Here is a 267,020-nt window from a genome sequence, read left to right as displayed (position 1 = left end):
GGGCATTTCCAAGCTGCTCAGAAAGACAGGTAGGGCCAGAGCAACTGTGCAGCGGGGAGGGCCCAAGATTTTCACGTGGCCAACCCTGGTTTAACCCTGGCATCACAAAGGGTCCCCTGAGCACCACCAGGAGTGAATCCTGAACATAGGTCTAGGGTTAATCCTTAAGCACTGCTGGGTGTGGTTCAACCAATCTAACATAAAACCCACAGAACAGAACAGAAAAGACAAGCATTGGGGGCCAGTACAGTATGGGCTGAGTAGCCCACGAGGTTCAGTCCCGTCACACATATGGTTTTTCAAACCTGCCAGGAGTGATCCCTGAGCACAGAGCCAGAAGTAACCCCTAAGCATCACCAAATGTGGTTCCCCAAAAGACAGGGGCACTGCTGCAGAAAGGGTGTAGTTACCTGTATGCTGGAGAAGGCAGATGTGTGGAGGTAGTAGTAATGTGTGTGAAGGGCAGGCACAAGCATGTGGAGAGATGATGCCAACATCACATCTTTACTCTGCCCTATGTCACACAGCCATGGCACCAAGGTTCCCTGCCCACACCCACCCACTCAGGGCTCACTTGCATCTACTTACACCCCACTGGTGTCCACATACAACCCACAGGCAGTCACACATATAGCCACAACTACACACGGCTATACGCACGCACATCCCCAGTCACACACACTCATACAGTCACAGCCACACTTGCACCAGTGTAAGCACTGCACACAGTCTCACAGTCACAATCACACCAGTGTAAACACACACACAGTCCACTAAGTCATGCTCATAGTCATACCACACCGGTGTAAGCAGAATCATACAGTTATACTCAAAGTCACAATCATTCATACTGGTGTAGGCACACACATTCCCACAGCAGCCAGGGCCCCAGCAGCCATCTTATGTTCCTGTGCACAGGGCTGGTCAGCAGCCCCATACCTCAAGTGAGACCTGGGACAGGGCCAGCCTGGTGTCCAGGCCCTGGGATGTGGGATGGATGAGAGCAAGTGTGTACCTGAATGTGGTACAGGCCCAGATCGGGCCAGAAGAGCCAGAACAGAGTAGGCCTCACGGCTCCACTCTCCTCGGGGTGGGCCTGGGGAGGGCCTCCCTGATGGCCTTGCAGGACACTGAAGTTCCCAAGGTTGAGGCCTGATAAGGCCACAGGGAGAAAGAAAACAACGAGCCAGAGCCTTTATCTGGAGGCAGCACAGGCTCAGCCTTGAGGCCCTGAAACTGAGCAGACAGTGCTCAACTCCTCCACCTGGCCCTCAGCCATGACCTTCTGGCTTTTGGTTGCTGGCTCCCAACACCCTGTGCCCCTTCACTACAGTACTAGGAGGACCTGCCAGTCTGTTTTGGGGACACAATTGACAGTGCTCAGGGTTACTCCTGACTCTACACTCAGAAATCACTCCTGGAGATGCTAAGGGGATCCTAAGGGATGCCAGAGAGAGAACCCCTGCTATTCTCTGGCTCCGACCCCCTGGCCCATAGCCTTGCTATCTGCCACCACCAAAGTTGTGGGGGCTGTAGAAGAGACCACACACCCCACCAAGGCAGCCTAGGGCAGGGATAAGGCTGGCCGACAGTGGGGTCCAGGGCAGGGGGAGACCTGCAGTACAGCTTCTATGCCTGAAGCCAGTCCAGATACCTCAAAAGACCAGTTCCAGAGTAACAACCAGCCCTTCCCACTTTGTCACTGTCCCATATAGTGCACGGGCTACACATAATGACTCTGTGCTTGTTGCCATAGGCTGTAGACAGCCTGGAGAAGTGTGGGGAGCTGGCAGTGCCCTTCCAGGCAGGGAGTTCACACACCCACAGGAGCACCTCCATGTGTCCCAAGGGTCTCCAGTCTGAGGATGCTGGGGACTGTTCTGCCCTACTTGGGCACCACAGTAGGGGCTCTGCCCTTTGAACCCCTCTCTGGTCTGGAGAAGTTCTTGTCTAGGATCATAGTTTTGTCCCTTCCATTGGGCAAATGGGAACAGTATGATGACTTTGTTTTGTTTTGGTTTTTGGGTCACACCTGGTGGCGCTCAGGGGTTGCTCCTGCACTCAGAAATCTCTCCTGGCAAGCACAGGGGACCACATGGGATGCCAGGATTCGAACCAACCACCGTTCATCCTGGATCGACCACCTATAAGGAAAACGCCCTCCTGCTGGGCTATCTCTCCAGCCCCCCACGGTGACTTTTTTTTTATTTTTTTGGTTTTTTGGTCACACCTGGCAGTGCTCAGGAGTTACTCCTGGCTTTGCACTCAGAAGTTGCTCCTGGCAGTCTCGGGGGGACCATATGGAATGCCAGGATTCAAACTTGGGTCTGTCCTGTGTTGGCCGTGTGCAAGGCAAAATGCCTTACTGATGTGCTATTGCTCCAGCCCCCCATTCAGCACACCTTTAGCTACAACCTCTGATGAGGCAACCTGAGAACTGGTGGCACGACTATCATAGACATTTGGGGTACAGGGTTACCATGTAGATTTGGATCAGGGGACTGGAGAGATAGTACAGTGGGTGTTTGCCTTGCACATGGCAGACCTTGGTTTGATCCCCAGCACCCTATTTGGTCCCTTTGAGCCCTCTAGGAGTAAGTCTTGAGCATCTGTGATGTGATCTCAAAATTAAAATAAACTTATAGGGGCCGGAGAGATAGTACAGAGGTGTTTGCCTTGCAAGCAGCCAATCCAGGACCAAAGGTGGCTGGTTCAAATCCCGGTGTCCCATATGGTCCCCCGTGCCTGCCAGGAGCTATTTCTGAGCAGACAGTCAGGAGTAACTCCTGAGCACCGCCGGGTGTGGCCCAAAAACCAAACCAAAACAAACAAACAAAAAATAATAAACTTATAGGGGCCAGAGAGATAGCACAGCAGTAGGGCGTTTGCCTTGCAAGCAGTTGACCCTGGACCAACGGTGGTTTGAATCCCGGCATCCCATATTCCATGCCTGCCAGGAGCGATTTCTGAGCACAGAGCCAGGAGTAACCCTTGAGTACCATGGGGTGTAGCCCAAAAACCAAAAAAATAAATAAATAAATAAAAAATAAAGCAATGGATAACACAACAGGGAGGGACTTGCCTTGCAAGTGGCCATCTCAGGTTCCATCCCTGGCATCCCATAAGGTTTCCTGAGCACCATCAGGGGTGATCCCTGAGTCTAGAGTCAGGAGCATTGCCTGGTATAGCCCCAAACAATAACAAAACCAAATGTAAAGTTATTTCTGGGGTTGAAGCAACAGCACGGTGGATAGGGTGCCTGTCTTGGACATGGCAAACCTGGATTCAACCTGGACTCCCCTGAGGGTCCTCTGAGATCATGGGAGGTGTCTCAGAGAACACAGACAGTACAGCAGTAACCTAGGGGCCTAACACAGCTGTGCTCCGGAATGGGGGAGCGGCATCCACCCTGAAGGTCACCATCACCATCACTATGCCAAGTGTGTCTCCATGCACAAAGCATCTGTCTCTGTCAGGGGGAGGGCTGAATGGTACTGAGGGCTGGCTGAGCCCAGTGGAAGTCGTATTCAAGTGCCAGCATGAGACCCCATGGCAGAGCCAATGTCCGTGGTAGCCATGGTGGCCTCAGAATACTGTGGGCTGTGCCCCTCAAGCCCACCCAGTGTAGGCAGCCAGCAGGGGCCTCGTGTCCCCATCAGAGCCAACCTGTCCCTGAGCCTGTCACTTTCTCGCTGGAGCCACAAGACACTGCCAGGGGCCAAGTACAAAGGGCCAGACTGGGAGTAGTGCCCCTAGCAGGGGAGGACTGAGGGCACCCACATTCAGACAGGCCTTTGGCCCCTCCAGCTGCCCAAAGCAGGTGGAGCCACAGTCCCCATGTGGTGCCCTGAGGGGCCGAGGGTACCAGGACTGGTATATAGAAACAGCCACACATACAGTCACAGTTATACAACAGTTGCACCTTGACACACGGCGTGAACAGTCACATCTAAACTCATGCCAATAGGGAGGACCTCAGTCAGCGAGAGGAAGCTGGGGAAAGACCTGGGGGTGCGAGGGGGGCTAGTGTGGCCTGTCTGCCTAGGCCGTGGTCACCTGTTCCCAGCATTCTGGCCCTGGGAACAGCAGGCAATGGACGTGGGGTCTGAGGCCCTCCCCTGCCAAGGGGCTTCTGCAGTGCTGAGATCAGGCAGGTGAGAGGCTCCAACCCAGGTGGCCGTGGCCTGGGAGGTTCTGCAGAACTCGAGAGGCCCTCCTTGTCCCGATCTGCAGGTACGGGGGTGGGGGTGGATGGGCCTTGGCAGAGCACAGCCCGAGCCCTGTGACAGGGGCTGGCCCTGGTTCAGTGCCAAGGTCTCTGCCGTCCATAAATGAGGGCTGCTGGCAGGCCGAGTAAGTCAGCCTGGCTCTTCCAGCCCCGCTGCCTGGAGGAGGAGAGAGGACCCAGTCAGTGGGAAGAGAGGGGAAAAGGAACTCCAGAGGGTGAGCGGAGGCGAGAGAACCCCAGAGGGCCAAGGGAGGAGAGGGACCCCAGAGGAGGGAAGGAAACCTTCAGTGGATCCAGCGGCTGGAGATAAGACCTAAAGACCTGCTGCAGAGCCGGGCCGGGCCAGGCTTTCCAGCTTGCTGGTCCTCCTTCCTATGCACATGCTTCTTTGAGGGTCAGGCCTAAAGGGGTGTTGGCATGGGCAGATGGGGCAGTGAGTGCACCCGCCGCAGCCTGGCCCCCAGCCCCGATCTCGATCGCCCGGCACCGGATTCCACCAGAGAAAGTTAAGTGCCTTCAGTGCTGGGACTTGTGGTGTGGGAGGGAGGTCAGGGGCAGGTGGTCCAGGGGTGTGCCTGGGGGCGGATCCAGCCCAGGTGTGTTGGGGGCGGCCGTGGGGGAGGGTGTCGGACAGTTTGATTGGCCCCCTGCGGACTGGAGAGAGGCTGAGCGGCCTAGGGGAAGTGGAAACAAAGCAACTCTCTGGAACCCAAACTGTGCCCAGTGGAAACAATATGGAGAAAACAAAGGCCCCCGCGGGGCTCCAGGACGCACATTAAGGGATTTAGCCCCGCGGGTTGGACCCTTCTAGGTCACGATTCTGTAGGGAACCCCAGGCAGACTGCTGACCTTCACGGGGTTCCCCGGGGTCTATGAAGGGAGGTTGGGCCGCAGGGCTGAGCCCAAGTGACCAGGAAGGGCCCAAGTGTGGGCAAACGGCTTGGATGCTGTGTACCCCTACTGGAGTACTCCTCTCCCGCCCTCACCAGGCTGGTGTCATTTTTTGTTTGTTTTATTTTGGGGTCACACCCGGCAACGCTCAGGGTTACTCCTGGCTCTGCACTCAGAAATCCCTCCTTTCTGGCTCGGGGGACCATATGGGATACCGGGATTCGAACCACAGTCGGTCCTGGGTTGGCTGTGTGCAAGGCAAACGCCTTACCGCTGTGCTATCTCTCCGGCCCCATCCAGGCAGGTGTCTTTTTTTTGTTTGTTTGTTTTTTTTGTTTTTGGTTTTTGGGCCACACCCGGCGGTGCTCAGGGGTCACTCCTGGCTGTCTGCTCAGAAATAGCTCCTGGCAGGCACGGGGGACCCTATGGGACACCGGGATTTGAACCAACTACCTTTGGTCCTGGATCGGCTGCTTGCAAGGCAAACGCCGCTGTGCTCTCTCTCCGAGCCCCAGGCTGGTGTCTTGCCCTGTGCTTAGAAATGCCACAGATCCCAGAGCCGCATTGCCCTGTGAGCTCTGGGGTCTCCTTACTTTCCTATGGTGGCCACCTCGTCCCCAGTCACAATGGCCAGGAGAATGTGAGCAGGACAACGGACGGCTTCCACCCAGCAGTGCATAGCATCCTTGGGCCCGAGTGCTCTAAGACCCAGGGTCCGGATAAGCGTGGGGAGAGGAGGAGCAGGGAGACCCCGAGAGCATACGGTACTGCCGGCCATGGTATTTCTAAGCACAGGCAGGGCACCAGCCTGGGCCCTTCATGGCTGCCTTGAGGAATGTGGCTAGAGAGAGGCGTTTCCAGCCTCTCAGTCTCTGCCTGACCTTGCTCTCCTTTCTTGGCCAGGCCCTGCACACTCAGGAAGGATCCTGCAGATTGGGCCCAGAGTGGTGTGTCCTGGTCCCGTGCTTGCTCACCCAGCCATGCTGAAGCAGGAAACCTCTTAGTGGCTGTGAAAAGTGCCTCTTGCAAAGGTCTCACTAGGAGAGGAAGAGGAGGGCGGGGGCATCTGGAGTCTCCCAATAATCACCATTTTCACTCGCTGTGGACAGTCCACAGGGCTTCAGCTGCTGCGGCTTTAGAGCCCACCAGCAACCTTGGTGACTGACCCGAACCTTTATGGAACCTACCTGGTCCTGGCCCACCCTACCCACACATGGAAAAGAATCAGAACCTTCCAAAAAGTCTTTGCAGGATTGAGTCATAGCACTGACCTCGATCAATGTGGGCTGCTCTTCTGAGAGGGACTGATTCTCCTTCTCCAGGTGGCCTTGGACCCCAGCGTGGTCCCTGTAGCTGGCACAGAGGGGGCAACAAATGTGTCTGAGCTGTGTGCCCAGCACTGAAGGCCAGGCAAAGGGGCGGTGCACAGGCCAGCGGTTTCATGGCGGCCCCGCCCAGCTACAGGCACCTGGCCAGGAGGAAGGAGCTCTCCGAGGTGCTGCCAGGAGGCCTTGCAGCGAGGAGGAACTCAGGCTCCTTGCTGCACAACAGGGGGGCGAGATGAAACCCACTCCTCCCCCAACCGGTGGACTCCGCTCTGCAGCCATGGGTGAGGAGAGTGAGATCCACAGGACACCAGCCTGCTGTCCTGGTCCTGGGCTCCCCCAGGCTGTGGGCACTGAAGAGAGGTGACCGGAGGGACAGAAGCCCCTCGTACAGCCCTGATCCCCCACCCCACCCCCGCCCGAACCCTGTGCCTCAGAAATCAGCCCTGTCCTGTAGACAAGGAGGGAGGTGGGGGAGGTTGTTATGGAGAACCAACAGACCTGCTGTTTGCCCACCCACGAGACATTTTGGTTCCCCCACACCTGAGCACCCACGAGGGATAGCAATCATGGGTGAGGGTCACCTGGTGCTGGACCCAGTCTGACCCAAATCCAGGCTGTTGTTCTGGACCAGGCCTGGATGCAGAGTAGGGGCAGGGTGGGTCGCTGGAACCTTTCATGAGATTTTCTTCAGGAGAGCCCCCAAGGGGTGCAGGGGTCCTGGCAGCTGTGCAGTGGTTGTGCCAACAGACCACATTGCATTAATGATTGGGATGGACGAGGGCTGGCACTGGTGAGGCAGTGCTGAGTCCCTGTTGCCTTCACCCCCATCCCACCTTTGGTGCAAGGCGTGGCTTTTCTGGTGGAGGCGGAAGTCACATAATAAACCAGTTTCTTCTTTATGCCAGGCCGTGGGTCTAGGACTGGACCATGGGCCTGGCAGGAGCAGCACCCTAGGTTCACCCTGGTACCATTCATTGACCTGAGTTGCACCAGGCACAGTCCTGGTGATGCTCAACACTGCCAGGGAGACCAAAAGGAACAAGATACCAGGGAACTTTCCTGCCACTACTGTATAAAGTTGTTGGAAAGATTTAAGCCTCCTGGGCATGAACCTAATATGTAGTCACGGGCCCGGAGAGATAGCACAGTGGCGTTTGGCTTGCAAGCAGCCGATCCAGGACCAAAGGTGGTTGGTTCGAATCCCGGTGTCCCATATGGTCCCGCATGCCTGCCTGCCAGGAGCTATTTCTGAGCAGACAGTCAGGAGTAACCCCTGAGCACCGCTGGGTGTGGCCCAAAAAACAAAACAAAAAAAAAAGTAGTCACGTTTGTAGGGCTGGGGTCAAACTAGGGCCCCCAGCACATGATGCTACAGAAGTTCTGACACAGCCAGCAACACTCAGGGACCACACCAGATGCCCGAACCCTGCACTCACTCCCCTCAACACAGGATTGCTGGGGTGGGTTTCATCTGAAAGGGGACCCCCAGCCCTGTAAATGCACTCTCTGCCCCCGTACAGAGACATCGTCCACACTGTCACCCACTCACTATGGGCGTCCCTGCAACTCTTGCGGCCCAAGTAACTGGTGGCACACACAAACACACAGGAGGCCCGGCCCAGTCCTCAGGGGCAGCCAGGCTGAGGGTCAGGATGGGACAGCTCAACTCCCCCTCTTGGCTCGTACCTCCCACACTGTTCTGTGGCTCCAAACTCCACCCCTTACCACCCCCTACAGTGCAGCGCAGACAGACCTCACCCCTGAGGTCGGGGCTTGTGGAGCTGCCTGCAGGCTACAGGGGGCCTGGGGATGGGCTGGAGGTTGCCGGCTGACCCCTTTCCCTGGAGGATTCAGGAAGGGTGTTTTCCATCAGAGCTTCCAGTCCCTCTGGGGGATTCTGCCTGGAAGAAGAGGAAGGGGACAGTTTTCCCCAGACACACCCTGGCCCGCTTTCAGGGCCCAAAGAGATTGAAGCAAAGGGCAAAAGGCTGGGAGGGGTGTGTGTAGCTGGGGCGGGGGGAGTGAACCTGGACCAGGAGGCTAAGCGCTAACTCTTAACCCACCGGACAGGCGCCAAACCCCGCCCCTCAGGCCTGGGAGCAGTTCTCAGCAGCGAGGCCCGCCTACACTCCCTGAGCTCTCCCTGATTTGGGGTCCCACGTTCCTCGTCCGCCCCGGTCCCGGGGCCTCCTGATGGCGCGGCGGACCCCAGGACCTCGGATGCTGCTGCCCTGAAACGGGGGGCCCTCGGGAGAAGTGCCAGAGCTTTCAGACCCCTCCGTCCAGGTGTCCAGCGTTCCAAGGCGCCACATGGGGGACCATATGGGACGCCGGGGATTCTAACCGCGGTCCGTCCTAGGTTAGCAGGTGCAAGGCGAACGTCCTACCGCTTGTGCCACAGCTCTGCTCCCACCCCCACCCCCCCCGTGCACATTTCTTGCCACCAATGTCTCATTTCCCTCCCTCCGGCCTTCCGGCCTCCAAACCTCTAACCTTCTCTTCCTTTTTCTTTTAGACACGGTGATTTGCACTATTGTTAATGAGAGTACACTTTATCTCCTTTTAGCACCAAGTTCTTGTCCCGAGTGATCTTTTCCAACTCATTCACTGCACTCCCAGCTCTCGAAGCCATCCTCCCAGCCCTCATCTCTATTGTCTTTGGGCATTACTTACTATACTACCTGTATTTGAATACCCCACTAAAGTGATCGTCCTATGTCGGCCCCTCTCCCTGATCATCTCCTTCATCACTACAGACTTCCATATGCATCCTTGTATAAGCAATTTTCATTTTCTCTGACAGCTGCAGATTCCACGGTGCAGATGTATCAGTTTCTTTCTGTTCGCGGCCACTGGGGTTGATTCCATATTTTTGCCCTCAAGACCGGCCCTCCAGGTTGTGGGAGCCCCAGTAGCAGCTAGACCACCTGGTGGGAAGGTCATAGACGTGACCTTCGCGGCGAGGAGCTCAAGTCCCCTGGGCCTAAGTTCCAGAAAACTGCCCGGTTGGGCCAATGGGGTCGAGGCAGTTCCTGGCCTATCCCTCGTTCTGTTAAGGGGCGCTAGCTTTAGTCGGGGTCGCCCTCGCCCCCTTTCGGGAGCCCGGTCACGGCGGGGCCTGCAGAGGCTGGGGCAGGGGTCGGGAAGCTTGACCCCACCCCCTCAGTCTCCCCAGGAACAGGCGGGGGAGGGGCAGGGCCGGCAGTGGCGAGGTCCGCGCCCCCGGGGGCGAGCCCGCCGATCGGCCCCGGCATTGTTATGCGGCGCAGAGCCTCAGAGCCTCGGGCACTTCCTCAGTGGCCCCCTAGGGTGGGGCCTTGGCCCCAGCAAAGAGCTCCCTGAAGTGTAGGGGGCTGGGCGGGCAAGGCCGTCTGCAAGGGGGGATTACTCTCGGCAAGGAGAGACAGGAAATTGCAAGATGCTCGGTTAGGTCGGAGTAAAAGCCTTTGTTTTGGGGCCACACCCGGTGACGATCGGGGTTACCCCTAGCTTGGAGGACCCTATGGGACTCCGGGGGGACGAGCCGCAGTCCGTCCTAGGTTGGCGCAGCCAAGGCCAACGCCCTACCGCCTGCGCCACCGCTTCCCCCCTTTGCAGAGGCCCTCTGAGCCGGGGCAGACACCGAAGGCCCCTTGAGCACAGTGCCCCGAACCCCCACTCACTCTTGGCGGGGTTAAAAACTAGAGAGCGGGGCCTGGAGAGATAGCACAGCGGCGTTTGCCTTGCAAGCAGCAGATCAGGACCCAAGGTGGTTGGTTTGAATCCCGGTGTCCCATATGGTCCCCTGTGCTTGCCAGGAGCTATTTCTGAGCAGACAGCCAGGAGTAAGCCCTGAGCACCACCGGCTGTGGCCCAAAAATCAAACCCAAACAAGACAAACCAGAGAGCGCACACACATCTGGGAAGGCAAGGTCGCTCTTTATTGGACGCGGGCGGGTCTGGGGACCGGGACCGAGGACGCGCAAGAGGGCGGCCGGCGGCGGCGGGCGATCACTGGCGCGGCTCGGCCAGGACGCCTCTCTCGGCCGCGGCGCTGCCCAGGATGAAGCCGACGGCCAGGGACACGGTCTGGTCGAAGGAGCCGCGCAGCTGCTCGACGTGCTGGTTGAGCGTGAGCAGCTGGTCGCGCAGCGGGCCGAGGATAGTCACGATGTCGCCCAGGTGGCCGAGGGTCTGCAGCAGGGCGGCGTTGAGCGTCAGGGGCGCGTGGTGCTCGGCGTCGCCGGGGTCTTCGCGGGGCGGCGGCGGGGAGCCGTCGGGGCCGCGGCAGGGCGCGTGATCGTCGAGGCCGGGGAGCGCCGGAGGGGTGCCGGGGGGCTCGGGGGCGTCGGCGGCGGCCTTGAGCGGGGACGAGGGCACGCTGAGGGTCCGGGACGGGTCGGAGTCGGCGGCGCCTGGGGAGGAGAGGCGGAGAGCGGATGGGTCGGCGCGGGTCGGGGCGGCGGGCTCCGGGTCCCCGTCCGCCTGCGTCCCGCGCCCTACCTGGCTCGGGCGGCGCGCCGCTGGACGCGCGGCGCCCGCGGGAGCGGCGGCGGCCGCGGGGGTGGCCGCCGTCGCCCAGCAGCGCCATGAGCTCGTGCACCTGGCGGTCGAAGGGCCCGGGCGGCTGGCCGCGGGCGTCGCGCAGCTTGTCGCGCAGGAACTTGTAGCGGCGGCGGCACTGCGCGGGCGTGCGGCGCACCTGCTGGCGGGCCAGCGCGGCCGACACGCGGCGGTAGGTGGGCAGCGCGCGGCGCCGGTCCAGCAGCAGCGCGCGCCACACGGCCGGCTGCAGCAGCTCGCCCAGCAGCAGCTCCGTCTCCCGCGCGCTCCAGGGCGTGCGCTGCGCCGAGCCGGGCGACACGGGCGGCACCCCGGGGGACGCGGGCGCCGACGGCGAGGGCGCGGGCGCGGGCGAGGCCGGCCGTGCGGGCGAGGCCGAGGCCTCCCGCGCCGCCCCGTCGAGCTCGCGATCGGGGTCCGGGTCGGGGCTGGCGGGGAACGGCGGCGGCGCGGGCGGAGGCGGCCGTCGGGGCCGGAGCAGCATGCCGGGGCCGGGCGGAGGCGCTGGCTTCCGAGCCGCGCGCGAGTCCTCCGCCGTCGAGCCGGCTCCGCCCCGCCCCGCTCCGCTCCGCCGCCTCCGAGTTCGGGCCGGCGAGTGCGTGTGCGTCCGAGGCGCGCGAGCCTCTAGTTCCACGCCGGCGGCGCGCCCTTTCGGCCGGGGAACATCCGGGTCTCCGCGTCGCCCCGCCCCCGAACTTGGCCTCCCGGGCCGACGCCTGCGCGGTCGCTTCCCCGCCCCGTCGGGTGGGGGTGAGGACTCTTCGCGAGCCCGGAAAGTGGCGCTCTTGCGCATGCGCGACGGCCTGGCCGGCCCCGTCGGGTGGGGGTGGGGACTTCGCGAGCCCGGAAAGTGGCGCTCTTGCGCGTGCGCAATGGCTTGCCCTGGCCTGGCCTGGCCGGCGGGCCGCTGCAACCCCACCCCCGGGCTTGTTTCTTGGGGCGAACCCCTTGTATGCCTCCGCGGCTTGCACCGTCTGCAGGACCTTCCTACCCCCCCAGTGCGCCCTTGCTGCGCCAGACCCCTCATGTTGCCCCCCTGGAAGCCGTCCTGACTCAGTCTTTACCGAAGAGGCCCCCAAAGCCAACTGAAAGGTGATGGCACCGTGTAGTGTCGTCCCAGGCTAAATGAGACAAAGCTGCCCAGCATCGTTGCTTCCAGCCACCCTTAATTCCAGAAGTCCTAGCTAGAGCAATATAACAGTAATGGCATAAATAATCCGGGAGAATCATAGGAAGCGACAGAAATCTCATACAGGCACTGCAGGAGTTTAGCACGGATCGCCCGCCTAAAAGCCACGGACACAGGAACAGACACGGACAAGATGGATTTATTTATTTCTGCTGTGCGATTGGCGGTGTGTTTAAGTCAGGCCAGGAAGGAGCAAAGCTAAGGACTGGCACCACCACCAAGTTCCTTGACTACCGTCCTCAGCACCCTTCTTTTCTACCTGTTTAGTAGTAGAACTGGCCCCAGGTCCCACAGTGCAGTTCTCCTGTGACCCTTGGAATGCCACTCTGGTGCCCTCACCCTGCTTCTCCTGTCCTGGCTCACATAATCCATCTCTCTCCTGGTTGGGCCCTTTTGAAGAGCATGGCCTGGCATGAGTGGGGCCCTCTGTTGGGGCCTCATGTTCCTCCTGTTCCCTGGGGTTCTGGACTGGGTAGAAGGGTTCAGTGGCTCTGTTGTCTTATCACCGTCCACCCTGGCCTCATGTGGCGTCCTTATTGTTGGCCCAGCTGGTTCCTGCCTGGCCTGGTCTCTCAGCCTGACCAGTGTGTGGCAGCGTGGACCTAACTTTCATGCAGCCCTGGGATAGTTTCTGCTCAGGCGCCCTGGTCCTTCCCAGCTCTTCCCTTCCCTCCTCCTGCCCACATCCTCTGTGAAGCATCTCCATTCTTTACCTTTCTCCTGGCTCCCATTCTCTGGCCTCACCCTACACCTCTCACTGCTGTTGCCTCCAATCAACCTCTGTTCAGTTACTGGTTCTGTGCAGAGTGTCTGGGCACAGCTGGACTTAATGTGGGCAGGGGCACCACAATTCTAGTCAACAGTATCTGAGGGGCTGCTGGTGCGCAACCTCTTCTCATGGGTGAAATCAGAGACATACAGCATCCCCCCCCCCATCTCTGCCCACATTGTAGTTTTATGGTGTGACCAGTGCCCAGAACCTGACCTCCTGTGGCCCCCAGTCCTCAGCATTGTTTTCAGGCCATAGCTGCAGTGCTCAGGGCTTACTGCTGACTCTGAGCTCAGGGATCAGTACAGGTGGTGCTCAGGGGCCTCTATGTGGTGCCAGGAATGGAACCCAAGTTGGCCACATGCAAGGAAGGGGCCTTCTCTGCTGTCGTCCATCCGACTATCCAAATCCTTCTATAGCTACTGCTTTCAGAAATATTTTCCGGCCACATTAGAAGTGCCAGGGTTGCTACTAGTGGCTTGGGGAGTCGGGCTGCACCAGGGCTTGCATCTGACCCACAAGCTCTCCCTCTTGTCCCTGTGGCCTCTTCCTTCCCTATGGGAGTCCCTGGAGATGCTCCAGAGTCATCATCACTCATGGATTCACCATGTATGTGGGTCTCCCCACGAAGCCTCCAGATACTAGTCTCTTCCCGCCCCCCTCTGCGTGGTGCTCACTGATCCTGCAGGTCCCTAGTTTGGGGCCCAGCTCTAGAAGACGTGCGTAGCTGGTCCTGCACCACGCCTTGGAGGTTCAGGTGTCAGCAATCTCTGCTGGCAGTGGCTCAGGAGTATTTTGCATAGAGGACCCAGTTCCTGGAGCACTGTTCAGCCCACTTGATGCCACACATGCCATGGTGACCTGGCATCTTGTGCAGGGCACGTACTATGGGGACAGATTTGGGCAGCGACTGGAGGCTGGTTCTGTGAGGGATGGCATGGGGGTCCCCTCCAAATTGCTCTGTGCTGGACGCTGTCCCCTGTCCTCGTCACACTCAGGAATGAATAGCAGGTGTAGGCAGACCCCTCCGTAGCAGTCTGAGGGCCCCTTGTGGGCAGCCTGCAGCCCCCTGAGCTGAGAGCAGCGGCCCAAGCTGCATCACAGATGCCCTGATAGCGGAATCACAAACTACCAGGGGCCTTCAACTGAGAAAGTTGAGCTGGGCTGCAGGTAGGGGGCTGTGACCATCCAGGTGTGCCCCTGAGCAAAGCCGTCCAGTTTGTGGGCGCAGTGTTTGGTGCCCATGCTAGGAAGCCGTGGACCCCACAGGTCAATAAAGAGCCCGGTGCAGTGTGAAAGTGGTATGGGCACCATGCTGGGTAGTGTGGATGTTTTGTGGGCATGGTGTCGGAGCTGCATGGGCATGACGCGGGCATAGTTAGGGTACCTGTGTGTGTGGAGGGTGTATGGCCCAAGGCTTGCTGAAGCCCTGGTCCCAGTCCTTTGCTTGGCCCCACCTTGGCCATCAGTGGCCCTATCAAGTTCGGGCCTCTGGGCTAGTGAAGGGATGGGATGTGGGGGCCTAGCTGGGCGATGGAGGAGTTAGGGTGTGTAGCCAAGTGGGGTCCCTGGAAGGTTCTGGAGCCTGAGGCTGGTGTGGGGTCCCTTGGGGGCCCTTTGCTGTAGCCTCACAAGCCGTGGTTAACACGAGGCGATGGGCTGGGCTCTGAAGAGCTGGAGCATTGAGCCACAAGTGTCTGTGCATAAGCTGGAACTATCTTTTGAATATTTGATGTTTGAATTGGTTAAATTCTAGCAGAAACACCCCGACCTCCACTCGCACTACCTGTTCCAGGTCAGCCGGCTCCTCCTCTTTGGGGAGCCCAGAGTTGTGCTGTCCTCCTCTGGTGCCCGATTCTTTCCTCACCGGGGGTGCCCTTTGTCTGGAGCAGGTCCTTGCCCCTGGTCTGCCCTGTTGTGGCCGCTGCCCTGTGCCCATTACTGGAATGTGGCCCTCATCCTCCGCAGTTTGTCCTGGATCCTCCTCGAATGCTTCTCGCTGGCCAGCTGGCGAGGGTCAGCCCTGCTGTCGGATGCCAGGAGGGAGATGTCGACCCCGCTGAAGTGTGCGAGCCGCTGCCGCAAGTGGCTTTGCAGCTTGGCGTCAGGGGCGAAGGTGTAGGGATTCTCCTGGAAGGCGCGGACCTGGCTCACCACCCTGGCGATGTTTCTGTGGAGGGAAATGGCATCAGCCTGCATGATCGCAGAAGATGCCCCAGGTCCATCTCAGGTGGTGGGGTTTGTGCATATTCTTATTTTGTTTGTTTTTGAGTCACACCCAACAATTAATATGCAGGAATTATTTCTGGTGGTACTTTGAGGTTGCTGAGTTGGCCATCTGTTCTATTTCTTCAGCCCTGTTTTGATTTTTTTGTTGTTGTTCTGGGGCCACACCTGGCGGTGTTACTCCTGTCTCTGTGCTCAGAAATTGCTCCTGGCTGGCTTGGGGGACCATATGAGATGCTGGGAATTGAATCCGGGTTCTTCCCGGGACGTCTGCATGCAAGGCAAATGCCCTACCACTCTGCCTCCCTCCAATTCTTTTTTTTTTTTTTTTTGTTCTGTTTTGTTTTTTGGGTCACATCCGGCAGCACTCAGAGGTTACTCCTGGCTCTATGCTCAGAAATTGCTTCTGGCAGGCTCGGGGGACCATATGGGATGCTGGGATTTGAACCACATGTCCTTCTGCATGCAAGGCAAACGCCCTACCTCCATGCTATCTCTCCGGCCCCCCATACTGATTCTTGAGGCCAAATCTACTTCATTACTCAGACGTGTTTTCTGACTCCATCATCCATTCACCCACCCACCCATCCATGCATTTTTCTATCACTTTACTCATCAAGCCACCATTTATTTACCCATCTGTCTATCCATTAATCTATGTCCATTCATTCACTTTTAATTCCATAAAAATTCACTGAAGGGCAGTGTGAGATCCTGGTGCTCAGGAGCTGAGCGTCCTCTGGGGAATGAAACCCAACCCAGTGTCAGCCACCAGGATGTGTAAAGAGTAAGTGTAGGGGCCCGGAGAGATAGCACAGCGGCGTTTGCCTTGCAAGCAGCCGATCCAGGACCAAAGGTGGTTGGTTTGAATCCCGGTGTCCCATATGGTCCCCCGTGCCTGCCAGGAGCCATTTCTGAGCAGATAGCCAGGAGTAACCCCTGAGCACCGCCGGGTGTGACCCAAAAAACAAAAAAAAAAAAAAGAGTAAGTGTAGGTGTTTTGGGGTCAGGTACAGTGTGAATAGGGCTGTCTGCTATCTGGCCTGACTGTGGCAGCATGATGCTTGCAGTGGTTCTTGCCCTGACAAGCCAAGAGACTGTGCATGCAAGCACATGCATGTTTCTCTCTCCGTGCATGAGTACCATGCACGTGTGTCTATGTGCATGTGGATTTGAGTCCAGGGATTCCCATGGGAAGGGAAGGCAAATGCTTTCAGCTTTGGTTAGGAATTTTCTGGTCTCTTCAGACTTGCTACATCTTGTCTTGGGAATAGCTTCTCTGGAAGACTATTTGGGAGGGGGGTACACCCATCATTTTTCAGGCATTACTCTTGGCTCTGTGTGCAGGGATCCTTCATTGAAATCTTGAGGGACCTTCTAGGATTCTGGGGATCAAACCCAGGTCATGCATGTGCAAGTCATGTGCTTTTCCATATCTTTGGCCCTGTCTTATTTGTTCGGGGGCCACACCCCAAGATATATATATATATATATATATATATTTTTAGGATGGCAGTGTTGGGGATCATACCCATATTCCTTCAGCCAAGCATGTACTCTTTTTTTTTTTTTTTGTCAAGCATGTACTCTTGACTCATGTGCTATCTCCCTGGTTCCTGAAAGGCCATTTTAAAATATACTGTGTTTAGGAGCCAGAGCTGTGGCGCAAGTGGTAAGGCATCTGCCTTGCACGCATTAGCCTAGGACAGACTGTGGTTCGATCTCCTGGTGTGCCATATGGTTCCCCAAGCCAGGAGTGATTTCTGAGCACATAACAAGGAGTAACACCTGAGCATCACCGGGTGTGGCCAAAAAACCAAATATAACTATATCTATATATACTGTGCTTATAATTGTTACACCAATGGTGATTGGGGCCCTGAGGCCTCAGCAGAGCTTAGCTGAGCAGCACCGGGGGCTACTAGAATGCCCTCGCGGTGTACAGGGGGTCATGAGGTGCTGGGAATGCAACTCGGGCCCCTCCTGCCAGGAGTGTGCTCCATTGTAAACCATCTCCCACCCACATTATCCCACCCCAGGATGTGTTTCTTGCTGGGTCACATGCGCTTCCACAGACAGACTTGTGTCTCTTTTCTAGGGGCCACAGGGTGCTGTGTCCCCAGGGCTGCTGTGCTGGTCTCAGTCATAGACAGCCCTGAGGAGGGACCAGGGAAATGGAGTGATGGGGTGGTACTGGGGTGCAGGTTGTTGCCTGAGTGGAGGCTGAGGCCTGTATCTTACATCATGAAGGTCCCTAGGAACTAGAGCCATAGTTTGGAACTCTGGAGCCCAGAAGTGTTCATGGAAGGGCTGAATGTCCCCAGGATTTGGAACAGGCAGGGCCTCTGCTGGGGTGAGGGAGTACTGGAGAGCTCCGTGCAATTGTCCCCCTGACCCCTTACCTGTCTTGTTCTACCCATGACCCCTCATTTGTCCTGTTCTACTTCTCACCTGTCCTCACTACCCTTGACCCCTCACCCCAACCCCTTATTTGTCTTGCTCTACCTGTGACCTGTTCTGTTGTACCCGTGATTTTCACCTGCCATTTTAATTTTGGTTATTTGTTTTGGGGCCACACCTGGCAGTGCTCCTGCTTCTGAACTCAGGGATCACTCTACATGACCTATGTGGAGTGTCAGAGATCAAGCCTGGGTTGGCCACATGCAAGGTGTGTGCATCCCTCCCCACTGTGCCATCGCTCTGGCCCCACCCACTCCGTTCCTGACCTCCAGCTTCCCTCACCTGAGCTTGCTCCACCTGTGAGCCCCATTGGTCATGGTAAAGCCCCCAGTCTCTAGCTGCTGGACGTGCATGGCCAGGAGGCGGGCAGAGGGCAGGGTGGGCTGTGCCCGGAAGCGTCGTCCCTCCATCAGACACAGGCTGTCGCTCTTCAGGAAGACCTGGCAGTGCGGAGGACGGGGCGGGATGGGTCAGACTGGACCAGGCCCAGGGACCCTGTGCTCCTTCTGCAGGGTCCCTGGCCGTGGGCCATAGGCAGTAGCAGAAGCAGTTGGGCTTAGCTGGGGAGGACAGTCCCTCCACCTGTGGCCCTGACATTAGGCAGCCTTGATGCCCTCAGGCATGTGTCCTGCCTGTGTGGTGTTGGGTCCTGCTGGCTGACCCGATGACCAGTGTCTGGAGTGGATGCACAGCTGAGGGGTCCCCAGGCTGACCACTCTAGACTGTTCCCTTCGGTGACCTGCTGTCTGGCAGCAAATGTGCTCCTGGGCACCCAGCTTGTGCGAGGGTGGACCCCCATCTGTGGCTGGCCACTTGGGTGCGGGCGGCTGAGGTACTGCGCGTGTAAGTGGAGCTGGCATGCAGGAAGCAGCGGGGTGGGAGGGCAGCTGTGCCCGCGGATGTCACCTCCACTGCCTTCAGCTCCTCCAGCACCTCGGCCACCTTGGCAGGCAGAACTCGCCAGGCCTGGAACAAAAGTGAGACTCCATGTGAGATGCCACGGCTCAGCACCACCCCACAGCCTCCTGAAGGGACACATGCGGGACGCACAGGGGACTGCCTCACAGCCACATGCTCCAGGCCCCCCAGGATCTGCATGGCCGTGGCAAAGTTCCTCTGCTCATAACAGGACTTGGCGATCAGCAGGAACTTGGAGAGCAGATTCACCTGCAACTAAACCAGGGCTGATGTCAGGGTTTGTATGCCAGACAGAGGGCAGAGCTGTGATGATGGCTGGCTGCTAGTGACAGGGTCAGCAGCGGGGCATTCATGCACACTGGATATCCATGCATAGGCCCTGAGGAGCCCACATTTCCCTTCCCCCCTGCAGCCTCCTGGGCCAATAGGGAACGCATAGGTGACGTGCAGAGCCGGGACTTGGGGGTCATGGAGACCATGTCCCCATTGGCTGCCATGGGCAGGAGCACTGCCATGGGGGCAGGGACACATCCTGCGAGCCAGCAGTGGTCATTCAGACTGAAGTGCCATGGGCTGGCTAGACCCAGGGCTTAGGACTCTGAGGGTTGTTGCCCTTGGATATGCCTATCCCGTGGGGATCACAGGCCTGGAGGACTCAACATGGGTCTGTCTAGCAGAAAAGCTACTGGCAGGAGCCTGGGAGGCTACAAAGAGTGAGCCCAGGCTCCTGAAGCATGGTGAAGGTTTGAGTGGAGTGAGTCCAGGCCCCTGAACCATGGTGAGGATCCGAGGGGGTCTGAGGTAGTGCCCTCAGCCCCCAATCCGTGCAGTGCACACACATGATCTGGACATGTGAAGGCTCTGTGCTCACACATGCTCATGGCTGTCCAGTGCATGTGTCCCAGAGAGTGAAGGCATGTGGGTTGGGCCTTTCACGAGCTGAAGTGTGTGTGTCTGATGTCACTGCTGGGTGTCCTGGATCCTTGGCCTCTGGTGGGGGCCCAGGGCTGATGAGCACGGTTACTCACTTCCCAGGTGCCTCCACCTGCCCAGTGGAGGTGCCCACCTTGGAGCTGTGGCAGGTGACGATCTCAGCAGCCACCCAGGTGCTGATGTCATCCCCTCTTCTGAGCAGCTGCAGCAGGTATGGGTCCTGCACACAGTCAGGCAGGAACAGGCTACCGGCCTTGGCCGACACACTGTCAGAGCTGCTGGTCCTAGAATGGACTTGGGTCAGCCCAGGAGGTACTGGCAGCTGCCCTTTGACTACCCCTTGGAGGATGCCCAGGTCCCAAACTCACCTGGGCAGAGCCGTGCTGGTGTCTGTGACACCCAAGGCCCGGGAGTTGAGGAAGTGGACAGGGTGGCATCTCTGGAAGAGCTCCTGCCGGCAAAAAGCATGGCTGAGCTTCCAAGGCTTATGACAGGACCACCTGGGCCTTGTCCCCTGCATGGGCTGGCCAGGCTCCCACACCTGCAGCCTTACCACTTGCAGGGGTAGGGGGCTGGGTCGGGTCCCCATCCTGGGTGCCCTCCCCCCTCCACAGGGCCCTGCCCACCTCCTGTAGCAGAGTCAGCTGGCTGGAAAGCTGGGTGGTGCTGTATTCGGTCAGGAGGAAGGGCCCCTTCTCACCGGCCCCGGCACAGACCCCGTAGAGACCCTCAAAACCGCAGGGCTTGGGTAGGGCGGCAGCGATGCTGTACTGCCGCTCTCTGGAGGCCATCAGCAGGCCATTGCCTCTGGGCAGCCGCCAAGGGAAGCTCTGCGGGCAGGGCAGGGCAGGTCCCACTGAGGGCCCAGCCCAGCCCCCATAGCCCGCTGGGTGGGCTGGGCTCTTGCAGAAACTTCATCCCACTTGGACTCCAGAGCACTAGGTCATGTCCAGATCCTCAGGGCAGCTCAGCTCTGAGATATACTGTGGATAGGCCTCAGCCCCTCCCAACCCAGTGGGACATAGCTGAGGGCCTGGGTGGGCAGGGAGTGTGCATGTGTCCACACTGGTGTCTGCTCACTCACAGGCATGCAGGTGTGTAATGTGCACGTGCCCGTGGGAATGTGTGTGCTGTACATGCCTGCTTGTATGAGCCTGTGCATATCATGCATGTACATGCCCATATGCACAAGTGAGCCTAAGTACCATGCATGTATATGCATGTACATCCCACCAGTGTGACACGAGCCTGTGTACCATGCATGCACATGCCCATCTGTGTTCCCACGTGAGTCTACATGCCATGCATATACATATATGTACGCACACATGTATGTTCATTTGTGTGCCCATCTGTGAGCCTGTATGTCTGCTTCCATGTGTCCCCCACATGCTGGAACCCCAGGCTGGGTTCAGGGAGCTGTTATGCCTGTTTGGGGGTGTCCCCACCTTCCGGGAAGTGCCATCTTCGGAGAGCTTCTTACAGAGGGTGTTGAGGGACTTGGTGCCCTCCTCAGCCTCCTTGGGGTCCTCCAAATCTGTGCTGTGTGGGGGCCCTTCGGCCCACAAGTCTGCACCCCCTTCCAAGAGGTCCAGCAGGTGCTCCACAGAGCCATCTCGGGGCAGAATCTGGACAGTGGACAGAGGACAGTGGGTAGGAACTTCCGTCCAGATGGCCTGGTACTGCTTCTGGGGATTCTTGCCCCCACCCGCCCCACAGGCTGGAGCTCCACCTCTCCCCGTGGGCCTCCCATCCAGTGGTCAGTCCCATGGTCCCTTCCTCTCCCATGGTCTTGTCTCTGACCTGATCCCTCTCCTCCCCATGACCCTGCCTGGCCTGACCCCTGCCCTGGTTCCCCCCTCCTGTGCCCAGTCCCTCCCCAGGCTGTGGCCACCTTGGAGACATAGTCCTGCAGTCGTGCCCGCAGAGTTGCATCCTGTGCAAAATCCACAGAGAAGCAGTCCTCTACCCAGGCCTGCAGGAGGCAAATGCTCCGCCTGTAGATCTTGGTGAAGGTGGACGTGGAATCCTGGAGGGTCCTGTGGGCAATGGGGGGACTCAGCCAGGCTGACCCTGTCTCTGTAGCACTGGTCCTGCCCCACGGGTGGGAGTCCCAGGCCTACCCCGCTAGGGTGCTGCTGATGCGCTCCAGGAGGAAGTGCAGAAAGTCATGGGGTGAGCAGAAGTATCGGAAGGTGTAGAGGAACTGCTGTACGTAGCCCTCCTGAAAGGCGCCACTATACAAGGGGAGGTGGGGTGAGGGGCGAAGGGCAGGAGTGAGGGGAGAGGGTCAGGGATGAGGAGCCAGGGGCAGAGACAAGGGGGAGGGATGAGAGGTGAGGGGCAGGGGCTAGGGGTGAGGGCCGCTCCACACACCCCTACCTGTGAGGGGCTGGCTTGGGGCAAAGCGTGGACTACTGTGCACTGTGGAAACTTCCACACCCAGTTTGACCCCACCCAGGGTAGAAAAGCCCTTTGTGCCCCAGATTATTTCAGTCCCACCAGGACTCCTCAGATGGCCCCAAGTTGGAGAACACTGTGCAGATATTTGGAGAAGGGGGTAAGGCCTACGGGTTGGCCCTCTGTCCTGAGGTTAGGCTGTCCTTGAAGCTATGGGCAGAGACATTGTGATGAGGAATAATGGTCAGCCCAACTCTGCTGCATTTGCACAGACATGCATACACACACACACACACACGCAGGCATGGCATGCACACACATGCCTCACAATGCAACATACACATCTCAACACAACACATATGTGCCACACACTGCAGTGCAGCCACGTGCCTCATATACATATCACTCACCACACACATTACACATACCACACATACAACAGGCTGTACCTGACTATGCACGTTCCATGTCGCATGCACCACACTGCCACACATACATCCTAGAGCCATACATACCACAAACATTATACACCACACACACACATGCCCTATGACATACCATACATAGCGTATGCCACATAACATCCTGCACATCACACACTCGACACATTAGTGCCACACATTATGCACAGCACAGCACCACAAGCTACTTATACACCATACTACATGCCATACACTATACATCACACATGTCACACCACAATAATACCATATGTCATAATAATACCCACAAGGACACATGATACCATGTAAGACACACTACATGCATGTTCCACATCCTGAAACCACACATGACTTAGATACTACACAATGTAGACAATGCAAATATTCCACATTAGACACACCACATGCTACATGCTGCGATACACATAATACAAGCCATGCCACATACATCACATCACACACTGAACATGGTGTGTCTCACAGCACAGGCCACACACCTGTACCTGGACAGATATACACACAGAACACTCCCATCACACACGCACACACATTCTGGTGGCTAGGAGTTCCTAGGGGGAGTGAGTCTTGCAGAAAAGGAGGCAACTGGGTCTGGGGGCTCTGCTGTTAGGAGAGGCAGCCCCAATGCTGGGAGCCTGTGTGGGTGCTTTTTCCTGAGCCCCCAGAGTTGGCCGAGTTCTGTGGGGAAAGGCGGGATACAGGGACTCTGCACTCCGGTGTGTGGTGGCTTTCCCTGGTGCGGGGAGCATGTAGCCCATTCTTAATGGGGTAGTCACCCAGCTGCTGCTTCCAGGTGTGGCCTGGAGGTCCAGAGTTCAGTGGAGCACCCCAATGGGGTGCTGAAGTTCAGGGTGGGCCTCATAGCAGTGCAGGCCAGGAGGGGACGCCCTGCCCTTCTTCCCTGGGGGTTCTGAGCTCTGGCACCTGGAGTAGAGGAAGGCCATGAGGCCGAGCGGCGTGCCTGCCTGAAGGGCGCGGGCCTTGCGTGGCCGGCCACTGCGTGGGTGCTTGGTGACGTTGTAGAAGATGAGGGATGAGGACTCGTCCAGGGGACTGAAGTCCAGCGAGTTGCAGGGGGCTGCAGCAATGCTGACGATCACAGGGAGTGAGGAAGGCTCCAGGCCCCAGCGCTCAGCATGTGTGACCTGAGGACAATGGGTCAGGGCTGACCAGCCCAGGTTGGCTTGGGTGTGGGGCTCCCAGCCCAAGCCTGATCTTGGGGGTGCAGGCAGCCCCAGTCACTTGCCTGCAGGTACCGCTGGACCAGTCCAAGGAAGTGCACCCGGGACCGCATGTCCTCCAGCTGTCCCTTGAGCTTGGCGATTATGGTCTTCACCTCAGAGCCTGGGAGGACGGTGATCACTGAGCTGGAGAGGATGCACAGCCCACCTAACTCCTCCCATACCCCTTCACCACGAACCCCCCGACCCCTCTTAGCCTACCTCTGCCCCTTCTCTCCTTCTGAAGCAGCTTCTGGTAGAACTTGAGGGTCTTGCGGAAGTTTCTCTGCTCAATGAGGAGCTGCTGCTCCAGTTCCTGGGGAAAGAGATGGTCATGGTAGGTACCACTGCACATGGGCAAGACAGAGGCATGCGGGTCAAAGGACACACAGGGACAGACATGGGCACGCGGTACGCTGGCAGCAGATGCAGGTGCCCCTATGTTGCTGAGGGTTGGTAGCTCTGTAGCCCCAATTAGGAAGACTCTGGGGTGTGCCAGGGCTTTGTTCTAGCTTCTAAGGAGTCTCCACAGAATTCCCACAGCTCCTGAGCTCCCTAATCCCCAGCCATGGCTGGGTTCCAATACTCAGACCCCACGATAGGTTGGGAGGCAGTGAGTTGCAGCACATCCCCCTGCTCAGCGTGTCTCATGCTTGCTGGTGTCTTTAGTCACTCCTGGAGCACGGCTGCTCCACCTGCCTGACCTCAAGTTCTTAGTTCTGTGGCTAGTTTAGGATCAGCACAGCCCTGACCCAAGGCCAACTGGGGCCTGCCCTTTTTTTAGGGGGGGAGGCACACCTGGTGGTGCTCAGGGGTTACTCCTGGCTCTGTGCTCAGAAAACACTCCTGGCAGGCTGGGAGACCATATGGGATGCTGGTAATCCAACCCAGGTCAGTCCTGGTTTGGCAGTGTGCAAGGCAAACACCCTAAGGCTGTGTTATCTCTCTGGCCTAGGCCTGTCCTTTTCAACACACCCTGTGGTGGGACCTCTAGCCTGTAAACACGCCCAGGTGAGGTCTGCTGGCCCATGCACACACCCCTACCATGCCTTTTGGCCCAGATCCAAGCGGTCCTGCAAACCTCTTCTCTTGACTCATTTGACATCAATATAGGACTGGATGGAGCAGGCAGTTCTGATCTTGGTTTAGGTCTTTCCTCTGTCCCCTTGGACCCACGCTGAGACTGAAATCAGGGCACTGGCCCATATATTCAGCTCTTGGATGTTGGGCCTCACCTGGCAGTGCTCCGGACCCCTAACCCAGGTCTGCCTCATGCCTCATACCAGGCAAGTACCTTCCCTCTGGCTGTCCCTCAGCCTTGCTCTTTTTCTTGCAGGCTGTTTAACACCTGAGCATTCCCTGTGAAGTCTTATGTGGGTTTTCCTCATTCTGTGGGAACCACCCCAACTGAATTTCTGCTCTCACTGCCTGTCAGGGAGGCTCTGGATATTGATTGCAAGAGACAAAGGGAACCCAAGTATCATTGTGGGTCCAGGGGCCCAGCCTAGCTAGCTACCAGGAGCTTCCCATGGTTTATCCCACAACTTCCGGACAACAACCTGAGCATTGAGTATTCTCCCTTCCTGGCTGTAGCAGCTTCAGCCCACTTTTTTCCTTGTTTACTTTCCTTTTCTTCTCTATTTCTTGTTTTTTTTGTGTGTGTGTTTTTTTTTTTGTTTTGTTTTGTTTTGTTTTTGGGCCACACCTGGCGGTGCTCAGGGGTTACTCCTGGCTGTCTGCTCAGAAATAGCTCCTGGCAGGCACGGGGGACCATATGGGACACCGGGATTCGAACCAACCACCTTTGGTCCTGGATCGGCTGCTTGCAGGGCAAACGCCGCTGTGCTATCTCTCCGGGCCCCTTCTCTATTTCTTTATTGGCTCTAACCGGATGTGCTTAGGAGCCATCCCTGGCTCTGTGCTCAGAAATTACTCCTGGCAGCCTCTGGGGAGGACCACATTTCTTGGGGGTGGGGGGCACACTCCATGACGCTCAGGGATTACTCCTGGCTATGCACTCAGAAATCGCTCCTGGCTTGGGGGACCATATGGGACAACGGAGGAATTGAACAGCAGTTCATCCTAGGCTAGTGTGGGCAGATGTTTTTGCTGGCACCATTGCTCTGGCCCCTCCTACACCCTTTTGTTGTATTATTTCTCTCTGGGAAGCCCACTGGGGGTCCTGTTGCCTCCTTCAGCTGTGCTGGTGCTTGTACTCCTGGTGGAGGCGTGGGGTGAGTGAAATCACTTGCTTAGCTATGGGGTTCATGTGTCATTTGAGCTGCGCTGCTCAGTCACATGCCTTAAGTGAGGCTTGTACATGACTGGCTGCCATGGCTAGAAGTGACTTGAGGCTTTGAGAACCAGGAAGGCTACAGGATGGCTCTGCCATGCTTCATCACGAATGGGACTGTGATCCTGTGCTGGTTCTCAGCCCCAGGACCAGCCTTTCCCTGAGGGGCAGCTGACACTGTACCCCACTAATTAGAATAGCAGCAGGCACTCAGGGCAGCTTGGGAACAACGGACGCATGTTCAGTTGCCACTCCTTGGTAACCTGCATGTCCACACTTCCTGCCCTGCAGTGAGTCCTGTACCTGGGAAGCCACCCTCGTCGAGAAGCCCACATGAAGCCCTGTCTGTCTGCAGGCAAATGTGAACCCTCAAATAGTGGGGACTCCTTCCTAGGACATCCCTGGACATCTTGTGCTGGAAGGGTTTGTGGGCCCAAAGGTCATGGCTTCAAATACTCAGGGCACAAAGGTACAGGCCCAGCCCCACGGAGGGGTGGAAAAGGGCAGTATCAGTCTGACTCCGCCCTGGTTCCCTGAGCCCATGTGGACAGAGCCATTGCCTGCAGAGAGGCTCGGCTAAGGCCCGACTGTGCTGGGTGAGCTGTTTCTGGCGTGTTTTCTGGCCTCAGAATGGTCAGCTGGATAGTTGGCTGGGAGTTGGGAAGCTGGTTGCCAAGGGCCACAACTGCTCCCACAAACTAGGCTGACCCCCTGCTGTGCCTTGGGACTGAGTTCAGCTGACAAGGACAGTGGCCCCCAGTGTAGATGACCATGTAAGTGACTAGAGAGCCCTGGGAAGGACACGGGGTGTGCCAGGAGAACAGGGGCCACTCTTGGCCTTTGCCCTTGGCTGCCCAGAGCTGTGCCCACAGGCCTAAGTAGTAGCGGCATGGCTCAGCACTCACCGGGTTGTGGGTGCTGGTATCAGGGGACCCGCTGGCCTGCCAGGACAGCTCCTCAGCATAGCTGGACACGTCGGTGCCAAAGCAGTCAGCCTCATAGAAGGCGCTGCGCCAGCCAGGACAGCAGCTGCGGAACTCAGTTGGGCTGCCTGCCTCAGGCCCAGACATCGCCTCCGCATGCGTGTCCGCTGCTGGGCGTGTCCAGCGCTGCAGCTGCTCTTCACCTGCCCCGGGCAGCAGCTCCAGCCCGGCTTTCATGGACCGCTGAGGCCGGAACCCTACCTCCAGGTTGCCCTGGGATAGCTCGTCCGAGTCGGCATGGACCAGTGACACAGGGGGACAGGGACCCCGGCTGCTCGCAGCTGGTTTCTCCTTGCCTGGATGGGGTCACGAGGAGGATTGAGGGGATGCAGATCTCATGCCCAGGCCTGATTCGGTCAGGCTGGGGCGAGCCAGGCCGTGTGCTTGGAGATGGAAGCTGGATTGCACCCCAGCCCCATCCCTCCTGCATCTGTGTCCTGAGGGCCTGGCCAACAGGATGCCCAGGGATTGACCTTGGGTGCTTTTTTTTTTTTTTTTTGGTTTTTGGGCCACACCCGGCCGATGCTCAGGAGTTAATCCTGGCTGTCTGCTCAGAAATAGCTCCTGGCAGGCACAGGGGACCATATGGGACACCGGGATTTTTTTTTTTTTTTTTTTTTTTTTTTGGTTTTTGGGTCACACCTGGCAGTGCTCAGGGGTTATTCCTGGCTCCAGGCTCAGAAATTGCTCCTGGCAGGCACAGGGGACCATATGGGGCGCCGGGATTCGAACCGATGACCTCCTGCATGAAAGGCAAACGCCTTACCTCCATGCTATCTCTCCGGCCCCGGGACACCGGGATTTGAACCAACCACCTTTGGTCCTGGATCGGCCGCTTGCAAGGCAAACGCCGCTATGCTATCTCTCCGGGCCCGGGTGCTTTTTATTTACTAGACTGATTTGACTTTAAGCCAAATTAAAGTTTGGCTGGAGCTGGAACTTCGGGCTCTGGGTACATTTCCCGGAGAGAAGCACAGACTCTCCCTGGCAACCCCAGGATGGATCCCCAGGAGAGGATAGTGGACAGTGCATCTTGTCCCCAGGGAACAGTGATACGGGAGCCCCTCCGGGGTTCAGTCTGCCCAGTCCATTGTCAACCTGTCCCACGAGCGCCCTCACCTGCCCTGTGCAAGGGACCATGTCTGCGGGGGGAGCCTGGGAGCAGATGTGTGCAGCTGTCTTCCCCGTCCTGGGGTTGAGATGGAGCCGGCTCTGCAGTTCTGCAGGGAGAAGGGGGATAGGGGTGGGAAGAAACACTGGCGCTCCCCCTACTGTCAGAGGAGGGCACTGCAGCTTCCCTTCTGCCCTTTTACCAGAGTGGGGCACTATAGCTCCTCCTGCTGTGTGTTTGGGAGCGCTAGAGTTGCAGTTCTTGCTGTCAGAGGTGGGCATTGCAGCTCCCCCCAATATGCACACCCATGGCGCTCTGCCACTTTCTCCTCATCTTCTCAGCTCTGGGCTCCTCCCCACACAGTAGGTCCTTTGTGAGGCCTGGGAGGGAGACCTAGATTTGCTTCTGTGTGAACTAAAAGGGTGTGTGGACTGGATCTCCTCACCAGGGCCCCTGCATAGGCTCCTGAACTGTGACTCTCTTCTCTTCTCTGTATTGAGAACATGCTGGAGTCCTCTCTGTGCAGTGGGAGGAGTGCGGCATATGGGGTGTCATGGTGCTGTCATGGTCATGCAGGCAGGCCAGAGTGGGAGAGGAGCCCCTCCAAGGTTATGGGTGACCCTGCCTTATTCCTAACATCCCCGAGTGGAGAGCGCTGCAGCCATCCCAGTCACACTAAGGGCCTGGGGTCAGAGTCTTCTTCTTCCTGGGCTATGTCTATGAGGCCCCTGGTGCCCTATCTCTTAGTGCCCCATGGCCTCCTGCCCCCCTTCCCTCTCTGGGAGCTGAGCTGTTGGGCACTCACCCTGCGATTGCTGGCTGGGATCCGTTCACGACAGAGAAGAGGCCATGCAGCAGTTTGTCCCCCCAATACAGGTCACAAAACTTCTCAGAGATGGCCCCACAGAAGGTGGGGTACGTGAGGTCCTTCAGGCCCTGGATGTACTCCCCTGGGGTGCAGGAGGACCAGCATGTGACTGAATCCATGTCGGGAGATGGATGGAGAGGCCCCCACTCTGCCCCTGGATCTCGTGCATGCAGAGGGGAGCTGTCCTGAGTCCCCTTTCCCCAGACCTCCCGGGGTGCGCTCCATCCCGGGCCCGAGTACCCATGATCAGAGCTTCCAGCCCGTTGTCCAGGTAACCGTCAGAGGCAAACTCATCCTGGATGAGGCGCATGGTCTCCTGCAGTGCCAGGCAGGCCGGCCCCGGCAAGAGGGGTGCAGCATCCACGCTGGACAGACACGACTTGCATTCTGAGGCCTGGTCACTCTGCTCCAGGATATGCGTGCTCCTGGGGCTGACTGGGTATGTTGCAGCTGTGGTGGTGTCCTGTGGATCTGTTGAGGTGACCCCAGGCTCCTGGCTGGGGGTCCTGGTTTTGGGCAGCTCAGTCAGGTGGGGGGAGCTGCGACCCAGGGCTCCGGGTGAGGCCTCAGGGACCTCCAGCCCTTGACCTGGGGGTGACTTTGGAGGTGAGTTGGGGGCAGGGGAGTCAGAGACCACTGGTGAGGCTCCCTCCACCGGGCTGGGCAGGGCTGGGCAAGGTGGGCAGGGGCATGGCTGGGCCAGCTCTGGCTCTTGGTGCAGTTCTGGGGCTGATCCCTGTGGTCTTGGGCTCAGTGCCGGCTGTTCAGGGCTCCTTGGGCTAGGGACCACTTCCTGGGCCATGGGACTCTGCTCTGCATGTTCCTCCCTGTCCGGGCATCCTCTCTTCTCTGCGATCTGGTCTGGCTTGTCCCTGCAGGGAGAGCACTATGTCCAGAGGGTTGGAGAGACTCCACTGAAGGGAGCACTCCTGGGCACTTGCGCTGGGAAGGAGCACTCACCCAACAACCCGTGATGGGTTCTTGGTAGCACTCACTCAGGCATCTGTGCCAGAAGGGGAGCACTCACTTGGGTACCTGTACTTGGAGGGAGCACTCACCTGGGCACCTGTGCTGGGAGGGAGCACTCACCTAGGTACACCTGCCTCTGGAAGGAGCACGCTGGGCTTGAAGTGTGTGGCCATTGAGGTGAATGATGCTGGTGGCTCAGAGATCCCTGGAGAGAGCACAGGGCCATGCGTGAGATTGAGCCCGGTGTCCCCTGTGAAGGGTTGTGTGAGGTCTAGAAGAGGAGGGTGGGGGGAGGGACTCCTCCTGGGGGAGTGCTGTGTCCCCTTCCACATTCCAGTTCAGCAGGAAGTAAGTGGGGCGGGTCTTTCCGGGGACCCAGGGCAGGGCTGCAGGGGCCAAAGGCTGCCCACCAGAGCGTGAGTGAGGTGCAGGTGCCATGCTCCGGTTGATCTCTGTGAAGGTGGTTTGGAACCTCACGGTATCTTCCTCCTGGTCCCCCTGAAGCAAGACAGGCAGAGCAGTCAGGAGTCAAGAGGGTAAAGAGACCAAAGCTCGGAGCTAGGGTGGCACTTGGAGTCCTCAGGGCCTTTTGCCTCCCCACAAAGGGGGCTAGAGCAAGGCGGTCCCCTGAGCTCTGCCACCTTAAAACTGGCTGGGACCTGCATGCCCTGAGGCCCTCCAGTCAGCTGCCCCTGCTCTGGGCTTGTGGCGAGTCTGGCCCAACTGGAAAGCACTGGTGACTCTCAGGGGCAGGGAGTCACCGGCCCTTCCAGGGAAGGCTTGAGAGCATGCACCACCTTGTCCTGCCTGCCTCTCTGCCCATTTAATCCCATGTCTCCTCCGCACCCCAACCATGCTCCGGCACCTCACCTCACCTTACAGGCAGATGCACGGAGATGTGCCAGGACCTGCCTGCCGTCCAGGCCTCGCTGGCCTAGGTAAGTCCCACAGACCTGCAAAGGATGACAGTTGGTCCCTACACACCGGCTCCCTCTCACCCTCACCCGGAGCGCCGCAGCTGTGATGCTTCGTGTCCTCCAGGTTTCGGCAGTGATTGATGGCAGAACAGAGAGGGCCACGTCTTGCTCACTCTCCACTCACCCACGACTCTGAGGGCTCAGGTGCAGGGACACAGCAGCAATGTTTCCTCGGTCTGTCTATCTGTCTGTCCATCCATCCATCCATCCATCCATCCATCCATCCATCCATCCATCCATCCATCCATCCCTTCAAAGCCCACAGAACTAGAAATTCATCTCTCTCACCCAGATTATAAAGAAAGAATCTACTGAGTTCAGAATGGAGTCAGTACAGAAGAGGGCATGCATACATGGCACATGCAACCACACACACAGTGCGGTGCAAGTCACGCTCACACTAGTGGAAGCCACTTTCATGTTAGCATACACTGTCACACTCACACTGCTGCAGACGCTAGAAACACTATTTCACAAGTCACACTAGAGCACACACATTGTCACACGCACACTAGTGCCGTCAATGTCACGGACGACTTGTGTAAAGAACTCCAGAAGTTGTAACCCCAAAACGAGGCACCTCTACCCCTCTCACGAGCTCCAGGCTTGCCGTCAGTGAGGCCAGAGACAAGTGACCATGGGAGGCCCAGACTGGACAGGCAGCCCCATGCATCTGCCTTCGTGGGTCAGACCCAACACACCCACTTCTCCGATGTCTCCGGGTGGCCAGAGCCAGCTCACTGTCCACTTGGGGACAGGACACAGTGGGGAGCCACTGGGGGAGGAGGGGCAGCACTTCTGGGCCCAGGCAGGGGCAATGCCTGCCAGAACACACTCCCTGCGCGGCTGCTCACCTGGATGGCCTCGGCTGCGGAAGGCCGCTCCTGGGCGCTGCGTCTTGCCATGTCCAGGAGGAGAGCCTTGAGCCTGCGTGGCAGTGCCAGCTTGTGGTCTCGTGGGACACTGAACTTGGCTGCCGCCCACAGCACGGCGGCCACACAGTACACAGAGGCCTGCACAGAGGAGGGGGCAGCCACCCTGATGTGGGCCTGGGCATGGGGACATAGTCCTCATTGGGATCCCACAGCCCTTCACTTCTGGCTTGGGGCCACATCAGGCAGGGCTGTAGACTCACTCCAGGTGGTGCTCAAGGAGCACTGTGGTGCTGGCATTGAGTGGGACGGGCCACATGTCTGGCAAATGCCTCTGCTGAGCCCCCTCAGCCCACACAGCATGACATGACGTTTGCGCCCAGCTCCAGCCTACTGCTCTTTTAAATATTCATCTGCACCTTCAGTTAGATATGCATCCTTTCATTTTTTTCTGACCATAAATACTGTAATTTTAAAATTCTGGCACCCACTATTCACTGCAAGTGAAAGAAATGGCATTGATTTTTAGATGACACTTTTCTTATATCCTGTGTCCTTTCCCAGCTCCTAAATTCTAGGATTTCAGGGGTGGCGCATTTCTCTCTGATGGACTCCCTCCTGTCTCCCTCCACTCTTCTCCAGCACCAGCCAGGCAGAACCCCTTCAGGCTTGCTCTTTTTTGTTTTGTTTTGTTTTTTGGGTCACACCGGCAGCGCTCAGGGGTTCCTCCTGGCTCTACTCTCAGAAATCGCTCCTGGCAGGCTCAGGGGACCATTGGGATGACTGATTCAAACCACGACCTTCTGCATGCAAGGCAAAATCTTTACCTCTATGCTATCTCTCCAGCCCCCAGGCTTGCTCTTATCTGTCCCAGCTTTCCTCATTTAGAGTTTGATTGGGGCCTGAGGGGAAAGGAGGAAGGGTCTGAGGGGGGTGAGGGAAAGGTCTGAGGTGAGCAGAGGATCTGAGGGGGAGGGCCTGAAGTGAAGGAGTATCTGAGGGTATGACTGAGGGGAGGGGAGGGAGGAGCCGAAGGGATCTGAGGTTGAGTGGCCGAGAGAAGGAACTGTTGGAAAAGGACCGTTACCTTCTCTGTCACCAGTCTTTGCTCTGTCACCTCAGGCGCCAGGAAGAAGGTGTCTCGGGGACCTGGAGGCAGTCCAAGCCCTTCCTGAGTTCCACGGGCCTCGCTGGGCACTGCCCCCCCCCCACCCCGGGCAGGAGACAGGCACGTACTGTGTACAGGGGGCGGCCCAAACAGCACGGCCCCGTCCTCCACCACCAGCACCGAGTCCAGGCACAGGCAGGCTGTAAGAGTCAGTGCCAGCTGCTGGTGTCTGCTCCTTGGCCTCCAGAGTCAGAGCTGAACGCAGGGGCAGGGCAGGGCGGGTACAGAGTGGGCAGGGCAGGGCGGGTGCGGAGTGGGCAGGGCAGAAGCTGACACCTGGGTGTCTCTGGAGTGTGCTCAGGGCGCTGAGGCAGGCGTGGGACAGGGCCCACAGCTCGTGCTCACGGAAGGGCCGGCCCAGCGAGGACAGGACGAAGCGCAGGGACACTCCCTGGGGATAAGAAAAGGGCTGTGAGAGGCTCCTGGCAGGGACTCCTGTGAAAAGACCCCGAAGCCCTAGACCTGAGCAGGGCTGGGGGGGCACAGAGGGGATTTCCCTTCCCTGGAAATCAGTCAGTCGGTCAGGGGCCCGGCACCTGGGACAGGGAGGCCACAGAATGTGTACTCCAGGACCATGAGGATAAAGAGGCCTCATGACCACAGAGAAGCGAGGACCAGGCATGTGCAGGGTGCTCTTGGGTGGGTTGGGGGGGTCATGGGGGTCATGGCGTGAAGGAATGTGAGGGACGAGGTGACTGGGACCACGGCGAGATGGAATGTGAGGGATGAGGTGACCACACAGGGATGCTTACAAGCTTCAGACTCCCTGAAAGGCCTGTAGGCATAATCCAAGGGTGCTCTACACCATGGACTCAGATTGCAGGTGGGGGGGCAGATAGGCACAGCTCCTGAGCCTGCCAGGGGCAGAGTGAGCAGGGCAAGGGGCATGACCAGCCCAGCGCCCACTCTTGATGGGTACCTGTCTGGCTCAGTAGGCTACCTCCTAAAAGAGTACTCTTTCCCAGCCTCAGTTTCCCCACTAGAAAGGCTGCTTGCCTGGGCTCACAGTCAGATTTTCCCTGGGTGGTATGGGGATCTGGGTTGGCAGTGCCTGGCGGAGAGTCAGCTGGGCCCCATGTGCCTGCAACACCCATCAGAGCTGGCCTCCGGTGGCTTTTGTTCAAGGTTCCACTTTGCTGGGCCCCAGGGCGAGACAAAGTCCCAGTAGAAACTGGTTCCAGCAGTCACACTAGGACTGATATGTGCTGCCTCATAGCTGTTTGACTTAGAGGAACACCTTTCTGGGAGCCCAGGGGAGGGTATGCTGGCTCAGGTATGCTGGGCCCAGCTATAGGGGTGTGGGGGTGGGGAGCCCCAGAAGCTTGTCTGGCTTCAGACTGGACCATCTCTGCACCAGGTCCAGGGGCTCCTCAGTATGTCCATCTCCTGTGTTTGAAACCCTCTGGCTGGGAGGCTGAAGAGAGGGCCCTCAGGGCTGCCGAGGGAAGCCTGGAGGCTCCCAGGTGTGGAGGCAGGAGTCTGGAGCTGTGGTCTGGGACAACGCAGATGAGTGGTTGTGGGGTGCTGGGAAGGTGCTAGGCTAGATGCAGCAGTGGTTAGGGGAAGGGGCAGGGTTGAGCTCAGGGTTGTGCATGAGGTTCTGTGGTCCAGCCCCAGTAAGGGCGCAGCTGAAGGAGCTGAAGAGAGAGCACAATGGGCTGGGCACTTGACTTGAACTTGACAGACCCATGTGATCCTGACACCCCATGCGGTCCCCTGAGCCCTTTAGGAGTGATGCCTGAGCACAGAACAGGGAGTAAGTCCTGAGCACAGAGCAAGGAACAACCCTTGAGCACTGCCAGGTGTGGCTCACAAATAGGAAAGAGTGTAGCTTTGTTCCTTGGACACAGACAGGGCCTGTGACACAAGGCTCTGGAACACAGACACAGGTGAGGACCCTCCCTCAGGATTCAGGGGACACTGGACAGGGCCCTGGCAGCTGGGCCTACATCAGGAGGGTCCTGGGGACAGGGTGGGGGCTTCGTTCTAGAGGTGCTGACCAGGCCCTGCTGACCCTCCTTGCTCAGTGTGAATCCTAAACCTGGGAGCCAGAGGCCCCTCGGGGTGCACAAGAAAGCTCAGGGAGGGGCCTGGAGAGATAGCACAGTGGCGTTTGCCTTGCAAGCAGCCGACCCAGGACCAAAGGTGGTTGGTTCGAATCCCGGTGTCCCATAGGGTCCCCCGTGCCTGCCAGGAGCTATTTCTGAGCAGACAGCCAGGAGTAACCCCTGAGCACAGCCGGGTGTGGCTCAAAAACAAAACAAAACAAAACAAAACAAAACAAAAGAAAGCTCAGGGAGTTGGTCAGGGACAGGCCAGGCCACTTCTGGCAGGAGCCGGGAAGGTCCTCACTTTCCTCAGGTGGCTCCTCTCCAGAAAATTGGGGTGCAGGTCGCCCTGTGCATCCAGAAAGAGGCCAGCCAGATCCTCCAGGTTGAGGCTCTCCCCATTTCTCACAGGGGCTGACAGCAGAGGCTTGGGGGTCAGGGCTCTAGGCACGGGCTCCTTCGATTGTCCTTCGGGGGCAGGCAGGTCCAACGGTTCCACACTCTTAGGGGCGAATCTCCCCCTCCAGTGACTCTCACTGGCATCTGTGAGAAGCAGAGATGGTCAATGAATTCCTGCCCAGAGATCCTCCCCGCTGCTGCCCTGAAAGGTGGCTCCTGTACAGCCAACCCCAGAGGGTGCCCCCCACCCCGGGCCACGATCCCTCCCGTGGGGTCTCCTCACACCCATCACCACCAGGCTGGAGGCTAATGAAGCCTCAGTGCTCCCCCTGCTGGCCGGTAGCTCCCCAAGGAGGTTCCCGAGAGAGCCTTTGACACACCAATGCACAGAGGGCTGCTGCCTGCCACAGGGAAGTTAGCACACACATGCATGCAACACACAATACACAAAAATACACAGGCACAACACACAACACAGAAAACACGTGCAAACACGTGCACGTCTCACACAACAAACGAACACAACACACATGCATAGACAACACATGAACAACTACGAACATGTGCATAACACAACACATTGCACAACACACAATACACAAAAACACTAAACACTGTGTAAAATGTGCAAGTTACACAATATACATGAACACAACATACAAGTCACAATGCACAGTCATACACAATGCATGAACACATACCCAAGAACACAACCACAATGAACACACACATTCATGAACATGAACATGTGAACACAATAGCCACACATGCATAACACAACGCGTACACACATTAATGAATACACACAGCCACTCATCATATACATAGTACACATGGAAGTACGCAGACATAATGTACACAAGTGCTACAGACCTATGCATACAGACACACAACGCACACACTGTGCAGACAGAAATACCTAGGACTCAGGTATATGTAGCCACACACGTGTACTTGCAGACAAAATGCAGATCCATACACAGGGCAGCATACTTGCAGGTGTATCCATATAGGGACACATGTCCATGAACACAATATGCATATACAAACACCACACACTACATTTGTGCTCTAGAAGTCCACTGTGAACACACATGCATGAGAGATGCTTGCATAAAACATGCTCGTGTGTACGCATGTAAAACCACACAAATATGCCCATGCACAAATGGGTGTGATCAATGAACTTACACTCACAGAATGTGTGCGGCCCACACGACTGTACACATGTGTGCGCCCATCTCTGTGGTGGCGGCACTGCTGCCTGAGCCCCAAGCCTGGAGAACCCACGTGGACAAAGAAAGACCCATGTGTGGCCAAGGCCAGTGGGTGTGACTGTCTCGGCTCCAGTCCCGTCAGCCTGTACCGTTCCTGAAGCTGTTACTGGGTGTGAAAGTGTGTGGGGAACATATAGAGTGTGTGCTGTGTGGCTGAATAGGGGTGTGTGTAGGTGAATGTAAGTGTGCTTGTGTGTTCGAATGAGTGTGTGTGACTGAAAGTAAGTGTATGTGTGTGCTCAAGGGCACGTGTGATGTCTGAGGTGTGGTTGTGATCGCGCTGATGTAACACGTGTCATCCTGCGATCACCCTGTGAATCCTGCCATCCTAGGAATGCCTTGGTTCGAATAAAGAAAGAGTATTTCTGGCTTGTGGGTTCAGGCAGAGAGCACGAGACAAAAGGCCACAGACGCCATCAGCATCCTTTCCTGGCTAACTTGGATTATTTCTCCAATGCTTCTTCGGACCCGGCTGCCTGGGGTTTAGAAATACGGTGCCTGGGGTGATCTCACAACTGTGGATTTTTATTTTACAAGTATGTGTGTGTGTCTGCATGTGAGCAGGTAAGAGCACACACATGTACACTGAATGAATACACACATGCCTGTGCTGATGAGTGTGCCTGTGCACAGCTCTGCGGAGCAAGTGTGCGCACACGTGGGAGAACACCTGTGTGGTGTGTGTGCTGCTCACCTGGGAGTGCTCCGAAGGACTCAATGGAGAGTACTCTTCTTCCGGCGGCTGAGAGGCTTCGGCACAGGCAGCAGGAAGAGGTGAGTTGCAGCTTCTCCTCACACAGTGCCATGATGCTCTGTAGATGGGACATCCATGGCAGGAGGGAGCAGGGGAGCCTAGCCCGCCTCCAGCCCAACCACCTCTCAGGGCTGTGGAGCAACGGGTTGTTTAGCCTGTCACAGAACCTGGAAACAGGATCTCAACATCAAGGCCCCACCCTGGAGAGGACGGGAGACGGGTCCTGCTCCAGGTCACCTGAAGGTCCGGCCGGTCTGCAGGGTCCTCAGCTTGCATCCGGCCCAGCATTTCCTCCAGGTCGGGGCTCAGCTGGGATGCTGGCTCGGCCACATATTCCAGGGCTGCCTTCAGGGTGGCGCCCAGCGAGTAGATGTGAGCCTGTGAGGAGAGCTCCTGAGAGCCTGCTCCCTGCCCAGAGGACTGCCTGATTGACAGCAGTGTGGTATTGTGGTGGCTTGGCTATGAGGCAGCATGGCACCGAAGTAGCATGGCATGGGTGGGAGCATGGCACTGTGGCAGCATAGCTGCATGACAACTTTAGCAGTGGCACAGTGTCCCAGCCTGGGATCATCCTCCTCCCCCTTTACTGTCCGGTTCTCTGAGTCCCTGCCACCCCTGCCCATCTCACCTGCTCACATTAAGGCCCCTGTCCCTACTGCGTCCCACCTTTTTGTGTGGTCCTCTGGAGGACCAATTTTTTTTTGGGGGGGGTCACACCCGGCAGCACTCAGGGGTTACTCCTAGCTCTACACTCAGAAATCGCTCCTGGCAGGCTCTGGGGACCATAGGGGATACTGGGATTTGAACCACCGTTTGCAAAGCAAATGCCCTATCTCCATGCTATCTCTCCAGCCCGGACTAAGTGTTTTAAGTAAATTCTTCAGAAACTGATGGAACAAGAGGAAGGCTTGGACTTGGTTGGACTCTGGGCCTCCCTGTCTGGCTGTGAGCAGGCAGGTATCATGTGGCCTCGGGACAGAGCCAGGCCTGACTCTAACAGTAGCACAGGGTTTTGGGGCTGGCGCATCGTGTCTGGCCACACAATGCCTTCTTGCTTTGCTCCAGCATGGGCCTAAGTGCCCCACCCAGCCACGGTCGGGGCTCTGTGCTGGCACACTCGGGGGAACCGTGTGTCTGAACTGAGGCAGCAGCACTGGGACAACCACAAACACAAACAGGCTCCTCATCTGCTCATGAGCTCTGCCAACCTCCACTAGCCACTGCCCGTTTGGGATGAAGCACATGTCCTCCTCACACGGCCATATTATCTAAGGTGTGTAGTGAGAATGAGTGATTTTTGTTACTTTTTTTTTTGGTTTTTGAGTCACACCTGGCAGCGCTCAGGGGTAACTCCTGGCAGGCTCGGAGGACCATATGGGGTGCCGGAATTTGAACCACCATCCTGCTTGCAAGGCAAACGCACTACTTTCATGCTATCTCTCTGGCCCCAGTGATTTTCAAGTGATCAGACCCTGGAAGGAGAATAGCGCTTCCCTGGAGACAATGGCTGAGAAGAGCAAGGCTGAATGGAGATCTGGACGCTCCATCACCACGCACACAGGATTCAGCTCAGGGCTGTCCAGGATGCGTCCTATAGCACCAAGGTCAAAGCACAGATTTTAAGGCAGAAAGAGAAGAGAAACGTGCAGCTTCTTCCCTTCCCACCCTCTGAGATGTCAGAGAGTTCCTCAGTAAGAATCTTAGAAGCACTCAGAGAGCGCCAAGCATGAGAGCTCCATGGAGCTGAGTCTGGGTTCCAAGAAGTACAGTCAGTCACATACCCGCCTTACAGAAAAGACCAAAAGAAATTGTTCCAGTGGATTCGGAGACACTTCATTACCTGATTACAAAAATCACTGGCCAAGTACATAATCATATTTAGATTAGTTTATGGTTTTTTTCCCCTTCACCCATGGTTTTGTTTGTTTGTTTGTTTGTTTGTTTGTTTGTTTTGGTTTGGTTTGGTTTTGGCTCACACCTGGCAGCACTCGGGTTACTTCTGGCTCTACACTCAGAAATCGCTCCTAACAGGCTTGGGAAATCAAATGGGATGCCAGGATTCGAACCACTGTTCCTTCTGCATACAAGGCAAATGCCCTAGCTCCATTGATATCTCTCTGGCCCCTACTTTATGTATATTTTTGTTTGTTTTGGGAGCCATGCCCCATGGTGCTGAGAGACTCCTCCCAGCTGGACAGTGTCTCTCAGTGCTCAGGAATCCACTTGCACTGACAAGGGAACCAGGCCACCTCCGGGGGGGGGGGGGGGAAGCAGATGTGCTGCTCACTGAGCTTTCTCCTGGGTCCCCATTTTACAATACTTTGATTGCATACTTTGTTGATGCAGATGTGTTGGCTACTTATGAAAATAGACCAACTATGGCTACAACTATTCCTCTTTTTTTGGAGAACTCATAAAGTGGTGCTCTGGGTGACGGCCAACCTGGTGCTTGGGTTTTAGACACCCCACCAGCAGGTGTATCAGATCAAAAGTTGGGTCTCTTGGATTTGAAATCAGCAGTCCAACCTCTAAGCACACCTATAGCTCTAAAATAATTTCTTTTTTGTTTTTGTTTTTGGACCACACTCAGTGATGCTTAGCACTCAGAAATCACTCCTAGCAGGTCTTAGGGCACCATAGGGGATGTTGGGCATTGAACCTGGGTTGGCCACGTGCAAGGCAAATAATTGCCCCTCCCTGTTGTACAATCAAGCCCCTGCAGTGATTCCTTTTGTTTTTGGACCACACCGGGTGGGGCTCAGAGGTTATTCCTGACTGCTCAGAAATCACTCCTGGCAGTCTCTGGGGACCATATGGGATGCTGAGGATTGAACCCAGGTTAGCTGCATGCAAGGCAAACACCCACACCACTGTGATATCTCTCCAGCCCCTACAATGATTTTTTAAATGAAAACACAACATCCAGAGAACAAGCTGTGACACCAGAAATGCCAAAGAGGCGTTATAGGCCAAGTTTGTTGTAGTCTGAACAAATTTTATATCTACAGAGACTTACAGAAGATAGTGACAACTTCAGAGCAAAAAAGCTCTCAGCAAATCCACGAGACATAAAGAAATGAAAGACCAAAGACAAACTCACAAGTCATAGGGGAATAAGAGGAGGAAGAAAGGACTCAGGAAAGCAGGGCAGGAAAGAACCATCCTGAGAGGCCTTCTCTCCCACTTCCCATGTACTTAGATTCAGTTCTGCAGGGAAGAGGCAGAGAGTGCCAGGGTGGCCACTGCTGCAGCCTGGCCCCAGCAGCCAATAGACCCACCTCTGTACAGCATTAACATAATAGGAATCTTAATATTTCTGAGGAAGTCAGATGTTCATACCCTTAGCATGGGAAGCTGATCAAAAATTCCTGAAGAAATATTACCAGCAGGCCCACGGAGAAGTCTTTTCCCTTAGGTGTGGATGGCTGGAAGATTCCTGAGAGATCTCTTACCAATAGGCCCACTGAGTCTTCTCTCTCAGTGTGGATAATTGAATGAGACATTCTGTTAATGAAACTGATGTTCTGCTTCCTTTACTACAAACATTTAATTGATATCTATATCTATATCTCAATGCTCCCTCCCTTCTGCTGTGTGTATATAGTAAAACCTTTCTCATCCTAACTTAATGATTTTTACAGGCAATATAGCCTTGATTAAATTTATGTTTACCTGGAATACTCAGCATCAAAAAACAATTTCTTCTCTCCTTGTCTTTGAACACCATTGCAGTTTGTAACAGAAAGGATTCTTTGCTTCAGGGACTTCCCCTAGACACATTGAATACCTGCTAACTAATCTATATCAAAAATGTTTGGCCAGAATAGCTATTGAATTTTACTAGGTATGATTTCTGTAACCCTTTCATAAGTTTATCTCTTTCAAAACCAGACTTTAGGAAGTTAGTCTTAGCCCCTAGAGCTAAGGTTACCTGTTCCCTTAGGTGAAGGAAATTTGTATAGGAAACCTGGCTTGTTGCTCACCTCTTAATTTACATCAGTATGATACCTAGGGCCAGGCTAAAGAGGAACTATTTTGAAATGTAAAAATTTACCTTCAGGGGACCGGAGAGATAGCATGGAGGTAAGGCATTTGCCTTGCATGCAAAAGGTTGGTGGTTTGAATCCCAACATCCCATATGGTCCCCTGAGCCTGCCAGGAGCGATTTCTGAGCTTAGAGCCAGGAGTAACCCCTGAACACTGCTGGATGTGACCCATAAAAGCAAAACAAACAAAAAAATTTTACCTTCAATTTATCCTCTGGGCTCCTAACTGAATTGTATTCTATTCAAAGATTACAAACCACTTAAAGCCATGTCTATTGCCTTAAAGGTCAAACAATAACTGATACGTTTCTGTACTTTGCAAAGAAACAAAGTGTGAGCATTCTTTTCATACTATGATTGACATTTTATCCCTTAAATACTCCTAGCTTGGAGATTAAATTTGAAACACTCTTGTCAGAATGTGTTCCTCATACATTCATTCATGTGGTCTCATTTCTTCATATTTCACTGGACACCAGTCTGTGCATTCCCACTCCCCTGAAGCCGATTTATCAAAATCCTCTGGCACTGCTGACTGAAGCTAGCCAGCAGCCCACCTCAGCTTATGGACATTCAGTGGGGTTGGAGAATCTCTCCGAGGAGGGGGCGCATGAGAGGGCTGGGACAGCGGCACCACAGGCCTCGCAAAGGACAACTGTGATGGACCCATGGACCACACCCAGACACAGGCACTTCCTGTTCTAGCAGAAGGGACCAGTCCATCAGCAGCTTGGCTGTTCAGATACCACATCAGGGTAGCCAGGTTCACTGGGAAGACACCAAAGAGGACAGTACACAGAAAGGAGGGGACACAAAGGACCACAGTTGCAGAGGATTTGATACTGGCTCCCAGAAGAGGACTCACCATCCAGGCCAGGGAGGGCACTCTAAGAACACTCTGGCAGAGGGCACTGTCCTTGCTGCTCAAGGTTTCTCTCCTCTAGGAAAGCCCAGATGTTTCAAATGAGCTCACAAAATAAGACTAAGCTGAGGTAAGAAGGCACAGGCTAGAGGCCAGAGAGGTAGCATGGAGGTAAGGCGTTTTGCTTTGCATGCAGAAGGACGGTGGTTCGAATCCGGCATCCATTATGGTCCCCCGAGCCTGCCAGGAGCAACTTTTTTTTTTTTGGATTTTGGGCTACACCCAGCAGTGCTCAGGGGTCACTCCTGGCTGTCTGCTCAGAAATAGCTCCTGGCAGGCACAGGGGACCATATGGGACACCGGGATTCGAACCAACCACCTTTGGTCCTGGATTGGCTGCTTGCAAGGCAAATGCCACTGTGCTATCTCTCCGGGCCCACCAGGAGTAATTTCTAAGCGTAGAGCCAGGAGTAAGCCTGAGCACTGCCAAGTGTGACCCAAAAACCAAAAACCAAAAAAAAAAAAAAAAAAAGAAGACACAGCCAAACCTCCCCCCCCCCATATTTGTTCTGACCATGACAGCCTGAACCTAGAAATCAGTAGCTGGAGGGGCAAAGTTTACAAATATATATGGGCATGAAAAAAAATTCTCCTAAACCAGTGCTTCTCAAATAGTGGGGCACGCCCCCAGGGGGGCTCGAGGCTCCATAAAGGGGGGCGCATTTGACCTCGGCAAACATTGTCATAACAAGCTAAGCCCAGTATTGATGTCTCTGTATGTCTCTGGAGCTGAGAGTTGCTGTGACCTGCTTCAAACCCCGCTTTGAAAAGCTATGCATTGCAAAACATGCTCATTGTATCCATGATTAAAAAAAAAATCAGGGGCCGGGCGGTGGCGCTGGAGGTAAGGTGCCTGCCTTGCCTGCGCTAGCCTAGGACGGACCGCGGTTCGATCCCCCGGCGTCCCATGTGGTCTCCCAAGAAGCCAGGAGCAACTTCTGAGCGCATAGCCAGGAGTAACCACTGAGAGTCACAGGGTGTGGCCCAAAAAAAACCAAAAAAAAAAAAAAAAAAAAAAAAAAAAAATCAGCTCAGATTATTTTATATATTTTTGTTTTGCAGGTTAACATTTTTTTTAATAAAGATACCCTTTACAGTCGCTGGGGGGGGGGCTCGAAAAATGTTTTCTTCTTCCTAGGGGGGCATGATAGAAAATAATTGAGAAGCACTGTCCTAAACGAATATGAAGGAATTGAGAGCCAACATCCCCTACAAGAGTGAGCCCATCAGGAGTGATTCCTGAGTGCAGAGACAGGAGTAATCCTGAGAACTGTCAGGTGTGGCCCCCAAAACCCAAACCCAACTTAAATTAAACAAACAAATAAACAGACTGACAAACCACTAGGTAAATGGACTAAGAAGAGTCAAATAAACAAAAGCGGAGCCATTGCAATGAAAGGACTTAGCCACATGGCCACAATGTATGATGATATGCCAACAAACCAGGGGATCTAGAACAGATATATAACTTCTCCTAAATATATGTATTAACTATTATGTCATTAGGAAATGGAAAATATGAATAGGCCAATAAGAAGTGAAAAATGTGGGGCTGGAGAGATAGTACAGTGGTAGGGTGTTTGCCTTGCACGTGGCTGACTGAGGACAGACCTGGATTCGATTCCCTGCATTCCATATGGTTCTCCGAGTCTGCCAGGGGTGATTTCTGAGCACAGAGTCAGGAGTAACCCCTGAGTGCTGCCAGGGTGGCCCAAAAACCAAAAAATAAAAAAGAAGTAGTGAAAAATTTTAAATCATTTATCTAAAACCTCCTAACAAGGATAAGTTCTTGGTCAGAAGACTTTCTCAGTGGAAGTTACCAATATGAACCCTTCTTACCATCTTAAAAATGAAGAGAGTGCTACCAAATCTTTTTATAATACTAGCATTATTTTAATACCAATGTCAGAAAAATACATTTCAATATCATTGATGAATATAGATACAAAACTTCTAACAAAATATTATCAAGCTGAATTCAATAACACATTAAAAAAAGATCAAATCCTGTGACCCAGCAGGATTTCCCTGGAGCTGCAAATCTGCATCACAGCACTACATTGTGATGTGTTGGCGCATTGGCAATGGATTTTAAAAAAGCACTTGATTAAAACTTGACACACAGAGACTAGAAGGCACATGCCTCATCACAGGAAGGCATTTGTGACAAGACCACAGTCAATATCTGGGTCAGTGATGAAAAGCTGCAAACTTTTTCTCTGGCATCAGGAGCCAGAAAAAGGTCCCAGTTTCAATATTCCTATTCTGTAAAGTACTGGAAGTCCTAGCCAGGGCATGAACAAAAACTAAAAGATTCAAGTCAGAGAGAAGAAAGTAAAATTGTTTTCATTGGCAGATGACATAATATTGTGTAAAGAAAATGCTGAAGACCAAATGTTTAGAATTAATAAAAGAATTAAATATTGAAGGCATAAAATTAGCATACTGAAATGAGTGATTTCTATACACAAAGAAAGAAGCATCTAAACCAGAAATAGAGAAAACAACCCCGATTCACAATGTCACGGGAGACAAACGCCATGGAAAATATTTAACCAGGGAAATAAAAGATCTGTTTATTGACTTGTATAACACTTGGATAAAAGAAATGAGGACAGAATAAGAGAATGGTTCCCCATATTCAGGCATCAGAAGAATAAACATTGCTGACATGACCACTGTCTGATTTCCTATGGCGTCTTTCATAGAACTCGAAAAGACAACCCTAAAATTCAAATTGGAGCGCAAGAAGCCCAGAGAACAAACTCATTCTGAGGAAGAACAGAGCCAAATGAGCCACATTTTCTTGACTATAAATGATATAAAAAGCTCAAAAATAAAAAAATCCAACGGTCTGGGCCAGAGAGATAGCATGGAGGTAGGGTGTTGCCTTGCATGCAGAAGGATGGTGGTTCGAATTCCGGCATCCCATATGGTCCCCCGAGCCTGCCAGGAGCGATTTCTGAGCATAGAGCCAGGAGGAACCCCTGAGCGATGCTGGATATGACCCCCCCAAAAAAAAAATTTCAATGGTCTGCATAGGACAGACTATTGCATGGGCAGAGAGCCCGGAAATGCGCCCAAGTGCATGCCTAGCAGTGTCAGTACCGATTCTCATGCAGACTCCACTCACATGTGGACACACATGAATGCCTATCACACGGATCACATCCCAGGGTTTTAGAAGCCGGAGAACATCCAGAAAAACCAACAGCAGCCCTCTGGGGCATCAGAGCAGGCTAAAAACTATGGACAAAAAGGCATCAATGGGGGCCCTGCACCCACCAGAACATCAGACACTCAGAGGAAACCTTGGCCTAAGCCTGAACTACATACATCTCGCTGCCTCAGAGTCCGCCATAGCCCTGGACAGACCCTCATGCAGCGTCCTTGTACCACACTCACCTCAAATGTGTTCCCGGTGTCATCATACTCTGGGGGGACAAAGGCGCCCTCAGGGTCATCTGAAGGAGAAAACATGGGTGCTCTGAGCACAGCCCCCAAAGTTCACGATGGGGTGTGAACTTGCCAGCTGGCAGGAGGTGGGCATGGGAGGAGCTCACCCACATGTGCCACTTGCCAGCCCTCTTGATGCCCTCTACTCTCAGGCCCCACGTTTAACCCGCCACCTGCCCGAGTCTCCATCCTAATCCTGTGTTCACCGCTGAGTCTGTGTCTCCCTCTCCCACGTCCCTGTCCCCCATCCCTGTCCTATCTCCTCTCCCCCATCCCCTCCGCTCACCGCTGAGCTGCTCCATGAAGCAGATGCTGCCGCTGCTGTTGAAGGCCAGAGTGTCGGGTGTGATGCAGAGCGTGTGGAAGAGCGCAGAGGCCGAGGCAGCCACGCTGCGCAGAGCCAGGCCACACTCCAGGCACACGGCCCAGGCCTCCTGCTCTGCCAGGCCAGCATCCCGCAGCGACAGGATGTCTGCCAGCGACACGTTTTCCTGAGGGAGGCCAAGTTGAGCTGGGTCAACCAGAAGGGTCCAGAGCCCGAAGAGTGGCTGGGAGGCCCTTGGGGCAGGTGCGGGTGGGGGATGGCCAGGTCCGTCCATCCGTCCCCTACCTGTCCCTAACCCCTTTGGCCGTACTATGCCCCAGGACTGTCCCCAGTCTCGGCTTCAGTCAAGATTGAGCCTAATGCACTGTGGAGTCTCACAGACAATGTTGAGGCCCCAAGTCCCTGTCCAAGCTCTGCTGGGCTCACTTCAGGCTAAGTGGGCACCTCTAGCCACTGCCATGCAGTATAGAACCATGTACAGCCCATGACACAGCACTCATGTGTACACCTTTGACATCACACACATGTACACACGTGTACACCCACGACACCACAGATATATACTCACTGTGATACACAATGCCAGTAGTCACAAGGCACACATACATGTCCATGACAGCACCAGACACAAGCACACATCGGCACACACCAATAACACAAACAGTAACGTGCAAAACATGCGTATTCATGACACAGCAACTCACATATGCACACCCATAACACAGCCTGTACTTGCTACACACATGACATACAGGACATTGCTACTCTCATAAGATATCTGTATGTGTGTGCGATACACACCCACCTGCACACCCATCCCGCACTCACATCACATCACATGTCACAAATCCTAGAGTTCAAGGCCTCTCCCATTACCTTGTCTGGGGCAATCCTGGAAAAAGCCTGGAGGAAGCTTGTGGGGGGTTTAGCAGGGTCAGGACAGGGAGGGCAAGGGGGCTTAGGGGGGTGAGCAGGAGCCTACCCTGCCTCTCTCTGATCCAGCACCTGGAGCCTGCACAGAGCCGGGCTGCAGCCCAGAGCCCAGCCTTGTCTCCTCAACTTGGGCTGCCTTAGGTGAGGGACATTGGCAGCAAGGAGTGGGGCCTGAGTCTAGGGCCAGAAGGCTTACTGGGGTGGCCCTGGAACTTTTCACCCTGTGTGCTGGGAGCTGGGGGCTGTGGGGACCACCCAGGAGCTCCAGGGATATGTGTGTGTGTGCAGGGTCTGCAGTCAAGACTGAGTGAGGCCGCTTTCCCAGTATGGAGAACAGGCGTACCAACCACTGAGGAGGGTGTAGCCTCAGACATTTCCCTGCTCCTCCCCAAATATCAGCTCAGTGGGGGGAACCTCGTTGCACCCCCTTCCTCAGGGACAGGGAAGCTGCTTCTCTCTGAATGCAGGTCAGAAGGCACCAACTGCAGACACTCATACATGCAACACACACAAACATGCCTAGACACATCAGCACACAAACATGCTCACAGGCACTTGTCCATGCACACACAAACATGTCCATGCACACACTCACATATGGATACACACACGCTCTTGTACACGCATATGCACGCACAAACACATCTATCCAAGCACATACTCATACATACACACACCTACACATAAGAATACATATACCACACATGCGGACACTGATGCATGTTAAAATCCACACACATTCCATATAACGCCTCTATATGCAGCATACACACAATGCAATCCCATACATACAAATGCATGCAAGCCACATGCACGCACATACAAGTTCACCATTACAGTGCGCATCATACACATGTACACAATCACATGTGAAATATTGCACAGGTACACATCATTGCACACGGCACACACATGTGCTGCTGTCACACTCCACTGCCATCCTGTCCTTGCCAATCCCTAGGCAACCCTCTTCAGCCCCGTCCAGGCCAGGGTTCTTGTACTTGCAGCCAGTTCTTGCATTGCCTTGCAGGTGGCCCCCAGGGCATCTTGGCCTCAGTGTTCACAGCCCACTTTCCTTCACCCCAGCCTAACTCTGGTGAGAGCACTTCCGTGGAGGTTCTGAGACAAGCGACAGGGGCCGGAAGCTTCTAGACGCCGGATGCCCCATATCCCAGGCTGCAGTGCCCACACTGGCCACCCGGCATGTCTCCGAGCTGCCTCCCTGGTGTGGAAGCTGAGTCGTGGCGGCGTCTCTGAGGCTCTGTTCTGCCCATCGTCCAGCTCCCCTGCGCTGGCGCAGGCAGGGCAGCTGACCACATACCCAGCACCGTACCCCCATAGGGCTGGCTCAGGTCCCATCTGGAGGTCCCACCAGGACCTCAGTGGAGGGCATTCAAGCAGCCTCTCTCGCCCACAGACTCTGTTCTGGGGTCAGTGCAGGAGAAACTTGGTCCTCCAAGTGCCCTCCGAGGGTCTGAAACTCTGAGCTCGGGTACCACCAGCATGAGGTCCCACCGAGCAGTGGGACCCACAGGGAAGGAAGGACCAGGTCTCAGGGCGGCCCTTCCCCACGATGGGTCTGGGGGTTTCTGCATCTATGTATGCCCTTGTGCCCCACAGCCCTGGCACTCCCCGGACAGTCCCCTGGGCCCCGTGTAGTCTGGCTATGGGGCCCTGGGGAAGGCCCTGGCCGGTGTCTTCCACAGTTGGATGCTGGCCTGGATCTGTCCTCACAGGAGGCTCCTGGCTTGGCCACGGGCCCCAGATGCCAGCGCTGGGGGGGGGGCACTGCAGGTGGGGGCTGCTCTTTGCTGCTGAGATGCCCTGGGGGGGCTCCCCGCAGCACCAGGAGGAACTTCTGTTCCGTGGACTGTGCTGGGGTGTCTCCTGTGGCTTCTGCAGGACAGCCCCCACCCCTGAGGGGTCCGCAGCCTCCTGCCTACCCCCTCACAAGGGCTCTCCAGGGGCTCACCTCGTCCTCCGCCAGGGTGGGCAGCGGCTCGAAGTCGTAGCCTTCCAGGTCGCTGCTGTCCTCCCGGCAGAACCGCCCAGAGCTCGCGTTCATGGCCTGCATCCTGCCACGGCCCGCGCCCACCGCCGCCCGTGCTCCCCGCGGCCTCGGAGCGCTCGGCCCTCCCAGGCGGCGCCCCTGCCCAGGTGCGGGGTCCACGCGGGTCTGGGTCCGGCTGGGCGCTCGGTCCGGGTCCCCGAGCTCCTCGGCGCCTCCCGGCTCCGTCCGCGCCACGGGAACGCCCCCGTCCCGCGCGCCCCGCCCCGTCGCCGCAGTGTCGCGGGCCAGCCGCGGTGACCGGGGGCCTGAGGACCCGCCGGTCCCCTGGACACAGGCGGGCATCCCGGGACGCGGTGCCAAAGCGTCCCCAGGAGCTAGCAGGGCGGTGGGAGAACCCGCTCGCTGACATTTGACAGGTTGGGGCATTCCTCAAGGCTCCCCGTCCCTCTGTCACCAGGGGTCCTTGGGCTGCCGCATGGGGATGTGGCTGGGCCCGAAGAAGGGGCGCCTTGGAACTTCCCCATGTTGGCGTTGGGGCCTCACAACCACCTCTAGACCCCCACCCGCGACCCCCTTGATTAATGGTGCACTGTTAAGCCGGCCACAGCCTTTAAACAGGCCGGACACTGTCTCAGTCATCTAGGGAGGCTGCCCCCAACCCCCGGCCCCCAGGAGCTTGGCTGGCCACTCCCCAGCCCAGAAACCACCAGCAGATGCATCTACTTCTGTCTGATTTTTCTTTTTAATAGGGCCACATCATGCAGTGCTTGGGGTCATTCATGGATCTATTTAGGGTTCGCTCCTGGCACTGTGCTTAAGGCTCACTCCTGAGGGGCTCGAGAGATAGCAGGCTTGCCTTGCATGCCGCCTATTCAGGACTGATGGTGGTTTTGAATCCTGGCATCCCATATGGTCCTCCTTGCCTACCAGGAGCGATTTCTGAGCGCAGAGCCAGGAGTAACCCCTGAGTACTGCAGGGTGCGACCCCATGCAAGACAAAACAAACAAAGGCTCACTCCTGCCTCTGAGTTTGGGGATTGAAAAGTTCGAAAGTCCTAATTTAGTTACCCGGCGCAGAGAAATGAAGAGGCTGATGAGTTCCAGCAGATGCTTTCAAAAAGTGCTTTAATACTGACCAGTCAAATGGCCAGGGTCAAAGTTCCCCCAGAATAGAAAGGGGACCAGAGACCTCGTGGGTTCCTTGTCACCCCCTTATATAGGATGGGAAGTGGGAGGGGAAGAAGAGTCCTTGAGGGCTGGACTTCCGCTACGATAACACCAATGATTCGTGAGGTAGGGGTAGAGGTGGGGCCGAGGCAGTGACGACTTCCTTAAGGGTGGAACACCCGCCAAGGTTGGTGGGGGGGGCTGATTTCCCTTTTCAATCCCCACTTCTTGTACTGGAGGCTTCTAATCCTAGAAGCCAATGTGATTTTGGGGCCTTTACTTTCTGATATTACTGGTCATAATTATTTGCATGAGCTAACCCTGCATGGGCCAATGGCTACCAGAAGTAAAAAGGCTTAGGAGGGGCCCCAGTAGGAGTATTAGATAGGGGAGAATTCCATTCCATAAAGACCATAAGGGACCATTTAATAGCTTTGTATCTTGGCCAGCTACTCTTGATGGTGCTTGATTTTGTCCCACACATTTGAAATTAACTTTTGTGAGAGTTTGTTATTTCTGTTTAGCCCTGCTAGTTCTAGTTACCAATTTACCTGCAACTTCTGAGCCCTACCAGTAGAGTGCTCAGACCTAGGAGTGCCTAAGAAATGTATGCTAGGCAGAGGGATGGGCTCTGTTCCTGGGATGATGTTAATGTTGGGGAGCACTAATGCTGGGATGCATAAGCCAAATTTTTACCACATATTTATACCCGTTCCGGAGGTAAATACCCTGGGCTAGAGGGAGCAGGCAGGACTTCTAAGCACTGAGTACCTTTTACCTGACCCAGGTTTACAGATTTGGTGCTGTTATGAATAGCAAACAGAAGATTTGAAGCTAAACGGGATTACCTTTTGACATAAGTACAGCTAGAAGAAGCAAAGGTTAGATTACCTAGTCAGACAGGGACAGCCAGAGGCCAATTTCCCCCACCCCCAAGAGGGAGGCAAAGGCTGAGGTTTTGCTTTACACACCCATTCCGGCTCCCCCAAACACACACATGGGAAGTAGAGGACCGGAGGTAAGCAGTTCGAGCCCTTCCTTAGCAAGTGCCAGGGAGAGCATTTTCAGAGTTAGTGAGTGCATTAGGGCTGAAGTGTGCCCGCCGGACCCGTATCTTGAGAGGATTCTCAGTGTGCTTCACTTTTCAGGTTTTAGATGGAAGGCGTGAACCCAGGAAGCATGCAGTTCACCTTGACAGCAGTTCTTCTCACATAGGCTGTGAATTCCACAACGAAAATAAGGAGGTTTCTGCTTTCTTTTCTTTATTTCTGCAACTTAAACAGCTGTTGGGGTAGAGAGCCCTAAACTTCAGTTGCCTTTCCTGCACTGGGTTAGACAGAGATGAAGAAATTTTATTTTTATTAATGACTGTTTTACTTTTAACATTACCAAGAGAAGCATAATTTTTGCTACCTGCTTTAACCTCTGGGATAGATAGGCATAATGTTATTCTTAGTAGTTAACTTGGCTTATTAATTTCTGTGGCCTTTCTTTTCCCCTTATTTCCCTTATAGCTTTTTCTGATGACCATTTTGCTTTAGAGATTTCATTACCCTAGAAGTTATTAGAGGGAACGTGGTCGAAGATCAATTTTCTGTAGCTACTTCAGGCTGACAGGGGACTGCAGTTTCAATCTTTAGATAGGGTGAAATCTCATATTTCCCTAAAGGAGCAGTTAACTGGTTCACTTTTGCAGTTTTAACACCTGAAAAGGATTAGATTAATTATACAGGGGAATATTACTTAACCCACTCAGGCCTTGGAGCAGTAAATAGCACAACTTGAATGGCATAGCTGTTCTTATTGTCTGTAATGATAGCACAAATTAATTAACAGAAAACAAAGCATAATAGCATTATGAATAAACAGTTTTGAGTTACTTCAGTTAGACTAACATTTGCATTTGCAATTTATGATCTGGTTTAATACAACTAGTAAGAGCATTTTTACATAAGTTACTTCAAAGAAGTGGGTTTTAAGTTAGGCCCACTAGGATTTTAATTAGCTACCAAAAATGGTTTTTCTCTCCACCTTTACCTTGTACCTTACCAGGTATTTGAATAACTTGGCTTTTTCCTTTGCACATATACAGCACTGTTGGAGAAATCTCCATCTGGGGCACCCCCATTACTTACAGAACTTTTCTGAGGATAGGTTGTGGACACTGCAGGTTTTTCACAGTTACTCAGGTTTGGCTGATGAGTTGGTCGGTTCAGCATGAGGTTCTTCTGGCTGGGCATCTCACCCTTTGCAGGAATTTTAGAGGTGATTCGTCTGTTCCACTCCTCTCCAGGTTTGGAAGAGACTGACCTCGAATTCTCTTCTGAGCTTGAGGGAGAGAGCAGGCTGTGATGATCTTCTAGGAAAATCTTCAATTTCCTTACTCAGGCCATTTATTTCAGTTTTTCGCCGGTGCCTGCTTGTCACACCGCCTCAACTCCAATTATTCCTCTAAAAGAGGTTTTTGGGGTTCCCTCACTAATTTTTTGATTTTCTGTTTGCATGAGGACTACTCCTCATGCAGAGAGAAAAGCCATTTGCTTGTATTCTGTGCAAAGCAACATGATGCCATGACATAAATAGTACTAAAAGGTTCTGGGAGAAGAGAAAAAGCAAATATTACTTAAATTACTTAGATAATTCTAGAAAATTTTTTTCTGCAACGAAACATTTTATACATTTTTAAATAAAACCATGACCAATTTTATAAAACCTCCTGTGATACAAATATTAATGTTCTTGGTAACATATAATGAAAAATTGCAAAATAATATTTTAATTATGCTTAATTCTAAATACCAGCAATTTACGTTACACAAATTAATGTTGAAAACCAGAAAGAATGAATGCTTACTACTTTTGGTAGAACATGCTTAAAAACATTTACATTTTTTTTTAACCTAGAGACATATTAATAATTATTTAGATTGATTATACACATTTTTATTACACATTTTTAATTTTTTTACACCACTTTTCTTTCTGCATGCAAGGCAAACGCCCTACCATTTGGCTCCTTCTCTTTTTCCTCCCCCTTTTTTTTTTTTTTTTTAAGCTTCGCCACTCATTTTTTTTGCAGTGGTTTCGCTGCTAAAAATTTCCATGTGCACCGAAAAACAAACAAACAAAAATAACAACAGTAATTTGCAACATCCTCTTATTAATTTTTTTTTTTAAGAAACCTTTAAGTTAGAAAAAAAATTTTTTTGACTTCCAAACCATTTGCTAGATTCTTCTTTGATATGTAAATGACCTACATTTCCCAGCCAGGTGAGGCTAGGAGGACAATAGTTTGCCCTGGGGCGTGGTGAATTTCTTCACCACGTGGTGAGTTTAAAAAGCATTTTTTTTTTTTTCGGCTAGAAAAAAAAAAACGGCCAGTTGCTCTTTTTGGCCTGAACGCATGGCAGGATAGTTGGGGAATTGCAAAGTTCAGAAATTCTCCAGGAAAATTTATTCCCGATGGCCATTTGAGAAATCTGGGATTTGCAATTTCCAACACCCCCCGCCAAGTCCCTAGCGTGGACCTTGCACGCGCCCGCTTCCTGGTTGGGGGGGGAACGGGGGTTTCGGGCGCCCTGTTGTCGCGCCGCGGGCGGCGGGGATCGCGCGTTCTGCTGCTGGGACGACTGACGGGCGAGGGAGACGCGGGCTCACCGGCGGTCGGCCCCTTTCCCCAGGGGTCGGCCCTTGAGAGGGGGTCGGGCTTGCGTCCCGTGGTCAGACCAAAAAAAACATAGAACACACAGACAAGAAACAGACAGACAAACAGACAGCGTGGCGCCACAAATAACCAAGCAAAACGCGTTCAAGTAATCTCTGCATTCCACAATAAATTCTAGACAGACAACTATGCCAATGACCAAGTTCTTGAGCTCCAAAAATCACAGACAGACAACCTCTTCAGCAGCTCGGAACGTCTTCCAGCTGCTCTTACTAAACCCCTGGGGTACCACCAGGGTCGTGACCTAAGCAGCCAAAGTTCGTCAACCTCTTGCCCACCTGGTATACGCATCAGATGGGGAACCACACACACCTGGAAACGCATCAGGTGGAAGATTCCTTAGTCACCCGGGGGGACTCTAACCCCCCTATGAAACAAAGTCTGCTTCTACTCGGTTTCCACATCGAGCAAAGAGCTCATAACATTAGCCAAACTGCCACAAAGTCAGCTTCCCGCTGGTCACAGACACGGAGCAAAGCGCGCGCTCTCACACACACACATACACATCAGAACTCACCAGACACCTGTTCATAACTCCATGCCGGGAATGAGGACTCCTGGCTGGCTCGCCAAAATGAAAAGTTCGAAAGTCCTAATTTAGTTACCCGGCGCAGAGAAATGAAGAGGCTGATGAGTTCCAGCAGATGCTTTCAAAAAGTGCTTTAATACTGACCAGTCAAATGGCCAGGGTCAAAGTTCCCCCAGAATAGAAAGGGGACCAGAGACCTCGTGGGTTCCTTGTCACCCCCTTATATAGGATGGGAAGTGGGAGGGGAAGAAGAGTCCTTGAGGGCTGGACTTCCGCTACGATAACACCAATGATTCGTGAGGTAGGGGTAGAGGTGGGGCCGAGGCAGTGACGACTTCCTTAAGGGTGGAACACCCGCCAAGGTTGGTGGGGGGGGCTGATTTCCCTTTTCAGGGATCACTTCTGACTCTGCTCAGGAATCGTTCCTGGTTCTGTGCTCAGGGCTCATTCCTGGCTGAGTTTGGGGATCACTCCTCATTCTACTTAGTGATCACTCCTGATTCTATATTCTGAGTTCATTCCTGGTTCTGTGCTCAGGGATCGCTCCTGGTTATGCACGTGCACGGGGCTCACTCCTGGCTCTGTGTTCAGGGCTCACTTCTTGACCTGGGCTCAGGGATCACTCATGACTATGATCAGAGGTCACCCCTGTTGGACTCTGGGCACCCCACAGGGTGTTGAGGTGAATATGGGTAGGCCGTGGGCAAGGCGAATGAATGCCTTACCCCAGTGCTCTCTCCTGCTCCACATGGTTCCTGTGATAACTGGGGCAACTGATGGCCCTTGGCCATGAGCTCTCCTCTCCATCCTTCAGTCTCTGAGGGAAAGGGGCTCAACTGCCCGCCAGCTCTGCTCTAGCTGTGCTGACTACAGCTTCCACCTGGAGGTTTCCAGCAGACCTCTGGGGGGGGCTTTTCTGCTAATGGGGGCCTTGCCCCAACCCCAGCAGGCAGGGCCCAGATGTACCTTTCAAGGCCAGGCTGGTGCTGACCCACTGTACATGGATGAAGCATGATGGCTGGGCCCGGAGAGATAGCACAGCGGCGTTTGCCTTGCAAGCAGCCGATCCAGGATCAAAGGGATTGGTTCAAATCTCGTTGTCTCATAGGGTCCCCCGTGCCTGCCAGGAGCTAAGCTATTTCTGAGCAGACAGCCAGGAGTAACCCCTGAGCACTGCCGGGTGTGGCCCAAAAACAAAAACAAAACAAAACAAAAGAGTGATGGCAGAGTTGAACTAGACTCAGGTCTGAGAAGACCCGGTGATACTTCTCTGCACTCCAGGAAAGTGGCACCTGTTCACTCAGCCTGCAGGTGCCAAAACTCTCCCCTCCTGGAGGGAAGCTGAGACTCCCAGCACCTCAGGGGGCTGCATGAGCTGCTCTGAGCCTTCCTTCTCTGCCTCCCTGCCTGCCGCAGGGATCCTGGGGACCTGTGAGTGGCACTGTCTGTCTGCAGTGTGCCTGGCACAGGGGTCCTGCTGTTTTGGAATCTCCATGGTCTGCTCTGGCTCCATGTATGTTTCTTCCTTTTGTGGGTGTCCTATGCATTCTCCACGGCACCCCCAGATTCTGTGCTGCTCACCTGGGACCCTCTCATCAGCCCCGAGGAGTCACTACCCTGCTCTTCTGCTTGTAAACCTGGCATGACCTCCTACTTCCTTTCTAGAGTGAGGTCTGGCTGGGGCTCCCCTCGCCCAGACCAAGCTGGGCTCTGCTCTGGGCGCTCCTTCCTGCGTAGGTGGCTTTGTCCTGCCTGGGTCACTCTGGAGGTCTGTCACATCTGCAGGAGTCCCTGAGCCCCCATCCACTGGAACCTTTCCTGGAAGGGGAAGGGAGCAGGGCAACGAGTGACCCTAGACAGCAGATGGCCTGCAGTGTCCTGGCCCATCCGTCCTTCTCTGGACCTGCGTATGGGACCATGGCACCTACTGGAGGGGTCAGGGGTCAGATGGTGGCGCCCAATATTGAGGTCACCAACACACACAGACCCTGGGACCCCACAACGGTGTCCACTTTGGAGAGGGTTTTTGGAGTGGATGGCCCCACGCACCTGGATCTGAGCTGAGTCTGCAGAACCTAAGGGTCTGATGTGGGGGGTTAAGGCAGGGATGGGAAAAGCAGAATGAGAGAAGCAGGTCTGTCTTGCACCATAACCCCTGGTTCACCCCACAATCCCCACCTCTGCACCATCCATCCAGTCTGAGGTCCAGTCTGGCTCCACCTGCCCCCACGGCAGTGATTCCGGGGTCCCTGTCATGGGGACAGGAGAGGCCAGGACTCTCTCCCTGTGGGCTGAGAATGGGGCATGGGTTTCTCTGGGCTTTGGGGCATCATCCTATTGGATAGAGGGTGAAACTGGTCTTGTTCATACAGGGCTATCTGGATGCTGATCGGCATCCGTCCATCTTTCTGAGGACAGTTCTCAGGAATGGGACGCAGGACACAGATGCAGCAGCCTTGTGCCACGCCAGAAACACTGTATTTGTTGGCGGCTACAGAGCAGCCCTTGGGCCTGGCGCTCGCTACAAAGCGGGGAGCACATGGTGGCCATGGCCACCGCGATGAGGACAGGTGGGGCCACGCAGCACCACAAGCACACGAAAGGGCCATGTAGTGTGTGGCAACTGTATGAAACATGTGATTCAGGTGTGTGCCCCAGGAGATGGGAGGGGCCTCACGCAGGTCCTGGGTGTCCAATCTCAGTGAATGCCTTTACCCGGGTGGTGTCCCGGGAAGGAGAACAGAGCCCCCAAAGGCACAGAGGAGACCCGCAAGCCTACGTCCATCTTTGCACGGTGTCCTTGAGCCTGGGGCTATGTCCAGGGAGGGCCTGAGTGGGGCATGATGGTAGCCTTCAGGGTGGCAACCTGAATGCACCTCCTGGGCGGTGACCATCCTCAGGGACAGGCCTGGGGACTCCCAGGGATCCACTGGCCACTTCCCTCTTGGGACAAAGCTTTAAGCGGGCGCAGGACTCAGAGGATGTTATGAGCTGTGAGGTTGGGCACCGGTAGGGGCAGAGTGCAGGGCCACAGGATCACGGACACAGATGTGGGGTCCGTCCCCTAAGGGTGGGCGGGAGGCTCTGAGCTGCATCTGCAGGCCCGGGACCCCCTGCTTTGAAGCTGGTGAGCGTCCAGGCATGGCTACACGCTGGTCTCATTCTTCCAGGGCCCTGTCCGGATGCTAACTGTGCAGCGGGCCCCAGGCCCATCTCCCTTGAGCAGCCCGTTGAGGCCAGGACCCCCGCAAGGCAGGGACTGTGTCCTATGGAGCATCTCAAAGTGGGCCCGGCCACAAGCCATATCCGGGCTGGGCCGCAGGCCACAGCTGTAGAGCCCCTCGGGCTGACTGAGCATTGGGAAGGCATCGTCCTGGGCACAGCACAGTGCGTGCATGCCCAGTGGGCCCTCGAGCGAGCTGGGGGCGCTGTCCGTGCGTGAGCTCTGGGGACTGCCGTCTGGGCTGGATGGGAGGTGGTAGGTGTAGGCCGGCTCGGCACAGCACGGCCGCGTCCGGTGCATGGGTCCTCCATGGGTGTGCAGGTGATGGGCACAGACCGACTCCTCCAGCAGCTGCTCCCGGCGCCTCGAGGCACAGCAGGGTGTGGCGGGTGATAGGCAGCTGACATGGGTCTGCGTGGCCTGCAGGTTGGTCAACTTGCAGGGCCCAGTGGGCAAGTGGCCAAAGCCATGGGGCTGGCCGGGGCAGGGCGAGTCGGGCAGGCAGGTGGTGGGCCCAAGCGCCTCCCCGTTAGTGTGCAGCGAGGACTGTGTGCTCAGGGCGCCCACAGGGGGCTGAGCCCGGGGACTGCGGCAGGCCCACCAGCAGTGCCACACGTCATCCCTCTTGGCGCAGTGGTGGATGAGCACGAAGAGCCCCAGGGTCACGCAGAAGGCGCCGTACAGGCAGCTGAAGATCATGTCCAGGAAGGGGCCCTGCGACACGGCCAGGGCCCCAAAGGCCCAGGTGGCCGCGAACAGGAAGAGCGAGCAGGCGGCCGCCCGAAGCTGGGCGGGCAGCGAGTGCTCGTTTTGCAGGAGGGAGGCAGCCAGCGCAGCGTGGGTGGGTGGCGAGCCAGGGTCAGCCCGGGGCCCCCGCGTGGGCTCCTCCAGCACTTCCCGAAGCTCATACCTGCGCTCTGGATGACGCCGCAGCTGCATGTAGGTGCCCAGCAGGTACACGCAGGTGACCAGGGTGACGAAGGCCGCTGGCCCGTAGAAGGCGCCCAGGCTGGGCTCCCAAGCCATCCAGCAGCTGTGGGGGGTTGTGGGTCAGTGGAGAGGGGGCCCCCATCTTGGTGACAAGGTACTGCTGGTGGGCAGGAGGGTCCTTCCCTGGGCCTTGGTGCTGCTGTCCGGGCTCCCTAAGGTTTGCTGGTGTGGGAGCACAGTGGCATGGGGCAGTATAAGCACAGGACTTGTCCATCCAGTGCAGGGAAGGGGTAGGGTGGGCACGGCCCACATTGGGGGTCAGCTCTGGCCACAGCCCTGTGGGGTATGTGAGGGCTGCTGGATGCTCACACAGCCCCAGGGGTGGCAGATCTCCCCCCACAAGCAGCTGTGACTAGCACGAGGCACTGGGCCCCACAGATGGGGTCTCCCTATGCCCCCACCAACAGCGTCTCCACCGGCCCCCAAAGGATGGGATCTCCCAGGCCCCACTCACTATGCTGCATCCTCGGCCTCCTTTCCGTAGTTTTGGATGTTTGTGGCGGCCGTGACCCCACAGATGATGAAGGGGACCCCTCCACCAATGAGGTAGAACCTGGGGGATATGGAGCACTCAGCACCCCAACCTCAGGACTATGACCAGGACAGACATGTAGTGGCAGCCCTGGGAGGAGCCCGAGTACCCCCTGCCCTTGGCCGTTGCCTCCCCCTTCCCTCCTCCCATCACTCTCGATCCTTCCCCTGGTGCTTCTTCTCCCCCTCCCTGTCTCTCCCAGCTCCCACCTGCTCTCTAACTCTGGTACCTGAGCAAAGGCTCCCTGGGGCTGGGCAGCTGGTGAGCACTTGGGCCTGGTGGAGCCTTCCTGGTCACCTGCTTGTAGATGCCCCTGGCAGCCACACCGAGCCACAGCATAGCAGACAGGGTGCAGTAGTGCAGGGCCACGCCCACCTGCGGGGGCAGTACTCAGCACGGGAACAGCGGGATCCCCACGCCCTCAGGACAGTAGGGCTTCCCTATAGGAGCTCAGCAGTTGGGCACATCTACCAAGGCTCCCCGAGGTGCACAGGGGTGGAGCTGGGGGATGGAGACACATGGCCTGTGTGCATCCACTCCACTCTGTGGCTCCTAATGCTGGTGGGCAGCAGCTGGACAGTCGCCAGGACAGTGACAACACATGGGACATAGGCAAATGACAGTGGGGGCTTTGTGCCCCCCAGAGAGCCATGTGCACTTGAATGCCATCCCCGTGGGCCCATATATGGGACTTGGAGCTTGGCTAGACCCAGGCCTTGAGTGGGACCCAGAGCTGGTTTGGGCCAAGGTGGGTCCACACTCAGCCATCCACAGCAGGGCCAGTGGCTGCGCCATCCCCAAGCCGCTCTGCTAGTCTGGCAGGTTCGTGGAGATACCGGGGTCAGGAGGCATCAGACTGGACCCTCGGAGGTGACCGGAACCCTGGTCTCTGGTGTCAGACCAGGGTGGGTCCAGTCAGTGATGACATCCCTGCCTACTGTCCTCTGGGGATGGTGGGTCAGGGCTTACTCAGCTTACTAAGGGGCTGCGGACTGGAGGGCAAGTGTGGGAGGTAGGAGGCAGGTGTCCAGAGGGTGAGCCTGGTGTGCAATGGACACCCTCTAGACAGAGGTACAAATAATTCTCATCCAGTACCCTTATTCTTGTCTGTTTTTGTTTGGGAACCATGCCTGACAGGTCTCAGGGCTTATTCCCAGAGTTGAGCTCAGGGCTAACTCCTGGCTCAGTGCCCAAAGCTCATTCCTGATGGGTCTTGGGGACCCACACATGGGCGCTGACTCCCAGTTCTAATTGCCCAAGGTCTCCCTAGAGTGTCTCCCAGGCATCCCCACACCTACCTCCGCTATTGCCTGTTTGCTCCATGTCCTGGAAGTAGCTGGGGGTCTACTCTAGAGCACTGACCGGCAGTGATGTGGACAGATGGCTTGTTCCAGGCAGGTGGGGAAAAGGTGGCCACAGGCCAAGCTCAGAGCAGGCTCCTGCCACTCTGAATGACCTTAGCTCAGACACAGATTGGCTGTGGTTTCCCTCTGGCCAGGCCAGCTGGGGTCATGCCGGGACCCTGCTGAGTTGCAGAGGGCACTGAGGGGGCCTGATGAGGGGTGGGCAGTGGGCACGTGGCTGAAGGATGTGTGTGCACCGATGAAGGTGAAGTATAACTCAGTTCCCCCAAGGGGTTCAGGCTCCCTTGTACCCCCGCACCGCGGTTAGTGAATGCACAGGGCACTGCATACTTCCAGGTCGGTCTACTTCAGTAGGACGGGATTCTCAAGCCTGTGATCCAGCTTGGCCTCGGCTCAGGCCTTTAGCCGAGGGCAGCAGAACCTTCTGGAATGCACCACATAGCCCCACAGGGTGTCTGGCATGGTTTCCCGCTCCACGGGGCTTGCTGGTCTCAACATTGAGTAAGGAAAGGGCACCCACTCTTGACGCCACCCTCTGCCCTGTGAGCCTGGCAGGACTGGGAGTGGGGGTTGCCCCTGGAGACCCAGCCAAGTCCATCTCACCCCTTAGGGAGCAGCTGCCTTGGGCATCAGGCACCACACAGGTGCCAGTAAAACCGGGCCACAAGCTGATGATTACCAGGCCAGCAAGTCACCTGGCTTTCCCCCAGTGCAGTGTGGGGCCTTGGGGTTGTGGGGCACAGGACTTACCGCCTGGCACAGGCTTGGGTACTTGGTGTGGTTGATGCCGCCGGCGAATACGGAGAAGGTGAGGGCCGTGTGCATGCAGAAGTTGAGCAGCACGTGGCGGCCCTCACGGCTGATACGGATGTTGCTGCAGGAGTGCGTGTGTCAGAGCCTCCAACCCCAGACCACGTCTGCCCGCACCCCCCAATATGTGGGTCACAGCTGGGCTATGGCTATACTGAACGGGCTTTTGCCTACAGCCATCCCCACAACTGCACCCTGGCCAAGGTTCATCTTGATACTGGGTTGCCCTGCCATGGCCTCTCACCCATGTGGAGATGGGCTGGGAGCAGCACAGCAGAACCCACAGAACCCTGAGGTAAAGGCACTTTCAGGGAGCTGATTCCCAGGCCTATGAGGGCTGGATCTTGGTCCATCAGAGGGGAGAAGGGGGGGAGGGGTCAGCTCCAGGGGCTGTGGAGGTGCAGGGGCCTGTCTCTGTGGGTGCAGGGGCCTGTCTCTGGTCCTGTGAGGTTCAGAGGCATATCTCTGTGGGTTCAGGGGGCCTTTCTTTGGGGGCACGGGGGGCCTGTCTCTGGTCCCGCGTGTGCACGGAGCTGGGCTCACCTCTGGTGCACGAGGTAGGTGATGACAGATGCCAGCAGGCAGAGCAGCATGACAGCGGTACAGGCATACACCACGGGGTGCAGAAAGTCCCCTGGGTGCTGGGGAGGGGCCAGGACACTCTTCAGATCCTGCGGGACAGGGAGCCACAGCTGGGCAAGTTTCCGGGCTAGGCTGCCTCTCCCAGGCAGTATCCCGTCACTCTTGTGGGACTGATAGCTAGGTCAGAAGTCAGGGGCATGGCAGGCTCTTTTGAGGCTCCTTTGTCAGAAAAGAGGGTGGTGGGATGCAGAGCTGCTGGGGTGGGGTCTCTCTCCTCCTTCATCTACAGAACTCAGGCCTCTCCTGCTGGCAGCTGCAGGATGTCCCAATTCTGATTTAGAGGCTCTGTTGTGCTTCTGGGCAGCACAGGGGAGGCTGAGAAGGAACCCCAGGTTAGGAAAGGTCACAACGGAGATGAGCGCTGAGGGTGGCAGCCATTGCAGGGGCGAGTGCCCCCTGCTGGTGCGTCTCCGGGTCGGACAGTGTTCCTTCAGGAGCCTTGCAGGAGAGGTGACTGACAGGTGATGGTTAGGGCGTGACCTGTGGGTGGGACCTCATTCATACTCAGAGGTCAGTTCACAGGGGAGCCCAGGAGCCTGCATCCACTTCTCCAGACAAGCCACTAGGCCCCAGACTGTTCTAGAAGCTTGGAAAAACAGCTGAGCAGGCCCTATTTGCTCTGTCCAGTCACCCCGCGCTGGGCTCTCAGGGGGATGAGAGCCGAATAGGAACCAGGTGTTGGGAAGTGTGGACCCACCAAGGACTTGTCCCTAATGGTCTGGGGCTGGAAGGTAGGTCCAACCTGCTGGGGGTCAGCTCGCTGTCCCCCCTGCCTGCTCTGCTCGGGGGTTAGCCGTGTGTGTGTGTCCACCATGGAAGTTGGGAACATCTCGCTGCAATCCATCACCCCCTTCCCTTCAGCCTATGAGTGTGAGTTTGGGGCCACTGAGGTTGGTGGCAACTGTGCAGTGGCCAGGCCCCAAGGAGAGAAGCAGGTTCAGCTAACAGAACTTGCTCAAGGCCCAGATGGAGTGGATCGGACCCTGACTGAACGGACAGCTGGATAGTCAGTGGCTGCGCTGGAGGCTTCATTGGCCCCAGGACCTGCCTGGCAGACCCTATACTGGGCTCTGCTCTGCCCTGCTCTCCAAATGTAGATGCTGGTGGGTAGGGAAGGGATGTATCATGCAGGGGTTCCCCCAGGAAGCTCCCCAGGGAGCTTCATACCTGGGTCTTCATGACAAGGGGCCTGGTCAATCCCTGCCCCATGCCCTCCGGCCAAGCCAGACTTGCCCTCTGTTCCTCATGGCCCCCAACATTGATAATCAGCGCCTGTCAGGGGCTCAGCAGGTGATAGGAGGAACCCAGCACCTGAAGTGCCCCTCGTGGAGGCCAAATGGAAGCCTCTGTTCTCCGAGCAGAAGGCAGGACAATGCAGTGGACAGCTCTAAGAACTGTTTCCTGCTGGTCTTTGCTTCCAACACTCGGTCATAAGTTATCAGTGATAGGGGCCGGGCGGTGGTGCTACAGGTAAGGTACCTGCCTTGCCTGCGCTAGCCTTGGACGGACCTCGGTTGGATCCCCTGGTGTCCCATATGGTCCCCCAAGCTAGGAGCGACTTCTGAGCGCATAGCCAGGAGTAACCCCTGAGCGGTACCGGGTGTGGCCCAAAAACCAAGTTATCAGTGATGTGGCTTTTGTCTGGTTTGCTTACTGGATATGCTTGGCTCAGTGCTCAGTACTCACTCTTGGTTCCATGCTCTGGGCTCACTCCTAGCTCTGTACTCAGGGCTCCCTCCTGATTCTGTGCTCAGGGGTCACTCCTGGTTCTGTGCTCAGGGCTGCCTATTAGCTCTGTGCTCTGGCCTCACTCCTGGCTCTGTGCTCAGGGCTCAATTCTGGTTCTATGCTCAGAACTAACGATGCTGAGGGTTTGCTCTTTGCTTTGAGCTCAGGGTTAACTCCTGGTTCTGTGCTTAAAGTCCACTCCTGGTGGTGCTTGGGGGAACAGGGTTGCTGCGGGGGGGGGGGGGCAGCAATTAAACTCAGCTGGTAATGTGTGAGACAAGTGCCTTACCCTGTCCTTTCTCTCCCTAAAGGGCTGCAATTTAGTCTGCCTGGGGCAGGCTGGAGTGGGGAGAGGATGTGCAGAAGACAGTGGGGGACAGGCGCTGGGGGTTCACTGAGAAAAGCTGGTTCTAGCCTGGAGACTAGCATTACACAGAAGGACCTAAGGGTAGGAGACGCGTCTGACCACGCATGGAGCTCCCCGAGCATCCCCACTTCTGTAGTGATGGTTCCATGTGCGAGCATGAGTGGGTGGGTGGGGGCAAAAGGCTCGATCGAATAGCAGGACAGGGGGACAGCTGAGAGGGCCGCCCAGGGCCCCTCGATGCCTCGGGGCGGTGCCAACAGCGTCTGAAGATGACGCTGGTTTTGGCACAGTGTCTCTCAGTCTCTGACAGGACCAGAGAAGGGGGTGAGTCAGGCTTTGCTCCAGGAGCGGCCCTAGGTACGCAGTGAGCTCTGTGATGTGGGGGTCCATTCCCGCCTAGGGCCCCGACCTTCTCGGACCCTGGACCCTGTGGGCAGCAGTCCCAGGGACCCCAACTCCTGGGAGAAACCACCCCAGGCCTCCCTGCCTTGTGTCCTCCGGAGGAGTGGGCCAGACACCCAGCCTGGACAAGGGTTTCCCAGGTCACGGGCAGGAAGGACCCGCTGATGAAACGCTCCAACATTGCGGCAACTAATTAGTATGATGCTCGCGAGGCTCCCAGGCGCCACGGAGGCAGGACCCCGCACTGGGGGCCCCACCTTGCCCGCCCCCCACCCCCTCCAGCGCCCTGCGGGGGCCGGGGGACTCACCATGGGCTCGGCCAAGTTGCTGGCGCGTGAGCAGGGTGGAGGGGCCGCGCCCAGGCCCTACGTGGCTCCCGCCTCCATGGCCAGGAGAAGGTCAGCGCGCCGGCCTGGGGCTGGGCCGTGCCGGGCCGGCCGAGGGCTCCTGCTCGAGGCGCCCATCTGGGGAGAGAGGCCTGGGTGAGCCCGGGCTCCGGCCACGCGACGCCCGAGCCTCCAGCCTGTTGCCTGCGGGCGCCGATGGGTCCGGCGGGCGGCGATCGGTGGTGGCCGGCGCAGCCTAGGGGCCCGTCCGGGGCCGGGCCGCGTCCCCGAAGTTGGCGGACGCCGCCGGGGGCCGGGAGGGGCCCGGGGCCGCCGCCCCCTGCCCGCCCGCAGCTCCCCGCCCGGCCACCTGCAGCCCCTCACCGACTCCGGGGCGCGCCGCGGGCTGGCGCGGGGCGCGGGGTCCCCCGCTCGCGCCCCGGTTATCAACAGATTGCAGGGCCGGCGCGCAGCAGCCCAGCCCGGCCCGGCCGGCCAGTCCCCGTCGGCGGGCAGCGGGCGCCGTCACCATGGGGACGGGGGTGCGCGATGGCCGCCCGGCCCCCCGCCGCAGGCTGGGAATGGTTCTTCCCGCGCCCGCCGCGCTCGCCGCGGAGGATTTAAAGAGAAACGGCCTCCCCGCCGCAGCCGCGCACCTGCCCGCGCCCTGCGTCACCGAGCCCCGCGCTGGGCACGGGCGCCCGAGTCCGGGCTCGGGCTGGGGCGCGCGTCACCGTCCTGGGATGGAAGCCCCGCGGACGCCCGCGGGACACGTCCAGGGAGGCCCCCGGGGTCATCGCAGTGGCCATCGCAGAGTGCGTCAGCCCAGGGGACCCGCCCAAGGCGCTCACCTCAGGACCACCACCAGGTCCTCCTGGGCCAGCGCCCTCCCAGGCCCTGCCAACCAGCCAGACCCCCTGTCCGGGTCGTGCTCTCTCTTGTCCCTTCCCTGGCCCAGACCCCAAGACGCAAGGGCAAGGCCCCTCTTCCCACCTAGACCCTCCATCTGGTCCCTTCCCTCCCACCCCGTCCACCCATACCAACCCAACCCCAGAGTGGTGGCCCTGGCGACTATAGGTAGGGAAGGGGAGGCGGGACTACAGGTGTTGAGGACACGGTAGGCACAGGGGGACCTGGTAGGATGAGGCCCCTCCGCTGTTTCTCTGCCACCCCAAAGCAGGAGCCTGAGCTAAAGGTGTCTAAGGGACAAGGAGGGGAGAGCTCAGGCCTTCCTGCTGCTCAGCAAGGCACCTTCGCTGAAGATTCAGTCCCACCTTCCGGATCTGCTCACTCAAGTCCCATCTCCCTACATCTCCTGCTCCGTGTCCCCAAGTCTCTATGTCCTATGAATCGTGCCCCTGCATCCCCTGACCCATGTTCCCATGTCTCTTCTCCTCTGACACATGTCTCCGTATTCCCCGACACATGCCCCATATCCCTGGGTGGACACTGTGCTGGTCTACACTAGCCAAGGTCAAGGGGTCTCTGGTTGATCCTGGTTGCCCGAAGCCTATCTCAGAACGGCCCTGTCTGCTCTGCATTCCCAGCAAGTACTGGTCACTCAGCTGCCTGCCTGACCCTTCTCCTGGCTGTAGGTGCTGTGTGTTTCTAACAATGGAAGCAGGGCCCTCCACTCCGATTGCACCATGTCCTCTCTGAAGGAACCAGTTACACACTGCCTGAGGGACAAGAAGGACCCAAGCTTCTCACATAGGGTCCTGTGTGTGGCTGCAGAGCTGGCTGGTCTGGCTGCATCAGTGGTATCTGTCACTTGTGCCTTAGGCTCCCAGGTGGACTTGCCTCAGAGCCTTCAGTTCACAGGGTGTGTATGTGCATATGCATGTGTGTATGTGTGTGTATGTTAGTTGGGGGGTGGCCCAGCCTCTGGGAGCGTCATTGTCATGATTCACTGGGTAGCCTGTGAGCCTGCCCCATCCAACCATGTCCCAGCTGGACCCCACAGCAGTGTGGCTGAGCGGGCCTCCCTGTGACACTTGTACCAAACAAACAATGGACCCCAATCCCTTGGCAGTTCTGCTAAGATAATGATTTGCTTCAAAATTAATATTCCTGAGCCACTGATTTTCCTACTATTTGCAGGCTTGGCACACTATGGCATTTACTCAGGCTTCGTGTCTGAACTATTTCTTATTCTCCCTTCAATACCCTGAAACCTAAAAATAATCCTTTTATTTTTAAATTTCTAATCATTTTTCCGGTTGGTATTCTGGCTTCTGTTATTGGAATAGCAGAGATTTGGAACATTGAGACATTGAGACTGTGCTCAGACAGAGCAAAGGAGCCATCTCTGGTCTCTATCATACCTCCAGGAGAGCACAGGACTGAGAGCCCCTTCCTGAGATAGGAGAGACACAGAACTTGTGAGTGAGGACAGGTGTATACACAGGTCTGAGGGCGCAAAGTCAGCGTGCGCACACCGTGTGAGAGTAAAGGGGTTAGTGGACATACGGAGGTGAGAGAAGTATTGTGCATACACGATGTGAAGGTGTCAGTGTGTACACCTGTGGGAGACACATGTGCACATCCAGAAACATGTACATGTTACCACATGACTACTAGGACACATGTGGCCATGACATAAACCCTCATGTGTGACACGTGCCCACCAGTATTTACTTTTACATGTTGAATACACACATGTACTGGGACAGATCTTGGTGTGTTCAGGTCACGTGCATGCCTGTGATAGATCTGCACAGGTAGTATACATGTAAACAATCAGCTTATGCTCAGGGATGTACACATCTAGACCACATCTGCACACAGAGAACACAGATGTGCCCACGTAGCACACACATATACTTGTACACCTGGCACCACTGCCTGCCTGCTCAGGCACATGTGTACCTGCCCCTCTGACTCTGGGCTTCATGTGTAAGTGCAGGGGAGTCTTGGAGACCCATTTCCCAGGTGACTCAGGACTCTCTTCTTCCACACTGTAGGTCCATCTATTTTCAAAGCCTAGAAAGCTAAAATCCTCATTAGTTTCAAAACATGGTTCACAAACTTCAAATATTTGACTGGGACATCCTTCTGCTCCTCACTGATTTTTGTGAGAGCAGCTGCCCGGGCTGGAACTCAGAGGAGCATGTGGGTGATGAGGGGTGGAGGCAGGGAGGAGGAAGGGAGCAGGGAAGGAAGAGGGAGCAAGAGGGAAGGAAGGAGGGAGAAGGAAGGAAAGAGGTGGAAGGAAAGAGGTGAGGCAGAAACACTGGGTGGCAGGGTGGTCCTTGCAGGCCCCTGGGGCAACAGGGAGGGGCCACTGGTGTCAGTACTCCAGTACTTTCTCCTGGGAGATTCCCAGCCCAGAGCTCAGCCAGCTCAGACTCCTGGTATGTGTGGGTGCCTATATGTGTGGGTCCTGTTTCTCTGTGGGAACTGGTCTGTGTCCCAGTGAGGAGGGTCATGACTACCCATGCTGAAGCCACTGTTATGTGCAACCCTTAGTCGTCCTCCCCCTCTTTGTCCTCCTCCTCCTGCTCCTTTTCCTCCTCCTCCTCCTCCTCACACTAGGAGTCCATCTGCAGCCTTAGGGTCCGGCTCAGGCTTTCCCTTCCTGTGTTCATGCTAGACCCCTGGCATGTGTATGGGATACACACATATGTGGAGTCCTTCCTGGATATGTATATGGGAGCCCTCCCTGAAGTTGCATGTGTATCCCTCCCAGGCATGTATGTGGGGCTCTCACACAGGTATAGCCACACCAGGAGCTTCCCCGCAAATAGGCAGAGCCTCCTGCTGTAGGCTGGTGGCTCTTATGCCTCCCTTGCCCAGGAGCTCCTGCTTGGCCTTCAGTGCTCTCCCTGCTGCCTCCTCCAGGAAGCCCTTTCTGCCAGTTCCCCAGGTGGAAGGCATCCTACTTTGCTCTCCCCACTCACCTCCCCTGGCCACCCCCAAAGCAGAGCCCTCAGTGCCATTCCACCTGTGTCTTTTCGGGGATTCTTGCCCTGTCAGCTATGCTGGGCGGGTCCATCCACCTCAACTGTGCTTGGCCTCAAGTGACAGCTGAACTTGGGGGTGGGGGAGTGACCCATGGCTAGGTGTGTCACCAGGTAAACCAGCCTGCCCAGATCTGCGGTGATATGGTTACAGCAAGAGAATGGTCATCTGGACAGCAAGGTAGGCCTGGGATGGGGTGGAGGGTGGGTGGTCACTGGCCAAGTTCAGGGTCACCTGGGGACATGTCATGGAATCAGTAGAGGCTTAACTGGGGTGACTCAGCCCAGCAAGACAGAGCAAAGCCACAGGTCATGGAGGCCCCTCCTAAATGTGGGGTTCCTGAGGGCTGCTGGGTCCTGGCTGACCCATACCTAAGGCCCAGCCCCCCTTTGGATGACCTTGTCCAGGGAGGGTCCCACATACATTATCTGGGTTCCTACATACATGTCCAGGGAGTCTGCGTGGACGTGTCTGTTGTCTGTGTGCCTGTGTTACATGTCACTTCTCCTTCCCCCTCCCTCTCTCTCCCCTCCTACTCTTCTCCTCCTCTAGTCTCCACTCTCCACCTCTGGCCACCCCTCTGCCCCTTGCCTTTTGCTCAGATGTTCTTTTTTTTTTTTTTTTTTTTTTTTTTGGGCCACACCCAGTAACACTCGGGTTACTCCTGGCTATGCGCTCAGAAGTTGCTCCTGGCTTGGGGGACCATATGGGACACCGGGGGATCGAACCGCAGTCCGTCCAAGGCTAGCGCAGGCAAGTCAGGCACCTTACCTTTAGCGCCACCGCCCGGCCCCTTGCTCAGATGTTCTATGGGACTCTCAGTGTGCGTGGGGTGTCGTGAACCACTGTGACCCCAACATGTGGCGCTCAGAGACTGAACAGTGGCATTTGGGGACACATTGCAGAATGACAGCACCATGTCCCAGAACTGGGGGTTTACGGGAGGGCCCTCACAGGCAGAGGGGACACTGACCCGCTCCATGCTTTGCTTTTACATTGTTATTTTTAACTGGAACATCCAGCCCCATGGTCTGAACAGGAGGCCTCTGGCTCAAAGGACATTTTCAAAGCTGAGCTTCTCCTGATGGGCGGCTGGCCCAGGGGTGGGCGTGGGCAGGAGCAGAGACACAGTCTTCCACCTCCCAGATCTTGGGAACTGTGGGCCACTCACCACAGGGCAGGGATGAACAATTCAGAGACTGTCAGAAGTTTTTGGCAGGCAACAAGCACAGCTCAGTGTGAGACGAGCCTCAGAGAGTTACCCTTCTCAGTCGCACTGGCCTGGGGTGCATTTTGGGGTCAAAAGTGGGGTGAATTTGAGAGACCCTGCCCTGGAGGAACTGGGAGGAGACATTGAAGGTAACAAGTGCATCGAAAAGGCAGGGAACCACATTGTCCAGGCCAGGACCCAGGCCAGCCTGTGAGGGCAGCTGCCAGGCTGTCCTGGAAGGAGTGGTGACCCACTCTCCCACCCACCTCAGCTGCTCCAGAGCTAGGTTGTAGGCAGGGGTTTGGGTGCCCCAGTGGTGATGCCTCTGGGAGGCATCACACAGGGCAGGGCTCACCAGGACCAGGACACTGAAACTGAGTAGATCCCTTCAGCTGGACAGGGACAAGCCGGGAGGGCACTAGCTTTGAACTCAACTGTCCCGCATTCAGTCCCTGGCACCTCACATGATCCCTTAGCTTTGCCAGGCGCGATCCTTGAGTGCAGGACCAGGAGAACCCCAGGAATACAGTTGAGTGTGGACCCAAAACAAAAACCAATCACCATCGTCTGAGCTAGGCATGGATCTTGGGGCTGCCTCTCCACCTATGGGTAAGTTGGGGGTCCCCAATGTGGTCTGGATGATTCTTTTTGTGGTTCCAGTTCCTGAAGGGGGCACAGCAGGGATGAGACCCTGAGGGTCACTATTCACACAGTGCCTGCCCCTCCATGCCCCTCCCCACCTGCCGGCAAAGTTTGGGCTGAAAGTTTATTTTGAGCTCGAGTGAGACCCCAAGGGGTTGTAGGGGCTGTCCACACTCACAGCTGGGAGGGGCTGTGCATACTCACACCACACGGAATATCAACCTCCAAGTCGCCTTTTAAGTCGGGCCGTGTGAGGGTCTGTTCTCATCACACAGAAAGTGTTTCTGCTCGTCGGAGGCTGCCAGGTGAGGTCAGCCCAGGCAGCAAATGTTCCCAGCACAAAGGAGCTTGCAGGCTTCAAAAAAAAAAACAGGTGACATTTTTTCAGGCCAGAAAAATCGCTTCATTCTTCTGTCAAAAGACAAACTAGCCAAACCATCCTGTGCAGAGTCGTGGGGTGAAGCCAGCCCTGAAATCTGAATCTAATTGGGGAGAAGTCTTCAAAACCCAAATAAGAGCCCAGGGAGGTTCCACAGAAAGGCCACATGCCCACCCACATGCCCACCCTCACGCCCACCCAGTGCCTGCCATGTGCCCACTCATTTGCTCTGATGCTGGCAGTTGGCGCCACACTACAGGGGAGGCAGCTGAGTGTTTGGTGAGGGGCTGAACCTTGGGTGGTGGATGCCTGTGTGCAGAGGTAAGTAGATCTAAGGAGGTTAGGTGTGCGGAGAGTGTGCATAGGGCTGGGGTGAAGTGTGCAGGTATACACATGTGTGCGTAGGGCAAGGATGAGGCATGCAGGTGCATACATGCAGATGTGTACATGCAGAGCATGAGTGTGCCTATAGACCATGCTGGTGCTTGTATGCATCATGGTGAAAGTACATATGTGTGAATGGGTTGTGCACTTGTATCTGTGTGCGCCTGCATATGAGTGTGATATGCGGGGTCCTGGCCCATGGTCATCAGCATTTGGAGCAGGTATGCACCTGGGCATTGGGTTTTATCCTCACTTCACCATCACTCTGGGGTGTAGCTGTGCCGAGGCTGGGCAAGGAAATTTGGTGAGTGTTTCCAAGGGGCTTGAGGGTACAGCAGACTCCCTGCACAGCCTCATGCATGCCTCACTCAGAGTCTCACTGCATAGTCTCACTTCACAGCCTCAAAGCACAGCCTCCCTGCATGTCTCCCTGCACAACCTCACTCCATGACACCATTGCACAGCCTCACTGCAAGCCTCACTTCAGTCTCACTGCAAGCCTCTCTGCACATAACCTGAGCCAATGCAGGTATTTCAGGCTCATGAGGAGGCAGATCAGGTGCTGGGTCCCTTGGACCAAAATGGAGTCAGTGGGGCTGCCCTTTCCTGGATCCTGCCCCTCCTACCTGGGACCAGGACCTATAACATGGGCAGGCTCTTTGTCCCTCACATACACTTGGGCCTGGCTGCTGAGTGGACACGCACCTTGCCCTTCACACACATCCAGGGCTGGCTCTGCAGAGTGGATGGTGTTCCCTGCCCCACCCCTAGCGAGCTGTGAGGTGTCTGGGAGGAAGTCTGGCTGGACACTGGGGCTGAGGTGCTGCTATCATGGACAACTCAAAGATGCCCTCCAGGAGGGCCAGCTGGGATTGGGATCTGTGGCCATCACCACACCAGCCTGACATGGTTCTGTGTGGCCGCCACTGAAGCTTAGGAGCCCACCTGGAGCCCACCTGGCTGGTTCACCTGGCTGACCCAAGGCCATTGCAGCTGTGGGAACCAAATACCATTCTGCAGAGGCCACAGTGCCAGCCTGCCATCTCCTACTGCCCCCGAGCTCTGTGTCTTGTCTGGCCCTGGGGTCACATGTGTTCAGCCAGGCTGCTGTGGTGAGCGCCATCATGTGCATCCTCATGGCTGTGTTCACACCTGTATGTCCCGGACACTGCGTCCCTAATCCAGGGGGCTGTGGTCTTGGCGATGACATCTGTGACTAGGCCTGGTCCAGGCCTCGCAGAATGAGCCCCAAGCCTGGCTGAGGTGGGTGAGGGGCCACAGACAGCAGCTCTGCACCTATTTTTAGCTCTATGCTTGCACTCAGCGCCTTGATTGCGGATAATGTGTGCGGGCGGGAGATGTTCCTGCCTGATGAGCCCATCACCGGCCCTTCTCTCCTGTGATGGGAGGCCATGCATGTCCCCTGAGTCCTCTGAGGCTCCTGTGCTCCCTGCATCACCTGCGTTCTCCTCAGCCTCTGCATCCTCCTCCGATCCCGCAGCTGAGCTGGCCTTGGATCATGGGGCACTGAGAGGGACCCAGAGCTTTCTCCACAGCACATTTGGACACTGCGAATCAGCCAGTTGGCCCCTAAGTTTAGTGGACGCCACACAGGGCCATGTCAGGCTGGGGTGGTGATGGCCCAACTCCAGATGGCTCTCCTGAGTCCTTCTGTGGTCCCTGAGTCCCCTGCAACTCATATGTCTCCTGCATCCTGTGTCCTACACTGCCAGGCAAAATTACTGTTGAACTGGCTATTAAAGACTCTTCAGTTCCCTCCTGTCTCAGCCCAGCTCTGCATCCAGAGTCATTGGATGTCCACACTTCCAGGTATGTCCTGAGGAGGCCACAGACTGCCTCGAGGAGGACCCTGACAACTGACCTGCTCCTCAGATTCTGCTCTGCAGCATGGGTCTGGCTGGGCCCTTCTTGAAGCAGGAAAGGGTCCAGCCGTGCCCCTGTGATGGTCCCTCTAGATCAACCTGACAGCGCTTGCCCACAGCCCAGAGGATGGGGACCTCCACCTACAAGCTAGCCTCAGTGTAGGCATCTGAGCGCCCCCAGTAATCTGGTCGGCTGGGGGTAACCAAAGATTTTAGAGGTGGGGATGGTCCTAAGGAAGCTTTCGGAAGCTTCCATCAGATTTTCTCTGAAGACTGAGTTCCTAGTGCTGCGTCCTGGTCTCTGTCATTAACCTCTCAGTACCAATGTCCCAGGGAACTCCCCAAGGTGAGAGTCTCCCTGAGGATAAAGCAGCTACTGTGTCTGAGGTGGCCCAGGCTGCCCTGACATGGCCAGGTGTAGAGGGGACAGGGAGTGTTGTGCTCACATGTTCACATCTTTACATTCCTATCTGGTACTCACACATGTTTTTACAGGTTCATGCTTTGGTGTCTTTGGTGCTCAGTTATCTAAAATGATTCAAGTAAATCAGCAGTCTGGTAAATAAAAGTCACAATTTGTCTGTTTAACTAATTACTTAAATGGCTAAGAAAAGTCTTACATAATCCTTATCAATAGTGGAATAATCTATGCTCAAAAATAGCTCCTGGCAGGTTCAGGGGACCATATGGGATACTGGGATTCGAATTACCATCCTTCTGCATGCAAGGCAAACACCCTACCTCCATGCTATCTCTCTGGCCCTTCAATAGTAGAATAATCTAAAAAAATGTGGCAATTTCACAAGAGAATATTTAGTCTTGTCCTATTTTGAGCTCACCTTAGACCTCAAAGAAATCCACTTCTATTAGCAAGATGGAATTCACGGCACAGTCTTGTCTATAAATCTCAGGCTCTCTCTCTCCCGTTTAGATTTCCTCTCATCATCTTTCCTCTGGGTTAACGAGAAAATTTGCCCTAGGACAGAATTACTCTCAAAAAAACCTATACTCTTTTTTTTTTTTATTTTATTTTGGGGAGGGGGGAGTTTGGGTCACACCTGGCATCGCTCAAGGGTTACTCCTGGCTCTACACTCAGAAATCACTCCTGGCAGACTCGGGGGACCATATGGGATGCCAGGATTAGAACCACCGTCCTTCTGTGTGCAAGGCCCTACCTCCATGCTATCTCTCCAGCCCCTCTACTCTTCTTACACTCTGAATATAAGCATAAAACACTCGCATATTTTCAGTAATCTACATACAAAGGCATACTCCTTCTCCGTTTTTACTAGTTGTAAATGTATTTTGATTATAAATCTCAACTCTAGGCATTATTTTGCCTTTGGACTTTACTCTGTGAAGGATCAAACCCAGGTTGGCGGCACTGCATGCCAGGTGAGTACCCTTGGCGTAGGACTGTCGTTCTGGTGACGAAGGGAATTTTTGCTGCGTGAGTAGCAGCGCCCTGAGGTGAGTATTGAGAAGATTAGAGTTTTGAGAATATGTAATAAAAAATGTGGGATTTGGGGCTGGAGCAGTAGGGCGTCTGCCTTGCACACTCTAAACTCGGATGGACTGCAGTTCGATCCCCTGGTGTTCCATGTGGTCCCCAAGCCAGGAGAGATTTCTTATTTTTTTTTTTTGTGTGTGTGGTTTTTGGGTCACACCCGGCAGTGCTCAGGGGTTATTCCTGGCTCCAGGCTCAGAAATTGCTCCTGGCAGGCACGGGGGACCATATGGGACCCGGGATTCAAACCGATGACCTCCTGCATGAAAGGCAAGCGCCTTACCTCCATGCTATCTCTCCGGGCCTGCCAGGAGAGATTTCTGAGCACATAGCCAGGAGTACTCCTGAGTATCACCTGGTGTGGCCCAAAAACAAAAACAAAAAAATGTGGAATTTTGTTTTTTTTTTCTTTTTTAAATGTATTTATTTTTTCTTTATTTAAGCACTATGATTACATACATGATTGTAGGCGGGTTTCAGTCATAAAAAGAACACTCCCTCTTCACCAGAGCAATCTTCCTACCACCAATACCCCCCATCCCTCTCCTTCCTCACCCCTCCCTGCCTGTATTTGAGAGAGGCATTCTACTTCTCTCACTCATTAACATTGTCATGATAGTGTAGTCATTTCTCTAACTCTATGTGGTGAGCTTCACATCAAGAGCCGGTCCTTCCAACCCTCATCTCTGTTGTCTCTGGACATTATTACTACAATAATGTCTTTTGTTTTTCTTAAAATCCATAAATGAGTCTCCCTTTGCCTTATTTCACTCAGCATAATAGATTCCATGTACATCCATGTATAGGAAAATTTCATTGACTTCATCTCTTCTGACAGCTGCATAATATTCTATTGTGTATATATACCACAGTTTCTTTAGCCATTTATCTGTTGGAGGATATCTTGGTTGTTTCCAGAGTCTGGCTATTGTAAATAGCACTACAATAAATTTAGGTGTGAGGAAGGCATTTTTGTATTGTGTTTTTGTATTCCTAGGGTATAATCCTAGGAGTGGTATAGCTGGATCAGATGGGAGCTCAATTTCCAGTCTTTTGTGGAATCTCCATATTGTTTTCCATAAAGGCTGAACTAGACAGCATTCCCACCAGCAGTGAATGACAGTTCCTTTCTTTCCACATTCCCCGCCAGCACTTATTATTCTTGTTCTTTGTGATGTGTGCCAATCTTGTGGTGTGAGATGGTACCTCACTGTTGTTTTGATTTGCATCTCTCTGATGATTAGTGATGTGGATCAATTTTTCATGTGCCTTTTGGCCATTTGTATTTCTTCTTTGAGGAATTGTCTGCTCATTTCTTGTCCCCATTTTATTGATGGGGCTAGTTTTTTTTTTTTTGGGAGGGTCACACCCGGCAGTGCTCAGGGGTTACTCATGGCTCCACGCTCAGAAATCGCTCCTGGCAGGCTTGGGGACCATATGGGATGCCAGGATTCAAACCAATGACCTTCTGCATTAGTTAGTTTTTTTCCTTGATTTTTTTTTTTTTTGGTTTTTGGGTCACACCTGGCAGTGCTCAGGGGTTACTCCTGGCTCTACATTCAGAAATCGCCCCTGGCAGGCTCGGGGGACCATATGGGATGCCAGGATTCGAACCACTGTCCTTCTGCATGAAAGGCAAACGCCTTACCTCCATGCTATCTCTCCAGCCCAGTTTTTTTTTCTTTTTAAGTTCTGTCAGTACCTTGTATATTTTTGATATTAGCCCTTTATCTGATGTGTATTGCGTGAATAGTTTCTTCCATTCTGTGGGTGGCTTTTGTATCCTAGGCACTATTTCCTTTGAGTGCAGAAGCTTCTCAACTTAATACAGTTCCATTAGTTTACCTCTGCTTTCACTTGTTTGGAGTGTTGTTTCCTCCTTGAAGATGCCTTTAGTCTCAATGTCATGGAGTGTTTTACCTACATGTTGTTCTATATACCTTATGGTTTCAGGTCTGATATTAAAGTCTTTAATCCATTTGGATTTGACCTTTGTGCATGGTGTTAGATAGAAGTCTGAGTTTGCTTTTTTGCAAGTGGCCAGTTGTGCCAACACCACTTGTTGAAGAGGCTTTCCTTGCTCCATTTTGCATTTCTTGTCCCTTTATAAAGAATTAATTGATTGTATGTCTGAGACAAAAAATGCCGATTTTGGGGGGGTCACACTCAGCACTCAGGGGTTCCTCCTGGCTCTATGCTCAGAAATCACTCCTAGTAGGCTGGGGGGGGGGAACCATATGAGATGCCGAGTTTCGAACCACCGTCCTTCTGCATGCAAAGCAAACGCCCTCACCTCCATGCTATCTTTCTGGCCAAATGCCGAATTTTAAAAGATGGGTTTCCCACCCAGGTTTTCTTTGTCTTCTTTGCAATCACTGTTGCAAAGACTATAGATGTGGTGGGATCTACACCACCTACGTCGAGTCGACGTTGATGGCACCATGCACGGGCTCTTGGCCCCATCCGGAAGGTCCCTTCACCCCCACCCCCGACCCTGAGACTCTAGCGCTCCGGGTCCCCAAATCCTTCACCATGCGAGCGCGGGTTGCGCGAGGAGGCCGGGACCCATTTGCTGTCCTCTCCCACTGAGACCGGCGGCTGCGCCAAGTTTGGCCCCTGCGCTGCCCCGTACCTGACCGCGTTGGCGTCCGCGGTCGCTAGGCAACCGGCTCGGCGCGGAAACCAACTGCCCTTCCGCCTCCTTGGGCGAGGCACCATGGACTTGGTGGTCGTGCAGGAGCTGAACCGCGCTGAGAACCTGCAGGGTGAGCGCCTCCCGCTCCTTCTGGGACCTCCACCCCTCCCACCCACCCAACGGGCCCCCAACTCAACCTCCAGTTGACATGGGGTACTCCTACCCAGAGACCCCTGAACAGTGATTCCGAGACTGTAGCTCCCTCACACACATGTTGGGCCCCGCACGGAGTACCCTGACCTGGGCTCCAAACTCTGAACCAGGCCAACTGGGGAGCCATTGAGATGACAGCCTGGAGCTTCCATTGGTGCCAGGGTCACCCACCACCTCCCTTATACTCAGGGAGACACCTCTCCCCTTCCCACCGCCCCACGGACCTGGGTCCCAGCAACCATATCAGCCACTTGGGAATAGGAACCCCCCACCCCAGTGAGAGGACAGGACTCTAGCAGCGGCTGCCCTGGTCAGGGTTCCGAAGAGCTGAGACCTCTCACCTAGGGCTATGGTTCTGAAAGATCTTACATCCTTCTGGGTCTTCTTGGGTCTTTCTGGGCCCTTCTGAATCCCTCCCCAAGAGGGTCCCCGCTAGACTATGCAGAGGGGCCCCTGGGTCCCTCCTGTCTGACAGTCCCATTCCCAGATGTGTCTGCGCTGCAGCGGGCCTACAACCTGCTCAAGTCGTCCAACATGGGCAAGTCGGAGCTGGATCCCACGGAGAGCTTCAGCCCTGAACTGCTGGTCCTGTGTGCCGAACAGGCCCTAAAGGTGGGCGAGGCCTGGGCTGCAGGACAGGAGAGCTTGGGCCAGCAGCTCAGCACAGCTGACAGCTCTCTCTGCAGATGGGGCAGCCTGAGCTGAGCCAGGACTGTATCCGGATGTACTTCAAGGTCAAGGGCCCCGTCACCCAGTTCCTGGGCCGAGCCCACCTGTGCTGGGCCCAGCTGAGCGCCCCCAAGGACACAGAGGACCTGGTGAGGGGCCGCTTCCTCCCATGGTCATATCATGGGCGCTGCCCACGCTGGGGGGTCCTGCCCCTGAGGTCCCTGACAAACTCCCCACTGGGGAGCCCGTGTCCCACTCTGAGATGCGGAAAGACCCTGGGCTTATCCCTCCAACTTCAGGGGCCACTTCCAGAGCCAGCTTAGGTTCCGTGAACTCACACCTGCTCTCACCCCCAACCGTGCTCTTTGACATTCGATCTTTGAACTCTGTGTGGTTGCTGGTCCTGGGCTCTGGTAGCCGGAACTTCTGGCTGTGATAGCACGAGTATATAGCGCATGGGTGCGGGTGGCGGGGTCCTGGGTGATGTGGTGCTGGGGTACCGGGTTGGGCTCAGACCTAGGCTGTTGAGGGGCTGAGGAGACACCTGGGTGCTTGCTTCCTGCCGTTCCAGGAGGAGTTTGAGAACTGTGTTATGGAGTACATGAAGGTTATCAGCTTTGCCAAAGCCGAGCCCAGGTGGTATTTTGGAGTCTGGGGAGGGTAGGGCCGGGCTCCCTCAGAGATCCCTCAGGAACGGTTCAGCTCTCAGATCCACTGCTTTCAGGGCCTGGGTGATGGAACTAGCCCCTGCCCCATCCTGGCCTTCTGTCAGTACTTAGAGTGGGGCTTGTGGTCTGTGGGAGGCAAGGGGTGGGGGAATCCAGGGCCTAAACCAGATACCAGGAGCCTGGGGAGAAAGAAGAGTAGGCAAGGGACCGGAGAGGTAGAACGTTTGTATGTTATCATGGTTCTTAAAGAAAAAAAAAAGGAGTAGGTGGGAGAATGGTCTTCTCACACAGTGAGGAGAGTGTCCCTGACCCTCCCTCAATTCCTTTGCTGGTTCTTGTGCCCCATAGAAATACCCCCCGCCAATTCCCCCTGCCCAGACCATCCTGTGAACCTCTCAGGATGCAGATCAGGGGCAGAGGGACCTGTAGTGGGCTTCAGGGTCCTGGGCAGGCTCACACGCCCACTGTGTGTAGGTACCACTTCCTGGTGTACAACGCCTCAGTCCTCTACTGGCAGATGGTCAGGCCCTTCCTCAAGCCTGGCTACCACCACCACCTTATCCCCAGCCTCTCCCAAATCGTCAGCGTGTTGAACCAGACAGAGGAGGAGGACACAGAGTGGCGTGCAGAGCTCATGCTGTGAGTGGGCTGGGGGGTCTATCTGGCACAGCGGGGCTCAAGGCCATTGCTGTGGTTACCAGCCCAGCTCCTAATTTCAAGATTTCTGCTCCCTAAGCTCCAGTTCAGTCCCCAAGTTAGCATAAAGTCCCCTGCAAAAGGTGGAAAGCCCAGAGACCTGGCCACTAGTTGGCCCTGGTACCAGGTGGGACAGAAGGCCTGAAGCTGCCAGGCTTGGTGTGTGGGTCACACTGGACCCTTCCTGGCAGTGGATCCCCCCTCCCTTTCCTGGCTCTCTGGGAGAGCTAGATGTCTCTCTCTCTGTCTTTATGTTTCTCTGTCTCTCTGTCTCTCACTTTCTCTGTCTCTGTTGCCGATTCACCTTCCTGCTAGCTGGCTGGTGTAGAAATTTTTGAATAGATATGAAATATCCTAAATACTAACAGTAGAATGATTTGGATAGCAGATGCTTTCGGGCTGATGTCCTGCTTTCTCCTATTCTCCAGGGGACTTCTAGAGTGTTACCTACAGGCTGGAAAGATGGAGGAGGCCTCCAAATTTTGCTCCATGACAGCAGCTCCTTTCATAAAAGTTCATGTGCCACAGAAATATCGACAAATATTTGCTCTTATGGTAAGTGCACATTAGAGATATAAATAGAATTCATTATTATTATTATTATTATTATTATTATTATTATTATTGCCATACTGGAGGTGCTCAGGGGTTTCTCTTGGCTCTGCATTCAGGAATTATTACTCCTGATGATGTTCAGGGGACTCCGTGAGATGTGGTAGATTGAACCCGGGTCTGCTGAATACAATGCAAGCACCCTTCTTTCTGTGTTCTATGGCCCCCAAAGTACTGTTCTTAACCATCTTCATTCAGAAAGTTCTTGGAAACAGCAAATAAGTCCTTCCTTTGAGTCACAAAGACATGAGAGCACAAGGAACACATTGGAATGACCGAGCCAGTCTCCTCCCTCTCACCCTGAGCACTTTCGGAACAGCACTGAGGTGTGAATTTGCAAAGATCATGGATGAGCCTCGGTGTACAGAAAGCAATTTAGTTACAAGTGGAAAATTAGGTCTAAACCATGATGAGTATTTTTTTATTTTTTTGGTTGTTGATTTTTGAAGGTACAAGTACCAGGGCCAGGCTTATGGCTCAAATGGTGTAGGCCATACCTGACAGAGCCCGAGCATGATCTATGCCACTCTATGCCCTGAGCATCACTCCTGAACTCTGGTGGTGGGTCCCTAGCAGCCTTGGCCTAAGCATTGGCCCTTCAGGACTGCAAGCCAGGTGCAGTGTCACCAGAATGGACTGTATTTTATTTATTTATTTATTTATTTATTTATTTATTTATTTATTTATTTTACAAATGTAAAATGTAGAATGTTCTCAGAATAGGAATTGCAAGGGTATCACTCTCCACTCAGTTGTTTGTCTCAGGTTAGTATTATGTACCCATGTCCAACCAGGTGCAGCATGAGCTAATGGGGGAGCAGCAGTTAAAGGAGGAGACTGAAGCCTCCATCAGCCTCTTGGTCACTTTCCACCTTAATCATATCAAAGCGTGAGTGGTTTTGGGAGGGGCGGCAAAGGTATTTTACAGACTGGTCCTGGCATCTGCACCCGGGCAGTGGAACTGAGGGGACACCTGAGGAGATATTGTGGGGAGCTGGGAGGAGATCTCAGGGTGTTTGTATCTCCTTGTGTAGGTCTGTGTGAATGTGTCTGAGATCTGTGTGTGTGTGTCAGGAGATCTATTTGTGAGTATATCTGAAGAGATCTCAGCGTGTGTGGTATAGATCTTGGGGTGTTGGCTAGAGCACCGTGTGAGGCTTCATCGTGTCCCTGAGGAGGGGGATGCTGCAGGGAAGCACGTTGCTGGTGTGTGGTAGATGCTCAGTGCCTGGGGTTTGGATTTGGTTCCGACGGAATGATGGTTTGCGTTCTCCCCGGTGTTTTCATTTCTGTGGGTGGGAGGGACAAGCGGGCCCTTGTGGGAGGAGTGATCTTGAAGAAACGAGAAGGGAGGAGCGAGTTCTGACCCACTTGGGTCTAAAAATGGACTATTTGAATCCATTCTAGAAAGTTGGATAGAAATGAAACACCTGAAGACGTCACTGAAATTCTGGAAAAGATCCATGAGCAGTTGGGCCTGTATGATCATGAGAACTTTCCTTCAGGCAGAGAAGAGAAGTGAGTGTGATTGCCAATGCCACATACTCAGGCTGCAGATTGATGGAACTCTCAACTGTGAGAAGCCACAGAAGTAGGCCTGGCAACCCCACCAGTGCCCAGGCTTGTGGTTCTGCGGTACTCTCTGGGAAATTTAGCCTCATACTCTCCTTTGAAAATAAGAGTTAGCATGTACACACACAAGAGCTTTCACGTTCTTACAGTACTACACCTTTCTGAGTAGCTCAGCAAATAACCCTTTCAAACTGTGAAATGTTCCAGGATAGAGGAGCAGATGTGTTTATTTTTTATTTATGTTTGGGGGCCACACCCAGCAGTTCTCAGGGATCAGTCCCATAGGCTCAGGGGATCTTACATATGGGGTGCTGGGATCTCAGCTAGGTGGGCCATGTGCAAGGCAAGTGCCCTCCCCGCTCTGCTGTCCTCCGAGCCCGGAGAACAGCATAGACTGGCCAGCATCAGAAGCAGATGAGGGGAAGGTACTCTCCTCGTGATTTGCCTGAGTGTCTTTTCTGTCTGAGACTACAGCTGAGCTCCTCAGTTTTCCCTTTGTTCTTTGAGCTTGTGGCTGGGTGTAAAATCACCCCAAGCACTGTATCTCCAGCCCCAGATGAACGAGTCTGTATCAGGGTCCCACAAGAAATAATCCAGACCAGGCTGAAGGTGAAATGTGTGTAGTCTGGCAGTCTTCTCCCTAGTATGGAGCTTGATGCCTGACAGAACTACCATTTTTATTGAGTACAGAGATCACCGCTGGGTGGGGCAGTAAACCCACCCAGGTTTACAAGTAAGACCACCTATGTTTTGGGTGACATCAAGTTGTAAACAAACAGATGCAATGAAACCAGGGATAAACTTTTTTTTAGGTAAATTAAGGTGTAACCAACAGGTGGGAATGGTGGAGTTTTAGATTCCCAGTTACTTGAGGACAGATCTCTTTGAGTTGATCCTACCAGACAGCAGTTAGTAATGCATCTTCTCTTCTGTGGTTTTCCTTATATACTAAGCCATGTGACTGGAGTGTGCCCAGAAAATTCTCATTCACTGAGTTAACTGAGGTTTGAGTGCCCCGTCCACTTGCCCTAATATATGTCTGCAGTCATGTTTGCACACAGATGCTGGTGTGTCATGTAGTTTTGGGTTTGAAGAGTAGACAGATGTGAGTTGGGGGTAGGCTATGCCTGCGCAGGATAGAAGGCCATGGACCCCAGACTTCCTTTTTTTTGTTTTTGTTTTTGTTTTTGTTTTTGTTTTTGGGCCACACCCGTTTGACGCTCAAGGGTTACTCCTGGCTATGCGCTCAGAAATCAACCCTGGCTTGGGGGGACCATATGGGACCCCGGGGAGATCGAACCATGGTCTGTCCTACGCTAGCGCTTGCAAGGCAGAGACACCTTACCTCTAGCGCCACCTTCCTGGCCCAGACCCCAGACTTCCAAGTGTGTGACTGCAGGGGTTTCGGGGTGTGGAGCACAGCCACGGTTTTGAACATATTATTTCCACCGAAACTTGCTCCTTCGGTAGGTTCTGGTTTTAGTGTTTGTGCCATACCTGGCAGTGTCTGAGGGTCACTTCTGTTGGGGATGGGGCCACCCATGGGCCTCCTGTGTGCAGAGCTGCCCAACTGCCTTCTGAGTGCTCACTGGCACTTCGCTTTTTGACTTTCTATTTCTGGGAGAAAAGAGCCCAAAATGTGTTGTTATTAACCTACAGGAGATTTCCCGTCCCCATCCCTCACATCAGCATGTTCTGTTGATTTTCAGGATGCTTTTGCTCTTTGAATTGGCTCATCTTGCTCTGGCCTTGAAGTGCACAGAGCTCTGCTCCAGGTGCTTGTCAGACCTCAAGAAGATGTCCTACGCTGTAAGTGGTCTCCAATGTGGCACCCCATGGGGCTGGGGCGTCCCCAAGCATCTCCTTGTGTCCTTCCCGAGTGGTTTCCCAAGTGCCTGTCTGCACCCCAGAGCCCCTCCCCTCTTCATGACTGACTGTTGGCACCGTGGGTCTCCTCCAACGCTGAGTCTGTGCTGTCTCTGCATACTGTGTGGATGGGACAGTAGCTCTGGGCTCAGGGGACTCCTCTCCCTGCACACGAGGTCTTTTAACCACTATGGACTGTTTCTTTTTTTGTTTTGTTTTTGGGTCACACCTGGCAGCGCTCAGGGGTTCTTCCTGGCTCTACGCTCAGAAATCGCTCCTGGTAGGCTCGGGAGACCATATGGGATGCCGGGATTTGAACCGTCCTTCTGCATGCAAGGCAAATAAATGCCTTACCTCCATGCTATCTCTCCAGTCCCCACTATGGACTGTTTCTCTGGAGGCTACACGGTGTCTGACATGGAGGCCAGAGCCATAGTACTGCAGGGAGGGTGCTTTCCTTGCTCAGGGGCAAACTACATTTGAGCCCCGGCCTCCCTTACTGTCCTTTAAGCACTGCCAGGAATGATTCCTGAGTGCAGAGCCAGGACTAACCCCTCACTCGGACTCATGGAAGGTAGAGGGGAGACAATCTGAGTGGGAAGGGTGCAGAGAGTCACTGTTCAGGGGAGTGGACTGGACCATCCCTCCTCCTCCTGCTGAGAGGCAAGGAATGCTGACTGCTGAGTCTGTGAAGTTGTTCCTGCCTGTGTTTGTGTTCCAGCTCTCAGTCACTGGCTGTTTATTGGATCAACTGGGTCCCACTCTATTCAGTGTGAAATGTGTTGGATTACTGGATTCCATCTTACACAGTATTCGTTCTTCACGCTAGGGTGTGGTCTGGTTCTTGCTAATAAAAAAGCCCAGGTTGTAAATGAACATGTTGTAGAGAGTCTGTAGTTATTCCCATGACAGTATACTTCAAGGGCGGAGAAACCGTGTATCTCTTAGGCCAATAATCTCCCCAATATTTACTGTGCCTATGTAGGAAAAAAAAAAAAAGAAGCAGCACAAATAATTATTTTTGTTTTTGTTTTTGTTTTTCTTCATTTTTTTGTGCTTTGTTTTGTTTTTATTTCAGGACCTTGGTTATTGTGTGGTGGTTGTTTATATTGCTGTGGTGTTTTTTGGATTTTTTGTTTGATTTTTCTTTTGTATTGTTGTGTTTCTCTTCTCTTTTGCCTTTCTTCTCTCAAATTGATACTTATAGCCTCTAGAACAGGGGTCTCAAACTCAATTTACCTGGGGGCTGCAAGAGGCAAAGTCGGGGTGATCCTTGAGTGCAAAGTCAGTAGTAAGCCTTGAACATTGGGGGGTGTGACCCAAACAACTAAAACAAAACAAAACAAAACAAAGATTCCTCTAGGGCAGGGTCACAAAATGTACGGAGGGCCATTTACGGCCCACGGGCCGAGAGTTTGAGACCCCTGCTCTAGAAGGACTCTGCCCATATTTTGCTTGTTTGATTTTTGCCCATTTTCTTTTTTTTTTGTTTTTTTTTTGTTTGTTTGTTTTTGTTTTTTTTTGTTTGTTTTTTCCTGTGGTGGTGTGTGGGTGGTGGTAGTGGTGGTGGGTGGGTTTTTTTCTTTCTTTCTTTTCTTCAAACAGAACCACATAACTTGAACCACATTGTTCCACCTCTCAAATTGAGGGGGAAATAATGGAGGATACCAAGACCAAACAGTTGTCTGATCACTAAGTAGTAATAAAAAATGATTGGACTTAAACACCAAATCCAAAGCCAGCGACAACAGAATCGATACCCAATCTACTACAAGCTAGGCATAGAGGGGACCACTTATACTAGCAGCCTGGGGGGTAAGGGAGGGGGATATGGGATACATGCTGGGAACGGGGTTGGAGGAAAGACAACTTTGGTGGTGGGAATTCCCCTGATTCAATGTCAATATGTACCTAAAATATTACTGTGAAAAATATGTAAACCCCATTGGTCAAAATTAAAATTATTTATTTTTTTTTGGGGGGGGTGTCATACCCGGCGGTGCTCAGTGGTTACTCTTGGCTGTCTGCTCAGAAATAGCTCCTGGCAGGCACGGGGGACCATATGGGACACCGGGATTCGAACCAACCACCTTTGGTCCTGGATCGGCTGCTTGCAAGGCAAACACCACTGTGCTATCTCTCCGGGCCCAAAATTAAAATTATTATTATAAAAAAACAAGCCTGGGTCTCAGGAAGGCATTGCATTCATTCTCTGGTTTTCCTCCACTAACCTTCTGAGTGGAAGGCTTGTATATTAGAATCTCTGGCTTGCATGTTCGAATTCATTAACCCGCTTTTACCTCCGTTTATTGTGTGGATTATTTGTTGCATTGGTGTTTGCTTTCAGATCCACTTCTCTTTAGGTCCTGGTTTTGGAACTGAAGGCTTCCTTCTCAGCTGTTTACTGGGACATAAAGCAGAGCCGGGCTCACATGTATGCCTTGTGCCCGCAGGACCCCGGGAAACTCCTTGAGATCGAGTGCCTGGAGTGTGAGCTGGAGGCACTGAACCAGGAGGGCAAGATGAACGCCTACATCCGCTCGGCTGTGGAGGTGAGCAGGTGGGGTGTGGGGTGTGGCAGACTCCCTTCCCTCCCCTCCTTGCTCTCCCTGCCCACCGCCTCATTTTCCCCTGCTTGCATGGGAGCCAGGAGGAAGTGAGCTCATTGCTGCAGTGCAAGTGTCGCCAGACCCCAGGGCTGCATGCCAAGGTGCTGTGTGTACAGCCGGCGCCATTAGGGCTGGGGGTCTCGCAAACTGATGACAGAGTGAGCGGGACAGATGATGTCACTGCTGACCCTGTCCATAAGAGGACAGAGTCGGGGCCCAGATGGTCATGAGTCTGGGCCATCACGCCTATTTTTATGGCCCCACTTAAGGCCATAATATCATTTATGTGGCCCCACATAGGAGACCATGACCCTGTTTACGTGGCTTTGAGGGACATGTCTTGGCATCCAGGTGGTGGGTACTGGACCCCAGCCTGGACCCCAGGGTCAGGAGCAGGGCTAGTGTTGGAGGCCCTGGAGGTGGTTGACATGTAGGCCCTGTTGGGACAGACACCATAACTGCTTGCTTGGGTGTGGCTCGCCTTGGCTCCTGGCCTCGGGGTCCGGCCCTGGCAGCTTCCTCACAGGTGCGACTTCACATGCAGACCCAGCTGAGCATTATCCAGCGGCTAGATGTGGCCCTACAGCGGGCCGTGCGCCTGGGGGACCCACGGGTCATCCATGTGGTGTGCACCACCCAGTGGAACCAGTGCCTGCCTCTCCTGCAGCGCAGTTTGCGTTCCCATCTGCGCAAGCCGCTCAGCAATGTCGCAGACATCATGGATAGGATGGACAGGTAGCTCTGGGCTTGGGCTCGGGGCTCCTGTCTCTGCACACTGAGTGGATGGCACAGTAGCTCTGGGCTTTGGGGGCTCCTCTCCGTGCACACAAGACTGTTTAACCACCATTGGCTGTTTCCCTGGAGGCTACACAGTGTCTGACAAACCCTGGGCACCCCACAATCAGGTTCCGGGCATGACCCACAGGCCTCTCCCACCCCAGCCCATGGCTCCCACAGCGGGTCTATATCTCCTGCTCAAGATGAGCACTGCCCCGGAACCACTGACCACTTGTGACTCCTACAGGTATGCCAGGGCTGGTGCCCGGGTGCACATGGATGCACAAAGATACACTAGATACACATGGATACACAAAGATACATGCACAGTACCATGGGAGCCCTGACCACGGACTGTGTGTGACCATCAGCACTATCAGCAGGGGCAGCGTGTGCAGCTCAGCACAGCTCTGGGCAGCCATCACTACCTGCTCAGGACACACATGCACTCATGTACACATATGCACACACCTGTGCACATGACCAGACACATTCACGCTGCCAACAAGGACACAAGTGCTCATGGTGCACATGGACCTGCACAGACATACAGACATAGACACTTAGACACACACACACACACACACACACACACACACACACACACACACACACACACACACACAAGGCCTGGGCCCTGCCCTGAGACATGCAAACCTCTCCCATCACAGGTATGTGTCCATGCCCCAGTATTGGGTTCTGTATGTGCCCCAGCCTGCTGCCACTTTTGTCCCAGCACCGGGTAGCACTGAGGCTCAGCCTGGTGTGAACCAGGGAGGCTGGGCTGCACTCTTGGGTGAGCCGGTGGGTGGCACCATGCAGGGCAGGAGTCAGCTGATGCTGCACTTGAGATTGGCCCATGTCAGCCGCCTGCAACCTTTTTCCCTTCTGCCTGCGCCAGCCTCATGGTGCAGCTGCGCTGCCAAGTACACATGGAGCTGGCACAGCTGGAGGAGGACGAGGACTGCCTGGAGTCCGCCATGGAGCACCTACATTGTGCGCTGCAGCTAGACAGCCATGGACTGTACCGAAAAAATCTGCTCCTGGCCCTCAGCCAGCTGCGCCTCTACACCTCACCTGGCCAGGCCCCTGAGCGGGCTGAGGACAAGGCCACACTGGCCATTGAGCAGGTGCGGCCGCCAACCTGGTGGGGCCTTGGTGCTTCGGTGCTCAGCCCTGTGTCTGTGCCTGCTCATCCCTGGCTTCCTGCAGGCCAAGAAGGCCACCCCCAAGGACAGTGTCCGCAAGAAGAGGGCACTCCTAGTGAATGCCGGCCTGGCCCTCGCTCCGGACACCTTCCAGATTGTGTTGGACAGCGAGAATGAGGCCAAAGGTCAGTGTTCCCCTTTAGGACCTTGCTCATGTGGCAGGGCCATTGGCAGGTCCCTTGGGAATTAGCTCCGTGCAGGAAGTTGTGCTTGAGGTGGTGTGAGGGGCAGGTTCCTTTGTCCGAGCCCTTCAAAATTCTGTCTGCCCTGTCATGTACCTGAACTCTCCAGGGCTGAATCAGGAAGCCTCATCCCTGTGCCCACCTACACCTAACCGTGCAGGTGGGGGGTGTGCAGGCCCAGCAGCTGCATCTCCATCTTGGGACCCTGAGTCTGGGGCCCACCCTGCAGGTAGCTGTTGTGCCACTGAGGCCTCCTGTCTGGTAGGCTTCCAGGGAGGACTGTGGGCCTGGGCCCCTGGGCTTGCTGCTGCAGCAGGTTGGATGGGGCCAGCAACGCGCAAGGTGGTTCTGTGGACTACTGGGGCCGAGGCTGCAGAGTTGGCTCTGCTTGTTCCTCCGTGGGCTGTCTGAGTGAGCGTACTGCCCCCATGTCCACAGTCTCCACTGGGAGGAACCGTGGACGCTTCACCTTCCTCTTCGCCAAGGCGCGGCACCATACCAGCTCTGTGGAAAAGGCCGCGGGGCATCTGCGACGCCTGGGGAACAAGAATAGTGAGGAGAGGTGATGAGGAAGAAGGGCTTTGAGATGGGGAGAGGGGGACAGGGACTTCTTTGGGGGGAGTGAGATGGTTGAGGGGGGCAGAGGGGACTTTTGGCTTGGACACAGCAGGGGGGACTGCTGCAGGTGTCACTGGGGAGCCTGTGGACCCTGCTAGTCCAGGACCCTGCATCACATACCTGAGATGTATACCTGAACTCACACCTGCACCTGCAGAATCTGGATCTGGACGGAGCTGGTGAAGGTGGCCCGGAAGCAGGGCGTGTGGGATGTGTGCCGGACGGCATGTCGCTTCTGCCTACTCTACGACAGTATCAAGGCCAAGAAGCTGCTACGGGCCGCCCGGAAAAGGGGTGCACAGGGCAGTGGTTTGGGAGGAGACAGGGAGGGTCCAGTCCTGGCTTAGCCTGTTGGGGAGCTGTTGCCTCAGGGCCGATAGCCTCAGGGTCAGGGTGGGGTGGGGTGGTGGTGCAAAGGGTGCAGGTAGTTGTGAGTGTGGACTGACCTCAGGTGGGGACCAGCTATGCTCCCCAAGTTGCCACTGGGTCTGGGACAAGCCAGAGTGTGGGAACAGAGCAAGCCCAGCCAAGTGGGCACTGAGTCTGCCCTGTGGGCTCTGCAGCCCAGCCAGGACAGATGCTCCAGGCCCCCTCCTTGAGATAGGCAGGGGCCCTTCTGTGATGGCCAGAAGCCCCAGCACCAGCCCCTTTGTCCTGGGGATGCTCCATGTAGACCCCTAGGTGCAGCGCTGACTTTCTGTAGGAAGGAAGCGGCGAGGGGTGGACGAGCTGGTGTCCGAGGGGCAGGCACAATCCGACCTGGGTTTGCTGCCCACAGACCTGAAGCGCAAGTTTGCGGAGGTGGGATTCATCCAGGGTGAGGTGCGTGTGAGCCGCGGATGGGGCTTTTGGGAGGAAGAGGGGTGTTGAGATTGTCCCCGGGTTTCTGTGTGGTAGGGATGGGTGCTGGGCCTTGCAGCACTCATGGTCCTGACAAGCTTGGCCTCCAAGGGCTGAAGAGCAGAGAATTCTGGCACGTTTTGTGGCAGCTGTCATTCTGGTGTCTGACGGAGGCAGATGGACTGGCTGCCAGTGGGAGAGGGCGCACGTAGAGCCCCGTGTGGACACCATGCCCTTCTTCTCTGCAGTGTCTCTGGCCTGCATGGGAGTACATCACCCTCCCCACCCTGTGACCCCTCCTTGCAGGCCACTGTCCACCTGCTTCAGTCTGAGGGCGTGAACCTGAACGACACCCCCAACCCCCCTGAGGATCTGAGCCAGCATGCGGCTGGCTACGTTGTGGAGTCCCCAGAGGACAGTGAAGAGTGGCTCCTGTACAGGTGGGCACTGGAGCCTGCTGGGCAGGTGTGAAGTGTGGGGACCAGGTGGCAGGGCAGCAGGCACTGAGCTCAGCTGGGATCAAATTGGGTGCTAGGGACAGGGACAGCAGGTCCTGGAGAGGGACCCTGGAGCAGGCGCCATCCTGGTGAGGCGTGGCTCTCAGTTCAGTGAGTCTGGCTCACAATGACTTATAGCAGCGACCTTGGAGCTGCCACTGTGTGGGGTCCTCCTTGACCGTGGGGTCCCTGGCCCAGGCCAGATCACAGCTCAACTCTGGTCTGGTTTTGAACTGGCTGGCCTTGACATTCTAGAACCGGCAGCTAGGGCTGCACAGAGGCTCCCGCTACTGGGCCCCTAGCCTGTACCCTGACAGCGGGTCTGGACTGACCCAGCCTAGCAGCACTTGGAGTCCCAGCAGGCAGCCAGAGAGACATGGCTGGGAGGTGTGTGCACTCAGGACTCAGATCTGGGGCCCAGGAGACTCCCCCACTTGTGGCCCACACCTGACCTGAGCACCTGGTGCCCGGCAGGACCTGGATCACCGGCCTGTCCCAGCTGGCCATGAACAGCTGGCTGCGGGCAGCCGACATTGGCCGCGAGCTTCAGGAGACGTGGATTGTGCAGAACGCCATAGCCTACGTGCTGAACCACAATCACCACATCATCATGGCTGGGCGACAGCGGGAGCTGGTGGGTGCCTTGAATCAGCTCCTTGGCATCGTTAAGTCCATGGGCCACTGCGGGTGAGTCTACATGGGAACACGGAGGTGCCCTGTGTGAGTGTGTGTGTGGGGCAGAACAACTTGTTTGCAGGCCTGTGGGGTTGGGATTCCTCCAGAGGGTGGGCCATGATCCCCAAACCCTAAGGGTTCAGCCTTAGCCAGAGCTGAAGCACAATGGTATGGACCGTCCTCACAGCTATGGTCTCTGTGGGCAGAGATTCAGGCCCCGTGGATCCTAAGCCAGGGGGAGGGCATGAGAGCAGGAAGATGCTAGAGACCACGAATGTCCTAGGAGTGCCACAGAACTGAGACAGGTGGTCTAATCCACCCCAGGCTGGACCCTCTGCCTCAGCCATGCCCCTCACGGCAGCTTCACCCTTTGTGTGGGGTCCCGTTTGGGCTGTTAGGGCTTAGGAGGGGTGCGAGGCCCTTCGAGGTGGGTGTACTTGCCTGGTGCCCGCCTGGCGTTCACCTGCTGCTTCTGCTCCAGGGACCCTGTAATCCTGGCTTCCCTGTGCAATCACCTGGCGCGAGGCCTGATCCTCCCCTGGATCCCGAGCCATGCCCCGGAAAGGTCCAGAAAGACTGTGCGCTCGAACCTGCAGCATGTGCCCCTGGACGCAGCTGCCACCACAGAGATTGGGACTGCCGTGGAGGTACACCCTCCACACGTGCCTGTACCTGGGTGGCGAGGCATGGCGGGGCCCAGAGACAAGTTGTGGGGACAGGGCTGGGCTAGCTGGTGCCCAGGAGCTGGAAGGCCAGTGGGTGGTGTGCCTGACCCTGTCACCCATGAAGCACACTGGGTCTGGGCGCCCCTCACCCTCTGTGACTGAGAAGTGTGCCAGCAGTATCCTGAAATGGGATAGGACTGGCTCCTGGTGCTCAGCAGATTAGGGCCCATGTCCAGGGCAGCCAGTGTGGGTGTGCTCAGGGTAAACAGGTAGGTGGTGGCATGGAGCAGGAACTCTGAGTGATGGGGGGTGGGCAGGGGGATGACTCCAGCACAGAGAAAATGATGGGCCCAGAGGAGCAGGGCCACCCTGAGGACAGGCTGTGGGGTCCCATTGGGCATACGTGAGAGCAGGGCAGGCAGGAAGGTCCTGTGTGCTGAGGAGGACACCAAGTCGCTGGGAATAGACCTGGTCACACCCTGGTTTGCTCTGGCCTCTGGGCTCTGGCCTGGGCCAGGGCTTTGAGCAGTGCTCTGCCCCACCAGATCTGTGAGCTGGCCCTGAACCTGCCTGGTGGAGCAGGGCCTGAGGAGCCAGTGCCCATGCAGGTGCGCCAGCAGCTCATCGCCACCTGGGTGAAGGCAAAGCAGCTGCTCCAGCAGCAGATTGGTCCGCGGCTGGGTCCGGAGGAGCAGGTGTGTCCCTGGCCACATGGCTGGGGGTGTCTGCTGGGTGGGGGGACCCTTGGGTGTGTCCTCAGCCACCTATTGGGTGCCCCAAGCTTGTGGGTCCGGGCTCTGAGGAGACTGTCTGCCATGGTGATGCTTGGGGGGCTTGATGCATGGTGATGTCCACTTGGGGGGCCTGGGCTGTGGACCTGGCGGCCAAAGGTAACAACAGGCTGTAGCTAAGTCTTGGGCAGCTGCACAAGGACATGGAGGGCCACTAGGGCCCCTCGTGTGTTAAGAGCTGAGATATGGCCGGCCAGACTGCCTAGCTCATGATTGCTCTTCCCTGCAGGCTGCTAGTGAGAAGGTGGGTGCTGTGAGCAAGGTCCTCGTGGCTCTGGAGATGATCTCATGCAGTGGGCTGGGCCTTATGGACTTCAACGTGCCCCCACTAGCCCAGGCAGGTGACCAGCATGTCCCTCACTTTCATGGCCTGGGGGTCCCCATGTGGGCCTGGCCCTGGACGCCAGACCTGCATGGACAAGAGGCATTGTAAGGCATGGTAGCTACCCGTGCCCAGAGCAGGCAGCATCCTTAGTCACCACAGTCCTGCCCTTCTGCCTTCACCATGTGTCAGGGCCACAGGGACACCGATGCTACCCCTCTGCTTTTACACAGGTGAAGGGACCATGCAGATGTGGGTGACAGGGCCATGGGGACGTGGCCACTGGGATCAGTGAGCTGAGCAGGCAGGTGGTATTCTGCTGTCTGGGCACAGTAGCTGATGGCAGGTCCCCCCTTGCTACAGGTGGTGGCCATGGCCTCTGAGTGCAGCTGGGCGGACCCTGTGGTGGAGCTGCAGGCCCACATGAGGCTGACACACTTCGCGTATGCAGCCCGCAACCATGAACTCACTATGGCATGCTCCCAGAAGGCCATCCAGATGGGCATCCGGCAGCTGAGAGCCACCAACCCGTAAGGCCTTCAGGGCTGCCGCCGGGGCAGGCAGGGACTACCTGAGAACTTGTAGCAGGGCAGGAGTGTGGGCACCACTCATAGTGGCCATGCTAGGGCGAGAGGCACTCAGATGATGGGACACACTGGTGCCACCAGCTAACACTTGTTCGCAAGGGAAGCATGGGACGTTCGTCCATCCGAGATGACTGGCCTAAGACTGGAGTGTGTTAGGGTCAGAGATGGTCAGTCACTTAACCTTCAGGTGGTCTGAATCGACCATGATCACCCGCCAGGAAGAGGCAGAACCAACTGGGCCCAGGCCTTTAGCTCCCTGCGCTGGTGTCAGGAAGTGCTCTAGGCTCCACAGACAATGGCCAATTGGAAGTGAGGGTGGCCTGGCTGGCCAGTGACCCTGGAAGCAGAATGGGAACTGGGTACTACCGAATCTCTTAGCTACTCTGATCTCAATTCAAGTCCCTCTAAAAGAAACGACAAAGACATTCTCATAGAGGTGGACATGAGAGTTCATGTCCTCCTTGGCCTTGCCACTCTTCACCAGTGACCATTAATTTTTATTTTTAAAAGCATCAACTCCAGGGCCGGAGAGATGGCATGGAGGTAAGGCGTTTGTTTGCCTTTCATGCAGAAAGTCATTGGTTTGAATCTCGGCATCCCATATGGTCCCCTGAGCCTGCCAGGAGCCATTTTTGAGCGTGGAGCCAGGAGTAACCCTTTAGCACAGCCAGGTGTGACCCCCCCAAAACAAACAAACAAACAAAAAAAACAAAACAACAACAACAACAAAAAAAAGCATCAACTTCTGTGGCCAAAGCAACTCCTGTGGCCAGAGCAATAGCACAGCAGTAAGGCATTTGCCTTGCACGCGACCAACACAGGACGGACCCTGGTTCGAATCCCAGCATCCCATATGGTACCTCAAGCCTGCAAGGAATGACTTCTGAGCGTAGGGCCAGGAGTAACCCCTGAGCAATGCCTGGTGTAGCCTAAAAAATTAAGGGGGGGGCATCAACTCTGTAAAATCATCCCACGCACAGCAGTATCTCTAAGCCCAGGCAAACAAGTCTGAATCAGGGTCCCACAAATAATCCAGACCAGGAAACATGTGTAGTCTGGCAGTCTTCTACCTAGTATGGAGCTCGCTGTCTGCCAGAACTACTGTTTTTTGTTTTGTTTTGTTTTTGTTTTTGTTTGGTTTGGTTTGGTTTTTGGGTCACACCTGGCAGTACTCAGGGGTTCCTCCTGGCTCCACGCTCAGAAATCGCTCCTGGCAGGCTCAGGGGACCATATGGGATGCCGGGATTCAAACCACTGTCCTTCTGCATGCAAGGCAAATGCCTTACCTCCATGATATCTATTCTGCCCCAGAACTACTGTTTTTATTGAGTACAGAGATCACTCCCTGGGTGGGGCAGTAAGCCTACCCAAGTTTACAAGTAAGACAATTAAACAAAAAAAATTCTTTTCTTTCTTTCTTTCTTTCTTTCTTTCTTTCTTTCTTTCTTTCTTTCTTTCTTTCTTTCTTTCTTTCTTTCTTTCTTTCTTTCTTTCTTTCTTTCTTTCTTTCTTTCTTTCTTTCTTTCTTTCTTCCTTTCTTCTTCTTCCTTCCTTCCTTCCTTCCTTCCTTCCTTCCTTCCTTCCTTCCTTCCTTCCTTCCTCCTTCCTTTCTTTTTCTCTTTCCTTCCTTCCATCCTTCCTTCCTTCCTTTTCCTCCTCCTCCTCCTCTTCTTCTTCCTCCTCCTCCTCCTCTTCCTCCTCCAATGGTGATTTTTTTTTCTAGTATCATTACAGATAGAAAGAAACCAAGGATAAACTTTGTTTTAGGTAAAATAAGATGTAACTCAACACAACTCTTAAACTCAGTATGTGTCATTAGATTTCTGCATACGAACACATGAACATACATATATTCACATATTTATATGTGCATGCTATGGGGGAGAGGGAAAATCACAGCAGAGCGAAAACGGTGTTTCGGGTCTGAGCTGGAAATTCACACTGTAGACCAGGACGCCCTCTAGTGGTAGCCGGTGTGGACGCGTCCATGGGGCTTCAGTCCCTAGTGGGCACCACTGCTGCTGCCACATGCAGTCAGACAGATGTACCACATCTGTCTGTCCAGTCATACAGACTCACCTTTGAAAAATGTTTACACATATTTCAAGTGTTTATGATCAATTTTTCTTTTATTTTCTTTCTTTATTTTTTTTGTTGTTGTTTTGGGTCCCACCCTGCAGCTCTCAGTAGTTACTCCTGACTCTACACTCAGAAATTGCTCCTGGCAGGTTCGAGGACCATATGGGATGCTGGGATTTGAACCACCGACTTTCCGCATGCAAGGCAAACGCCCTACCTCCATGCTATCTCTCCAGCCCCATGATCAATTTTTATTTTTTTATTTTTTTTCATGTCAGAAGGGTGATGTGCCAACGTCGTAACAAGGTTGAATGGAGACACATACCACACAGGCGTGTGGAAACCCGATCATCATGCTTATGAACCAGAAAAGGATCCGTGATCAATTTTTCTAACTTACAAATGTAGACTTGTCATGGTGACTTTTCTTTCTTTTTAAATTTTAATTTAATTTTAATCGCACATTTTTATACATACAGATATACACAAATTCAGACAAGTTGTGAGAATATTAGAGCATGAACATGAGGTCATCTGGGATCAAATCTAGGCATTAACACCTATAAGTCATCTGCTCTACAAATTGAACCACCTCCCTAGCCGCTACCTCTTTTTTCATCTTCTTTTCCTTCCTTCCTTCCTTCCTTCCTTCCTTCCTTCCTTCCTTCCTTCCTTCCTTCCTTCCTTCCTTCCTTCCTTCCTTCCTTCCTTCCTTCCTTCCTTCCTTCCTTCCTTCCTTCCTTCCTTCCTTCCTTCCTTCCTTCCATCCTTCCTTTCTCCCTTTTCCTCTTCTTCCTCCTCCTCCTCCTCCAATGGTGATTTTTTTTCTAGTATCATTACAGTAGTAATGAAAATAGTTCTTATTGGGGCCGGAGAGATGGTATGGAGGTAAGGCATTTGCCTTCCATGCAGAAGGACAGTGGTTCAAATCCCAGCATCCCATATGGTCCCCCGAGCCTGCCAGGAGCGATTTCTGAGCATAGAGCCAGGAGTAACTCCTGAGCGCTTCTGGGTGTGACCTATAAACAAACCAACCAAACAAACAAAGAGAAAAGTGCTTTCACATTCTGAGGCGATGACTGACAGAACAAGCACTCGTACTGAGGAGGTGAATGGCAGAGACCACAAGTTCCCTCATGTGAAGGCAAACTGCATAGCACCAACCAGTGTCTCTGTGTATAAGGAGAATGTGGTTCAAAGCTAGAGAGAGATTTGGAGGCCTCATTGCACTGAGATTTGAGACAAAAAATCAAGGTGACCTTGCTCAATTCTCCAGACTTCTAGAAAAGCCTGTATCTATAGATGTATCTATAGAATCTATAGAACATATCTATAGATACATTCCTATCTATAGATCTATAGAATCTATAGAATGTATCTATAGATACATTCCTAGAAAGATGAAGCTCCAAATCAACAGGAAAAAGCTGCTCACCATTAAAGCTGCTGCCCAACACATGGAATTGTGTCTTCCTCATATGGAAGCAAGGCCATTATCATTCTTGACTAAAGTGCTCCAGAGCCCAGAATAAAATAAAAAATTCCTAGCCATGATAAATCAGGAACATCTGACCTATTTAGGGTGAAATGGGTCCAGACATTACACAGTGTTGACATTTTGGACAGCAGACTTCAAGAAGCTTTAGAAATGCATGGAAGGATTTTTTTTGTTTTTTTTTTGGTTTTTGGGCCACACCCGGTATCGCTCAGGAGTTACTCCTGGCTTTATGCACTCAGATATCGCTCCTGGCTTGGGGGACCATATGGACACCGGGGGATTGAACCGTGGTTCGTCCTAGGCTAGAGCAGGCAAGGCAGGCACCTTACTTCTAGTGCCACCACGCCGGCCCCACATGGAAGGATTTTTAATGTAGGAACCAGAGTGCAGGTGAGACATTCCAACAAAGAAGCGGAGAGTACGTAAAGATGTAAGTGAAAAGCAAAAACAAAAATGCAGTTTCTGAATGAAAATGTCACCAGAAAGATAATTCCAGATAGAAATTGATTTAAGAAGTTATATGCAGGGCCCGGAGAGATAGCATGGAGGTAAGGTGTTTGCCTTTCATGCAGGAGGTCATCAGTTCGAATCCCGGTGTCCCATATGGTCCCCCGTGCCTGCCAGGAGCAATTTCTGAGCATGGAGCCAGGAATAACCCCTGAGCGCTGCCGGGTGTGACCCAAAAACCACAAAAAAAAAAAAAAAAAAAAAGAAGTTATATGCAACTCCTCAGCCACATATGGCGGGACAAAGGCTGGGGTGTGGCTGGGGGTAGCTTATGAAGGATCCTTCACGAGCTGGTTGAGTCACCCCCATCCAAGAGACCCCATTTACTTCTGATGCAGGGCTGTCCTGTATGGCTTACAACTGTGTCCAGGGCCCTATGAGACACTGAGGCCCACTGAGATTTGGTTCCTGCAGGGCTGAGGTCCCGCTGCTGGCAGAGATGCTGAGCAGTACCTGCTGTGTGCAGGGCCGCAGTGTCTTGGAGAACCTGAAGGGCCAGAGGAGGCTGCGGCATGTGGCAGCCAGGTCCTTCCTGGAGAGTGTGAGGTGCGGCCCATGGAGGGGGGCAGTGTCCTGTGTATGGGTGGGCAGGTCTGGGTTCCCTCACCCTGTTTTTCCAACCCTCAGCTATCTCTCTGGCTGGAGTCCTGCATCCTATTGTCCTCTGGGCCTGACCCCATAGCTGGTCTTGGCCGTGGCACTGTCTCTGAGACTCAGCAGCTCTGCCCCCCACTGCAGGTTCGGGGGCATCGCAGAGAGCAGCTCCCTGGTGCTGCATGGTGCCCGGCATTTCTGGAACTCGTGGCTTCCCCTACTGAACTCTGCAGCCAGCAGGAAGATGTGCCGGAGCGGCCTGCAAAGGGTCATTAACATCATCAACAGGACGGAAGCCAAGAAGCCGGTACCTTGGCTATGAGCACAGACTCCAGGGTAGACAGGAGTTTGATCATGGCATGCTGAGGGACCACTCAGACCACTCTGAGTCTGACTGATGGAAACTGATAGATGATGATTCCTCTGACTGACTGTGAGACACTGACGAACAGCAGCTGAATCTGATCCTGAGACACTGAGCAACAGTTGCTCTGAAGTGGGCTTTCTCATATGCAGCTAACTTTTTGTAGGGTTTTTTTTTTCTTCTTCTGAGTTTTAGCAGTTCTTTGTGTGGCACCGTATTTCAAAAAATGCTGCTACCATTTCTGTAATAAAATACAGAGTAATGAAAACTAAATTGAGAAGTTTAGGGGCTGGAGCAATAGCGCAGCAGGAAGACACTTGCCTTGCACTCGACTGACTTGTATTTAATCCCTGGTATCCCATATGGTCCCCCGAGCCTGTCAGGAATAATCCTTAAGTGCTGAGCCAGGAGTAAACCCTGAGTATATCACCGGGTGTGGCTGAAAAGCCAAAAAGTAAATATATAAATTGTGAAGTTTAGTAGATTGTAATTTTCTACTATGTTTCTTACGTTTTTCCCCTCAGAAAAAACAAAAGATATTGCTCCTCCACCAGTGGCCAACAGTGGACTTCCAAAGTGGAGGGACCAGTGAAGGCTACTTCCTCCCAGGTTTGTCAGGGCTGCCTCTGGGCTGAAGGACAGGGAGGGCTTGAGGCCCAGGAGAAACAGTCCATCCACAGACCCCACTGAACTCCACAAAGGAGGCCAGGATATCTGAGCCGTGCAGGGTCCTTCAGGGCTGATGTCTCCTTGCCTTCAGCTTTAGAGCAACTGCTGGGAATCAGCCCCTGGATTTCTCTAAGTGAGAAACCCGAGGAACTGTGTTCTTTACTCCCATAGATCATTTCCCTACTTCCAAATAATCAAAACTATTCTCAGTCCCAAGTCCTGCTTACAGAGGGGAAAAAATGGCTAAACTTGAGCCTCCCTGTGGCCACAAGGCACAGATGTCCTTGGGCTCTCAGTGCCGCTGGTGAAGGAGGGCTGGGCACAGAGCCTGAGGCATGTATCCCAGTGCCAGGGCTAGGTGTGGGGGGGCATATGGAGATCTTGGGAGCACAGCCTCGCCCTCACTGCCTGAGAGCCCTCTTGGTGCTGAGTCAGAGAAGTGCTGGCTACAGGCGCGGAAGACGACCTGACACTGCGTGCTGCACTCTACGGCCTCCTGTTTCACGTGTATGCTGACAACGAGGACTGGGAGGGTGGCCTCAAGGTGCTGGGCGAGGCTGCACAAGTTCTTCCAAGGACTCCACATCGTCTGTGAGTGCCAGCCCTCACCCAGGCTGAGGACTAGTCCATGATGTCCCTGGCCCTGGTGTCCCTCCATCATCTGTCTCTGCCCACCTGCTCCCTATATGGGCTTCTCCACCCAACTCAGCCTCTTTCTTTGCTCTCATGACTCCAGCTTGATTTTCAAGCACATGATCATTGTGAAAGCCAGGCTGGGCCAGACGTTCCTGATGGAGATCCAGAAGTTCAAGGATGAGAGTGAAGACTACGTGGCACACATGTGGTACCGTTTGGCTTTGAACTCCAAGACTGTGCACGGCCAGATGACATGCTATCAGAACGCCATCCAGGCCTTGCAGGTGGGAGAGGCTGGGAGTGCAGACAACCCTGCCCTGCCCTGCCCTGCTCGGGCCATGTCAGGGAGCCTTGGAGGCTGGCATCTACCCATACTGCGAACCTCGGGCAGGCACCTGGTCCTTGCCTCCTCCTGGGGTTTGAGGTGTTAAGAACCTTCCCAATCACCAGGAAGCCAGGACAGACAGTTCTCTCCGTGCCCCTGGAGTTTAGGGGGATGCTGGGGTTTCATTGGAAGAAAGAGAATGTGGGACAGAGAGGTCCATAGAGATAGACCCCGCAGACGAAGTGTCCCTGCCTGAGTGGACAGAGGCAGGATGAAGTTGTGTCCCCTATAGAGGCCATCCACAGGCTGAGTCAAGGACAGTGGGGCAGGGCTTTGGGACAGGAGGTGCTGGTTTCCTGAGGCAACAGTCTCCAGGACCAGTGGGGAGGCCACTTCCCTCTTGTCCCCCCTTTTGTGGGTACTGGTGCTTTTTAGTACATTTTCAAGGTTAATAATCACTGGTTTAATCTCCCTTAAATCCGGGCCCTCTGGCCTCATTCCCACACATTCACTCCTAACTTGTCCTGCCTCACCCTGGGCCCTGAGTCCATTTCCCTGGCTCCTGGTGTACCATCCAAGTGCAAGGGCCAAGTGCAAGGACATTCTTCTCAAAGCGTGTGGCTGAATTGGGTGGCCATGGCTGTGGAATTCGGGTTGGGCCTCTGGGATAGGGGGTGGGTCCTGGGGACTCAGGAGCCCCTGAGTCAGGCTGACAGGCTGCGGCCTTGCAGCGGCCAGAGGGCATGTGGCAGAAGGTGGACTACATCCTGGAGTTCAGCAAGTGGCTGTACCAGAGACAGTTTGCCCTGGAGGATGTGGTCTTTCTCCTCAAGTGGTCCATCAGCATCCTTCTGAGCTTGGGGGATGCCGGAGACACTGCTGCAGAGGCGCCCGAGCTGGCAGGTGGGCCCGCACATGGCACAGCCTGTCTGCACTCAATGCCCCTTGTCCAGCCTCTTCTGGGAGAGAACGTCAACCCGGATGGGCAGTAGCTGGGCACCTGAAGGGCCTTGTCCTTGGTGGAATTCCTAGGGGCCAGGGACATCAGGGCATTACAGAATCTGTACCAGAGTGGACAGGCTCATGGCTCAGCATCCCTGTGTCACAGAGGAGCCCCTCGAGAAACCTGATGGTGAGAAGCAGGACCTGAGCCCCTGGGAGCGGCTGAATGATGTGCGGCAGCTGGAGATGCTGGCAAGAGCCCACACACTGCTGGCGCTGGTGGGCACTGCTTGCTCATTCCACCACCGCAACCGCTGTCTCCTGGCCTGTGCCCTTTACCAGCGCATCTGGAAGGTGGGCTGGGCACCTTGGCCAGGGAAGCTCAGGGCTGTGCCATTTCAGGGGCTTTGGGTGTCCACAGCCGCTGTTCCTCCACTCTGGCCCTGCCCCGCCCCGCCCTGAGCTCTTGGTCAGTCCTCCATGGTTTCTTCCATAACTGTTCTTGCTCTGGAGTGGATGGTTGTATGTCCCCTAACATGGTGGGCAGGTGGGCAGGAGCCAAGGCGGCACCACTGAGCAGATGCCTGGCCATGAGGATGAGGAGCAGGAGGAGATGAAGATGATGATGTGGGGAACCTGTCACTAGGGAGTGGGTGGGAGGTTTGTGTCTGGGAAACCTGAAAACATGGTGCTTTTTTTCTTTAGGTTTCTTTGCAAACTGCAGGAAAATCCATTTCAGAGCACAAGATTTTAGTTGGGAGTTCTCATTCATTACTGCTCAAGAAAGAGAAGGAAAAGAGGAAGGAGAAGGAGAGAGGGAAGGACGAGAAGACCAAGGAGCAGATCAAGGAACAGAAGCAGGTCTGTTGGGTCCTTGTGACATGGTGTGGGTGGCTGATTCTGGGCATGTTGCTTGGGGATGCTGCAGGCTAAGGGAGTGGTGGCCCACTGGGCACTGGCCACACAGAGCTGCCACTCTTAACTCTGCTTTTTAGAGCCAAGTTCATGTTCCTGCTTTTCAGTCTCAAACCTTCACCCCAGCCAAGCACTTGGAAGAGTTACCGGCCAGCATTGCTGATTGGGCTTCCTACTTCTGCCCCGAGGAGGTGGTGTCTGCTTTCCAGAGGGAAAAGACCAGCCTCACTATTAATGCCCTCAGCATCCCAAAGCCCGTGAGTGGCTGCTAGATTGGTACCAGCTCCCACCCCTCTCTCTCTCTCTGCCTCTCGGCAAAGCACATCTGCCCCAGGAAACCAGAACCAAGGAGACTTGGCCGCTGTTAGCCCAGAGTGGAGAAGGTTTCTCACACTTGCCCACCGATCCTCTTTCACTGCTTAAGAGTGACAGTTATCTGGGCACACACAGAGCCTCTGTTTTCCTGATGAGATGTGCTGTGGAAGGGTCTCTTGCTGGGAGGTTTGAGGAGAGGGCAGAGTGCCTGCGGCCGGGCACACGGGCGCACAGCTGATCTCCCCAGGTTCTGGGTGTCCCCTAGACGTACACACTGTACTACCTGGACCAGCTGGTGAAGACACTGCAAAAACTGTCTCTGCACGAGCTCACGGTGCCACTTCTGCAACTTGGAGTGATAATTGCCGATTCGGTGTTAGAGAACCGCAGCGTCTGCGACCTCTACCACCTCCGGTCAGTGCTCACCTTCTTCCAGCCAGTGCCCTAGCTTTCAAGACACTGACATCTCTGGCATTGCCTACATCTCTCCTGGACCTCTGCCACCTTCAGTCAGCACCCCCAGTCCTCCCCGGGCTGGGCAGTGACTTCCCAGAGAACACAGGAATAACTGGACACTAATGCATGAAGTCTGCAGCTGCTCTTGGTGCAAATAAGAGTCCCCATGATTTCTGAACGTCCCTATCTAAGTGCTCGAATGTCAGGGTATATTAAATTTGGTGTTGGATGTTTCTAGAGGCAAGGGAGGAAGGAAGCCAAGTTTAGGGGCTCGGGTCCTGGGACAGGCTGTACGGGTCCATGGCCATGTCTGTGCCTCCCTGACATGGGTTCTGAAGACCTGGCATCCATGAGGGGCCCCAGCAGAGCTGGAACATGGGCTAGACCTGCCTGTTCTTGCTCTGAGTAGCCATGGCCCCGCGTCTCTTTTGAGTGAGATACAGGGAAACTCTCAGCACTTCTGTCAAGACTGAGGGTGTCCCGGTGGCCTCTCTAGGACCAGCTTGGCTGTGGGGACTGACCAGGCTGCCGAGCCTAGACTCCTGGGTCCAGCAGTGTCATCTCTATTCCCTCCCCCCAGGCTTGCCCTGGTGTGCACAGAGTTGGGGCTGAAGGACGCTGCTGCCCAGCATGAGGACACGGTCGGCCAGGTCTACATCACCGAGGTGGAGCAGGCCAGGTAAGCACAATAGCCATGTGCTTACCTGTGAGTACATCTGGCCTGTAGCCAGGTGGGGACATGGGATCATTGTGGGTGGTTGTGCCAGGCACAGCAGGGTGGGTGGGCTTTCAGAGGTGCCTGGCCAGGGCCCCCTGTTCTGTGTGACCGACATGGCCAGTGTGAAGTTTAGAGCCGAGAGTCTCCTTGGCTGCTCTGTCCACTGCACATGTGGGGCTTGGCAGACACCCACCCGACACCAGGGCCTTTGGGGGGCATTGAGCATGTTTCTTGGCCCCATGTGACCTGCACAGCTGTCGGAAGGAGATGGCACTGCGAAGGGAGAGGAGCAGGGACACTGTTCCCGACAGTGGCAGCCTCCAGCCCCTGCACACGCCCATCAGCCAGCACCAGCTGCCCAAGAACCTCGCAGCCAAGTACAAGCCTCTGGTAGCCAAGGACAAGGTGTGACTGCAGTGCTCGGCTGGGAGCTGGGTGTAGCCCTGTCCCTGAAAGGTGCAGAATTGTGCCAGGGAGGGCCATTCCACCTCCAACCCCATAGTCTTTTCTGCAGTTTTTTCTGCAGGTGGGCAAGCCTGGTCTGCTGGCTCCCTGTGGCTTGACTAAGGTGGGGATGGGGGAAGGACAGGCAGGGTGGGCAGGATGAGCCCTGGGGCCAGCCATAGATACCACATGTCTAACAGATACTAAGGATGAGGGAGGAGAACAGGAAGGCCCTGGATGGTACCTCCTTTCCGCACCTGTGGACCCTCAAAGCAGAGGTTCTGCTGGAGATGGAACTGTACCAGCCCGCGAGGCTGCTCCTGTCGGAGGCTTACCTGGCCTTCCAGGTGAGGTGCCCCATTGGCCTCTCAGGCCCCACTCTCCCCTTGGCCTTCCTGGTCCAACTGAGCTGGGCATCGAGCTCTGTGGTAATCTCTGTAGGGAGGGTTAGTTAGCACAGGGTGCCCTGCAGGCTGGTCTTGAGGGAAATGTCAGGCTAGGCATATCTTTAGGGGCCAGATGGGGCCCTGCAAGCCAAAAGCATCAGCCTGAGAGGCTCAGGCAAGAGCACAGGTGCAAAGGTGGTGATGGGCGTGGGCCCAGATGGGGAACAGGTGTGTCCCCAGGAGGGGAAGGGTGTCAGTCCCACTGGTGCTAATGCCCTGCCCTGCCTTCCCTGAGCCCACTCTGGCCCCTGAGTGGTGCCTGCCTCCTTTTCCCTGCACAGCCCCATCAGACTTGGGGTCTGAAGCCCCCATTGGCCTTGCAGACCTTTAGGGCTGGACCCTCCACAGACTCTGTACCCAGCAGGAGCGCCTTAGAAGCTGTTGGCTCTCTCAGAGCCCTGGGCACCCCACGGACCTGGTCTGGGGCCTGGAGCGGCCTCCCTGCTGCGTTGCCCATGTGCATGGGGGAGGCCAATCCTGAGTAGTGTCCACTCTGAGTGGGCAGCAGTGGCTGCGTTGAGGGGGGCCCATAGAACCCCTGAGGCCGAGCGAGACACCGCCTGGTTTCCCCGCACTCCCTCCCACTCATTCCCGAGCCCCGCCCACCTGGATGCCTGTTTTGTGTCCCTCCTAGGAGCTGGGAGACCCTTTGGCACAGGCACAGTGCCTGTGTCTGCTGGCACAGCTGGCCAACAAGGAGCGAGATTTCAGGGGCGCCAGGCAGATGGTGGAGGAGGCACAGCAGCTGGGAGGTGGCGAGGAGTTCTGGTTCCACTCCACTTTGACCCTGGCCGACGCCCTCCTGTCCATGGACCCAAGACAGCAGGATGCAGAGGTGAGGCAGGGTCTGCTGGGGCTTTGGGGGAACCCATACCATGCTAACTGAGCTGAACTCCATCCCTCTCAGGTCCTCCAGCTCCTGCAGAGCCTCAATAACACCTTCACTGAGCTCAAGAAAGAGCGGCCCAACCGCGCTCCAGCCTTGGAGCTGATGATCACAGAACTCGAGTCCCGGTACCATGGTCAGGCCATTTGACCCCTCTGGGAGACCAGGGACCGGGCTGTGGATGGTGAAGGCGCGACCACACGCGAGCCCCCTCCCCAGTACACCTGGGCCTTGGCTGGGACCCACTCACCCTGAGCTCGGGAGTGATCTCGCGCCTCCTTGCCCTGGCCTGTGCCCTGGCCTTGGTGTGGATGTGCAAAGCAGCGCTTAATTCTGGAAGTTTGGTTCTCCAAGTTCTGGAGCCTCAAAGGGCCCCAGGTTTCCGAAGACACAGGTTCAGGGCCTGGGCCTAGCTGCTGAGCACTGGGGCTGCCTCTTTGTGGCCCCAGTTCAGGGCCTCAGGTCTATGCTTCTCTGGACAGGAAGCAGGAAGTGCGGGTCTACCAGGACCACCTCGCAGCCCAGCTGACTGTGCAGTGGACTTGGCCTCGGCCTCAGACTCAGCATAAACAGCCGAGCATCACTGCTTGGGGAGGGGTGTGGGAGCGTCTCTGAGGGTCTAGGCTCTTTGCCCTGTCCCAACTCAGTCTGTGCCCATTCTGGGCTTTCCATCTGCCGGGTCTGGCTTCCTTAGAGCCGGTCTCCACCCGCCCGCCCAATCTGGTTTCACCTCCTCGGCCTGGATGGCACATAAGGGTGACCAGCACCCTCCGCAGGTGTCTGAGCCTGCGTGTCCAGAGCACCCAGAAGCAGGCGGGCCAGCGGTCGGAGCTGTGTATGGCTGTACTGTGTCAGCTAGATGACCTGCTGGTGGACCTTGGGAAGAGGCTGGTCGGCTGCGGCTGCAGCGAGAAGTGTGTGGACATTATGATGGAGCGTGTGAAGGTCAAGAGGTGTGTGGGCAGGGGGTGGGGGTGGGCGGGGAACGGCACCAGGTCTGGGATCACTCCCAGCTCTGTGCTCAAAGATCACTCTTGGATTACTTCTGGCTCTGTGTTTAGGGCTCACTCCCAGCTCTTGTGTTCAGGGCTCTCTCTTGGTTTTGTGCTCATTCAGGGCTCACTCCTGGCTCTGTGCTCAGGCCTCACTCCTTTCGGTATCCAGAGACTATACATGCGGTGCTAGGGATCAAACCAGGGTTGGTTGTTCCCCTCGCCCCTTTTCCTTATTTTCACTTGAGGGCATGAGCCTCTATTCCTAGAACACTGTGGTCATACACTTGAATGCCCTTGTGAAGGGACATGGCCTTGCCTTGCTCTGACCCTACAGAGCCCTCACTCTGTTCCAGGCTGTGTGCCCAGCAGGAGAAGGAGGTGGAGGCGAGAACTGCCTTTTACCTCGAGGCCCACAGCTTGGCTTGCGAGGCCATTGCCAGGGAGGAGGTGCGGTACCACGGCATCCGCTTCCTGCTGGCCCACCATGAGGTAAGCCTGAACTTCGCAGTACTCTGGGAAGGATGCGGGCAAGAGGAGAGGGAAGGACAAGCAAGAAGGGCTGGGTGTGTGATTATGTCCCAGGGGGAGGACACATCCTCCCGAGAAGGTTCCACTGACCCGGAGGTGGAGTCCGGCACATGCTCACCTTGCCCCCAGTGAAGCAAGTGAGGTAGCAATTGGTTTTTGGTTCTGATGCCTGTGGTGGCTCCAGCCACAGTGATGCGTCCCAGAGTGGCACCTTTGCTGCCCTGGGTGTGTGCATATGACCCACTACTGGGTCGTGATGGTCAATGACATGTAAGCATGAAGTGGGGCCGCGAGCAGCAGCACAGAGAGAAGATGCAGACTGCAGCGTGGGTGCAAAAATTCCTGGAGGAAGGGCCCAAGTGTCTGCCAAAGAACTGCCCAGTTCAAGCTTGTGAAGGCAAAGTGGGAGGCAGGCCGGGCACCTGTGTGGGATTTGGCGGCGAGCCCAGGCCATAGACCCATTATCCCCGAGCAAAGATCAAGTGGAAATCAATGAGGCACAAAGCAAGGAGAAGGATCGATGAATCCCAAAGCTCTTTGGAAAGATGGACACATTCGCAAGCATCCCAGCCAGGCAGGTCGGACCTACGCAGAGGTGTGCACGTGCGCACACACACACACACACACACACACACACACACACACACACACACACAGGTCGGACCTACGCAGAGGTGTGCACGTGCGCATACACACACACACACACACACACACACACACACACACACACACACACACACACACTGGGGCCTATGGGGGGAAGACCCCCCAGTAAAGAGGATTATTTACTCTCCTGGGGACAGTGAGAGGCACTTATCACTTAGACTCCCCACTGGGTTGGACCTATAGGCCAACTTGTACCAGACTCGGAGCCCAGGGGTAAACCTCAGTCAGAACAAACATGTCTGCTCACACATTCATGGGCACATTCATGCACACACATGCTCACATGCACAGAACATGGATTCTGAGCAAGTGGGGCCCTGTGGTGCTGAGCTTGACAGAGCTGAAGTTTTCCTGGAGGACCACTCAGGCCTCGCCCTTGGGTCCCGCTTCCTGCACACTTGGGTCCAGAGTTGGCGAAATGACCAACTGCTCTAAGGCTGGCCAGGCCGGAAGAAGGCACCTGCAAACACATTTCAGCACAAGGGTCAATTCCAGGTGGGATGAAGAAGGCTCAGGGCTCTGGGAACAGCCCAGACAGCAGTTGGCAGATCACTGTTCCAAAGCAAATGGGGACCATCAGGTCTCGTGGTGGACGGTACCCTCCCCAAGAGCTCAGCCAAATTCTGAAGTACTCAGAGCAAAGGAGCAGGCACCTAGCAGGCCACTTCCCCTCGTCCTCGGATGGCGTCCTCAGATGCCTAGGTGGTCGGTCGTGAGCTGCCTCACCATGGGACTTGCCCTTGGTGGTTGGCTGGTGGTTGGTTCTTCACACCTCTTTCTGCACAACCAGGGCCTCCATGTCTACAAGTGGCTATGCTGAGCCGGCCTGGCTAGACACTGTTGCCAGAGAGTGGGGAGGACGAGTGGTCAGGGCTGCATGGGGAGAGGGGCCCATGCAGTGAGCATCCATCTATTGGAGCCCCCACTGCAGAACCTGGTGCATGAGTGGGGGTGGGTGGGGGGGACCCTCCTCACAGGGTTCCAACCCACAGACCCTCTTCCATGAGTGGGGTGGGTGCTGAGGACCCTGCTCTGCAGACTCCCAGCAATCCTGTGATGCGGAACCTGGTGCACCTCAAACTGGGCTTCGTGGAGCTGAGCCTGGACCTGCTACAGCTGCTGTGGCAGGAGGCTCGGGCATGGCAGTTGGAGCAGAGTTCCATGGGCAAGGTGCTGGCCGAGTACCTGCGCAGCATTCAGGAGCCCAGCGCCTGCCGTGTGGTGAGACTTGCAGGGGGCAGGGGCGGGGGACCCAGCTCTGGATCTGACTGTGGCCGCAAGGAGAATCTTCTCTGGACACATCTCGAGCCCAGCTTGTCTGAGGACCATGTCCTGGCACGGTTGGGATCAGATGGTTTGCTCCTCAGCTCCTCAGAAAGGGTGGGTGGAATAAACTAGCCAGGAAGGGGCAGGGAGACCTGGGCTAGACCTGCAAGGTCTTGTGCCTGGCAGAGAGCTGGGACCGAGGCCTCGCAGCTCAGCTTGGCTGTAGCAGTGTGTATATGCCCACAGAAGTGGCTGGCACTGGGACGAACCCTGGCACATGCCATGCTGGCCCAGCTGGGGAGCCTGCAGCCACTGGTTGCCCACTGCCCGCCGCTGCGTGCTCGCTTCCTGGGCCTGGCAGGGAAGGCGCTGCGCCTGCTGGCTGAGCAAGCTGCACCCCTGCACCCTGCCTTCCGCTGGGGGGATGGACTCTCGGTAGGTGCTAGGTGTGAGCTTGGGCTGGGGTGGGGTGGGCCTCACGGACAGAAAAGGGGTGCCTGGGGCTGGCAGCCTGGGGACAGCATGGCTCAGGGCTGTGTGGTCTCTGCCTGTAGGGGTCCCAACAGCTCCAGCCCTCCAAGTAGTGGGGCCAAGGCAGCCCCACCGTGTTCCTGTGTCCACAAGGCCTCCCCACGTGAAGCCCCTGTATCCCTCCTTCAGGAAGCCCCTCCCGACTGCCCCCCCACAGGCACCTGGTTTCACTATGGAGATTCTTGGCTGGGGGACCCTACAGGGGTGGGCAGGAAGGGGATAGTGACCCTCAAACACCCCCTGAGCTAACCCCTCCATGGCTGAAGTGGGAGGCCACTCTCCTAGGGTGCCGAACCCAGCATCCTGCAGGGCCTGAGAAGGGACTGGGAGGCCATGGCTGGAGAGGTGCCCTTGGAACTATTCAGCCAGAAGAGCCGGGAACTGAAGGTGGGTCTGCTGTCCATCCCTGCGCCCCTCCTATGCCCCCTGGTGTCCTCAGCCGGGCCTGAGTGTGCGGGTGCCAGCAGGGCAGGCTGGTGCGGGCACAGCGGTACCTGGCGCAGGCATCTGAGGTACTGCACCAGAGCCTACACGGAGCCCTGAGGCAGCGGCTGCTGGATGTGGCAGCTGTAGCCAGCCTGGAAGTGGTGGAATGTGTGGGTACCCTGGACCCCCCCACGGCCTGCCAGTTCCTGGCTCTGTCTCAGGTAGGTGCGGGGTCCCCTGGGGAATCGGGGTCCCTGTGCAGCCGAGCACCCAGTCCGCTGTCTACACGTGTCCTTCAGAGCTGCACAGCCTCGGGCACCCTGCTGGACGTCCTGCTGAAAGCCACGGCCAACACTGGCAGCTCGCAGCTGGCTGCACTGCTGCACCTGGAGCAGAGGCTGCGGCGTCTGGGCCGCACGGCTACCCGGCTCTTTGCCAGTGTGCAGCGGCGGCTGGACGCCTCCTTCAAGGTGATCCCCTCCTCCTGCCCCGGGTCCCTCCTGCCGCTGGTGTGATGGACATGTAGCCATGAAGCCCTGGCGTGGCCCCATCTTCCCTGCTCATCTGCAATGTCCCCTGAGTCAGAGCTGCCTTCTGGGCTGTGGGGCCACATACACACACCTTTGCCACACCTGTGGACCATTGGGCTGACAAAATGGGATGTGTGTGGGACATCGGGAAGCATTTAGAAGGGTGTGGGATAGCAGGAAGCATTTAGAAGCATGTGGGATGTTGGGAAGTGTTTAGAAGCATGGAGCCTGGAAGGCATGTACAGAAAGGACTGTCTGGAAGGTCTAGCAGCGTCACCTACCCTGACATCTCCTGCAAACAGAATGGCCAAGCTGGCTTGAGCGAGCCCTTCTCAACAGCTAAGCTCCATTGAATCTCCCTGAGCCCCCAGGCATCCCACTTGGCAGATCCACACTGGAAACTTTAGCAGTGACCCTTCGAAAGAGGTCTCTTGGAAAGACAGTCTGTGGATATTTCTGGGTTTGTTCTTTGGGCCACACCCAGCAGTGCTCAGTGCTTACTCCTGGCTCTGTGTTCAGGGATCATTCCTAATGGGACTTGGGGGAACCCTATGAAGTGCCAGGGAACAAACCTGAGTAAAGATGTGAGTGGCAAGTGCCCTGCCTGTTGATTATTGCTCCAACCTTCTTTTAACATTTTAAGAACTTTCCTACAAAGAAAATGACAGGTTCCATGGCTTTCCCTAGGAAGTTAGTTCTAACACAAAGGAAGAAGTAATCCTCCAAAAAATGCTTGCAGAGAATAAAAATATTCTAGTGGCTTGTGTGGAAGTGGCTTAGGGCTCTGAGGCTGAGACCTTGGGAGGAACAGCCCATGTGGCAGGGCCTGGCACTAACTCTCCAGGCCAGAACCAATGCTAGGAATGTGAGGCCAGGTTGTGCTTGCAGCTTCATGTGCAGTCATGCAGAGGGCCAGAGTACAGTGAGTAGGCATTGGCTTTGCATGTCATCAACCCCAGCACCCCATATAGCCCCTCCCAGGCCCACCCAGTTCATCCTTGAGCATAGTTGGAAGTAAGCCCTGAGCACTGCCGGTGATGGTTCAAAAACAAAGAAGCAGTATCTTACCATAGTCATCAAAGGAAAGTGAAATGTCTTACAGTTACACTGATCAACCCAAAGTGCATGTGTCTGGGAGAACTTTGATGGTGGGGGGAGTGGTTTTCCACACTCGGCACAACAGATGTGGGACTGACTCAGTGGTGAAGCCTGGAGGTTTCTCCAAGGGTGCAAGTGGCCGAGGGGGAGCAGTGAGGTGGAAAGAGAATGGAGAGACAGAGGTCAAAAAGTGGACGCTGAACTGAAAGGTGGTTGAACTTCAGAAGCCACTGTCTCTCGCCAGGCAAACTTGGGCCTTGGGATGGGGACTCCGGGGGATTGGGTGGGGGTCGGGTCAGAGACCAGGGAGTTGTCATGTGTAGGCACCAAGAGACAGTGAGATCTCTGGGTGAAAGCACCTTTTGAGGGGCACCCAAAGTGAGCACACAAGCAGATACAGGGAGATTATGGCCGATGCAGGCTCCCAGGTGGTGGACGAGAGCCTGTCAGTGTGTGGGCAGGAGCTCCGTGTGGATGGGCCCACGTCCCCCACCTCCCAGCAGACTCATGAGAGGAACCTGCCACAGTGCCCAGCATAGCAATAATGGGGAGGATAACTGGCCAGCTGTGGCCACAGAGGACCTTAGCAGGAGTTCTGACATTAGCCCTCGCAGTGGCCCTGAATGAGCCATGGCATGGGCAAGGCATGCCCTCAGCATGTAGGGGGGGGGAGGGTGAGCCAGCCCTTTTCCCACAGGCATGGCAGAGCCTAGGTGTCACAGAACAGCACTTGGGCCTCCTCAGTGACTTCTCCCCCGCCTACCGCCTCATCCTGCTGCACCATGCCCCCGACGGGTGAGGCCCCGGCCCTGTGCGTGGAGGGAGTGAGGTTGGTGGGGAGAGGGCAGCCGCCAGACTGGTGGGGGTCCCTGGCATCCAATACAGTCTGTCTGCTGTAAGACCATGCCCACATCTTCCCAGAACTGTGCACATGGTGGACTCTGGGATGTGGGCAGTGGCTCAGCTGGTCTACACATCAGGCTCTGGGCTTCTCAGAATACTGTGACTACTCCCTGTTGGTGTACCTATCTGAGACCCTGGATCTAGGTGTAGTTCCCAAGACCCCTCCCAGAAATGGGTGGGTCTCAGGTAGTAGGTGTAGCTAGGTGTAGCTACTTGAGACCCACCCATTTCTGGGAGGGGTCTTGGGAACTACACCTAGATCCAGGGTCTCAGATAGGTACACCAACACTCCCCACCCACATCTCTGAACAGGGCCCACCTGTACGGAGCCACCTTCGAGCGGGGTCAGCTGGTATCCACAGTTCGAGGAAAGCAGGTGCATATGGGAGGTGAGTTCCACTGTGTGTGTGCTTTTGTGTGTATGTCTGTGTGTCTGTGTTTGTGTTTCTGTTTGTGTCTGTATGTTTGTACGTGTCTCTGCTTGTGTGTCTGTGTTTTTGTGTGTATTTGTGTGTGTATATGTGTGTGTGCAGGGGGACGAGCACACTCCAGACGAGCACAAGAGTGAAGCCCCTCCCTGCCCTCGGGCTCTTACCACTTTACTTCTTGTGGGAACTGGAGGAGCCTCGGCTGGCAAGGCCTGAGCATCTCTGTCCTCGGGGCCTTCTGTTCTGCAGTGGTGCCCACAGCCCAGCGGAGCCATGGGTATTCCCACGAGGAGTCCCTTCTTGGGGGTGGGTGCAGCTCTGGATGGTAGAGAGGGCCTTGGGCAGCGGGTGGGCTACTTCCTGGGACCCACACAGCTGGACCCCCAACATGGCTGGCCTGTGTCCCAGCTGTCTGCAAGGTGGTCCGAGGGGCTGTGAGCCCCGAAGCCTTCTCTGAGCTGCTGGCCAGAGCACGACAGTTCCAGGAACAGGCCCAGGTAGGCACAGCCTGGTGGGCACAGGGTACTGGGAGGGCGAGGGTGGTGGGCTAGAGGCAGGACCCTCCCACTGTGGCTTTTAGGGGGAGGTGCCGAGACCTCTGAGGGCCGAGAGACAGAACCGTGGCCCACAGCTCCAGGCTGTGTTGGAGCTCCTGGAACAGTACCTGGCGCCTGTGCGGCACCTGCTGGACTGGACCCATGCCAGGTCAGGGCATCCTGGGACTCTGCTGGGCAGTGGACACTAAACAGCCATTGAAAAATGGTGCTGGGCAGTGGGCACTGACTAGTGGGCTTAAGAGGTGAGCGACTCTGTTGGCAAACACCAGACAGTGCCTGTTCAGTTCTGCTCTGCTTTGCCCTCCTTGGACAGTCTGTGGTCTCTGCGACTCCGATGGGGGTGGGGGCCTTGCGCTGGTCAGAGCTCTGTGTCCAGGGGAAACTAGGGCAGAGCCAGCGGGTCTCAGCTTGGCTTCACACTGGTCCCCGACACAGGCTCTGGGGAGGCTGTGTGCCCATGCCAGCCATGCTCCAGAATTTTCCCTGAGTGTTTTTGGGACCCAGACATGCCTTGGCCTCCAGGACACAGAACTCTGTGGGAGCACTGGATGTGAGGAAGGCCAAGAGCGGAGACAGGGAACGGAGACAGTCCGTCTTTCCAGGTGGGTTGGGGTAGACCTGCCGAGCACGTGTCTAAGGGGTGCCCAGCCGCGGGATGCCCAGAGTCTCACACTGCTACCCTCCAGTCCAGCCCGAGTCCGCGGACAGTGTCATCATCATCGCCGACCAGCCGCTACTGGAGCTGCCCCTGGAGGGACTCTCCGGGCTGGCTGAGGCACCCGTCAGCTCCGTGTCCCGGGACTTCTCCCTGCAGATACTGAGTTTGCGCCTGCGCAAGGACGAACCTGGTGGGACAGGACCAGGACCCTGCCCCGCCCTAGTGGGACCCAGCCCCCCCCCCAGGACCTCACTGCACCTCGATCCTGGGATCCCACTCCACTCTCCTGGGACCCTTCTTCACCTCTACTAGGACCACATGCTGGGACCATGTGGGACCTTGTGTCTGGGATCATGTGTGGGACCATGAGTTGGGCCGTTGTAGACCTTGAGTGGTGGGGCTGTGTATGGGACTGTGTGTAAGACCCATGAGGACCAGCCTGGTGTTGGACTTATCGTCCCTCTGGGTCTTTGGGTCCCACTGGTCCCAGTGGCTGCTGAGCCATCCCCGAGATGCAGAGAGAGCACATGGCCCCTGTGCCACTCAGAGACTGCAGAGGTGACCCGGCCTTGTTCCACAGACAGCAGCGTGAGGATGGAGTCCAGAAGCCGGGACGCTAAGAAGCCGATGCCTCCCAAGAAAGGCAGGAAGGTAGGGCCAGGGCTGGGGCTGGCGGCTGTGGTCTAAGGGGGGGCTCTGCTACTGACCAGGTGCCGCCATGTCCTGCAGATGAATGTGCGTCCTCTGCCCCCCGACTGTGTTGTCGTGGACACCACCAACATCAAGTGTATCCTTTGGGGTCCCTCACAAGGCTCCCCCTCTGTGCCCACCACTCCTTAACCCCCACACAGACATCGTGGAATTCGATGGAGAGAACAAGGACTTGGGTGAGTCCAGACCCACCCTGTAAAGTGCCCCATTTCTGCTCCACACTCCTCTCCTATTCCCCACTCCTTACTTCATCCCACTTCACCTCACCACTCCTCACATCACCTCTAATCACTCCACACACCCCTCTGAGGACCTCTTCCCTCCTCACCCAACTCTCCTCATAACACACAACCCTCAACTCACCCTTCCTCACCTCAACTCACATACCCCTCCTTACCCCTCATCACCTCACCCTTCTTCACCTCAGACACCCTAAATTCACCTCCCCTGACTCCAGACACACCTCACCTCGCCCCTCCTCACCTCACAAACTCCTCACTTCATACCCCATGCCTCCTCACCCCTCCTCACACCTTAACCATCCTCACCTCACCCCTCCTCACTCACACAACCCTAACCTCACTCATCCTCACCCCACACCCCTCACCTTACAAGTCTTCACTTCACCCATTCTCACCTCACATCTCCTTACGCCACCTGTCCTCACCCCAGACACCCCTCACCTCATGAACCCCTCACCACACCCCTCCTGACCCCAGACAGACCTCACTCTTCACGCCCCTCATCTCACCCCTCCAAACCCTACACCTCTTACCTACTCACTTCACATAGCCTCCTCGCCTCACATACCATGGCATGCCTCCACCTCACCCTTCCTCACCCTAAGCAGCCCTCATGTAAATCCTCCTCACCTCAGCCCTCTTCACCTACATACCCCTGTTCTCACCTTTCCTCACCCCCACGCCTTATGTCTCCTGTCACCTCACACAACCCTCACCTCACCTCTCCTTAATCCACACACTCCTCACTTCACCACTTCTCAGCCATTAAATCCCTCACCGCACACATCTGTTAACTCACCCCTCCTCACTCCATACACACCTCCCCTCCCTCCTTTTTAACCCACAAACCCCACTCTTCACATCCTTTAACTCACCCACCTCATTTAGTCCCTCCTCAACTCACTCCTTCTCCTCTCACCGGTCCTCTGCTACACATCCTTCATCTCATCCCTCCTCACTTCACCCCTCCTCCTCACCTACACCTTTCCTCACCACATCCCTCACCTTACCCCTCACCTCACATATCCCTGACCTCACCCCCCCATCTCATACACTCCTCGCCTCACCCATACTCCACTCACACACGCCTCACCTCACCCCTGCTCATCCCACACATACCTCACCCCTTCTCACTTCACCCTTCCTCACTCAGACACCCCTCACTTAGCCTCTCCTCACTCCACAACCCCTCAACTCACCCCTTTTCACCTCACTCTGCACTTCATACATCCTTCACCTCACCCTTCCTCACCTCACATATCCCTCAACTATCCCTTCCTCATCCCGCTCCCCCTCCCCTCCTCCCCTCACCCTTCCTCAGTTCAGACAACCCTCACTTTGCCTCACCCCAAATACCCCTCTTAAAGTCCTCACTCCACCATACTCAATTTACCCATGCTCAACTCACCCCGTACAACCCCCACCTCACTCAGTCTCTTACTCACCTCTTACCTCCTCACCTCCCAACCCCCTAACTTGACACAGCCCTCCCCTCAGCCCTCCTGACTTCATCCCTCCTCCCTCCACACACTCCACCTCACCCATCAACTCACCCTCCTCAACTCATCTTGCCTCACCCAAACACCCCTCACCTCTACCATCACCTCACAGGCCTCTCACCTCACCCCTCCTCTCCCCTCCTCACCTCACCACTCCTCACCTCAGATGACCCCATCTCACCTCTCCTCACTCCAAACGCCCCTCACCTCTTTTCTCCTCGCCCTACCCCTCCTCACTCCACATACTTGTCTCCTCGCCCCTCCTCACCCCACACAACCCTCACCTACACATCACTTATCTCACTCTTCCTCATCTCACCCCTCCTTATTGTACCTGTCCACACCTCACCCCTCCACACCTCACACACCCTTCACCTCACCCCTCCTCACCTCATATACCCCTCAGCTCACCCTTTCTCCTCCTCACCTCACATACCCTTACATCGCCTCTCCTCACCTCACACACTCCTCACCTCACCCTTCCATACCTTACCCTCACTTTCCCCACACACTCTCACCTTAATACCCTTCACCTCACCCCTCCTCACCTCACACACCCCTCACCCCCCACACCCCTCACCCCTCATCTTATACCCGCCTCTTCCCTGCTCTCTGCAGACCTTCTGAGCCCTGTTTGTGTTGTACAAGAGATACTGGACAGATTCCAGGATTCCCTTACAGCTTACTGGTCTGGTCACCTGGGCAGAGCCTCTTTCCCTAGGTGGGTCAGGCATGGGTTGTGGGTCCCTGCAGGGCCCCATCCTGAGACAATCTCATGTATGGTCTGGCTGCTCCTCCTGCATCTGGCCCTTGTTGTTTCTCACCCCTTGCTCCTCCTGCATCTGGCCCTTGTTGTCTCTCACCCCTTGCCATCCTGGTCACTTATGCCCTGTCCTGTGCATGGGCTTCCCCGCCTCTGCCTGGGCTCCTCTGGGACTGGGCCCCTTCCAGCACATTTCAGTGTGCGCACTTGAGCAAGCAGTGTCCGACGGGCATGCTGGGAGCCGATCACCCAGTCTCTGCTCTGGGCCCTATGCAGCCAGGCCGAGTGGGAACACATCCTGGGCACTTGCAGCGGCTTCTTCTTCTATGGGAGGGAGCACCTTTTGGCCCAGCTGCGGCCTGAGAAGCTGGCAGCCATGAACCTTGAAGGTGATGTCCTCCCATCCTCCCGTTCTCCTCCACTCGTGCCTCCCCCTGCTGGAACCTCCCTTCACCCCACACCCTTATAGACCAGGGAGGGAATCCGGTGCAGGAATAACCCCAGCACATGAACTGCCCACCCACAGACTGTCGGCTGATGGTGCTCCTGGACCTCAGCATCTCCCGCCAGAGGACACACGGACGCAGGACCCTTAGAGACAGGCGCAGGTGCTGCCCCATCCACCCGCCCTGGGAATGGGTGGTGGCGGCCTTGGGGTGGTGACAGGATGTGGGGTGGGGGCTGGCCCCTTAGTCTCTCCTCACAGCGGCCCCTGGAGAAGCCCGTGGAGACGGCAGCCCTGCTCAGCCTGGCCGGGGCACGCAGTGTTGTGGGCAACCAGTGGCCGACCTTGCTTCAGGACAATGTGCTACGGGCAGGGATGATCTGGGAGAGTGAGCACCCCCCTCTTCAGACCCTCCTCACCTCTCCTCACCCCTCCTCCTCAGTCCCCCACTCCTCCTCTCAGCCCCTCACGCCTCCTCACCCCTCCTATGCCTCCTCACTCCTTCTTCCATACCTCTCTCCACCTCTCCCCTCCCCTCCTCTCCTCTTTATACCTCTCACCCCCCTTCTTTTTTTTTTTTTTTTGGTTTTTGGGCCACACCCGTTTGACGCTCAGGGGTTACTCCTGGCTAAGTGCTCAGAAATCACCCCTGGCTTGGGGGACCATATGGGACACCGGGGGATCGAACCGCAGTCCATCCGATTGCAAGGCAGACACCTAACCTGTAGCGCCACCTTCCCGGCCCCATCCCCCCTTCTTCTCTTTCCTTTTACCCACTTCCCTACCCCATCTCCTTTTTCCTCCTTCCCACCTCTCCCCCACCTCTCACCTCCCTCATCATTCTTCCTCTGCCCCTCTCTTTCTTTCCCCATCCTCCATCACCTCATCCAGCCTTTGGCTTCTTCCTCCTCTCTCCCTCCCCTCATTCCTCCCTCCTCTTCTCCCCTTCTTTTCCTCCCCCTTTCTCCCTCCCTTCCCAAGCCACAGGCTGCACCCCAGTCTCCACCTTCTCCCTCAGATCTGCTCCAGACTGCAAAGCCCATTGGGAAAACCCTGAGGGCCTTTCAGAGGATGGAAGCTGAGGACTTGTTGAGACCAGGTACCAGGCCCAGTCGTCCACGCCCACCCCACATACATGTGTGCAAGTATGAATGTGTGAACATGTGAGTGTGTGATCATGTGTGCATGTGTGTGAGTGTGTGTAAACATGCGTGCATGTGAACATGATGTGGCGGCATGAATGAGTGTGTGTGAGCAATCACCCTGGGCAGAGCCTCGGTTGGTGCAACTGCGAGGACCCTGCCCCAGGGCAGCCTTCCTTCAGGAGAAGGCAGAGACGGTGGTTCTGGGGTATAGGGCAGGAGGCCCCACAGAAGGTTCACCCAGGTTCTGGGCCCCCCCATTCTGTGTCTATCTGCAGAGGAGCTGCCGCCGGTGCTGTGGGAAAGGGTGCCGCTCATGCGGGAGCAGCTTTTAGGTGCTGATTGGCTCACCGTCACCCTCAACTCGGTCCTGTACGGGCTGCCTCGGCAGGTGATTGGCTGATGTAGAGCCTGGCAGCAATACCCACCTCCAATACCCCAGGAAGGGTCAGCAGGCCTACCTGGGCACTCGTGGGCGGGTGGTCCAGTGAGGACTGCAGGGGGCTCTGCCTGGATCCCAGCTCCACCTCAGACAATATGTGGAGTCCCCTTTGCTGGTTCTCTGAAGTGCCAGGGCCTTGACGGGTGCATTGTACACGTCTCAATAAATGGCCAGGTGGCTGCTGGCTTCTGCTTCCTGGGTTTGTCTGGGGGAGGAGGAGCGTTCCATCTGCATCCTTACCTGCTGCCCCGACCTATGTGTCCGTGTCTGCCTGTGTGTGTGTGGTGTCTGTGTGCATCTGTGTCTGTGCATGTTTGGGGTATTTGTGCGCATATGTGTGGAGTGTCTGTGCGCATGTGTAAGTGTCTGTGCGTGTGTCTGGGTCTATGGAGAGGAGTCATGGAGTTGCCACTCCGGAAAATGCAAGGACCGCCCATTTTGGTAAAAGTACACATTCAGGAGCCAGCGCCCCCTTTCACTCCCCCTAGAGGAAGGGCACCTCTCCCCACACGTGTGTGAAATAGCAGCCACATGGGAAAACATTCACACATACAGGGACACAACATCTCCCCTCGCTACATGCGCACATGTGTTGGCAGCTGGGACCCGCATACTTCCCTATGCACGGACATGCCACATAGCTGTACAATGCTCACTTGCATTCGCCTACTCCTGCGCATCAGGTATTCACACACACATTTTCACAGGTACCTAGACACACACCTGTGCACACATCACTCACTACCTTCTGTTCTTCATGCATGACCACACACACCACCAGATGCACACTACGTATGTACAGATCCTTGCACACACACAGCCACGCAAGTCTGTGTAGACACACACTCATGACCTAAGTTGTGCACTGACAGATGTGTGACTTTAATCACACACACTGCTGCACACACATGCCTGGCACAAATACATGTGCTCACATGGACACTGCCACTCCAGCAAGCACAGGCATGCCCATTTGTGCAGATATACCAGGTACACCAGGTCCATGTACACACCTGCGTCTTCTTTGAGCGCTCATCCTGTGAGTGGAGGTCTGCCAGTAGCCACCACCCCATCCCTGGGTCCACCTGCCAGGATCCTGGCTGCTCAGGTCACCTCTGAGGGCCACTCCCAGCCTGCACTGGATATGCAGTTTCCTGTGAATCTACAGTTTACTTCAAGATTATAAGTTTTTTAAATTGAAGCTAAAACAACTTGCCCTTCTCTATGACATTGATATTGTTTGGTTTTCCATCTCTTCAAATATATACACACATGCTTGTTCCAGTTTCTCAAAAAGCTAACTAATGACCAGGAAATCAATTCAAATCAGAGCAGCACTGGAAAGATGAGCTTTTCTTCTAGAAAGACATTGGCACCCACCCAAACAACAAGAATAAAAGCTTCTGGAAATATTTCATCTAAGCAGCACCACATTTTTTACCTTACCGTGCGTCTATGCAAGCGAGGAATATTTAACAGGGAGTGTGATTCCATGCATCAAAGGCCTTACAATAACTTTCTGAATTATGTCCCAGCAACATAACAAATCACATTATCAATTAGCTTCTATAACAGAAGTGGCAATCTGTAATATATTCAAGCGTGAAAAAATTGCCGAGGTGAAATTTATGTAACCCTAAAAACTATAAGGAGAAAAAAGATGGCTCGGAATTTATTGGTAATAAGAGGAGCCGGAATGTAATTCGCGCAGTGCCGCCTGGGCAGGACCAGCGGGCAGGCTCTGGATGGGTTCCAGAGAGAACGTGGGTCCGGGTCGAGGGGGCACCCGTCTCGGGCCCAGCCTGCGGTTTCCCCGATGCCACGTGACTGGCCCAGCAGGCAGGGGTGGGACGGCCAGATCTCTGGATGAGGCCAGCCGCTGGTCATGGCCTCTGAAACACCATCGACCTTGAACCCAGCACGAGGTCAATGAGAGGGACACATCCCGGTTCCTGGTCTAAGGGGGCACTCATGGTCATCCCATGAAACAGCACATCTGGGTCTGGGTGCCCCAGGAGAGCCATGTTCATTCATACCACCTCTGTCCTCTTCTGCTGCTATGGACACTCACCTGTGGGGACAGTACATGGTGGGGCCCTGCAGGCTGATTTGCAACTGGTTTGCCCTGGACAGGTGCTGTGTCTCAGTGTCACAGCAGATTGCGTGTGAGGGCACAGCAAGGGGCACTTTTAGGGGGGGACCAGGCTCTGCCCCAAGTCCCTTGTGCTTGGACTCTGAAGCCTAGATCAGTTAGATTCCAGTTCTTTAGCTGTGTCTTGAAATTTCTGGGGCTCACAGGTGTGGGGGGCTCAGGTATGGGGACTCACAGGTGGGCTCAAAGGTAGTGGGAGATTCACTCATAGGTGGGCAGGCAGCAGGCACCTGCCAGGGAGTCCTGGCCTGAGGTTGTGCCCACGTTGTGTCCTTTGTCCCTGGACCCACCTTGTGAGGAGATCTGCCCCCAGGAGCCGTGTCGCTCGTGGGGCCTCGCAGTCGTGGTGCAGCCAGAACAGGCCTCTGGATTGATTTTGGTGAAGACACGAGGTGGGTTAATCAAGCAAGGACAGGCACTTGCGGAAAAATGTCCATTACACCCCTCATTCAACACTGGTCCCTAATAGTTTAGTTTCTGAATTAAATAATTAAAACTCTATTTTCAATTGCTGTGAACAATTGTTTTCCTTAATGATCTTCCTGCAGGAGCCAGTAATTTTCTATCTTGTAAAAGTGATTCACGGGTATCATTAGCCCACAGTTCTGGCGTCCGCTGCCAGCCGCCCTATCCGTATTCAATTAACGCTTGGGCCTGAGCGGAAGACCCGTGCACAGTCCCATCCCCGTTTTATGATGATGATGATGAAGATAGAAACAACCCATTTAATTATCCCATTTCCCACAGAGAAATCAATTTTCCATAGGTCTTCGCCCAGAGAAAGGGGCTGAGCGCCCTGGCTTCTGGAAGGGCGGGGGAGTGTGGCTCCGACACTGGCTGGCATGGGGGTTGCCTGCCTCGTCCCCCCGTGTCTGGTGCCCAGGCACTGTGGGGGTCAGGGGAAGAGCCATGGGGGTGGCTCGGACTGCACTGCCCATTCTTTGCCCTGCACGCCTGACCAGTCTCATCTAATTGATAATTTTATCACAGCCTGTCAGATAGGCAGATGCTGGTGATTGGCCGAGACGCACTCATGTCCGAGTCCGGTTCTTGTGAAGAGGGACAGGGGCTGAGATACTGAACTGGGGCTACCGTTCCCATTTTGCTGGATACCTGAACTGGTGGGAGTGCCTGGTTTGAGATGCCCCTGGCTGGGACAGGTGGTGCCTCGGAGCTGCAGAATCCTAGAGTTCTAAGAGAACTTGGGGGTGCCCTCACCTGGCTATGGAAACTTGGGGTTCCTGATCAGTGCTCTCAGGGCTCCCCACACCTCCATGACTCACTTCCCTTCTTCTCCAACAGATCCCAGAGCCTGGCCTCTCAATGGTGCCCAAGATCCACCCACAGGGCATAGGGAAGGCCTTAGCCCTCAGCAGTGGGGGGAGGCACTTGGAGGGCTTGTGCTGCACACACTCTTCTTGGGGTCTGCATGCCCCCCCCTCTCCTGGGCGCTGTTTTTCCTGCTCACTTCCCCAGTTCCTCTTCCCCGTGCATGCACGGCAGCCCCAAACTGTGTGATCTCTGGAGAAAATGCTGGAATGTCTAACTCGAGGGAGACAGTGCCAGTGGAACTCAGCCCTGAGGCAGGGGCAGTGGCAAGTGAGGGTTAGGGGAATCAACAGACTTGGAAGCAGTCGGAGTCACCAGGAATGAACCATCCCACTGTCCCCTCACACACATTCACTCACACTGACATACATACACATTTACACACATATAAGCACGTTCATACACAAACAGGAGATACACTGATGTACATGCAGATTTATACACGTTCTCATGCACACATAACATGCAGTCACACATACACATACATACATGCTCATACACACACACACACACACACACACACACACACACACACACACACACACACACCATTACCCAGGGGTCAGCAGAAGGAGACAGGCAGCCTGACTGCACCCAACTGCTAACTGCTCCTTTTCCTCAACTTGAGGTGAACCCATTCTCTCTGCTTCACTCGAACCTGGGGCCCCTCCAACAAAACACCTTTCATCTGTTTCCTAGAATCACTTCTTCAAGGACAGGTGAGGAGAGGAGCCGGGGCCCTGGGATGCAGGGGAGAGATCCAGAACTTCGGGTTCAGTTGAACCCTTGAGGGCCAGCGGTCTGTCCACTCTCCAGTCCCTGCATGACCAACTGACCATCTGTCTCCATGGCTCTGGGGAACCAGGCCTGCATGTCCATGTCCATGCTGTCTCTGGATGGCTACTGGAGCTACAGGAGAGGGGCAGTGCCATGGGCATGAGCCCGGGTGAGGGTACACGGGAGGAGGAAGGATGCTCACCCAGACTGCGTGGCTCCTAGGTTGGCCCCGGGGACCTCCTTACTGCTCATCTAAGTTTGTCAGAGGGTGGTGGCTGTGGGATCAGATGGGGGCCCCAGGCCTGCTGAGGAGAATGGCCCAAAATGCCCCGAGGGCTGAGGGGAGTGGGTTAAACCTCCTCTGGCTTCATGGGGGAGATGCTTCTTCATTCAGGGATTCTCTGCCACTCAGGCAGGTGCCCAAGAATTCCAGGAAAGAAGGGATACTGTTGTTTTAATATAAATTAAGGAATCCTAGAGTTGGTGCGAGGATGGTGAGGCCTTTCTCGGCTGGCTGGGCTCAGCTCCTGCAGCCCCTATGGCCTGGCGGGTCTGAATTGCAGGGTGACAGAAAAATTCACAAAGCAGTCAGATGAAGTTCCAGGAGTCAGCCAGCTTAATTTCACGGTCCTAAGTGCCATCTACATGTCCTCACATGGCTTCTATGCTAAGCCTTTTCCTAGCAGCTCCTTCTCTGCCTCTGTTTCCCTGTCAGCTGCTCTTCAGGCTGCGTTGCCGACTGACTCCCCTTTGCTGTCTCTGCGGATTCTCCTTGTTGGTTTTCTCTGCTGATTCCGATTCTGATTCTCATTCTCTCTCTAACTCTCCTTATCCCCTCTCTCCCCCAAATAGATTCTTCTTCCCGCCCACGCCAGGTGTGGGCGGTTTGATCATTCAGGGATAAGTAAGAAATTGGGGGAGGGGATACCCACAGGACACTACCTGGGGACCCAGGGATGTGCACCGGGCATTTTGGGGAGCGGACTGGACTTAATTCCCCTCTCCAGGTGTGTTCAGGTGCACTAGGTGTGCCCAGGTGATCCAGGGAATGCGCCTCTGGGACCTCAGCCTGAGCCCTGCTCATCACTGCTGAGCTTTAGACCAAGACCACGGAACCTTGAGCTGGGTTTCCTGGGTTTCCTCTGTCCAGGCACTCTAGGCTTCCTGCAGCCCAAACGGAGTGGTTCAGCTTGTCATGTGGCCTCATGGCCAGCAGAGGACGCGCAGGAGCCGCCGCTGTTGCTGCAGTGGATGAAGGTGCCCGCGTGGGAAGGTGAGCGAGGAGGTGAAGAGGGGTGAAGGTCTTGCCCGGGGCGCCTCTGGGCGGGAGGAGCCACCTGGGTGGAGGCGCCGAGGACCTGGCAGGTGGGGACCCACAAAGTCCCCGTCTGCAAGGGCTGCTCAGTGCGCCCAGCCCAAGAAGGTGGCCTGGCCCGGCGCCCCGCGACCATCTCCACTTGGTCCCCGAAGGGAGGCCCCCACTTGCACCCAACATCCAGGGTCCCAGCCTCTGCTCATCCTTGAGGCCTCATCCCAGCTCCCCGACACTCCCCTCCGATACTGGGTAGGCCCCTGAGCCAGTACATAGAACTAGATGTTTAGGGCCTAGAAACTGGGGTGAGCAGGGAGGTCTGGCGGGCCAGGCCTGTGGGGAGGAGGCAGGAAAGGGACCGGGGCAGGTGCAGAGAGGCTGAGCCAGCACCTCGGTTCTCCTCAGCCCTCCCTGAGACATCGAAGGCGACCTCGCAAGTTCTGGGCTCACTGGGACGGGGGCAGGTCGCGTCCCTCAGCGGCGGGGGGCCGCGGTCCGCGTGTGGGGGCCCCCGCTGCGGCCGGGCTCGGTGCCTTTCTTCGCCCCAGCAGGGCGCGCAGGCCCGGAGGAAGGAGCCCGCGTTGCGCGCCAGCCGGAGGGAGCCCGCGCGTCGCGGGAAGGGCGGGTGCTGAGTTTTTCTTCCGAGGAAGCGGCGCGGGAGCGCGGCACGACTGGATCCGACCATCCCGGAGGGCACCCGGAGCGGGCCCGGCGACACTCGGTCTCGGAGGCCGGCAAACGGACTGCGCGCAGGGGCGCGACACAAAACGAAAATAGAAACGCCCGTCGCCCCGGTCCTGCTGCGCGGGACCTGCAGGGCGCGCGAGCCGCGGCGTCCCCAAACCCCGAACCGCACCGTCGAGGGAGCCCACCGGCCCCCGCGTTGCGGAGGTTTCGCTCCAGCGCGCAACCCTGGGCGCTGTCACCGGCACATAACGGATGGGGCGCCGCCCAGCGCAGCCCTGACACGGCGGCTGACTGACGGCTCTTCACCGGCCCGCACCCTCAGCGAGTCTCTGAGTCCCGAGGACAGGCGCGGCCAGTGGGCCCGGAGCCCCCTGGACTTCGAGGCCCCTGCTCGGACGCGCTCTTCCTGCCCCAACGGGCCGAGGTCGCGGGGTCTGGAGCGTCACGCCGGCCTCGCGTTGCGCCTCCACGGCCGGCGGGAGAGGAACCCGGACGGCCCTGCGGGGAAGTCAGTCGCCCGTGGGCAGAGGCAGCTCTGCGGACAAGCACCTCCGCCCACGGGACCCTGCTGCGGGCCTCGCGCATGGGAGCGGGGCGCCAACGCGCCCGCAGGCCCGAGGGCGCGGGGGCTCCTCAGGCGCCCGGCCGTGCGGGCCCCCAAATCTGCATTCTGGGGCCCGGAGAGAGAGCACAGCGGTGTTTGCCTTGCAAGCAGCCGCTCCAGGACCAAAGGTGGTTGGTTCGAATCCCGGTGTCCCATAGGGTCCCCCGTGCCTGCCAGGAGCTGTTTCTGAGCAGACAGCCAGGAGGGACCCCTGAGCACCGCCGGGTGTGGCCCAAAAAGAAAAAAATCTGCATTCTCGCGGGCAATAAAGTCTGCTGGCGCGTTTCCCCCGGCTCCCCATTAAAACCTTTGCCTAACTAAATTCCCATCGCCGGGATTTATTCCGTCCCCGGGGAGATAAATCAGGGGCCGAATTTACAGCCCGGGCACCTGCGGCGCTCAGGGGCGCGTCGCGGGGAGCGGCCGGTGGCGCCGCGCGGCCGGGGCGGGGGGCGCGCTGGCCAATGGCCGGGCCGCGGGAGCTCGCAGCCAATCAGCGCCCCCGCCGCGCAGGGGCCCCGCGGTTATCAGCGCGCCCGGCCCGCGCCGCGCCGCTCCGACCGGCCCCGGAGCCGCCGCCGCCGCCGCCCCGCCGCGCCCGCCCGCCGCCCCGCGCGCCCGCCCGCCCGCGCCCGCCCGCCGCGCCCCGCGCCCGCCCTCGGGGCCGTCGGCGCCGCGCCCCGCGCCCGCCCGGGCTGCGCACGAAGTCCCCGGGCCGGCGGGCGCGGCGGCGGCGGCGGCGGGGCCCGAATGGGCGCCCGGGCCGGCGGCGGCGGCTGCGCCCATGGACGCTAACCGGCCGGGCGCCTTCGTGCTCAGCAGCGCGCCGCTGGCCGCGCTGCACAACATGGCCGAGATGAAGACGTCGCTGTTCCCCTACGCGCTGCAGGGCCCCGCGGGCTTCAAGGCGCCCGGCCTGGGCGGCCTGGGCGCGCAGCTGCCGCTCGGCACGCCGCACGGCATCAGCGACATCCTGGGCCGGCCGGTGGGCGCGGCGGGCGGCGGGCTGCTGGGCGGGCTCCCGCGCCTCGGCGGGCTCGCCTCGTCGGCCGGCGTCTACTTCGGGCCCGCCGCCGCCGTGGCGCGCGGCTACCCCAAGCCGCTGGCCGAGCTGCCCGGCCGCCCGCCCATCTTCTGGCCCGGCGTGGTGCAGGGCTCGCCCTGGAGGGACCCGCGCCTGGCCGGCCCGGGTAAGTGGCCGGCGCGGGGGTGGCCGCGGGCCGGGCCGGGCCGGGGCCCCGCCGCCGCCGCCGCCGCCGCCGCTCAGCCCCTCTCTCCGCGCTCCTCGCAGCCCCGGCGGGCGGCGCGCTGGACAAGGACGGCAGGAAGAAGCACTCGCGGCCGACCTTCTCGGGCCAGCAGATCTTCGCGCTGGAGAAGACCTTCGAGCAGACCAAGTACCTGGCGGGCCCCGAGCGCGCGCGCCTCGCCTACTCGCTGGGCATGACCGAGAGCCAGGTCAAGGTGAGCGCGGCGCAGGCGGACGATGAGGCGGCGGCTCGCGGGCCCCGGCTGGGCAGGCGGGCGGGCCGGCCGGCGGGGAAGCCCTCTCACGGGCCCCGCCGGCCTCCAGGTCTGGTTCCAGAACCGCCGCACCAAGTGGCGCAAGCGGCACGCGGCGGAGATGGCCTCGGCCAAGAAGCGGCAGGACTCGGACGCCGAAAAGCTGAAGGCGGGCAGCTCGGACGCCGAGGAGGACGACGAGTACAACCGGCCCCTGGACCCCAACTCGGACGACGAGAAGATCACGCGGCTTCTCAAGAAGCACAAACCCTCGAACTTGGCGCTGGTCAGCCCGTGCGGCGGCGGCGGCGGCGCGGGGGACGCGTGAGCCGGGCCGGGAACGAGCGGCGGAGCGCGGGGCCGGTCGGGGCTATATTTTTACAGAGGAAGTTACGAAGGGGCGACCGCGGCCGCTCGGCGGAGCCACTTTGTACGCTCAATAAATTATTTAACTCGTCCCTGCCGGGCCGCGTTTCTTCCTTCCCAAACCCCAACGTTGGGGCCCCTCGCGCGGCGGCGGCGGCGGGGGTCGGGCGCAACGACCTGGGGGGCCTGTGCCTGTGGCGCCCGGTGCGGGGCAGCCGAGTGGAGGCTCTGCGGAGTGGGCCCGGCGCGGACCCTCCGGGGCCGCCTCCCAGAACAAGTCGCAGCCCCAGGCGCCGGGAGGAGCGAGGACTGAGCGGAGCGCATCCCGGAGCAGACGCGCGGGGCCGGGCCGGGGCAGGTAAGCCTTGTCTCCCCCTCGACACCCCTTTCGGCCTCCTCCCAGGCACCTACAGGCCCGGCGATTTCTGTGGCTCCTGCAAATGAGCCACATTTGGGTCTGACCTAAACAGTTTCCTGTGGGAGACTCGGGTCCCAAGCACACCTCTTTCCCGTGGCCTGAGGGCCCGTTGCTGCTTTCTTGGTTCAACACTTAGTTAAGCGGGTTTTGGAAGTATGGTCCCGCTCAGCGCCCAGCGAGCTTTCCCCAACCGTCCCCGGTTCAGTTCCCAAGCGCTGGACCCTGGGAAGCTTCCAGCCGTAGGACAGACTCTGGAACTTTCTCTGCTTCTCACTGGCGTCCGGGGGTGTGGGGACTGGAGTCAGGATCAGGTATGGTTTTGACATCTGGCAGTAACCCCCTCACCCCTCACCCCAGTGGCCAGCCAGCCCTCCTCCCGGTGGGAACAAAAACATGACAATGGCTCTACTGCGCAGCGATTTAAAACTCAGGAGGGTGCTGCTGGCAGCACCCGCCCCAGCAGGACTCAGGAGTTCCTGCGGAGTGCAGGGGCAGGTTACAGTTGCACACAGCTCTCGCGCTCCAGGCCAGTGCAAAGACCCCAGCTGCGGGAGAGGGGTGCCCTAGGCCCCTCGGTAATGAGCAAGCATGAGCGGGTCCACTGACAAACCTGTGCTTTCACACCCAGTGGGAATGGGGTGGAAATGGGGCTTTTAAGGGGCCGGGTCTGGGAAGGTATGTGGTGAGCGCAGGTGGGAAGAAGCAGGAGGCAGGAGCACTTGTCACCATGATCAGGTTTATTGCTTTAGGAAACAGAAGGGCCACATCTAAAGCCTTCCTAGGTGGCCAGCAGGGCTGGCCTCACCCACAATAGTAGTGATTCGTGTACAACAAGCGGCTGCCTTGTGGCCCAGGGGTCTGTAGTGTTCTGAAGCTGGCCAGGGTAGCCAGGCAGAGCGAGTCTCTCTGGGCACTTCACGCTCAGCCTTCAGCTCCCTGACTCTTGACTCTCTTGGCACCGCAGAGCAGGAAGGGGAGACGGACTGACGGACAGACATGGCCAGCTCCGGCAGGTACACCCAGCCCCTGGGCTGCTCAGAGTTTGCAAACGTTCCTTTGCCCCACAGGGTTGGAGGCTGGCGGGGACCACGCTGCCTGCCGCTGTCCCATCTGCCTGGAAAGTCTATTAAGCCTACGTTTGGGTAAGATTTATAAATTACTTTAAAAAGTATATATTTATATATATTTATAGATATAAAATGGGAAGCAGCCGCAGTGTGATTCAGAAACCATGGAACATGGCAGTAGAGTGATGACGGGGTCGTGGAGTGAAGGCGGGGACCCGGCTTGCCCGGCGGTCCCCACTGTCCTCAGCTGCCGACGGGCCCCGGGCGGCTGTGCACACTGCTGCGTGGGGTCCGCGGCGGGGGCCTTGCTGTCTACGAGACTTTTGGCAACAGCACTGTGACTTATTAAAAACCCAGTATTTCTACTTGATGTCACATGAACAGACAAGACAGTGAGGTATGTGAGGCGGCTCCGGAACAGGCCAGAGCTGAAGCGGAGTGTGGGGCCGGCCGTGGCGGTGGCTCGGGGCTCGGACGGACGGATGGACGGGTGGACGCTGCTCCTGCCGCCCACTACAGGGGGTCGTGAGGGGGCTTCTCATGCCGCTGCCCTCTCCTGCCTGTGCGGGAGCAAGGGTCAGTGACAGGCACAGGTGCACCAGGAAAGGCTCAGAGAGGAACGGAGGGAAGGATATTTACCCCCACGTCACTGCACTACACAACACTTGCGCACACGGGCGTGAGGTTTACCTGCCCCGGGCGCCAGGCGGAAGGCCAGGAACACGGGCTGCAGTGGGGAGAAGAGAGGCGTCAGGACCCCCAGAACCCACACTGGGGGCACTGCCCAGGCTCTGCCACTGGCAGGACAGAGCAAGCTGGGCATGTGCCCAATGGAGTGTCCACATCTCCGTGCTGCGTCCAAGCCGTGAGTGCAGCAGGATGCCCACTGCAGGTCCCCAGCAGCCACTCCTCCCCTGGGCGAGGGCCAGGGGCCAATGACCCTTCCCAAGTTGACCCTCGTCCACATGCCTGCTCCCAGCCCCCGACCAGCAGAGACATCAGGACAAATGTCACGACTTGTCCTGCGTGTCCTGCCCTGGGCACCTCTGCGTCGGACCCTCGCCTGCCACCCCGTTTGGCCCATTTGGATCACTGGGACAGGCCTGCTGGGTGGACGGTGTCACCTTGTGGTCTCCCATGCAGACATTGGGCCCCATGTGGTCGTATGTGATGACCTTCTCCTCGCTCTCCGACTGGGGAAGCAAACAGAGGGACAGGAGTGGGGCTAGGCCTCTGCTGCCCATGACCCACTCCAGGAGACTGGTGCCGATGTTGCCATGACCAGAGTTCCCTCCTGGTAACACTTGGCACCTTTGCTGGGCTCTTCTGGCTCCTATATCTGAAAGTGCAGATGTGGGGAGTGCTGGCCCCATACCAGCCTGGTCAGTGCACTGTGGGTACTCTGCCTGCACCCACTGACACTGTAGGGTCCCCTTGCATGGCCATGCTTGGGTGCCAATCACGCTGCACTTGCACCTGGGCTGTGGTCCTGACTGCCAGGTACCGAGGTGGGGTGCAGGGCCGTCCCCAGCACTCATCTCCACGTGCCAGGGATAGTGACCCAGCAGATGTGGGAAAGTAGTTCTGGGTGTCTGATCCTGAGCCGACAACTGCTGAACTGGCTCCGCTCCCTCCGGGACAGCCTTCTCCGCTGCTGTTTCCGACATGCCTGTGGCAGCCGAGTGCGCCATGATAGATGAGCCTGGAGCCTCCAGCTGCCTCATCTGTCCCTGCCCCAGCCCCTCCATGGGGGGCAGGCCCTATCTCCAGAATCCGGGCAGGGCAGGTGCCTGGGACCCGAGCAGCCAGTGATGAGGCTGCTGACCCTCTTGGCCATATCCAGTGCTGAGTGTGGCCCAGCCTAGACACGGATGTAGGTGAGGTTCATGGATGAAGGGCCATCCAGACTGCCTAGGGGGTGTGGGTGGGTGAGGACATGGAGGTGCATGGCCCCCACACAGCCCCTGGGCAGCCCCCAGCAGAGGACCAGCAGCTAGGTGAATCCTAGCTCACGGGGTGCAGGCACCTGCCATCAGGAACCCTCTACAAGGTGGAGGTTGACTCGAGTCAGAGAGATCATTCTGTGGGCCAAGTATCCCAAATGGAGCATCCTGAAAACATCCTAAGTGGACCAGCTCAGGGCTGGGCACTTCCCTTCCATACAAGCCCAACAGCTGGGAGGGTCAACGCCCCTCCACCACCCGTCATTTACCTACCTCTGTCCCCATTCCCCACTACCCAATCCCACCGTCTATCCTCCACCTGGGCTGCTAGCAGTCTGGGGTGCACCAGGGCCATCCCTGGCTGGGATGTGGCCGTTACTCACCCTGAGGACCAGCTCCTTGGCAGTGGGGGACATGAGCACTCGGTCACACCAGGCAGGGCAGCGTGTGCTCATGTACAGCTGGCCCTGGCTGCTGTCCTCGCTGTACGGGTAGCTGTGGACACAGCGATTGGTCACCCCCTGCCAGCGGGAGATGACTCACGTGCAGAAGCTTCTGGAACAGAGACCGCCTGGATCTGTGCTGTCCAGGCACAGCAAGGGGACCCTGGGGATGAGCTCTGCTGGGGACAAAGGCCAGAAAGTCCTCAGGGGTCAGAGGCTCCTAGTGGGGGTGGGGGTGAGTTGGTGGTGTGGCACAACACTGAACTGGGTGCGGTTCCCTGCAGATGGTGGCCCCAACACTGGCAGTGATGCCCTCAGGAGCTGGAAGAGCTTGGCCCCAGTTGCTGGGAGACCCACCCCTGGGGCCAGGTGCTCCCTGGTGAGCCCACAGTCCTCATTGACCAGGAGGAAGGTCCTGTCAGGCATGATGCTTTACCCTGCAAAGGGTACCCCTGGCACCCTAAGACCCAGCCTTGGCCAGGAGAAAGGAGTGGTCACCAGAGGCAAGAGTTGGCCAGGCCTCCCTGTGGGCATCTTGGGGCCCACTGAGGGTGATAGAGATTAATGTAGCACTGGCCTTGCACTTATATGAAAGCAAACTTGGAGGGGTGGGATCAAAGGACAGCACCCAAGGGCTGATGGGAGGAAGGGCACAATCTTTGGCCTGTGATAAACCAACAAGCACCCACCTGTCTGCCCCCAACCCTCTCCTCCCCACAGGGCGTGGGTGACAGAGGAGCTTGGAGATCAGGTGTGGGCAGGGCTGGGCCCTTGGAGCAAGAGCTGTGGGGCAGTGCAGGTGGGGCAGGACAGAGTAGAGGCCACAAGGTAGCTCTGAGGTCCCTGCAGGCTCACTGGGCCCTGGTCACACAGGGGAAACCAGTAGTATTTCCCAACTATCAGCTGTCACTGAACATCATGAGGGAGAAAAGCACAAGGACCTTTTAGGACACTGGGGAGCTGGGGCCCGGGTGAGCCCAGCACACACACATCACACTCATCTGACTGGCCGGCCACTCCCAGCTGGGGGCTGTCGGGACACAGACAGGAGTGAAGGGAAGGGCAGAGAGTCAGGGTCTGGGAAACACAGCTGTTCAGGCGCCTCCCTGCAGTGAGCTTCAGCCACACCCTCTTGGTTTACAAAGCCTCAGGAGCCGGAGGTCAAAGACCAGGACCTCCGCAGGACCCTGTGAGGCTCCCTCTGTTCAACAGGGCTCAGGAAAATCAAACCAGACTGTGTGTCTCCACATGCAACTGACAGCACTCACAGGCACACAAACTCTACCCACAAGCTCGCAGACCTAGCACACACTGCATGCATATACAGATTCCATATCCACATCATGTCCATGCAGGGCTCAGGTACCATACCCATGGTCACATACGATCCCTCCCCCAGGACACGGGTCACATGGCTGCCCATCTGTGCACACACAACCAGGTGCGTATGCAGCTCTTACATGCCTTTGTCACATACAAACTTACACGAAGACAGCTGGTATGCTGGGCAAAGTCCCGTGCAGTGACCACACGCCTGCACAAACATGCTCCTTAGCCCCCACACCCAAGCCACTCGCAACCTGAGTGCTGCTGAGGCTCAGTGCCAGGTGCAGCGGCCATGTGGATGAAGAAGCCAAACAACATGGTGTGCGTAAAATATGGAGCCCCGCTGGAGCCCCCCAGCCCGAGAGCATGGACAACCCGACACCGCGTTGGGGACAGTGATGGTCTGCAGCTGGTGAAGGCTGCTGGCCTGGGGGCACTTTTTCCCTCCTTACCTGGGAGGAAAGCAGATGTCCAGCTCACACAGCCTGTCCTTGAACACAGAGAGCTCCCTGTCGAACTCTAGGAGCTGCAGAGACACGGGGACAAACAGGGAGTCAACTCAGCGAGGCGCAGTGCCCCACAGGTCCTACAGCCAGTAGAGGGACCCCTCCCCCTACCAGGTGTCCATGTGCCCAGTGTGCAGCATCAAGGGCCTGTATCCCTGGGAGGCGCCCACACTGAGCAGTGACGTGTCCCCACCTGCACCCTGGGGCCCTGCTCATCAGTCATGACATCAGTCATGTCCCACAGTCCTCAGGTGGCCTCAGGTCCCCTCAGCCCCACCATCTCATCCATCACCATCGAAGCATGTGCTCAGGGTAACCGCGTGCCAGGCTGCAACACCCTGAGCCAGGTTGAGGCCTCCTGGTGATCGTCTATGAGCAGATGACAGACAGTCCCCCCTGGGAGCACTTTCTGCTGAGGTGACTTGGGAGGGAGCTACAGATGTGAGCATTCAGGGGAGCTGCCCAATTTTGGTGCCTTCCACATCCCTATAATTCGGGGTACATGGAGCAGTCACAGATCTTGGGCCCTGCCTGGTGAGGACCGGAGACCAAGGTGGAGATCTCAGCTCAGTGCTCAATGCTGTCCCATCAGCAGTTAGTTTCTCAGTCATTCAGAAACAGTGACACAGAAACAGTGAATTATACAGCCACACAGAAAGTGATATACAGTGGTATGGTTACTCAGAAAGGACATAATTACACACAGTCACTCCAAAACAGTGACACACGGTGGGGCCAACGGAGTTGTTTAGAAATGGTCACAAAGTCCTAGAGAGACCCCCAGTGACCCACTTAAGCTAGACTCAGGTCCAATTAGTTACTCACTCAGCCATAGTTACACGTACTGGGTTACAAATGTTACAGTGACAGTTACTCAATGACAGCAAGTCACAAATGATTACACTCAGTTGCATTCCGTTACCTAGAGTCACCATATTTCTTACTTACAGTTAGCCAGTTACACTGAGTTATATGCCATTACTTAGAGTCAACAAGTCACACAATTACACTCAGTTACATTCCATTACTTAGTCACATTTGGTACTTGCACAGTCATCCAGTATCATTCTGCTTAGTCACCTAGCGACACTATACTAACTCAGAAGAGACTCGTTCCCATCACATACAGAGTTAATCAAGTGCACATTTACCAGGTCACACTCAGCTAGTCTCCAGCTATACCCAGCGGGTTAGCCACTATCCCATATCCACACTGACACAGCCATAATGTTCCATTCTTGCACTCATGGCCACACATTCCAAGCACCTACCCGGCTGGAGACAGTCTCGCCTGCCTGGCTTCCTCCAGTCCCTACAGGGGTGCCCTGCGTTTCTAGGCCTTTCAGGAGAATCTATGCGTGGCTGCTGGACCATACCCAGCCATTCCCTTCCCTCACCAAGATGGGCGGGGGCAGCTGGGACCAGCACCCACCCGAAGTCCTCAATCTTTTCCCCTCTGACCCTACGGCCCCACCCCCTTGCCAGGGGACAGGTCTCTGTCTGATCAGGGGCTGCGAAGTACCCTGCTCTCCACCTATCACTTCCTCCCTGGCTGTCACCCTTGACAACTACAGTTCCTGGGGGTGCCCTGAACTTCAAGCAGCGATCCCTGTGGTCCCAAGATGGATTCTCCAAACTGCTGCTTGGGAGTTCTATCCTGTCACTATGGCGGGTGGGATGAACGCTTGGCTGCCTGTTGGCTTGTCCTCTGCCTTGTGGCCCACTGGCACTGAGTCCCCTCTGCCAACACCTTCAGGCAGTGTCCCTGTAGTGCTCCTGATCAGGCCTGGCAAAAGATGGCTCAAATGTCCCGGCTTCAGCACATGGTTCCTGAGCCTGTGCCCGTGGGGGGCTGAGTCAGTGTCAGTGTAGGGTGGCAGGCAGAGGCCCAGAAACATCTCAAAGCTCCTAACGAAGGAGAGTCCTTTTCTTCAGTCACCTCCAGCCTCCCGAGGCTGAAATATGGGAAGATAGCGCTCCTGGCCCCGGCTTCGCTCATGCACACACCTGAATTCCTGATGGGGTAAAACCATGCCAGAGTATGGCTGGGAGCAACAAGGGTTGGGCACTGCCTGCACTGGGCTGGTGTGAGCGTGGCCCAGGTTGCATAAGCAGAAACATACATGTCTACATGCCTCAGACCCCCCAGTGCAGGTTCTGACTCCACTCAACACCACTTAGGCTGACCCACTGAAAAATTCTGGGAGTTAAAGGGCTTCATCTTTCCTTGAGCCTAGGTGTGCGTGCGAGTGAATGCAGGTGATGTAGCTGAGCTGCAGCTGTGTGGCTGTGCAGAGCCCCCGGGGCTTCTCAGAAGGGCCTCTCCCCTCTTTCATCACACCCTAGCTCTCGGAGAATGTCATGTGCAGCAGGAGAGAGGTGGGTGGGAGCTCGACTGGCCCCATCGACTGCCATGACCTCAGACAAGCCTGTGCCCAGGCCTATAACCCTCGTGTCTCAGCTCAGCCGATCAGAAACCTTGCCACGTCCATTCCTGCTCAGCATCTGTGCAGTGGCAGTTCACAGACGTGGTGACAGATTTCGTGTCTCTTCGAGGTTCTTGATTACAAAGTGAAAAAGTGCCCTCCCGCACACAGGCGGGGACGAAGTGGCCTGGCTTGTCCGTATCTGTCAGTGCAGCCAGCTCGCCCCAGGCAGCAGCGCACCGGGGAGCCGGGACGTCAACGCAGCGCAGCCGGAGCAGCTGCTCAACACACGGAACATCTCCATCCACGGCCGCGCCTGCCCTGGGACAGTCACAGGGAATTTAATCTCTCCAAATCCTCACCAGGGCACTCCATCCTGCTGCCTGACAGCCACACTTATAATTAATTATACAATTTCGATGAGAATATCGACTAAACAAAGCTATAAATCATAGAAAAAGTCAATAAGCATGGACACATTCAATCATGTCCCAGCCAATGATTACTACCCTTAAAATACAATAATTATTTTCAGGAGCCAGCTTGAATTAAATTTCTGTCAGTCGGGTACAAGACCGGTGGTTGATGAAGGGGCGATGGGTCTGGGCGGTGTGTCCTCCACATCCAGGTGGGGCTGCACGTCCAGGTAGGTGGCGGCTCAGCCATCAGCACTTCCTGTGCTGGAGATGAATGAGGCTGAGGCAGGCGCGTCTCTGGGGGGCCTGTCCCCGTGCTCCTGCCCCCGGGCAGCCTTACATGTTCCAGTAGGTGGGTCGTTCCACACATCCACCCGCAGTGTCTCTCGCCCACCTCAGAGAAGCCCTATCATCCAGACACATGTTCCCTCTCGGGATCCGAACCATGGCACAGGCAAGGCTGTTCCTCAAGGAGCCATTCCTGTCCTCCCAGATGCCCCTTCTGGCACGTTCTGGAAGTTTCTGGCCTTCAGCTGCCAGTGCCCACTGCTTTCCTCCAGGGGCCTCTGTCCTCACCCTCACTTGGTCTCCTGTGAGCTGGACACATGGGGCTGAGGGGCAGGGCTGAGTCCCTCCAGTCAGCAAAGCCAGAGCTGCCCCAGGTGCCCAGAGAACTGCATGATGGGGTGGGGTGGGGGAGACAGAGGAGGGAACAGGAGGTCCTTCAGGAGGGCCCAGGGGTGAGGGTGAGACAAAAAGGAGGGTGCTGAGAAAGTGAGGTAGGGATAGAGATGAGGACATGGCTCAGCCATCACTGACAATCATTAACTTCTCAGCACTAAGCTCACCCAGACAAGAAGAACCCTTTAACTGTGGGGAAACAGGCATGAGCATTGAAGCACCTGCACAATGTGGTCTGAATGCAGAGAATGCGGGGCCTGGGGAACAGACAGGATACCGAGCAGTTTGGGCTGTGCAGGAACTAAGGGCAGAGGGCCCAAGGGTAGGGAGCAGGACTGGAGTGCACACAGACACACACGTGCACATGCAGGCACTCATGTACAGGTATATGCACACATAGGTATGACATGCATGCTAACATGTCAACTCAGGTGCGCACACAGACACGCAGACATGACATCTACGTGCAAATGTTTAGAAAACAGCACACACGTGCATACAAGGGAGGCAGTGCAGACTTGAGGCCCATTCTTGGGATGGCGCGTGGTGCCTCGCCCCCGCACACAGGCAGGGCTGTGAAGAGGGAATGCTGGCTGGGCTGCAGGTGACCCCCACAGCCGTTCTGGGCCTGACAGGTGGAGTCGGGACAGGGTGGGACAGCTCACCGCGGTGCCATTGCTGTCCCGGAAAACATCCTGGTTAAAGTACTCGAACAGCTTCTTCTCCAGCTGCAGCATCACCTGGGGGCCCAACCCCGAGGGTGTCAGTGCCAGGCACCCTGCACCCTGAGAGTGTCAGCTGTTCTGATCCCACGCCCCAGGAGTGTCAGTGGCCAGAAAGAGCCCCATCGCCCATGTGTGACCTCCATGTTTCCCCTGTATCATTCCCCCGCACATCCCCTTAACCCGTGTCCTCGGCTCACCTTGCGGTCGTTGTCTGACTCCCGGAAGATGAGCTTCACCACCTCGTTGGTGTCGGCGGCCCTCACCGTCTGCATGGTGGCCTTGGTGCAGAGGGTCTGCAGAGAGAGGAGGGTTGGGGGGCCGGCGGGTTTGTAGTGGGCCACAGGGACTCACAGGGGCTCATGAGGGGCCATGGAGGTCTGTGAAAGGTCGGATGGGGCCATGGGGGCTCAGTGAAGGGCCTGACCAGAGGTTGTGGCCTAGAGACCCCTCCCCCAGGCCCAATGTTGAGGCAGCATGGGACATGGAGGTGAGTTGGGGCAGCTCCATGCACGTGGGATGGGTAGCGACGACCTCAGGTGCTGAACAGGGCTTTGGCGGGGCTGGCCCTCGTGGACCAGAGCCCAGAGGGGCTCCGGGTCCTTACTCAGAAGCACAAGTCCCTGTGGCCCTGCCCTGAGGCCCTCGGACACAAGGTCAGGGTGGAATGTGTCACTTGGGGTCACTGGGGCCGGCAGTCACTGCCACTCAGCTTGGAGCAGCGGATCAGGCTGGCTGAGTGGCTTTGGAGTCTTGTCAGAAGTCAGCCAGGCCTTCAGGCACAGATTAGAGGCCCCAACAATGGGCACCTCCGGCCCGATGCTAATAAGTGCTGCAGCTTCGGCAGCTGAAAGGCAGCGGCCCAGTGGCATCTGCTGGGAACCTGCCAACAGGCTGATCCCCTCAGGCCCGCAGCCGCGAGCACTCAGGCAGAACCGGCGCTTCCTGCTGCCCGTGATGGTCCAGCCCTTTGCAAAGAAAGACCCCAGAGTCACTCTAGGGAGGCGCCGGGCAGGTCTGAGCACAGCCTGGGAGGCCCCCCGCAGGCAAGGGACTCTCCCTACAGCAGTGGGCTTGACTGAGACAACCAGGGCCAGGGTCGGCCAGTGTCCACCCAGTCAGCCCTATGTGTCTTGGTGATAGAGCACAGCAGCTGATAGCAGATTTGGGGGGCTGCAGGGAGCACAGCAAACGGTCCAGGGTTCTTCCACCTCCAGCCGCGTCTAGAACTCACAAAGCACAGCTGAGGGACCCAGGGGTGCTGTGGTGAGGTAAAGCCATTTCCTAGGCAGATAATGGGTCAAACTGATGGGGTGCAGGTGAAGCCCAGGGCAGGTGTAAGGGGTATCAGAGACTCCCCCAAGGAACTCCTGGCGAGCCTCCCTAATGAGGGTGCTGCTTGGCCAGGCATGGGCCCAATTGAAAGTTCACTGTATTAGACCCACCAGTGCCCACCAGAAGAGCAGGGTGCAGAGGAAGGCAGGAATATAGGGGACACTATGGGACATCACTCCTGGCCTCTGCTCTGGGGCTGTCCCAAGACCCACTGTTGGCTCACGGCATAAGCTGTGACATGACTCTTCATCACTCCCCTTTTCCTATCAGGCTCCTTGGTGCTCGGCCTCCTCTCCGGAATGTACCCCTCATGGTCACTCATGCCCAACCTTCACTGGTGACCGAGTCCTTCCTGCTACTCCAGGCACAAAAGCACCTTAGGTGAGAACAAGGCTCAGAGGTCTGAGGCAGGGCCAGTCCCTAGAGGCACAGTGAAGGTCCCTCACAGGCTTGTCCCTGTGCCTCCAGACGAACAAGGCCAGATGGGCATCGGGCATGAGGCCCCGGCTGCAGTCCTGGGAGCTGTTGAAGGTCCATGCAGTGGTGTGCCCACTGCTTGACATTCTGTCCCCATGCCCCCCAAGGGCCCCACCAGACTTCCAGACCCACAACTGAGATGCCTAGCACCAGAAAGGCGCCCTGAGATGATTCCATGAAGCACCATGGGGCCAGGCTTGGGGCCACCCCAGAGGTGCCAGCTGTGGGGAGGATGGGCCAGGACAGTGCTGGTGGCAGCACTTGCTCTGCGCATGAAGTCAGCTCCACCTCCCGCACTGGCCGCACATTGTCGACTGTTTGCCCAGAACAACAACAGGCCATAAAGATGCTTTCATGCCGCCTGTGGCCAGAGCCTTGGACCCTGCCCACTGCCCAGAGACACTCGTGCAGCTGGGTGCTGTCAAACCTACCAAGGGCCTCAGCACCCAAATGGGAGGGTTCCAGGATGGTTCCAGAAGGAAGCAGTGAACGGCCGCCAACCTGTGTCCAGTGAGGACCTGCCCCCTGGCCGAGCCCCACTGCTGCCCGAGCTGTGGTGTGAGGTGGCTTGGGCAGTGTGTAGCAGGGTGGTGAGGCAAGGCTGGGTCTCAGTTGAGGCCTCAAACACCCCACCTTCATCTCAGCAAATCGAGCAGCACCATGAGCCAGGAGGCTGATAATAAGTGACCTGGCCTGTAGGGGCAGAGAGGTCTCGCTTCCCTCAGCCCCCATCCCTTCCCAGCACCCTTGGAAATCTATCTTATTAGGGGCCACAATGGTAGCTCAGTGGAGAGTACACCTGCCTTGCACATGATTGACCTGCATTTGTTCCCTGTCACTCTAAATGGTCCCTTAGCCCTGCCAGGGCTAAGATGAGTACCACCAAAACAAAACAAAACAAAACAAAAACAAAACAAAACAAAAAAAACAACTGTACCTCATTAGAGTGAACAGAAAATGCCCCACAATTTGTCCCATCATTTAAGCTGTCCTGAGCGGGGCGGCAGCATCCCCCTGCTTTGGGGAAGAAAATTCCATACATAGATCACCCAGAACAGTCAGGATTGGGAATCCTGCTCAGTGGGTTTTACAGCTGCTGTGGCTTTAAGACGCAACCCTACCAGTGTGCTTGGGAGCCGGTGGGTGACAACAGGCTCCAAAGGTACCTCAGGGCACTAAGCTGTAGTTTCACCCACAAGCTGGAGACCCAGCTACACACAGCTCAGTACGCACAGGCCCGAGGGCTAGACGAATAAGGGAAGGGGAGGTCCTTGGGCCAAAATACCAGCCTGGGGGCTGTGCCCCACTCCCTCATCTGCAGGGCTAGAGGGCACTGAGGCTCAGGGAACAAGCTGGGAGCCAACACTGGGTCACCAGAGCCTGCAGATGGCAGGAAACCTGTGTTCCACCTGGCGCACCCTGCTCCTGGCATGAGGTGTGAGGGGTGATGTTGGGTACAGCTACCTGTGTCCCTGCCCTTTTCCGACCTGAGGTGGGCACCAGGGGGAGGGCACGGTTTCCCAGAAGTGGGGTCTGCCCTAGCGGGGACTACGTCCCCTCTGGGGAGCTGCCAGTGGCCCCAGGGCCCTACACCTGCCAGGAAGTGGGTTTGAACATGCCCGCCACGCTTCACAAGCGCATCCATCATGGTGAGGGATGGCAGGTGGGCGGGCCGAACGGCATGGAGACGGGTACGCCTGGCACCACTGTCACTCTCTGTCACTGTGGCCAGCTGAGCACCCAGCTGCCAGCTGTCACCGCGTAGAAACATGCTCTGTGAGCCCCACGCCGGCGTTCATCGGCGGCTGCCCACGGCCCAGCAGACACACAGGATGAGCACGTTTAATTTGTGTGTTTAATTACAGCTCTGGCAACACCACTCGGAGCTGGGCACTGCCCTTCAGTTCTGCTCCGGAGACTGTATACATTTGCATCTGAAGCAGGAGCCCGAGCTGGAGCCACCAGCAGCCTTCCCAGTCCTGGGACACCTCTCCCTTCTGGAACTCAGCTCAGGAGATGTGCCCATCCCACACCATTGTACCCCACATCCCTGTACTCACAACTCTGTACCCCATGTCCCTGCACCTCACTTCTATACCCCACACCCCTGTACCCCCACCGTGTACCCCAGCCATGGCCCCTCTCCTCACCATGCAGATACCTGCCTATGCCCAACAGTCCAAATGCTTCCTAATGTCTAAAACCACTGGGGTAGAATGAGTGGTGCACCTCCTGTCCCCATGGAAATTTCCACAGTATGTTGAAGCAATCAGGAGGGGCAGGGTCTGGCACTGTGGGTCGGGTTCAGGGACATGGGTCAGGGAAAAGCATGGCATTGGGGTCAGGTGCGGAGCCCCCTAGTTAGGCGGAAGGTGATGGCCTGAGAGGAGGCCTGGTCCAGGACACTCTGGTCAGGACAGTGGATGTGGCAAGTGCACTGGGCCTCTGCTCACAGCATGGACATCACTCAGGAACACACTCAGGGCTCAGGGACATGGTTTAAGGTCCCCTAAGTGAGCCCCAAACACTAGCGGTCAAGTGTCTGGTGAGGGAAAAGTTGCTGACCAACTGTGGGGGATCTCCACATCCATGCCCACCTAGGGTTACTCTTGGGCACAGGGAGCCTCCTTCTTAGGATCTGATCTGTAGCTGGATGAGCACCCACCTCCACCACAGACTTGGAGTCCAGCCGGAAGTTGAAGTCTCCGAAGACGAAATAGGCAGCCTTCTCGAACCTCTGGTCAGCAATTCTGCAGGGAAGGGGATGGTCATGAGTCAAGGAGGCCACCATGGCTGCAGGGGAAGGGGGAACCGTGGTGCTAACTCTACCCTAGTCAGTGGGCAGCACCCCCAGCCCATTGCTGACCTCCCAGAACCACATGACTCTCATGGTTCAGGGCAGCCCGGGGGCTGTGGCACCATCTGCTCATCGGGGGAGACCTGGGCAGTGCTGTGGCCAGCATCGGGCTCTTCATGCTGGGGATCCCACAAGAATGCTCATCCTGGACAGACATGGGGCTTCCTGGAGGGTTGGTCTCGTCAGAACTTGTCACCCTCCCCCCAATGTGTTTGGTTCCAAGGGGCTAGGTCCCTTTCTCTCAGTGTGGGAAGTGGGGTCTAGGCGGTCAATGCCTGAGCATTGACCAATATGGCTGTCTGGTCATTTTGGGGGGTGGGATGGGCCACATCTGGCGGCACTCAGGAGTCACTCCTGGATCTATGCTCAGAAATCATTCCTGGCAGACTCGGGAGACCACAGAGGATGCTGGGGATCAAACTCGGGTCGGCTGCATGCAAGAAAAACTCCCTACCCACTGTACTTGGTACCTCCCAGAGCTGCTGGGTGCCACAGCCTGTCCCCACCTGCACATGCTTGGGCCATTTCCAACTAAGCATGACCTGAGCTCCCTTCCTCACAGGTAACCCAGCTACCCCAGGCAGTGCCCCTGGCCTCTGCAGCGATCCTGGATCGCACCATCCTGCCAGACCGGGGCCCTCAGTGGTCATCTGGGGTCATCATGTGCTCACTGAGACTCTGTGATGGGAGATCCCCCCCAAGCACATGAATGGCCTAGTCATGTGTGCGAGGTACAGGATCTGGGTCATGTGTAAAATTCAGATGACATGAATTTGGGTCATGTGTGTGGAATGCAAGTAAAAGGATCTAGGTCATATGTAGGAGATGCAGGTGACATGATCTGATCACGTGTGTGATGTGCAGGTACCATGACCTGGGTCACATGTATAGAAGCACGTAAATGAGTCTAGGTCATGTATGAGATTCAGGTACCATGATCCAGGTCATGTGTGAGATGTAAGTGACATGGCCTGGGTCATTTGTGTGAGGTGCAGGTGACAAGACCCAGGTCCGTGTGTGGACTGGGGCTGCCATCTCCACGAGCTGCAGCCCTTTTCTCTTCTCTGTTCTGTGGTTACACAGGGTGGGAAAGCTGTCCTCTAAGTGGCGAGGACAAGGACAGTGAAGGACCATCACCGCCCGTGGTCCAGGTCGTGGTTGCCTGTGCCGGCTAAGCCATGTGGGGGAAGGAGCCCTTTGGACGTATCTGCTGCAGGGAGCCATAAGGCTGTGGACATGCGTCAGGATCCGGGCCCCACACAGGCTGGGGCCATCAATAACGCCATCTCCGAGGTCGGCGGCGGCCACAGTGAGCTGTCAGGCCAAGCAATCACCTGAGTGCCAGGCTGCCCACACGCTCACTTTTAATTCCCACATAGTGCCATTTAGCGCGGCAGGAAAAGGGGCTGTTTGAGAATTAATTACCCTGTCAGTGGCTATTATGATTAAACAGGCGGCCCATCAATACCATGTGCCTGATTCAAAACGAGAATTACAAGAAGAGCCATAAAAATCCATTTTTTTTAAGCCTTGCAAACAGCCTGTTATGACAGGAGGCCGACGTGAGGGCCCGCGGAGGCACCGGGACAGCACATGGCGGGGATGCAGCCCTGGTGGGGAGGGCCGAGCTCTTCCCTGACTTGTCCCTCACATGGGAAGGGGTCCCAGAGGCCCCTGAGCAAGGGACAGTGGTCTGAGCTGCCAATGCCTCCCTGATGTCCCAGCAATTGTGTAGACCAACCTGGGCACCTGGAACTGGGGGATGAGGGACAGTGCAGCTGCCATGGCCTCACTGGCCCCATGAATGTGGGAGCCCACACTTGCCCTTGCTTCCCTTGTGTCCAGGCGGGTGAAGGGTAGTGCCCAACTCCACTGTGGGGACTATGAACTTGATAGTGTCCCCAGGGCAGACATCCTGGGACTGGAGGGAAAGGGGTGTGGGGTAGGTTGCAGAGGACCATTGGGGTCACAGTAGACTGTACCCAATCTCCCGGAGCCATCCTGGGCCCACGCCCCACACTGGACATTAGGACCTGTAGGAACCAGGGCAGTGGCAGACAGTCTCGGGAAGAGGTGAGGCAAGGAATGTCACCCAACATCTCTGACAGGACCTAGGGAATCACTACGGAGAATCTAACTTGGGAGGTCACAGTGTCAGAAATTCCAAAAGCTTCAGAAGGCTCCCTCAAAGCATGTGGGATGTCCCGAGAAGAGCAGCTGAGTGCCTCAGGAGGAATGTGCTGGGGACATGAGACCTCAGGGCCGCCTACACACACAGGTGAACCTTACGGGCTGGGCAGACGCAGAAGCTGGCGTGCAGGGCAAGATGTGTGTCTGTAGGTGGGAGGGCAGAGGCAGTGTGTGTTTGTGCTTGGCTGCCTGGACGCCCTTTCCTCTGCATTCAGCAAGGACCTAGGGATCTGGGAAGGGCCTCAGAGGCGTGCAGGGGGGCAGGGCCTTTGAGCATTGACAGCTGATGGATTGGTGCCCCCATGACAAAGGGGGCCAGGGAGAGGCCCCTCCCTGGGAAACTAATTGCTCCTGATTGTGCCGGCAACATTATTTTTCTGGCTATCGTTTCCTTTGAATGCCCCAAACGAGCATGAAGCAAGTCTTTTGACCGGACATAAAAGTTAAATGTCCCAATGTTGATCAAATTAACTTCGGGCTGTGACAATGGTCTGTGTTTGTGAGGGGATGACAAGGACAAAGGGGAGCTTTGTGCTCGGATTTCACAGTTGTGATGTAAAATGTCTCTGTTGAACTAGCCTGGCTACATTTCAAAGGGGAGACAGAAGAGCCTGTCAACTGTGGAAAAATGCTGGTTCACAGCAAATCTGCGGGGAGACCTCACAGCTTTGGGCCTGGGCTTGGAGGGACAAGGGTGCAGAGGACAGGACCATCAGGACAGGGTGCAGAGGAACGGGGCTGGAGGGATGGAGAGATGGAGGACCAGACTGATGGTGGGAACAGAGGAAAGGGGAAATGGAGGGACAGGACTGCAGGCTCAGTCATAGGCTCTGTTGCTGTCCAAGTCCTGCAGGTGCCTGGGGTGCCCTCACCAGGTCCCACACAAGCTCCTCTCCCCACTTCCCCTTTGAGAACGGGAAAAGCAAAATGCAAGGAAGATGTGCCCTAGGCAGGAACAAGAGCAGGTGAGGAGGGTGCAAGTCCCTGAGAGGCTCCAGCGAGTGTGCCCAAATCGGCCGGGCGCAGGGCCCCCACGTGGCAGGGCCTGTGATTGAGCACGTGGGCGCCCCTCCCTGCAGGACAGAATGGCAGAGGCACGGCGAACTAGGGTGGTAGACCCCCGGCTGACGGCCCTCCCTGGGGGCCCTGCGCTGTCCCTGCACACAAAGCCGTGGAGGTTCCCAGCGCCCTGAATGGGCACTGTTGGTGGCAGCGCCCATTCAAAGCCCCGCGCATTGTCCCCTGGCAGGAGAATGCGGACCGTGAAAGGCGGCCACATTCTCGCGCCCACAGAGCCGCCTTTTGTGTGCTCAACACGCCCGGAGGTCCGGATCTGCGGCTGGCTGGGCGCCCCCCATGCCTCCTGGGAATGTGGGGCACACCAAATGGGGCCCCCCACGGCTGCAGCTCTGTGGGCGGTCCCAGCCCAGCACCCGCCCTGATGCCCCCACCGGCACGTGAAGCTTGAGTAGAAATGTGGACAGTCCAGGTACTCCACTGGTCAACTCTGCACGCAGCCGCGCTTTACAGCAGGGACCCCACAGATATTTACCCAGGCTGAGCTTCCTGCGCCCACCCAGTCATGGAAGAAAGAGAGATAGGAGGGAGGCAGGGCACGGGTAGGTTGAGGGCAGGGCCTACCTGTCGAGCACATAGCCCAGCGCCTGGTGCCGGATGCCGGCGTACACAGAGGGGCTGCTCTCCCAGGCTACCAGGTTAGATGCATCATGAAAAAGGTGGATGTTCACCAGGTCGAAGGCACTGTAGGAGAGGGGACACAACCTGGCTGGAGCTGCCCGGTGGCTGCCTGCATCCTCAGCTCTCAGGGATGCCCCTGGGAGAGAGCAGGTTTTTCTCCCATCCCCCACTCCTGAGCATCAGGAGAGAGTTGTGGGCGCTCGGTATGCTCCTCCAGGGACCTACCGTATTTGCCGGTGTATAAGACGACCCTTCAACCCCCCCCCCCCCTGAAAAAGTTCCTAAAAGTCTTAAAAGTAAGTTACTTCTTCTTCTTTTTTTTTTTTTTTTTTTTTTTTTGGTTTTTGGGCCACACCCAGCGTTGCTCAGGGGTTCCTCCTGGCTGTCTGCTCAGAATAGCTCCTGGCAGACACGGGGGACCATATGGGACACCCGGATTCGAACCAATCACCTTTAGTCCTGGATCGGCTGCTTGCAAGGCAAACACCGCTGTGCTATCTCTCCGGGCCCAAGTAAGTAACTTCTTAAAAGTAAGAGGGGTGCGGATCACTCGTCCCTGAAGCTGAAACAAGTTTCAGCATGCCGTATACCAGCATATAATATGACTCCCGACTTTTAGGAAGTTTTTTCGTGGGCTCAAGGGTCGTCTTATACGCCGGCAAATACGGTTCCAGAACACACAGAGGTGCAGGACAAGATCCCCCCCCTCCATACACAGAGAAGGGACTGACCCTGCCCACAAATGCTCTGCACCAAGACCCTGGGCACTCACCAGTCCGCAATGCACCACCGCGTCCGGATGAAACCTTTTCTGGACCATTTGCACTGGAAAGCAAGAAGAGACCTTGTAAATAACAGGCTGTGGACATGGGACACCCCCACCAGCCATGGAGACACAGGTATGGGCCTCACTCTCACCCATTGGTTACCAGAGTGCCCTCCCAGCAGGTGTGAAGAACTCGGGGCTGAGGCGGTGAATGAACACGCAGGACACCCTCTAGGGGGACGAGAACCCCATGCAGAACCCTGGGGTGCAGCCTGTGAGCAGGGATATCTGCGGTGGGTCCCAGAGGCAGAGCAGGGCTGGCAGGGGAGAGGTGGTCTGACGTGGAACCCGTGGGACAAGGTGTGAGACCCAACAGGAGGTGGAATTCCTGTTTGGCTCTTCAGGGCTGCTCTAGAGGTTGGGGAGTTTGCCCCACCCCAGACACCCCCTGAAATCTCAGTCCCTGCAATCAGGCCACCATCACCTGCAGAATATGAGCTCCCCACATCCCCCTGCACCTTCTGGCCTGTCCTCTCCTGTCCAGTGAATTCCCAGGACCCCATCCTGGCATCCCTAGGTCCAGTGCCACGAGACACCTGTCTTGTGTTGGTCACCCATGAGAGACTCTGGGGAATGGCTCCTGGCTTTTCCAGGGAGGGAGGACATGCTCAGGCGTAGGCCCAAGAGGTGCAGGGTCCACCCGATGTGACACTGCCTGAACCCCACAGTGGGCTGTGGGTGCCTCTATACAAACACATAGACTTCCTCAGCCCCCAGGAACGTGTTGTCCCAGGCTCTGGCACTTGGAGCTGAGTCTCAGGGGCCTGGGGCCTCCCACTGGGATCAGGAGCAGCTGAGCCAGTGCCACCCCACCCAGTATGATCCCCAAAGTTGAGTTTGGGCTCCAAGCACAAGGGCTTCACGCAGCTGCCAACGGTCCCCAGAAATAAAAGGCCCCTTAGGAGAGAGCATGACACGGCCACACAGCTTGGCACTGAGCGACCTTCCAGCCCAGACCTCCAAACAGGGAGATCCTCAGTGAAGACAGGCCCTGCCGGGTCACCCAGTGCAAGGAAGGCAGCGTTGTGGCCCAAAGGTCAGGAGCTGGGCCAGTTGGATGTCATACCTGTGTTCACAGCACATGCATATCACAAAGCAAATGCATGTGTGTACCATGATGCAGATCCAGGTGTGTATGTACCACACACAACACATGTGAGCACACATCACACAAGGAACAGTGCAACGGTACATATCTGTACTAGCACCATGTGCAGAGCCAGCCCAAGTGCACACATCTGCGCACATGCATGAGTATGGCCATCCACCGCCCTGAAAATGCCTGTGTCCTAGAGTGGGAGCTGGGTCTCTTCACAGGAGCTCAGCTGGCCCAGAGCAGCAGATGGTGCTCTTCAGAGGCTGGAACCTCTGTCCAGTCCCCGGACTTCACTGTCCAACCCCTGCGAGCCCGGCCAACCCCGAGCAAGCTGACCATGGCTCGCACAGACACCGCCTCACGCGGGCGCAGGGGCGCAGTGCTCGCCTCACAATATTAAGTCCCTGCGCCGGGCCCTGTTAATGGAATTCCTTTAGCAGCAGATGGATTGCGAATACAGGCGCTTTCATCTACTAAAGGCCGGCATCAATCACCGCGGAGAAAGGAGGAGCTGCAGGAAGGTTACCACCACACCGCTGTGCCGTGAAAGGCCTGCTTCGGAGCATTAGTGGAATTAATTCATCTTTCATAAGAGCTTGGAGGACCATGATCTATGGGAACAACCAATTTCTCACTACGGCCAGGAGGAAAAAAGTGCCTCACCCTGATCGACTACACAAATCTGCCTTTTAAAAATGGCCTGACTTGTCTGGAGAGCTGCTCCCAGCGGTGGCATTTCAGATCCATCCCGAGCCCGGAGCAGCCATAAATCTGAAGAGCAAGTTTTGTTAGTTCTGTGCGCCGGGGCTGTAATTATTAGGGCTTGCATTACGTCTCCATCATGGTAATTACATTTAGATTATACTTCAGCGATGCAATGAAAGGGGAAATTGGCCTGGAACGAGCCCCCCAAACATACCCGCTGTGGTGAGGCTGGCTGCAGCCCTGCACGGCCAGGTCAGATAGGTATGTCCCTGAGGGGCATGGGTAACACTTTGGGGGGGGTCTGCGGCTCTGATTGTGTGAGGGGACAAGTGTGGGAGGGGCTGGGAAAGGCGCTAAGTCTGAGCAGGAAGGGGGAAGCTGAGCCAAGTGACTAGACACAGGGGTGGGGGGACGACATGGTACTACACCGTGATGGTGTTTAGGGCAACGTCAGTCAGGTGGTCTTATGAGTGCCCGGTCCTGGAGTCTGAGTGTCCAGTTCTGGGTGTCTGTGGGTGTTCAGTCCCAGAATCTCTAAATATTCAGTCCTGGCAGTCTGTGAGCGTCTAGTTCTGGGGGCCACTGAGTGTCCAGTCCTGGTTTGTGAATGTCCAGTCTTGAGGTCTAAATGCCCAGTCCAAGGTCCTGTGAGTGTCTAATGGGTGCAGCGGGTGCCGGGCCCTGATGGTCTGTGCTGGCCCATGCCAGGGAGATGGACCAGGCCTGTGAATATGGGGTGTGCGCACCTCGGGGAAGTAATGTTGCGGGAACTTCTCCTTCTCCAGCATGGCTGTGCTCTCCAGCGTATCCGAGTAGATCTCCTTCCCTGTCACCTTCTTGTACTTCTTGGCTGGAAAAGAGGATGGTGCTATGAACATGCAGCAGCCCTGGAGGGGCTGGCAGACCCTATGCCCAGAGCCCATCTCTTTGCGGTGGCCCCAGAACCTCACACTTGGGTCTTTACCCCATATGCTGGGCCACCTGGTGCAGGGCTGACCATGAATGTATTTCTGCCTCACTGGACGTGGCATCACTCAGGTCTTATGTGAATCCAGGTCAATGTGGTTGACACCCCCATCAGCAGTCAACACACTGCTGCCTGCTAGCATCTCCTGAGTGCTCTGAGCCGGAGTCCCCAACCCATGGAATCAGTGACCAGAGGTGACTACTCCCTTTGGGCATGGTCCCCTGGTGTATGACCTCCTCCCACACACTCTGGCGGTCTCCTGTATGAGCACAATAGAAGCAGAGCCTAGGGGGGCAGGCAAGGACCCCACTGGCCACTCTTGCAATGCTCAAAGCCCTCAGCTCCCTTATGGTGGACCCTGTGGTCTTGGTCATAACCCCCGTGGGCCCTGAGCAGCACTGCTGGGGACAAAGGGTTGGCCAAAGGAGGTCTCGGTGACCAGGCACCACCCAAGGTTTCAGGAATGAAGGGGGAACAGTAAACACTCCTCAGTCTGGTGCCTGGAGCCACCTCCCTCCCAAGTCAATGGGGTGCTGAGGTGTGGCCCTCCAGCTCGGGGGACAGAGACTGAGGCTGGACAAACAGGGAGGAATCTTGTCCCTTCCATGGTCACTACAGCTTGAGTGACCTTTATGACGAATGTATTCTGGTGATTCATAGATGTTGGAGGGGACCTGGGGGAGGGGGTCGATTGCAGAGCCAGGACAGTGGCCCCAAGTGTCCTTGGAACTGCAGGCCTGTCCCACTTCCTCACATTCAGGGACCCCGTGGCTAAGCACCTTCCCAGAGCCTGAGGGAGCAGCAGTGAGACAGAACTTGTTGCTCCTTTGGGGCCCAGACAGGTGACAACGATGGGCCCCAGCAGAGCCTGGAGGACAGCTCTTACCTTTGAAGTCAAACTGGTAAATGTTTTTTAAGGATTCATGGAGAAAATAGAAGCTTCCAAGAGCCTGCAGAGAAGAGGACAGAAAGGAGACTGGTGAGAGAGGTGGTTGGGCTGCGGGAAACGAATTGGGCCCTAGGACCCAGACCTCGAGTCCCACTGCAGAACCCTCCAGCCAGCTCTTTACATCGGGATGGAGCCTCCAAGGTCCCTCCAGGGACCTGGGCTCAGGGGCACCAACCCCAGGCAAGAGGGTGGCCCAGGACTTGCCTCCTGGTCCAGGGCTGTCAGGGCAGCAGAAGGCTGGCTCCAGGGTACCAGTCCAGAGGGTTTGGTACAGGCCGGCCACAGGACTGCTCTGGGACTATTCCAGGAAGGTAGGGCAAGGCAGGGCCTTTGTGGTCCCTGCTGATCTTCTGGGAAAGAACCGCTGTTCCTTGGGACCCTTATCACCACATCTCCAGCCAGACGGATGTTGCTGCCCACTTGGGCAGGGTACACACAGGGGCCTGGTTTGGTGTAGGTGCCTGACTCTTGTAGGTACTGGACACTGGAGCTGACATGGCTTGTTGATATATTTAATGTAGATGTATTTAAGTAAATTGCTTAATGTATCTTTGGGAGGTAATGGTGCCATCTTGTAATGATACTTGGACTGGGACATGGCCCCTGGACATGCCCTTTGGACAGCACCCCCCCCCATAACTGTCCAGGTTTTTAATAAAAGCCTGCCAGTTGGTGGGGGGTGGAGGGGCAGGGTAGAGGCCAGAGCAGAGTCAGTCATCCCATCAGGGGCCAGAGGCACAGCCCAACACCCCACTTCCCCTGGCCTGAGATAAAAGCATTGGCAAGATGCTGTGTGCTCTGCCTTTATCCTCCTCTCTAACCGGATCTATATCCTCCTTATCCCGGCACTCTCTGGCCTGTGACATCTCTCTCTGTCTGACTGTCTGTCTGTCTGTCTGTCTGTCTGTCTCCCCCCTCCCCAGCCTCTACAGTGGCAGATTTCAGGAGATGAAGCCCAAAAATAAAATACAATGTTGTTTCTACCCCCCTCACTCTCCTCTCTCTCCTGAACTGCTCGGGTGGAGGTCTGGATCACTATAGTGACTGGGCCCAGGACCATCTTGCCCATGTCACAGCAGCCTCTCTCAGAACCCGATGTGTCTCCAGGATCCATGAGCATGGACAAGCCACCTGCCAGGGCCAGCGGGATCCTGTGGGGGTGCAGGGCCACAGTGAGAGTGCAGGTGGGTGCAGGAGGGCATCATGCAGTGTCCCATGCGGGTAAGGCTCATTGAGGGAGTAGCTGACAGCCCTGAGCACAGGTGACCATGGCTGGCAGCATGTGCACAGACTGGGATCCTCTGGGGGAGGCAGGAGGAATCTGGGAGCACTGCACATGGTGGACCACACGCCAAAACCTCCCAACCTGTCGGAGGCGATGATGTGGGAAGGGGATTATCAAGGATCTCTGCACACTGAGTCCTGGGTTAAATGGTCAGTAGCAAGCTTGGGGTGAAGCTGGGACTGATCAGAGGCAAATGGAACAGGACTAAGGTGGGCATGGTCAGAGGATGGACTGGATGTGACCAGCAGAGAGGGTGGGCATAGTCAGAAATGAGGGTGAGGGGCCCGGAGAGATAGCACAGCGGCATTTGCCTTGCAAGCAGCCAATCCAGGACCAAAGGTGGTTGGTTCGAATCCCAGTGTCCCATATGGTCCCCCATGCCTGCCAGGAGCTATTTCTGAGCAGACAGCCAGGAGTAACCCCTGAGCACCGCCGGGTGTGGCCCAAAAACCAAAAAAAAAAAAAAAGAAAAAGAAATGAGGGTGGGTATGTTCAGCATTTGGGTGGGAGGGGTCAGAATTGAGAACTGGATGGGTGTGGCCAGGAAGAAGGGTAGCATGGTCAGAGCCAGGCTCGGCAGTGAGGCGTAGCTTTCAGTGTAGGCCTCTAGGCAGGACTCAGTCCAACAGCAGTTTTATTTTTTGGGGTTGGTGGTCACACCTGGTGGCTCTCAAGGGTTACTCCTGGTAGGGTGCACAGAAATCACTCCTGGAAGCCTCAGGGATGATAGGGAAGTGAACCAGGGTCCGTCCTGGGTTGGCAGCGTGCAAGGCAAACGCCCTACTACTGCGGTATCGCTTTGGCCCCCAGTAGCAGTCTTGAGTTCTCTCCCTCTCCATCAGTGCTAGGTCAGCACCAGGACTGGCACTGGAGGAGCCCCTACTCACGTCAAGGACCCCAATGCTAGTGGAACCCTGCCACCTCTCTCCTGCAAGGGGACACACCCTGGGACAGTTGGGGTTGAGGGTCGATCACCAAGTCTTTATCCAGCGGGGAATATATATCCTGATGCACAGATGTGCCCCTGCAAATTGCAGTGCTCTACTCAGTCTGCACCTGGAATTTACACTCACACCTGCTCTCCCCCACCCCAGCAAGGTTGCTTTTGCTCCCCCTTTCACACGACCCCTCTGCAGGAGGCAGGAACCCTGTCACCTCTGAGCAGCCCTCAGTCCTGCTTTGCAGAGTCCGGGACTGCCAGCACAGGGCATCTTCCAGACTGTACCTGGGCACTCTCAACTGGTTACCAAGAGGCTGCACCTGGGACTCATCCTTCTGGAGCCCCAACACAGAGCAAAGTCCGGGCCACAAGAGCTGTAGCCTGCAGTGAGCCTGGCTGATGCCCCAGGACTCCTGCACAGTGCTCCTAGGAACTGAGCAAGACTGAAAAAGAAAAAAAAAAAAAAAAAGCACCCCTTTCTCCAGGAAGGGAGCAAATATCTCACAAAAGTGGCCACCAGATTCCTGGCTTTAAGACAATTTAAGAGAGTGAGTAATAAATCAAAGCAAAGTGACTCTAACACTCATTAGATTACAAACAATAACAAATGAAAGCAAGCTTTTGTTTCAATCAATGGGGCCTTCATTGATCTTCTCTGGTAAGGTATTCTCACGGCTACAGGCTAATTGGATGAGGCAGCGCAGCCTCTGCAGGCTGCCCCGTGGCCACCAGCCGTCCCGGTTCTCCCAACCCTGGGCAGTGTCCCCAACAAGTGCTGACCTCCTCACAAAGTCTTGATGCACCAATGCATATCTGGGGGGTTAACAGAAACTGGCGGCCCCGAGCATCTGACCCTCTGCCCCCACCCCCGCCACCCACCCCAGATGCTTGTAATTTCATTTGGTCAGTGGCTGACAGCGGCCAAAGCGGTTAATGGAATTGCCTGTCCATCGCCCTCATCTACTCTCAGCTAACAACATTCTACTGAGAGCGGGTCGCTTTATGAAGCGTGTGCCAGGGACCCGCAGGCCCTACATGGGGGGGTTGTGCCCTGTCATGGCCCTGCCGTGTGCCCCCAATTAGGCAGCCCAGCCAAGGTCACTCAGCTGCTCAAAGCAGTTCAAAGCACAAGTCGTCTCAAAAGAAGGCACATCAGGCCGCGGCCACTTTGTGCTGCCTGTGGCCCCATAAATCCCAGTAGATTAATCTGTGAGTGACCATTTCTCATCACACAGGACATAAGACAGGATGTCTTGAGGCAGCCTAAGGACTGTGAGAAGGTGGACTGTTAGGAAGGGGCTGTGGTCCAGGCCCTCCTCACACCCACAGCCCCGGGCTGGAAGCTGCATGCAGGGCCAAGGTGGCTGAGTGGCACCAACCAGGTCCCAGGTTGGCATAGCAAGATGCTGCCGAAGGAGCTGGTGGGCCCTAGAGGTGTGCCTGGAAAAGGTGGAAATGGGGCTAGCTGTGTCAGTGAAGGGTCAAGGCAGGGAGGGCCTTGGCTTCCTGAGTGTCCAATTGCAGCCACAGAGCTGAGTGTCCAGCAGGCAGCCACAGAGCTCATAGAGCAGGGCTGAGCATGGAGTTGATGGTGGACACAGCTGGTGTAGGCATTCAGTGGGCACAGATGGTGTGTCAGTCAGTAGGCACAGTGGGTGTGGGCACAGTTGATGTGAGCAGTGAGTGTAGGCACTGTCAGTGTAGGCAGTCGTTGAGCACAATTGGTGTGGCCAGTCAGTGGATAATCAGTATTGGCACCGACAGTCTGTGTGGACATGGTTGGTGTGGATACAGATGTTGGGTGGAGTGGCCATGGGCATGTGGAGGGTCCTGTAGAGTGGTCAGGACCCTCTGCCCAGCTCTCCCAGGTCAATCACTGTCCTGCAGGTACCAGCATACCAGGGCCAAGCAATGTCTACCACCAGGCATCATGAGGATGAAAGAGGAACAGGGATGAGCTCACTGGGGATCTGGGTGCCCGAAGGCAGCTGGGCCTACAGCAGACCAGAGAGCAGCAGGTGGTAGCACCAAAGGGACTGTGTCCCCACCTCCCGTAACTTCTGGGCACCGCTTTGGGTCACAGAGCTGAGAGAGGTCAAGCAGGGGATAGAAGCAGTACCAGGGACAGCATCTGGGCACGCACGGAACAGCTCACACACACATACCTTGGCTCTGGGCCGAGACCCACAGGAGAGTGATGCTTTGCAAACAGAAAGTGCCTCGGGAGTGGGAAGCAAGGGAGATCACCTCAGTGCCAACCACTGCGATTACAAAACCGATTCAGTTGCATTTCCCCTCGTCTCAACTGTTGCAAAAGTAAATCAATAAACTTTTATGCCGATTAAATTATGTGGAGAGTTTTGCATCATAATTAAAGCAGCCCTGACTTCTATCTTTTGTCTTGTAAAAATCATTAGCTTTTCAATTACCATTTCATCCTCACTATGTTCCGGGCACTGGGCTATATGCATGGCGGATGGAGTGATTAGGAAGGAGCTTCACGGAGGCCCCTCACCGACACAGGCTGTTTACAAAACATTGTCCATTAGGGACCTGGACAGTCATGATGCGGCTGGAAGCTTAATTGATTTTTAAATTCCGATTAGACTGGGAGGATGCCAGGCGCTGGAGCTCACCTCCCAGCACACTCTCTATGCCTCTTCAGGTACTGGGATTCCTTCTACCAACTTAAAGTGTCTCCCGAGCCCCCCTCCTTCGTGCCTCAGTGAGTTTCAGCCAGACCTGCCCTTTAGGTGCTTCTCCCATCCAACGATAACTGGCTACTCTGCTGTGCCCCCCAACCCCGATGGAAGGAGGTAGTGGCATCTCCCATCATGACTGCTGGACACAGTACCACAGGGCCCTGCCATGGGTGCTCCCACAGAGGTCAGTCCTAGAGCACAGTTGGACACTGATTTCCTGCCACATGGGTTTGAAGAAGTCTCAGGTCACAGTGTTAGCAAGCACTGTGTTCGGGTCCCCACCCTCAGCCTGGTGCTCATCACTGCCACATCCTAACCATCCCCCGCAGCTCCACTGACCCACACTGGTGTTGGAGCACTGCCTGGACCCTGGCTTCGAAGGGCTCTGGGCTCACAAGTACCTCACCACACAGTGCTCCAGACTGGCCTTGCCATGGCTCATTTACCGAACCACAGGGGTTCCCAGTGGAGCTCAGAGAAGAAATGTCACTGCAGGGTCACCAGCCCCAGAGCTCTGCCCAGAAGGCAGGTCTGGTGGCAGAGCTGTGTCAGTGTGGGCATATGGGCAGCACAGTTGTGGTGGTAGGTCCCTGCCGTCCTTACCCCACCTCAGTTCCCCACAGGCTGAATCCAAACCTCAAGAAAATGAATTGTTCTTGTCATTACTTAAAATGGGGAGTGGGGGGGGGGGCGGGCGGTGGCGCTAGAGGTTAGGTGCCTGCCTTACCTGCGCTAGCCTAGGACGGACCGCGGTTCAATCCCCCGGCGTCCCATATGGTCCCCCAAGCCAGGAGCGACTTCTGAGCGCATAGCCAGGAGTAACCCCTGAGCGTCACCGGGTGTGGCCCCCCCCCAAAAAAATGGGGAGAGGGGGTCAGAGCGATAACACAGTGAGGAGGGCATTTGCCTTGCACACAGCCAACCTGGGTTTGATCCCAGGTATCTGATAGGTTTCCCTGAGCCTGCCAGGAGTAATTCCTAAGCACAGAGCCAGGAGTAACCTCTGAATCCTGCTGAGTGTAGCCCCAAAACAACAAACAAACAAACAAACAAAGAAATGGGGAGGGGTAACTTATGAAAGTTGCACCCTAAAAATCTCTCCAACTAGGCTCAACGTACTTAGCAAAAAGGTCAGTGCCAGGGAATTTGCTGGATAAATAAAGATGGGCGAGTGCATAGATGACGGAGAGTCAGGGCATGGCAGCGAATGAATAACCTGAACCTCTCCAGTGCCATCATCCCCGCATGCCGCCGAGATTCATGCCGCCGCATGCCGGCACTTCATTACCGGGGCTCTCCATCCCTCTTCCGTCTGCGCCCGGTGGCCGGCCCCTGGAGGGCCCTTCCACGTTTAATTCCCCATCAGCCGCTCCACTGAACAGCTTAATCTCTGCTTGTGTGATCAATACTATATCAGTGTAAATTAAAACGACAATTTTAAAGTAATTAAGCCTGTTAATGCTCGATTCAAATGTCATTATTTGCACAAGGGATTGAGGAGAAATTACACGGTGTCCAGGGTGACGGCGGGCACGGAGCCTCCTGATGCGGCCGTACAGGGCCACCCGAGGTTTGAGCAAAGCGGATTAACTTCTGCCTCCACCCGCAGAGGGGGGGGTGCCGATCCAATTTCTAAAGAGGATAACGCAATTGGAGAAATCTAATTGCAGCTACAAACTCAATTACTGTGATAATAGATGAGAACGAGGGGGGCCCTCGAACAAGGTCAGCTGGTAAAAACACTTAGCTCAGGAGCCGTGGCAGGCTGCGTCGGGTTTGCCCTGCTGAAGCCCTTTAAGTGGCTGTGGCAGCTGAGGTTGCATGTTTCCGGCCCAGCCCAGTGTCCGAGGCGCCTTCCCAGTGTACCTCAGGGGACCCAGCTCCCTGGCCCTGCACACTGTGCCCAACACTTGTTCTCTGTCAGACAGAAAAATCCCACAAGCAATGCTGTAACCCTACACTGCCTGGGTGCTGTGGCTCTGACACGGATGCCAGTGACTGCGCTAGACGCATGTGAACAACCAGCAGATGCAAGGTGGGAGACAAGCACAGGGCTGAGGGCAGACAAGGGCGTGGCTCACTGCAGGGGCCAGAGAAGGCTCTAGGGGACCACGAAGCCCAGCCAGATGGAGGCAGATATTGCACATGCATAGTTCACACAGCAGACATCGAACATACACAGTTCTGGCAAGTGGGGAGCAGTGTGTGGCTCCCCAAGACCTGGTTTCGCTCTGACACAAACACAAGGAGATGTATGACTTGTCTCTATAGTGTGGACGGACCTGATTCTGCCCCTCTCGGAAGTGCTGTGGCCTTTGGGGTCCAGAAGCTTTGGGCTGAGAGGACCTTGTTCTTGTGTTAGCAAACCCATGCTCCCTGTCCTGTTGTGGTGGGGCAGTGGGGACCATCCCACAGCTCTGCAAGAGGACAGTGTCTCGGGAGAACAACCTTCCTGCAATTGCACCTGACCACTGCAGCTCTGGGAGACCTGTCTGCTGGCCGCTTACCCCCTCCCTTCCCCCCAGACAGAACGGGGCAGCAGCGACCCAGGGAGACACAAGATGGGAACCAGGTTTCACTTACAGCACATCTGGCCAGGGCTCTTGTCCCTACATGCAGCTTCAGTGATTCTTCTGTTAAACGCTCTAACAAGTGCCCATGGCCTCCCAACTCTGTTGCTTCAGGGGCACCTGGTCAGGGTTATGTGCCCTTCAGTCTGGCCACATTTGACGAAAGCACCTGAAAGCCAAATTGGGGCCGAGGGGTACTCGAAATCCTGGATGCAGGTGGCATGTGACCAGGAAAGGGGTAGCAAAGGGTGGTCAAACACAGCAGGTGCAGCGGGGGGACGCAGGAGGAGGGATACAGCTGTGTCAGCGCCAGGCTGAAAGGGTCCCCAAGGATCGTCTTGACCCTAACCAGACCCTCTGCCAGGTTGAGCAGGTGCCAATTTGGGTGCAAGTATAGGTTGTGTCAATGCCCAGGGCTGTGTGTGTTGGGCCATGCTCTGGGGAGGGACATTCTAAGACTGGAGGGAGAGTTGAGGTGACACTCAGACCACCTGGGAAGGGTTCTCTTCTTCCTGTGCTGGGAGACCTCAAGGAATGAGGCTGGGACAGGGAAGGAAGGCAGGGGCCTTGACATACAGGAATGGGTTCTGGGGTCATGGGGCAGAAGAGCCATACAGGTGAGCATCTCAGCTGGAGAACTTGGCTGCCACAGTCCCACATCCTTGGCCTTTCTAGATGCCTCTGCATCTCCCAGCCCAGGACATTGTGGCCTTATGGGATGCTGTTTGGGACCTGATGGCACTTGGACACTTGGACAGTTCCCAGACATTTCCACCTGGCCTGACATCAGGCCCTGCTTCCATAACTGGCCCATAGGCATTGCAGATCCACAACAAATGACAGTGCCAGGGAACCTCCTTGTTTCAATGCTCTCCTGCTCAGTACAGGACCTGGAAGTGCCCAGATGGTCTGAGCACAGCCATGGAGGACTACAGAAAGGCAGGATTCTGCCACTAATGCAGAGATCCAGCTCAGTCCGGGGATAAGACCTTAGGAGCAATGGCCTCCCTGTATGTGAGTGTGGTGCCTGGCCCACACGCTAGAGGGATGCCATTCGGGTACGTGAATGTGATGCTCATCTGTAAGTGAGCACAGTGCCCCTTCCCTCAGCAGTATGGCACTCCCCAGGGAGAGTTGGTGTCATTTCTTCTGAAGAGTCTTGAAAATTTTCATTTCAAACCACCTGCATATAACTTTGTTTCAGGTGTATCTCTTGATTTAAGTCATTTTCTTGCCAATTTAAATGTGCTTTATAGTTTTCCATAGTTAATGTTCTCAATTGCAAAATGTTTTACTGTGTATTTTGACATATTAGCCTGTTTTCAAAATGTATGTTCTGGGGGCCGGCGAGGTGGCGCTAGAGGTAAGGTGTCTGCCTTGCAAGCGCTAGCCAAGGAAAGGACCACGGTTCGATCCCCCAGCGTCCCATATGGTCCCCCCAAGCCAGGGGTAATTTCTGAGCGCGTAGCCAGGAGTAACCCCTGAGCATCTAACGGGTGTGGCCCGAAAAACCAAAAAAAAAAAAAAAAAAAAAAAGTATGTTCTGTACTTATGTATTTAGGGTAAGGTTAATAGGAACATTAAAGTTCCAGGAAAAAGGTCATATAGCATTAAAAGAAATAGGAACTAGGAAGTTCCAGGATAGTGCTTGGTTAAATAAGTATTAAGAAAATTTTAAGTTACAGGTGTATTTTGCAGAAAAGGTATGTTTATGGAAAAGGGTGATATGTTAATTTTCACTTTAAACTTGTTGCTATGGAAATATTACCCGCCTTTGGCTATAGGCGGAAGCCAGGAAAACAAAAAGAGAACCTAAGCTCTTTTGTTTTTATCTGATTTGAGAAAAAAGGGGCAGATGTAACCCCACCCCCCCAATCGTCCAGTGTAACCTTACTTACAAGAAAGACCTGCCCATGTCTGGGCGGGGTCTTTGGTAGGTAACAAAAAGGTTTGGCCTCAGGGGCAGAGGGGATTTGCATGGATGGAGGTTGGAGAAAGGGCAGGAGGAGAGATGGCTGAAAGAAGCTAAGACTAGGGCAAGCTCAGGATAGCATGTGCTTAAATAGGTTTAGATATAGGCCACACATGTTGGCCAGTGCAAATAAAGATGTGATCTCCTGAAGAAGCCTGCCTGTGAGTTTGCTACCTGCCGCTCTCCTAAACCCAGATACCCGCCGGCTGGAAGAGGTTGGAGCCACGTGGTCCTGGGCTGGAGGAGAAAGGCCCCTCCATTAGCCTTCATCACCATCCACCACCATCAAAGCCTATCCAAAGGGCTTAATGCAACAGAGTCTCATATGTCAATGCTATTATCACTGGGATTTCTGTTAGTTTGTTTTTTGTTTTTGGGCCACACACAGTGACGCTCAGGGGTTACTCCTGGCTATGTTCTCAGAAATCGCTTCTGGCTTGTGGGACCATATGGGATGTTGGGGGATTGAACCATGGTCTGTCCTAGGCCAGCCACATGCAAGGCAAACACCCTACTGCTGCGCCACTGTGCTGGCCCCTGGGGTATTTCTTGACTCTTAATGCCCAATTGCTCTCCTCCTGGGAAGAGATACACATGTCAGTTACCACATGAGAAAGCGAAGCTCCAGCTGAGCCCTCTCAGGACCTGGGAGGTGGTCAGCTGGCTATGAGCATGCTTGGCTGTTGAGATCAGTTATGGAAGGTCACACAGAACATGTCAGTGGGACCAAGCCCACCAGTATGTCCCACTAATCACCACAATATAGCCACACTTGGGGCCGGAGAGATAGCATGGAGATAAGGTGTTTGCCTTGCATGCAGAAGGATGGTGCTTTGAAACCTGGCATCCCATATGGTCCCCCGAGAGTGGCAGGAGCGATTTTTTTTTTTTTTTTTTTTTTTTGGTTTTTGGGCCACACCCGGTGACGCTCAGGGGTTACTCCTGGCTATGCACTCAGAAGTCGCTCCTGGCTTGGGGGACCCTATGGGACGCCGGGGGATCGAACCTCGGTCCATCCAAGGCTAGCGCAGGCAAGGCAGGCACCTTACCTTTAGCGCCACCGCCCAGCCCCAGTAGGAGCGATTTTTGAGCAGAGAGCCAGGAGTAACCCCTGAGATTTGCTGGGTGTGACCCAAAAGCCAAAACAAAACAAAACAAAACAGAAACACAAACCAATATAGCCACACCCACAACCCCAAAGACCAAGCCTATGATACACGCCCATATTAACCCCACCTATAGCCCCACAGGCCACGCCCACAAACCTGACATAACCCCACCCAGAGTCCCACAGGCCATGCCCACGATCCCATCAGTAACTCCGCCCATAGCCAACAGATCTCGCCTACCCTTACAAGGCCCATGCACAACAGGCCTTTTAACCCTGCCCACAGCCCCTCACAGGTCACACCTACAGAAGACCCACTCATAACACATCCACTACTAGCCCTGCTCACAGAAGATCCTCTCATGACCTGCTCAAGCTAACCCCGCCCACTGTCCTACCTATAGGAAGTGGCATAGGACCCTGTGGGGGCTCTAGTCCCTAAGTCCCAGGCATAGCTCACTCACATTCACCAGCTGCCTTGTCTCCACCAGCCTCTTGTCTTAGCCGTCCTGGCCCTGCAGTGGGGGCCCTGGCAAAGCTTCCCCATGTCCTGTAGCTCTGGGGTCCTGGTCTCCACCATGGCCTGGGGGCTTCAGGGGGTGAGGGCATGTGGACTTTCCATGTTCCCTGGTGCATAGGGCAGCCACTGGAAGGACTTGGGCCAGGGTCCCCCAGCTGCAGCTGGTGGGAGGGACTCTGGGGAGTCCAGCATGACTGATCTGATGGGCCCCCGAAGAAGGCAGGGCGGGTCACCAAGTCAAAGATCGATCAATCAATGAGGCAGTGGATTAGCAGCGCCTCAGGAGCCGGGAGAAATCACCGCCCAAATGCTGGGGCTCACTGTGTGCTCGAGTCCCAGCACTTTTAGGAAGTAAATAATGAAAAATCAATTCAAAGAAAAAACAGGCCTGGAGCCCTGGGCCCCAGCGAGCGACACATTTATTGCTGAGCCCCATTTCTCGGCTGCCCCGGAAACTTCTGGAGGGTTATTTACTTTCCGCACCTTCCCCGATCGATGTTTTTAATTTGGATCCGAGTTATTATTTTTCACATCACAGCAGCGGGAGTGGAGCAAAGTGGCTCATATTTCAGTGCTAAAAAGATCGATACGACAGCTTCACCTTCACGGCCGCCCCGACACCGCGCTATCCCACAGGACGCCACGTGTGCCCAGTCGCGAGGATGGGGCACTGGGCTCACTCTCAAACCAATCTGGAGCCCTCACTTCATCAGGTGGCTGGAAGGGGGGCTCCAGGCCGCTCATGGGGACCCACCACAGAGTTTCCGCAGGCCAGCAGCAAATTCCACCGACTTCCCTGACCTACTGGCTCCTAAGGACTCAGAGGAGGCCTTCAAGGGCAGGACAGCTGCTGGTATAACCTGTAGCAGGTGCCCAGGTCAGGTCAGGGCCAGGCCAGAGGGTTCCCAAACCTTTCCCAGGACTGGCAGGGACTGGGCTGGGGGGGGGATCATGGGTGAGAGGGAGTGAGTAAGAGGTCATGGGTGTGGGGATTGAGGGGTCATGGGTGGGAGAGTGAGGGGTTTATGGGTGAGGGGAGTGAGAAGTCATGGTGGAGTCATGGAAGGGTTATGAGTGAAGGGTCTTGAGTGGGAGAGTAAGGGGGTCACAGGTGATGGGAGTAAGAGGAGTGAAGGCCCACCCTGAGGGGCACTGGAGCCCATGGGTACATGGTTCATGAACTGTCTGGCAGAGGCAGCAGTGCAGATGAGCTGCAAAACACTTGAGGCTCTCAGTGAGCAGCAGTCACTGGCAGGTCAAGGTGACACTTGGGTAGTGGAGTCATGCAGGAGTCCAGCTGAGGCTTCTGGTCTCCCCTCTGCTCCTCCCTGTCTAGGAGGCTCCCATTTGCTTCCAAGGTCATGGAGCACCTGAGTGTTAAGGGTTGTGTTCCACAGCTCCTGCCAGGCAATGAGCAGGATTGCTAGGTCTTATTCAGGGCAGCACCACAGAGGGCACTACCCAGTTCTAAGTAACCAGGTCACAGGGCACAGAGGGCAGCAGTGAAGCTCCTAGGGCCACTCTGGGTTGTACTCCACAGGGCTCTTTATTGCTACCAGTGGGCTGAGTGTCCTGGGACCTGCCCAGCCTGTTCTGAAGGGTTAAAACCTTCAGTGGGCACAACTGAGGAACACCAGGTTACCACGGTGGGCTACCTCACAAGAATGGTGCTAGACCAGCAGCATTGGCCATGTAGCACCAGGACCCAGAACACTGGGAGAAGACAAGATAGACAACATAGCATTGGTACCCACAGCATCGGGATCCACAGTATCAGGACTCACAGCAAGAGGACCCAAAGAATCGAGACCCACAGCACAGGGACCCACAGCATCGGAACTCACAACATCGGGAACTGCAGCATTGGGAACACATCATCAGGACCCACAGGATCAAGACCCACAAGCCTGGGACCAGAGCAGGAGGAACCACAGTACCAGGACTCACAGTATTAGGACTCACAGCATTGGAACCCACAGCAACAGGACCCACAGTTCCAGGTCCTACAGCATCATGACCCAAAGCATCAGGTACCAAGGCACCAGACCACAGCATCGGGATTCACATCTGGACCCAGAGCATTGTGATTCACAGCAACTGGGCCCATAGCACAAGTATCAGACCACTGGCACCAGGAACCACAGCATCAGGACCAGAGCACGGGATCCTCAACAACAGGTCCCAAAGTATCAGGTCCCACAATATCAGGATCCAAATCATCAGGATCAGAGCACAGGCACGCACAGCACTGGGTCCCACAGCATCAGGACCAACAGCATTAGGACCAGAGCACTGGCACCCACGGCACCATCAGCACCAGACTCACAGCATCAGATCCCACAACATCAGGACCAGAGACCATTGATGCCCAAAGCACTGGGACCAAGAGCACCAGGACCCACATTATTGGGACCCACTGCAATGGAACCATAGCATCAGGATCCATCGCATCGGGACCCACGGCATCGGAACCAGAACCAGGACTCTCCCAGGGACTATCCAGAATTAGTCTAAAGGTTCAGTAATGTTTTGGCGCCTCAGCGTTGATATCCACGTAGATGCTGCTTTGGCGCCACCGTCTGGTACATTTGCTCCCTGCAGCCTCCTGCGGCTCTGCAACAGCCCGGCTCACAGGCCCCCTTCCAGGTGGAATCCCTGCAGTTCAGGCAGCTCCTCTAGCCACAATGACACTCTAGTAGTGCAACATCCCTGCCCAGAAATTTCCCCGCATTCACAGTGGCCCCACAGCACCACCACCCCCAGCAGGCTGCTGCCAGGAGCAGCTTCAGGTTCAAGCTCTTTCTGGGAACAGGGCACCATTGTCTGGTTCCTATTAGAGCGCATGACAGCATTTATGTACAAGACAAATTCATTTTAATTTCCTTTCTCAATTAACGGCCTATTATTTGAACCACAGTCAGCTAAAAATATCGCTCAGTCCCATTAATCTCACTCCTTCTGACCACCAGAGGCCGCCAGGCTGAAGTGGGCCCCCTGGAAGGCAGATCCCATACCAGCTTCTAGGTGGCCACACCCTGCCTGCTAGGATGGGGCCTAGCAGTACTATCCCCACTGGAGCCACGGCCACCTTATTAGACAGCAGACCTGTGCGTGGGTGGGCAGCAGGCCCGGGCACTGTTTGATCTGCCTACTTGGCCACGGGACTCCTCTCAAGAGTCCAGGAACCCAAGACCTCAGCAGGGACATGGAGCAGTTCCTAGGGGGCATTGTGAGCTCTGAACGCCAGCCCAGTTCGGGACGCATGTGAGAGCGTGGAAACAGGAGTGGAGGCCCTGTATGTACGTGAATTAGATGCTATGACTGTGTGTGTATGAATAAAATGCATTAACTAGGTGAACGCAGTGATTGTGTGTGCATGTGTGAATGAAAATCCGTGACTGCGTGAGCATGTTAGTGAGATACTGTGAGGTGAGTCTAAGCAGGAGTACATAGTGTACTAGTGGGCTTCGTATGGAAAAGTGTGTGGTGTCCAGGAAGGGTGCAAGCATGCAGTAAATGTATGTACACACATAAGTACTATGTATGGATGCAGTATGTACGCATGCACGTGTTATAAGTACACTGCGCATGTGGTATGAATACATGTAAATTCACACACGTGCACACGTAGTGTAGTAAGTGAGCATGTTTATAGTAAGTGCATTGTGCGACAAGTATGTGGTGCAGGTGTGCAGGAAGTGTGTGATTGTGGGTACATGCAATGCGTAACAAGGTGATGCAGGTATGTAGTGAGTGGGCATGTGTGAAGTAAGTTTGTGATGCAAGATTGTGTGGGAAGTATACACAGAGAGTCATTGGCTTGTCTGTGTGTACATGTGCGTGTGGGGTCCCAGAACTGGGAGGTGTCATGTGTGTGAGGACTCCCAATGTTGGGTTACACCTTATTTTACCTAAAACAAAATTTATCCCTGGTTTCTGTTTGTTTACAACTTGGTTTCACCCGAAACAAACTTGTCTAGTAAACCTGGGTGGGTTGGGCCGGGCAGTGGCGCTAGAGGTAAGGTGCCTGCCTTGCCTGCGCTAGTCTTGGATGGACCGAGGTTTGATCCCCCGGTGTCCCATATGGTCCCCCAAGCCAGGAGCGACTTCTGAGTGCATAGCCAGGAGTAACCCCTGAGCATCACTGGGTGTGGCCCAAAAAAAAAAAAAAAAAAAAAAAAAAACAAAAAAAAAACCTGGGTGGGTTTACTGCCCTACCCAGGGATAATCTCTGTACTTAAAACTCAAAACAGTAGTGCTGGCAGGCAGGCAGGAGGAGCTCGTTACTATGGAGAAGACTGCCAGACCAAACGTGTTTCACCTTCAGCCTGATCTGGATTATTTCTTGTGTGACCCTGATTCAGACTCATTCACCTGGGCTTGGAGATATGGTGCATGGGGTGATTTTACAACTGGCGCCCAAACAGGGACTGACTTAAACCCTGGACCCAAGAAGAAAACTGCAACAACGGTGAGTGCTTCGGACTTAAGGTGGCTTGTCATGGCTTTCTTAAGCTGGATTGAGAACAGAGAGCCCAGAGCATATGTGGTGTTTGTTCTGAACATGGTGGAGGCTCCTTCAGGTGGGACATACACTAGAAATGAAGGGGGGAGAGCTGAAATTTGGAGCTCCCCTCAGAGGCCTAACCACCTGACCTTTCTCCTATCAAAGGTGCCTTTTTGAGGACCACAGCCTCCCAAACTGGAAGTAGAGGTCACTGATTGGAAAAAAGCCAGAAAGAAATCTCCTTGGAAAGGGACCGGTAGCAGGCAGAGGAGTGGATTCTCCTCAACCCAGATTCCAGCCCAGATGACATTGGCAGCCTAACACAGAAGGTGAACATTGAGAAGATGTAGGATCCAAGACCAGTTGAAGACCAGTAAAGGAGAAGCTGTTTTTCAGAACTTCCAGCATCTTAACTTTGGTTCAGGTTAAATTTCTTGACTATTTGCATCAGTCACTGTCTTGCTAGTTAAATTGTGTTATATCTGTACGGATCTTATTTTTTTGTTCTAAGCCCCATTGCTAACAGAAAATTTTGTATCTAACATTAGTGCTTTAATATTTGTTTTCACAATTCTGGGAAAATGCATGTTAGAGTTTTGAAAGTTCTCAGATATCCTAGTGAATGTTTCTCAATTGCTATGATGTTTTATTGTGTATCTTATGTAGCAACTTATTCTCAAATTATGTCTGCATAAGTGTTCTGATCTCTTTGTCCACAGAAGTAGATGGAAAAGGAACCTGGATATTACAGACTATTATTAACAGTATCAGCAGTACTCATTATAAGAATGTTTTAGCAAACTTATCTTCATACTCTATATACCTGTGGAAATGTTCTTGTGATTTTTGTTTAATGAAGTTTATGAAAAGGAACTCAAATGTTCTAGACTTGTATTACAGTGCTTGGTATAAGAATGTTTAAGAATTTTCTAATTGGGGCCGGAGAGATAGCATGGAGGTAGGGCGTTTGCCTTGCAAGCAGAAGGACGGTGGTTCAAATCCTGGCATCCCATATGGTCCCGAGACTGCCAGGAGCGATTTCTGAGCACAGAGCCAGGAGGAACCCCTGCACGGTGCCAGATGTGACCCCAAAACAAAACAATTGCAATTAAGTGTATCTGCAGAAAGGTTCAGAGAAGTCTATGAAAAGTGTTGTGAGATGTGAAAAGATATGACAAAAGCTGATTATTTTGAGATTGATGTATCCAGTTTAAAATCTGATGTTATTACAACCAACTTTTACTGTGCCTATGCAAAATAACCACTTTTGCAAATTTTGATCTGGGGTTCCTGCCTCTAGTAGAGAACAATAGAACATGGCTTATGTCCCCTTCAATTTTTTTGAACAAAAAGGGGAATTTGTTGGCTTACACCTTATTTTACCTAAAACAAAACTTATTCCTAGTTTCTTTGTTCTGTTTGTTTACAACTTGGTTTCACCCAAAACAAAGATAGTCTTACTTGCAAACCCGTGTGGATTTATTGCCCCATCCAGGGGTGATCTCTGTACTCAATAAAAATGGTAGTTCTGCCAGGCAGTAAGTTCCATGCTAGGTAGAAGAGTGCCAGACTAAATGTGTTTCACCCTCAGCCTGGTCTGGATTGTTTCCTGTGTGACCCTGATTCATTCACCTGGGCTTGGAGATATGGCGCATGGGGTGAATTTACACCCAGGACCCATTGTCTGTAGCCACTAGCCTCGCAGTACCCTGTCAACCATGTTTGAGGAGAGCCTGCTTCCAAGACACAGGCCTGCGGCCCTTCCCTGGGATGTGCTCCCATTTCCTGTCTGCCCAAGGATCTCAGAATGTTCCAGAAGTGCTTGTGTTTTTCTGCTCTGACGACACACTTGTGGAAATCATGAGATGCGTGTGAGATTCACACCAGCCATGGAAAAGGTGCCAGGCCAGGCCATGCTAACAGTACTCACGAGTCCAAGGGCCATGGCTACACAGCCCTCCTGGTGCAGAGCAGGAGACAGAAAGGCCAACAGACACATGGTCTCTGGTTCCTGCAATGTGGCTGCCCCCACTCAGTCTCGGTGCCACTCTGGCTGCTGCGTGAGGCTCCACACACCCTGAAATGCCCTCCTGTGTATGACACAGTCTCACCTCAGCCACTGCTGGTGGTGTCCAGGGGCAGTAAGGGAACTCAGGCGTGGCCACTTTCACCCCACCTGTCTGTCCCTCCCAGGGTCTCCTCCAGGTGCTATGAAGCCTGCCCCCTGCACAGTGACCGATGCAGGGTGAGGACTCACTGTGAAGTGCTCCTGGGACTTGTAGTTCTCATCCAGGTAGACACGGGCCCTGTTGTACTCCTTCATGGCATCGCTTGACAGCAGCTCTCTGCAAGCAAGCAGGGGAAAGGGGCTGGTTAGTGCCCCCAGGGCTGGCCCTGGGGTCAGTGGAGGGGCCACTGAGGGTCCAAAAGAGACACTTCTGGGGTAGGTACCCTGGGGCCTGGGGATGAAGCAGGCAACACCAAAGGATAGGCAGCAGCCCTGTTAGACTGTCCACAGCATGTCTGGGAGTAAGATAGGGTGGGGACAGCACCCTGTTACCCCTGAACCCTAAGGCCCCTACTCCCATGTGACCCCTATCCCCCCATGGCCCTTGAACCCATGTGATCCCTGCACCTGCATGACCTCTGCACGCACTGTGACCTACACTCTGTGACCCTGGAAGTGACCCCTGCACCCCCATATGGGCACCTGACTGCTGCAATCATACTGCTTCGAGCTCCCACCTATCCCAGAGCTCCCACAGAAGGTGCCTGGTAAGACTCACTTGACAAACTTGTCCACATGGGCCATGGACGCCTCGTAGTTCTTTCCCCCAAACTCCTGGCAGTGCAGGGCCAGGAAGTGTGGCATGTGCGTATGGATGACCTGCAGAGGGCATAGGATGGGGTCAGTTGGACAGGTCAAGGGTCAGGGAAGAGGTCAGGAAGGGTCAGGGCAGGACAGAGGTAAGGTGGGATCAGGGTGGGAAAGGACCAGGTTGGGTCAGGGGGAAGGGTAGTGCTGTCCCGTGGCCACCAGGCTCTCTAGAACACAGAAGGGATCCCCAGCTTGCGCTCCTGAGCAAGAACCTAACAGGGACATGGGGCACAGTGGTCCTGAGAGCTCAAGTTATAAAAGAAGGGCTCAGGACTGTGCAGTCCCTGGTGCCCACCTGATGCCAAACCACAGAGCTAGCTCCATACGGGCAGGTTGTGGTGGGACACTGATCCCTGAGTGACACAATGGCCCTGCTCCACAGACATGTGGTTTTTGCAGTGGCCTGCTCAGGGTTCTCTGTGGCTGTTCCAGGCCCCAACCTGCTGCTCGGGAGGGCTCTGCAGCTGCTATGGCTTAACAGGAAGCCCCTTCCTCGGCCAGTAATTCCCAGTGGACAGAGCCTGTCTGCCCCTGTTCCAGTGGGCGGGAGCCCGGGAGTCCCTAATTGGCTGAGGGGGTCCCCGGCTCTGGGTACCAGCCGGGCAGGCATCCCTGGATCAGCAGCTCCTGGACGAGTCTGAGTAGCAGGGAAACGAGCCCAGACGCATCCCTGGCCAAGATGTCCGAGAAGATGGAGGTTCTGGCCGTGCTGTCACGGCAAACAGCTCTTGGCACTTGGCCCACACGCCCGGCAGTAAAAATAGCTCAGGCCACAGCAGGGGCCTCTGCTTGCCCGAAAAAGGAGTTGAGGCCGGACATTGGGGGCTGTGGCCCAGGCTTCTGGGGAGAGTTGGAGAGGGTCGGGTCCTGTGCCCACAGCCCCTGGAGCTCCTGCGAGGCCACATTCAATCCCCTGACAGGAGTGATACCTGCTTTTCAGGCTTTCAGGTCACCCCAGATGTTTCCCAGGACAGCACTAGTCCTACCTCAGGCCACAGAGTGGCCAGCAGGGGGCACTGGGGCAGGTGGGGATAGAAGCCCCAGTCTACACTGGCAGCATTCCCAGGTCTGTTCTGGTGGGCCTACCAGCACCTGGACAGGACAGATGCTCCAGCCTGCCTCAGCCCTGTATCTGAGAAGACTGTGAAGGTCACAGCAGGGAAGACTTTGGGGCACATGGGGTTCAGGTGCGACGAACCTGCCTCCACACTCCAGGCCCAGGACCACCTGATACTGGCCTGAAGTACTGAACACTTCTCAAAGAGGGAAAGGGAACCTAACCCTGACCTCAGAGATGGGCATGGGAGCACTAACCCCTGACCTCTCTGTCTTGACATACTGACCTCTGACCTTCCTCATCTGTGAGGCCTCCAAGAAGGGCTGTCCCTTCCTCCTGAGTGGCTTGAATGTACCGCTCAGTGACTATCCACACATGGCCCCTGAAGCAGCCTGACATGCTCCATAGTGGCTGGGTGGTGAGTGATAGACCAGGCTCCTCTCCCAGCCCTGCCCTCAGGTCATCCCAGGTCCAAGCATTGGCCCTGCAGGCAGGACATGGGGTCTTGCGCCCAACACTGGGGCTCACCTGGTAGAATTCCCGAAGCCAGTTCTTCTGCAGGTTCTCGGGCTGCAAGGAAAGGAGATGCGAGTCAGGTGCGAGGGCAATCCTGGTGACAGGGCTCAGATGAGAACATGGCGCAATGGGCCAGCTCAGATAGGGAGACAGCCGATATTTAGGGCAAGAAGGTTGTGGGGAGGCACTGAACTGGCAGCAAGCCTTGGACAAGGGTGTCCTGAGGGGATAGGGAGCCCAGGAAGGGCAAGGGGTGTCCAGAGAGGCTTCAACCAGCACAGCCCCCCACCAGGGCCATGTATAGAAGAGCAGTATGTAGGTGCCAGGCAAGTCCTGAGGTCCAGAGCAGGTGACGTAGGGGGTGCGTTAGCTGTGGGAGGAGGGTGAGTTAGTACGAGGGACCCTGGATGTGCAGGGGTAACACTCCCCCTCACTTGACACCCCACACTCATACAGTCCTACACACATACCCCTCACTCAGACATCCTCACACTCGCCCACAAACACAAAACACTGAATTTCACTCACACTCATATATGTTCACTCTCCCTCACACACACACATTCACACCTTCATTCATCCTGGCTCATTTCTATCACCTTCACACCTTCACACCCTCACACTCAGTCACACCCTCTCACACTCGGTACATACTCAGAGCTCACACCACACTCCATCACTCACACGCACGCCCAGTCTCTCACATTTACGGCCTCTCACACAAGCTCAGACTCACACTCACGTATGCCCACACTCCTCGAGCTCACAAACCCTCGTGCTCATGTCCACTCAGGAGCTCCTAACACCACTGCCGTGGACCTGCAGAGAGCTGTGGTGCCCATGCCAGGCTCCAGACAGCCCCTCAGAGCTGAGCTGCGTGTTGGGCTGCCCTGGTTGTGGGGCACATGCCGGGCCAACTGGGTGCCAGCAAGATGCCTGGGCAGTGGGAGACCAGACTGGCCACACGGGGCTGTTGTGCACTGGTGCCTCTGGTGCCTCTCCGGGAACCTTACGTGACAGTGAGGCCCTTGCCACAGCCAGGCTCAGATCAGAGCGCTGTGCATCCATCCTGGAAGTGGCAACACCTGGGCCCTCTTCCCTGCCTTCCAGGGCAGAATGTGTGTGTTTTAAGGACACCCAGAGGGCAGCAAGGCAGAAAGGGTCAAGAAAAGGCTCCTGAGGGGGGTGAGAAAGGCTCCAGTCTCCAACCCTCAGGTCCCCTGTGTCCTGCCATATGCCATAAACCCCACCAACAACCACAGCCACCATGGGCCATGACCCAACCGGGCCATGCACCATCATGGATGACAAGGACCACACCCCACCATGGACCGCACCAGGAGTGATCCCAGAGCACAGAGCTGGAGTGAGCCCTGAGCACTGCCATGGGGACCCAGACCCCCGCAGTGAAGACAGCCCCGAGTCCTAGCCTGGATGTGTGGTGGATGGAGCCTGGGCCTCATCTATAATCCTGGCCAGCAGAATCCAGAGCAGGCTCTGCTGGTCTCAGGATCTCACAGAGACAAAAATGATGAGAAAGTGCCGGGAAAAGGTGAAAGTGCTCAACGCATCAGATGTGCAGCGTTATTTCTAGGGCTGCCCTAAGTCGGCCCCTCACACTCATGTGTTCTCTGGGGCTCCTGGCACTGCAAACAGCCAGAGAATGTTCCAGTACAGATGGCAGCAAGGTTCCCCTGCCAACCCCTATCCACTGTGTGGGGTGCCGATAGCCCTGGTCTCTGAGGGGCACAAGGGAAGGTGAGACAGTACAAGGTGTGGTGCAGACATGTGGACCCACGTTCCCCAACATGCCAGAGGGCAGAAAGACCACACCAGCAACCAGCATCCTGCCACATGCTGCAGCAGGACCTCATCCACACAGTTACGTCTGTGTGTCATGGCACATATGCCACAGCAGGACCATATGTGTGTCACACCACACATGATGCAGCATATCATTCTCATGTGCCATAAGCATGTGTCATACCACAGTGCTGCAACAGGACCTCATCCACACATGCTAATCACATATCACATATGCCACAGTGCAATGCTGAACACACCATATACATATACAACACAGAATACACACAACACATACCACATGCCACACTATATGTCATACATATATCACCCTACACACCATATGTACCACATGTGCTTGCACACACAGCACATAGCAGATACATACACATACATCCCAGTATCACCCACAAAACACTTCATCCCCTCACACATCATACAGACCTCCCCTCCCCTCCCTGCACACACATGCCATCCATCAAATACATACCACACACACCTAAGCCCCAAACACACCATACAGCCACAGGAACACTCCACAGAACAATGTAACACCAACACACAAATATACAAACATGTACTCCCATACACCACGCACCTTCCTCCAAACAAGGTGTCTCAGTGGGGCAAGACCCAGCAAGGGGGAAGGGATGGAAAAGTAGGGTGGGGGGGGTCTCCCAGCCAATGACTGGGAAGCTGATTGAGGCAGGACAAGCAAGCAGTCCACAGTCCTCTCTGAGCAAATGGGCACTACCCTTGGGGAGTCCTGTGAGTTGCCCAGTGCCCAGGACACAGCAGCACAGCTAGTACATCCAGGATTCAGTACACTCAGGGCCTGTCTGAGTTCAGCTTTCAGAGTTACAGCACCCACAACAGGCATATCACGGCCATAGCCAAACCCACAGCCAAACTCACAGCCACACAACACCCGCAGCGATACTACCCCCACATCCATAATCCCCCCCCACTACACCCACACCGTCCCCACACTACAGCCACAACCTTGACTACAGGTACAACACTGCTGCGTTGAGAAGGAAATGTGCAACAGGATGAGGCTGGCATGACACAGCCCGCAGTTAGCAGAGAGCCAGTAACTGGTGACTTGGGGCCATTCATACTCTCACGGTTGTGGACAACACCCAAGTACCCACAGGATAGTCACTCTGCTCAAGGTTCAGGGGAGTGCCAGGCAATGCGGCTGACCCAGACCAAACAGGCCCCTGGGTGTCCACAGCAACATCAAGGATGCAGGCACAGGTGGAAACAAGAAGAAGGTTCCAGAAGCAAGAACTCCCAGACAATAGAGCACACAACAACGGGGCTGCAAGAAGTGGGAGAGAAGAGAACCGAAAGAATCAAACAAAAGTCGAGAATGTTCCAAGCATCAGTGACAGGCCTGAACTGAAAGCCCTGGAAGCCTGGAGAAACTCACACAGGACAAATACAAGGGCAGCTGTGGTGTTCAAAGACGAGGATAAACCTCAGGAGAGAGACTGTGCAGCCTGTCTCCACAGGACTCAGACAAGAACAAGCGTGTAGAAATGTTTCACAAGGCCAGAGTGAGAGGCTACAGCAGTGGGTGACAAGCCACAGACACACCCCCAGAGGTGCAGGAGGCCGCAGGGAAGGAGAAGGGTGCGGCCTCGGGTCAGGCCCGGGGCAGGGAGGTGCCTGCAGAGGAACCTTCTAGAAAGTCCACACCTGTGGGGGAGGTGCCAGGGCATGGAGGGCAGCAGCATTCAGTTCACGGAAACCCCAGGGAGAGGCTGGTGAGACGAGAAGCAGAGAATCGACTCTACCATCACCTGTCTGCAACACCAAGGGGCAGGATCTACACCTGTAGCCTTGCAGCTATCAGGCAACAGGCAAAGGTTGGCAGGAAGGCAGGTTGGCAGGTCTGAGGCACAGAGCAAGACCTCTGGGTTGGAGTGAGCCAGCACTGTGTCCGCAGATCCACAGGCCATGGGGACATGCAGGGAGCCTGGCCCAGAGCCTGTGAGAGCCCCACGGTGTTAGATTACTGGTCCCACCCTAATCAATATTCATACTCCACCCTAGGGTGTAATCTGGTGATGGGATTATTGGATTATTCCCTACTTGGTAGTCCTCTCCCACCCTAGGTTCTTGTTAATAAAAGCAGAGTCTGAGGAAGGCAGGCACTCATTCTTCCATCTTCCTCCATTAAGCTGCTTTTCTTCTTAGAAGCAGAAGACTTGGGTGGTGGGATTCCTGCTTGAGTGTTGGACTTCCTGAATCTGTTCTTGTACCTTTTCACTGTGTGCATTATTTCCTGTGTCAAAGTTTGCTTCCAGACCTGTGTCTCACCAGATCCTCGTTTTGGAGCCTGGGGCTCACATCCAGGGCTCACACAGTGCTGCTCATTTGTTTGTCTCCCACCCAACAGCCCCAGCCACTGTTCTCTGAGGAAACACCATCTTGGCCAGACCCAGGCAATTTGACATGCTGGATTCCAGGACCATTCTCATTTCTAAGCCAGTTTGGGGTGTGCACATGGTTCTCCTGGGTCCCTAGTATTGGCAGGTACTCTAGATCCTCGTAGCTGATGGGAATACACGCTAGATCAACAGGACCACTCCAGTGTCAGGGGGCATGCTCTATCAGGGGTCCTCAAACTTTTTAAACAGGGGGCCAGTTCACTGTCCCTCAGATCATTGGAGGGTCTGACTATAGTAAAAACAAAACTTATGAACGAATTCTTATGCGCACTGCATATATCTTATTTTGCAATGAAGAAACAAAACAGATACAAATTCAATACGTGGCCCGTGGGCCATAGTTTGAGGACCACTGCTCTAGAGCAATAGAATTTCTTTTTTCCTTTTTTTCCCCCTGGCTTTGCACTCAGAAATTACTTCTAGTGTGTAATATTTCTCTGGTCCCACCAGGATTTCTTGGTGACAGCAATACTTAGGTCAGTCCCAAAAGAGATATAATACTGCCCCCAGATCCCCACAATTGAGAGCTCAACCTCTGTTACAAGGTCAAAACCAATGTCATGCACCATGCCTGGTGGGCACAATCCCATGGATACAGTGCCACCCCCTCATATCATGATGCAGAGGTAAGGTGCGCAGGGGTGCAAGCGAGGGCTGCAGCAAGCACAGGAATGGAGGGGCCCATAGGTATCAAATGCATATAGCTCCATGCCACTAAGTGAAAAGTCCTGTGAAAGGGATAGGGACTGTCAGGGCAGGAAAAGAACCAAGTCAGGAAGAAAATCTTTCAGGGTGACCAGAGCGACAGCACAGTGGGAAGGCGTCTGCCTTGCATGCAGCTGACACAGATTCAGTATCTGGCATTCCCTAGAATCCCCTGAACCTTCCAGGAGTAATTCCTGAGCACAGGGCCAAGAGTAACCCCTGAGCACTGTTGGGTTTGGCCCAAAAGAAAAAAAAAGTCTTTCAGGGCCAGTTCTGTGGAAGGGAGACCGGGAGACAGTCTTGGCAGAGATAGAGAACAGATTTGAATGAGTGGCACCTCCTGTGGGGTCGATCATGTGGGCCCATGAACAATGGGTGCAAAAGCAGAGGATTTCAGGACAGGCCCCAGTAGTTGGGCACCCAAGAGTCTGCCCTGTACCAAGACACCCACTACACCAGCCTCCATTCAGAGTCCAGAAGGGAGATAAATGGTGAACAGGCTTGTGGCCAATAATAGAACAGGGCACAAGGCTGGTGGCCAACAGAACAGGACACAGGGCTCGGTGGACAGCAAGAGGAAACCAGGGAGCCCAACCAGAGCCCAAGTTTCAGAGTAATGGGCCTGGGAGACCTGTTCCATCTGGCAGGCATGGGAGGGAGGGAAGATGGAGGAGGAAGGATCCTGGACAGATCTGGCCATGCAAACTCTGGATTCCAGCTCTTACTCCAGCCCAGCTCCCCAGGGTCTCACAGGGATTCAAACATACACGGGAGCTGACCAGGACAGCATAGGGATAGCCCCCAAGGCCCCTAGCATGGGTATTGAGGAGTGGGGACCCCTCTCCATGGAGAGCTACCATCAAAGCTATCTGAGACTCCCACTAGAGAAACTCCAGCACTGGACATGCAGCAACAGACACCAATGATGGGAGAAGGTAAGCACATCTTTCTCTCTCTCTTTTCACAGACACACACACATACATACAGACATCCATCCCACCCCCACCCCCACCAATGATGGGAGAAGGCAGCACATCTCTCTCTCTCACATACAAATACACACACACACACACACACACACACACACACACACACACACACACGGTGCTAGGAAGTAGGAGAGATGTTAGAAAGCACTATAAGTTCCTAGAATACACTGCTGCCTTAGACAACAGGGTCATGCATGAAGTAGTCAACAGAACCACCCATGGGACGGACCATCCACAAGAACCAGCCAGGGCTGCACATTCTCTGACCATTGCTGCAGAGCCCACAGGGCTAACCAAGAGCTCCTGATTGGAAAAAGCCAGTGTGGGCAGGAAAGCAGGTGCTCTGACAGGGAGCCCCTTCAGTGCACAGAGATGGGGTCAGAGATGAAGGTCACAGAGACAGGATCACAAAGACGGGGTCAGAGATGGGGTCACAGAGATGGGGGTCAGAGATGTGGGCTACAGAGACAGGGTCACAGAGACGAGCCATGGGTCGTCCATCTCAGAACAGCAACTGCCCAAGGTAGGGTAATAGCGCCTGAGGTATGGGCTAGAGGGAGGGAGGTGTCTGCAAGGCCCTGAGCCCCCCAGAGCCACCCTGATCCCCCAGTCATCAGAGCCTTGTGTAGTACAGGGACAGTAGCAAGGACCCAGCTGTGTACAAGGACTCAGCCCAGACCTCATGCTAGGCCCCAGACGGTGCAGCCAGAGAGCCGAGACCCCAGGGTGTTGCTGAACAGGCTGAGCTCACTTTCCACAGTGACACCTCTTGACCCACCGTGGGACTGGCTGAGCAGGCCAGCAGCCAGCCAAGCAGCTATCTTCCTTACAGAGCACAGTCCCATGCTTCCGCCCACAGCTCAGGACTCCCGAGGGAGCAGCTTGGAAGGCAGGGGCCACCTGAGGGGACCTCTGCAGTTAGGGTGGGCTCCGAGGTCAAGGCAGGGCCTGTGGGTTCCACTGCAGAGCTGCGTGGTGCGGGAGGCTCGAAGAAGGATTCAGTCCAGGATAACCGCGGTTAAAAATAGCCCTGCCGGACACGTCCCGCCCTTCCGCTTCCCTTTCCTCCCACCGCCCAGCGGAGCCCCCAGCAGGCCAGGGCGCCGGGGTGGGGGCTGGGGCCCAGCTGGGCTGCAGACCCTCTCTTGGCCCTGCTGGCCGGGGCAGAGCTAAAGGCTTCTCAGGGGCTCCACACACAGCCTCAGCTGCAAGAAGCATGCAGGTGGGGTCCCCTGGGGCTGTGACTGGGCTCCTCAACCACGGAACCTCCATGGCCTGCGAGCCTGAGTTCTGCCTTCCTGATCCTGCCCCAACAAAGTTGTTCAGAGCCCCTGAACCGGCTTCCACGGCCAGTGCAGGAGCCTCAGCAAAGGGTCAGAGGGAGGGTGCACCAGGCAGCATTGGAATCTCTGGAGCGATAGGGCAGCAGTGTAGATGAGAAGGCTGAAGGGGGCAGTGAGGTGGACAGTGAGGGAGGGGCTGGAGAGAAACAGTATGGATGAGGAGGAAGGGCTCTAGTGGACAGTGGAGTAGATAGACAAAGAGTAGAAGGTACGGGTGGTCAGTTGGTGACACTGGAGAGGACAGTGAATATTTAATGTTCTCTTAACTCTAGGACAAGATAAGATCGTGATAAATCATTGTAGGAGGGAAGCTGCCTGCCCCTATCTCCTGAAGCACAGTTCCCTGTCGGGCACATGAGCAGGTACACAGAGATCTTGGGGGTACTGCAGGGTCTTTCTGGCCTCTGTGAGCACAGGTGCCACAGAGCAGAGCCAGGAGCAATCCCGAGCACTGGCGGGAGAGGCAGGAGAGGCCCAGATGGCTCCAGCACCCACTGAGGTCCCCAGAGACAGCATTTTCCCAGTGACAGCTTCAGAATCCCAATACCGATCGCACGGCATCGGTTTGGACCTTAAGCACTTTACCACTGCAGCTGATAAAATGGGTATAATCGTGCAAAGCGTTTAGCAACAGTGCTGGTGGTACCGGGAAGAACAGCACAGTGAAGCCTAGTGATGCAGAGACATCCCTCCTCCCCCATCTGTCTTTGTGGGCCGATCTCATGCTGCATGCAGCTGCCCATGGGATGCCTTGTGGACAGGACACCTTGCTGTCCTGTTGGGCCCTTCTGGGGGCAGAGGGCATATTGCTGCCCAGGGCTCTGACAAGGTGACCACCACGCTCACCACCTCTCCTCCTGCTCGGATAACCATGCCACGTGCTTTCTGCTTGAAAGGGGTGCCTGGCTCTGAGTTCCAAGTGTGGTGGGCACAGCTGAGCAGCGCCCGGTGCTGTTCCCCCTCTGAACGTTTCCACACAGTCGGTACACAGCCCACTGGCCCTCAGGGACCCTTGGGCCGGCATGGATGTAGAAGGGAAAGGACCCACAAGGCCACTACCCCCGGTCCATACCCACGTACATGGCTTTTGAGGCAGGACATGGGGGCTCCCTCACGCAGCAGGGAGCTACCTCAGACACAAGTAGTCAGGTGGAGTCACTAATACAGACACTGCTGAACCACACAGTTCCAGGTATTAGCCCTGGCGAACCTTCCCACTGTTGTTGAGTTCTCAAAGAGACCCTCCATCTCCCCACTAAAACTTAAAACATGTCTCCTTCCCCCTTTTCAAGACTCATTAGTACGTATCAGTGGCATTGGCTTTGCTAAACATCTTTTATTTCATTGATTTTTCACTATTATTTTCAATTTTATTATTTCCAGCTATTAAAGTTCTTTTTTTAGGGACGGCTGCTGATGTGGGAGCCTGGCATGTCTGAGGCCTAGGTTTGATTCTGGGTGCTCTCTGGGCTCCCAAGTGTCTTCAGGAGTGAGCCCCCCCACACCTTTCCTGAGCACAGAGCACAGAGCATCTCTAGGTGTGGCACTGAATCAAATAGAAAAAGGTTTCTTCTCTCCTTTCTCTGCTTCAAAAGAGCTTATATACTTAAGCGCTTTATTTGCTAGATTCCTTTTTCATCTCTTTCTCCTTTGGTTTTGGGTCACACCTTGCAGTGCTCAGGGGCATGTCCAGGGGTTACCATGCTCTAGCCTGCAGACTCATTCCCGCCTACTGAGCACTCTTGGCCCTTTGCTGGCTTCTTGAAGTAGAAATGTAGATGGCTGGGGCTGGAGAGATGGCATGGAGGTAAGGCGTTTGCCTTACATACAGAAGGTCGGTGGCTTGAATCCCCGCATCCCATATAATCCCCCAAGCCTGCCAGGAGCGATTTCTGGGCAGAGGCAGGAGTAACCCCTGAGCGCTGCCAGGTGTGACCCAAAAACAAAAAAAAAACAAAAAACAGAAAACAAAAAGAAATTTAGATGGCTGAATTGAGAAAGTTCCTGTTCAAAAAATGTACACATTTAATACAAAGAATTTCTAAGTTTTATTGAAAAGCTTCAAAATAAAATTTCTTTAAAAAAGAGAAAAGCTTTAGGGCCGGAGAGATAGCATGGAGGTAGTGCGTTTGCCTTGCATGCTGAAGGACGGTGGTGAGAGAGAGAGAGAGAGAGAGAGAGAGAGAGAGAGAGAGAGAGAGAGAGAGAGAGAGAGAGAGAGAGGCTTCAGGCCAGAGATAGCACAGTGGTAGGGCATTTGCCCTGCATGCAGCTGATCCAGGATAGACAATGGTTCGAATCCTGGCATCCCATATGGTCCCCCGAGCCTGCCAGTAGTGATTTCTGAGCACAGAGCCAGGAGTAACCCTGAGTGTCGCTGGGTGTGACCCATAAACAAACAGGAAGGAAGGAAGGAAGGAAGGAAGGAAGGAAGGAAGGAAGGAAGGAAGGAAGGAAGGAAGGAAGGAAGGAAGGAAGGAAGGAAGGAAGGAAAGAAGGAAGGAAAGCTTCAAAATAGTTTCTTGGGCTGCAGACATAGCACAGTGTGGAGGGCATTTGCCTTATAATCAACTGACTTGGGTTCAAACCCCAGCATTCTATAGGGTTCCTCTAGAGTGGCTATGGTGTAACCAGTAAAGCAACTGCCTTGTACGCGGCTGACCCGACGCAGACCACGGTTCGAATCCCGACCTCCCCTATGGTCCCACGGGCCTCCCAGGAGCGACTTCTGGCTGAAGAACCAGGAGGAACCCCTGAGCACTGTCCGATGTGACCGAAACAATAAAGGAAAAGAAACCAGAGTCTCTATAGGGTTCCCTGAGCCCACCAGGAGTAATTCCTGAGTGCAGAGCCAGGAGTATCCACTGAGTCAGGTGTGGCTCCAAAAATAACAAACCAAAAACAATTCAAAAGAGTTTCTACTATTTGGCCAAGCGCTGCTCCTCCTTAGTCAATGAGTAGAAGTGAGCAGTTTCATTTTTAAGCATCTGGAAACATCTGGTGCATTTCTGAGACTGACTTACAGCTGAATTTGAAGCAGATGACAGGGTGGACTCTAGGCTGAAATCCCTAAAGGTCCTTGCTGTCGGGCACAGGATGAAGCTCATATGAGGACTGAACCCTCCACTCACCAGACGCAACAGAGCCAGGCAGGGAGGGGCATGTGGCCAACTGGCTGTGCCATGGGCACACGTGTCATAGCATGCCCGTGCCATGTGCCAGGGGCTTGGCAAGGCATGCAGTGGCTAACTCCACATACTGGGGTACAGGCACCTTTCCCAACGCTGGGCAGAGAAGCTGTCATACTGCGGGCACTGGAGAGGCCTGCCCATAGATATGGGGCCCCCAGAAGGTACCCCAAAGGTGATGCTGCAGTGCCCGCTGCCTGCTAAGATCCCCAACATGTTTCCAGGTTCACCCACCCCCATTTGTAGCTGCTCCTCTCCTACCCTCAGCACTCGTCCAAGGACGCTCCCCAAGAAAAACAGGAATCTACGGATACTACAGGGTCAGTGGGCACATATATGAGTGCAGGCAAAATGTGAGTGATTGTGGCAATGTATGTAGAAAGTGGGTGTAGGGCCCGGAGAGATAGCACAGCGGCGTTTGTCTTGCAAGCAGCTGATCCAGGACCAAAGGTGGTTGGTTCGAATCCCGGTTTCCCATATGGTCCCCTGTGCCTGCCAGGAGCTATTTCTGAGCAGACAGCCAGGAGTAACCCCTGAGCAACGCCGGGTGTGGCCCAAAAACCAAAAAAAAAAAAAAAAAAAAAAAGAAAGAAAGTGGGTGCACATGTGAGTACATGCAGAATATGGTGTGTATATGTGAGTGCATGCAGAATGTGAGTGGTGTGTCTATGTGAATACCTGCATGGTTGCAGCACACAGCTAAGCCTGGCTGAACTGAGGAAGCAGAGGCACAGTACAGATGACATGCCAGGAAGAGACTGGAACTGGGCCCCACAGCTAATCTTCCCGATGACACTGTTGCAGACAGTGAGGGACTATGGGTGTAGGCAGAGGCCACTGTCGAGTGCAGTGACAGGCAGCTGGGTCGGGGACAGGTGCCACCGAGCATATGGGTCTCCAGCCCAGTCCACACCTGTGCACAAGCTCTGGGGCAGGCTGGGAGGCTGCCTGAGGGCATCATGGCCACCAAAGCTCAACCTGGATCAGCGGCCCAGAGATGACCCCAGAGCTCAGCATTCCAGGGATATCATACCCCTGACCCAGGCTCTTACCTTCCTCACAGCACCCCTGCACCCTGGGCACAGAATGCAGCAGTATGAAGCAGCCCCATAGCCCATTGGAGTTGATGTTTTCCCCCAATAGCACAAGCAACCTCTAACACCTAGGCACAGACTGAATTCTAAATGGAGACAAGAGCCACTGCCCAGCTGATGTCTCAAGCCCCAAGACACCATCTCCATCCCCATTGTCACTAACAGCTGCCATAGATGTGACCTGACCATGGCAAGAAGTTGGGGGCAGACCTGCCACTTGCAGCAGATTGGGACACAGCCAGCTGGACACAGAGGCAGGGCACAGCCATCAAGCAGGTGACATGAGGCCCCGCAGCATGTCCGTATAGCCACACAGCAGGCAGCAGCACAACTAGTGGGGACCCCACTCCCACTTCTCAAAGCAAACCTCTTCACAGCAAACCCTCACAGAACCAGGGGCCCAGGTCTGCTAGAACAGAGCTAGCACAGAAGGTTTCCCAGGCCTCCCAGGACAGGGCCAGAATTGGGATTTCCCACACCTGGAGCAGAACCAGGATTAGGGGCCCTCCTCCTTGGAGCAAGGCTGGAACCAGGGTCCCCATCTCTGTGGCAGTGAAACTAGACCCAGGCTCTGCACAGACTGGGGTACTCCCCTGTAGCCTCAAAATAGCTCCAGGGGCTCAGCAAAAGGGGTGAGAGGAGGGATATGACCAGTCCGTAACTCCAACACCCACCACCCCCAGTCTGATGTGCAGCAGAGTCTGGGGAGAGGGTCACAAGTTTAGCTTGTTTAAGCTACAAGGCCCCATGGAAACCAGGGCAGCTCCCTCAAACTGGTCCTAAAGGAGCCACTTCAGTCCATTCCAGAAAGGGAGGGTCAGTGGAGGGGCAGAGCCAGGCAGGGGCAGCAGAGCCAGGAGACTCTGCCCTGAGCACAGTCCCCCACCGAGAAGGTCCCCAAGGTGAGGGTCAGCTCAGCACTGAGCCTTGCCTCTGTACACTAGGCAGCCTCCACCACATGACCAGCCGGGCCCAGAGGGGGTTGAGTCCCTGCAGGACCCCAGTCCGGTGCAGCCCACTTTGGCATGTGCAGGAACCACTGGACAGAGGCAGAAGACAGGCCCAGCCCACAGCTCCTGAGCAGGAAGCCCAAGCAGGGACACAAATCCTGCCAAGTCCCTGACCACTGGCCATGGACAGGGTCTACCAGCAAATCTGGGGTGAAGCCAATGGGGGCAGGAAGTGGAGATGGCTGCACAGTAGGATGCATGAGGCATCTGTCCCCTGAGCTGAGTCAAAATCCTCAGATACCCCATGTGTGCCCTGTACCAGACTCCCCACTCTGTCCCTCATGGCTACTGAGCTCCCCTTGCTGACATCGGCCCAGGGCCAGGCCATCTGGGCCCTGCTGAGAAGACGCCAGATCCTGGCCAGGAGACAGCATGGCCTGGCACAGGCCAAGCCCGTGGGACTTGGTACAGGGCTTGTCCAGAGAGTCAGCCACACCAGGCAAGAGATGGGCTTGGAGCACACAGTCTGGGCTCTGCAGGCTGAGAGCCGAGGAAAGTGTGGCCTTTGAGAGAGCCATGGGGGGAACAGGACAAGGAACTTCTAGAAGGGACAGGGGACAGAGTGTGGAGACAAAAGGGGCAGCCAGGGGAAAGCGGTCACGGGGAAGGGGGATAGAGGCAGTCAGGGAGCCCAAACAGGGTAGGAGCCTTGTTCCAGAGTCCAGGGGACCAGGTGGGAGAACTGCACACAGATGAGGGCCCAAGGCTCTCTCAGGTGCTTTGGAGCCCAGGCCAGGAGTGAGGTCTTCAGCGGCAGAGAACAGAGTTCCAAGAAGGTTGGATACAGCAAAAGCACTGGGCTATATGGGGTACCCCTCACACAAAGTCAAGGTACCATCGAGGGGCCCAGCACAGGGGACTGCAGCCAAGCCCACCCTGACGCCCAGGCCAGAGCTAAGTAGAGCAAATGGAGCTGGGGCACAGAAAGGGGCCACCTGGAACTCGGGGTGGCCGAGATCTATCAGGATCTTTAGACCAGACATGGGCTATGAGGGGGAAAATGAGGCCTCAGACACATGGCTCAGGGCACAGGATAAAAGGGTACCTGAGACTGGACCTGTGATCTGGGTCTCAGAGCTGGGTAGGCAGGGTTGGGAGAGGGCGCCACAGCCCAGTGTCCTCCTACAGCCCTGCCCTGCCTCTCCCCAGCTCTGCTCGGACCCATCTTGCCTCGGCCCTCAATGCACAGCCCTCAGGAGTGGCCCCAGGACACAGGCAGAAGGCAGAAACTAGGCCTAGAACCATCTCCCTATGTCAGAAGAGGCAGGGCCAGCTCCTTACTAAGGAGCAATGTCCAGAGAAGAACCTGCCTGGGGTCACCTCAAGGGGCCTTCAACAGGGAGGGGGCACCCCCAGACACAGACTCTCACAGAGCACCTGGCCACTGGCCAGAGTCCCACCCCAGGGCAGGGCCCCCAGAGAGAGTCATAGACAGCCTGTCTCTAGGCTCATACACATACATACATACACACACACACGTACTTGTATTCACATGTATGCACCTGCAGGCTCGCTCATACTTGCACTTATACAGGCAGATACGTACATACAAACATGCATACATACATCTATACTCACACATACACAAAATGCATGTGTGTATACACATATACACATGTACACACATATACACACACAGAAGCCACCCTGGGACCCTGCAATCCTGTGACAGGCCTGGGAGCTCAGGGAAGCAGTACTACAGAGCCATGACCCAATTGGTCATGGCCCCCTTGCTCAGGATCCCCATCAAAGCTGGGGACAACCCAACACTGCAGCCCTGATGAAGCATATGGTTGGGGGCATAGGAGAGCTCCAGAGGTCACAGGAAACTTCACAGCAATATCCAGACTGGGCAAAGTCCCAGAGACAAGTAGGGGATGAGAGGTGATAGGGTCCAGGGGGAGACATGACTGCTAATGCCCAGAGGCTTCTTCAGGTGCTACAGTGTTCGAGAATGTTCCAGAACATTAAGGAAAGGGCCATGAGGACAGCTGAACACTCTGAGTGCATCTGGGGTATTCCTGGCAACATTGCTCCCATGTAACCAACTCAAACAAGACTGGGAAACGCCAGAGCCCACACGTGGCCACTGGAGAGCCACAAAGCTTCCAGAGCTCCGCAGGGGACCCCAGACCCTAGGCCAGGAAAGCCTGGGGTACAAATAAAAAGAACAAGTGTAGGGCACCCCATGGGCAGAGTTGGCAGGGAGCATGAAGGCACCCTGAGGCATGTGGGGGCACTAGGGGCCCCAGAGAGGGATGTGTCAAGAGGGCTTTGGAGATCTCAGCCACTAGCATGTAAGGTGTAAAAGGCCACCTTGGGTCATTTTCAGTCCAGAGCAGCAGGAAGCCCGGAGGACAGAGGGAGCCACCCAGCCCTGCCTCTGCCTTGGTCGGGCCAAAGGTGGACCCATATCAGGTGGGGCCTGATGCAGGGTCCAGCCTGTGGCCACATCTCCGGATAGGGATGGCAGGCACAGGGCTGGTCCTAGAGAGTTATTAATGAGCACTACGGGGGGAGGGGGGTGGCATGGAGCTCTCCAGCACAGTCACACTTTGGAAGTGACAGCCATACTGAGACCTGGGGGTCTCCACACCAAGCAGAAGAGAGCAGGGCATAGTGACACCTTGGTGGCAGGGGTTAGACACCATGGGAAGAGCCAAAAGACCACCAAAGCAGTACCTGTCTCCGGGTTGCATTTGACTCTAAGTGCCTCAACCCCACTGACCTGCACCCCCTTGAGAGAAAGTCTCTCAGCACTCCACCTCGCCCCAAATCTTCCCTCTAGTGCAAACCCTAGGAAGGCGCAGACAGCCATGCAACCTTGGCCCCTCGGCTCTCCAGCATGACACAAGCCTGGCCCTGAGCTGCTTAAGTCCCCCAAACCCAGAGCCACTGGTAGACAGCAGCCCTTCCCACTGCGTCCCACACACAGAGGGGTCAGCTCCTTCCAGGGGCAGTACGGCCCAGACCCCCAAGACTTGCAGAAGACTTGCAGAACCAGGAGAAGCAGAAGGAGCGCTGGGCTGAACAAAAGGAAAGTCAGTGAGGCGCTCTCGTGTGGACAGAGCGAAGAGTGTGTGCACAGCAGAACGTCCAACCAAAATGCTAGAACTCAGAACCAAAGGCGGCTGGAAAGAACGCCGCTCGCTGGACTCCTCGCTCCCTCCGAGGCGGAAACACCCCGCCGTGCTGAATTTCCCTGACATTTCTGAGGCTCTGGAGCCTCACCGCGAAGGGTCTGAATCATCTGAGCACCGCGGCTGTGGCCTGTTACTGGAAAGCCTAGAATAGAACGCTAAATATACAGAGAAACACAAGCGAGCCGGCACTTTTGTACAACGGGATCAAACGCAGAGCCAGACAAGAGTCGTCTGCTAGCAAGATCGGAGGAAGAGAGCGGTTGGTTTCCAGCAGGGAAACAAAGCACAGCCGGCCTGGAAGTTAAAAAGAAAACACAGAAATAGCGCCTGCCTGTTCGTCGCAGCTCCCACCTCCCGCAGGAAGCGGGCCCCCAGCAGAGGCAGCGGGCCTGGAGGGCTGCAAAGCCCACCCACCCCGCGCGCGCACCCCTTGGAGAGGGGACAGCGGCTCCCCATCGCGGCGCCCTATCTGGGCCACCGTGTAGACGCCGCCAGCGGGGGGCACCCAGGCTGGAGGCCGGAACTGGGTCAGCCACGGAGCCTGGGGTGCCCCCGCGTCAGCTTCCCGGGCTGTAGGGAGAGCGAGCGGGGAGGGGGGGAGAGGCCCTGGCACCCTGCCCTGGCTCCCTGGCCTTGGAGAGCTGCTCAAGAAGGGAAGCTGGTCTTTAATAAACAAGACGCGCCAGGTCCTCCCGCGTTCCCACAGGCGGCTGCCCTCGTCGGAGAAGCGGCGGCGCTAAGTTCCGAGGCAAAGCCAGGTAGAGCAAGCGAGCGCCCCGCACCACACCTGCTCGGGGCAGGCGGGGAGTTAGTGCCCGGGCTGGGGCGGGGCCGGGGCCGGCGGAGTTCGGGGCTGGAGGCGCACAGACGGAGCCCGGGGTCCCGGGCCGATCGGCCAGCCGGGCGCCGGGCTTCCGGGGTTCCGGGGTTCGGGGCGGGGATGAGGAGCCGGGGACGGGGCCGGCGCGGGGTGCGAGCTGGGCTTCTGGAGGCCCCGGGGCCGGAGGCGGGGATCGGGCCGAGCCGGCTGGGGTCCCGAGTGCGTGCCGCGCGGGCCGGGGGTCCCGGGTGCAGGAGGGATCGGGGTCCGGCAGGGCTGCGTCCCGGGGCCCGCACTCACGTCGTCGAACAGCGAGCCCACGTTGGCCGTGACCAGCAGCAGCGCGGTGCCCGGGGAGGCCCCTGCCTTCCCCGCCATCGCGGCGGCGGCGGCGGCGGCGGCGGCGGCGCGGGCGCGCTCGGGCCGGTGTCCGCGGGCCGCGCGTCAGCTGCGCCGGGGGGCGGCCCCGGGGCGCATCGCGCGCGCGCGGGCTGGCGGGTCGGGCCGGGCCGGGCCTGGCCGGGGCTCCGGCCGCGCGCGCTCGATCGATCGCTCTCGTCTCGCTCTCTCGCGGCTCCGCGGCCCCGCGCCCGCCCGCTGTGGCCGCCCGCGCCTCAACGCGGCCCGCCGCGCGCAGCCATTAGGAGCGCCGGAAAGTTCCCGCAGCCAGCCGCCGAGCCCGCACGCCCCGCCCCGAGGCTCCGCCCGAGGCCCCGCCCCATCCGGGCCCCGCCCCCGGGCCGCAGCCTATGAGAGGCGGGCCCGCCCCCGCGGGCCCCGCCCCATCCGGGCCCCGCCCCCGGGCCGCGGCCTCTGAGACGCCGGCCCAGAGAGGCCCCGCCCCGGAGGCCCGCCTCCCAGTGGGCAACTCCGGAGAGTCGCCCCTGAGGCCACGCCCCTTCTGGGCCCCGCCCGGAGCGGGCAACCCCTTCGAGGGCCAATCAGAAGCCACGCCCCCAAAGCGCCACCACGCCCCCTCGAGCCCTGCCCTACCTAGGCCCGCCCCTTGGACTAGAGACGCGGCGATGGGAGGCTAAAGAGGCGGGGCCTAGGAGAAGGGGCGGGGCGTCACCAGGGGGCGGGGCGCGTGGTGGGCGGGGCCTGCGAGGCCGGGCTCTGAGCGGGGCGGGACCCGACGAGGAGGAGCCTAGGCGCGTGCGCGGGCGGCGGGAGGAGCCGGGCCTCCCACTGAGTAGCGCCAGCCCTCACCGCTACTTTAGCGGCGCGCATCCTTTCCGCCCTCTCGCGCACCGTGACGTCACGGCGGCTCTTAAAGGAGCCGCTTGCCTTTCCGTGGCTTCCGGACGACCAGGACCCCGGCACCGGACTGCTCCTCCTCCTTCGGGCCCGCTGTAGCCGGCTGTGCACGCACGGCCGGGTTACGGCCCTGGCTAGAATTAGACGGGACGGGGCAGGGGTCAGCGAGGTGCCGGGTCAGGACGGATGGACAGACGGACAGGGATAGATGCCTGGCCCCCCCAAGCGGGGTCTGGCCTCTGGAAGGCTGTGCAGGCTGCTGCTGGACGCTGCCCAGCTAGAAGGGCAACAGGACCAGACGTCCACTGGAGCAGCCCCTGTGTCCGCATCGCAGCGGAGCCACAGTGGATCTTGGGCACCTTCCTCCCCGCGCCGCCTGTGGACGGTCCTTCGGCTTGGCGTCTTGGGCCCATCTTGGAACCTCGGGGCGCCAAGGCTTCCCCCACCCCCAGGCTGGTTGGCCCAGCTTCTGCCACCATGGGCTAGCCAGTCCAGCCCTCATCTCCCAAGTGAGTGCCCTGCTTTGTGCCAGGAAACCTGAGAGGGTCAGGGGCAATGCTCCGTGGCAAAGGACCCAAGTCTGCCTTGCAAGTTTGAGCTTCAGAGTGTCCCCTCAGTTGCACCCACATGCACCCATTGCTTCCTGAGATGCTAGACTTGAGTCCCCCCAACTCACCCCCTTGTTGACCAGAGTACTGCCTGGTGTGTGAAGGCCCTGTGAGCATCACAGAAAAAGGGAGGAGGAGAGGACAGAGTAGAGAGGACATCGGGCAACACCTTGGAGCTGGGAGCCCTAAAAGCACATCTTGCCCTGCTGTTTCCTTAAAAGGGTTGCTCACTTTTCTTTGGCCACATGGGTGGTGCTTGGGGACTGCTCCTACCCATGCTGGGCCGACCAGGCAGCATCAGGATCCCCAGGGCACCCTGCCTGCAGTGAGCTTCGGCCCTTGAGCCAGTGCCCAGACTTCACTGCCATGGCAGGGTCCCTCATTGATCCTCAAAGTCCCCCACATGCTCCATGCACAGGGAAGCAATTGGTTTGAGGTCATGCCCCAGGGTCCTGGGAGAGTCCTCAGTCCCACCACAGAAGTCATAGGAGAGATCTGATGAGAGTTCACAGGGAGGGTATGGAGTGACTGTCACCAGGCTGACCAGCACCCCAAGATCCACACCTCCAACCTGCTGATCACATGCACTGATCAATACTTTTTACATGCACACACACATATTCATATGTGCACTTCCTGGTCACATCTAAATTTTGAAATGTCTCACAACTGTTTCCTTCTCACAGTGATAGTGAGGTTTCGAAAGCCTCACATTGTGGCCTGCTCCATGCTCAACCTGGATCCCAACATGGGCATGCACAGGCGGCATGCATGGATCCTGCCCAGTGGGCACTGACCCCACAGGGAGAAGCCCAGGACCCGACGTGGTCAGCTCACAATGCCCCCTCCCCAGCACATGTCACTTTGTGAGTTAACAGCTTCATCTCAGGAAGTTGAGCTGTTTACCACAGGAGCTCCTAGCAGATACTTCCACCTGCTAGGAAGCCCCTCCCCAGTGGAGAGAAATGTGTTTGTGGAATAGAGGAGCAAGACCTACCACCTGCCACCTGCTCAGTGAAAATGTCTTGTTTTGCCCTTCCAGCCACCATGCCTGCTCACAGTAGGATTTTTCAAGGAAAGTTGCTCCATTAGAGCAGTAGGCTATTCAGCTGGCAGGGGAGGGTGGCCAGCAGTGGGCCCCTAAAGGGGCAGATATGGACCAGTTACACCACCAGCAATGCCTCCTGGTCCTCGAAGGGTAAGACTGGTTTCAGCAAGACCCAGAAGAAAAAAAAGTTATTTCAGACAGGATCCTGTGTAGTCTTTTCCTTATCTGACTTTTTTGCCTCTCTGCTCACTGCACTTTTATCCTGCACAGTCAATTGCTCCTGGTTGGGAATAGGAGTTCCTCACTGTCACCCTGGGGTGACCCTGTCAGTACATGAAGGCTCAGCCCATCGCTGTAGCAGGCAGTTGCCACTCTACCTGCAAAGTGTGTTTCTGTGGCTTAAGTCAGGCTCCAGTATAGCTACCAGGTGGGCCAACCTTGCTGCGCTGCATCTAAGAGTCATGTTAGATGACTTGCTTGAGCTTATTGTTGGTAGGAAACGTAACTGGGTAAAATAAGCCCAGCTCTTTCCTGGTGACAGCTTGTCACCAGACTGCTATCAGCGTGCATTTGACAGACACCCCAGGGGCATCGCCTCACAGGCCTAGCACCCAGTCCTCACTGCTGTTGGCTTCAGAGGGAACAAAGCAGGTTTCAGAGTCAGAGGTAGAGGGCTTGGAGCAGAGGCAAAGTTAAGGCCAAGGAGATGTTGAGCCGAAGCTCCATCTTCACTTTGTGTATCCACCACAGCCCAACCACGTCCCCATTCCTCGTCCTTCCACCCATTATCCTTCGTTTTCTTTCTTTTTTTTTTTTTTTGGTTTTTCGGGCCACACCCGTCTGATGCTCAGGAATTACTCCTGGCTAAGCACTCAGAAATTGCCCCTGGCTTGGGGGGACCATATGGGACGCCGGGGGATTGAACCGAGGTCCGTTCCTTGGCTAGCACTTACAAGGCAGGCCCTTACCTCTAGCGCCACCTCACCGGCCCCCGTTTTCTCATTCTGTACACATTGACCGAGCACCTTAACTGGTGGGTACTACCCGCTCCAGCAGGGGAGGGGTTCTGCAAAAGATCGCCGCAGGGCACACATGGATGCAGGGGGCTGGGTGATACTAGATCACCACTGAGTGTGTCCAGACACTGCCCACTGACCATGTGAGAGCCAGAGGTGATGCAGAACATGTGATCCCTGCCCATGGCACCAGTGAGCTGAGCTGGGTGCTAACCCCTGCCTGGGTTCCTGGTCCCGCCCAGTTCGCCATCCTACTGGAGTTGGGGCTCCTAAAAGCCCAACAGGACTCCTACTGAACATAACAGAAGATATAATCACTCAGGCAAGAACACCTAGAGCCCCGGAACCAAGGAAGCTGCTCCTGGCAGGACCCTTGTGTGAGAAGACGCTGAATTCAGCAGAGATGAAGTTATTTTTCAGGGCTAGGTCACCTGGGGCACACAGTCCTGCTGACACTTGGATCAGAGGCAGAATGTCTTACTGCTCATTGACACCCACAGGGAGTCCAACAAGAGCCGCTGACCGGGTCAGCATGGAACAGATCCATCAGGATCAAACACCTGCACCTTCCCTTCCCATGGTGCCGACCTCATAGGAGCCGGCCAGACCCCAACAAAATCTAAAGCCAGTGACTTCCAGAACATATACTGGTATTTTTAGGCCTTGGAACAAGTCGCTGTTCTGTCCTCTAGGCAAAAAAAAAAAAAGCAAAAACAAAAACTAAAGTTTGGGCCCCACCCAGTATGCTTGGGGCTGACTCTAGGCTCTCTGCTCAGGAATCACTTCTACCAGGGCTCAGGAGACCCTCTGGGTTGCCAAGTATTGAACCCCATTAGCCAGATTGGCCATATGCAAGGCAAGTGCCCCACTCCTACTGAGGGCAGCCCCATGGCCTGGGTGGACCACCAATTCAAGTTCACTTTTCACAAATCCTTGAGTGAGGACGCTGGGCTAGGGGGTGAGATGGGCAGGGGGTCAGCAGAAGGAACTCTGTGTCCACAGGATGCCCCCTCATGGGTCCCTGGCCCTCTCCCTTTAGACCCCCTTCCATGGGCACAAAGTGCTGCCTCCACCCCTGGGCCCAGAGTGTCGCATCTGTGGGTGGGTGAGAGCACAGCCCCCATCCTTTTACAGCACATGGGCACTGGACACTTGTCTTGGGCTGGGCTCCCAGGCACTGTGGGATGAACATGGCATTGATCCCAGGGCACTAGAAACTGCTAGCCCTCAGAATGCCCCAGTCAACCCACAGGTGCCAACCAGCAGGCACATATGCCATGGGCAAGCACCAAGGGTCAGGAAGAGGCTGCAGAAACTGCAGTGCCCACTGCCCAGATCACCTGTGACATAGCATGGGGTCTCCAGGCCTCTGGAAAGCACAGGAGAGAGCCCCCCTTTACACCCCCTCTTTCTCTTCCACTGCCCCTCCCTTCCCTCCACCTGCCTTCCCTCACTCCCTGAATCTCCCCTCCCTGTTGTCTCCCTTCCCCTCTCTCCTGCCCACTTTCCCCCTGTACCTCCCCTGCTTTCCCCTTTCCCCTCTCTCTAACCCTCCCTTCTCTGGGCTCTCCCGGCCAAAGGTGGGAAACCAAAGCCGCTGCGATCACAAGAGCCAAGTGATGGCAACTGAGTAGGGAAAATCCTTGGCAGCTTTTCTATTCAAATTGGTCGATTTAATAAGGTTGTTTCCAGTCTGAAACATGAGTCAAGTGGAATATTTACTCCACAAATGTCCTGGCATCACTTTCACACAGCAGGCCGGTCCACAAGCCCAAAGGTGCAGGCACCTCCTGAGAGGAGCTGGAGTGGGCTAAGGTCTGGGCTCACCCACAGAAGCTAGTATGGAGCTGGTATGAAGGCCCTATTAGCCACACACACTCCCAATCTCCCACCCTGATACACATGCTTGCTGCAGACCCCGCCAGCACACAGAGGATTCCTGCCCTGGAGTGGGGACTGGGGTCCCAGAGCTCCCCCATGCATGGCTGAGCCCTCGGGTGAATTCAGAGGAGTCTCAAGGAGCAGAGACACCCTAGACATGGCCTGGGAGCTGAGGGCAGCAGGTCCCTAAACATTCAGGACCTGGAGCCTCCAGGCCCAATTGGTATAGAACTCCCTGCCTGCCACCCACCCTGCAAGATCCTGTCCTCTGGGAGCGGGACACATCCCAGGGTGACCTTGTCCGCCAGACAGCCCCAAGGCCCTGTCTTGTGAGGGGCCCCAACTCCTCAACCCCCAGTCCCCTGCACCCCCAGACACTTTCCTGACCCTTGAGGTTCCTGCATAGTGTGGCCACAGCTCTGGCTCCCAGCAGCACCGAGCCTCCCAGAGATCCAGGGATCATAGGAGGCAGGAGCAGGGAGCTGGAATGTGGGTCGGAGGTGGGCGGGTAATGAGGACAAGACTAATTCTGTGGGGCATGAAATATTCATGAGTGGAGACAAGCTCCTGTGGGGGAGGAGACCTCACCTCGAAACAAAAGGCGAAGGGGACAGGGATGGGGGGAGGTGTGTCTGAAATCAGGGGTCAGAGGGCAGGGACAGGGGTCAGGGACGGGGGAGCTGGGAGCAGGGGGCAGAGGACAGGACAGGGAACCAGCAGCCAACAGTTCAAGGAACTGCAAGATCTGCAGGGAGGGCAGCCCCAGGGTAAGGCCCTGGCTACGCTCAGGGGAATTGAGGGGTTGGGCATACCTTAAACCTTACTCCAGCCCTCCACACCTTAAATCCTTAAGCCCTGCTCCAGCCCCCAGAGTACCCACCTTGAGTTATGAGTCTCAAACTGATGTCCGATGGGCTCAGCCCAGACAATGCTCACAAAACCCCAGAGCAGCTGTCCCTGGGAACAACTCTGGGGATCGCCTGAGTGTGTCGTGCAGAGGGCTGAGTCTGCTCTATGCCTGCCCCTGGCTGGCTGTCCCCTCATGCCGGCCATGCACTAGAGGCTGGATCTGGGCTTCCATCACATCCTCCACATCAGGTGAGGAGGCAGCAGAAATGGGCCAGAGCAGAACACAGGTTCGTGGACCCCTGTCTCCTCCACAGGGAGGGTTAAGGGTCCCAGCATGAAGGTGGGCAAGCTCAGTAGCTAAACCCAGGAACCAGGAGACCCCGTGGAGGCCCAATCTGGACCCCATCAGGGCTCCCCTCCCAGCCCCTGCTCTGTGGTGTGGGTGTGTTGGGGGAGACTAACCTGGAACACACCCTCAGGATGGATCAATGTGAAAGCCTCTGGTGTCCAGAGGCGCTGTTGTCCTGGCACTCAGGGTGTAGCCCCAAGAGGGCTACGGACCTGGAACTGTTGCACCCTTCCCACCTTGGTGCCTGACGTCAAAGGGCACCATGGCAGAGTCACCCCGAAACTCGAGCTGGGGCCTGGCTAGGGTGTCATTCTGGGGTCATCGTGTCACCTGCTGTGATGGGAGCTGGGACATGTTGTGTGGCCCCAATACCCCTGTCAGTACTGCCCCCTTGTGAATTCATGGGGGAACAGGGCCATGTCAGGCCACACTGAAGGCCTTTCCCTCCCTGTAGGCAGGATGGCTCTGCCCAGAGTCCTTTCTTGTGAGCCCCCATCTCGGGGTGTCATGGCACTGACTGGGGCCAGGGGCGGGATTCTGGGAGGGATACCGGAGGGTATGGGACAAAGTTGTGTGGGCATGACCCAAGAACTCCTCAGAAGATACCTGAGGGTACCACCAGGAAGGTGGGCATTGAGTTGTCCCTGGTCTACCTGCTCAGGATGCCTCTGGGCCAGGTGCCTGCCTGAGGATCCAAGCAGAAGAAAGGGTGGAAGGGGATACACGTTCACCCTTTTTCCTGCCTGCAGCAGTGCATGCCTGGTCACGAGGGTAAGCCTCGCCCCAGGTGCATCCACACAAGCCCTTCATGAAGATGGGTTGAGTCAGGACAGAGGCAGGAGTGGGGCTCGGGGGTGCAGGATGTGAGAGGGAGTGGGGTGTGGGAAAGGGGGAATGGGATACAGAGAAGAATGGGAGTAGGGTGTGGAGAAGGAAAGTGGGTGCAGGGAAGAGGAGGCATAGGTAGGAGGGGTCAGGGGGTGAAGTCCCCAGCCTAGCTTACAGCTTCTCCTCTCTGGGGGTCTGACTTTGGACCCCACTTGGATAGATGGTGCTGTCCGCCCCTTGCCAGATGCCCCTTGAGTGTGGGGTGCACTGCTGGACCCTGGACTGGGGCTGCTCTGGCCAGTGCTGGGGAGGCCAGGACCTGCTCACCAGGACCAAGAAGCTAGTGGGGTGCCAGTTTCTACTTCCCAGCAGTCGAGGCTGGGGCTGGTTGTGGGCCTCACCACAGACTGTGTCTGAGAGTAAGATGTGGTGGATGGAGATATCTAGCAGGTGCCCTGGGGTCCCCAAATGCTCAGGCCCTTTGTGCAGCTGTAAGGTGGATTAGTGGCCTGGCTCCACCTGGGGTGGGTGTGGTCAGCCCCAGCTAGGTTAGAACCCAGTTCCCATGGCCCCACCCCACGCCCCAGTGAGCTATCTGCCCTTCTCATGCTACCTGGCCCTTTCTTGCTGCTTCTCACGGCTGCCTGGTTCTGGGTCAGACCTGAAGCTTCCAGACTTCCCAGACCAAGGATGGAGCCAGCATCTACTGAGGGTGGTGGGGGGAAGCCATTACCTGTGGCCGACAGCAGAGCCTCTGAGGGGCCCCTCCTCGGGGGCCATGTGTGTCTGGGATGGAGGTGCCAGTGACTGGCCGGGGGTCCCATGGGATTAGCTCATATAACGCTGAGGCTCAGTGGGCCTAAGCCCTGTTCCCTCGATGGCCAGCGTGATGGAGACAGGAAGGTGCCCTGCAGTAGGGCAGAGCTCAGAGGGGTCTCCACTCTCTTCCTGGTCATTTTCCTGCTATACTATCAAGCCCCCAACACACATGCATATCCCAGTCCAGGGGAAGTAGGGGCTCAGGGGGTCAGTGCTAAGGGGCAGAGGAGGAGCACAAGGATGTACTGACGCCCCCAAGCCTCACTCCTCAGGGGCAGGCTATGGGGACAGGGAGGCCCCGGAGCAGGGCTGGGGTCGGCCTAATAATAACCAGGCTGGCCGTGTTGGCCTATTTTTAGTGTCCCTCGGCAGCCGTGACTCAGGAGCAGAGCCGGGAGCAGGACGGAAAGTCCCAGAGGCCCGGGAGCTGGGGCCAGCTTGAGTGAGGCTCGGACTGCAGAGCAGGGCGGCCGGGCCTTTACCCACTGCTGCTCCTGGCAGCTGCCCAGCCCCGCCCCGCCAAGCATGGAAAATGTGATGTCAGGATTCCAGCTTCTGCGCCAGGAATGCACCGCCCCCCACTGCCCGCTGCCTCCCGCCGAGCTCCAGGCCAGCAGCCCTCCCCGCAACCGTGTGGTCCTGCCAGGAGACACAGAGGGCTTGCCCTGACACACTCGTGCCTGGCACAGTTTCTGGGGCAAGTCACCAGGGCAGTGTGAGGTGGGGCAAGCGTGGGACCAGAGGCCCAGCTGGCTCCCAGCGAGTTTTGTGGAGAAGGTGGGGCTGTGTGTGCCTGTGCACCTGGGACAAAGTGAGAGTGCATGCTGCTGAGCACGTGTGTGCAACACATGAGCAAACATGGGACACACTGAGTATGTGTCCTAGTGTGTGCCCATGAGAGAACTCAGGTTAGAGTGAGCACATGTCCTAGTGTGTGTTCACATGAGCAAATGCTGAGATGTGTCCTCATGTGTACACACAGAAACAAGTGTGCTACATGCTGAGCATATGTCCTTGTGTGTCCTTATCCCCACTTGTGTGCTCAGGTGCTTTGGTCCCGTGGCCATCTGTGCCCAGGCCTGGTCACCTCCCCACAAAGTGGCCTGATGGAGATGGAAGGTCCAGGGGATCGGGATGGGAGACGTGGAAAGTGAGCTGAAGACTCCACATGGGAGTGACTTTGGCTGGGAAGGGCCCACCCACCCTGCCCATGGATCTGGGGGCTGGGAGCACTCTGAGAGGAAGGGAGAGGTCTGGGATCCATCTTCGTGTCCTCAGACCCTCCTTATCCACTTGGCCTCTGCGACCCAGAAAAGGGATTTGTGGGAGAGGGTGGTGGGAGATGTTCACAGTAGAAGGTGTGTGTCCAGAGTGTGTGTCGTATATCTGTGTGTGTCTCCTGTGTGTGTCTTTTGTCTCTGTGTCATGTGTCTGTGTTTGTGTCATGTGTGTGTCCTGCCTGCTCGAAGGCCCTTTTCTAGGAGTGTCTGATTAGTGGAGGCAGAACCTGGGGCCCAGGACAAGGTACAGGATATGGGGCCCTGTGGGTGCCTTCAGGCCTGGCCCTGCCTGAGTGCAGGGGTTGCTGCCCTGGGTCCAAGCTCAGAGCTAGAAAATTCTGCCCAGTGGGCACCTTTGCAGACTGGTGCTGGCTGGGCCCTCCTTGTGGGCACCATGAGTATTGAAGGGGCTGGCAGGGGCCTCTGAGGTCAGGGACACTCCTCCACACTGGCCCTCTATACATGGGGATCCATTGGACCAAGGGGCAAAGTCTGCCTCCACTCAGGGTCATCCATTTCTGTGTCAGGCCACGGGACATCCTAGGTCCATGTGGGATACTCTCAACCCCAGTCTGGGTTCTGGGGTTCTGGGTTCCAGATTCTGGGTTTTGTGTTCCAGATCCCTGGTCCTGGGTTCTGGATTCTGATTCCTGGGTTCTGCGTTCCGGGTTCCAAGTCCTGGGTTATGGCACAGTAGGGCTCGACCATTGGCTTCTGCACTATTCAAAAAGAACCACAGCCTACAAATAGGGCTATTTCACTGGCCCCAGACCCGCACCCATGAAGATAAGCCCTTCACATGGAGGAGAGTATGACTGTGGGTCCCTGGACTGAGAAGCCTCCTGTTTCTCTCATAGAGCCCCTGGAGGTCAGCCCACACTCGGGGCTGCAGGTCCTGCAGTGCCAATGCGGCATGAGGCAATGGTGTGTCTGGGCAGCTTGGCACTGAGGGTGCAGGGGATGATGGTGAGGAACTCATCTTGGGGTGCAGGGAGGGGACCCTGAGATCATGGGGTGCAGGGCAACACTGTGGCCCCTGTTATGGGAACTCTGCATTTGCCTAGGCAGAGGGTGAGGCTGTCCCAGGGGACGAACCATGGAGGGGCCTTGGAGGGGGGTTGGCCCATCCCACCCCACACCAAGCTACTGCCCATCTGCACCACTGCCTCCGCTCCCCCAGCCCCCTCTCCTGCCCGTGTCCTCGTTCCAGAACTACAAGGTTTCTCTGTTCAGGCTGAGCACCCGCGGGAGCCTTTTAATAGGACAAAAAACTGAGTCACCTAATTCCAGGGCCAGGAACAGCCAGGGCAGAGCCTCTGCAGAGGTCATGGGAGGGCCTGTCTGGGGGCCCCTGCTCATGGGGTCCCTATATATAGAAGTCCCTGCCTGCATATGGGGTCCCTGCCTACATATGAGGTTCCTGCCTGGGTCTCCCCAGTGCCACAGCAGGTGGCACCTGAGGCAGTGTCATGAGGGGAACAGAATGGACCCCTTTTGTTGCCAGGTGATCATGGGTCCCCCACAGGTCCTGGCCCCCAGAGGCCCCCAGAATCACCCAGGATAACCATCTCTGCTGGATGAGCCCTGAGACCTATCCCTAGCCTTGGGAACCCTTCCTTCCTGGGGTGAGTGCCTGTAAAGAGATGGTATGGTGCACGGGGGATGAGGCTGACACAAGTGTTGGCAGAGACCCCGAAGAGCGAGCGTGGGGGAACTGTGAGTGACAGGCTTCTGCGGGGGCCTTGGCAAGGGCTGCTGACAGGTGTGGAGGCTCAGTACTGGAATGGGGGCTTAGTCAGAGGTGCTACACATGGGAGAGGTGTGAGGGAGATGGTCAGAGCATTACGTGCACCCAACATACTGAGGAGAATAGGGCCGAGAGCTGAGTCGAGCCCAGAGCAAAGCCCAGAGCAAAGCATAGAGCACAGAGCCCAGGGCCTAGAGCCCCAAATCCAGGGCACAGCTCTGTGCAGAGGATACGTGGGACCCTGGAGGACATTGCCTGGTGAAGGTGACATCAGATCCTGCCAACTCATCCCACGGTCCCCACCATGATGTCAGCTGTATCCAGGGAGCCCATGTAAGTGTCTCTAGGTCCACAGCTGCCTAGACTCAGGTGCACCCTGATCCCTACCAACCCCTAGAATCCAGACACCTGTGGGGGTGGCACCTGGGGCACAATGCCTGTCTAGCCTGGGCTTCAGGGACAAGGCCTGTGGGACATGGAGACACAGCAAGGCTGTTACTTGCTAGAGCCAAGGTACAGGGCCTGCTACTGGTCTCACATCCTCTTTGGAGGTGAGGAAGGGAGAGCAGGTGGAGAGCCAGTGGTGAGCAGGGGGAGAACATGTCCCTGAGGAACCCCCAAAAGGATGGGGTGCAAAGACATCTGCTCAATGCTGGAGAGAGCAGCAGGAGAGGAGAGGGCTGCCTCTTGGTGCTCTACCTGCCCAGGGGAGATGCAGGGCCGGAGCCACAGCCCAGCCTGAAGGACCAGCTCAGCCCAGCTGCAGTGAACCAGACACAATTCGAGGAAGGTGCAGGGCCCAGACGTGTCTGTAGGCCAGAGGGTCGGGTCGGGTATGTGTCTCCTCCTTGGCACCAGGGCTGACCCCTGAGAAGTTCAGTCAGTTCAATCAGACCCCACAGTCTCAGACGTTTTCTAAACAAATGAACTGTTTCCCAGAAATCTTGGCAGTTCCTTACTAGGCCAGGCCCATGTTGCCCCCCACCCCCAGGCCCTGCCTGCCTGAGGATCTGCGCCCTCCCTCTGCTGCTCCTTTGCAGAGAACCACAGTGGTGCCTCCTCCCTCTCCCTAGAGCAGGCACAGGCCTGACTGGCCCTAGCACCCTGGGCTGGGCTGGCAGGGCTGGGGCTGCTCTACAACTGGCCCCAACTCTGAGGCCTCCTCTCCCCCCTCCCTGACCTTCCTTCTCCCTGCAGGCAAAGGAAGGGGAAGAGGTAGGGGAAGAGAAAGGGAAAAAAGAAAAGGAAGAAGAGTGAAGAACAGGGAAGGACAAGGAGGGACAGGCAGGAACAGGCAAGAACAGGGAATGGCTCAGCTGTTCCTGCTCTGAGGGGCCCTAAGTGCCCAGGCTGGCAGGGCCTCCCAACCAGCTCCTCTGGCACCACAGAGCCTCTAGGGAACCTGCTCTTCCCAGGGATGCTGTATCAGAGCTCGGGGGCCAACCCTGCACCTCACCCCACTGCAGGGCTCATCTACAGCAGGAACCCCACCTGTCCCCTCTGGGTGGGTTTGTGCCCTGGGTGACTTGTCCTTGTCCCCATCCCTGAGCCTGCACCTGCCCACAGGGCTGGGCACCTGGCTCTGGTAGGCCGGGCAGCTCCCGGAGGCATGTGGAAGTTACGTATCACTTCCCCCGGGACCATCAAGTGGTTGGGAAGGCTACTATAAGGGGGGTACTGCTTGCTGGGTGCAGACATGGATGCAAACATGGGTGCTAAAGGGCTGCTCATCCTGATGCCACCTCCCCTCTCCATCTCTGGGGCCCTCTCCTGCCCCTGGTGGGCATGTAAAGGGTCTGCAGAGGGTCACCCTGAGTCACCCTGCACCTGATAGTTTCTCAGGGACTTCGGTGTTGGGTGCACTCTTCCGAACTGCCTGACCAGAGAGTTTTAATACCTATCTATACTCTAAAACTATCTATACTGCCTTGCTTCAGGGTACCCCTAAGTTCCCTTGTTTGTGTTGAGCGTCCGGTCTATCCCCAGCGATGTTTGTATCCTTCTGAGGTTTTACCTTAACTTCTTTTCACCCACATTCCTTTACAAAAGGAAACTAAGCCTCCCCTTCCTTAGACCTAATTATCAGTTGTAGGAATTTATCTGCCCTTCTTCCATGTTGATTATTCCTGAACAATAAATACCCATATGGGGGATAGTTGGGCACTCAGTCCATGAGGCTGGGAACCCCCTGGCCCCCTAATTTTCTCTTATGTCTGTGTTGGTTTCTTTCTTTTTTGGGGGGCACTTTGAACCACATATGGTGGCACTCATATTGACTTTGAGTTCAGAAATTGCTCCTGGCAGGCTCGGGGGATTATATAGGATGTTGGGGGATCAAACCCGGGTCCGTCCAGTTCAGCTATGTACAAGGCAAATGCTCTACCACTGTGCTATTGTTCCAGCCCATTTTGGTTTCTTTTCTTTTTTTTTTGAGCATCTGTTTGATGCTCAGGGGTTACTCCTGGCTAAGTGCTCAGAAATTGCCCCTGGCTTGGGGGGGACCATATGGGACACCTGGGGATCAAACCGTGGTCCTTCCTTGGTTAGCGCTTGCAAGGCAGACACCTTCCCTCTAGCGCCACCTCTCTGGCCCCACCATTTTGGTTTCTTAATTCTCACAGTGCTCTTACTTCAGATCGTTCACCCGGTGCTGGACTCCAGCACCCCAGGGTACCCCATACCTCCTAGTGCAATCGGCTGATCTGATCTGGCATCTGATCCCACACTCAGTGTTTCGACCCCCCAGAGCCCTGCAGGACTCAAATCTGTGTGGCCTGCATGTCTCCATCTGACCATGTCCTGCTCGGAGCTTGGTTATGGGGCCCAGAACGTGGTGCTTAGCAGCCACGGGGCTTTGCCTCAACCCTCAACCTACACCATTTCTGTGCCCTGGGCTGTCCTTCCTTCTGGCCTTCACCGCCAGCCCACTCAGGAAAGCCTGGCTTGTTATTAGGACAGGATTGCCACTGGCTGGGGAGAAGCTGACAGCTGCATACTGGCCCTACTGCCCATTTCATGGTCCCTTCTTCAGGAGGGCTGTGACCTGACCACCCAACTCTGGCCAGGGGCCACCCAGATCAGAGGACCTCATGTGTCCCCTCCTGGTGCTCGGTCCCAGCACATGGGACAGTGGGGACAGGCAAGGGGCGATGGGGAAAGCAGAGGGACAGGGCAGGGTCAGCTCTGGGCTCACAGCACTTGTCCTGGACCCCAGGTGGGAACAGTGTCTGGAGACCTTCGATCCCAACAGCTTAGATGAGCTCCCTCTGATGGTCTCAGGCTCCTACTGCAAGATCTGTCCTTGCCCATCCCAGGCTGACACGGGGACTTCACCTGTTGTGGGCCAATTCTGTTGCAGACGCCAGCGCCTGCAAACAGATTCTTCGTGGAGTTCGGGAAACCTTCACGGGGAGAGAGTGGGTACATGAAATGGCGAAAAGACGGAACAATATTGTAGAAATGAATGAGACCACACAGAATGCATGGGGACTTGCGTCTAGAAAGACGAAGACAAATTTATTTTTTGAGCTGGGTGACTTTTAAAGGTTGAGGTTTGGAATGCAGGGTGTAATTTTTGACATCAAAGAAAATGGGAACAGAATGAAAGATCCTGGCTAAAATTAGCATATTAAAGAGCCGATACTGAAGGTGAAAAAGCAGTTTCTGTTGGGTTTGCTTTGTTTTGGGTAAGCAGGGGGAAACAGGTAATTTTTAGGGAAGTGGGAAGAGAGAGAAATGTTTTAGAGTTTTTTGGGGAAAACTGAAAATTGTTTTACTATGAGCTAAGTTTTTGGAAAAACCTGATCTTGGCGCCAAAGTAGCAGAGATCACAGGAAGTTGGTTAGTGGGAGACTTTTGGCGGGATTTATACTGTCCTCCTTTGTTAGAAAGAATTACTAAGGCCTGGCCTGATTTCTAATATTGGTTAAAAATAAAGAGAGAGATAGTTACAGCCACATTTAGAATTATGGCCAAACACTCCACGCAAAGGGTCAACTGATTTTGACTGCTCTAAGCGGGCCTTTTTGGCAAATAATTCTTTTTCAGGAGTGCAACACTTTTCTGATGTGTGCCCTTCCTGAGTGGGCCACAACATTCACCACTGTCCTGAAACTCGGGAAAAAGGAGGTGCCTTCACTGCCCTCCACGCCCAGGACTCTGTCTTGTCTACCCAGGGTGGCATCTGCAGGTACGGGGCGTGTCTGCATATTCCTTAGGTCCTGTCTGTGCACAAGGGCGTGGTGTCTGCTTGGGGGCACTGCCCGGGGCCCAGTGTCCTAGCCCCTTCCTTGCCTGGCGCATACGGAGCCTCGCCCCCATGCGGCTGTCCAGACCCTGAGGGTGCTCCTTACAGTCCCAGGGTGTCCCTCTGGGAGCCTCTAAACTGGAGGTCAGTCTGTGTTCTGGAGGCACCTCTGCACATCGCGGGAGACACCAGCAGGTGGCACCACAAAACCAACCCTCCCACTACCCAAACATTCCCCAGCAGCGAGAGAAGGTACAGGTAGGTCCCCCCACCCCCCCATTGAGTGTGGGGATCCAATGTCCTCTTCCCAGGAGCCCTGGAGACCCAGCCTGGGAATAGGTGAGCGTGGCTGTGAGTGTGCATTGAGTTTGCAGGGGGAGGGGGGGAGCAGTCCCAGGCTCTGGAGCACCAGGTGGGGCCTGGCTTTCAGCGCAGCAGTGTCCTAGGCCTGAACCAACACCCACACACCATCTTATCAGCCCTGGAGGTCAGGCCCATGGTACTGGACAGAAGGGGCAGGTAAGGAGAAGGAGGGCTGGGGTGAATGAGGAGAAGCGGGGCAGGAAGAGCTGAGGAGGGGCTGGCAGAGACAGGGAGGAGCTCCGGAGTGGGGGCTGGGGAGGAGGGACACAACAGGGAGGGTCAGGCCGCAACCCTTGCCCAAGGCTGGGGCATTGCCTGCTTTCTTGGCCCGCAGATCGGGCACCACCTTGTGGTCACGTGCAGAAAGCGCACCCACTTCCCCATCCAGAAGGTGCCACGGGGCAGGAACAAGGGGCAGCGGCAGACAGGGGCAGTGTCCTGACCTCTGATCACACACAAAAACCTGCCCTGAGACACTGGGTGTGAATGCAGGTGTGTTGCGTGCAAGTGTAATGTGTGGGAGCGTGAGGAGGGCCCTGTGACTCGGGGACAGGCCACGTTCAGCTCCCACGCTGTCTCCTGTCTCAGCAGGGCTGGCAGCGACTCGTGAATATTCGCAGGCTCTGCTGACTGTCCACCTGCTTCCGACCGGTTTGGTCCCAGCTGCCAACTGTCCTGCGTGTCCCTGCTGCTGCTGGCATGGTGGCAGGAAGGCAGGGACGCTTCCAAAGCTCCGGTGGCTTTATTCTGGGCATGAAACAGCTGGACAAAGGTTGCGCTCCAAGCTCAGCCTGAGTCCAGCATTTGAGGGTCGCCCGGCCCAGTGTGTGGGGCTGAGCAAGAGGGAGGGAGACAAGGCGGGGGAAATGCCTCACCAGGAGGCAGAGGCCCACCTGGCAGCCGTGGGCAGTGTTTGAACGCCGTCAGATGCCAGAGATCCAAAGACCGGAGTGGGGTTTTGATTCCGCCCCATGTTTGCACCCCTAGGCACTGAGCTCCATTTCTTTTTTTCTTTCTTTTCTTTCTTTCTTTTTTTTTTTTTTTTTTTTTTTGTGGTTTTTGGGTCACACCCGGCAGTGCTCAGGGGTTACTCCTGGCTCCATGCTCAGAAATTGCTCCTGGCAGGCACGGGGGACCATATGGGACGCTGGGATTCGAACCGATGACCTCTTGCATGAAAGGCAAACGCCTTACCTCCATGCTATCTCTCCAGCCCCTTTTCTTTCTTTCTTTTCTTTCTTTCTTTCTTTCTTTCTTTCTTTCTTTCTTTCTTTCTTTCTTTCTTTCTTTCTTTCTTTCTTTCTTTCTTTCTTTCTTTCTTTCTCTCTCTCTCTCTCTCTCTCTCTCTCTCTCTCTCTCTCTCTCTCTCTCTCTCTCTCTCTCTCTCTCTTTCCTTCTTGTTTTGTTTTTGTTTTTGGGTCACACCCGGCAGCGCTCAGGGGTTACTCCTGGCTCTATGCTCAGAAATCGCTCCTGGCAGACTCGAGGGACCACATGGGACACCGGGATTCGAACCACCATCCTTCTGTGCTTAAGGCAAACTCCTTACCGCTGTGCTATCTGCCTGGACCCTGAGCTCCATTTCTGATCCATCCAGCACATCCTAATCAAGCCAGCCTCTTGCCTTGGGATCCTCAGCAACTCCCCAGGACCCTAACTCACTGCTACCCGCACCTCTAGTCCAAGCCCCCGCCTCATCCCTTCCCGCGTGGGCTGACATGCTAGTCCCAGATTTGGGGTCTTTCCCACACAAGAATACGGCTGTGTGCTCTAAAGGTTGTGTAGTCGTAGTCCTTGGGTCCTTGGGGGACCAAGCCAACCAAGTTGAATCTGGGAACTCCTCCTCAGCTCAGACCTGAAGTCAGTGCCCACCATCTCCTCCACCAGAAAGACTTTCCCAAACCCCTGCTTCCATTTTAGGGCCTGTAGTACCTTGGCACTGTGTCGTAGCTCCGCCCCCTCAGCTCTCCTCTTGATGATGGGAAAGTGTGGAGCAGCCAATCACAGTTTCCCCAGCCTTGTGTGATGACGGGAAAACATGGGATAGCCAATCACAGCCCCTCCGGAGAGCAAGTCTGTGTGGGTGGAGCTAGGAGCAGGTGCTGGGCAGAGGCCAGTGAGGTGGGGCCCAAGCAGGCTCTGGCCCTGTCAGCTTGTGCTGGGGCCTGCCCTACTCAGACCCAGCTGTTAGCGACCTACCCTGCCACGAACACATGGAGGAGACCTTGGGAAAGTAGCTTCTGGGCGCTTTCACCCTCCACTGACCTGGACACGACACCGGGTCACCCTAGACAGAGGGGCCGGGCCCTGGGTCACCCCAGACAGGAACGGCCCAGGGTTGCTGGGTCAATGTTGTGTAAGTAAACATTTTATGGGATTATTATGTTACTGATCCTACCCTGATCCGTGATTGTGCCCTATCCTAGGGTGTGACCTGGCATTCTGCCCCCACCCTAGGGTGGTACCCGATTCTGCTTTCACCATTGGGTGGTATCTGATCCCACCATTGGGTGGTACCTGATTCTGGGGGATAAAAACAAGGGTCTGTGGAAGGCGAAGGGCTTTTGGCTGGAACTGATGCTGAGGCTTTGGACCACTGAATAAAGCTAATATTTCCACAAGCCTGACTGTCTGCGAGCTGTTTACCCGACGCTTCACCTCAGAACCGCCGGCTGAACAGGGTGGCAGACGCGTGCTCCGAGCTGGAGGGGAAAGACCTCATCCTCTACCCCTCCATCAGTCAACCTCTTCAGGGGCTGACTTGCAACAGTCAGAGCAGCAAATACCTGGCCAGTACTAGGAGTGAGTGTCCAGTCTTCAGTGAGCTGTGCCCAGAGCACCAGGCCTCACACAGGGGTGCTGCAGGCTCATGACGTCTGCCTGTAGGTGGCTCTCAGCCAGGGTGCTGGCAGGGCAGACTGCTCTGGATCTGGAGATTGTCCCCACCTGCCTAAAGTCTCAGGCCCCCTCATGTTGGGCCTGGACTTGATGTGTAGAAGGTGAACATGGCATGACTGGTCTGGGGGCTGCATGGTCCCTTCCTGAACTCTGGATTGATTCCCAGAGGTGTTTTGGGACCACCTCACAGTCTTAGGGGACTTCCACATGCCAATAACCTCAGGGGTCCTCTTCAGATTCTGTTTCTGAAGGTCTGCTCTGCCCAACCTGCATATCTGCACTGCCGCAGAGAGTGACTGTGCCTGTTCTCTTGTTCTCTTCTCACAAGGTGGGGTGCGGTTTGGGGTGCTGGGGTACCACACGGTCCCCTCACCTAGTCCTGGCACCCTTCCATGACAGAATTCACCTGAGGAATCCTGCCATGCCTGCTCCAAAGAGACTGCTAGGTGGAACCACAGAGCCCAAAGGCATAAAAGGACACAGGTGGGACGGGTGGGCAAAGATGGGCACACACTCCCCTTAGCTCTCTAGGCACTGCGTCCCCAGGCATGAAGCAGGGGTCTCTGATCCCACTTTTACTCAGCAAAGCCCCGGATCTCCCTGGACAAGCAATGGGGGCTCTGGGTCTGGTCTGGGCAGCGCCAGGAAGGCCCGAGGACAGCTGGATGTAGCAGAGATGCTGTGGAGACCTGGAGGCAGTCTCAGGCTGCCACCTCCTATTCTCCTACTTTGTGTTAAAAAATATATTCTGGGGGTGTGGCACAGTAGGGCCCAGCGAGAGGCAGGAGAGAATGTCGGGAGGGGCTGGCTCCTGCCCACGCATGGCTTCCTCGAATCCTGGTGCACTGCTGCGACCTGAGGAGGAAGCAGTAGTGATGCGACGGGGGGGGGGGGTGTACCAAGGGGGGTTGCTCAGCTCCCCTCACCCTCGGCCGCCCCCCCACACAGCTGCCACTGACGGAGGACTTGAAGACAGCTCCAGGCTCAGTAATTGTCTGACCCAGAGTAGATGTAACCACACGACTGTCCGCTGCCACTCAGAGGCCCTGGTGCGAAGGGGTCCTAGTCTTGGTGTCCCCTTGGTCTGTGGATTCAGAGCCCCTCAGCCCCCACCCTAACACCCTATCTCCACTGTGGTAATGTGGCCACTTTGCCACCAGGGGGCGTGTAGGTTTCTGGGCTGGGTCACTAACAGGCCAAACAGTCTAGCTCCAACCAGGTGACCCTGGGACTATACAACTGGTCACCACCCTGGCCATCACCCCCGGGTCACCACTACAGGTCACCACCTCTGGTCCACCAAGCCCCAACAACACCCTGGGCACGCTGCTTTGGGTTTCTCTGTCCACACTGCCTGTAGTCATGGCCAATCCCTGGGTAGTTGGGCATGGCCCTCCTGTGGGTCAGCTCTGTCCCTTCCCTGGAGACACAGCTCTCCCCGGGATGGCAGGACCATCTCTGGTGCAGATGGCTCTGAGAACGGGGACAGGGTCACTCACATCCCACACACGGAGTGGGGACAATCTTTCTCAGGGTAGGTTTTATTACCCCTCCCCAAGGCTAAATGCTAATCTTACCTGATGGTCAGACCAGCCCACAGCTGGGTGGGGTCTGTGGTTGCTAATTAAAGTGGCCTATGGAGGGGTGACAGAGAAGGAGCAAGAAGTTGTCTGCAGGGCCCAGAGAGAGAGAGCGGCGTTTGCCTTGCAAGCAGCCGATCCAGGACCAAAGGTGGTTGGTTCGAATCCCGGTGTCCCATATGGTGCCCCGTGCATGCCAGGAGCTGTTTCTGAGCAGACAGCCAGGAGTAACCCCTGAGCAATGCTGGGTGTGACCCCCCCCCAAAAAAAAGAAGTTGTCTGCAGCAGAGAGAGAGAGATCAGAGAGAGTTCAGAGAGAGAGCATGGATACAGAGGCTGCTTAGCTTAGAAGTCGTGTAAGATATGCACATGGTGGTTAGGGCCTTTTAATAAAATGGATGCCTCCTGAAATCTGACTGCTATGGATCATTTCTTTGCCGTCACCCTAATACCCTCAGACCTGCATAGGGGCAGCAGGCGACGAGCTGAGAAAGACCTCACCATTCACTCCTTCTACCACCGTCAGGACTCATAAATTTTATTAATACAACAGGGGAGAGGAGGTGCTGAGGGCATGGCAGACTCAAAAGTGCCCCTCGCCTGTGCCAGCTGGCTGGCAGGAGCAGTGGCTGGAAAGGAAGGCAGGGAAAGCTGGTGGACTTTCCCAGTCCAGTGGCCTTGGTGCCTCCAGGTCCCATGAGCCTCATCCTACACTTACCCAGTCCTGGGCCTCTAGGCTTACTTAATCCAGGGGATCCATGTTCTGGAACTTTCTCCTCTCCTGCATCTACATCCTTTTCCCACGAGGAGTCTCCTGGAGCAATCTGCGAACAGTGAAGCCCTCTGAGTCTGGGGGTGCCACAGGCAGTCTCCCCCCTAAGCATAACACGACAGAAACCTGGTGCACCCAGGTCCAGGGCTTCCCCACAACAGAGTCTGCATCCTGGTGCTCTGACGGTGCCCAGGTGCTGCCTGGCTTCTGCAGCCCCCCTGGGTGCCACTATGTCCCCCTCCAGGCTTACCGTGAACCCCCTCAGTGATGGGCACATCTGTGGGATCATCCTGTCTCCTGCATGCCTGTCAGGGAGTAGATCCCAGGCAGTTCCCCAGTACCCTCTAGGCCTGACCTGATTCCATGTAGGTTTGTAATCTCGGACCCATGCTGGCCTTCCAGATGTTGCTACTCTGTGCCCTTTTGGGGTCCAGCAGATTCAGGGCAGGGGTGCCTTGGATGGAACCTGCAGACAGCAGGTCTCAGGTCAGGCCAGCTGACACCCCATTTATAGAACCTGTGCAGGGTCCCAGCACAGAACATTCTGGAAACCAAGACCCAGGTAGAAATGACTGCTCCAGGATTTAAGCGCTCAGGGCTCCCGGCTTCCCACCCTCCCACATATGCTGGGATCCAGAGGCTGAGGCAGCTGTGCAGAGAGACGAGCTCAGTGAAAGCAAATAGGAATAAGCTGATCTGACAACACCTGCCTTGCTAGGCCCTTTCTTCCTCTCCCCTGCCCCTTCCCTTCCCTGCCCTTCCCTCCTCTCCCCTGCCCTACTGAGCAGGGTAGGGCTGGGCAGGGTAGCAGAGCTGACAAGGAGGCTGTGGGCCATGCACAGATCATAGCAACAGGGTCAAGTTCACAGCCCTAGCACGCTGCCTGCAGGCTGGGGGACAGGGGAGGGGCAGGTGGAGGAGCCTCCTGCTGCTGTGGCCCCAAATCTGATCCCCCAATCCAGCCCAGCCCGGGTAGAGTACAGGCCCCAGGGTAGACAGGGCACAGACTTGCTGAGTATTTCTGGACACTCTATCCTGCCCAAAGACCAGCCGCAGGATTGGGGCCCCTCATGCCCCCTTACCAGGCTTTGGTGCCTGGGCAAGAGGGTCTGGAACTCAGCCTTCCTCTGTAGCGCCCACTTCTCCCTGGGAACAGAGCTGGTCACATCAGACATCCAACTCCTGCCCCACCTTGGGCCAGGACCAGGGGAGCCTCCAGTTAGGGCTGGCAGGTGACAGTCAGGTATCCACTGCACTTTCAGGTGCTCCCACAAGCCTGCTCAGCATCAGGCTGCCAATGGATGCCCCATGCCCAGGGGCACCATAACCTGATCACACCAGGATGTCTCCTCTAGTCACCTACGTCTCATCATCTGAGGGTAGTTGTGCCCAAAGTTCACCTGTTTCCCCCCCACCCCCGCCACGTGCCTGGCCCACAGCTGTTCTGGTGCCACTGAAGACACTTGGGGGAACTGGAGTGGCCAGTGAGGGGGTCAGTGCCAGTTGGTCCTTTCAACCTCTGGACCCCCAGGGGATGGTTCCATCTGCTGCATGTTGTTTCAGCTTTATCGCTTAAGGCTGCCCCTGGGAGACGCAGGGTGGCAAGGCTCACCCACAGAAAGACCTGCCCTCCCTCACCTGCTGCTGTCCTGGGACTCCACAGCCAAACCCCACCAGGGGGCGAAAGGCTGAGGTGCTTGGCAGGGAGCTGCCAGGAGCCGCAAACTCCCTGGGAAGGAAGGGGCTGCCCAGGCTGAGGAGCAGGTGAGGGCAGCTGGCCCATGGGGGTCCCAGACTTTTCACCCCACTCCCTGTGGTGTGGCAAGCTGGCTGAGAGGGGCATTGCCGTGGTGGGTGAGGCTGGTCGGGCATGGCCCTGGGCTGTCAGCTGGATGTGGCTCCATCTCTGAGGCCATCAGGGCACACTGGGCAGGGGACCTAGGATGCCAGGCTGCTTCCTACAAGGGCAGCCACAGGCCACTCTGGGTCCTTAGTCCAATCAGCCTGTCTGGGGGTTCCCACCTGGCTCACTTGGGCTCACACACTACACATACAATACACAGGAAAACACCACACACAGACTATGCTACTTCTACACCTAACTATTCATCAAGGGCACTTCCTGGCCATCACATACACACCAGACACCACAAGTATCCCACACCTAGACGTGCCTCTCGTGCCTAGGCCTGGAACCTTACTGAGGGTGTCATCCTGTCCCTGACCTCCCGCCCACTGCCTGCAGCGCCACCTACTTAGGGATCTGAGCTCCAGCTGTGCCATCTCATCGCTCTGCAGCGCCGCCTGGAGGTGGGGGGGGGCAGCTTGGCAGCCAAGAGCAGATTCTCCAAGCCCCAGGCCTGCTCCTGTTCCAACTCCACAATCTCCTGCCTCGCCTTCCAGAAGCGGCAGATCTCTGTCTTGCTAGGCAACTCCTCTGGGGACTTGGCTGAGCTCTGCAACTCCCGCCCGGCTGGCCTGTCCACCGGCGGGAGGAAGTGGACCTTCTTGCTCGACCTTGCAGTGCGGCCCCTGGGTGCTTCTGCTCTTGATCCCCAGCTGGGTTGGTGTGGAGGTCTGGCAGGCCTCAGAGGCGGTTCCTCTGGGTCACTGCGAGATTCAGCCCTCATGAGGAGAAGGCAGTGCCATGCTGCGCCAACAGTCTGGGACTCCCCTGAACAGAAGGGTTTTAGCTGAGTGCTGAAAAGAGATGTGGGTGCATGTGTGTGGGCATGGGGTACAAGCTTGCATGAGAATGTGTGTAGTTTATGAGTGTGAGGATGTGTATGAGATCTGTGTGCATGAGAATGTATGTGGAATGTGTGTATGTGTGTGAATTGAGTGCATGTATACACATGGGTGTGCATGTGAGAATGCATGCATGTGATGTGATGTGATGTGTGAATGTGCTGTGTGAAGCCTGTGTGAATATGCCTGTGTGATGTGATGTGTGTGGACCATGTGTGTGTCACTGGCCTCCCTGCCCTACCTCTCAACCCAGACAAGTCATATAGAGCCCTCCTGAGGCTGCCTCTCATTAGGTGGTCTGTGTTGGGGTGATTCTTCAGGCTCGAGCCCATTTGTTCTAGTGTCAGCTTTTTTTTTTTTTTTTTTTTTTGGTTTTTGGGCCACACCCGGTGACGCTCAGGGGTTACTCCTGGCTATGCGCTCAGAAGTCGCTCCTGGCTTGGGGGACCATATGGGACACTGGGGGATCGAACCGAGGTCCATCCAAGGCTAGTGCAGGCAAGGCAGGCACCTTACCTCTAGCGCCACTGCCCGGCCCCTAGTGTCAGCTTTTTCCCCCAATTTCAGACCCTTCACTGCTTGCTTCAGTCCATCCCCAAGATGAAATGAAGCACAATCCTCAGAAACTATTTGTGCTGGACCCTGTAAGGTGCAGGGATACAGACTAGCTGGCTGATGGGCATGGGGTGCCCACCCTGCTTGGCCCCTGCCCCAGCTCCCAAAACAGCCTGACCAAACCCAAGCACTGCCCTTGGCTGGAGCCATGTGAACAGCAAGCCATTCCCTGTGACCTTCAGTCTGTCTACACATGGAGCTGTTCTGAGGGACGCTATGAGCCCATGAGGTCCAAGGCCTGTGGTCCTGTGAAGATGTGCCTTGAACCCACATCCCTGCAGGACTCCACCGCCCCTCCCCATCAAGTGGTTGGAAGCAGCTGCCAGCCCTGTGCCTTACAAGCTTGTGGGGGATGCTGGAGGCTACGGGGGCTGTCCTTAGTGGCACAGATGCTCAGGAAGGCTAGGAGAGCTGCTGGGCCCTTCTGCACGATGAGCTTCGATGGGAACTCAAGGGGGCAGAATCTCAGGTTCAGAAACTGTAGGGTCCTCACATTCCCTGTAGGGGAGGAGAGGCAGTGTGGACAGTGAGCACTGGACTAGGAGTCCATCACAGCTAGCCTGCAGGGTGGAGCATGTCCTGGTGGACATGCTGGGACACAGCAGAGCACATAACACAGAGGGTGGACCCTCCACACACACGAAAGACTCGGGGAATGTGTCTCCACTGGGGCCAAGCAGATTTAGGGAGGGGGCAGTGCCTCTGCATAGAGCTACCCCTGGGACCAGCCTGTGGGCAATACACAGGCATGATGCTGCCATCATGACCCTATTTAGTGGACTCAGCCAATGGGCTTAGTCAATGGGTTCAGTCAATAGGCTCAGCCAATGGAGTCTCTCAATGAGTTCAGTCAAGAGTCTCAGTCAATCTGCTCCATGGGCTCAGCCAATGGATTCAGTCAAGGAGTTCAGCAATGAACTCGATCAAGAATCTCAGCCATTGGGCTCAGTAAATAGGCTCAGTTAACAAGCTCAGTCAGGAGCTGGAGAGATAGCACAGTGGTAAGGCGTTTGCCTTGCATATAGTCTCATATAGTCCCCTGAGCCTGCCAGGAACGATTTCTGAGTAGAGAGCCCTGAGTGCGGCCGGGTGTGACCCAAAAACCAAAAAAACAAAAATAAAAAAAGAACAAAAAAACAAGCTCAGTCAACGAGTTCAGTCAATGGGCTAAATCAACAGGCTCAGCCAGTGGGCTTTGTCAATGAACACAGTCAACGCGCACAACAAATCAGCTCAGTCAACAGGCTCAGCAAATCAGCTCAGTCAATAGGCTCAGTCAATGGGCTCAGTCAGCAGACTCAGCCAATGGGCTCAGCAGTACTGCAGGCCAATGAAGCGAGATTTGTCCAGTTCTAGGGGTACAGTCAGGAAGACCGAGGCAAATTCAGAGGCTCAACCTCTGCCAGGGAAGGAGCAGGAGACAATGAGTGTCCCACTATCTGATCTGCATTGGTAGCAAAGAAACCCTGGGGGGGCTGCTACAGTGCCATTAGCCTGAAGAAAGAACCAGCAGGGAGCAGAGTGTGGGCAACAGCCTGCTGTCTTCAGGCTTCTTCCACCTTCCTCGCCCCCTGCATGGCAACTGAGTAAGGTGGACATGGGCTGAGTGGGTGAGGTGGACACACACACACAGATTGATCAGAGGTGATAACTGAGCCCAAACAAGGGGCCTCTAAGTCAGAGTGACCAGGCAGCAGAACGCCCACATGCCAGCTGTTCAGGAAATACAGAGTCCTATGGGCATCAAGTCAAACCAACACATTAACAAGAACATGGAATGTGTGAAACTCTGGTTCCTGGGCACATAGCAAGGCTGGCTGATCTGGAAGGCAGAAGGACATGCTAGCTCTGCTGAGCCAACAGACAGAGCTGAAGGCCAAGGCCACGGGATGGAGAAAAAGATCGGGGGTGCCTAGTGCATTTGAAAAGCTCACCCATGTGACAGGGTTGTCACTAAGTGACATGCATTACTGGGCAGCAAGGGTCCCTGCACAGCCTTAGAGGGCCCAGGTGCCCTGGTGCAGGGAGCTGGAGGGAGTTAGTGTCTCAGAGCTGCCTGAAAAGGAGGAGACACAAGGCCAGAGAGAAACACATCCTGCTCAGTGGAGAAAGGGTGGCTGGGCACCACGTGACACAGAGGTACTCTTCATGAAGCAGGCAGGCGCAGGCAAGGAGTCGCCCTCCTTCCCAAATCTCCTCCCCTTCCCTTCCTCTTCTCTCTCCTTTATCCCCTCCTTCCTCCTCTCTCCTCCCTCCTTCTCAACCTCTTCTCTCTCCTCCTCTCCCTCTTTTTCTTCTCTCCCTCCTCTCCCTACCCTTTCCCCCTCCTCTCCCACCTCTTCCCTTCTCTTCCCTCCTTCTTCACCTCCTCTCCATTCTCCCTCTCCCTCCTCATCCCCCTGTTGCTGAAGAAAATGAATCAAAACCAAGTTCACAGCAGAGGACCCCAAAGGGCACTGAGTGAAAAAGCAAGTGTCAGGAGCACACTGGAGAACTCGAGCTGAGAGTGCTGAAGGAGCCTATGAACTTCCAGGAGGCAGACCAGGGGCCTTCACAAACAGGGCAGCTGGTTCTGGGGCAGAAGGAAGGGGTGTCGGGTAGAGACTCACGGCAGCTGTGGTGGGAAGTGGAGTCTACTCTGAAGTTCTTGCCTGGCCATTTCTACCCCAAACCTCTCTCTCTCCTCTCTCTTTGTAGAGGAGGAGAGCCGCCCATCTTCTACCACAGTGACACACTCTGCTCCCTTCCAAGGTGGGTTTTTTTTTTTTTTGGCGGGGAGGGGGGGGAACACCTGGTGATGCTCAGGGGTTATTCCTGGCTATGCTCTCAGAAATCGTTCCTAGCTTGGGGGACCATATGGGATGCCAAGGGATCAAACTGCAGTTTGTTCTAGGCTAGTGCAGGCAAGAAAGACACCTTACCGCTCTGTGCCACCTCTCCGGTCCCCAAGGCAGTTTTGGGAGCACTTACCCAGCTCCAGGGGCAGCTTTCTGATGGGATTTTTCTCCAGCAGCAGCAGCAGCCTTCAGGTGCCTTTAAATGACATCGTGTAAGCGCCCCGACCGGCCACCAGGGGGCTACAGTCTCAGAGCCCGTCTCAGCCACTGGAGCAGACAGTCCTGACTGAGTCCACATACTGGGCAAGGCGCCCTCCCTCCAGCGTCCAGAGGACAGCCAGGGGATCCACTGCTGCATTGTTTTCATGAAGCTTCCCCAAGCTTAACGCTTTTAATAGCCTGTAATTACTTAAAATTTCTAATTAAGATGTTTCAGCTCTTCAGCAAGCTGATCTGATCTTAATGATATAACGTGCTAACAATCACACACAAAATGATATTTTAAACTCGAAGCAGCTGGCTCGATGGGCGAAACCAAAGCATTTCTGAACTTTGGGATATGTGCCTTTATTTATGAGCAACACTGAACCAGGACAGTCAGGAGAGAAGCAAAAGTCCTCACGAGCTCCAGAAACCCTGAAAATGCCTGGTATGTAGGCTGCTCGGTCCCTGCAGCCTTAGCTGGCCCCACAAGCTTTATTCCACAGCCATTGAGAGGTTCCCACATACAGGGCAGGTAGGCAGCATAGCACTGTGCTGCCAAGACACTGGGCCCTACCTGCGAGCTCCGATCTCAGTGGGCAGTGCCTGGATCTGGTTGAAGCGCAGGTCCAGCCACACCAGGGCAGGCAGCAGCTGGAAGAAGTCCTTAGGGAGGGCACGCAGCACATTCCTCTGAAGATGCAACTGCTTCCGGGAGAAGAGGAAGAGCAACTGGGCACATTGTCTTGCCCCATCTCACCTCAGTCTCCCACATCTGCATGCACTGAGGGAGAAGGCCAGGCTTGGCCCTGGGGCCTTCCCTGGAAAAGGAGCCAGCACTGCCCTCAGTGGAGTGCCATGCCCCAGAGGCACAGGAAGGAGCCCATATGGCCTTAAGGGGTCCCAGGGCATGACCCACGGGCACCAGGAAGCAGCTAGGAGCCCAGAAACATGGCGTGATGCTCAGTAGGGATCACACTGTGCATTAAGTGTGGCAGATGCTGGCTTTAGATTGCCTTGTGTGCTGTTAAGAAATATTATAATGTGTTCAATCTGGGGACTTGAGGGACAAAGTAATTGTACATGGATTCTATTTTATTTATCTTAATGTTCTTTGGCTGAAATTTCAAAGTTAAGATATCAGCAAGGGGACTTCTGAGAATCATGTTATGGGTGATTGTCCTTCCACTGTAACTTTACCTTGTCCTCTTTCTTTGCATCTTTGTTCTCATAATGAAAAATTAAAAATTAAAAAAAAAAAGAGTGGCAGATGCAACAACACAGGCAAGTTTCAGAGTTCTCTTAGCAAGGCTCAGGTGGCTCAGGGCCTCTCAGGCAATGCCCATCTACAGTTCCAGTACTTAATGCTTGGGCTGAGCAGCAATGTGTGCTCAGCAGGACCGTGTGGGCAGGGGGCTAGGCTTGAAGATCCTTCTGACGCAAAGGGCGGCTGCTGCCCACTGCTGCCCACTTCTGGCCACTGCTTCCCTCTGCTGCTCTGCCAAACAGAGATGCCTGCCACGCAGGCAGCTGGTTCATGCACAAGCTGTGTGGCCAGAGAGGACAGTGTGCCTGAGCCCATCCAATGTAGACTTTGGGGATGAGTCTTCCCCAGGGAGAGGAGTGAAAATCACCTTGTGATTTTCCCCATGAGTAGGACAGTCCAGGGCCAACCCTTCAGGGTGACACCATGAATCCTGCTCAGGAGATGCCTGAGGGATCAGTTGAGGGGCCCAAGCTACTAGCACCCAGAACACAGAGCTTGACACTTACTCTGAGGTAGAAGCTGAGGAAGATGTTTTTTAAGTGGTGCAGCCCTCTCTGGCTCAGGTCTAAGACAGGACAGGAGGGAGCCAGGTGTCCCTTCTGATCCTGTGGGGTGGAAAGCCTGCTCCCCTTTTCACCAGCCAGGCTCTCTAGATCCACAGCCCCAGGGCCAGCCTCCTCCATCTGTCAGCCAGGACTGAAGGGGCACAGCTCACCCGAGGACTGTATGCACCTGGGGGCAGTGAGCATCAGCGTCAGCACTACCATCAGCGACGACATTAGCATCCACATCCACACGTGCATCTACATGAGCAACAACAACCACATCCATATCTGCACCTGCATTCGCAACAACATCCGTATGCAACCTGCATCCACATCAGCATCCACATCCACATCTGCATATGCAATGACATCTGCATTCACAGCCGCATCAGCAGCACCATCTACATTCACACCCGCACCCACAGCTGCCCCTTCCAGATGGTTTTGACTGTAGACTTGAACAGAGCTCAGAGAGGGGAGCTCTGGTCTCAGGTTCTCCCCTCCCTGTGCCCAGCATCCTGGATGAGCAACAAGGACTAGAAGTGGCTGTAGGGAAGAAGGCATCGGGGTGTCCAAGGCCACTCAGGGCCTGGCTGGGGATCCTGAATAGACCCTTTCTTGCCCCACCACTCCAAGTCATGCACCTCGGAGGGACTATAGGGGGCATTTCAGTGTCTGAGCACTCATGCTGTGAGCCCCTGGTTCCAGCTGGAAATGTGCACTAAATTAAAACATATGACACAAAATTTGACACAAAATTGAGAAATAATGCTCCCCAAATACTGGTGATATGGACCTGAAGCCCCAGAACTCTGGAGAGACAGTCCTGACACTTTGCCTGAGCCCCGCAGCCCGAGAACATCGCCTGCTCCAGCACACAGCCCAGCAGCAATCATGGGGTGAGAGGAAATAACCAGTTAATCTACCACCTGGACCATACTGCAAGGACAGGGCTATGGGATTCATAGCCTGTCCTCAGACCTCACAACTAGTATTTTGAGTACAGAGCTAAGAGGCTCACAGCCTGCACACCAGTATTTAGGGGACAGGGCTCTGGACCTCAGTCTGTCGCCAGAACTGCAAGGGCATGGCTATGGGGCTCACAACCTGCCACCAGCACCACACATCCAGTACTGTGGGGACATCTTCCAAGTACAGAGTCATAGAAACCTTCGAGTTTCTGGGGGTCCCCAAAGCCCAGTTACTGCCATCAGACAGGGATCCCACCATTATTCCCATCTCAGGACCAGAAATGCAGGTCTAAGGTTAGGGGAGCCCAAAATCCCAGCCCCTTCCTGTGGTCTGTCCTCAGGACGCAAGGAGCCCCAATGGGCTTCAGCTACATCCTCCCCTGCACCATCCATGACAATATCCCTGAGCAAGAGGCCTGGGGCTGCTGGAGTTCTGGGAGCTGCAGAGCACATTGTGTGCCTCAGTTTCCTCAGAAGGCCTCACTGGATCCCAGGCATGGGGTGGGGGCACCCTCGGCCCCGTCCCCAAGGCTGAGATCCCCACCCCACAGTTCCTCAGGCACATATTACCTCTGACTGTGATCTCCTCCTGCGCCCCTACTCTATCTGTGCCCCCCATCTGCGCCCCCCTCTTGCGCCCCCACCTGTGCCCAAAACCCGCGCCCCTTCCCAACCTGTCCCCTTCTCCCACCTGTGCCCACACGTGCGTCCCTTATCTGTGCCCCTCCAACAAGACCCCAGTGCTCCCCCCCACCCCCAGTGCAGTCCAACAATGGAGGTGAGGGCCACGCCGTTGCCATGGACACGCGGCTATGGAGGCCCGAGGATCTGGGTCAAGGTGCAGGGCGAGGCCTGGGCGTAGCAGACCAGACAGGGCTCCAGAACAGCGCTCCTGCTGTGCGCAGCCGGGGTGCCTGGACCTCGACTCCCAATCCTGCGGGGCTCAGCAAAAAAGAACGTGTGCGCGTGTCTATACGGATGAGGACTTGCTGAGGACTGACCCATAGTGGCCGGAATCCGGTCGCACAGAGAGCAGGAGGGAACATGAAGCCTGGAACCCACAGCCAGAGGCTCCTGTGCCCCACAGAGAGGATGACAGTGACAAAGCAGGCTCCAGGAGCCTGGACAGATGGAAAGTGGGTCAGGGAGACTGTCTAGAAGAAAGTTTACGAAGTTTGGGCCAGGGGCCGGAGCGATAGGACAGCGGTAGGGCGTTTGCCTTGAATGCAGCCAACACAGGATGGACCCCAGTTCAAATCTGAGAATCTCATATGGTTCCCTGAGCCTGCCAGGAGAGATTTCTGAGCGCAGAGCCAGGATTAACCCCTGAGCGCCGCCGGGTATGACCCCCCCCCCAAAAAAAAAGTTTGGATCAATGTGTAGATGGACAGGTAGTGAGAGGCACTGGGGCCAGCTTGTCCTCTAGCTGTGAACAGAGCAAACCTGCCTGCCCCCTAAGGCCCGTGTGGCACTGCCTGGCTCTGACACCCAAGCTCAGAAGTGGCGGGAACCAAGGCTGGGCAGAGGGTCCAGGAGTGTCAGCAGCTCACAGGATAGCAGGAGTGTGAGAGCACCTTTCCAGGGGCAGGAACAGGATCTCCGAGCCCACGGGTGCTGGAGAAAACAGTTCCTTAGGAAACCAAGCATTGCTTCTGCAACGCTTGTCCTTCCATCTGTCTCCTTCAATGAACGTCTCTGTCTCAGTTCTGCATGGGAGGCAGATAGGGGGCACAAGCAGAGCTGCGACTGCCCGAACTGTGACCAATTCTGGGACCTGACTTCTTGGAATTGGGTTTATTCAAGGGTAAATCAAGGTCATGGGCTGGGAGGAAGGAGAAGAGGGAGACAAACATTGTAGTTCTTTTATAAAAATTGTAAATTCGGGGGCCGGGCGGTGGCGCTGGAGGTAAGGTGCCTGCCTTGCCTGCGCTAGCCTAGGACAGACCGAGGTTCGATCCCCCGGCGCCCCATATGGTCCCCCAAGAAGCCAGGAGCAACTTCTGAGCGCATAGCCAGGAGTAACCCCTGAGCGTCACAGGGTGTGGCCCAAAAACCAAAAAAAAAAAAAAAAATGTAAATTCGGGGCTGGGAAGGTGGCACTAGAGGTAAGGTGTCTGCCTTGCAAGCGCTAGTGTAGGACAGACAGTGGTTCGATCCCCCAGCGTCCCATATGGTCCCCCCAAGCCAGGGGTGATTTCTGAGCGCATAGCCAGGAGTAAACCCTGAGCGTCAAACGGGCGTGGCCCAAAACCAAAAAAAAATTGTAAATTCAGGGCCGGGAGAGATAGCACAGCGTCGTTTGCCTTGCAAGCAGCCGATCCAGGACCTAAGGTGGTTGGTTCGAATCCTGGTGTCCCATATGGTCCCCCCATGCCTGCCAGGAGCTATTTCTGAGCAGACAGCCAGGAGTGACCCCTGAGCATCGCTGGGTGTGGCCCAAAAACCAAACAAAAATTGTTAATTAAAATTTAAAAAATAATAAAAGAATGATGATTTACAAAGTTATTGATAATTGAGTTTTAGGCAAATCAGATTTTAACAAAAATTCCACCACTAGTATCACCCCCAATCCTCAAAGCTACCAGACTCCATCATCCCTGAACCATGCACACCCTGTCTGCCACCTTAACAGGCACGTTGTAAAATTCTAGGTTGCAGTTTAGATGTCAAATTGCTATAAAGCGGAGGCAGTGATTTTGGAGTTAGAGATGTACCACTCTTCACACCCCTCATGACAACCAAAGCCCTGGCCACTGTTCCCCCTTATCATCTTTTTCCTTTCTGCCTTGATTTTTGCCACACTCAGCAGTGCCCAAGGTTTACTTCTAGCTTTACACTCAGGAGTCACTCCTGGTGGGCTTGGAGAACCATATGAGGTGTCGAGGATTGAACTCGGGTCAGTTATGTATAAGGCCAGCACCTTACCAGCACTTTTGTTTTGCCCCTGCCAACAGTTGCTTTCTTTCCCCTCCCTGGCTCTGGGGTCAAGGGTGATCCAGGCATCCTCTCTTTACTACATGACATTTCCTTATCCAATTATTCTATAGACCAAGATAAGCGAGATAATCCCTATGTTTCTTTCTTCTGCTTGACTTCACTCAAAGGGATCTTCCAGCTCTAACTAAGTTGCAGCAAATTGTAGGATTTCATTGTTCCTTGTAGCTGCATTGTATGGTTCTGCAGGAGAAGCTGGGGGGCAGGTGGATGGTGTCAGGGAGTAAGGTACACCTCCCTGAAATAGAAGGTGCTGAGACCAGGGTCTGACAGCACCCCGTGCACCCTTGGACAGCTCTAAGACACAGCAAGACACATGTGTCCCAGTACCTGCTCCAGCAAATGTCTGCTCACAGTGATCCTGACAGTGCCGTGGGGGCCCTGTACTGGGATTGTGGGGGGCTGGCCTGTTCCCAGGGAGTCTGGCTGGGCAATGGGAGGGAGACCCTGAAAGGACTGTTGGTAGGGGGTGGCCAGGGGGCTGACTCTTTGGCGACAGGTAACAAGGCTGTGGGGACTCAGGCACCGTGGGCACTGCAGACAAAGACTAACTCATGTGCTTGGCTCATGGGGTCACAGAAAGTGATCCTTCAGTTCATCTGCATTCCCTGGCCTGTGGGGTACACACAGCTAATCCTGCAGTGTCCTCCTGTGGGGCTGGGCTCCACCTTATACTCAGGGCTGAGTATAAGGGAAGGCCCGTGGGATCCAGGCTCCTGACCCTCATCTCTGGGCTGCACTGCTCCAGGCCTTGCCAGAAGTCACAGGCTGGCCCTCGCTCTGGTGGCCAGTTGGTCCCGAGTGCTGGGCCTCACTCAGCACAGGGTCAAAGTGACCCGTTGGACACTGCCCTTCCAGAGTGGTCCAGGAAGAACATAGGTCCTCTAAGCTGCCGTCATAGGCTTGCTGGGAAGTGTGACGTCCAAGGGCCCAGGGGAAGTGTTGGAAGGAAGGAAACCAAACTAGTGTGGGACAGAAGTTGTTCTGTGGCCTGGCAGCTGGGACCAGGGACAGTGCATAGGCCCTGCTGTGCCCAGTACCTGGTGTCCTGAGCATGGCCAGTGGGCTTGTGCAGGGCCACCCTGCCCAGGCCAGGTCTTCAGGGCCTAGGTGGAGACCTACTGGTGGTGACATGCTCTCTGGGGCTTGCAGAGATTCCTGGGAGGACCAACTGCCCAGAGGGGCCCCCTCACCTGGGGTGTCGGTGTCACTTCCCCAGGGCTGTCATGCCCAGGAGACACCCCAGCCCCGGTAAGGATGCTGCCAGGGGCTGGGGCGCCCCTGAGTGTGCTGGGGGTACCCCTTCCCTGCGCACTTGTGCTCGCTCAGAAGTGGGCGGCGGCTCCGGGATGGCCCCGCGGCGCGGCCTCTGCGGGCCGTCCCGCTGTCGCTCCACCCCGCGCCCTTCTCCAGGCTCCGCCCCGGCGCTCGGTCCGCCCAGCCCGCGACAGCCCGGAGCCCAGCAGAGCCGAGCCGTGCGCTGGCGGCGCTGCCAGCCTCTCTGCCCGCCCGCTGCGCCCTGCTCCGGCCCGGCGAGGGCCATGCCCCGAGCCCCGGCGGCGGCGCCGACCCCGGCCTGGCCATGAGGAGCGGCGGCGCGGAGCGCAGGGCCAGCGTGGCGGGGGCGCCCCCCGGCTCGCCGCCCCCCGGCCCTGGCCAGCCCCGCCGGGACTCGGGCGATGCCCGCGCGCAGCCGCGCCCGCTGTTCGCGTGGAGCAAGTGGAAGAAGCGGATGAGCTCGTCCATGTCGGCGGCCACGGCGCGGAGGCCGGTGTTTGACGACAAGGAGGACGGTGAGCGGCGGGCGGGACCGGCCCGGGCAGGGCGTGGGCACCGTTTCTCCAAGGAAACGCGCGCGCCGCCCTGCCGCGGTGCCCACGCGTCCTCCGTGTCCCCAGCAGCCGTCACGGCTGAGCCGCCTTCTGCCTCCCTCCCTGGGCAGGCAGGTGTGCGCCGGGGGCCAGCGTGCGCCCACAGGTGGGGCGCGCTGCCCTGCCCAGCACTGCCCAGCACTGCACTGTCGCGCCCCGCGGTGGCCTGGCCTTTGGTCCTGCTGCAGTGGTGCCAGCCTCGGTCCCTGGGACGGGGGGCGAGGGGCGCTGTGGACAGTAGCTAGCTCAGCACCCCTGGTCTTGCCACTGGCGCCAGCTGCCCGGTGGAGGCGCCCAGTGTCACTGGATGCTTCCAACCCTTTCTTAAAATAGTGGGACCCGCCTCTGCCTTCGGAGCAGCTTTGATCATGGCCGAGCCGCCCAGCGCCAGCGGCCAAGCTCTTCCTTTGTGATAAATAATTTAAGCTTGATAGGAATCTGCAGCCATCCAGCTTGGGCCCATGTGGGTGAAACAGACGCCATGTCCTGGCCCTGGGCCCAGAGGGACACAGAGCCTGTTGGTGGGCTCTCCCCCCTCCCCATCTGGTCAGCAGGGTCTCCCCCCACCAGCCTTTAATGGTGCAGACTCTGGGAGGGAAACAGAGCAGGAGTAGCACACAGGTACTGTGGCCATGTGTGTTATGGACTGTGGACTGTGTGCTGTGGCCAGTGCTAGACTATATGCTGTGGCCATTGTGCTATTGACTGTGTGTTGTGGACATGTGCTTTGGACTGTGTGCTTGGACCATGTATGGAACCGTGTGCAAGATTGTGTGTGGCCCCTGAGCTGTGGGCTCTAGTGCTTTCAGATGTGTGGCTCCACCCTTCCTGCAACCATATGGGTCAAGTTGGCTTAGGCAGCCCCTGCCAGTGGCCCTGGTGGCAGGAGTCTGAGCCTTCCTGGAAGAAACCATCCTATGGGTTCAGTGACTGAGATGTCAGTACCTTCAGGTGATGGCTCTGGTGGCAGTCACTGCTATCTCAGAACTCGGGCCTGGAAAGAAAAAGGGTCCAGACATGGTAGGGATGCCCTGGCCAGTGGCAATGGAGGAAGTGCCCTCATATCTGGGTGGGTGTGGGGCCTGCCAGGCACTGTCTGGGCTTTATCCAAAGGACTGATGGGTAAGCTGAGGGGTCTTGGCCAGGAGACGTCTGACCAACAAGCACATCAGACTCAGCACAAGGCCAGGGCAGCAGCTTAACAAGGCGAGGGTCCCTTGTGGGACAGTGGTCTGTCCCTGCTGGGGCCTGGCTGCCCAGCTCCGCCCACAGTGCTCTCTCTCCCCTGCACCCACAACATATATCCTCCTGCAGGATTGCCTGCCCCCTTTGCCTGGTCCTTCTGCCTTCAGATCCATCCCCTCCAAACCACCTGCTTCTAGCATGTTTCTCTGCACAGCTGGTGGTGTGATCTTTGGACCTCTCAAGGCCAGGCAGGGGCCAGTGAGGTGGGCAGAGATGTTGGTGGCCTATCCCGTGGGACCAAGGCACCTGCTTGCTTTTCAGCAGTAGTGGAAGGTTGGGACGAGCAAGGGAGAGGGTGACAGCTGTGATGCTCTGAGGATGCGCTTGCTTCCAGGAACCGAGTCACACCTCAGCAGGAGGCGTCTGCCCCTCCAGGAATGGGGCCATGGTGGTGGTGGTGGGGTTCCCCAAGCTCTGGCAGCCAGTCCTATGCTGACACCCCAGATGTGGCAGGTCCCTGATGCCCTGGAGTATGTGATAGTACTTGCCTGTATGTGTCTCTGTGTTAGTGACTGCATCTGTGTTCATTTGCACGTGTATGATTGTAGGTATGTCAGTATACATATACATATGCTTGTATATGTGTCTGCATGTATGTGTATGTCTGAATATGTGCCTGCATGTCAGAAGGTTTGTGCATGTGGGAAGCACTGAGGCCATCCTCTCTGCCTGTGGTCCCTCCCTGTGGTCCATCCTGGGTTCATCCCTATGGTATCTCTCTGTGATCCACCCATGTAATCCCTCTCCATGGTCCCTCTGTGGTCTTTCCCTGTGGTTCCTTCCTATGGTTCCTCCCTGTGGTCCATTCCCCTGGTGCATCCTTGTATTCCAACCCCATGATTCACCCCTGTGGTCCTTCTCTGTGGCCCCTTTCTGTAGTCCATCCCTGTGGTCCTTCTTTGTGGTCCATCCTTGGTACATCCCTGTGGTCCCTCCCTGTAGTTCATCCCCATGGTCCATCCCCATGATGCACACATTGTCCACCCCTGTGTTCCATTCCTCTGAGCATTGCAGAGCCTGGAATTCTCACTCACAGTTTGAGGTACCCCCAATTTCCTGGAGTGCTCAAATTTTGCTTGGCAAGTGTGGAAGGAACATGATGCTTATAGAATAAGGCACCCAGAGGGCAGCTCTGTGACACCCTCTCCTTCCCTGAGCTCTGGGAATCAGGACTATTACTCAATGGCCTGTGCCACTGGCCAGTGGGCAGTGCAGGGAGGGGCATTTTTCAGCATGGCCAGAAAGCTGCAAGTTGCAATATTGCCTCCTGTCTATGTGCTTGTGAACTTCTGTCTGCTCCAGAAGGCCCTGGGCCAGCAGCAGCATCTTCTGCCTGTTGGGTCCAGAAGGAGTGGTTCCCTCAGTGTGGAACTCATGGAAAACTTGTGGTTTGCCTTAGAGGTGCTCCCAGTGCCAAATCAGTGGCCCAGTCATGTATGACCTTGCAGCATCTTTTTTCCTGAGAGAGGGTATTGGTGGCTATTTGCTTGTCCTCTCTAGCTGCTGGCCAGCTGCTGAACCCCTGTGAACTCTGCCTACCTGGGGGGGGTCAGCCCTTTTCCCCTGCCTCCTCCACCACCCTAGCACCTCTCAGGACCCTGCATTGGTGTAGGCAGAGTCTGAGGGAATGCTGGCATTTCAGATACGGGAGACAGTATCCTAGGTGACCTGCAAAGGCTGCCGACCAAATTGCCTCTCCTGTCACTGCCCCTCGCCCATGTGGAAAGGCAGTGAGATTTATTTCAGTCCTGGAGCAGGCGATGGAGTGGGTGGGAGGGAGTAAAAATAGGAGTGAGCTGCTGCCGCTGTGGCATCTCTTAGAAGGCGCCTTCCTCGGGTCACTGCCCCCGAGTGTGGGGCTGCAAATGGAGGGGCTTCACTCAGCAGGGGCAGCTGTGCCACACCACAGCTTGGCCTGTCCCCAGTGCCCCCTGTCCATTATCTCCCAAAGGCTGCTGTATCCAGAACCTTCCATGCCTGTGGTCTATATCCTCAGATCTGGATGGGTTCGTGGGGTGACCTTGGTGTGCAGTGAAGGCTGAGTGTGTCTGAGGGTCCCCTGCAATCGTCACATGAGCTTATCTGGCGCTAACCCCAGAGTGGCAGGCTCAGGGGTTCAGTCTGACCTCTCAGCCTTGGTGTCCTTAAGGGGTCAGCTCCAGCTGGCACTGACCCTGCAGCCTCTAAGGGGAATCGGGCTCCAAATAGTGGCCACCCCAACCTGCTCTGGGAACTCTATGGGATGGGCAGACATCCTGGTTTCTTCTGTTCAGTGCTACTCTTATCATACCTTGCGCAGTCCCCAAGCCTGTCCTTTCTCTTCCTTCTTGCAAACTGGCTCTGAGTTTCATGCACAAACATGCATGCAGCACATTTTTTTTTTTTTTTTTGGTTTTTGGGCCACACCCGGCAGTGCTCAGGGCTTACTCCTGGCTGTCTGCTCAGAAATAGCTTCTGGCAGGCACGGGGGACCCTATGGGACACCGGGATTCGAACCAACCACCTTTGGTCCTGGATCGGCTACTTGCAAGGCAAACACCACTGTGCTATCTCTCCGGGCCCATGCAGCACGTTTTCAGAGATGATTTGAGTTGGAGAGAGTGGAGGAAGTACCACCTGACAAAGCTTTGCTGGTCTGGCTCTGCGGCAGTAGCCCTGCAGTGTGGTGCTATGATTGTGACTCTGTGGCTGTGGTTCTGTGGTTGTGGCTCTGCATATGTGGTTTTGTGATCGTAGCTTTGTGGCTGTGGTTCTGTGGTTGTGACCCTGTGGTGGTGGTTCACTGGTTGTGGCTCTGTGGCTTTGTTCTGTGGCAGCGCTGCCACTGTGGTCCTCCAGCTGAGGCTGCTTAGCCCGATCTCTGCAGAGTTGATCCTGTTCTTAAGGTTCTGCTGTTCTTGCAGCTCTGTCTCCATTTATTTGGTTCTGCTTCCGTGTTTCCATGGTTTTATGGCTGTGCTTCTCTGGTGGTGGTTCCCTGGTTGTGGTTTTATGGTTAGAATCTGGGAGTAATGCCAACACTCCACATGTCACCTGGGGGTAATTGAAGGCACAGTGGAGTCATGAGGTGGAGCCTGGGACAGGAAATTTGGGTTCTCATCAGGCCCTTAGCTCCCCAACTATGCCGACCTAGGCTGTTCCTGTCCTACCTCAGACTCTGGTATCCCTGGATCCTTACTGGGCATGAGCCTCCATCAGTCCTCCCCTGGGAGGTCTCCAGCCTGAAGCTCCAGCCCTGGCAGGCAGTGAACTGGCTGTGCCTGAGTGCCGACTCCAGATAAGCTCTGGTTGGCATGATCGATGGTGGAGCTCCCATCCTACTTGAGGCTGAGGCCAGGATGATCTTTACTCCTTTGTAGCTTTTCATTATGTAACCAAAAGTGAGAATAAAGAACTGGAGGCTCCTTACATAACCCAGACTAATGTGGCAGCTTTTGTAGCTTTTATATCTCCTCCCAGCCCAAAGGAAAGAGGGACAAAATATTGATTTCTTAAAGGCTTCTCAGTCTTCCTCTGTCTGGACACAGCAGACTGACAGGAATGGAGAGGGGGACTCAGAGATTGCGGGACCCAGTGCTGAACTTGATGACCCCATGTACTCATGGTTCTTCTCCCAGTGGCTGTGATTCTGTGCGCAGGAACTAGGGAAAGGGTATCGGGAACTGGAGACAGTGTTCAGGAACTAAGAGAAGGTTTGCAGGAAATGTGGAGTGCATGAGAACTTGCCAATTCTCAAGTCTCAGCATGAGTAATGGGGTGTCCCCAGACAATTCTCAGGCCCCAGCAAGTGTAATGGAAGTCCCCCAAAGACAGCTCTCAGGACAGGGGAAGACCTGCCCTGGCTTCGCTTCAGAAGGGCAGTGCCTGAGGCTGAGCTGTCTCGAGATTGAAGAAAAAAGACAACTCTCCCTGTACCTGTGGGCATCCTAGAATTAGCTCCCTGTCAGCACCTGTGGTCAGCTCCCTGGGGCCAACATTGTGGTCAGTGCCTGCGGGAAGCACGCAGTCAGCATCTGTGACCAGACCACACACAGCACCATGGTTAGTCAAGCTGGTTGGTACTGCGATCAGCACCACGGACAGCGCACGGTTAGTTCCTTCCTCCCTCCCTCCCTCTTCCTTCCTTCCTTCCTTCCTTCCTTCCTTCCTTCCTTCCTTCCTTCCTTCCTTCCTTCCTTCCTTCCTTCCTTCCTTCCTTCCTTCCTTCCTGCCTGCCTGCCTTCCTGCCTGCCTTCCTGCCTTCCTTCTTTTCTTCTTTTCTTTTTTTTTATTGTAAGAATTTATTCAAGAGACAAAATTGATTAACATATTGAGGTAAACTGACATAACATAATATAGTAACATAACATATAATTAATATAATATAATATAATATAATATAATATAATATAATATAATAATACATGTAAGTCAAAGAACATTTCCGAATAAAACACAACTTTTTTTGATCATAATGACTTACATATCTTTCACAGTAGTATTTTAGGTACATATTAACATTGAATCAGGGGAATATCCATCACCACCAGTGTTGTCCTCCCTTCATCCCTGTTCCTAAGCATATATCCCTTTCTCCCTCCTTTATCCCCCAGAATGCTAGTGTAACTAAAAGCATATATGTTAACACTAATGTAAACCATATTTTTTGCAGCTCCAGATATTTTTACTAGTGGTTTATTTTATTTTATTTTATTTTATTTTGGTTTTTGGGTCACACCTGGCAATGCTCAGGAGGTATTCCTAGCTCTATGCTCAGAAATCACTCCTGGCAGGCTCAGGGGACCATATGGGAAGCCTGGATTCGAACCACCAGCCTTCTGCATGAGAGGCAAATGCCTTACCTCCATGCTATCTCTCCGGCCCCATATTAGTGGTTTCTTAAAGGTTTAGAGTCAAAGGAGCACTGTATAAACAATGTTAGAGTGGCAATTATCATTTACATGGGCCCACCAAAGTATGGGGGTCATGGAAAGGAAAAACTTTTGGCCTAAGTACAAGGAGACCTTACCCCTGAAGTTTCCTGACATCCTTCTTTTCTCTTATTTTCTCTTCCTTCCCTTCTTCCATCCTCCCTCCATCCCTTCCTTCTTTTTTTTTTTTTTTTTTTTTTTTTGGTTTTTGGGCCACACCCGTTGACGCTCAGGGGTTACTCCTGGCTATGCGCTCAGAAGTTGCTCCTGGCTTGGGGGACCATATGGGATGCCGGGGGATCGAACCACGGTCCATCCAAGGCTAGCGCAGGCAAGGCAGGCACCTTACCTCTAGCGCCACCGCCCGGCCCCCATCCCTTCCTTCTTTTCTCTTATTTTTCCCTTCCTTCCCACCTTTCCTTCCTTCCTTCCTTCCTTCCTTCCTTCCTTCCTTCCTTCCTTCCTTCCTTCCTTCCTTCCTTCCTTCCTTCCTTCCTTCCTTCCCTCTCTTCTTCCTTCCTTTCTTTCCTTTATTCCTTCTTTCCTCCCTCCCTTATTTCCTTTCTTCCTCCCTACTTCGCTTTCTCCTTCCTTCCTTCCCTGCCTCCTCCCTCCCTCTCCTTCCCTCCTTTGGCAGCAGTAGGAACCCTTGGCTGAACTCTCAAGGACACCCTCAGCTCCCCCAGTACCTGCCCAGGGCTCGGAGGGAAGCAGTTCCTTTGGGATGCTGAGGCTGTCCCTTAGTCCTTTATGGGGAGCCAGGAGCCTGAGAGTGTGAGTCTAACTGAGGATCTGACTGCTGGTGCTAATCGCTCTTGCTGCTAAGTGGTCCCAGGGCTCCCACCTCTGAGTGACAGTCGAGGGTTCCACTTCAAGTGCCTGAGTCTGTGAGTGTGCAAGCTGTCAGGGGAACCAGCTCTGTTCAAGCAGGCAGGGGGAGGGGTCTTAGCTCAGAGTGGTTCGTGCCTGCAGGCTTTGCCAGCACTGCCAGAGGAGGCAGACATGGACATACTTGCACACATGTGAAACACAGCACAGTGTGTGTGTGTGTGTGCGCGTGCGTGCATGCAGAGAAGGGAGACAGACACAAAGCCACATGGACATACACAGGAATACACACATGTGAGCTTGCATGGGAAAGCAATGGGAGCGGAGCCAGGGCCCACTCGGCTCCAGTTTTGGGGGGGGCTGAGCAGAGACAGTGGGTGGGTTCCCTTACCTCAGGCACCCCTGCTCTTCACAGGCCAGATTCTGCTTCCACTGGGGAGTGGGGCTAGGGGCGACTAATGCTCCTGTGTGTGGGGTGTCGGGGTCTTGCTGTTGCCTTAACACCAGCCCTCTTGTCTGCAGTGAACTTCGACCATTTCCAGATCCTGCGTGCCATTGGGAAAGGCAGCTTCGGCAAGGTAGGGACAATGCCAGCCAGTTCAGGGAGGGCACGCAGACTGTGAGCATGAAGGGGAGCCCTTGGTGCCCTGAATGGCGTCAGACTGTCGGTCCTGCCACTGACCCTGTGGGCAGAAGGGCTGGAGTCCTCTGTCCTGGTTCTTCAAGCTAGGGGATGTGGGACTCGAGGGAGCAAGAATGGCCTGGGCTTGGTGTCTGCTTCTGCTGCTAACTCCTGATTTCCTGCTGGACAGGTCTGCGGTGACCTCGATTGCCTGGACACAGGAGACCCCAGCAGTGGGTCTTGGGTTCCAGGGCCCTCCGAGGCTGCCTCTGTCCTGGCCAATCAGGGCTAAGAGACTGTCCTGGTGTCCTGCAGATGGTCCCAGTGCATGCCTGGGACAAGGGCTGCTGCTTCCTTCCTTAGCCAAGAAGGGTCTGGGCAGGAGGGGGCCAGGGGAAGCCCACAGAGGGTCCTGGTGGGGCTCGGATTTGTCCACCTGTCTGGTGGGTGGAGAAGGGCCGCAGGCTGAGCATCAGTACTTGCAGGTGTGCATTGTACAGAAGCGGGACACTGAGAAGATGTTCGCCATGAAATACATGAACAAGCAGCAATGCGTGGAGCGCGATGAGGTGCGCAATGTCTTCCGTGAGCTGGAGATCCTGCAGGACATCGAGCATGCTTTCCTCGTGAACCTGTGGTGAGGGGCTGTGGGGCCGTGAAGCACCCGAACACGCCCCACGCAGAGATATGCCCCAGACACCCCCCCATAGGGATACACTCCGGACACTCTCCACACAGAGAGGTCCCACAGATATATGCCTCCGTGTAGAGACATGCCCCTAAGACATGCCCTGACAGAGACATGCCCCGCATAGAGACACACCCTCAGACACGCCCCCATGCAGCAACATGTGCCCACAGAGACATCCCCATGCAGACATGCCTCCAGAGATTCCCCGGACACTCCCCTCACTTCATGACCCTGCCTCACCACCACCCCTGCACTATCTTTCATCATGTCAGACCATGTCATGCCACATCCTAGAGCTCCAAGACACCCTTAGCCCCACCACTCCCCTTCCAAGCCTTCACACTACCCACAAATCCTCGTCACTTCCAACATGCCCCAATGTTAAACAACCTCCCCGGTACCTCGCCCCAACAGGCCCCTTCACCCCACTGCCTACCCCCATTACCACTATAAGAGAACATTTAGGGTGGGTCATGCAGGTTGCCCCCCCCCCCCCCGTAGATGACAGAGCACAGAGAGGTCAGTGGGGAGTTTGGGACCCTCTTGCCCAGTCTCTGGTCCCATCCCCACTTGTGGGGGCCTGAACCCTGCCCAGAGTCCTCCACCCACTCCCAGTGCAGGTGTGAGTGCTCCAGTGTGTGGCGTTGGGATGGGGGGAGATGCCCAGCATGCCCTGAAGGTTGAGGGAGGGTGGCAGAGCTTTGCAAGGTGGCAAGGTGGCAGCTATCCGTCCCCACAGGTACTCGTTCCAAGATGAGGAGGACATGTTCATGGTGGTGGACTTGATGCTGGGCGGGGACCTGCGCTACCACCTGCAGCGCAACGTGCACTTCTCTGAGGACACGGTGCGGCTGTACGTGTGTGAGCTGGCACTGGCCCTCGACTACCTGCGTGGCCGGCATATCATCCACAGGTGCGGCCCATGCTGGCAGAACCAGAACAGGCCCCTGGGTACTGACAGACCTTGGGCACAGCCCCCTGGGTGCTGACTAAACCCACAGACATGTCTGTGAGGGTCATGTCCTGTCACATCCAGTGGTGCCACTCCCTGTGATGCCCTGGGCTTCCCTGGAGACAGGAGTTGCTGTTTTGGATTGTAGCCTTCCATCCTCCCTGCAGTCTCTGTCTGCAGACTCTGTGCTGGCTACTCTGGGCTGGATTGGGTTTGCACCCTGGAACTCTGCCTCCACTCCTGGCCCTGGGGCCCCTGCCCCTGGTTGGGGAGCAGCCCTAGAGTGGAGCCCTCTGGGCTGAGCTGGCCAGCAGCCTTGTGCCAGCAGCAGGCAGAGCGAGTGTATCTGCAGCGGGTGCTACTCTTCCATAGGGATGTCAAGCCAGATAACATCCTGCTGGACGAGCAAGGTGCGCACGGACGAGGGCCAAGGGTACGGGCGGGCGAGTGGCCAAGGTGGGCAGGGTAGATCTGCGTGTGTGGCCCTGAGGCTGGGTGGTGGCATCGGCTGGAGGCAGCAGCCACTGGTCTGTCTCCAGGACATGTTCATCTGACCGACTTCAACATCGCCACCATCATCAAGGATGGGGAGAGGGCCACGGCACTGGCAGGGACCAAACCGTACATGGGTGAGTACAGTCACCTCCACAAGGCGATGGACAGGGCACTCCTCTGCAGGGGCAGCAGCAGGGATAGTGGGGGTGATGGTGGGCAGTGTGGATGACAGTGGACAGTGGGGGTGATGGTGGATATTAGGGGTGATGGTGGGCAGTTGAGGTGACGGGGAGCAGTGGGAGTGATGGCAGACAGTGGCCATAGTGGAGAGGCTGTTGTGGGCAGCAGTGGCCGTGAATTCTGTGGCCCCTGGAAGGCGTGATCGGGCGCCCGCCCTGGTTCAAGGTGTGGCATCCATGGTGACAGTTGTGCCCCTTCTGGAAAGCTCCCGAGATCTTCCAGTCTTTCATCAGCGGCGGCAGCGGCTACTCATTCGAGGTGGACTGGTGGTCGGTGGGCGTGCTGGCCTACGAGCTGCTGCGGGGATGGGTATGCAGGATCTGAGGGGGAGGCACTGCCCGCCCGGCTGTCCCTGACACCCACCTCCAGCCAGGAGGAGGTCTCCTGCTCTTGTGTTCTGGGTTGGGGGTCCTGAATACTCATGTGCTGCCCCCCCCTGCAGCGGCCTTATGACATCCAGCCCAGCAGCTCTGTGGACTCGCTCGTGCAGCTCTTCGGCACCGCCACGGTGCAGTACGCGCCAGCCTGGTCCCGGGATACTGTGGTTCTGCTACGTAAGGTGGGCTGGGCCCAGGGCTGTCCTTCCCCTACCTGACCTTTAGTGCACCCCTTCCCCTCCCCAAACTGCCCGGTTGTGCTCCCAAGACTGGACCATCACCCACAGTACAGCCATGCCCCATATCTGGCCCATCCTTCATCCCATGGGAAGCCTGGCACCCCTCAAGGCCCCAGAGCAGATAATTTTATGAACCTCCACCCCTCCCCGGCTGTACGCAGGGACACACTGCTCAGACGGTCCCTGCAGCCAGTCCCTGCTGAGCAGGCATCTCACAAGAGCCAGAGGCCACCCTAGGTGGAGTGGGAGACAGTTTGTGGTGGTGCAGGGTACAGACACAGGGCATAGTGCACTGTCCTCTGACTCATCCTTCCTACAGCTTCTCACAGTGGACCCCAAGCACCGCTGTGCCAGCCTCCGGGATATGCAGTCTGCACCTTCCATGGCCACTGTGCTGTGGGACCAGCTGAGTGAGAAGAAGGTGGAGCCTGGCTTCGTGCCCAACGTGAGCAGGGGGAGGGGTGGGGTCAGCATCCACATGAGCCCAGAGGGGTGGGCAGGGGTCAGTGCCCCCGTGAGCCCAGGGGGGTGGGCCGAGGTTCGTGCCCATGTGCGGCTGAGCAGCTAGGGCACAGCAGCCAAGGACTAGGGCGCATGGGCTCAGTACACACCCCACAGAAGGGCCGCCTGCACTGTGACCCCACCTTCGAGCTGGAGGAGATGATCCTGGAGTCAAGGCCGCTGCACAAGAAGAAGAAGCGTCTGGCCAAGAACCGGTCCCGGGACAGCAGCCGAGACAGTTCCCAATCAGTGAGTAACAGCACCTTGGCCAGGCCCTGACCCTACTTTGCACACATCTCACCTGTGCACAGGACCTGACCTGTGCACATGGTCTCACCTCTGCACACGGCCTCACCTGTGTACACTCCCCTCACCTGTGCACATAGCTTCACTTGTGTGCGCACAGCTCCCCCCTATCCCACTCACACCTGCTATCTGCAGGACCAAAGTCCAAAGCTCAGAGTACCCTTGGGCAGGTGCTAGATTCTGACCTCAGGTGGGAGTGGGACCCATGGCAGGTGGGGAGGGTCTGAGGATGGGCCGAGGGGCGCCCAGGGGTGCTGAGAGTCAGCATGGCCTGGAGCGCCTTTCGTGGGTGTGAGTGATGCTGTCCCCGTGCCTCAGGAGAACGACTACCTGCAGGACTGCCTGGATGCTATCCAGCAAGACTTCGTCATCTTCAACAGAGAAAGGTGAAGCCAGAGCCTCACTGCCCTTTCTGGCACTGCCCTGAGCTTGGGCCTGTATGTCCTTGACAGCATGGTTGGTTGTATAGGGGCATGGTTGGAGCATGGCCTGGTTGTGGAGGGGCATGGTCAGGGCATGGCTAGGTATGATGGGGGCATGATGGGCGTGGCTGGGTGTGGTGGGACCTGTTCTGGGTGCCCCAACTGCCCCTTCCATGCTTCCCTCCAGGTTGAGGAAAGATCAGGACACCCCAAGCGAGCCCTTCTCTGACCCTGACCCAGAGCTTTCGGGGGCTGCTGCGGAGTCAGCACAGGACAGCAAAGAGGCACAGCCAGTCCCGGCCCCAAGTGGGAGCAGCTAGATAGGCCCGTGGCCTGGACACAGCCTGGGAGAGTGGCACTGACCAGCTGCTCTTCTCACCCCGCTCCTCCTCTTCCCTGACATTCTGACCTCAGTGGCCCAGGGCCTGTGTGAATGAGGACCTCATCGTGGGCACCCAGCCTGCTGCTCTGGTGGACAGGAGAGCCCGCCCCACACAGGACTGAGTCCACTGTGTCCCGGGCTCCACACTGCTGGGCCGCTGTGGGGCTGGGCACGAAGTTTCCGGCCCGTTTCTAGGGTCTCCACCTCAAATTACAGTGTGAGGACCAGGGTGGCTTGTTTCTGTGCTGTGACACTCCCACACCCCACTCCCAGCTGCCAGTTCTGTGGGCTGGGGTGCCCCTCCCTGGACCACTCCAGCCCTTCGTCATCCACCTGGAGTGCCCCAGAAGCCTGTCTCCTGGGCCCCGGGAGGCCCCACTCTGTGGACACAGAGAGGGCTTGGGGATGGAGCCTGGCATGTAAGCCCTGATGGGAGGAGAGGGAGAGGATCCTAGAAGCCACCCCAGGCCAAATGTGTGAGCACAGAAGCTGAACTACTCTGAGGCGGGGTGTGAGTTCATGTGTTGGGTGACGGGGGAGGTGAGGGTGGGGGAGACTGTGACCTGTGCAGGGGAGTGGGTGTGGTAAGTGGCCCATGTGGGAGGAGAGAGCCAAGGGTTGAGCTAGAGCAGGGGTGAGGGATGGAACTAGTGATCTGTGAAGGGTGGGGCTGGGGAATGTCCCCCCATGCAGGGATGTGGGGGTGAGAGCCAGGGATGGCAGGTGAATCCTGCAGGGATGAGGGGTGGGGTGGGCCTTGTCACCCGGTGCAGGGTAGGGGCTGTGTGAGCCTAGCAGAGCCTGAGTCAGCTGCCCTGCAGGGCCCTGAGGTGGGGGGGACAACTCCGGTGCAGGACCATGACCAGGTCATTGGTTCCGGTTCCTGAGCTGGACAACCTCAACCCTCCTCTGAGGTGGCTGACCACTCGGCCAATGTGAGTGCACCCCTGCTTAGGGATGAGACCACAGGCTGGGGACTTGGGCAGGGTGCTTCCATGGGAAACATCCCTCTTCGGGAATGCTCTATCTGCAGGCCGAACCCAGGACTGATGGCCGCAGGTGCGGCCGCTTCTCGTTCTAGAAGGTTCTGGCTGCATAGCCTGGCTGGGTCAGACAGGGTGAACTGTGGGGGTGGTGGGTGTTCCAGCCCGCTGTCCCTACCCCCAGAGGGGTCCCAGTCCTGCCAGTGCTTTGCATCTTTTGTCCGGCGCAGGGAAAATCTGCACCCACCCCAGGGCCCGCAGTAGCTCCACATACAGGTAGCTTCTACCCAGAGGAATTTAATGGACCTGCTGGCCAGTGCTGGGGCTCGAGGAACCCGGAGCTCTGGTCCCTCCGCTCCCACTACATGCTTGAGGGGTGCTGGGGTCTGCGGCATCTGTCCAGAAGGGCTGCCCCTCTGTGCCCAGGCGTGAACCTCAGGGGTTCTGGCTGTTTCCAGGACCACCCGAGCAGAGCATCCAGCCTCTGGCCCTGCACTTGGGGACATCCAGGGGTATTTGGGGGGGCACCCTAGGACAGGGAGGTGATGTGTGAGCGCCCGCCGGGCGGTGCCATGATCTTCTGTGCTGTGCGCCGTGCCACGTGGTCATCTGCCTGGGAGCCTGTGGGAGAGGCAGAGGCAGTATGGGTCGTGGTGCCCACCCTCAGCACCCCCGCACAGCCCTGCGGTGGCCCACCCTCAGCACCCGCCCAGTGCCCAGTGTGCTCACCTGATAGGCTGAACCCCGACTGGTGCAGGTTGCGCACAGGGGTCATGAAGATCTTGCTGGAACAGGATGCACGTGCTGGGGTGCCACTCCCTGGCTTGGCAGGCAGCATCACCTCGTGGACGGGCCCGTCATAGAGGCCACGGGGCACTCCGTGGATCTCTGCTAGCTGCGGGCCGGGGTGGGTAGGAGGGGGGCTCAGACAAGCCACGGGGCTTCAGGCCAGGCCTGCCCCAAGTGTGTAGACCTCGCCCCAGCACATAGGTCCCACCCCTACAAGTGCTCATGCCCTTCCCACATGACTAGAACCCATCTCTATGCGTGTGCACACTTGTGCAGAGACCTCACCCCTACTCTTGCCCATGCACCACACCCACCGCTCCCCCCCACATGTGCTCATCCTTCCCCACGTGCATAGGTCCTGCCCTTTGACCCACACATCCTCCTGTCGTGCATGGCCCAACCCTTCTCAGACCCCTCTGCACAGGCACAGGCCCTGTCCTGACATGGGCCTGTTCAAATCCCTGTGCCCCTGAGAAGCCTTGAGATGACAAAAAGGGAATCTTTGGTCTCACACAGCTGAACACATGCCCCCAAAGGTGGGTCCCAGGGAGCTCTTGCTGGTGTTTTTCATCCATACGACTGCCCTCACCCCACGGACCTGGCACACCCTGGCTGCTGTGGGGCTACGTGTAGGGTGGAGTCCAGTCCCTGTTCCACTCTGTGCCCCCCTCGCTCCACCCCTCTCTATCCCGATGGGCATGAGCTGGTGCCACACAGCCATGACCTCCCTTGCTCCTTACAGGCCCTAGTGAGACGTGGGAGCAGGTGAGCTGCAGCCTGAGAGACAGAGCTGCTGACTGCTGGCGTCACCCACCTATCCTCACTCGGTGCCCTCCTGGGAGACCAGGGAGCACGCAGAGAGCCAGGAGCAAGCGTGCATGTGTATGCGTGTGGATTGTGCACCAAGAAGGTGCAGGTGTGCAGGCATTCATGTATGACTGTATCTGCACACATCAGTGTCTCAGGGCAAGGACAGGGGCTGAATTTATGGCATCAAAACTTGGGCTGTGGGGCCGGTGAGGTGGCGCTAGAGGTAAGGTGTCTGCCTTGCAAGCACTAGCCAAGGAAGGACCTCGGTTCAATCCCCCGGCGTCCCATATGGTCCTCCCAAGCCAGGGGCGATTTCCGAGCGCTTAGCCAGAAGTAACCCCTGAGCATCAAATGGGTGTGGGCCAAAAAACAAAACAAAACAAAACAAGAAAAAACTTGGGCTGTGTGGGACCGGAGAGATAGCGCAGTGATAGAGCATTTGCCTTGCATGTGGCTGACCCTGGACAGACCCGAATTCGATTCCTGGCATCCCATATGGTCCCCCAAGCCTGCCAGGAGTGATTTCTGAGTGAAGAGCCAGGAGTAGCATTGCCAGGTGTGGCCCCAAAACCAAACCAAACAAACAAACAAAAAACTGGGGCTGTGAATAGAGGAGGGGGTGGGTAGGGTCCTTGGCACATCTATTTGGGAGGTCTTTAGGACAGTGGTTGCCAGACCTGATTTTCCCACATGTATGTCTCCCAGGGCCCCCCAAGACCCTCCCCATCGATGCCCACATGTCCGGCCAGTGCAGCCTCACCTGGTTACGGGCCTTGATCCTCTTGTAGACAAAGTCTGGGAAGGGTTTCCGTGGAATGAAGCGGCCAGCCCCGGGGGTGACGGACAGGGCCCCATCCTCCAGTACCACACGGCCCTGGCTGATCACCACCACTGGGGCTCCCCGGCATTCCAGGCCCTCGAAGATGTTGTATTCCACGTTCTGGGGAGACGCCCCCTCAGCTGTGCAGCCCTGAGCACTGCCCAGTGTCCCAGAGGTCTATACACCCAGCTCTGAGGCCTCACATGGAACCAGTCACTTTGGTCAGACCAGCTGGGTCCCTGCCACACCCCACCCCTACCATTAGGAGGCTATAAGGAACAAATACCCAGGGACCAGCTCGCAGTGGGACACACAGCACACATGTGTGCGTGTACATGAGTTCATAGATCCCGGGGTGCAGACCTGATGCTTGGGTTGTCTGAGGGTAACCGGAATGTGCTGGGGGGCAGGGCAGCTATGGCTCTTCCTGGAGCTCTGCGGGACCACGAGGGCCCAGACCACTGCCTGGCCCCGCATTGCCCCTGCCCTGCCCCACCCCCAGCTTCTCTTACCAGGTTGTGGTTCTTGGCCGAGATGATCTTGGTGGCCCGGGGGTTCCAGAGCACCAGGTCTGCGTCAGAGCCCACGGCCACCCGCCCCTTCCGTGGGTACAGGTGGAAGATTTTGGCTGCATTTGTGCTGGTCACGGCAACAAACTCGTTCTCGTCCATTTTCCCCGAGGCCTGAGAGCAGAGAGCATCGTTGCTGCCCACAGGTGGGATGGTCTGGTAGGTCTGTCAGGATAAAACTGCTCCCCTGAGGAGGTGAGGGACAAGGCGCTGGGCCAGCAGAGCTGGGGAGTTGGGGGAGACAGTGCCAACGGGGCTATTGGTTGAGTCATTAGTCCTGGGCACTGGGCCACGCCTGTAGGTGTTCCACAGGTCAGTGTTCCCTTCCCATCGTTCCTGCTGCTGCAGACCCTGGAAGCCTCTCAGGGCTTCCCAAAGCCAGAGGGAGAGGTGGGGCAGGGTCCCCCCCCCCAGTCTGTCCCGCACTGACCACACATGTCTCCCAGACCACAGACAGTCGCTCCTCCACACCGTTCGTGCCCTCAGGGATGAGGGTGAAGTTGTCTTTGCCCACAGCCTTTTGGGCGGTGCTGAAGGTGCAGTGGGCACTGCCCGTCACCTGGAGATCCCCGCTGGGAAAGGACAGGGACACAGACTCAGGGGCCACTCACAGTTGGCCATTCTTCCCTGGGAGCAGTACTGGAGCCGCAAAGCAGAACAGGGGCACATGGTGTGCAGGCAGGTGGCCGGGGACACAGGGAAACTGGGCATGTGGGAGGCTGGGGCACCTGGTTAATGGGGTTCGTACCTGCACAGCAGGGAGCTGAGGTGGTCAGCAGTAGTGGGGTCTGGGCTGATGGGAGGCGAAGTGACGAAGGCCGCAGCCTTGGCCCAGTTCTTGCTCCAGTAGTGGGAGCCGTCAGTGCCAAGGCCGGCAGTGATGGGCTCTCCAAACACCACTAGCCCTGGGGGAGTTGGCTCCAGACACCGGAGCCACCACTGTTGACTGCCCCATCACACTGTCCATCCCTCATTGCCCCCCACTATACATTGTCCACCCTCATTGTCCACCTCCCATCCCACTGCTGGCTGCCCCATCACACTGTCCATCCCTCATTGCCCCCCACATACACATTGTCTGCCCCTCGTTGTCCACCTCCCATCCCACTGCTGGTTGCCCCATCACACTGTCCATTCCTCATTGCCCTCCACATATACATTGTCCACCCCTCGTTGTCCACCTCCCATCCCAACTGCCCCTCTGGGCTGGACCAGGCATTCTTTCCCTGGCAAGACACGGTGGGGCCCAGCTTCCTAGGGCATCTGAAGAATCACTGGTCACTATAAGTGCCCCTGTGTCCACCCCAAAGGGAGACACCTCATACCCCATCCTCAACTGGCTCAGTGTCCCCTTGACCCAGCACTGGGTACAGGCCTGAGCTGGGTCCCGCTGCCCATCTCTGTGGGGCTGAGGACACAAGTGTTGGCCCCAGGTCTGACTGCAGCACCCACCTCTGCGCTTGGCTTGGGCTACCATGTCAGCCGCTGTCTTGCTCATCACCTTGGTGATGTACAGGGGGCAGTTGGCCTGCTTGGCGATGGTGACTGCTCGGAACACAGCCTCGGCTTCCACCTGGGGACAGGGTGGTCAGAACACATGTGTGCCCCAGGGCATCCCCGAGCCCAGGCCCAAAGAAAGGCCTGTCTGTTCCCCTGTCTGCCAGCTGAGATCACAGGCCCCATGCTCCACAACTGCCCCTCTGGGGGTCCAGGTCTCACCTCCTCGGGCCGGCTGAGCACGTGACCCTCAGGGCCGGTGATGCTGAGATCCAACAGGCACTTCTGCTCCTGAGCAGAGACAGGCAGCACTCCAGTCGCCAGGCAGAGCCCAGGCCACCGAGAGCGGGGTAACTCTAGATCCCTCACAAAGGCCCCAGCTCTGACTGCAGACTAGAGCCATACTTGAGGAGTGTGGTTACTGAGGCCCAGAGAGGACAGATAGATGCCCTCTGGGACAGATATGCTATCTGATCCTGGCATGAGGAGGGGTGAGCAGATCCTAGAGACCACCAATATGGGCCTTCCTGGTGCACACAGCTCTCCCAAACTCGACCCCTGAAGGCTCGGTAGGGCCTGAACCCCAGAAGGCACAGTGGTCCCTGACCCCAGGCTGAGGGACAAGCAAGCACCATGCACCCAGGTCAACCCTCCTGCTGAACTCGGGCGCTGTCAGAGCTGAGCTGCTTGGAAGTTCCTCAGTGGGTCCAAGTCTGGATAGGGACAGGGAACCTGTCTGCATTGGCCCTGCCCCAGCCCTGTGGGCTCTAGAGTACTTGATGAGAAGCAGGAAGATTAGAAACAACTGAACTCTGGCTAATGCTCCAGGCGCCTGGATTCTGTTCACTCGAGGGGTTCGATACTCCCCACCGGATTCTGTGAGGCCTGCTTACAACTAGGTGGCCGGACCACAGACAGCCCTGCCTCCTGCTACATCCTCACCTCCTCGATAATGTCCCCGTTCTCCGCATGCACCTGGGCCAAAGCTCCCAGGTCACGAATGATGCTGAAGATCTCGTATATCTGCCGAGACAAAGTGGGGCCTGAGGGGGGCTACGGGCTGCCCGGCCCCTACAGGCCCCGCCCACTGGACTCACTCAAGTGCCTGCCCCCAGGGGCCCTGCCCAGGCCTCACCCACCTGATTCACCCCTAACAGCCCTACCCCAGGTCCCATCCACTAGCCCTACCCACAGGTTCCCACTCAAACCTGGCCATCAGAACACTGGTATCTGTCTTTGTAAGCCATGAAGACCAGGAAGGAGTTCACACCTAGAGGAGAGCCAGGAGAGGTCAGAGAGCCCCCGCTGCTCCTCAGGGGCACCTGTGACAAGAGTTCATTCCCACTGGCATCACTCCCTTCGCCCTGTTGTTGCCTGCTGGCTCATCTGTTAACAGGGAAGGAGACCAGGCATGGGGAGGGCGAGAGGGTCACCAGCTGCTTTGGATTCCGACAAAGAACCAGACCAGCTCAGCAGGGAGCTGACACTACTCAGCTCTGCCAGTAGGGGTCGCGCAGCTGTAGGCGCCAAGTCCAGCTGCTCCAGGAGCCCAGATATGGGCAGTAGAATAGTATAGAGCTGAACCTGGGAGAGTTTCCAAGGCCAAGAGCCACTCGCCAGCTCATGGAAGGGAGGGAGTGAGGGTGAGTCTGAGCCTGCGACCACCCTGGGTCAGCTTGACCCTTCCTCCTGCCTGCTTGGTCTGCAGGACACAGCTCAGAGGTCCTGCGGTCAGCGCAGCTGCTGAGGTCCCTGCTGCAGGTGCCCTGTTATTCTGCTGGCTAGCCCGAGAGCCAGGCCCCACCTTTGTCTGGTTTGCCAGAAACCACCATGAAACTCCCACGTGCTTTAGCCGTGGACTTGAGAAGCTGTTGGACCTGGTTCTCCACGTAGGAGAAACAAGGAACATGGTGGCCGCGAGTGTGGACAGCAGAGGCGGCCCTGCCATGTTGTACCTATGCATAACAGCTGCACTGGGTAGTTGAAGGATTACAGTTTCCCAACTGGGCCTCACACCCAGCCTCCTACCCACCGTGGGGTCAACACAGCCAGAGCTGGGAGGACAGGTCCTGGCTCCCTGACCCCATAGCCACACCCCCAGCACATGCAGCTTCTCCTCTTTGCCCAAGCCCCACCTTTCACCCATTGCCTCTCCCTCAAGCCTCACCTCCACCCAACTTTAACTCCTCCTTCCTACCTGACTCCTTGCTTTGGCCACATCCACCAACCACAGGTCCCGCCCCTCCATCCAGGCCATGGCCCCATCCAGATATAGCTCCTCCCTCTCTCAGGCCCAGCCCTTTTATGTTGGCCAAGCACACCTGCCCCAAGACCCCTCAGTCTCCACTCTCCATCAGACCTAGTTCCCATCGCAGGCCACACCCCTTATGTTTCCACGCCTACCCGCACAAGCCCCCGTCCCCTCCACCCGCCCCCTCCAACCAACCTGGACTTCCACCTCACCTTTGTCCTTGACCAAGGCCTCCAACTCCTCCTTGGTGCTCTCGTGCCAGCGGGGGATGTCCACGTGCAGGGAATAGTCGCAGCAGGCACTGCTGTCCGCACGCTCCCGCCACTGATCATAGGCGGCCATCAGGCTCACGCCCGCCTCGGGGAACACGTGGTCCACTGTGGGGCAGCAGGCAGCTGTCCTCTACCTGGACCAGCAGCACAATGGCCCACCTTGTCTGCTCTAGGTTTCTGCACTTTCTTTCTTTCTTTTTTTTTTTTTTTTGGTTTTTGGGCCACACCCGGTGATGCTCAGAGGTTACTCCTGGCTATGCGCTCAGAAGTCGCTCCTGGCTTGGGGGACCATATGGGATGCCGGGGGATCGAACCGTGGTCTGTCCGAGGCTAGCGCAGGCAAGGCAGGCACCTTACCTCTAGCGCCACCGCCCGGCCCCCGGTTTCTGCACTTTCAGTATGCGACTGTGGGGACCCACCTGCAGGCTCTGCCCCATCCCCTCACCTCTGGGCAGAGCGCACTTGGGTCAGCCCCGCTTCTGATAGAAACATCCCCTGGAACCAGGGGTCAGCTAGAGTGGGAGACCACAAAGGAAATCCCTGGCTGGGAGTGAGGAGTCCAGTCACCTTGTCCTTCAGTGCATGTGCCTGCGGGGTTCTGGGGAAGGGGTGGCCCTGACCCTCATGTTCCTTCCTGCCAGCCTTGGAGGCAGGCCACTCCTGCCCAGTGTGGGTGGGTCTGGGTAGATGAGTCTCCCTTCAGTGCCCCCTCTCATGGGTCAGGTCTGCCTACCAGGTCAGCCCATCTGTGCACCATTGCAACCCTGCTGGCTGGATGAGAGAACAGTGACCTCAGCCTCCTCTGTCCTTGATGACCCCTGCAATGGCTGCCCTCCTGGTCACTGAGGACTGAGAGGGTGCAACCCTCTATGGACAGGCCACTGGAGCAAGCCATGATCCTGCCCATTCTAATGTCCCCTCCATTCAGCTCCCCCTACAACAGAGAATCTGGAGATAAGGGGACAAGAAAGCACACCCCCAGACTCACGGATCATGGTGGTGCCCCCTGCCAGGGCAGCCTTGGTGCCCTGGCAAAAGTCGTCAGCCGGTGTCATGCCCAGAACAGGCATCTGCAGCCGGGTGTGGACATCGATGCCACCCGGCAGGACCAACAGCCCATGAGCCTCAATGGTTCTGATGCCACCGGGGACAATGAGGCTTTCTCCGAGCTGCCTGCAAACAGCATAGATTCCTGAGAAGTCTGGCAATAGGGGACAAAGTTGGCATAGGGGCATGGGAACACTGCCTGGGAGCACGATTGGTGGGAACATTGCTTGGTGAGCACTTTCTGGGGGCACTGCCTGGGAGCACTTCCTGAGCTTCCACTGCACAAGGAGCACCACCTAGGGGTCCATGCGGTTCTGACCGATGGTATAGAGCTTGTGGTCTTGCCTAGGGGTCCACTGGGATCTATGGCTGCCCAGCTGCTAAACATAAGTGGTCAGTGGGCATCTGTCCAGTCCTGCCCCCCTGAGCCTCATGCCCTACTGAAAAGGGAGGGAGGGGGGCCGTACACCAAGCCCCGTGGCCTGAAAGCCAAGGGCACCAGCACCTACTTGATGATCCCGTCTTCCACATACAGGTCGGCGTAGAAGGACTGGTCATCATTCACTACCTTGCCACCCCGGATCAGAAGGCGGTCGCTCTAGGGAGGAGACACAGCAGAGCAGGACCATCAGGAAGGCGGGCAGCCCCTGCGTGACCCTGTTCCTCAGTGCCCAAGGCAGGAGAAGCCACAGCATCAAGGCAGAGCAGGGCGTTCTAGGGGCTCATGGATCCTGGCGCCCCAGGGAGCCAAGATGGCTCGGCTGCAGAGATGCATGTAATGGCAGGACCCAAGACTGTCTAAGGCTAGGCGAATCTGACCCAGGTCACACCTGTTTGGATTGACAGACAGGCTGGGGGTGGCCCTGAGGCACGATGAGTGGGAGGAAGAAAAGGGGGCACAGCTCTGTGACAGCTCTGGGCCATGACTCCAAGGGGTGGGTGCCAAGCTCTGCTGACAGAGGGAAAGAGGCAAAGAAGATGTCATCGCAGAGGGTGGCATCAGGATTGGTGGGTAATGGGGGAGAGCAGAGGGCCAACAGTGCCTTCTGTCTGTGCAGGGACCCCAACCCCCAGGCCCCACAAAGTGCTCTACTCCCCCCACGGCAGCATGACGGGTGCTGGGTGCCAGATGAGCCCTGGGTTTCTGCCTCTTCCTGGTGCTCCCAGATTGTTCCAGTAAGTAAAAGCTACACTTCAGGTGCCAAGCTCGTCCCACAGTAGGTCCAGACCCGCTCCACTCTCAGGGAGCTGGAAACTAACGCTGGACAGAGTAGGGGCCCAGTCTCAGGTGAGAGACAGGCCAGCTCACACCCTCAGTCTCTCCTGCTGGGCAGGATGCCCCAGCTCTGGAACCTTCCTGCTCTCAGGCTCCCCACAAAGGTGACCCCCAGCCCCCCACTCTCCAGTAGCGAGAAGAGGAGGTCAGGAAGGAAAGGACGAGGAGGCCTGAAACCTCCGCCCTTTGTCCAGCACTGCCAGGCCTGGAGCCTCCCCACCTCTGTCCAGCTGGCCAGCCCTGGGCAAGGTCCCCTGTGGGGTCCTGCTTGGGACTCACATCTGCCGGAGCCCAAGTGCCCACTGTGCCACCACCCCAAGCCTCAAGGCTTGCTTTGTTCTGGGAAGAGTGAAGCAGGTCCCCGGGGGGCCATGGAGAGGTCCCTCCCTCTATTCCCAGCATCCAGCCCAGCTGTGGGGTCTGAGTCCCAGCTAGGGGCCTTTGTCTGTTTAGGACAAAGAGCTCCAAGCACTTAAGCAGGGCCCGGGGGTGCGGAGAGGGGCCCCGGGGACGGTGGGCGGGGAAGGGGTCGCCCGAGCGAGGGAGGGGCGAGGTACCCCGAAGAAGGAGCGAGGGGGCGGGGAGGGGCATGCTCGGGCAGGGGGAGGCCGGGGAGGGGGCGAGCTAGCGGCAGTATCAGCGCCCGGATTCGTCTGGCTCAGGCCGACAAAGGCCGAGTCGCTGGCTGGGCCTGCCGCGCCGAGGCCCAGGAGGGCCCTGGATCTGGGACCCGCGGGGATCTGGGGGCAGCGGGGCCAGGCCAAGCTCTGAGCCCCAGAGCTCACCGTGGTCCGGGGGACGCTCTTCTTGCCGGGGAAGGACATGGTGGTCTCCCGCCTCTCCGCTGCCTGCTGGACCCTGCGCAATCTATGTTCCCGAGCGGAGGCCGGGGGGTCCTGCGTGGGCACGAGCAGAGATGGCAGAGCTGGGGGCGCAGATCGGTGAAGGGATGGGATGGGGGGTCCCACTTTGTCCCGCCCCTCCAGGGCCCGCCCCTCCAGGCCACACCCCCATTAGGCCCTGCCCCGACCCCCTCCGCTGGGCTGTTTCTCGCCAGCTCCAAGCACCCACCAGCGATCTCTGGGCCCAGGATACAGACCTGAGTGATCTGGTCGCCTTTGCTAATGACCGAGTCAAGCTGGTTCTCCCGATGGAACAGCTACACCCGCATCCGCCAGTGGATAGAGACACTCAGACCCTCCTCCAAATGAGCCAAGGAAGTGTGGGGGCCCAATGGGTTGCAGAAGGAATACATCCCAGACCCACATCACCAGCGAAGGCCTCTCCCAAGGCCTCCCAGGGGCAGGACACGGTGCCTGGGGAAGTCTGGGATCCTGATTATATGGGTCACCATGGGGGAGCTGCCCCATGTCCACTGCCTGTTGGTGGTCCTAGTTCTGGAATCTGCACAGCCTCTCCTGGCTGGGCCTGGCTCACAGCCCCTCCAGCCTTCCAAGTCACTGTCCTACTCCCAGCCGTGGGGGGCATCATAGCCACACACCCTGGGCCATGGGGGGAGCAGGTGAGGCTGTGATCTGGAGCACTGGGGCTTGTTATACAGAGACCTCAGTGCTTGACTCTGTCCCATCCTGGACCCTGCTGCTGCAGGTGCTGTCCAAAGAGCTAGTGCTGAAGACCTCCACTAGCTGGCTCTCCAAAGGGGCAGGAGGGATATTCTGGCACTACTGCAGCCTGGGGAGATCCGGGGCCAATTTGGGCCCTTCTGTGTATGGAAACAGAGCCACCACCTCTTAGGAACAGATTTGGGGCACCAGGATAAAACCGTGGTCAGCGATCAGACTCAGTGCCATGTCATGCCAGTGCATAGCTGAGTGGGTAGGGCAAGAGGGGCAGGATGAATAGCATGTCCCACCTAACACCCAGCTCTCATGCCACCAATTAATTTCCCAAAACTAAGTCCTTAGGGTCAGAATCAGGCTTTACTCGCCCCTAGGTCATCTGTAGATTGGAGCCCATGTCAGGGCCCTTTACAAATGCGCTCTCTCTTCTGTATGTTTGGCTTCTCTCTGCCAGAGGATCCTATTCAGCTGTCATGGCATAGGGTCTCCTGTGTTACACACACACACACAGACACACTACACACACACCAGAAATGACTGACAGCGACGAGGTCCAAACTTTAGTGCCTGTGAGGATGGGGACTTGGGTTTTCTAAGCTTTAAAACAATTTTTCTATTAAAACTGTACAATCATTTACAAATGAGTCAAAAATTCTCTGGTATAGATCAGAATACCACGATACAAAAATATATGTAATATCACATCATCTGTCATGGTAAGACCAGCGTGTCAAGGCCGGTGGACCAACAGGACGGCGTGAGCAAGCGGGAGAGACACGTGGAGCCTGGAGCCACTGCCTGCTCAGTGCCAGGCCCCTCACTGACTCTGGCATCCCCAAAGAGTAAAGCTTTGAAAAAACACACAGTAAACAAATAGATGATCTGGTACACATATTTACACCATGGATTCCTGAGCCTAAATGTAAGTCCGTTGTGCTCACACACACTCTTCCCCGATGGCGTCACCCATCCAGCCAGGGTGCGTGAGCTGAGGAAGGCACGCTGGTGTGCGGAAGGCTTTGGGTCCACGCAGGACAGAGCACTTGAAGGGAGACAATTCCCTCCCCACCTGGAGGCCAGACGGGAGCAAGGCACACACTTCCAGTCTGCAAGGGAGCGGTGAGAGAGTCAAGTACGTGGTGTGGGCTCGGCTTCCTGTGCTGGGCCCCTGTGCGTGGCTAGTTAGGAGAAAGCTCCATTGGCACCTTCAAGGCCCATGAAGTGGGCTTCTTAGTGTCCAGAGAGTCTTGGTGTCCAACCCACAGGCTCCTGTTGTGGAGCCGACCCCTCACCATGTGCCAGTTCTCAGATATTATCCAGGACAAACATTGGTGCCGGCCCTCAAAATGTTGCATCCTGCAGGGGCTCCTGGGACCAGGATCCAACAGGGGCAGCCTGGAGATACTAGGATTAGTGAAGGGGGGAAGTGGATGCATCCCACTCTCCCATGCACGGATGTGCTGCACCATCAGACCACCAGCTCTGCCTTTGTTATGGAGCTGTGTGCTGAGGACCCTTCTCCATGTCAGCACCACAGATGAAAAAGTGACCTAGACCATAGGCTGTTTCAGGCTCACACATACACACACACACACGTCGTTGGCTCAAACTGCCCATGCCACAGAACTGCTGCTCAGGCTGGGAAACATGGGTTGGCAGAGGGTGCTTCATGGAGGGCAGCTTAGGGCTTCTGGATGTTGCAGTGCTCAGTGAGGGGCTTGTGCCCAGCTCTGGGGGCACTGCAGCCGGGGCGCAGGCAGCAGACAGGTCACAAGAGCTGGACGCCAGGCTAGGCAGAGGAGATGTGATCCTCACTGTCCAGATTCTCAGTGACAGGCTGCAGGATGGCAGGGATGACAGTCCTCCTGAACAGGGTCCCTCAGGGCATGTTCAGCCTCATCCATGGTTGCCCCTACTGGCCTGTAACTCTCTTGGTTCCCATCTGGGGAACCACAAAGTGTGTATCCATGTTGCATGTGTTCTTGCCAAGTACCCCTAGAGCTGAGTCTCATGTGCCATCCTCAGGCTGGGCACAAGTGGCACATGTATATGTATATGTACACACACACACATGCACTTGCACCCATCGCCATCCAGCACTGAGCACAGCCACCAGGGTGCAGGTCAACCCTAGGCCGAAAACGGGTCCCCAGCCCACATCTTGTGCTGATTCCACTGTGTGATTCTCCTGCAAGGAGATAAAGGCACAGTGTCAGCAGAGGAGGAGCCTGGGGGTCTGTGGGGATGGGAAGAGAGGTTGGATGGACCACGGGCTGGCTTTGCACATGAAGAGTCCCCACAGAGAATCCTGCGTCAGCTCTAGGGCACGATAGAGCCCCTCCAAGTTGATACACTAAAGCACTTTGCAGAGGACGTAGGGAGAGACACAGCAGGACATTGTGGCACCACTGGGAGGGAGGGACAACAGGGGAACACAGTGAAGACATAGTGGGGGATACAGTAGTCCTGGGTCTGGGTGTAAGTGAGGGCAGGGCCTGGCTCAGACACCCTGGGAACCTCCAGGGATGGGGCAGGGAGGGTGGATTCCTGTACTCACACAGCAAGGGGTGGGTAACGAGCCCTGTGCCCCTCAAGACTGACAAGGTCCTGGACTAACCTTGCCTGAGCCTGACATGGCTCCCTCTGCACAGCCACAGAACAGGGCACCAGGGCATTCATGCAGGCAATGCCTGGTGCTGGCCGAGCTCTGGGATGGGCCCTTCTCCAGGAGTGAATGAGAGAAGGCCCCGTGCCCAGCCAGCTGGACGGTCTTGGCTGTGGTCACTTCTGATCCAAGTGTGAGGCCGCTGGGTGGCAGAGGGAACTGTGGAGGGGTCCGGTGTCTCAGTACAGTCGAGCTGTGGTCTCTGCCCTCTCTCTCTTCTCTCTTTCTGGATGCCACTGCCATTGCTTCCAGAAGCCTCCTGGGATGGAGGGAGCTGGAGGTGCAGGAGCTGCCACTGGGCTGTGTGGGCTGCACCCAGAACCCTCCTGACAATCAGGCTCCACCCAGAGCCCCCTTCGCCTCGTGACAGGGTGCAGGGTGTCTGCAGTTGTCTTGGGGGGAGAGGGGCATCTCATCTGGCTGTCTGGGGTGCCCCTCTGAGCCCGAAGAAGAGCTCAGAGTCCCGGGCTGCTGGAAACAGACACAGGATGGGTCAGGGGTTTTGGGCAGTGGGTAGCCAGGCCCGCAGAGCCCCGCCATCCCCGGCACCGTCACATGAGCAAGGCCCTCCCTGCTTCCCCTGAGCCCAAATCCTTTCCAGATGCACCTTTGCAGGATGGGGGCCTGAACTGGCAGGGAGAGTGAGATAACCTGGGGGCTTGGGGGAGGGATGGGGACTGAAATAATCGGAGGGGGGGGCTGAGATTATTGCCCTTAAGTCCTGCTTGCTGGACTTAAGTAAGCTTGCTGCTTACTTATGAGGTACCTGAGTACAGGCACAGATCAGAGGGGACCCCCGACAGGAGAGAGTACTCACCGTGCAGTGCCCAGAATTGCTAAGACCAGAGAATGAAAGCTAAGGAGAAAAACAAGAACAGAAACAGGAACTAAAGGGGCAGAGATGGAGACAGTGGGGAGGAGCAAGAGAGATAGAGAGAGGGGGAGGGAAGAAGGGAGAAAGAGAGGGAGGGGTGGAGAGAGGGAGAGAGAGAGAAAGGTAGAGAGATGGAGAGACAGGGAGAGGGAGGGAGGAAGAGAGGGAGATAGAGAGAATGAGGGAGGAAGGGAGAAAGAGGCAGAAAAGGAGAAAGAGGAAGAGAGAGAGGAGAGAGGAGGAGAGGAGGGAAAGGAAGAGGAGACAGAAAGAGAGGAGAGAGAGAACTGTGTTGGGAATCTGCCATTGCAGAGGAGGTGCAGGCAGGGGGAAGGGCCCTACATCCCGAACAGGGCAGGGGTGCGGCTAGCCAGGTGCCCAGCTCTGGTGACCATGCAGCCAGCACTAGGAACCAGAGGGTCCCTCTGTGACACTGGAACCTGCAGAAAACATTGGTGCTCTGCTGCCCTGCCAGTTGGTTCCTTTGTGGGTCCTGGGCTGGAAGCCAGGGTCTAGGGACCAGACTCTCTGGCAGTGGGGCCCAGACTGTCACTTGCAGCCAGAACCAACCTGTCTTCCGCAGGTGCCACCTCTGTTCTTGGGCCTATATACTTGGGGGAGACCCTCCAGCCCCTGGGTTGGTGCCCATGACTGTCCTTGCCTGTGGGCAGGGAGCAGGTCACTAGGACCTTGTCCTTCCTGCCTGATACCCCCAAACCTTGAGCTCTCGGAGGTGCCAAATAAGTGCAGCCTGCCTGCTCAGTTACCTTCTCCTCCAGCTCCTTCAGCTGCCTCCTCTGGGCTTCCAGCCTCTCCTCCAGTTCCCGGACCCTCTGGAGGTGAAACAGAACCCATCAGCAGGTGTGAGGATACAGAGTGCAGGGGGCAGACACAGATAGCTGCCTCACTGCACCCCTTGTCTGTCTGTCCATCGTCTCTCTGTCTATCCGCTTGTCTGTCCAGGGGGCACAGAGGACAGATACTGAGAGGTGCCTCACTGTGCCCACCTGTCTATCTGTCCATCTATCTGTCCATCTGCCTGTTTGTTCAGAGGACACAAAGGATAGATGCTGAGAGCTGCCTCACTGTGCCCCATCTGTTTCTCCATTCATCTATCTGTCCCTTTGTCCATCCACCTGTCTGTCCATCTGCCTGTCTGTTTGGGGGCACAAGAGACAGATGCTGAGAGCTGCCTCACTGTGCCCATCTGTCTGTCAATCTGTCTACTTGTCTATTCCAGGGGCCACAGGGGATAGACCCCAAGAGCTACTTCACTGCTCCTGTCTGTGTCTGCTCCCTGAGGGTGCAGGAAGTCTGTATGCTCTTGCCAGCAAGAGGCATGACTGGTGACTGTCCCCACACAATCGCCATGAGCCTGTTTCCTCTCTTTACACTAGCCCCCCACAACCCCAGATGCCCTGTTGCCCCCCCCCCCCGTGCCCCCTGTACCCACTTGCCCCACAGGCCGCACCCACCTGCTGTGCTGCCTGCAGCGTCTCCATACGCTCTCGGAGGATCTGCGTGTCTCGTTCCCGTAGCTCGCTCATAACCTGGCGCTTCCACTGCTCCACAGCCACGCGCAGCTCCTCACGCTCACAGTCACTCAGCAGTCCGGACACCTTGGAGCCCGTGTCCAGCTGCAGGGCGTCATACAGCATGGCCTCCAGCTCCAGGATGTGCTGTGGAACAGCGTGACAGGAACACCTGCCAGGCCTGCGCCCTCCATGCTCCCAGCCTCTGCTCTTTGTGCTCCTAAACCTCCTCCCTCCCTCCTCCCTGACCCCTTCCTCCCTGCCCTCCGACCTCCCAACCTCCCCTCCAAATTCTCCTGGTCCTTGCAGTCACACCATCCTAGTACTTACCTTGTGGGCCTGGTCCAGCGACTGCTTCCGGAAGTCCAGCTCCTCATCCAGGTAGCCCTTCTGCTTGCTGAACAGCTCCTGGGACACAGGGCAGACTGGCTGGTCCTGGCCTTAGCCACTTCGCCGCTGTCACCACTTTCTGTGTCTCCAGGCCACCCACCTTTCCCCAACCCTGCCACCTTCTTCCCTTCTCCCACCCCCTTTCTCCCACCCTCCTTCTCCCGCCCACCTTCTCTGTCTCCAGGTCGCTCATTCTCTGCTGTAGCGCTGACTCCGCCTCCTCCATCTGCTGCAGCCACTTGGCAGGACACAAGAGCAGGTGGTCATGCCTTGGCCTTACCCAGTGCCCACCCCCTCGGGCAGACAGCCTGGGGCAAGGGGCAGGGTAACAGCTTCCTGAACCCAGGGCCCCCCAGCGCCTTGCCTCCCCACCCTTCTCCAGGCAAGGAGGGGTTCAGAGGGGCACAGGATTCTGGTTCCTGTTAGAGTAGGCTCACGCACGGCCCATCCCCATCCCAGGCCGCTCACCCTGGGACCGCCCACAGCACTGTTACCTTCTCGGCCAAGGTCAGGACCGTCCTGGCTTGGATGATGATCACCTGCTCATCATTGGTCAGACTCTGCAGACAGAAGGAACACTGTTGGATGGGTTTCCAGACAAGGGCAGCGCGAGGGGGCAGGACTCCAGTGGAGATGACAGTAGGGAGACATACAATGGATGTCAGTTGGGTAAGCGGAGGTGTCTGGTGAGGTAAATGGAGTCAGTGTCTATGGTCAGTGTTTGGTGATATATGGAGGTTGGACAGCGAGTACAGGGTGAGGTGTGGCCAGAATGTGGTGTGTGGCTAGTATGTGGTCACTGTGGTCAGCGTCTGCTGGTGGGTGTGTGGTCAGTGATTGGTTGAATGCAGATGGGATGAATGGGAATGAGGATGCAGAGGCCAGAGGTACTGATGATTCTCAGATGCTGAATGGTATTGAGCGTTCATTGAGTCGTCAGGACAGTGAGTTCAATCCTGAATGAATCTCAGGCATCATGTATTTCCTGGGCTTGGTCTCTCCCCTAAAAGGTATGGGACCTTCCAGAAAGTTTTGGGTCTGCAGGCTCCCAATGGACTGAGGAGCTTAGAGACAGGGAAGGTTTCAGCAACAGCTCACGCAGCCAGAACCATGAGATCCCACCTGCAAGGCTGGGGCGTGAACATGCCCTATTTGAGCAGCTGTGAGTGGGGCAGACAGACAGATATCATGGCCATGGGATGTTGGGGATTAGGGCAGAGCGGGGCATGCAGAAATCAAGAGTGACCTACACTTACGGCGTTATCCCCCAAGAGGTCCAACTGCTTCATTAGCTCGCTGACCACGATGTCCTGAAAGGAGATGGTGGTAAGTGCCAGAATGCAAGGCTGCGGGCAGTGTGTGACTCTGACTCACCGTCACGCCTTCTGCCTCACAGTAGGCTTGCAGGGGGCTCTTGCCGTCCACGAAGGGGGTGTGGTGAAAAGCGATCGCTGGGGACTTCCTCTCCCTCTCCTAACAGGGGACAGTGATGGCTCAGTGAGCGCTACCCCCTCGGCCTCAGGGGCAGACACTCTGGACAGCACCTCCAAGTGGCTCCGAGACCTGCTCAAGGTAGGCAGGACAGTGCCAGTCCCACAGCCGGCATTGAGCACAGGGTCTATGTTCCTGAACTTGTGCCTGGTACCAGTGCCAGCCTCCTCTGCCCAGCACTTGTACCTGCTCACTCTTGTGCCCACCAATGCCAGCTCCCCTAAGCCCAAACCTGTGGCTTCCCAGTGCCTGCAGCCCTGAGCCCACACCTGTGCCCATCCCGCCTGCCCAGGCACCTCAAGCTCCAGCACCCGGAACTCCAGCAGCTCATTCTGGTCCCGGACATCTTGCACCTCATGCTGCAGCCGAGCCTCCTCTGTCTGCATCTGCCTAATCTGGACACGGGAGACCCGGAAGTGACACAGGGGGCCACAGAAGGACATGGGCTCGCCAACCTCACCAGGGTTACTGGGGAGCCTATGCCTTGGCGGGTGGAACTGGGGACACCACGGTGTAATGGCCACTGGCCCCTGAGGAAGCTGGGACCCCAGGACTTGCTGCCTCCATATATATCATAATAGCCACTCAGGCCACTCTCTAGGTCCCTTTGACCCCTCACAACTCCTCTGCTTTATTCCATGCCTCGAAGGAGCAGGACTGGGCTCGGGTACAGGTTGCAGAGGGGACCTGAGTGGGGCCTGGGCTTCGGAGCAGCTCCCCATGCCAGAAGCTGAGCCAGCCCTCAGGTGACACTGGAGATGCCAGGACAGGCCCATCATGGGGACAGAAGCAAAAGCTCCAGTGTCCTCTGTGGACTCTCTGAGGAACTGTCCCATGGGGCCGTGGAGAGGACACAGCCCTAACCCAAACAGTGGTGTCGTAGGAGCTGAAGGGCAGGTCCAGGGCAACAGAGGGACACAGATGGAGACAGCGAACCTACCTTATCCACCAGCTCCTGATTCCTTCGGCACAGAGCCTGCTTGTCCTCGATCCACTTCATGTCCTGCGGAAGCAGCAGGAGCGTGAGTGGGAGGTGTGCGTTGGGAGTTGTGCCCATGTGTGAAGCACATGAGTGGGCGTTGAGCATGAGTGCGTGCGTGTGTGGGCTGTGGGCTTGTGAATGGGCGCGTGTGTGGGTGGCATGTGGGGTGCGTGGTACTCGTGAGCGGGTTCATATGCGCGTAAGTGGGTGGAGCGTGTGGGATGTGGTGTGTGCGCGCGGGAGCGTGGTGGGAAACCACAGATCAGGATCTGATCTCCGCTGAGCTCAGAGGAGCCAGTAGGCTGCTCCATCCCAGTTCTAACTTCAGAGACTGCTGAGTTCGACTCATTCCCCAGGAATCCCAGGGAACAGCCTGCAATGACTGTCTGCATCGGGGCCCGCGGGGCCACCCCTGACCCCGAATGAGGGGTCCCTGCCCCGTGGAGGCTCCTTCCTGCTCTGACTGTCCCAGGGATGAGATGGGGGACAAGGTGCACCCCAGCCTCATGACCCTCAATGGGCGCACCTGGCCCTGCTCAGCCAGCGTCCGCTCCAGATCCTCGATGCGTGTCTGTGCCTGCTGCACCTCAGCTTGTAGCTGCTCACGGGTCTGTGGGGCAACACAGTGCATGTTGGGATCCTGAGGCAGGAGGAACATTCCCAGGAAGGGGCACAGTTGAGGGAAGCAGGAGGAGCCACCCCTGATCTCCTTGGGACCCTGAGACAGCTGCCTGGGCCCCTCAGCATCTCTGGACTCTGGGCTGCCTCACAGGGTCCATACACTTGTAGGTGTTGGGCAGAAGCCCAAGGAACCCTCCCCTGGGGCCCCTCTCAGTCAGTCCTGATTCTCCTTGGCCATCATCCTGCACTCACAAATGGAAGACCAAACAGGGTTGGCAGTGTTGGTGGAGAGCCTCCGCCAGTCTGGGGACCCTCATCTGGACTTAAAATGGTCCTTCCTTTTTTTTTTTTGGGTTTTGGGCCACACCCAGCGTTGCTCAGGGGTCACTCCTGGCTGTCTGCTCAGAAATAGCTCCTGGCAGGCACGGGGGACCATATGGGACACCGGGATTCGAACCAGCCACCTTTGGTCCTGGATCGGCTGCTTGCAAGGCAAACGCCGCTGTGCTATCTCTCCGGGCCCAAATGATCCTTCCTTTGGGAATGGTAGCACTGAAGACTGGGACACTGGGCACAGTGCCTCGGGTGCAAGCGGGGAGCTTTGTGCTCCAATCAGGAAAAATTCTAGGTTTTCCAGTGACTTTTCCCCTGGAAAGGGGGTGCTGGATCTGAACTGTATGGAGTCCCAGAAGAGGGCTGGGGTCTGAGCTCCTCATCAATCGCTCTTTCCCATTGCCACCCCCCACCCTTCAGCACTGGGGACTTCTCTGGAGGAGGAGGGCGCCTAGCCAGATGCAGACTCAGACCTGGCCCCTGGCTCTAGGCTTACACAATAACCCCCGAGCAATTGGTGCTGCCCATAACCCACCGTGGTGCACTGAGTTGGGGGCTGCTCTAGCAGGTGCCACTAGCAGCTGTACCTGCCCCAGCAGGGTCACCTAAAGGAGGGGAGGGTCTGGCTCCCCTAGCGTACATGGGCAGGGTGGGGCAGGGCAGGAGGGAGGCGGAGGTGACAGAGAGGAAGCTCCTTCAACCTTAACTTCTCGCTCGGCGTCCAGCGACCCTCCAACCTGCTCCTGCAGCAAAGCGTAGGCGCGCTGCAGCGCCTGGTATTCCATGGTCAGCTGCCGGAAGCGGAGCTCTGTCTCCTCCTTGGCCATGCCCTGCCGAGGCCATGTGTCAGCACTCCTGCACGTGTCACAAGGCACATGTGTGCCGCATGGCACGTGCCATTTGGGCACTCACTGAGTTGGCACCACCAACACCAGCACATGCATGTGAGCACCTACTGAGCTAGTATATATCACATGGGCACATGCCATGTGGACACTCACCAAGCTGGCACCACCACATGGGCGCTTTCTACATAGCATGCATCCTGCGTGTACATCACAGGGACACACATACCCAGGATGGCTCTCTCCCACTGGGAGAGTTGAACAGGCCTCGCCTAGCCCAGGCTGCAGGATGCAGGGGTGCCCAGCTGCCAGCCAGGCTGTGGCCCAGACCTCTGCACCAATACAGGTCTAGCCTCCATAGTCAAGGGTCAGTGGGATCCTCTGCACCTCCTCCCGTCTGCTCCAGGAAGCCCACCGGGCCTTTCACCCTGTCTAGCTAGCTCACACCATTCCTCCCTGTGACCCTCAGGGCTCCCCCTGGCTGCAGGGCCAGAGGGGCTGTCCTAGACGAGGCCCTTGCAGTCTCCCAGAGCTGTCCCCCACCCTGGCAAAGGGGGTCACCTCCTCCAGGTCATCGTCGGGGGTGCATGGGGTCTGGTCGGTCCTGTCTGTCTGGTAGGACACAGACGAGCCATCGGATTCCAGAGAAGCCTCTTCGTCGTAGCCAAAGAAGGTCTCCACCACCACGGGCTGTGACAGGTAGTGTCATGGTCTGCCCAGGTAGGGGCCAGACAGCTGCTCACCCCTCAGTCCTGTACGAGGGCTATTCAGGCCTGGGCTTCCCCACCCACTCGCCTGTTTCTCTGGACAGGGCTGGACTGAGCTGGGCGGATGCATGGGGAGGGGTGGGGGGGCTGTTAGCTGGTTTGCCATCACTGTCCACCATTGTTCACCGCTGCCCAACCCTACCACCACTGTCCATCAGTGACCATCCTGTCTAGCACTGTCCATCACTATCCATCACTGTTCATCACTACCTGCCACTGTCCATCATCGTCCACCACTGCCCGATCACTGCCCACCACCGTTGCATGTTCTCAGGCTGAGCCACTGTCCTGTCCTTGGCATCTCTGACTTGCCCCCTGCTCCAAAAGCTGGGAAAGGCAACTCCTATGGGAGGGGTTCTGAGCCAGATTCACCATGTTTCAAATCAGGGCACATAAGGTCTGGGCTCCTACAGGGTCTTGGGGGACTCAGGCTCTGGGGGCACATAAGGTCTAGGGGCACACATGGTGTAGCTATTACTTCAGCCTCACTACAGATCCTGACCCTAGGTCCTGTTTGCTGTTTTGTGACTTGGCTTCCCCACATGGGGCATCCCTAGCCCTGCCCACCTTGGGGAGTTTCGCCATTTTCTTTCTCTGTTTCCGGAACCGCAGCAGCTTGTCACGCTCCTGCAATGAGCAGACAGAGTTTGGATAGCCTGAATCAGAGGTTTCTGGGTGTCTTCAAGGTGACTTCAGGGTGCTGGTCACAAAGCTGGGCAGTAGGGCCAGGTTTGGTCAGCTCAGACCTTAGCTTTCTCCTGGAGGGGTGCCCTGAGCTGTGAGCACATCTATAAACTCTGCCTCTCCCTCGCTCCACAGAGGCCGCACAGAGCCCTTCTGGAACTGAGCCACAGATTGAGGGAAGATGGGGGTGCCCAGGGTCAGGACCGGGGCTGGACGCTGGGACCCCTGGGTAGCACTAAGCTTGGTTAGAAATGTGCTGATGCCCTAACAGACAGGGTAGAGCCACACAGCTCCAGAATAGCCAAGTCCTGCTGAGTGGCCGAGGAAAAACAGGAGAGGATGAGTGGGGAACAGAGAGAGAGATGCTGGGGAAAGGACAAGGGGAGAGAGAGAGAGAGACCAGGAGGGGGCAGGGAGGGATCAAGATACACAGGCAGGGACAGGCCCTAAGCACTCACCAGGACGCTCTTCACAAAGCCAGTGGTTTCAAGAGTCTAGAAAAGAGCAGGTTGGAGGCAGGTATTGACCTTACCTTGGGGTTCCTTCCTTCCCCTCCGTCCATTGGGGCCCCCAAAGTTGCTCTCCCAGGGAGGGTGTTTGGGCTTCATCATCCCTCACCTCGGCCACAGGGACAGTCTCCCAAGCCTTAAGTCCACCAGTCCCCACAGCAAATGCAGTCTAAGGGACTACTGGCCCCCATTCCCTAGCCCAGTGGCACCTTGGACAGCTCATCGATGAGGTTCTGCTGCTCCAGGATCTGCACACGCAGGAAGTCCGCCTCTTGCTCCTCTCGACTCCGGTCCAGGTCGTTCAGGGAACTGGGTCTGCGAACTACGCCCACCCTCTGCCTCTGAAATACCCACGGAGGGGGGTGTCATAGACCCCGCCCTCAGCATCAGTGGTCACCCACAGGGTGGGGTGGGGGGTTTGCTGAGTGTCTAGTCTGCAGCAACTGCAGGAACAGGGGAAGGAGCCAGCAAGGGTAGTGGTGGTGGTGGCAGTGGCAGTGCCCGGGGACTCTGTACCTCAGTCTGTGCAGAGGACGCAGTGAGTGACCATCCCTCCTTCTCCCTAGGCAAGGTAGGGTCACCCACTGCACAGGCCTTTCTCCTTCCCACGCCCCTCCTGCAGGAATAGTGGCCTTGTTCAAGGCAATCCTCACCACTTCCAGGTTCTCCTGCGTGATGAGCTTGAGTTTGCTCTGCAGTCGCCGAAGAGTGTGTGCCAGCTCCTCACTCTTACGACTCAGACGCTTGTTCTTGTCCAGCAGTGGTTTGTACTGGCTCTCAGCCTCCCGGAGGCGTTTCAGCTTGGGGGAGAGCCAGGCCCGAAAGGCGTCACAGGTCAGCACAGTAGGTCAGGGCACAGAGGTGGCTTCCAGAAGAGGTACCCAGGATTCACTCACTCTAGAACTGTGCTCGCCAGACGACAAAACCACCCAGCACCTAGCACTAGGGAGCTGAGCAGGGCCTGTCCCTCTTTGGGAACTGTGAGTGGATGTGGTGAGCGGGAGGCATGTCCACCCATGACCCTCTGGCCGGCCAAAGCCCCTTACCCCCCATCCACTCACCAGCTCGTTCCTCTCCTCGGACAGCAGTGCGTTACGGTCTTCCAGTTTGCGGATGATGGCGCTGAGCTCTGCTATTTTGAGTTGGAAGCGACGTGCGTCCTTTTCATCCAGCTGCTGTTCCTGCAACAAAAACCCACTGCCAAACCGCGCGGCCAGTTCGCATAGCCCTCCCATGGGGTCTGGCCGGCCAAACAGAGGGACAGATGGCCTGAGAGGTAGAGCGAGGGACGAGCAGGATGGTGACTCCTGCTAGCTGCCCATGGCCTCCAAGCCCTGGGCAGAAGCAGATTGTCGGAGGTGACAGGCCAGTGGCACCCCCAATAATATCTCTTCGAAACTGGGTTTCTTTTTGTTTTTGTTTGTTTGCATGTTTGTTTGTTTTTTGGGGGGCCACACCCAGAGGCGCTCATGGGTTACTCCTGGCTCTGTGTTCAGAAACTCCTGGCAGGCTCAGGGGACCCTATGGGATGCTGGGGATTGAACTCGGGTCGGCTGTGTATAAAGCAAACACCCTCCCCACTATGCTATCACTCTGCCCCCCAGAACTGGGTTTCTAAGTGGCACTGTGCCAGGTTGCAGGTCACTCAGAAATGGGCAGAGATGGTAATGAGGCTCAGACCTCTCAAGGGTAGTTGGGTGGGGCTCCAGTACTCAACTTATAATCGCATCCCTGAGGGGTGTTTTCTTCCCTTAAAAAGTCTATCTAGGGCTGGCTTGGCTCAAACTCCTCCTTGTCCTCAGATCCAGAAACCTGGTCACTTCCTCATTCAACAGGTGCAGGAGAGGCTGAGCAGACCCAGGAAGACCTGCAGGGGCTCCCCAGAATTTAGACCCACCCAGTTTCCCCGAGCTCCAGAGGAGGAGCCAGGCCGGGCCTTCCCAGAGCCCATGGAGGGCAGAGGACAAAGGTGTGGGGCTGCGGGATCCCAGAAAAGTTAGCAGTGGCCTTGAGAGAGGGGAGGTAGTAGCTGGGGTCCTCCAGCCTGGGTAGGACCAGGATCTGGGGGTGCCAGTGTCCTGGAGTGATGGCCAGGCAGATGGCCAGGCGGCAGCAGCTCAGTGTACATCATGGCCTGGGTCCAGTCAGGGAAGCCCAGATGTGGGGCCCAGTCCAGCTGGCAGGGCCGGGAGGACTCTGGGCCACGCAGAGCACATGGAGAGGGGTGGTAGGGGTGCTTACAGGGCTTCCCGGGTGCTCTGCAGCGGCTCCCGCACCAACTGCATGAGGAAGTTCCCGTCTGGGGCTGCCCGCGTGCCGATCGGCCTCTCTGGCCTGGGCCAGCTGCTCATCTAAAGCCTCTTTTTGGAGCTGCAGTCTCTGGGCGTGCCCCGCCTGGAGCCCTAACTCTCGCTCCAGCACGAAGACTGCTCTGTCCTTAAATCTGATCTCCTCCATCTACAAGGAGAACAGAACATAGTCACCGGATGGTTGGGCCGGGCCAGGCCCAGCTGTAGGTTGCCCCCACTCTGTGGCAGCCTCTGTCTCTGCAGCTCATGGCACTTGCCCAGGTGCGCTTGGGCATCTCCCTGTGCCCTGCTCTCTCTCTCCTTTACATGGCTTCTCTGTGAAGCCCTCACTGGGTGGGTGCCCCAGGCCAGCACTGAAAGTGCCAGGTCCTGCTAGCACTTGACTATCCACTCTCTGGATTCTACCCAGCCTGACCTGCTGGGAGCCCCTGCCTGGCCCTAGTCCTAAGGGTTCTGCTGTGCTCCCTGAGCCACAGGCCTTCACACAGGCCAGGAAAGGGGGCCTGGACACTTCTGTGAGGAGGCGGGAGCATCAGATGGGGTCTTTGGGAGGCCTGGGGGGCTGGGTATGCCCCATGCAAACTGCTCACCAGCAAGCCCCACAGAGGAGATGGTTGGGTTGCTGAGAATGTGTCAGCTCTCAGTGGGGTTGGGGGGGGTAGGTCCCTGGGGCAGAGGAACCTCAGAGAGGCGGATAGAACTGGACTATGAATGAGTTCTGGTGTCCCGGTATGCACCATTATGCACAGAACACAGACATGAACACAGCTCACATCACACAGGCATGAACATACATACACACAGCATACAGGCATGCCTACAGCACACTCTGCTATGTGCAGAGAGTGAACGTGCAAGAATCTGGTTTCCCGATGCTTCAGGCAGTGGCCCCCTCAGACACACGTGCACACCAAACCAGTCTCAGGCATGAACTCTCATGTGCACACGGACACATGCCACACAACCACATGCTCAGTGCTGCAGACATCAATGCTCAGGCATGTCCAGAGACATGTGCCCTCATAGGAACACATGTAATATATGTAACAAGGCCTCACATGTACCAAGACACATGCCACACAACCAAATGCTCACAGTTGTGAACACCAATGCTCATGTATGTACAGAGACACCCATACACATGCCCGGGCACACAGAACATAACATATATACATACATGCATGCTCATGGGAACATATATAATGAGGCAATGCTCCTATGTCATTATGTTCATGTGTACACACCAACAGGTGCACAGCCAACTCATGCAAGCTCCTACAGGTGTGTCCCCATGTCTGTGAACTCACATGTGCCAGGCCACACACAGCTCCCATTTATGTGTGTGCGCACAGGGACAGTGGCTGCCCCATCACACTCAGGGGACACACATGTGCACCTTGTTGCACATGTCTGTCTTCTCAGACACATGTGGTACAATCTCCCACGGGTGCCCACACAGACACTCAGACCGTCGGTGCAGTGGTGGGGAAAGAGACTTCTAGAAGCCTGGAGCTACTCCCAGGGGGCCCACGTCTCCCAATGCCCATAGCTCAGCAGCTCAGCTCCATGGAGCCGTCGACTGCTAGATTCGAAATGCAGCTGCTGACACCCTCCCTGACTTCCAGGGGCTGCCCCTGGTGCTCTTCCTGACCAGGGAAGCTGACAGGGAGCGCAACCTCATCATGGGCGGCAGCTGGTCTCGCAGCCGCTCTGAGCCGAATCCGCTGTGTATGGCCAACTCTCTCAGGGGTGGGGTGGTGAACCCGGTCTGGGCAGTGGCAGCGGCCCTGGGACGTACCAGCCTGCGGATCTCACGCTCACACTCCTTCTTGATGCGGTTCATCTCCTCCTGGTGCAGGTGGTACACGCTCCGCATCTCCGCCGCCTTGATCCTGTCGGCCTGGATGGCTACTGTCAGGGCCTCCTCCGCCTGCCTCTTGGCGCCCTTGAGCTCGCAGATCTCTTGCTGCATCTTCACCTTCTCCACCTCGAAGCCACGTTTGGCCTCCTCTTTGGCCTCGGACAGCAGCACGGTCCTGACCCTGTCGGGGCCGCCATCCCGCAGAGCATGCAGCAGCGCCTGCAGCCGCTGGTTCTCGTTGTCCTTGATCTTGATGACCCGCAGCAGCTCGGCTTCGTGCTGCCGTAGCAGCGTCTCACGCACGGCCTGCAGCTCCTTCAGCTTCTCCTCGTGCAGCTTGCTCTTGAGCTCCGTGAGCAGCACCGCGTTCTTGTGCTGCTCGTGCTCCCGCACCTGCCGCAGCTCCTGGCTCTTCTCGCGTTCCACGCGGCTCACCTGCAAGGCACACACCAGGCTGGGGTATGGCCATGTCCGCTGCCAACACGCAGCACAATGGCCCTGTCCTCCGCACAGGGGACCCAGGAGCCCCGAGAGCCTGTGTGGAAGCAAGACGGGGTCTGCAGACTCCTATTACTCCCCTGAATGACCTTGATCTCCTCGTGTCCAGCCCTCCTCCATGGAGGTGCTCCCCTGCCTCCTGGGAGCAGAACATGAGACTCTTCCCCTACAGTGCTCTAGACAGAGGTTCCTTGGCTGCCAGGATCCCACACTGCACTGGGCTCAGGAACAGGGGCAGAGGCTGGAGAGATGCTGTCCCGAGTGGCAGCCTGTCACTCTGTGGTACCTGCCAGGTCTCTGTGACTTCCCAAGTCTCTGGACTCTCCCGAATCTCTGTGGGCTTGCCCACTCTCTGCTGTGTGGCCCTACACAGTCTCTCAGCTCTGGCCCTAACCCTCCACCTCTCACCTGCCCTGACTTTCTATTCTTCCCACACGTTGTGAAGTCTCTGATCCTCACCCCTGCCCCTTAGTCTCTGCCTCCCCTGGGGCCTATCTCCTATCCACACCAGCTCTGCCTGGTGCCCTGACTCTCCTGGCACCTGCTGCCCCTCTTACCCTGTACCTGAACCCCCAGGGCCCACCTTGCTTTTCTCTTGCTGTAGCTCAATCTGGATGTCCGTGAGTTTGGCCCGCAGCTCCTCGTTCGCAGCCTGCAGTGAGGCCAGTGCCTCCGCCCTGTCTCCACGGCTTCGGCTGCCTGCACCTTTCCTGGACATGGTGGGTGTGTCAGAGGGCAGCGGCTTGTCCAGGTGGTCCAGGGTGAGAGGATGGAGTCACTGGGCCTGGCTACATGTTCTGACCTGGAAAAGCACATGGAGTGAGGGCCTCGCCCCGCTCTGCCCATCTATCTCATCCGGCCAGTCCCCTCTCCCCTGTCTCCTCTGGCCAGTCCCCTCCTCCCCGCTCTGCCACCCTAGGGCCTGAACTGCACCTCTACTGAGCTGGTGGTGCCACCAGTGAGGGCTGGGCTCAGCCGTTTCCCATCACTCTGGAGCCTATGGTCCACTTGCCTCACAGGCACAGACAGTGAGAAACTCTGATCTAGAACAGCAGAACCCAGATAAGAGACGCCCAAGGACCTGCCTGGGATGAGAGACCCTACAGGACTCCTCGCCCACATAGGAAGGGCCAGCAGGACACACTGGGAATGCCTTTGCAGCAGGTTCTGAGACTGTAACACATGACAGAGCAGGGACATTGCACAGTGCTACTCCCTTGCACACAGGCATCTGGGACAGAAGGAGGGCACAGTAGCTCTGTGCCCCATGGCGCTCATTCCTGACTCCATGACCTGCAAAAGGGCTGACAATGCAGTGACCAAGCAAACATGAAGGTGAGCAGAGCACACTCACAGATTGGACTAGTGTGTGCAGTTAGGTGCCCACGACTCACAGGCTCTGATAGGTCAGCAGGCAGGGATGCGAGGAAGGGATTAGGGCACAGACTGGTTTGGGTGAGATGCATCCTGAATCTTTGAGGATGGCTGCCCAGCTACATGGCCACAAGAACATGCTGGAAGGCCACATTTGGAGGTCTAGGAAATTATTAAAGTTGCTACCAACCAGGAAGGAAAATGGGCCTTTCCCAGACTTTTGGAAGTTGCAAGTGTTTCTCCCTGGGCTGTTTGGGAGAAACGGAAGGAAGAACAGATGGGAGGAATATGGAAACCATACAGATGAGAAGATGGAGGAACATGAGAATGATCCATACAGATGTGAAGACTGCCCCACAGGTCTGCAATGGCCCTGCAAGTCCTCTACCTCCTGGGTGCCCATCGGAGAGCTGCACTGAGGCATAAGCTCTGCAGTGCAGCCCAGGAGGAAGACTCCCTTGCCCATAATGTTGCAGACCCCACCTAGGCTGGCACACACATGGGCCCATCACAGAGTTCTGAGCGCTGGTGAGTTATGAGCTAATAGGGCTGGAGAGATAGAATGGAGGTAGGGCATTTGCCTTGCATGCAGAAGGATGGTGGTTCAAATCCCGGCATCCCATATGGTCCCCCAAGCCTGCCAGGAGCGATTTCTGATCATAGAACCAGGAGTAACCCCTGAGAGCTGCCTAGTGTGACCCCAAAATAAAACAAAACAAAAAAAGACAAACCCCAGACTCAAAAAGGATAAAGGATTTGTATTCAGAACATACATTTTCTCAATTTTAAAAATTCAATAATAAAAGAAAAAAAAAGAAAAAAAAATTCAATAATAAGGGCCTGGAGAGATAGCACAGCGGCGTTTGCCTTGCAAGCAGCCGATCCAGGACCAAAGGTGGTTGGTTTGAATCCCGGTGTCCCATATGGTCCCCCATGCCTGCCAGGAGCTATTTCTGAGCAGACAGCCAGGAATAACCCTTGAGCAACGCTGGGTGTGCCCCAAAAACCAAAAAAAAATCAATAATAAGGGGGACTGGTCTCTTAAAGGGCCCCCCAAGCTTTCCCCGCTCCTCTCCCAGCTCTGGGGTGGGGAAAAGGGCACAGGGAGGAGGGTGGGCAGATGTCTGGCTTCCGGTTCTCTACCGAATCCTTTCTTGATCTGGAGGCTAGCTCTAGCTGGCATGAAGTTTGGGGAGACCGCAGGCCAAAGGCCTTCTCCCTAGCTTGGGAGTGCTGGGAGCCTTGGCAGGCCACCAGCTGTCCCTTCTTCTTCCCCCAGTCTCCAGGCCTTTCCTGGGTGGCAGCCCAGGTGGCCAGAAAAAGTGGGTCCCTAGCTTGGGGGGTGCTGAGATATGCTGGGTTGCTCTAAGGCAGTCACTGGCAACTTCTCAAGGTCTCCATTTTTCAAAACCACACGGGGGCTAGTGCCCCTGCGTGCACAGTTTATTAATAGTATTCCCTATCATTAAGGTATGTTTTGTATATGCAGAATGTCCATCTTACATTCTGCCTTTTCCCACACCCCTACATAGCTCATTTTTATTCCTTAACTCCCTCACCCCCCCAATCATCATTACCCCACATTTACCCTTTTTAGCTTCAGTGCTGCACAGTCCAATTCACAGACCAAAGTGATGCACTGGATTTAACAACCCCCAACTATTTCAAAATACATAAAAGGGACACATATGTCTTTTGAATATTTTATGTCTATTTTCTTGACAGCTATAACTCTTACTAAATATTCTCTTATACAGTGACTATTTTCCCCACTTTTTCTGTTCTTCTCTTTGTGAGCTGTTCAATAAGGAATTCTGGTATAAGAGTCCCTCAGTTTAATGCTTATGTTTGAACCAAGTCACGGGGATTGTTGGACTTGTTCTTGCGGCCTCCATATACACCAATAACGCCACAAGGCATTGTTCCTTTTTTGTATAGGAACATTAAAATAGGAAAATACCCCCATACCAGAGCCCTTCTCCCTGGCCTGGGGAGTGCTGGGAGGCTTGGTAGGCCCCCAGCCGTCCTTGTCTTTTTCCCCTGACTCCAGGCCTTCCCTGGGTGCCAGCTCAGATGGCCAGAAGTGGGTCCAGGTAGACTCTTAGTGGTCCTCAGGCTTCCCCCCTCCCTC

General features: G+C 56.2%; 9 protein-coding genes and 1 non-coding gene across 20 annotated transcripts; 3 read left to right on the top strand and 7 right to left on the bottom strand.

Annotated features, from left to right (window-relative positions):
- Positions 1 to 10,437: 10,437 nt before the first annotated feature.
- On the bottom strand, positions 10,438 to 11,473 carry UTF1 (undifferentiated embryonic cell transcription factor 1). The gene is made up of 2 exons (XM_049764588.1): positions 10,925 to 11,473; positions 10,438 to 10,893 (listed from the first exon to the last, which is right to left on the bottom strand). Exons 1-2 carry the CDS (start codon positions 11,471 to 11,473, stop codon positions 10,438 to 10,440), a joined length of 1,005 nt encoding a protein of 334 aa, XP_049620545.1.
- Positions 11,474 to 14,806: 3,333 nt separating this feature from the next.
- KNDC1 (kinase non-catalytic C-lobe domain containing 1) lies at positions 14,807 to 49,071 on the bottom strand. Of its 3 annotated transcripts, XM_049790635.1 has the most exons (30): positions 48,939 to 49,071; positions 45,995 to 46,199; positions 45,658 to 45,716; positions 37,522 to 37,662; positions 37,225 to 37,342; positions 35,159 to 35,397; positions 33,083 to 33,197; positions 32,875 to 32,946; positions 32,726 to 32,787; positions 31,621 to 31,779; positions 30,665 to 30,742; positions 30,200 to 30,287; positions 29,910 to 30,060; positions 29,061 to 29,692; positions 28,758 to 28,902; positions 27,961 to 28,061; positions 26,764 to 27,137; positions 23,788 to 23,881; positions 23,592 to 23,689; positions 23,270 to 23,490; positions 21,608 to 21,721; positions 21,379 to 21,523; positions 20,933 to 21,112; positions 20,111 to 20,314; positions 19,853 to 19,935; positions 19,618 to 19,768; positions 18,684 to 18,806; positions 18,540 to 18,599; positions 17,916 to 18,073; positions 14,807 to 15,117 (listed from the first exon to the last, which is right to left on the bottom strand). In XM_049790635.1, exons 1-30 carry the CDS (start codon positions 49,038 to 49,040, stop codon positions 14,886 to 14,888), a joined length of 4,704 nt encoding a protein of 1,567 aa, XP_049646592.1. In that variant the 5' UTR covers positions 49,041 to 49,071; the 3' UTR covers positions 14,807 to 14,885. The 3 variants fall into 3 exon arrangements, with proteins under 3 accessions (XP_049646592.1, XP_049646590.1, XP_049646591.1); XM_049790633.1 differs by lacking the exons at positions 14,807 to 15,117; positions 17,916 to 18,073; positions 18,540 to 18,599; ... (5 more) ...; positions 21,379 to 21,523; positions 21,608 to 21,721 and having other exon boundaries at positions 23,380 to 23,689; positions 29,910 to 30,039; XM_049790634.1 differs by lacking the exons at positions 14,807 to 15,117; positions 17,916 to 18,073; positions 18,540 to 18,599; ... (5 more) ...; positions 21,379 to 21,523; positions 21,608 to 21,721 and having other exon boundaries at positions 23,380 to 23,689; positions 29,910 to 29,994.
- Positions 49,072 to 56,853: 7,782 nt separating this feature from the next.
- On the bottom strand, positions 56,854 to 65,242 carry ADGRA1 (adhesion G protein-coupled receptor A1). Of its 3 annotated transcripts, XM_049764583.1 has the most exons (7): positions 65,170 to 65,242; positions 64,764 to 64,919; positions 61,860 to 61,987; positions 61,257 to 61,380; positions 59,372 to 59,517; positions 59,065 to 59,163; positions 56,854 to 58,653 (listed from the first exon to the last, which is right to left on the bottom strand). In XM_049764583.1, the coding sequence occupies exons 2-7, from the start codon at positions 64,764 to 64,766 to the stop codon at positions 57,543 to 57,545; spliced, it is 1,611 nt and encodes a 536-aa protein (XP_049620540.1). In that variant the 5' UTR covers positions 64,767 to 64,919; positions 65,170 to 65,242; the 3' UTR covers positions 56,854 to 57,542. The 3 variants fall into 3 exon arrangements, with proteins under 3 accessions (XP_049620540.1, XP_049620542.1, XP_049620541.1); XM_049764585.1 differs by lacking the exons at positions 64,764 to 64,919; positions 65,170 to 65,242 and having other exon boundaries at positions 60,441 to 61,380; positions 61,860 to 61,885; XM_049764584.1 differs by lacking the exons at positions 61,860 to 61,987; positions 64,764 to 64,919; positions 65,170 to 65,242 and having other exon boundaries at positions 59,372 to 60,930; positions 61,257 to 61,337.
- Positions 65,243 to 77,431: 12,189 nt separating this feature from the next.
- On the top strand, positions 77,432 to 117,707 carry LOC126033487 (cilia- and flagella-associated protein 46-like). Its single transcript, XM_049790457.1, has 56 exons — positions 77,432 to 77,512; positions 78,083 to 78,207; positions 78,282 to 78,413; positions 78,836 to 78,900; positions 79,407 to 79,571; positions 80,057 to 80,183; positions 81,035 to 81,129; positions 81,648 to 81,758; positions 83,522 to 83,621; positions 86,132 to 86,230; positions 86,832 to 87,022; positions 87,966 to 88,194; positions 88,277 to 88,397; positions 88,893 to 89,016; positions 89,230 to 89,366; positions 89,776 to 89,894; positions 90,219 to 90,352; positions 90,884 to 91,096; positions 91,566 to 91,731; positions 92,295 to 92,444; positions 92,770 to 92,877; positions 93,226 to 93,392; positions 97,948 to 98,079; positions 98,272 to 98,434; positions 99,016 to 99,100; positions 99,613 to 99,751; positions 99,897 to 100,080; positions 100,853 to 101,024; positions 101,230 to 101,417; positions 101,769 to 101,924; positions 102,059 to 102,235; positions 102,559 to 102,707; positions 103,330 to 103,428; positions 103,722 to 103,872; positions 104,112 to 104,258; positions 104,992 to 105,192; positions 105,265 to 105,371; positions 106,020 to 106,196; positions 106,592 to 106,801; positions 108,425 to 108,653; positions 108,945 to 109,133; positions 109,515 to 109,616; positions 109,697 to 109,876; positions 109,955 to 110,125; positions 111,981 to 112,078; positions 112,499 to 112,575; positions 113,023 to 113,111; positions 113,195 to 113,319; positions 113,694 to 113,773; positions 113,858 to 114,115; positions 114,320 to 114,480; positions 114,559 to 114,616; positions 114,681 to 114,716; positions 116,900 to 117,002; positions 117,321 to 117,433; positions 117,571 to 117,707. The coding sequence occupies exons 1-56, from the start codon at positions 77,464 to 77,466 to the stop codon at positions 117,705 to 117,707; spliced, it is 7,770 nt and encodes a 2,589-aa protein (XP_049646414.1). The 5' UTR covers positions 77,432 to 77,463.
- On the bottom strand, positions 95,801 to 95,904 carry LOC125995671 (small nucleolar RNA U13). The gene has a single exon (XR_007491149.1). It is a non-coding gene; the product is annotated as a small nucleolar RNA U13 (small nucleolar RNA).
- Positions 117,708 to 126,712: 9,005 nt separating the features above from the next.
- NKX6-2 (NK6 homeobox 2) lies at positions 126,713 to 127,895 on the top strand. The gene is made up of 3 exons (XM_049790617.1): positions 126,713 to 127,124; positions 127,226 to 127,398; positions 127,508 to 127,895. The coding sequence occupies exons 1-3, from the start codon at positions 126,719 to 126,721 to the stop codon at positions 127,763 to 127,765; spliced, it is 837 nt and encodes a 278-aa protein (XP_049646574.1). The 5' UTR covers positions 126,713 to 126,718; the 3' UTR covers positions 127,766 to 127,895.
- A 1,042-nt stretch (positions 127,896 to 128,937) lies between these two features.
- INPP5A (inositol polyphosphate-5-phosphatase A) lies at positions 128,938 to 187,946 on the bottom strand. 2 transcript variants are annotated; one of them, XM_049790632.1, is made up of 16 exons: positions 187,761 to 187,946; positions 170,919 to 170,960; positions 169,242 to 169,342; positions 168,713 to 168,800; positions 150,789 to 150,852; positions 149,682 to 149,785; positions 147,081 to 147,133; positions 146,252 to 146,371; positions 142,229 to 142,313; positions 137,952 to 138,047; positions 137,695 to 137,769; positions 133,453 to 133,526; positions 131,615 to 131,726; positions 130,413 to 130,481; positions 129,928 to 130,015; positions 128,938 to 129,848 (listed from the first exon to the last, which is right to left on the bottom strand). In XM_049790632.1, exons 1-15 carry the CDS (start codon positions 187,836 to 187,838, stop codon positions 129,935 to 129,937), a joined length of 1,242 nt encoding a protein of 413 aa, XP_049646589.1. In that variant the 5' UTR covers positions 187,839 to 187,946; the 3' UTR covers positions 128,938 to 129,848; positions 129,928 to 129,934. The 2 variants fall into 2 exon arrangements, with proteins under 2 accessions (XP_049646589.1, XP_049646588.1); XM_049790631.1 differs by having other exon boundaries at positions 129,979 to 130,015.
- Positions 187,947 to 222,761: 34,815 nt separating this feature from the next.
- On the top strand, positions 222,762 to 235,754 carry STK32C (serine/threonine kinase 32C). Its single transcript, XM_049764586.1, has 12 exons — positions 222,762 to 222,972; positions 230,556 to 230,611; positions 231,141 to 231,292; positions 232,086 to 232,259; positions 232,671 to 232,708; positions 232,838 to 232,927; positions 233,239 to 233,342; positions 233,476 to 233,592; positions 233,969 to 234,094; positions 234,268 to 234,399; positions 234,775 to 234,842; positions 235,066 to 235,754. Exons 1-12 carry the CDS (start codon positions 222,762 to 222,764, stop codon positions 235,196 to 235,198), a joined length of 1,401 nt encoding a protein of 466 aa, XP_049620543.1. The 3' UTR covers positions 235,199 to 235,754.
- Positions 235,755 to 236,524: 770 nt separating this feature from the next.
- Positions 236,525 to 246,437, bottom strand: DPYSL4 (dihydropyrimidinase like 4). Its single transcript, XM_049764544.1, has 14 exons — positions 246,360 to 246,437; positions 244,808 to 244,896; positions 244,240 to 244,424; positions 243,192 to 243,356; positions 241,937 to 241,998; positions 241,671 to 241,751; positions 240,951 to 241,019; positions 240,684 to 240,804; positions 239,980 to 240,136; positions 239,662 to 239,803; positions 239,175 to 239,345; positions 238,603 to 238,782; positions 236,973 to 237,138; positions 236,525 to 236,864 (listed from the first exon to the last, which is right to left on the bottom strand). Exons 1-14 carry the CDS (start codon positions 246,396 to 246,398, stop codon positions 236,773 to 236,775), a joined length of 1,719 nt encoding a protein of 572 aa, XP_049620501.1. The 5' UTR covers positions 246,399 to 246,437; the 3' UTR covers positions 236,525 to 236,772.
- A 1,263-nt stretch (positions 246,438 to 247,700) lies between these two features.
- JAKMIP3 (Janus kinase and microtubule interacting protein 3) lies at positions 247,701 to 264,315 on the bottom strand. 6 transcript variants are annotated; one of them, XM_049790778.1, is made up of 22 exons: positions 264,099 to 264,315; positions 262,955 to 263,452; positions 261,089 to 261,304; positions 259,909 to 260,028; positions 259,501 to 259,647; positions 259,057 to 259,188; positions 258,797 to 258,832; positions 258,222 to 258,281; positions 257,449 to 257,577; positions 256,744 to 256,872; positions 255,615 to 255,698; positions 255,047 to 255,109; positions 254,403 to 254,501; positions 253,990 to 254,088; positions 253,866 to 253,925; positions 253,110 to 253,175; positions 252,785 to 252,853; positions 252,556 to 252,633; positions 252,169 to 252,372; positions 251,461 to 251,526; positions 250,637 to 250,706; positions 247,701 to 250,287 (listed from the first exon to the last, which is right to left on the bottom strand). In XM_049790778.1, the coding sequence occupies exons 1-21, from the start codon at positions 264,231 to 264,233 to the stop codon at positions 250,656 to 250,658; spliced, it is 2,541 nt and encodes an 846-aa protein (XP_049646735.1). In that variant the 5' UTR covers positions 264,234 to 264,315; the 3' UTR covers positions 247,701 to 250,287; positions 250,637 to 250,655. The 6 variants fall into 6 exon arrangements, with proteins under 6 accessions (XP_049646735.1, XP_049646736.1, XP_049646737.1 ...); XM_049790779.1 differs by having other exon boundaries at positions 247,701 to 250,290; positions 253,872 to 253,925; XM_049790780.1 differs by lacking the exon at positions 261,089 to 261,304 and having other exon boundaries at positions 247,701 to 250,290.
- Positions 264,316 to 267,020: the final 2,705 nt, after the last annotated feature.

Source organism: Suncus etruscus, chromosome 17 (genome assembly GCF_024139225.1).
Source record: "Suncus etruscus isolate mSunEtr1 chromosome 17, mSunEtr1.pri.cur, whole genome shotgun sequence".
NCBI lineage: Eukaryota > Metazoa > Chordata > Mammalia > Eulipotyphla > Soricidae > Suncus > Suncus etruscus.
The sequence above is the reverse complement of the archived record's forward strand: the minus strand, read 5'-3'. Positions and strand labels throughout refer to the sequence as shown.

Excerpts from the sequence above, each read along its gene's own strand:
- UTF1 (XM_049764588.1), bottom strand. The coding sequence starts at position 11,473 with ATGCTGCTCCGGCCCCGACGGCCGCCTCCGCCCGCGCCGCCGCCGTTC. Across the intron at positions 10,894-10,924 it reads CGCCGCCCGAGCCAGGTAGG|CCCGCCGCCCCGACCCGCGC; the intron begins GCGCGGGACGCA and ends GGGGACCCGGAG.
- NKX6-2 (XM_049790617.1), top strand. The coding sequence starts at position 126,719 with ATGGACGCTAACCGGCCGGGCGCCTTCGTGCTCAGCAGCGCGCCGCTG. Across the intron at positions 127,125-127,225 it reads CCCGCGCCTGGCCGGCCCGG|CCCCGGCGGGCGGCGCGCTG; the intron begins GTAAGTGGCCGG and ends CGCTCCTCGCAG. Across the intron at positions 127,399-127,507 it reads TGACCGAGAGCCAGGTCAAG|GTCTGGTTCCAGAACCGCCG; the intron begins GTGAGCGCGGCG and ends GCCGGCCTCCAG.
- LOC126033487 (XM_049790457.1), top strand. The coding sequence starts at position 77,464 with ATGGACTTGGTGGTCGTGCAGGAGCTGAACCGCGCTGAGAACCTGCAG. Across the intron at positions 87,023-87,965 it reads ATCATGGATAGGATGGACAG|CCTCATGGTGCAGCTGCGCT; the intron begins GTAGCTCTGGGC and ends TGCCTGCGCCAG. Across the intron at positions 92,878-93,225 it reads ACGTGCCCCCACTAGCCCAG|GTGGTGGCCATGGCCTCTGA; the intron begins GCAGGTGACCAG and ends CCCTTGCTACAG.
- DPYSL4 (XM_049764544.1), bottom strand. The coding sequence starts at position 246,398 with ATGTCCTTCCCCGGCAAGAAGAGCGTCCCCCGGACCACG. Across the intron at positions 239,804-239,979 it reads CTCAGCTCCCTGCTGTGCAG|CGGGGATCTCCAGGTGACGG; the intron begins GTACGAACCCCA and ends GTCCTTTCCCAG. Across the intron at positions 237,139-238,602 it reads GGATCAAGGCCCGTAACCAG|CTAGCAGAGATCCACGGAGT; the intron begins GTGAGGCTGCAC and ends CCCGGCCCGCAG.
- KNDC1 (XM_049790635.1), bottom strand. The coding sequence starts at position 49,040 with ATGCAGGCCATGAACGCGAGCTCTGGGCGGTTCTGCCGGGAGGACAGC. Across the intron at positions 30,743-31,620 it reads CCGCAGCCGAGGCCATCCAG|GTCTGTGGGACTTACCTAGG; the intron begins GTGAGCAGCCGC and ends CATCCTTTGCAG. Across the intron at positions 28,062-28,757 it reads TCCCAGCCAGCAATCGCAGG|AACTGCAGAGCCGGCTCCAT; the intron begins GTGAGTGCCCAA and ends TTCTCCCTGCAG.
- JAKMIP3 (XM_049790778.1), bottom strand. The coding sequence starts at position 264,233 with ATGTCCAGGAAAGGTGCAGGCAGCCGAAGCCGTGGAGACAGGGCGGAG. Across the intron at positions 258,833-259,056 it reads TCATCGATGAGCTGTCCAAG|ACTCTTGAAACCACTGGCTT; the intron begins GTGCCACTGGGC and ends GCTCTTTTCTAG. Across the intron at positions 251,527-252,168 it reads CGCTGCAGGCAGCACAGCAG|AGGGTCCGGGAACTGGAGGA; the intron begins GTGGGTGCGGCC and ends TTTCACCTCCAG.
- STK32C (XM_049764586.1), top strand. The coding sequence starts at position 222,762 with ATGAGGAGCGGCGGCGCGGAGCGCAGGGCCAGCGTGGCGGGGGCGCCC. Across the intron at positions 233,593-233,968 it reads CTGTGGTTCTGCTACGTAAG|CTTCTCACAGTGGACCCCAA; the intron begins GTGGGCTGGGCC and ends TCCTTCCTACAG. Across the intron at positions 234,400-234,774 it reads GCCGAGACAGTTCCCAATCA|GAGAACGACTACCTGCAGGA; the intron begins GTGAGTAACAGC and ends CCCGTGCCTCAG.
- INPP5A (XM_049790631.1), bottom strand. The coding sequence starts at position 187,838 with ATGGCGGGGAAGGCAGGGGCCTCCCCGGGCACCGCGCTGCTGCTGGTC. Across the intron at positions 168,801-169,241 it reads CATGTGGACAAGTTTGTCAA|AGAGCTGCTGTCAAGCGATG; the intron begins GTGAGTCTTACC and ends GCTTGCTTGCAG. Across the intron at positions 149,786-150,788 it reads TTACCAGTTTGACTTCAAAG|CCAAGAAGTACAAGAAGGTG; the intron begins GTAAGAGCTGTC and ends CCTCTTTTCCAG.
- ADGRA1 (XM_049764583.1), bottom strand. Across the intron at positions 59,164-59,371 it reads CCCAGGGAGCCTTTGCTCAG|GTTCTACCTCATTGGTGGAG; the intron begins GTACCAGAGTTA and ends CATATCCCCCAG. Across the intron at positions 58,654-59,064 it reads GAGGCCGAGGATGCAGCATA|CTGCTGGATGGCTTGGGAGC; the intron begins GTGAGTGGGGCC and ends AACCCCCCACAG.